This window comes from Cetorhinus maximus, chromosome 14, assembly GCF_964194155.1.
Source record: "Cetorhinus maximus chromosome 14, sCetMax3.hap1.1, whole genome shotgun sequence".
Taxonomy (NCBI): Eukaryota; Metazoa; Chordata; class Chondrichthyes; order Lamniformes; family Cetorhinidae; genus Cetorhinus; species Cetorhinus maximus.
Genome location: NC_135892.1, coordinates 38,090,266 through 38,357,830, shown reverse-complemented (window position 1 = coordinate 38,357,830; position 267,565 = coordinate 38,090,266). Strand labels below are relative to the sequence as shown.

Below are 267,565 nucleotides of genomic sequence, written 5' to 3'. Positions count from 1 at the left end.
AGCAGCCTGCCTCCACCTACCCTGTGAATGTCCGGGAAGCACCAAGTCATAACAGCAGGGTTAGAAAGTTAAGAAGAATTAACTCTTTTGAGCCCAACCAATTAAACTAAAATAACAAAATCAGGGACAAAGTAAAATGCAGCCCCTTAAATGGAAACTGCAAAAACAAAGACAAAATTTAAAGGAAACTTTTCAACATTAAACCAAAATGTGATTAAGAGGGTCAATAAAGCACCCCATCCCTGTGGCGTCCACCAAGCACGGAAGACCTCGACAGTGCCAGCAGACACTACATGCTCCCTCTTCAGGGAAACCCGGCCGCGAATGGAGCCGTGGAAGAGGGACAGAGAGTTGGGTTGGGCGACACCCTCGATCGCCCGCTGCCTGGACTTGTTAATGGCCAACTTGGCCAGGCCCAGGAGCAGGTTCATGAGGAGGTTCTCCTCCCTCCCAGCCTCCCTCCACACCGGGTGTCCGTAGATCAGGAGCATGGGACTGAAGTGCAAACAAAACATCAATATAAGATTACCTAAATAATTGAAAACAGGGTGCAGCCTACAACAATTAACATAGGCATGGTCCACTGACTCCACGAGGCCGCAAAAGGCGCGGGCAACTTGGGAGTCCATGAACCGGCACAACCTATGGTTGTATGGGACTGCTGCGTGCAACACCCTCCACCCCAGGTCCCCGATGGAAAGTGGGAGGACACCCCCATAGAGGGCCCCCCACTGGGGACATCTACTGCCAGACAGCAACAAGGCACGCCAGGGCATGTCCGAGCAGTGGGCGAGAGCAAGGAAGTGAAGGGTGAGCAGCAGATCATACAGGAAACCCCTCCACGCGGTGCTAAAGAACACAGAGGGCATTTCTACGAGGTGACTCAGGTTTCTGGGCACCGGCTCCCCAGGGAGGGTTCGGGGCTTGGGGCCAATGTGGAATTCCGTCCGAACATGGGTACACTCAGATGGAAGACTACTGTGCACCTGCATCACCTTGAGTCCCAGTATGATGTCGGGGCTGAGCACAACCGTTCTAAGGTCATGAATAGCATCAGCCGCGAGCCGGATGTCCACGGACATGCGAAGCACCAACTCCTGTAGAAGAATGCAGCCCACTCCTCCGCCACCCAGCACATCCCCGATCCTGGTCACCCCAGCAGCCACAGCCCTCCTCTCCGCCAGCCACTGAAAAGGACGGAGGGGTGGATTCCTGAGCAGCAGCTCTCTGACGATAGCCGCTATTCCTTACGGCGGAGAGATGCGTCGCGAGGCGACCATGTTCCAGACTTTGATCAGCTCCTGGTAAAAGACGGGCAACGCCTGCAAGGAGCCACAAAGGCCCCTCAGGTCTACAAACAGCAGCTGCACGTCATAATTCAGGCCATGCACCTGGCGGAAGAGATACATCACCAGGACACACCATCTTGGACGGAGCTCGACGTAAAGGTATCGCTGCAGGGCCTGAAGGCGGAAAGTCGCCACCTGGGTGCATAGGCACACCACACCTGACTGCCCTCCCTAAGCGGGAGACTCAGAACCTCAGTAGCGACCCAGTGCAGCCTTTTGTCCCAGAAGAAGTTGACGAGCATTCTTTAGATTTTTGTGACAAAGTCCAGGGGAGGGGTCAAAATGACCAGCCGGTACCACAATATGGCGGCAATCAGCTGGTTTATGACCAGAACTCGACCCTAGTAAGACAGCACTTGGCGCAGTCCTGTCCAGCACCACAGGCGAGTGGTGACTTTGGTCTCCAGCTCCTGCCAGTTCACCGGCCAGGATTCCTCAGCAGGGCAGAGATGAACCCCCAGGTAGAGGAGGCTGGTCCTGCTCCAGATGAAAGGCCTGAGCTCCTCGGGTAGGGGATCCATCTGCCACTGGTCAACCAGGAGTCCAGAACATTTACCCCCGTTGATCATGGCAGAGGACACAGCAGAGTAGACCTCCTGGCACTCGCACATCCTCCGCAGGTCAGCCGGGTTACTAAACATGAGGAGCACGTCATCAGCGTAAGCTGAAAGGACCACCCCGATGCCCAGCCCACGCAGAACCAATCCCAACAACCTCCTCCGCAAGAGGCGCAGGAAAGGCTCCACGCAGATAGAATACAACTGGCCAGACAGGGGGCAGCCCTGACGCACTCCTCTCCCAAAGTGAAGGGGTGCCGTCAGGGACCCGTTAACCTTCACTAGACACTCTGCAGCAGCGTACAGAAGTCGGATCCGGGCGACAAAATGCATCCCGAACCCGAATGCTCGCAGAGTCCCGAATAAATATTCGTGATTCACCCTGTCGAACGGCTTCTCCTGATCAAGGGACAGGAAAAGTGGGAAAAGTGGATATGTCCTAGACCAGATCAATCAAAGATTGTACAGCTGGAACTGTGTAGGACTGGTCAGGGTGGATCATGTGGTCCAGCATGGTGCCAAGACGAGAAGACATTACCCTGGCAAAGATCTTGTAATCTGTGCTGAGGAGGGAGACTGGGCGCCAGTTTTTAAGAGGGCAGAGATCCCCCTTCTTAGGCAGCAGGGCAATAACCACCCTGCGCCACAAAAGGGGCATCTCCCTGGTTGCAATACTCTCCCCCAGCACCCCTGGGTAGTCGTCCCCCAGGACCCCCGGGTAGTCGTTCCCCAGGACGTCCAAGAACTCCCTGAAGAACTCCACGGTCAGCCCATCTAGTCCTGGGGATTTGCCCCTGGAGAGACCGTCGAGGGTGCCGGTCAGCTCCCCCAGACTTATAGAGGAGTCAAGCTTTCTGGCGCCCTCCGGGCCGACCTGCAGCAGGTCCTCCCACAAAACTCTGTGAGCATCCTCGCTGGTCGGATCCGGAAAGAACAGGGCAGTGTAATAGTCTCGGGCGATGGTCCTGATGCCCTCCAGACCTACTACACCTGGTATTCCCAGGCAGTCTCCCATCCAAACCAGACCTGAGTCTGCTTAGCTTCCCAGATCAGACAAAATCAGGCGCTTTCAGACTAGTATAGCCACTTGGGCATGGGTGTTAATCACTTGTACACACCGTTCACTATTGTCAATAAACTCCTAAGAACGTCTCCCTGCCTATGGCTCCTTGTTCTGATGAGCAGTGTTCGTGTCACTCAGATGTGAAACCTTTCTGCACAAGATAAAGGCATGTGTCTCAGTCCAGGGCCTCTTCCCTGTGCTTTGTGCAGCCTTCAGGCCAAAGTGATGGTCCGGCCTCACACTCCCTGGACACTTTACTGATGCCTGCACCCCGATGGTGCTTGTCATTGCTACCAGAATGCAGTGGGCAGGCGTCACAAAATTCCATCATCCTCTCTGTATGCTCTCAGCACCTTTAAGATGGGGCTGGCCCCGATATCTTCAGCATCTGTGACCAGTGACGCTGTGCTCCTGGAGGGCTCAGGTGCTGAAGGCAGACAAAGGATCAGATGCTTCTACAGTTTCACAGTTGTGTCTCTGTGAAATTACCCTGATCACAGAACTCAAGTGAGCTGCCCTCAGCCAGAGAGGAGTCAGACATTCTCAAAGGCTGGATGAAGATCTCACTGCATGTTGTAATCATCCTCCTACAATCAAGCGACGATTAGGGCCTCTACTGCGTCCCCATGACAGGAGCATTCTCACAGAGGGTATTGGCACTGTCATAAGCCAGACTGGAGTCAAATGTTCACAGATGCAATATGAGGATCTATGGGGTCTCCTCACTGCATGTCGTCATCATCCTCCACAAATCCAACAGCTATGAGGGCCTCCCGTGCGCACATATGCCTTGTCTAGTCAGTGCGAGGGCTTCATATCTGTCATCGTCACCTTCGAGAACCTCCTTACCCTCATCCCCGTTGACGTCCTCCTCATCGGAGGAGACCTCCAGCTCCTCCATCTCCTCCTCAGCCAAATCCTTTCCCCGTTGTAACGCCAGGTTGTAAAGTGAGCAGCAGACAACGAAGATGTGTGACACCCTCTGTGGGCCATATTGCAGAGCTCCACCAGACTGGTCCAAGCACCGGAACCTCATTTCCAGTATCCCAATGGTTTGCTGCACCAAGTTGCGCATTCCAACATGAGCCTCATTATGCCTTCACTCTGTTGCAGTCTGAGGCCGCCGCAGGGATGACATCAACCACGGCCTCTGTGGGTAGCCCTTGTCCCTGAGGAGTCATCCCTGCAGCTTGTGTGGATCCTGGAAGACTTCAGGGATCTGTGGCCGACTAAGGGTGTAGGAGTGGTGCCCACTCCCTGGAAACCGTGCGTACACCTGCAGGATGTGTTTCTGGTAGTTGTACACCAGCTGCACATTCAGCGAATGCAATCCCTGGCGGTTGATGTAATTGACCGTATGTTACGACGGAGATCTGAGCACCATGTGAGCACCCTGCACCTGTGGGAAACCCGAGATCTGGGCGAATCCAATCACGCTTGCATCCTTGCTGTCCTGGTCCCGGGCAAAATGCACAAAGTTGTGTGCCCTTGCAAAGATGGCATCTGTGACCTCATGGATGCATTTGTGGGTAGAGGCTTATGCAATCTCACAGGGGTCACCTGTGGAGCTCGGAATGGGGCCACTGGTGTTGAAAGTGGGCACCGTGGTTACTTTCATGGCCACTGGCAGTGGATGCCCTCCATGTCCCCGTGGCACCAAATCCTGCTGCAGGTGGCGGATGTGACCGACCAGTTCCCTAGGCATGCACAGGCTTTGGTGACACTGGTCATCTGCAGGAATGAAAGGTGGTGTCTATAGACCCTGGGTGTCACTAGGCACCGAATTGCAATGGCTCACTGTGACTCTTTAGCGGCATGTGCGGGAGCCCCAGTTTCCCTTTCTTCCTGAGGGTACTGCTCCTCCCTCTGTGCAGCCAGGAGCCTCAGTCGCTCTCTCCTCCATCGTCTTCGCTCTCTGTAGGCCATCAGGCATACAGCTAATTCACCAAGCTCCATGATCCTGATGTGCTTGTCCTGCAGGATGAAAGAGAGAGACATGTGGGTTCACATGGGCGTACTAAGAACCTGCGCTGGTTAAGTCTGAAGGCCCCTTAATGCTTCCTGGAGAGTGCTGGCCATCACTTGGATGGCCAGAAATTAGTGCGCTGCATGGCTGCCTGAGACCCCATCCACCTACGCCCCACTGCACCCGACCAATTGGCTACAGTTTTGCCCATTGGGCAGCATGCTGATACAGGCATTAATTTAATTTATTCTTTCATGGGAAGTGGATGTTGCTGGCAGGGCTGGCATTTGTTGCCCATCCCTATTTGCCCTTGAACTGAGTGGCTTGCCACACCTCTTCAGAGGACAGTTAAGAATCAACCACATTGCTGTGGGTCTGGAGTCATATGTAGGCCAGGGCAGGTAAGGATAGCAAATTTCGTTCCCTAAAGGACATTAGTGAACTAGATGGGTTTTTTCAGACAATTGACAATGGTTTCATGGTTATCATTACTGAGACTAGTTTTTCAATTCCAGATTATTACTTGATTTTAAATTCCACCAGCTGCCATGGAGTGATTTGAACCCTTGGCCCCAGAACATAAACCTGGGGTTCTAGATTACTAGTCCAGTGACATTACCACTCAGCCACTATCTCCCCCTTAACACCCCTTATCTCCCCCTTCTCTTAACCCGCACTGCAAGACTGTTAGCTTGAACCATCGGGGAGACTGGTACAACTAGAATACTGACATTTCAAGGGGCTGTGAGCGCCTCCACTGGTGACTGCTTCATGGCCAGTTTTAGCATGAAGATTGTACAACATGTGCAGTCATACAATTGTTCTGCAATCCGCTAAAATGCTCATGACTTTGCAGTCTGTGCTGGGTGGTGGGGGGGTGGTTGGGTGGGGGCAGTGAAAAGCTCTGGAGCACTTGGTGGCACTTTGATGCCTCTGCGTTGCTTGAGTGGGCAGATAAGCTAGAAGCCTGACTCCAATCATATCAATGACTGCGCTCAGTTGCTGAGGAATGGTCACTTTATATAAGGTGTCCCTAATGCGTGGCCACTTCCCTTGCCTACCCTACCCCCCCCCCACTCCGAATGCTTGTGCGCAATATTCAACCGCAAGGCAGTCCTTGCCCGCCCAACAAGTCATTGTAACTGCAAGGCATATTGCATACTGTGCACCACCACCACGCCTCAAGTTTGAAGTCCAACAGGCAAACCCGGCAAGCACTGCACATCATTGCTGTGTACTCACCTTTGAGTTCCCCTCAAAGTGCAGCCTGCCAAATGTATGCCTTTTATATGCTGTTGTGAAACACGTCGGCGTACTTTCCCGCTGATGTGGACGGATGATCCCACAATTATTTGGACAGCCAAAGGCTGATTAAGGATAGTCAGCATGGCTTTGTGCATGGTAGGTCGTGTTTAACGAACCTTGTAGAGTTTTTCGAGGAGGTTACAAGAAAGTAGATGAAGGAAAGGCTGTGGATGTTGTCTACATGGACTTTAGTAAGGCCTTTGACAAGGTCCCACATGGGAGGTTAGTTCAGAAGGTTCAGACACTTGGTATCCATGGAGAGGTTGTAAACTGGATTCGAAATTGGCTGTATGGGAGAAGACAGAGAGTGGTAGTGATTGCTTCTCAGACTGGAAGTCTGTGACTAGTGGTGTGCCTCAGGGATCTGTGCTGGGACCATTGTTGTTTGTTGTCTATATCAATGATTTGGATGATAATGTGGTAAATTGGATCAGCAAGTTTGCTGATGACACTAAAATTGGAGGTGTTGTGGACAGTGAGGAAGGCTTTCAAAGCTTGCAGAGGGATCTGGACCAACTGGAAAAATGGGCCAGAAAATGGCAAATGGAATTTAATGCAGAAAAGTGTGAGGTGTTGCATTTTGGAAGGACAAACCAAGGTAGGACATACAAAGTAAATGGTAGGGCACTGAGGAGTGCGGAGGAACAAAGCGATCTGGGAGTTCAGATACATAATTCCCTGAAAGTGGCGTCACAGGTAGACAGGGTTGTAAAGAAAGCTTTTGGCATACTGGCCTTCATAAATCAAAGTATTGAGTATAGGAGTTGGGATGGTATGGTGAGGTTGTATAAGACATTGGTGAGGCCAACTTTGGAGTATTGTGTGCAGTTCTGGTCACCTAACTACAGGAAGGATATCAGTAAGATTGAAAGAGTGCAGAGAAGATTTACTAGGATGTTGCCGGGTCTTAAGGAGTTGAGTTACAGGGAAAGATTAAACAGGTTAGGACTTTATTCCTTGGAGCTCAACCTTCTGGTTGAGGGGAGATTTGATAGAAGTTTACAAAATTATGAGCGGTATAGACAGAGTAAATGCGAGTAGGCTCTTTTCACTTTGATTAGGAGAGATAAACACGAGAGGACATGGCTTTAGGGTGAAAGAGGAAAGGTTTAGGGGGAACATTAGGGGGAACTTCTTCACTCAGAGAGTGGTGAGAGTGTGGAACGAGCTGCCATCTGACGTGGTAAATGCGGGCTCACTCTTAAGTTTTAAGAATAAATTGGATAGATACATGGATGGGAGAGGTCTGGAGGGTTATGGACTGGGTGCGGGTCAATGGGATTAGTGGAATAATATTTCGGCACAGACTAGAAGGGCTGAATGGCCTGTTTTCTGTGCTGTAGTGTTCTATGGTTCTATGGTTCTAATGGGGGGGATGATTCCAGCAGCTGGCCTAATAATAATATGCATGTATTACAATGAGGTTCCCGACGTCCAATGGCAGGAAATGTAGCCTGTCATCGGCGGACTGAGAGGATAATCATGCCGTCGTGAAACCATATTGTCCGCTCACACCATCAAACACGCTCAACACTGGCTGGCACGGAAAATCCCAGCCTGCAAGTTCTGGGGAGGGATATACCAGGTTCTACTGCATTGGTGGTATTTCTGGCATCTCCCCATAGGCAGCAACTCAGGAAAAACTGTAAATATCAACAACAAAAAAAACCTTCAGGTTAGACCAGCTGTTTGTCTGAAATTAACTTTTGGAAATTCAATCTCCAGTTTATTCCAACATTATTCAGTGGAACTGCTTTTCAGGAAGCTGACAGAAGTTTACAAACTACATGCTCATGAAAGTTACCAACGATTGGAAGGATTCTTGGCGGTCTGATCTTAATGATGTCCAATAATGTGGCATCGATCACAATGCCTGACCATAACATTTGTAAATGATCAGTTGATCTGTTTTTTTGATGGTAGTTGAGGGATAAACGTTATTAAGGATACTGGGTGAGTTCCCTGTTCTTTGAATATCACCATGAATCTTTTAAATTCAATCAGGCAAATGGGGCCTTTAATACTTTTTCTGAATTACAGCACCTCTCACATTACAGTATCCCCTCAATGCAACACAAATGTATTCTCTGGATTATACATTCAAGACTCTTGAGTGGGGCTTGTATCGACCACTTTGAAGAGTGAGGCAAGATTCACACTATGTGCAACTATACAGTGGACAAGATACATGAGCTGTCAAATGAGTCATACTGCATAAGGTGATATTGCAACTGTCAAGTTAGGGGAATTAGCAGAGGAGCCACCATATCAGAGGCACAACACAAGAAGATGTAGGAACTGTCAAGATGCAGTGTGAAAATAGCACATGAACCTATCAATTAGGGTGCACAATGTGAAAGATGAGTCATCCTGGGGGTCCAAGAAGGGTGGAGGGGAAAGATGATAACCTGCTGTATAGCATAGGTGTTTAACCATTCTTCTCCCAGCACTCATTCATCAGATTAGTTTGGTGCAATTTTCAGAGCTTGTGTAGCGTGACCATGCCCTCGTTAATTAGAGTGGGTTGAGGTGAGGGGTGGAACTTTGTTACCTCTCTCCAGTCAGTGGATCGCCCAGGTCTCACTCCCAATTTTCTGCTTTCTCATATTGTGGAAACTTAATGTGCTTGATGAGGAGGTCAGCACTATGAAGGTTTGCATGGAACTCTAGGAAGAATCGGAGATAGTGTTAGATCTGGAAAGTAACTGGATGTGGCAGTAGTTGCTTTGTTTAGATTGTGTAAACGTAGGCCTCCTAGAGCTTTATTACCTTTGTTACAGACAGGATGGGGGTTAGTTTAAACAACACTAATTTCTCCTCCCTATACCCATCCGTAAACAGAGTGGTGTTTTTGACTTGTTATCCCCTTTATAAGTGGTGGTGTATTTCCTGACCTCTCAGTTTTGGTGTGATCCAATTTTCTATTAATATCTCCACAGCAAACTCGAGATAGGATGAACTCAGAGGGTTAGTTTATTTGCACACACTCAAAATGCAGGAGGAGGGTAGCAACATTGCATCATTTGCACTCATACAGTAAAAAAGGATAGAGAAAAGAAAGATTTACAGTGCAGAGACCACAGAGAAAAGAAATATAATTTCACGTGGGTTCCAGAGCCCAGAATCAAAGTCCAATGAGGTATTCCTTCACAGACGTTAGCGAGCTGAAAACCAATGCTGTATAATTCGCTTTTCCAATGGTGTTGACTTCACATTATGAGATGGCATGCAAAGATGAATTAGTCTTGTAGGTAATAGTATAGAATTTCTAGCAGAAGCAATGCATATGGGGCCAAGTGTCTAACTTGGGCCAGAGCTCATTGTCTGTGAGACTGGTAGTCGGATGGTAAAAAGACAAGCTAAGACTTTGCAGTTCAGCAAGGAAATAATACTGGTTCCACAAGCCAGAAGTATATGTCACATGTCTCTCACCTCTACATACTGTGTTTGACAAGGGATGTGTCTGGGTCCCCAAGATTGTTAAACGTCTCAACCATTAAGAATTGAAAGACCCCTTTGTCTTAGCAGGTGAGTGGATTTCTGTTGGCCAGCCTGATTATGAAATGGAGATGGCTTTTGTATAGCTCTCTTTGAATTTGATCTGTGCAGCCCACGGGTGGGTTGTTAGTGGCTCTTCAGGGATAACAAGGTGTAAGTTTCTCTGATTCTGCCAGCTAGCTTCTTTTGTTTGGGGTCACAAGACAGGTATAGATTCAGCCATTTTAGGTCTTTGTCCAGTTTGAAATTTTTAAAGATAGCAATGAGCATATTTCTATATGTTTTATAAAAAATATACAGTCTTAGTCCCTTACACCTTGCAGATTCAAGAATTTCCAAGGCTTCTACTTCTTTTCTTTTTCTTTGCCTCTCACAGGATGGCCGGGAGCTCTGTAGTCCCAGCAGGCCAGGATCAAGTGGTGGCCACTGCTGTGCCTACAGGGAATCCCTAAAGAAGAGGAGTTAAAGGAGGCTGAATTGAGGAAAGTACCAGGTATTAGCAGGGCCCAGTTGGCAGGCCCCAGTGAAGGGAGGGAAGGGGTTGGGGGCTAGGTTTGAAAGGCCAGGGGTAGGGTTAAAAGGGAATATGACCTTGGGGTGGTTGCTTTCGATAAGCACAGGGGACCCCTAAAGGAGATACCGCCCCTTGCCCGACACCAGCCTGTGCAGCTAAAGCTGCCAGGTTACTACTTGGTGTGGGCCTCCCCTGATGTAGGTAAAATAGCGGCGGGATAGAATGAGGCACTTAAGGGCCTCAAAAGCCCAAGGGTGAGGCCTCCAATGCTGCCTATAAAATGGGGGACATTTCGGGGTAGGTGGGAGGACATGCCATGCGCTGCATTTTATGAGATTTGGACTTCAAAGTCGCCGGCAGGGGACCGTAGAAGTCCACCCCATGTTAAATATTATATCCTAATGCTTGCACTATCACATAGATATGTATTTTAACTACAACAATACTATAATTAGGTAATGAGTTAATTTACTTACAGGTGTAATTGGTACTACTGAAGCCATGAAAAAAATCTATGGCAGACCCAAGATTTGCAACAGTACGGCAATCAATATCCGAGCTTAGCTAATGTTAAAATCTCTCATTGATTCAAAAAGGTATTATTGCAGAGAGCAATTTGTTCTGCAGCAGCAAATCTAGTTCTGACTTGGCCTATACTCACAAATTGGGGCCTTTATGCTGGGATTCCATTATTTTCATTCTTATGCTTGCTGTATGAAGATAGAACATATTGAAATTTCATAGCATAATGTTACATTTTCCTTGGCAACACGATAGAGAGACATATTCTTGGAGATGATCTAGGATAATTAGCAGAATGTGCAGATTAAAAGTACAGCGTTGCTTGGGAGGCAAGTGCCAGGTTGGTTGTCCAAGCTTAGTTGCCAACTAGGACTATTTTAAAAAAATTAATTTGTGGAATGTGAACATTGCTGGCAAAATCCTTGCAGTCCATTTGGTGCAGGTACACCTACAATGCTGTTTGAGAATTCCAGGATTTTGACCCAGTGACAGTGAAGGAACAGTGATATACTTCCAAGTCAGGCTAGATTGTGGCTTAGAGGGGAACTTGAAGATCGTGGCTTTCCCATGTGTCTGCTCCCACAGAGAGAAATCATGGGCCTGGTGCTTCTCCTGTTTCCGGGCCCCTTATTCCACACACCACCCTGCCCCCCTCCCCCTTTAACCTGTTAGGAGAGTGTTGGTTACAGAATGGTGTATTTTAAAGAAGTCTTTGTAGTCCTTTTTAGGTTAACAGCAAATATTTATTAACTACTGGTAACTGTATATAAAAAGTAAGGTAAGGAACTATCTCTGTGTCTAGGCTTTACATGTCTCTGCTCAACACCACACTAACCCTAGGTCTGGGTCATGTGCCTTCTTACATCACTGTGTGGGCAGTACTATACTCAGTCACACATTAACCTTGTATGTGCCAGTCCCTTAGACTACAAACCCTCCCCCTCAATCATGCATCATATTTTTCCCCTTTCAAGGTTCACCAGTCAATTCACCAAACAATCACAGAAACATTCTAGTAAAATGATAAACGTCCATTGATGGCACCTGGCTACAATATCGACTAATATATATATGGAGCATGGGGTCATTAATATTAAGAGCAGCAATGATATAATGCAGTGTTAGTTTGTGTGCACCCTATTTGTGATCCCACCATGACTATTTAACAAATCAGACAGTACAAATTTTACTTTAAAAGCATTGTGCGATATTGTTAATTTGACAGGAAAATATCCCATTAGTTATTTAAAACACTGTGCAGACATTGATTTCAATGACTGCCTCAACCCTCATTAACATGTTCTGCACATTGCATCATATGAACACGGTGACAGTAAATTCATATTTGGGGGAAAGATTCAATACTTGCAACCCAGAGAAACTTCGCAAGATCTTTTTTCATTCTGTAGAAGAAGCAGAAAACTTCCTCCTGTCTGGGTGCATTATGGTATTCAATATAATTATTTCATACAAGGGGTGTAATTGGTTTCTATTTTATCAGTAATCTCACAGGACAGAAAGATCAAATGACTCCTGAGCAACAAAGTGGAATGATTGAATAACACAGGTCTTCACTGTCAGTGAGAAGCAATGGAGCCCTCAGATGTCTCTGTTTGACACAAGTTTTAAGGGGCCAGAGAACAATGGCTGAATGGTTCACAATTGTATCTGCGTTTTCTTGATCAGCAAGTCTAAAGACTGCTGATTATTGCTTCTCACAATATATTTTTAATATCAACTATGCATCACAACTTTATCATGATATTTCAGTACCTCAAAAAACTCATAGGAACATGGGAGCAGGAGTAGGCCATTTAGCACATTGAGTCTGCTCTGCCACAATATATTCATGGATGAATATCCACTTAAATGTCTTTTTCCCCCACTATCCCCATATCCCTTTATGTCATTGGTATTTAGAAATCTGTCAGTCTCTGCTTTAAATATGCTCAATGACTGAGTTTCCATAGCCCTCTGGGGTACAGAATTCCAAAGATTCACAAAGCTCTGAGTAAAAACAATTCTCAGTCCTAAGTGGCTTCCCCCTTATTTTGAAGCGGTGTCCCCTCGTTCTAGGCTCCCCAAACAGGAGAAATATCTCACCTGCATACCCTGTCTATCCCTTTAAGTATTTTGTAAGTTTCAGTGAGATCACCTCTCATTCTTCAAAGCTCTAGAGGATACAGGCCCAGTTTCCCTGATCTCTCTTCATAGGACAGTCCTGCCATCCGGGAACAAGTTTGGTGAACCTTCACTGCATTCTCTCTATGGCAATAATATCCTTCCCGAGGTAAGGGGACCAAAATTGCACAGAGTACTCCAGGTGCGGTCTCACCAAGGTTCTATACAATTGAAGCAAGACTTTGCTACTCCTGTACTCAAATCTTCTTGTGATAAAGACTAACATACCTTCCAAATTGTTTGCTGCACTAGCACATTGGCTTTTAGTGACTTATTGACGAGAACACCCAGGTCCTTTTGAACATCTGTACTTCCTAATCTTTCACCATTTAGGAAATACTCTGCATATCTGTTCCTCCTATCAAAGTGGGTAACCTTACATTTTTCCACATTATATTCCATCATTGATGGAATATAATTACAAATAGATTACAAAAGTAGGGAGGTTATGTTGGAGTTGTATAGAACCTTAGTGAGGCCACAGCTGGAGTACTGTGTGCAGTTCTGGTCGCCACATTATAGGAAGGATATGATTGCACTGGAGGGGGTGCAGAGGAAATTCACCAGGATGTTGCCTGGGATGAAACATTTAAGTTATGAAGAGAGGTTGGATAGACTTGGGTTGTTTTCATTGGAGCAGAGAAGACTGAGGGGTGACCTGATCAAGGTGTACAAGCTTATGAGGGGCATGGACAGGGTGGATAGGAAGCAGCTGTTCCCCTTAGTTGAAGGGTCAGTCACGAGGGGGCATAAGTTCAAGGTGAGGGGCAGGAGGTTTAGGGGGGATGTGAGGAAAAACTTTTTTACCCAGAGGGTGGTGACGGTCTGGAATGTACTGCCTGGGAGGGTGGTGGAGGCAGGTTGCCTCACATCCTTTAAAAAGTACCTGGATGAGCACTTGGCACGTCATAACATTCAAGGCTATGGGCCAGGTGCTGGTAAATGGCATTAGGTAGGTAGGTCAGGTGTTTCTCATGTGTTGGTGCAGACTCGATGGGCCAAAGGGCCTCTTCTGCACTGTGATTCTGTGATCTGCCATGTCCTTGCCACTCACTAAGTCTGTCCAAATCCCCTTGAAGTCACTTTGCATCTTCCTCACAACATACATTCCCATCTAGCTTTGTGTCTTCATGAACTTGGAAATATTACATTTGATCTTCACATCCAAATCATTGATGTATATTGTGGACATCTGGGACCCAAGTACTGATCCTTGCGGTACCCCACTAGTCACAGCCTGCCAACGCAAGAATGACCCCTTTATTCTTACTCTCTATTTTCTGCCTGTTAGCCAATCCTTAATACATGCCAGTGTACATACCAGCTCCTATTCCATGTGCTTTAATTTTGCTAACTAACCTCCTGTGAGGGACTTTATCAAAAGCCTTCTGAAAATCCAAGTGCACTATGTCCACCGACTCCCCTTTATCAATTCTGTTGGTAACATCCTCAAAAATCTTCAACCGGTTCGTTAAACCAATATCCCATTCATAAATCCATGTTGACTATGCCCAATCACATCATTATTATGTAAGTGTGCATTTATCACACCCTTTATAACAGGTTCCAGCATTTTCCCTACTACTGATGGAAGGTTAACAGGTCTGTCATTTTCCATTTTCTCTCTCCCTCCCTTCCTAAATAGTGGGGGTGATATTTGGTACCTTCCAATCTGCAGGAACCATTCCAGAACCAATAGAATTTTGGAAGATAATCACCAATGCGCCCACAATCACCATAGCTACCTCTTTCAACACTCTGGAATGTAGAATATCAGGTTCTGGGGACCTTTCAATTTTCTTCAGTGCAACTTTCTTACTAATAAAAGCAAAAAGATTGAATGGGGTAATAGGTAAGTAGACAAAAGGGCAAGATTGAAGTCAATGGAAAAGACTTTGGAGAATCATGTGCAGTGTAAAACAGGTTACTGATTCACTACGAGCCCATTGCACACTCCTGTCCTAGCAACTTCACCCACAAAGTGTGCTTCATTAGCAGAATAAGCAGAAGCCCAGACATCCTCTGTTCGCAAGATAATTATGGATGGCAAAGGCCATCTAGCCTAGCTCATCTCATCTACCCAGAATGACATGTGAACATATGTATTTAGGAGCAGGAGTGGGCCATTCGGACCCTCAAGCCTGCTCCACCATTTGATAACATTGCCTACATATACCAGTGACTATAACTCAAAAGTACTTATTGGCTGGGACATCATGAAAGATGTTGTATAAATGTACCTTTTGTCTTTCTTTTATTACACCTGCATGCAGTAGCTGTATGTATTGACTGTATCAATGGTGAAATTGGAGACCCAATGATTTTTTAAGGATAATTAATCACAGAGGAATGAACTGATATTAGGAAAGTGGCTATAAAGAAATCACTACATTTACAAAACAATTCTATTCTGTAGCTAATACAACCACACCATTCTGACTTCTCTGGCACCAACCCACAATATACCATAAATAGCATCTGCCCCTTTTACGCTAATGACACTACCCACAGGATTTGCCAATCAGGCATCTACCAGCAGCTAAGGAAAAATGTAGAATAATTGTTGATCTGAATTTTTCAGAGGAAGAATGATACATAATACAAAAATTCAGTGCGACCTTAGCTCAAGAACTGGATTGTTGCCCCAGCCTCAAAAGCTGTCATGCAAATTGTATTGTACATTGTGAATTTACAGCCTATCACCCCCAGATTCCATATGATGTTGCATTACATTTGTACTAAATAAATGTGCAAATAGTATTTTTTTAAAATCCTAATTGTTGTTTGAGGTGTGAGAGAAACAGGCAAATCAAGTGGAAAAAGGTAATAAATAAGAAATTCCAACAGCAAAAAAAAGAGTATGACAGCAATATCCTGAGAGAAGTAATTTCTAGAAGCACTTTTACATCATGGGATTGGGTTTCTCTAAAGGTTCTTTATGGTAAAAGCCCCTTATGCTGTTTCTCTTAGATTTCAATGGATTTTTTTGCCTAAGTTACAATGGATAATTGGAAGAACACTCCACCCAGAGAAATTTTAGTCCCACAATGTGACCACCTTCTGCTAGATTTTAAACAGGATATTGCAGAGTGGGGTGAATCTAGGATGGAGTGGAGCTCTGTAAAAACCTTCCTTAAGCAATCTCTTAGTGACAAATAGGATTTTGCAAGAGTAATAAAATGGACAATAGTGAGTCAGCACCCTGTTTTGGATCACTCCAGGTTTTTAGTTTCTTATATTTATTTTTATGAGGCCAAAGATCCTCAAGCCTCTGGTATATCAACACAGCATGTCATCAGAATTAGGCCACAGTAAATATTTAGACTACTATTTATAAAGAGAATTTTGGGAAATTTAACAGTATTTAATTTTGTGAAACTAAACCTTAAAAATGACCTCCCCCACCCCCCACCCCCTCCCCCCCCCACCCCCCCGTTTCTCCCCTCCCTCCTCATCCAACATTCAATTGGCTCTAAAATGAGTTCAGGGATTTCGCTTACCAGTTTTCAACCAGATATTCAACCAAAGCAGTTGATGTGAATAGGAACTACTGCTGCTTACCTTCGGGCAGCTTCGGTGATTTTCTGGTGGGCTTAAAAAAAAATCAGAACCACAAAGATGCCTGAAGGTCAGAAGCAGCAGCACAGCAGCTGTAAATGAAACTGACTTGAAAGGCTTAAAAAAAATCAGAACTGACAGTTCAGTTTGTTTTAAGCTGGTCTTTCAGGTCTGCAGCTCTGGCTGTTCAGCCTGGATGATGAGAACTCATCATCAACAATGCTGAGCCCACACCCCCCACCACCTCCCACAGCAGCCGCCAGTGTTTGGCACCATGAGTACCCTGCTCTCCTGGGCCCTGCTGCTAGAACCTGTTGTTGAAGGGGCCTTGCCAAACTGCTGCAGCATATCTTGTGCATTGGTGATGGAAGGAGTGAATGTTTAAGGTGATGCATAGAGCACCAATCAAGCGGACTGCTTTAACCTGGATTGATTCAAGCTTTTTAGAAATTGCGAGAGGCGCACTCATCCTGACAAGTGAGAGTATTCTATCACACTCCAAGTTTGTAGACGGTCAGGGGGTGAGTTACTCGCTGCTAAGTAGTACAGAAGCCTGCTCAACCAAGTACTGCTGGAAAGAGTATTGAACTTAGGATTTAGTGAGAGAAATTGAATACAAAAGTAGAGATGTTATGCTTCAATATTACAGGGCATTGGCAAGACCACATCTGGAGCACTGTGTACAGTATTAGTCTCCTTATTTAAGGAAGGATGTTAATGCATTGGAAGCAGTTCAGAGGTTTACTAGACTAATACCTGGAATGGGACGGTTGTCTTATGAGGAAAGGTTGGATAGGCTAGGCTTGTATCTGCTGGAGTTTAGAAGAGTTAATTGAAACATATAAGATCCTGAGGGAAAACAGAAACAGAAATACCTGGAAAAACTCAGCAGGTCTGGCAACATCGGCAGAGAAGAGCACAGTTGACATTTCGGGTCCTCATGACCCTTCAACAGAACTAAGTAAAAATAGGAAAGGGGTGAAATATAAGCTGGTTTAAGTTTGTTGGGTGGGGGGGGGGGGGGGGGGTGAGTGGAGGAAGGGGGTGTTGTTGGGACAAGCAGCCAGTGAAAGAAGGAGATAACCAAAAGATGTCACAGATAAAGGAACAAAGAGGTGTTGAAGGTGGTGATATTATCTAAAGGAATGTGCTAATTAAGAGTGGAGAGCAGCACAAGCAAGGTACAGATAGCTCTAGTGGGGGTGGGGTGAAATAAGACTAAAAGAGCATAAAAGGTATAGATAAACGATGGGTGGAAATACATTTAAAAATAATGGAAATAGGTGGGAAAAGGAAATGCTATATAAATTATTGGAAAAAACAAAAAGGAGGGGGAAGAAACGGAAAGGGGGTGAGGATGGAGGAGAGAGTTCAAGATCTAAAATTGTTGAACTCAATATTCAGTCCGGAAGGCTGTAAAATGCCTAGTCGGAAGATGAGGTGCTGTTCCTCCAGTTTGCGTTGAGCTTCACTGGAACAATGCAGCAAGCCAAGGACAGACATGTGGGCAAGAGAGCAGGGTGGAGTGTTGAAATGGCAAGCGACAGGGAGGTCTGGGTAATGCTTGTGGACAGACCGAAGGTGTTCTGCAAAGCGGTCACCCAGTCTGCGTTTGGTCTCTCCAATGTAGAGGAAACCGCATTGGGAGCAACGAATGCAGTAGATTAAGTTGGGGGAAGTGCACGTGAAATGCTGCTTCACTTGAAAGGAGTATTTGGGCCCTTGGACGGTGAGGAGAGAGGAAGTGAAGGGGCAGGTGTTGCATCTTCTGCGTTTGCATGGGGAGGTGCTGTGGGAGGGGGTTGAGGAGTAGGGGGTGATGGAGGAGTGGACCAGGGTGTCACGGAGGGAACGATCCCTATGGAATGCTGCCAGGGTTGGGTAAGGGAAGATGTGTTTGGTGGTGGCATCATGCTGGAGTTGGCGGAAATGGCGGAGGATGATACTTTGAATGCGACCATGCCACCGCGGAAGATGCAACACCTGCCCCTTCACTTCCTCTCTCCTCACCGTCCAAGGGCCCAAACACTCCTTTCAAGTGAAGCAGCATTTCACTTGCACTTCCTCCAACTTAGTCTACTGTATTTGTTGCTCCCAATGCGGTTTCCTCTACATTGGAGAGACCAAACGCAGACTGGGTGACCACTTTGCAGAACACCTTCGGTCTGTCCGCAAGCATTACCCAGACCTCCCCGTCGCTTGCCATTTCAACACCCCACCCTGCTCTCTTGCCCACATGTCTGTCCTTGGCTTGCTGCATTGTTCCAGTGAAGCTCAACGCAAACTGGAGGAACTGCACCTCATCTTCCGACTAGGCACTTTACAGCCTTCCGGACTGAATATTGAGTTCAACAATTTTAGATCTTGAACTCTCTCCTCCATCCCCACCCCCTTTCCATTTCTTCCCCCTCCTTTTTGTTTTTTCCAATAATTTATATAGATTTTTTTCCCACCTATTTCCATTATTTTTAAATGTATTTCCACCCATCGTTTATCTATGCCTTTTATGCTCTTTTAGTCTTATTTAACCCCACCCCCACTAGAGCTATCTGTACCTTGCTTGTCCTGCTCTCCACTCTTAATTAGCACATTCCTTTAGATAATATCACCACCTTCAACACCTCTTCTTTTATCTGTGACATCTTTTGGTTATCTCTTCCTATCACTGGCTGCTTGTCCCAACAACCCCTCCTTAAACCAGCTTATATTTCACCCCTTTCCTATTTTTACTTAGTTCTGTTGAAGGGCCATGAGGACTCGAAACGTCAACTGTGCTCTTCTCCGCCGATGCTGCCAGACCTGCTGAGTTTTTCCAGGTATTTCTGTTTCTGTTTTTGTTTTGGATTTCCAGCATCTGCAGTTTTTTGTTTTTATTATTAAGATCCTGAGGGGTCTTGACAGGGTGGATGTGGAAAGAATGTTTCCTCTTGTGGGAGAATTTACAACTAGAGAATCTAGGGGTCACAGTTTAAAAATAAGGGGTCGCCCATTTAAGACAGAGAAATGAGGAGAAATTTTTTCTCTCACGAGTCTTTGGAACTCTCTTTCTCAAAAGGCAGTGGAAGCAGTCTTTGAATATTTTTAAGGTAGAGGTAGATAGATTCTTGATTAACAAGGGGGTGAAAAGTTATCAGGGGTAGGTGGGAATGTGGACTTGAGGCTACAATCAGATTAGCCATGATTGTATTGAATGGCAGACCAGGCTCCAGGGGCCGGGTGGCTTACTCCTGCTCCTAATTTGTATGTTCTACGTGTTTTAAGAGTTGATGTCTTTAAAACATAGTCAAGTGTTGCATTTAGCATTTAATTTAAGTTTAATATTAACTTGTAGTTTCTTCCAGTCTTAGGGCAAAATTTTCCATGCCCGTTGACAGTGGGTCTGTTTGGTGGTGTGAGCAGACAATATGGTAAGGCCAAAAATTGGTTTCACGACGTCGTGAAACCAGTTTGCAATTGTCTGTTCTGCCCATCAATGGCAGGCCACGTTTCCCACCATCGGATGTTGGGAATTTCATTGTAAAACATCTGCACATCATTATAAGCCCAGCTCACCTGTATCGTCCCCCCACACTGGATCATCTGAGCACATCGCCATGAGCACCTGGCAAGCTGCACTTTGCTCAGGACTTCGAGGTTTGTTTGCCTACCTTGCTTCAGGCAGCACTTGTGGTCATCAGTGCCAGGCTTCACAGACAGCAGCACATCACTTTTAGGGGGTCTCACCGGCTTTTCAACGGCTGCAAGGCTAGGGCTTGCTTGGGGAAGGGGGTATTCCAGGGTGCAGCATTGGCACAGATCACCACTTCCATCTGGACTGGTGAGATTGCTGCCCCTCCTGCAGCCAGAGCAGGGGTAGAAGACATCATGGCGGGCCTCCATGGTGTCCAAAAGGCGTTGCAGGGATGCGCCACTGAATTGGGGGAGCTGCAATCTTCTTGCCTTTCAGGGCTATGCCTACTGTGCGGCCATCCTGGGCTGGAAGCACTGAGAGGTGTGCTTGTGGCTGCACTTTAAATATGGCACCTGGCGTGAGGAAGCGACAAGGTGGCGGTGTGGCAGGCAAATGAGAACTGCCCGCCATCAGAATGGTGTGTTTCCCAGGACTGCATGGTTGATGACGCAGGGTTAGGATGATTCGGCCAGCAGGTAAAATGTTCTTTTTCCCACCCATTACCACAATTAGTGCAAATCTGGGACAATTTCGCCTGTAGTTTGTGATAAACAAGCTGCCTGCTGCTGGAAACTGCAGTTAGTTAATTGGGTGGCTAGTTAGAACTGATTCCCTAGCCAGCAAAGCCTGACTTAGATTTTTGGAATTCCAGGTAATATAAATACAGGAGGATTTTGCTCACAAATGATATGCAGTGAAAACATGGACATTTGCTCTGGAATTAATTCTACTTCCATGGAAATTTTTTTTCCCTTTAAGCTCACCTAAAAGTATCACCCATGGTTAACTATGCATTGAGAGCAGCTTTGTGTCTTAAATGCAGTTCAACTAAGGCCATTCAGAGATAAAATGGCCCTGGAATCCACATATTCTGTATTTCTAGCAACATACTGTTTTTCCATAACTTTATAAATAATTTTTTAAAATAGTGAATATGTATATCGTACAGTATACTGAATAACCAAACCTAAAGATTAATATCTCTTTCTAGCAAGATTAAAAGAAGAAATCGGGTCAAATTAAAAAAGGGTTCGTAAAATCATAGAAAAGTTACAGTACAGAAAGAGCCCATTCAGTCCATTGTGTATGCGCCGGCTGAAAAATAAAAAATAATAAAACTAGCTGCCCGTTTTAATCTCATCTTCCAGCACCTGGTCTGTAGCCTTGCAGGTTACAGCACTTGCAGATTTAGGTGCCTTTTAAATGAGTTGCGGGTTTCTCCCTCCACCACCAAACCAGGCAGTGAATTCCAGACACCCACCACCCTCTGGGTGAAGAAGTTTTTCCTTATGTCCCCTTTAATCCTTCTACCAATCACCTTAAATCTGTGCCCCCAGGTAACTGGCCTCTCTGCTTGGGGAAACAGGGCATCCTTGTCTACTCTATCTAGGCCCCTCATAATCTTGTACACCCCTCAGCCTCCTCAATTCCAAGAAAAACAACCCCAGCCTATCCAATCTTTCCTCATAGCTGCAATTTTCAAGCCCTGCACGTTCTTGTAAATCTCCTCTGTACTCTCTCCAGGGCAATTATGTCCTTCCTGTAACGTGGTGACCAGAACTGTACACAAAATTCTAGTTGTGGCCTAACCAGCATTTTATACTGTTCCATTATTATGTCCCTGCTTTTGTATTCTATATCTTGTCCAATAAGGAAAAGCATTCTATATGCTTTCTTTACCACCTTACCCATCTGTCCTCCCACCTTCAGGTACCTGTGGACATACACTCCAAGGGTTCTCACTTCCTCTACCCCTTCCAATATCCTCCCACTTATTGTGTATTCCCTTGCTTTGTTTGCCTTCCCCAAATGCATTACCTCACACATCTCTGGATTGAATTCTATCTGCCACTTTTCCACCCAATCATTTCCCAATCATGCCACCCACATTTAAGTCCAAATCATTAATATATTCATCCTTGCTTTGTGGTGTTTAATATGCATCGCACAAACCCCCCCATGTCATTGCTTGCATGTATAGTGATGATATTGACAGAAAAGTAGCAATTACTATTCTCTTCCTTCAATAAAAACATCTCTTCAATTATGTATTTGTACATAAACACACTCTAAACAGAGATTAGGTCCTGCAGATTAAATACTTGAAATTTATATTTATGGAATATAAGCACTGACAACATTGTTGTGTGCCAATCAAATCTTGGCTGCTCAGACTAAATTATTTTTAAAATGTGTCAATCCCAGTTTTAAATTATCCTCCATTTCTTAAGGTTGTCTCCTCCTCCCAATTTTTTCAGTTAAACAATTGTGGACTGATTGAGGAAGTAGGCTATACCTGGCCTTCTGCCAAAACTGCTGGGATGTGCACAAAAGCTGTACAGCTTGAAATGCAACATGACAGCTCCCAACAACCCATTCTGCTTACAAACTCACTGCATGAGAACATGTGCACAAAAACTATTTCACAAAAAAACCTATAATTTTTTTAAAAATATTCTGGAACACATTGCTTTTCTTATAAGTGAATTCATACCATAGATTGCAGCATATATGCTGATCTTTGAAGCTTCAAAAAATCACTCCAAAAACAGGGGTTGACTTAAATGCTGAGTATGTGTCAAGCCAAACAGCAAATATATAAAGACTCAGACTTGCCATCACTGGGAGGCAAAATCTTAAAGGCCAAGCTTTACTCTTATTGGGGATGAGGAATATTTTTATTATTCTGATAAATCTAGTTTGCTCTATTGCCTAGTAATAGTGATTTCTGCCCTCTTACTGCAACCAGCAAAGGAAACAAGACGTACTAAACGTTTATTTTGATGGCAAAATTCAAGCTTTCCCTTCCCCTCTATTACAATCCACCAATAGAAGACATGGGGTATTGTCGATCTTAATTTGACTAACTGCATGTGTAACTCCATAAAAACTCATGTTCCTTTAACATCAATTGAAATTGTGCATGTTCAGTTGAATTAATGAAACTCGGGCTCTTTTTAAACATAATACACCCAATTCCAATCGCTTTCAAAGTGCTTTTACTGTCCACCAATGTCCTTGCCTCGAATTACAGCAAATAACAAGACACCGCAAAACTAGTATACCAATTCCCAGAGCCGATATGATAAAATGTCACCCACAGAGCTTTAGCCACTAGATATTTTTACAGTTCACGTAAAAAATGTTAATAGCCAGGATAAAAATTTAACATACTTTTTATTGCAAATTCTCATCATGTTTTCAATAAATTATTTCTCAAAGTTGTAAATTGTCTTTTTTCATGTAACTATTAATTTTAATGACATTTCCTCATGATACGATTGAATTCATACAGTCATACTGCATTTCAACATCTTTAAAAAATGATGCTTTTCAAACTGGTATAATCCAGGTGCACTGAGGAAATTTATTTACAGAGATGGGGAAGGGTGGGGGTGGAGGTGGAGGGGAAAAGTTGACTTGTAGTCAAGTATAGGCCTAAACCTCTATTTTGGTGCCAAAAAATGTGGTCAACTTATACGTCACAATTTATGGTAAATCTCATTAAGTGAATGCTAAAGTCAAGTGACAGCAGCAATAAGTGCCTGGCAAGGTTCAAAATGTGTTATTTAATACAGATGAAGTGCTTTGACTATTTCCTTGGATTTTGCTGTAAATTAAGTGTGAAGTCAAATTAAGTGTGCTAGCAGAGTTTTAACATCAATGGGTATGCAGAATTTTCTTATTCTGCAATAGATTATGAAAAACACAAATATATTCTTGCAACTGGACTGCATCCTTAAAGACTTACCATTGTATTTATTTTCTCATAGCCACTTTTTAAAATAGGACTCATGGAGTTAATGGTAAATTACAGATGATATAAAAGTGAGCTCGTATTAAGAAGCATGTGATAAGCTTAATCTTGAGGTGGTAGCTGGTGCAGCTCATGAGGGTCTGGGTTCCCAGCTATTTATATTACTCCAACATGACTTGGCAAAGAGTACATTTTGTGATATGAAATTAGCTGATGATGCCATGTAAGGGGTACAAACGCCCTTTAAAAATGGGCAGACTGATTTTCACATAAGTACAAGTTAACATGTATTTGAGAACATGAACAAGATGAGAGGGTGTCCTCAGCAAAGGTAAACAAGGAAACAGGATGGGTGTGATTAGTGATCATTCGCTGAAAGCATACAGTGGTGGTGAGATACAGAAATTAATTAATACCCTGGAGTTTTGTTTCATTGCTTTAGGAATCCAGTAGCATGAATAAAGATGGTTCAATGGGCACAACAGTGTCTATGGCAAAGTCAAGCATGCATGGTCTTCTGAAGGAGCAATTTAAGTATGCCAAATGGCCTTTCTATTAATTCTATTCACATGTAAGCATTATTGGACGCGCCTGGAGTAAAATGCACATCAGCAAACCAAATATGAACATACAAAATGGGAGCAGAAGTAGGCATTCGGCCCCTCGACGCTGCTCCACCATTCAATTCAATGACCCCGCTTCCACCACCTTCTGAGGCAGAGAGTTCCAAAGTTGCACAACCCACGAAGAAAAAAATTCTCATCTCCGTCTTATAAGGGCAACCCCTATTTTTAAAACTGCCCTCCAGTTCTGGACTCACCCACAAGAGGACACATCCTTTCCACATCCACCTTGTTAATACCATTCAGGATCTGAAATACTTCAATCAAGTCTCCCCTCACTCTTCTAAAATCCAGTGGCAACAAGCCCAGCCTATCCAACCTATCCTCACAAGACAACCCGCTCATTGCAGGTGTCAATCTAGTAAACCTCCTCTGAACCACCTCCAACCTTTCCTTAAATAAGGAGACCAAAACTGCACACAGTATTTGAGATGTGGACTCACCAATGTCCTGTATAATGGAAGCATAACATCCTTATTTTTATATTCAATTTTTCTCATAATAAAGGATAGCATTCTATTAGCCTTCTTGGTTAAGTGCTGTACCTGCATAGTAACGTTTTGTGACTCATGCACTAGAACACCTAGATCCCTCTGTACCTCGGAACCCTGCAGTAATACACTTTTTTTATTCTTCCTGTCAAATTGAACAACTTCACCTTTTCCCACATTATACTCCATCTGCCAGGTTTTTGCCTACTCACTCAACCTATCTATGTCCATTTGCAACCTCCTTATGTCCTCTTCACAGCATACTTTCCTACCTATCTTTGTGTTGTCAGCAAATTTAGCTACCATGTCTTCACTGCCTTCATCTAAGTCATTGATGTAAATTGTAAAAAGTTGAGGCCCAGCACAGATCCCCGAGGGATTCCCCTCGTCACGTCCTGCCAATCAGAGAAAGGCCCATTTATGCATATTCTGTTTTCTGGCAGCCTGCCAATCTTCTATCCATGCTAATATGTTACCCCTTACATCATGAGCTTTTATTTTCTGCAATAACCTTTTGCTATAGCACCCTATCAAATGCCTTCTGGAAATCCAAGTACAGTATTCCCCTTTATCCACAACACATGTTACTCCTCCAAAAAACTCCAATAAATTGGTTAAATATGATCTTCCTTTCACAAAACCATGCTGACTCTTCAATTACCTTGTGTTTTTCTAAGTGCCCAGCTATAACCTCCTTAATGATCAATTTTAATACCTTCCCCATGACAGATGTCAAGCTAGCTGGCCTATTTTGTTTTCTATCCTGTTTTCTACCTCCCTCCCATCTTGAATAGAGGGGTTATATTTGCTACTTTCCAGTCTGATAGAATCTTTCTAGAATACAGCGAATTTTAGAAATTTAACACCAATGCATCTATTATCGCATTAGCCACCTCTTTTGAGGCCCTAGGATGAAGTCCATCTGGACCCAGAGACTTGTCAGCTCACAGCTCCATCAATTTGCTCAGTACTGGTTCCCTAGTGATTGTAATTTCACCAAATTCCTCTCTCCCTTCCACCTCCTGTTTTATAGTTATTATTGGAATGTTTTTGTATCCTCCATCATGAAGACAGAAGCAAAATTTGTTCAATTCAACCACCATTTCCTTATTATCTACTGTTCTTACTCTCTAGAGGACTAAAGCTCACGTTACTCCTTTTCCTTTTTAAATACCTGTAGAAACTCTTACTATCCGTTTTTACATTTCTAGCTAGCTTCCTCTCATACTCAAATTTCATTCTCCTGATTAACCTTTTAGTCATTCTCTGCCATTCCAGTCTACTTTTTTGTTAATATCTTCTGGTAAAAGTCATCCAGTCAGTAAAAATCCATTATGTTATGGAAATACTTTTGTGTACCAAAACATTTTTAAAATCAGAAAATAAAATTCTTAAACATCAGTTGCTCTGTTAATTTCTTGTTCATTTCTTTCTAGGCTCCTTGTACCAGCTGGTCATTCATCTATCTCTGAAATGACAAGAAAGGAGTCTGCCATTTAAACCACTCCTGACATTTATTACTTCTGCATTATTGGAAATGAGTTTTGATCCATTAAGTCTCCAACTTTTTCTTGTAAGATATGGACCACCTCAGCCAGGACAAATAGATGAGTTTCATCCAGGTCTTGAATTATGAATTTTTTCCCCAAAGCATTTGTCTCATCTAAGTACAGCAAGAATTGTTTCATGGCTGGGTCACTATGAAGACAAAAATTGAGAGAAAGTGCAACAATATTAAAATCAGTCAATTCAGTTTGCAACCACCCACCTTTGATGCAGAAAAGATGCTGCAACCCTGGAACAAATATCATGGTATTTTTCTGGAAATTAATTATGCAAATTTACAACATGAACAATGTGAATCTTTCCAAACAGCTTTCCTGAAGGTCATCAGCGACTACCATCGCTTCACCACCGCAAAATCTGGGCCATAGTGTTTTTCCTTTCATCCCCTCCATGAATTCAGACATATAAGGGCACAATATTCAAGTCTTAAATGCCCTTGCATACGTATAAAATGTCTAAGTTAAAACAGTTTGACACTAGTAGAAAGCAAAAGTGCTAGGCTAATTAAAGTGAATCCAAGGTCAGCTTAGTAATCACTGAAGTATAGAATGCAGATGACAATTTCTTAAGCTTCAATTTATACAAGATACTGAAAGGCTGGCAGCAGCAGAGGCATTTGAGCTCTGTAACCGGATCGTGTTACCATTTCTTGCTCAAAGACTGAGAGCTTAGAATTTCAGGTCTGGTTTACTCAAAGATTTGGTTGCATTTAAGCAACAAGTGGCACTATTTAGTTTTGTATTGGCTGAATGCGTGAAAAGATTTTTAAATTGAGAAAAGCACGACAAAGAGGCTGATAATGAAGACTGTAAAGAGTAAAATAGAAGGCAAATTAATTCATAGTAGTAATTAGGTAACAAGCTTGAGTTTCAAGTATGTGTGTAAGAGTGAAGCAAAACTGTAAAGTTAAGAAATTCTCAGTTTTGAAATTCTGAGAAAGAACGAGCTCAGAAGGGGTCTGAGATGTATCTCAATTTCAATACAATCAGCGAATGTAGGAGGAAAAAACAGCCCGGGTATTTGCAGCTCGAGAGGAACCAAGGAAGTATTGGCCATCAATAGCTTTGAGTAAACAAAGATGCAACAAAAACATGAGGTCCAAAAGATGGAATGAAAAAGGAATTTTCTACACAAACATCATGTTTCTTGTGTCCTGTCCTGGAATGAGTCACAAATAAGAGAGCAACACTCAAGTCTTCAATAGACATGGGTATGTTAGAAAGTTCATGGAAAATACATTTGGAATAAAGGGAAACTAAGTTTCTTAGAACCATAGAGTCATTTACAGCCTAGCAGACCATTCATCCCATCACTCCAAGTCAGCTCTCTGTAGAGCAATCCAGTTGGTTCCATTCCCCTGACCTATCCCCTTACCCCTGCAAGTTTATTTCCTTCAAGTGCCCGTCCAATTTCCTTTTGATATCACTGCTAAAACTATCTCCAAGATCAATGGTGGAAATGTGGAGTTCAGAGGTTAGGGCAGATATTGAGGACAATAATCTCCCTTTCAACACCTTTTACATATCAGTGTGTGACTGGGCAGCACTTGCTGAACAATTCCGAGTGTGCTATAGCTACACTAACCAATATAAGATAATAACGTGGCTCATTTATGCTTGCTAGAAGCGACATATTCATACACCGGGATCTGTTCTCTGCAAACAGAAGGAATATGTTCAAGTCCTGCACCTTTTTTGAATTACCAGGCATGACCTCAGCCAGAGTAGACTTCCCAACCAATCAGCACCCTTTTCTCTTGTAATATAAATTGTTGTGATAATTTGAAATTTGGCATTCTTGCATTTGTCCTGATGGGTACAAAACAAAAAGCTTTGGCAACATATCTCTCTTTTCAGCAATATAAAAGTTCTGTAGTACCAAGTGAATGCAGTAGATGTAATTTATCTGGATTTTCAAAAAGTGTTCAACATGGTGCCCTGTAATAGACTAACGAATAGGGTCAGAGAATGTGGAGTCAGAGGACAAGTAGCAGAACACATTGCTACCTGGCTTCAAGACAGAAAGCAGAGGGTGTGAGTAAAAGGTGGCAGACAGTTGGAACTCATTTTCCACAAGCATCGGTGCTGGAACCATTGCTGTCCACAAGTTACATTAACAGTTTTGACTTTGGAATCAGATTCACAATTTCTAAATTTGTACTGCTGAAAAAAGAGACGTGTCGAAGCTTGCGTTCATCAGGGCACTTCGCAATACCACCAAGACAGGGGGAAAACGACAATTTATACTGTATGAGAAGAGAGTGCTGATTGGTTGGCAAGTGGACTCTGATTGGTAGAGGCATTGCCATGGAGAATGCACCAATGATGGTGACTGACAGTTAACTGCCAAACATTGTTTGAAATTTAAACCAGGCAGTTTGACGCTGATTGGTCAAGGGATTATCCTGAGGAATGAGTCAGCAAATGGCTGTCACTTATTTTGTTTAGCTGAAACAGGTGCAATGTGTGTACATGTTCTTGTGTCTGCAAAGAACAGGGCCCTGTGTTATATATGTGTAACCATCAGCACTGTCTTCTCATACAGTATAAATTGTTTTCCCCTTATATTGGTAATCTTGCAAATTGTCCTGATGAGTGCAATATGAAAAGCTTCAACATGTCTCTTTTTTCAGCAATGCTCAAGTTCTACACTAGCAAACTAGCGAAATTTGTGTATGACACCAAACTGGGGTGGGATAGTCAATATAGAGGAGTTCTTCAACAAATTAAGGAGAATATCACAGCTGTACGACAGGAGGACACCTTGGAGGTATATGGGTAGAGATCCGGAATACGAAGGGTGCAGTCACAATGTTGGGGGGTTTACTATAGGCCTCCCAATTGCCGGCAGGAGATTGAGGAACATTTATGTAGGCAGATTTTGGAAAGATATAAAAGCAATAGGGTTGTTGTGGTGGGTGATTTTAACTTTCCCTATATTGACTGGGAATCACTTAGTGCTAGGGGTTTGGATGGTGCAGAATTTGTAAGGTGCATCCAGGAGGGCTTCCTGAGACAATATGTAGATAGTCCAACTAGGGAATGGGCAATACTGGACCTGGTATTAGGGAATGAACCCTGCCAGGTGGTCGAAGTTTCAGTAGGGGAGCATTTCGGGAAAAGTGACCATAATTCAGTAAGTTTCAAGGTACTGGTGGATAAGGATAACAGGAGTCCTCGGGTTAAGGTGCTTAATTGGGGGAAGGCTAATTATAACAATATCAGGCAGGAACTGAGGAATCTAGACTGGAGGCGGATGTTTGAGGGCAAATCAACAACTGACATGTGGGGGCTTTCAAACGTCAGTTGATAAGAATTCAGGACCGGCATGTTCCTGCTAGGATGAAGGATAAGTATGGCAAGTTTCAGGAACCTTGAATAATGAAGGATATTGTGAGATTAGTCAAAAAGAAAAGGGAAGCATTCGTAAGGGCTAGAAGACTGAGAACAGATGAAGCCCGTGGAGAATATAAAGAAAGTAGGAAGAAACTTAAGCAAGGAGTCAGGAGGGCTAAAAGGGGCCATGAAACGTCATCGGCAACCAGGATTAAGGAAAATCCCAAGGCCTTTTACACATTTGTAAAAAGCAAGAGGGTAGCCAGGGAAAGGGTAGGCCCACTCAGGGACAGAGGTGGGAATCTGTATGTGCAGCCAGAAGAAATCGGAGAGATACTAAATGAGTACTTCTCATCAGTATTCACCAAACAGAAGGACTTAGCAGTCGATTTGTCTAGGGAAGAGTGTGTAGATAGCCTGGATCATGTTGAGATCAAAAAAGAGGTGTTAGGCGTCTTGAAGAATATTAAGGTGGATAAGTCCCCAGGGCCAGATGGGATCTACCCCAGAGTACTGAGGGAGGCAAGGGAGGAGATTGCTGGGGTCTTGACAAAAATCTTTGTATCCTCACTAGCTACGGGTGAGGTCCCAGAGGACTGGAGAATGGCCAATGTTTTTCCATTCTTTAAGAAGGGTAGCAGGGATAATCCAGGAAATTACAGGCCGGTGAGCCTTATGTCAGTGGTAGGGAAATTATTGGAGAAGATTCTTCGTGACAGGATTTACTACCATTTGGAAGCAAATGGGCGTATTAGTGAGAGGCAGCATGGTTTTGTGAAGGGGAGGTCGTGTCTCACTAACTTGATCAAGTTTTTCGAGGAAGTGACAAAGATGATCAACGATGGAAGGGCAGTGGATGTTATCTACATGGATTTCAGTAAGACCTTTGACAAAGTCCCTCATGGCAGACTGGTACAGCAGGTGAAGTCGCACGGGATCAGAGGTGAGCTGGCAAGACGGATACAGAATTGGCTTGGTCATAGGAGACAGAGGGTAGCAGTGGAAGGGTGCTTTTCTGAATGGAGAGCTGTGACTAGTGGAGTTCCGCAGGGATCAGTGCTGGGATCTTTGCTCTTTGTAGTATACGTAAATGATTTGTAGGAAAATGTAACTGGGCTAATTAGTAAGTTTGCAGAGGACACTAAGGTTGGAGGAGTTGCAGATAGTGAAGAGGATTGTCAAAGGATACAACAGGATATAGATCGGCTGGAGACTTGGGTGGGGAAATGACAGATGGAGTTTAATCCGGACAAATGTGAGGTAATGCATTTTGGAAGGTCTAATACAGGCAGGAATTATACAGTAAATGGCAGAACCCTTAAGTGCATCGACAGGCAGAGGGATCTGGGTGAACAGGTCCACAGGTCACTGAAAGTGGCAACGCAGGTGGATAAGGTAGTCAGGAAGGCATATGGCATGCTTGCCTTCATCGGCAGGGGTATTGAGTATAAAAGCTGGGAAGTCATGCTGCAACTGTACAGAACCTTGGTTAGGCCACACTTGGAATATTGCGTGCAATTCTGGTCACCACATTACCAGAAGGATATGGAGACGTTGGAGAGGGTGCAGAGGAGGTTTACCAGGATGCTGCCTGGTCTGGAGGTTATTAGCTATGAGGAGAGGTTGGAGAAACTCGGATTGTTCTCGCTAGAGCGACAGAGATTGAGGGGCGACTTGATGGAAGTTTACAAAATTATGAGTGGCATGGACAGAGTAGATAGCTTTTTCCCAGGGTGGAAGAGTCAATTACTAGGGGACATGGATTTAAGGTGAGAGGAGAAAACTTTAGAGGAGATGTGCGGGGCAAGTTTTTTACGCAGAGGGTAGTGAGTGTCTGGAATTTGCTGCCAGAGGAGGTAGTGGAAGCAGGTACGATAGTGGTGTTTAAGAGGCAGCTTGACAAATACATGAATAGGATGGGAATAGAGGAATACGGACCCCAGAAGTGCAAAATGTTTTAGTTTGACGGGCAATATGATCAGTGCAGTCTTGGAGGGCCGAAGGGCCTGTTCCTGTGCTGTACTTTTCTTTGCTCTTTGTTCTATTACAAGAAGGACTTTAATAACCTTGCAGAATGGGCAGATAATTGGCAAATTAAGTTCAACAGAGATAAATGTAAGATAGTACATTTTGATAGCAAGAATAGGGAGATCACTTATTACTTGGTAGGTGCAGGTCTAGGTAGGGTCGAGGAACAAAGGGATCTCCGAGTACAAATACACCAATCACTAAAAGCTATGCCCCACGTTAGCAAGAGCATAAAAAAAGCTTTATTTCTAGAGGGATAGAATTGAAACGTTGGGAAGTTATGCTTCAACTGTATCAAACCTTGATTAGACCACACTCAAGAGGACTCTGTGTAATTCTGATCACCATATCATGAAATGAAAATGTGTGTAGATGCAGAGGCTGTGGGAAGGGTTTTGAATGAATATTTTGTCTCCGTGTTTACAAAGGAAAGGGAAGACGTAGATATAGTAGTCCAGGAGGAACCTTGCGAGATATTGAACGGGATAGCCATAAAGAGAGAAAGTACTCGAAAGGTTGAAATCCTTGAAAGTTGATAAGTCACCAAGGCCAGATGGATTGTTTCCGAGGCTGCTGAAGGAAGTCAGGGAGGAGACAGTAGATGATCTGAGGATGATTTTCCAATCTTCACTAGATACAGGGGGGGTACCGGAGGACTGGAGAAATGCAAACGTAGTTCCATTGTTTAAAAAGGGATCAAAGGAAATGCCAAACAATTATAGGCCAGTTAGTCTTACATCGGTGATGAGCAAATTAGTAGAATCAATCCTGAGAGATAGGATTAACTGTCATGTGGAAAGGCATGGACTAGTCAGGGATGGTCAGCATGGATTTGTTAAAGGAAAGCCGTGCCCCACAAATTTGATTGAATTCTTTGAGGAAGGAGGGTTGATGCAGATAGTGCAGTGGATGTTGTGTACATGGATTTTAGCAAGGCATTTGACAAGGTCCCACATGGCAGATTGGTCAGGAAAGTAAAAGCCCATGGGATTCAGGGTAACGTGGCAAACTGGATAAAAGGTTGGCTTTGTAACAGGAAACAAAGGGTAATGGTCAATGGATGCCCTTGCGAATGGAAAGTTGTCTCAAGTGGTCTTCCACAGGGCTCAGTGTTGGGACCCTTGCTGTTTGTGTTATATATTAACGATTTGGACGTGAACGTGGGGGGCACGATTGGGAAATTTGCAGATGACACAAAGATTGGCCAGGTAGTGGATAGTGTAGAGGATAGCCATAATCTCCAAAACAATATAGATGGGTTGGTGGAGTGGGCGGTAAAGTGGCACATGGATTTTAACATAGAGAAGTGTGAGGTCATACATTTAGGGAGGTCAAATAGTTACAGGGATTACAAAATAAATGGGAATATACTAAGAGGGTTAGATGAAGTGAGAGATCTTGGCGTACAAGTACACAGGTCCATGAAGGCAGCAGTTCAAGTAGACAAGGTTGTAAAGAAGGCATATGGAATGCTCTCCTTCATTGGCAGAGGTATAGAATATAAAAGTAAGGATATAATGTTGGAATTGTGTTGGCACTGGTGAGGCCACAACTGGAGTATTGTGTGCAGTTCTGGTCACTAGATTTCAGGAAGGATGTAATAGCTCTGTAGAGAGTGCAGAGGAGGTTTACAAGAATGTTGCCAGGGTTAGAAAAGTGTAGCTACGAGGAGAGATTGGATAGGTTGGAGTTATGTTCCCTGGAACAAAGAAGGTTGAGCGGTGACTTGATTGAGGTGTACAAAATTATGAGGGGAATAGATAGAGTGGACAGGATAAAATTGTTTCCCTTGATGGAGAATTCTAGAACCAGGGACATAGATTCAAGATAAGTGGCAGAAGGTGTAGGGGGGACATGAAGAACTTTTTTACGCAGAGGGTAGTGGGTGTCTGGAATTCACTGCCCAAGTTGGTGGTAGAGGCAGAGACTTTAAACTCTTTTAAAAAGTACCTGGATCTGCACCTAAAGTGCTGTAAGCTACAGGGCTATGGGCCGGGTGCAGGAAGGTGGGATTAGAAAGGGCACCTGGGTGTCCCCGGGCTGGCATGGACAAGATGGGCTGAATGGCCTCCTTCTGTGCTGTAACTTTTCTATGGTTCTATGGCACTGGAAAGGGTGCAGATAAGTTTTACAGGATGATACTGGAAATGTTTGGGCATACATATCAGTAAAGGATTGACAGACTGGGTATCTTTGCTCTCATAATGCCTGAGCAGTGACATAGAGGTCTTTAAATTTATGAAAGGTGTTGATAGGGAGATTATTGCCCTCAAAATCTGCCCTAATCTCTGAACTCCACATTTCCACCATTGATCTTGGAGACGATTTTAGCAATGATACCAAAAGGAAATTGGATGGGCAGAATAATATCTAACAGTAGACACTTCATTTTGGGTTTTGCAAGTGCAAAAGGCTGAGTACAGTCTGTACTCTGCCTATTACGAACAGCCAAAGAAATATGCTCTTTGATTCCATCAATCAATCGTTTGATGTAGAAATGGAACAATTGCAATCCTGATCAGATCATTGTTCATTGTGTGTCACGCAAACTTGCAAGTGCTGGCACATGGCCCATTTTTGGACTTAAAGTGTCCAGTCTACCTCAAATTACCCTGGAAAGGCAAAGTATCTAATAAATTTGAACAGGTCCAGGAAGCCGCTCCACACTGCTACAATGCAGTGGCTACGCACGTGATATTTTCCACTAACAGGATGCTGCCGACCATCTGCCTACCACACAGTTGAGCGATGTAGCGTCTGAATTTCAGTGCCGGAGCAATGCCAGGTACATAGGCTGTAACATCCCAACGATTGGCTGATCAATTCAAACAGCATCTTCCTTCCGTTGTTTATAATAGGGAGGGTACAGGCTGTAAACTAGCCCGCACTTGCAAAACCCAAAACGTCTACTATTGGATGTGATTCCCCAATTGCACAGCACTTGCTGAACAATCTTGAGTGTGCTAACCTCTACACTAACCAATTTAAGATAATCAGTCAAGGTCGTAAAATGGCTCATTTACACTTGCTGAAAACAACAAGCATTCATAAGCAGGGACCTGTTCTCTACAAAAAAAGGAATATGTTTATGTTTTGCACCTTTTTTGAAATACCAGGGAGTTTGGGCAGCCTATAGTTCCCCGTTGCTTTCCCCATGGCAACGCTTTGACCAAACAAAGTCAACTTGCCAACCAAGAAGCACCCTTTTCTCCTGTGCTTGTCCTGATGACTGCAAGATGAAAAGCTTTGCCAACATGTCTTTCTTTTCAGCAATATCTACTGTATTACCATTGTCTACTCTCTCTGTTACCTCAGAATTTAAAAAGGTTGGTCAAGCAAGATTTTCCCTTTCGAAATCCATGCTGAATATTCAATAAAAAATACTGAATAATATTTTTCCTTTCCAGGTGTTCTTTTATTCACTCCTTTAGTAGTGGTCCATTACTTTTCCTACCATCGATGTCAAGCTGATTGATCTACAATTCTGCTGGGCACATTCTGACCTCTTCTTAAATATAGGAATTACATTAGTTTGCTACCACTCCTTTGGCACTACAACTATTCCGTAACTAATTATTAAATGTGTTGTAAAGGATTTGCTATCTCTTCCTTAGATTCTTTTAAAATGAATGGATTGCATCCATCCAGACCAGGGGCTTTATCATCTAAGTTTGATTAGTTTATTCAATCGCTCCACTTTTTTAATATTTTAAATACATTTATGTCATTTTTCAATGTCGTGACTACCTGTTCTATCTCTGGTAAATACTGAAGCAAAATAATTATCTTTCTGCCATCTCTCTCTTACCTGTGATGTTGTGTCTTAATGGTCCTATTTCAATTTTTTAAAAAATTGATATGGCAGATCGTGCTTGACTAATCTAATTTAATTTTTTGATCAAGTAACAGAGAAAGGTGATGAAGGGAATGCAATGGGTGTTGTCTATATGGATTTTAAGAGTGTTTAACAAAGTACCACGTAGAACACTGGTTTTATTATTTTATTCTTTCATGGAGTGTGAGCTACACTTGCAAAGCCAGCATTTATTGCCATCACTAACTGCCCTTGAAGGTGGTGGTGCCTTGTATGTGGTGTAGGTATACCCACAGTGCTGTTAGAGAGTTCTAGACTTCTGAACCAGGAACAAAATTGTGGCTTATGGAATAAGAGGGTCAGTGTCAGCTTGGATAAAAAAATTGGCTTAAGGACAGAACACAGCGAGTTTGTAATAAATGGTAATGTTTCACACCAACAGACACTAGACCATGTTCCCCAAGAGTCAGTGCTAGGATCACTACTTTTTTGGATGTATTTACCCAAGACATTAAGATACAAAGTAAAATGTCAAAATTTGACAATACCAAACTTGCAGTTGATGCAAACAGTGAGGATGACACAAATCAACTGAAACAGGACATAGGCTAGGAGACTGGGCAGGTAAGTGACAAATGGAGCTTAATACAAACTGTGAGGTGATGCATTTTAGCAGAAGGGGTAGGGAAAGACAATATAAACTTAACAACACAGTTCTAAATGTGCAGAGGCAGAGGGATTTGAGAATGCATGTGCGTAGATCTTTGAAGGTGGTAGGACATATTGAGAGAATGGTTAGCAAAGCACATGGGATCTTGGACCTCTTAGATGTATTGAGTACAAAAGCAGGGAAATTATGCTGAACCTTTATAAAGCTCTGATTCAGCCTCAACTGGAGTATTGTATCCATTTCAGGTCACCTCACTTTAGGAAGGATGTGAGGGTCTTTGAGAGGGTGCAGAGGAGATTTACCAGAATGGCTCAAAGAACGAGCTCCAACTCGTTGCCCACGAGGGTGGCAGGAGAAGAGACCGATTTCAAATGGAAACTGAATGGGCACTTGAAGGAGAAACCAGCAGGGGTACGAGGATAGTGTGGAGAAACAGGACTGACTGGATTGTTCTATGGAAATATAGTCTCTTTTATGTTGGAACTCCTAACTGGTGGTTATTCACCTGCAACATCTTGTGCAGTAATGAGTGTTATTTTTGTTTACTGTGCGGTTTCTTTAGGAAATCCAGAAAAAGTGCTTACCATTCAATAAGAACTCCTTTTAAGACATTAACCATCATTAATGAAGCTCTACGATGATTGTCAAGAGTCACTGTTGATCATCAAACTGCATATGAACTAGACCGCACAGAAAATTAAGCCTACAGAGTTAAAGAACATCAGAAACAAAATATACAGACATTATAAAACACATTTAATTCCCAATAGAAAACTTAAAACACAGCAGTTAATTTCTAACGAGAATATGCATTTACAAAAATATTTGAAAAAGATCACGGGTTCACTAGGCCCTCTCCATTCACACTCTGTGCAACTACATACATCATGTACCCATCCCTCATACACAAATCTCCCTAGAGAAGCCAAATGTGTAAATATACTTTTTGGGTAATACTGTCAACTTGACACCACAAATTATCTTCAGCACTACACAGTTCAGACCTGCAACAACCAAACTCCAAAAAAGTGGTATAATGCAAAATACTCTTGACATTCTGTACAACCATAATTTAAGAGGCCATCTACACTGCTAGGTGCTTTTCATAGTTCAAGTGGACTTGGTAGGCAGTATGAAAATTTCACAGTTTACATTTTTTGAAACTACTATAAGTGGCACAACATAATACATTTCTCACATGCAAATTTGTTTCAACAATAACTTTGTTCATTTTGCTCATTTTATTTGCAATGAGCAGACATTAATCAATGAGAAATATAGATGTGGCAGATGGGAAGGGAGATGGGGAGGAGGCACAGTGGAGGGCAGCATGAGGTGAGGTGCACTAAGCAGTGGCATATAAGGATGGGGAGGCTGGCAAGCTGGTGGGCACTAGGAGGAGGCTGGCAGCATCATTGAGGGTCTTGGGGAAGAACCCCTGGTAATCCTGGTCCTCAAGAAGTGTTGATAGAACTATCTACCTTGGTAAATCAGCTGCCACAAATCCCACAGTAAGTGAGCCCAATCTATTAAATTTAAGTTGTGGCACTGATTATATGATAAGGCCATGACTTGGTATGTTTATTAAGTCCTCTATTGCCTTTTGCAGGAACCATGTCCATGGTCTGATTGCTGCACTTAAAAACTGAATGGAGTTGTATTAAATTCACCCATGACCCCCTCCTGTCTGTCTGGGGTGGGGGCTGGTAAAATTGAGGCCAAAATATCTCAAAGGCAAACAATTCATATTTTTCTCTTATTGATACTAAGATGCTCATACTAATCATTTATAGGATTACCAGTATAATAATTCATTTAATGCATTAAATGAACATTATATTTGCAGGATACTTCTTTAAAAATAAACATCTGTTTTGAAAACTAACCCTGAACATACAAAGCCAAAAATTGTCCAAGAAACCAAAGTCACACCAATGCTTGCTATATTATAGAATAAAATGGGATTTGAGTGGAAGTGTTTTATGGCAACAGAGTATAGTAGGAGAGTGCTATACTATTGGACCAGTAAATCTAGAGAATGCAAGTTCAAAATTCTACCATGACAGTGTAAGAAGTTGAATTTGGTTTGAAAATAAAATCTAGAAATAAAAAGTAGGTATTAGTAAAAAGGGTCATGAAGCTTTTGGCTTGTCATAAAGCATCCAATTGATGTCCTGCAGGGAAGGAATCCTACCATCTTTACCCAGTCTGACCTACATATGTCTCTAGAACTAAATCAATGTGAACAACTCTGAAGTGACCCAGCAAACCACTCTGTAATAAACCTTTACAGATTGATCAGAAAAATCAACATAGGGATGGGAAATAAATGCTGGCTTTGCCCCACACCCCAAGGATGAATAGGAAAGAAAACTTCTTTTCTCAGCTACCTACTGGCACCAGAACAGAAACATAGATCTGGATGATTCTGACTCAGCAAAACAATTAATAAAAATGACATTAAGTAACTTGTATTGAAGATTTTACATTGAGTACTGCTGCAGAGTTCAATCTGTAAAATATATCTTGTATTTTCATGAAAGATATATATACTGTATATCAATACAAATTTGTCTTCCTTCTTCATGAGCCTTGCAGCAAGCAGTACGAGTTCCAATTTTTTTCCCCCTACTTCGGCACCCAGAACAAATATGGTCTAAGAGCTACCCAGTTCAATAAGGCCACTTATTAAGCGGACTGAAAAAGAGATGCCGCACTCCATTCCAGACTGCCAAGGTTCAGCATCCAGTGACAATCACTGAGTTGCAATTACTTGCAAACCATATTACTGTATTATTTAAAAGGCAAATCATGTTTGACTAGTCTCATAGTCATAAAGTCAGTGTCATAAAGCACAGAAGCAGGCCATTCACCCCATTGGTGCTAACTCTGTAGAGCAATCCAATCAGTCCCATTTCCATGCTCTATCCCCAGAACCCTGCAAGTTTATTTCCCCAAATGCCCACTTAATTTATTTTTGAAATCATTCATCAACTCTGCACCTTCATAGACAGAGTCCCGAGTCATTACCGTGCACTGAGTAATAAGTTCTCATCCCTTTATATCTCTTGCCCAAAACCTTAAATCTGTGTCCCCTGTTTCTTGTATCATTAGCTAGTGGGAATAGCTTTTTTTTGTCTACTTGATCTAAAGCTGTCATAATCTTGTCACCTCTATCAAATATCCCCTCAATCTAATTCACTGCAAGGAGAACAATCCATAGCTTCTACGATCCAACCTTGTAGCTAAGCACCCCCCCATCCTTGGAAGTAGATGGACGAAGGTGGTTGTAAGAAATGAATCAAAGAAGTGTGGAATTTGAGACCAGGGAGGCTACATCAAGGAAAAATTGGCTCACCTGGGGCATGTTTGAATCTCACCTTGTCAAAGATGTAGTCCAACGAGGCCAGCCAACACTGATGTGGCAGTTATTCCCAGTGGTCATATGAGTGTTCAGCTCTTGGATGTGTGTATGAATAAATTCTCAAGGACAGTTTCTGAAAGATATGGAACAACTGAATACTGGAAGGCAAAAAAAGCATTGACTAAAGGCGATAATGTGCAAGAACCCTCGCTAGCAACATTGTGACAATGGATAATAGGCGTATGGAATAAACTTGAATCCCAATACTGTCAAAAATCATTTCTAAAATATGGAATATCAAATGCACTTGACAGTAGCAAGGATAACATGTTGAATGATGATGTCAAAGTTACTGGTACTATCAATGATGATGATGAAGACATTGAAGGTCCATATGGCGATGTTATACAATCAGGCTATCAAGACGAGTTGTTCAGTGATTCAGATAACGATCAGTGGTTTCCAAGGATTTCAATGTGAAGTGTTGTGGTTAATTTGTTATGGTATATATTCATATTGTGTTGGATGAAATGTATATAGTTTGTAATGTTATGAGTTCTCTGACATTTATTTATTTTATATGAATCCTTTAGTCTTGTTGGTTTTTACTTTATTCCATTGTAACGGTCTTTTTTGGGCCTAAATCAAACACAAACGTCAATCCCTCAAAAATATTACCTGTGTAACAGTCGACCCCATGATTTTTGGCCTAAAAAATTGGTCTCAAAGCTTTGACTTTTACGTGAGCATATACAGTAGTCCCAAGTCAGGATGGTGGGTGGATTGGAGGGGAATTTGCTTGTGTTACGAATATGTCGGTGTTCCCATGCGGCTGGTGCCCTTGTCATTCTCGGTGGTAGAGTTTGCAGATTTGGAAGGTGCTGTCGAAGGAGATCGGCATGTTGCTGTAATGCATCTTGTATGTGCTACACACTACTGCCACTGTGCATCAGTGGTGGATGGAGCGAATGTTTAAGTTGGTGGATGGGGTGTTGGTCTGCTTTGTCTTGAATTGTATCGAGCTTCTTGAGTGTTGTTGGAACCGCACTCATCCAGACAAATATCATCCTCTCTGTCTGCCACACCAAGTTCGTTGTCATAACATAAGAGTTCTTCATTAGGGCGGAAAGTGAAGTAGTCCGATCTGAAACGAGGGTCCTAAATCTTAAGAAAGGAAACTCCGAAGGTATGAGGCGTGAATTGGCTAAGATAGGTTGGGGAACTTCATTAAAAGGCATAATAGGTGGATTAAAAGGTGGATAGACAATGGCTAATATTTAAGGAACAAATATATGCATTGTAACAGTTATACATTCCTTTCTGGCGCAAAAACACAAGAGGAAAAGCGGCCCAACCATAACCAACAAAAGAAGTTAAGGATAGTATTATAGCCAAAGAGGAGTCATATAAATTGCTAAAAAAAGTACCAAGACTGAGAATTGGGAGCGGTTTAAAATTCAGCAAAGGAGGGCCAAGAGGTTGAATAAGAGGGGAAAAATAGAATATGAGCGTAAACTTGCAAGGAAGATAAAAGCGGACTGTAAAAGCTTCTACAAATATGTAAGAAGAAAAAAATTAGTGAAGACAAATGTAGGTCCCTTACAGTCCGAAACAGGAGAATTTATAATAGAGAACAAGGAAATGGCACAGCAATTAAACAACTACTTTAGTTCTGTCTTCATGAGGAAGACACAAGTAACTTCCCAGAAATACTAGGGAACCAAGGGTCTAGTGAGAGGGAATAATTGAAGGAAATTAGTATTACTAAAATAATACTGCTGGAGAAATTATTGGGACTGAAAGCCGATAAATCCTCAGTGCTCGATAATCTACATCCCAGGGTTCTGCAGGGGGTGGCCATGGAAATAATGGATGTGTTAGTTGTCACCTTCCAAAATTCTGTAGATTCTGGAACAGTCCCAGCAGATTGGAGGAAGGCAAATGTAACCCCCACTATTTAAAAAAGGAGGAAGTAGTGAATTACAAACCAGTTAGCCCAACATTAGTTGTAGGGAAAATGCTAGAGTCTATTATAAACAATGTGATAACAGGACACTTAGAAAATATCAATGGGATTAGACAAAATCAACATGGATTTATGAAAAGGAAATCATGTTTGACAAACCTACTGGAGTTTTTGAGGATGTAACTAGCAGAATAGATAAGGGAGAACTAGTGGATGTGGTGTATTTGGATTTTCAGAAAGCATTTGATAAAGTCGTGTGTAAAATTAAAGCACATGAGATTGGGGGTAATATATTGGCATGGACTGAGAATTGGTTAGCAGACAGGAAACAGAGAGTAGAAATAAATGGGTCTTTTTCGGAGTGGCAGGGGTTCTAGTGGGATACTGCAGGGATAGTGCTTGGGCCCCAGCTATTCACAATATATATCAATGATCTGGACGAGGAATCAAATGTAATGTTTCCGACACAAAACTTGGAGGGAATGCGAGTGGTGAAGAGGCTTCAAGGCGATTTAGAGAAGTCGAGTGAGTGGGCAAATACACGGCAGATGCAGTACAACATGGATAAGTGTGAAGTTATCCACTTCGGTAGGAAAAACAGAATGGCAGAGTATTATTTAAATGACGATAGATTGGAAAATGTTGATGTACAAAGGGACCTATGTGTCCTTGGACACCAATCACTGAAAGCAAGCATGCAGGTGCAGCAAGCAGTTAAGAAGGCAAATGGTATGCTGGCCTTCATTTCAAGAGGACTTCAGTACAGGAGCAAGAATATCTTACTCCAGCTGTACAGGGCCTTGGTAAGACCACACCTGGAGCAGTGTGTGCAGTTTAGGTCTTCTTACCTAAGAAAGGATAGGCTTGCCATAGAGGGAGTGCAGCAAAGGTTCACCAGACTGATTCCTGGGATAGCAGATTTGTCGTATGAGGAGAATTTGGGCTGACTAGGCCTATATTTACTGGAGTTTAGAAGAATGAGAGGGGATCTCATTGAGAAGCATAAAATTCTGACAGGGCTGGACAGACTGGATGCAGGATGATCTCGCCTCTGGATTGGGTGGCTAGAACAAGGGGTCACAGTCTCAGGATATGGGATAGACCATTTAGGACTGAGACGAAGACAAACTTCTTCACTCAGGAGGTGGTGAACCTATGGAATTCTCTACCACAGAAGGCTGTGGAGGCCAAGTCACTGAATATATTTAAGAAGGAAATAGGTAGATTTCTGGGTTCTAAATGCATCAAGGGATACGGGGAGAGTGTGGGAGTATGGCATTGAGATAGAGGTTCAGCCTTGATCATATTGAATGGCGGAGCAGGCTCAAAGGGCCGAATGACCTACTCCTGCTCCTATTTTCTATGTTTCTCTGTCATTGGCAAAATTTGAAATTTTGAATAGACTGAACAGGTTGGGGTTGTGATCTTTGCAATAAAGGAGTCTGAGAGGAGATTTACCTGTGGTGTATAAAATTGTGGGGGATCAGTTAGACTGGATAGGGAGGACCTTTTTCTGTTAGCAGAGAGATCAATAACCAGGGGTAGATTTTAAATAATTGGTGGAAGGATTAAAACAGTTGAGAGTTTTTTTGTCTGGAACCCACTGCCGAAAAGGGCACTTTTAGATTATGGCACCTCAGGTGCACTTCCATAGCTATAGACCAAAAGCTGGAAGGTGGAATTAGACTGTACAGCTTTTACACCCAGCACGCACATGATGGACCAAACGGCCTGCTTCTGTGCCATAAATCTTTCCAGGCTTCTATGTAAAACCACTCAGATCCGAATCACATGGAGGTTATTGTTGCTGGATTCCTCTTATTGAGAACATAGCTACATAACATAATCCGCTATATTTACATGCTGCCCCTCAGTGACATCGTCTAAAAACAAAATATTAGGTTCCAAATGTAAAAAATCACTTGCATTCATACAGTGTCCTTCAGAACTTCGATGTCCCAAAGCCCTTTACAGCCAATGAAGCACTTTTGAAGAAGTGTAGTCACTGTTGTAATGTAGGAAATGCAGCAGTCAATTTGTATATAGCAAGCCCCCATAAATAAATATGAAAATGCACATATAACCTGTTCGAGTAATGTTGTGCACTAACTTCACCCAACTCTACTTCACCAACATCTCACACAACTTCTCCACTATCTGTTATCGGGCTGCTTGTCAAATATCCAGTCCTGATTGAGCAGAAATTTCCTCCATTAAACATTGGGAAGATTAAGCTATTGTGCCCTGCCACAATGGTGTTCTGACTATTAATTCTATCCTACTTCCTATCTCAGTCTGAGAGACTGTTTACAACTTTAGGTCTTTAGCTGAGGTTCGGACCAAATATCCTCTCAATCACATATTTTTCTGTAATATCACCCATCTTTGCCCCAATGCTGCTGAAACACCCATCTCTGCGTGATCCACTGCTCTCCTGGTCAGCCTGGACTTTTTACTATGTTAAAAGTGCTATTTAAATGAAAATTGATGCAGTCCTTTCATAATTTCTTGTATCAGCACTTTTGCTTGTGGCCTATTCGACAGTTTTAGCATCCTTTTACAAAAGGCCTAAATCTAATTTTGTTAAAACTGTCTGTATTTGGATTATTTTAAATAATTCTTCATATAGAACTGTGTGAATCAGTAAAATAAGCGATGAAATCGGTCAACAGCACTTCCTCCAGTCTGTCTGCTCCACAGAATTAGACATGCCACTTTACATAAAGTAGAATCTCTATCTATATAATCTCGGCAGACACTCCAGTACAGTGCTTAAAGTAATGTTGATTGCCAGTTGCCTGTTCTGGTGAACATTTTCTTCATCTCCTGGTGAACATTCCTCCCTCAACCAGGTTCAGTAAAACCAATTAATCAGTCATTCACCCATCTGCTGTTTTGTAGGGCCTTGCGCAAACTGGCTTCAACTTTTGCACACACACAACAGTTACGATACTTCAAAACAGATTCACAGCAAAGCACATTGGGTGGCCCTGATAAGATGTTGTACAGGTTCCAAATCACAAACCAGCAGCAGCAGCTTCCACACAAGCCCCTTCCTTCTTCAGAGGCTCTGGATGCTGTCAGACCTGCTGAGTGTTCCCAGCATTTTCTGTTTCTATTGAAGTAAAGATTAGTTTATTGCAGAACATGACCGAAAAACACTCACAAAACTTTCACCATTTACAAAAAAAGGGCCTCAATCAAACCTGTTCAAAACAAAACGGCCATTCCTAAATCCCAACGGTCATCAACCTGGAATATAACACACAATGCAAACAAATCGGAACCTGGATTGGTCAAACCGACCGTCAGAGGCAGGGTAGCGCTGGATTGGGTAGACCGACCAGACCGTCAGAGGCAGGGTAGCGCTGGATTGGACAGACCGACCGGACCGTCAGAGGCAGGGTAGCGCTGGATTGGGTAGACCGACCAGACCGTCAGAGGCAGGGTAGCGCTGGATTGGACAGACCGACCGGACCGTCAGAGGCAGGGTAGCGCTGGATTGGACAGACCGACCAGACCGTCAGAGGCAGGGTAGCGCTGGATTGGGCAGACCGACCAGACCGTCAGAGGCAGGGTAGCGCTGGATTGGACAGACCGACCGGACCGTCAGAGGCAGGGTAGCGCTGGATTGGACAGACCGACCGGACCGTCAGAGGCAGGGTAGCGCTGGATTGGACAGATTGATCGGATTGTCAGCGTCACGGCCCAATCAATTTCCAGCAGATCACTAACAATAAAATTCGGGATTAAAAACAGAAAATACTGGAAAAGTTCAGCAGGTCTGACAGTATCTGTGGAGAGAGTGAGAGTCAACTCAATTTTATTTTTAAATTTCAGACTTCCAGCATATGCAGTTTATTTAGGTACCCGTCCTGTACCGCCCCCTGGAGTCAAGATCACTAACAACTAGTGTCGCTAACTCTGGCTGGACATATGCCGGGAGATAAAAACAAAAAGCTAAAAGCTACTGCGGATGCTGGAAATCCAGAACAAAAACAGAATTACCTGGAAAAACTCAGCAGGTCTGGCAGCATCGGCGGAGAAGAAATCAGTTAACGTTGGGGTCCACACGACCCTTAGGCAGAACTGAGTATAGTTAGGAGAGGGGTGAAATATAAGCTGGTTTAAGGTGGGGGGGGGGCGGGGGGAGAGAAGTTGAGGGTGTGGTGTTTGTAGGGACAAGCAAGCAGAGATAGGAGCAGATAATCAAAAGATGTTACAGACAAAAGGATCAAAGAGGTGTTGAAGGTGGTGATATTATCTAAGAAAAGTGCTAATTAAGAATGGATGGCAGGACACTCAAGGTACAGCTCTAGTGGGGGTGGGGTGGAAAGACTGACAAAGTTTTAGTTTTAGATTTAAAAATAATGGAAATAGGTGGGAAAAGAAAAATCTATATAAATTATTGGGAAAAAAAAGGGAGGGGGGAGAAACGGGGTGGGGATGGGGAGAGGGGGGCGGGGGAGTTTAAGATCTAAAGTTGTTGAATTCAATATTCAGCCCGGAAGGCTGTAAAGTGCCTAGTCGGAAGATGAGGTGCTGTTCCTCCAGTTTGCGTTGGGCTTCACTGGAACAATGCAGCAAGCCAAGGACAGACATGTGGGCAAGAGAGCAGGGTGGAGTGTTAAAATGGCAAGCGACAGGGAGGTTTGGGTCTTTCTTGCGGACAGACCGCAGGTGTTCTGCAAAGCGGTCGCCCAGTTTGTGTTTAGTCTCTCCAATGTAGAGGAGACCGCATTTCACTTGCATTTCCCCTAACTTAGTCTACTGAATTCGTTGCTCCCAATGCGGTCTCCACTAGAGCTGTACCTTGAGTATCCTGTCTTCCATTCTTAATTAGCACCTTTCTTAGACAATATCACCACCTTCAACACCTCTTTGATCCTTTTGTCTGTAACATCTTTTGATTATCTGCTCCTATCACTGCTTGCTTATCTCCACAATCACCACACCCTCAACTTCTCTCTCTCCCCCGCCCCCCCACCTTAAACCAGCTTATATTTCATCTTTCTCCTAACTATGCTTCAGTTCTGCCGAAGGGTCATGAAGACTCGAAACGTTGACTGATTTCTTCTCCACCGATGCTGCCAGACCTGCTGAGTTTTTCCAGGTAATTCTGTTTTTGCCGGGAGATGTTGGCGGGAGTGACGCCTGGAAATCTGACAAAGTGGCACAAGCGGATTCTCAAGGAGGAAGACAAACCAATTTTAATTAGGCAAACGGATTGAATTTGCAGCGAGGGTGAATAACGATTAAAGTTTTGAGTAAAAAAGTTTTAACTCACTCTTAAGTAGGTCGGTGCCAGATCGGACACCATAGTTTCAAACGGGAATATTAAAAGCTGCTAAAACTGAGGAGAAAATATTTTTTTCTTTTTGTATCTCTGTTTTTAATGGAAAGATCTGAGGGGAAGTGATCCAAACCTCTGTTTAAGCCAATCGCAGTCGGTCTAATGCTCGCTCTTTGAAGTCAAACCCTATTCCATCCCATCGTGTCAAAATAGTAGCCCTCATGTTTCCTTTCCAGTTGAAGGTTTGAATTTAAAAGCAAAATACTGCGGATGCTGGAAATCTGAAATAAAAACAGAAAATGCTGGGAAAACTCAGCAGATCTGACAGCATCTGTGGAGAGAGAAACAGAATTAACGTTTTGAGTCTCTATGACTTCGTCAGAGCTAAAGAGAAGTCGAAATGTGATGAAATTTATAGCAGGTGAAACTGGATAGAAGGTCAGCGGTAGGTGGGGACTAAGGAGAGATTGACAAAGATGTCATGGACACAAGAGAAAATGGTAGTGGTGAAGACTAAAGATGATGCTGATAGTGGCATAAAGATAAGAAAGCAGAATGTGTTAATCGCAGAACAAGGGTCAGCACTCTGGTTGAATTTGATTGAATTTGAGGTTTGAATTTGATTGGGTGGTGCTGCGCCAGATGTGATTCATAATGGTCTCATAATTTTATGTTTTGTTGGCTCCCTGAGACACCATTTGTCAGGTATTTTCTCGTGCAGCAACTTGGAGACTTTTGGGGTGTCTCCTTTTTCCACAGTCCTTGTATCTTTGGTGCATGTACATACACACAGCATTCCTGCACATGTGCTGCTGTCAGCCCACTCAACCACAAGTCTGGAGGAGGAGGGCTCACTAAAGGCCAGTACTCTGGAAGAAAGTTACTTTGCCAAAGCTTGGTGGTGCTGCAGGTTTAGGCAGTTGCGGGTGGGAGGGGAGCAGGGAGAGTGACAGAGCCTAAGTCACGGCAGGCCCAGGGGGTGGGGGCCAGGAGGAATGGCAGCACAGCTCAAGTCTCATGGGCTTTGGGTCCAGCAGGACTGCACCCCTCCTGTTCCATTCCTGACTTGGATGGTGTCGAGCTTCTTGAGTGCTGTTGGAGCCACACTCATTCAGGCAAGTGAAGAGTATTCCATTGCACTCTGTACTTGTGCCTTGAAGATAGTGGACAGACTTTGGGGAGTCCGGAGATGAGTTACTTGCCACAGAATTGCCGGCCTCTACCCTGCTCTTGTAGCCATAGTATTTATGTGGAAGATACAGTTACATTTCTGGTCAATGGTCAATGATGTTGATAGTGGGGGATTCAGCGATGGTAATGCTATTGAATGTCAAAGAGAGATGGTTAGATTCTACCTTGGAGATGGTCATTGCTGGCATTTGTGTATTTATGTGGTGGGGAGCAGTGCGGAGCATTTGAGGAGCGGCACAGCGCATCAAAAAAGCAACACAGCATTGAAGGACCAGCTCAGAGCATCAAGGGAGAAGTGCAGAGCGTCGAGGGAACAGCACAGTGTTGAGGCATCTTAGAGCATGGAGGGAGCAGCTTAGAGTGTCGAGGGATCAGCTCAGAGCATCGGAGCAGGGTGTTGAGGGAGCAGCGCAGAACATCGAGGGAGCAGCACAGTGTTGAGGGAGCAGCTTAGAACGTCGAGGGAGCAGCACAGAGCATTAAAGGGGTAGCTCAGAGTGTTGAGGGAGCAGCGCAGACTGTCCAGAGAGCAGCACAGAGCATCAGAGCAGAATGCGGGGGATCGAAGAGACAGACTAAGTATATTATATGTGGGCCCATATAATATATATTATATGATGGGCCCAATTTTGGAGTTGGCAATTTCCAATTTCCTCAGACTTTCTGTTCTTCAAGTGTGGCATTTTTGTTCCCTCAATCTTAGACCATGAAAATAAAGTATATTATTATTTGTGACACAACCTCTACAACTGCAGTTAACAAATCCTGGGGCTGCAATTATTGGTTAAGTGATAACACGTGCATAGAAATTAATCCTTTTATTGAGTGGGTGATGATCAAGCACCCCCCACCCCCGCCCTTCCTGGTTGAAGTATGCCTTATTTTATTTCCTGAGAGTTAGTCACCCTGCCTATAAAAATGGTAGCTGCACATGCTCCATGCTGCACATTACCCCCTATAAAAATGGTAGCTGCACATTACCCCCTATAAAAATGCAGCTGTGCATATGCTCTATTACACACATTGTCCCGTATAAAGATGGTGGTCGTGCATGTTTCTCCGGAGGCTGGAATCCAATGCCACATTGTGGCTGATGGTGGGGGGAGTGTAGCTGCACAAATAACTTTAGAAATATGGGACAAATATAGTCTTGGGAAGAAACAATAAGGTACATAGGACAAAATTACAGAGCAATCCAATAAAAAATGGGACAGTTGTTCAGGATCTTCTATTATTCATCTTTCTACAATTAAACTACCTTGGGCTACGCATACAGATCTCTGTCTCTATCTCTCAGTCATTAATCCCACCCCGATGCCAACTTTGTGCCAGCTAACTTCATAGGTTCCATGTTTTGTCAAAACTCATCCCTTATCTTAGCTAAAACACAACGTCCTTCTCAGGGATGTGTAAGTCCTTTATCAGAATACCTACTAATTGCTGGCTTTGTATCATGTCTTCAACACTCAGTTTGTTTTGGTATAAGTGCTTAGTATGTGGGTCTCTTAGCAACCAAAACTGAAGTCAATGCAGAGCACCAAGTGAGGAGGCCAGAAAAGAGAGTAGTAGCAGTGAGAGAGTGTTATATCTTGTTCCCAAAATTCAAAATAATCACACTTTTAGAGACAAAAATTGGAGCTTTAATTGAGTGTACTTTTCCAGATCTCTGTGTGCTGCTGAAGGACACGTTGGGCCTGAACATCCTCGGAGTGGCAATCAGCGTTGGATTGCCACTCCAACCACAGTGACTTACCTGAAATCCTGTCTTGCCCAACTTCCGACTCAGTTGAAAGGAAAAAAGCCATGCCCCTCTTATTTTATGGCAACGGGTGGGTGGGGGCTGTTGGGCCCCGGGAAGGGGGTTGGGTCGGGCCACAGGGAATTAGGGGTCGGGCCTCAGTGGGGTGGGGTTGGCTAGGGGTGGGGGGGTCAGGCCTCAGGGGTGTGGAGATCGGGCCTTGGTAGGGTCAGGCCTTGGGGGGCAGTGGGGTCACCTTCAGCGGGGCAGAAATCGGGCCTTGGTGGGGTCGGGCCTCAGCCCTTGGGGGTGGGGGTGTGTCGGGCCTTCAAAGGCTGGGGGTTGGTAGGTCGGGCCTCGGGGGTGAGATGGGTGGGGCTCGGGTCTCTGTGGGGTGTCTGGTCACGGAGGATTGGGCCTCTGAGGTTTCTGGTCTTGGGTGGGCCGGGAGGGTGTGCGGTACATTATACTGGTTGGAACTCAATAAAGACTTTGATTGTTGCTAAGACTTTTCTGGGAGAAGAAAAGGTAAGTGGATTATTTGAAATCCTTGATTAAGCCTACACTAAGAGAGTTAGCAGATAAATTGAAAGTAGAAATAAAGGCAGGATCTCGTAAGGGGGATATGATTAAAGCTGAAGGAATGAAGGCTCATTCCTTCAGCTCCTCAGCCTTACCATTTTGCACTGTGCATCTAGGTGCAAAATGATGGAAAGCCAAATGAAGCAGCAGGGCTGATTAATGATAAGATTTTATTGGAATATTTCTGAAAGGGTATAGAGTCACAAGAAATGGCTCAATAATAGGGTGTTTCAAGCCTCGTTTGTGATTATCTCATTGTGCCTTGCCTGTGGTCCAAAGGGTTCCTCATCTTGCATCACCTGGTCAGTAGGCTTTTCCACATCCTCATTGTCAGAGGAGACATTATCAATGATATCCTTATTGTTTAACGCCTCCGCCCTCTGCAGTGCTTGTGCAGTGTACAGCAGACCACCATGATATGCAAGACCCTTGCTGAAACATACTGAAGGGATCAAGGTGCCCGAATCACATCATCAAAAGGCCCAAAGGACCTGCCCGATGGTCATTATAGATGACCAACGGCAGGGGTTGTTCCTCTTCTCTCCAGCCATGCTTGGGTTCCTCACAGGCGTGAGTAGCCATATCTCAGTGGTGTTATGATCCCAGCTGATGTTACTAAAGGACAAGTCAGATCTCAGGATGGAATCCAGCTTGATAGATACAAAGCTTAGATATGTGCAGATTGGCTACTGAGCAGAGTCACAGGAGTCAGCTGATGAACTTCTAACAAAAGAATAAAACATCTATTAAACAAGAAAAAATGATCAAGAAAAAACATTACAATACTCCGCCCACAACTATCCTTTCACAGATGCCTTCTGTAAGGGTCCACCTCCAGGGTTTCGAACTCTCCTGATATTCCTGTCCCCTGGATCGTCACATGCATTCAAAGTTTCTTCCATGCACACACTCTCATATCCTTAGCTGTGCCAACAGAACACCACTGCTTCATATGCTCATAGTAAAGAGTTACAGACCTTCGGCTGTCCCCTTGGATCTCATAGCTTCTCACAAGCCATTTTTGCTCCCTGCAGCTTTCTTCTCTTTAAACCTAGAGCTTGGAGCCTTCCTCTCTGCCCCTTAATTTCACTTCCACAGAAGATCTTTTCCAGACTCCTGTTCTTCCTTTGTCTAGAAGGTCCTCTTGGGACCCCTCCTTTCTGTCTCACTCTTTGGCTTTGGGACCTTTCAATTCTTTTGGGAAACCTGCTCTCTCTGCAGTTCCCTCTCCCATTATCCAGCCTCTCTGGAGTCCTGGCTTCAATTTCGGTTTGGGATTTGCTATCTGCCCCTCTGCTATGCTGCTTTTGCTGGCAACACCTTTCAACCTTGGAGCACACACTGACAAACTGCCATCAAACTGAACTGAAACTACTTTTCTGTCCCTGTGGGGCCTCCAGTTGCTAGGCAACAGCACAATTTTTTTCTACCTTCTCTTCAAGAGTCATAAAATCTCATTACAATGCAGCTATCTTTTAAAGTGGAACTAAAACTCAACTTGCCCTTTTTCTTAACACACAAAAACAGAAATACAAATCAAACTTGATTCCTAACACACACACACATACAAATATAACTTACTTAACCTACCCAACACCTTTCTTTTGAAAGAAAGCTTCACAACAGTGAAAGTTTCTTTACAGTGGCCTTACATCTGGTACACACAAATTACAATACTCATCATTAATCTCTAACAGCCAATAGAAATAAATATCCATGTTGTTTCGCAACTACACATCATATTGTACAATTACAAAAATGTTCTTAAAGTACATTTAAATGTAACAAGATTAGCAGAACTTGTACATCATAGCATCATCATAACTCAACTCTTATCTCTCTTTTTCCTTTTATTCTCAGCAAACTCAGCAAAGAATGTTTCATTTAAGTCTACAGCCCAATCATCCTTTTCATTATTTGTAGGCGTAATTCCATCCTCAAGCTCATTTTCCAAACCCAAATGCGGTAAATTCTCATTTCAATTTAGCAAAGGCAAAATGGCTTTTTGTGAGTTAACATCTCATTTCTTCTTTGATCAAAATCTCTTCTCACCATTTCAAGGATGTTGTTGAGATGCTTTTCATGTTCACAGAAAAGTGTTTTGAACTCCTGCTTGGTTTAATCTTTAAGCTTTTTGTGGTCTTGTTGTTTCTCACAATCCCATTTTGAACAGGTCTTTTCCACTTCTTTTTGAGCACTGTCAATTACTTTTTCCCTGTGGAGTTTCATAGTTCGCTCTAACCCTTCAACTCTTTTACATGATCCACAAACTTTCTCATGCCTCTCCTCTACAGGTTTGGAATGTTCTTTTGCAAACTATCCACTTGCCTGGATTCCAACTGCTGTATCTTGTTTATTAGCATTGGCAAACACTTGTAAATCAGTGTCTGTTCATTGACCTGGAAGAGCCATTTTGCACTTTCAGTCCTTTTTGTTAACAATTCTGGATTTCCAATTCTGCAGGCCTGCTTGGTTTAATCTTTAAGCTTTTTGTGATCTTGTTGCTTCTCAAAATCCCATTTTGAACAGGTCTTTTCCACTTCTTTTTGAGCACTGTCAATTCTGCAGGCATTGCAGTTGTTTTCATATTGTCCATTACGGAGGTTGATGAACCAGCAATGTTACTTGGATCAGTTCTTTGCTCAACTGGACATGATTTAGCAAGAAATTTTTATTCACAGGAACAATTTTACAACTGTGATGCTCCATACCACGCATCCACTTTTTCATCTTCTCCAGATTGCATTGAAGTTCGAGAATCTCATTACTCTTTCCCCAACTAAGTTCTAGCACTTCATTAGTTTTGGTTTTTCATTCTGCATTCAACCAATTGGTTTGATTTACCGACAATTTATTTTCTTGTGTAAGATATTTTCCATGATATTTCATAGCGGTTTCTGATGCTTGAAGTTCATCAAGTTTTAACTGAAAATTGACTTTTGTTAAGTTTGCTTCTACAAGTTTATCGTTTAGACATTTCAAGTCCTCAGTCAAGCGTTTTACTTTCTGTGACTGCTTCTCAATTGTTCTCACCAATTCTCTTTTATCATTAGCAAACGCATGAAAGTTGGTTTTCTACGTCAATTGGGTTTTTCTTCAATTGTTTGTTATCAGCAGTAAGTGTTTCACTTTTGGCCACAGTAATTTTTAGGATTTGGTTAAGGTCAGCATGATCACCCGCCTGCTGCAATATAGTCATTGCCACATTATTGTCTCCACTAGCCAAACCATTACCCAGAATAAAATCTACCCCTTCAAAAGGTGATTTAGGAATAATTCCCACTGTAACAATTCTGTTTACAAAGTGACTTTGTAAGTTGACTTCGCACAAAGAAACAGATTCACAAATTCCATTAATACCCCTTATTAATAGTTTTATGAAGGAAAAAGTATCTGGAACACAAATTATATCATCAGCCACCATCTGCTCCAGTATCCCTGAAAATTTTAATCTGTTTACTTATTTTGTTGGAGGAGTAAGGGAACACTTCTCCCTTTGAAACAAAACATTCAAAACCTCTCATAGTCTGACTTCCTTTACCAGTAATCAAAGAACAACTCTCTGGATTATCCTGAACGAGATCCCCCTTTCCTGTAGGTTCTGAGGGAACAGGTACCACTGCTACAGTTTTAACAACCATTTCCTTTTCTGATGCTACATTTCCTGTGGATTCCTTAGGCGTTCCTACTACTGCAATAGGTCAACCATTTAGTCTCCAGCAAACTGCCTGAATGTGTCCCACCATGTTATAATGGAAGCAGTTAGGCCTTTGAATCTCATTCCGCCCTCAGCACCTTTTTTTCTGGCCTGAGGAGGAATTTTCTAGGAATTCCTAACTGTCCTTTCTCTTCCCTGGCCACTTGCCTTCCTTTCACCTTCCCACCTGCTATCCTTCTCGGGTTTGTGGGGATGACAGAAAGAGGGTTTGGTTCTATAGACCAATTCATAATCGTCAGCCATCTCTGCTGCCTGTCGAGCTGTTTTAAACTTCTGGTCTTCAACACGGGTTCTACCTATAGTAGGAAGTGAATCTTTAAATTCTTCCAAGAGAATTAGTTCTCTAAGAGCTTCATATGTTGTCTCTACCTTTAACGCCTATATCCATTGGTCAAAATTACTTTGCTTTATCCTTTCAAACTCAATATAGATCTGCCCAGGCTGTTTCCTTATATTCAGAAATTTCTGCCTGGATGTCTCAGGGACAAATTTATATGCACTAAGAATAGCCTTTTTTTACTGCATCATACTCCACCAATTCCTCTTCTGACAGTGATGCATATGCCTCATGAACTCTACCCACCAACTTACTCTGTAATGTCTAGATCTTTTTTGGACACTTAATTTGCTTAGCCACATTTTCAAATGAAATAAAGAATGCCTCTACATTTCATTTCCTCAAACTTTGAAAGGCATTTAAACACTGGGCTTCACCATCAGAACCTTCCTCAACATTTGAGGCCTCTTTTTTTAAAGTCCAGCCATTTAAACCAGTATTCCCTTTCTTGTTTCTTCTTTCTTTCCTCCATTGCTAACTTCTCTCTCCAGAGGTCAAGTTTTTGCATTTCCATTTCTCTTTGAAATGTTCTCTCTTTTTCCTTTTCTGCCATTTCTCTTTCCTTTTCCTCCAATTCAAGTTTCTTTCATTTACCACTGACTCTTAGCCAATTCAATTGACTCACACCCTGGAGAATGTGGTCTCTCTGGTATCCCTTCCAGGTTCAAATGCTGTGTTATTACCTCAACTATGTCTACTTTCCTCGCCCCTACAGGTAATTGTAACTCCAGCTTATCTGCCAATTCCATTAGATTACTCTTGATTACTTTTTGTAAACCAGTCAGGCTTACATCTTCCATCTGTTAAAAATAAGTCTGAGCAACCTCCAAAGCCATTTTGAATTCCAACCTGAATAATATACCTCTCTGCCATTCCAAAAAAGACCCACTTATTCCTACTGTTGCCTGTCTGCTAACCAATTCTCAATGCATGCCAATATATTACCCACAATCCCATAAACTTTAAGTTTGAGCACTAATCTGTTATGTGAGACTTCATCAAAAGCTTTCTGAAAATCCAAATAGACCACATCCACTCATTCTCCTTTATTCTGCTAATTACGTCCTCAAAAAACTCCAGTAGGTTTGTCGAACATGATTTCCTTTCATAAATCCATGTTGGCTTTGTCTAACCCCATTGATATTTTCTAGGTTTCCTGTTATCACATCCTTTGTAATAGAATCTAGCATTTTCCCTACTACAGACATTAGGGTAACTGGTCTGTAATTCCCCATTTCTCCCTCCCTCCTTTTTTAAATAGTGGGGTTATATTTGCCACCCTACAAACTGTTGGGACTGTTCCAGAATCTACAGAATTTTGGAAGATGACCACCACTGCATCCATTATTTCCATGGCCACCTCCTTTAGTACCCTGGAATGTAGATTATCAGGGCCTGGGGATTTATTGGCTTTCAGTCCCATGAATTTCTCCAGCACTATTTTTTTAGTAATACTAATTTCCTTCAATTACTCCTTCTCACTAGACCCTTGGTTCCCTGGCATTTCTGGGAAGTTATTTTGGTCTTTGTCCATGAAGACAGAACAGAAGTAGTTGTTTAATCGCTCTGGCATTTCCTTGTTCTCTATTATAAATTCTCCTGTTTCGGACTGTAAGGCTCCTACACTAATCTTTTTCTTTTTACATACTTACGGAAGCTTTTACAGTCTGCTTTTATCTCCCTTGCAAGTTTACTCTCATATTCTATTTTTCCCCTCTTAATCAATCTCTTGGTCCTCATTTGCTGAATTCTAAACTGCTCCCAATCCTCAGGCTTGCTACTTTTTCTAGAAACTTTATATGACTCCTCTTTGGATCTAATCCTATCCTTAATTTATTTTGTTGGCCATGGTTGGGCTGTTTTTCCTGTTGTGTTTTTGTGCCAGAAAGGAATGTATACATTTGTTCCTTAAATATTAGCCATTGCCTATCCACTGACACGCTTTTTAATGAAGTTCCCCAATCTATTTTAGCCAACTCATGCCTCTTACCTTAACAGTTTCCTTTGTTTAGATTTAAGACCCTTTTGGGATCGGAATAATTCACTTTCCATCCTAATGAAAAATTCTATCATGTTATGGTCACTGTTTCCTAAAGGACCCTACACAACAAGATTATTAATTAACCCCTTCTCATTGCACAATACCAATTGTAGAGTCTGTTCCCTAATTGGTTCCATGATGTGCTGGTTTAAAAAACCATTTTGCACACACTCTCGGAATTCATCTACCACAGTATTATTGCTAATTTGGTTTGCCCAGTCCATATGTAGATTAAAGTCATCCATGATTATTGAAGCACCCTCATTACAAGCCTCTCTAAATTCCTGTTTAATGCCATCCCCTACCTTACCACTACTGTTTGGAGGCCTATAGGAAAACTAATGTTTTCCGCCCCTTGTTGCTTCTTAGTTTCACCCAGACTGATTCTACATCTAGATTTTCTGAACCAATATCCCTTCTCACTATTGCACTGATTTCATCCTTAACTGATGTCACCCCACCTTCTTGTCCTTTTGCCTGTCCTTCCTAAATATTGAGTACACTTGGATATTCAGTTCCCAGTCTTGGTCACCCTGCAGCCACGTCTACGTAAACGCAATCATATCGTACTCATTTACAACTATTTGCACTGTTAATTCTTCTACCTTAATGCGAATGTTCCATCCATTCAGTTTGTAGTGGAGTACCCAAGGGGTTAGTGTTGGGACACTTGTTCTTCCTGATGTATATTCATGACCTAGACCTTGGTGTACAGGGCACAAGTTCAAAGTTTGCCAACAATACATAACTTGGAAGCATTGTGAGCTGCGAGGACAATGGTATATAACTTCAAGAGGACATAGAAAAATTGGTGGAATGGGCGGGCAAGTGGCAGATGAAGTACAATGCAGAGAAATGTGAAGTGATTCATTTTGATATGAAGAACATGGAGCTACAATACAAAATGAAGGGTACAGCTCTGAAGTGGGTGCAGGAGCTTAGAGACTTGAGTATATATGTGCATAAGTTATTGAAGGTGACAGGAAAGGCTGAGAGCAGTTAACAAAACATACAGTATCCTAGGCTTTATTAATAGGACATAGAGTACAAGAACAAGGAGATTACATTGAATTTGTATAAGACACTAGTTCAGCCTCAACTGGAGTATTGCATCCAGTTCTGGAAGCTGCACTTTAGGAAAGATGTGAAGACATTAGAGAGAGTGCAGAAAAGATTCACGAGAATGGTTCCTGAGTTGAGGAATTTCAGCTACGAAGACAGATTGGCGAAGTTGGGAATGTTTTCCCTGGAGAAGAGAAGGCTGAGAGGGGATTTGATAGAGATATTCAAAATCATGAGGGGTCAGGGCTGAGCAGATAGAAACTGTTCCCACTTGTGAAAGGATTGAAAACAAGAAACCACAGATTTAAAGTAGGACCATAAAACCATAAGACGTAGGAGCAGAAGTCGGCCACTTGGCCCATAGAGTCTGCTCTGCCATTCAATGAGATCATTGCTGGTCTGATAATCCTCAATTCCACTTTCCTGCCTTTTCCCCATAACTCTTGATTCCCTTACTGATTAAAAATCTGTCTATTTCAGCTTTGAATATACTTAATGACCCAGCCTCTACAGCCCTCTGCGGTAAAGAATTCCACAGATTGATTACCCTCTAAGAGAAGAAATTCCTCCTCATCTCTGTTTTAAATTGGCGCCCCCTTACTCTGAGATTATGCCCTCTGGTCCTAGACTCTCCCACAAGGGGAAACAACCTCTCAGCATCTACCCTGTCAAGCCCCCTAAGAATCTTATATGTTTCAGTAAGGTCACAGAATCGCACAGTGCAGAAGAGGTCTTTCGGCCCATCAAGTCAGCACTGACACGTGAGAATCACCTGACCTGCCTACCTAATCCCATTTACCAGTGCTTGGCCCATAGCCTTGAATGTTATGACGTGCCAAGTGTTCATCCAGGTACTTCTTAAAGGATGTGCCTCCACCACCCTCCCAGGCAGCACATTCCAGACCGTCACCACCCTCTGGGTAAAAATGTTTTTCCTCACATCCCCCCTAAACCTCCTGCCCCTCACCTTGAACTTGTGTACCCTCGTGACTGACCTTTCAACTAAGGGGAACAGCTGCTCCCTATCCAAGCCCCTCATAATCTTGTACACCTCGATCAGGTTGCCTCTTATTCTTCTAAACTCCAATTGGTACAGGCCCAACCTACTCAACCTCACCTCATAAGAAAATCCCTCCATCCCCAGTATCAACCTAGTGAACTTTCTCTGGACTGCCTCCAATGCCAATATATCTTTTCTTAGATAAGGGGACCAAAATTGTTCACAGTATTCTAGGTGTGGTCTAACTAGTGCCTTGTATAGTTTTAGCAAGACTTCCCTATTTTTAAACTCCATTCTCTTTGAAATAAAGGCCAACATTCCTTTTGCCTTACCTATTACCTGCTCAACTTGTATGCTAGCATTTTGGGATTCATGCACGAGGACCCCCAAATCCCTCTGTGCTGCAGCTTTCTTCAGTCTTTCTCCATTTAAGTAATATTCAGCTTCTCTATTCTTCCTACCAAAGTGCTTAACCTCACAATTTCCCACATTATATTTCATCTGCCACGTTTTTGCCCACTCATTTAACCTGTCTATATCCTTCTGTAGACTCTTTGTGTCATCCTCACCACTTGCCTTCCCACCTATTTTTGTGTCATCTGCAAAATTGGTGATAGTACATTCATTTCCCTCATCCAAGTAATTGGCAAAAGAAGCAAAAGCGATATGAGGAAAAACTTCTTCATGCAGTGAGAGTTTGGGATCTGGAATGCATTGCCTGAGAGTGTAGGGAAGGCAGATTTAATCGAGGCAGTCAATAGGGAATCAGGCTGTTATTTGAAAAGGAAGAATGTGCAGGGTTAGAGAGAAGGCAGCACTAGGTGAATTGCTCATTCGAAGAGCCAGTGCAGACACAACAGGCCACCTTCCGTGATTCTGTGATTAAAGTCATAGAGTGACAGAAGAAGGCCGTTCATTCATCAAGTCTATGCCCCTTCTCTGTAGAGCAATCCAGTCACACTCTATTCCCCGCAACCCTGAAACAAGTTATACTTATATAGTGCCTTTAATGTAATGAGATGTCCGAAGGCATTTCACAGGAGCTTTATTAAACAAGGTATGACACCAAGCCACATAGAGATATTAAGTCAGGTGACCAAAAGCTTGGTTTTAAGAAATATCTTCAAGGAGCAAAATGTGGTAGAGAGGCAGACAATTTTATGGAGGGATTTCCAGAGCTTGGGGCCTAGGCAACTGAAGACATGGCCACCAATAGTGGGGCAATTAAAATAGGGAATGCACAGAGCCCAGAATTAGATGAGTGTAGGTATCTTGGAGGATTGCAGAGTTGGAGGAGATTACAGATATATGGAGTGGATTAGGCCAGTTGGAGGCAATGCAGTGTGCGCCAGTTAGGAGGAGAAGGACCACAAGTTCTTACACTGATATAAGAGTATACAGACTCCGAAGGCATATCTGGGCATGACAGAAAACCAGTGCTGAAGAAGGCTGGGATTAACCCGAGAAATGGTTACAGAGGTATGTGCTATGGTGCAACAAGATCTGGCACCACAAACTGCAAATTCGTATGCCCTGCTAGTGGCACTGGCTCTAAATTTTTATGCTGCCAGCTCGTTCCAGGGCTCTGCCGTAGACTTCTGCTGCATTTTACAATCAGCCACACAGAGGTGCATCAAGGCACCTACAGATGTCCTCTTTGCTCAGGTGGAGGAGCACATAAACATCCCAATGGATGTGATGGAGCAGATGCAGAGGGCCAGGTTCTTTGCGGAACTTCCCTCAAGTTCAGAGAGCTATCAACTATATCCCCATCACCATAAGGGTACCAAGTAATTAATCGGAGACCTTCATTAACAGGAAATCCTTAAAGTGGGAGCTGTACTGTTGGAATGTCTTTACCTAAACCATACTGGTGAGTTGTATAACTAGGGCTTTAAACTAAATATTGGGGGCAAGGGATCAAGTGGTTAAATTAAAGAGAGAAGACAGGGCAAGAGAGCAACATTGCAGTAAGGGAATTTTTAATGAGTGTAGCAGCAAGGGACAGAGCATTCAAACTTAGGAGTGCGCCAGCAGATATGGCTAGAGATTGTGAAAGTAATAAAAAGACAGAATTAAAGGCACTCTATTTGAATGCACACAGCATTCACAACAAGGTAGATGAATTGACAGCACAGATGGAAGTGAACAGTCATGATCTAATTGCCATTACGGAGATGTGACCAAGGCTAGGAACTGAATGTTCAAGGATATTCGACTTTTAGGAAGGATAGGCAAAAAGGTAAATGAGGTGGGGTAGGGATGTTAATAAAGGGCATATTATATATCAGTATATTAGTTTGAGAGGAACTTAAATTGGAAGATCATGATGTAGAATCAGTTTGGGTGGAGCTAAGAAACAGGAAGAGTTTCAGAAACAGCAAACAATGGTAAGAGTTGTTTATAGGCCGCCAAACTGTAGTGGTAAGGTAGGGCACGGTATAAATCAGAAAATTAGATATGTATGTAACAAGGGTAATACAGTATAGACAGGGTAAACCTATTCAGCACTAATGCTGCGGAAGACTAATTCCTGGAGCGTACATGAGATGGTTTTCCGGAACAGAAGTTGAGGAACCAACTACAGGACGGGCTATTTTAGATCAAATATTGTACAATGAGAAATTGTAAAGGAGCCTCTAGGGGAGAGTGACCATAATATGATGGAATATTACATTAAGTTTGCAAGTGATGTAGTGCAATCTGAAACTAGGGTCTAAACAAAGAAACTATGAAAGTATGAGGGGCAATTTGGCTGTGGTAAATTGGGAAAATTTATTAAAAAGGTATGACGGCAGACAGACAATAGACATTTAAAGAATTAATAAATGATTTACAATAAATTCCTTTGAGGCACAAAAACCCAGCAGGATAGTTGATCCAACCATGGCGAACAAGAGAAGTTAAAGATTGTATTAGATCAAAGGAAGGGGCTTATAAAATTGCCAAAAAAAAGTAATAAGCCTGAGGATTGGGAGCATTTTAGAATTCAGCAAAGGAGGACTATATATATATGAATGATGAGCTGCCACATGATATATATGACAGGGTTCATCCTCATGGCTCGCTGAGTCCGCATATGTCTGCCCAAGACACACAAAAGTGAAGCTCCTTTATGCCCTATCTTATCTATGACCAGTTCTATACAGCATGAACTGGCCAAATGTTACAATCAGTTTTAACTAAGTTTTCCACATACACGGTGAAGGACTCCTTCACATTTGTGAAGACCATAAGGGACTTGCATATTGATAGCAATGTGCTCATTTGACATTGCTAGCCTATTCACCAATGTTCCACTTAAGGAAGCCATAGATATTTGTGCTGCAGCATTATATCATGGCAATCTAGATCCACCACCATTACATTAATCAATATTCATTGAACTTATGAACTCGGCAACTTACGCAGTTGTGTTCAGCTTTAAATGACACCATGTATGCCCAAATAGATGGTGTTGCCTTCTAGGCCCAGCTGTCGCAAACATCTTTGTTGCATGAGAAATGTGTCTTCAATGGAATGACACCTAAACCTCCCACTACTTGCATATTTCCGATACGTGGATGATATGTTTGCTATATTTATTTACATTTGCTATATATTAGCAGCATGTAATAATTTTCTTGCATGTATTAATGGGCTCCATCCTGCACACAAATTCACCTTTGAAATGGAGCAGTCAAATGAATTTCCTTTTCTTGACGTACCATGTCCAGAAATCTGCCAGGGGGTTCTCTAGCACAAGCTTACCTTCACTGGTCAACATACGCATTGGGATTTTTGCGGTTTCCACTCATGGTAAGATTGGCCTGATCAGCAACCTCATAAATAGGGCCCAAGCCATTTGTTCATCATGCAAGTTTGGTGCTGAAATAGAGCGCATCAAAGACATCCCTAAGGCCATCACTTTCGGCCCTGAGAAGTGCCCAGTCTACCTCAGATTACCCTGGAAGGGCAGGGTATCTCAAAAATTTGAGCAACAGATGGAGCTACTTGTTTCACGCTGCTACTATGCAGTAGCAACACAAGTGGTGTTCGCCACTAACAGGATGCTGCTGTTAAGCCAAAAAGACATTCTGCCTATCTCACAAATGAGTAATGTGATTTATGAATTTCAGTGTCAGTGTGATGCTAGGTTTGTAGGCTGTATGTCCCAAGGACTGGTGGATCGTATCAAACAGCATGTCCCTTCCGCTGTTCAAAACAGGCAAGGTACAGGCCGTAAGACCAGCCCATACTTACAAAACTCAAAACAGTGTCCAATTAGATGTGATTCCACGGTTGAACAGCATTTGCTAAATAATCCTCCGTGTGCTAAGAATTATGCTGACAACCAATTTAAGATTGTCAGTTGGGCTCGTAGTGTGGCACATTTGCATGCACTGGAAGCTACATATATTACACAGGGCCCTGTTCCTTGCAGACAGAAAAAACATGTACACACATTGCACTTGTTTCAGCCAAACAAAATAAGTGACAGCCATTTGCTGGTTCATTCCTCAGGGCAATGCCTTGACCAATCAGAGTCAAGCTGCCTGATTTAAATTTCAAACAATGCTTGGCAGTTAACTGTCAGTCACCATTCTCCATGGCAATGTCTCTATCAATCAGAGTCCACTTGCCAACCAATCAGCACTCTCTTCTCATACAGTACAAAGTTGTTGCATCCCCTGACACTGGTATTCTTGAGATTGTCCTGATGAGTGCAAGATGAAAAGCTTTGACAAAATGTCTTTTTTCAGCAATACTCAAGTCACTGAAAGCTGAGTGGGATTGTCCGATGAGGAGAGATTGAGCAGTCTAGGCTTATATTAGAAGAATGAGAGGTGATCTCATTGAAGCATACAAATTTCTACAGGGCTCAATAGTGTAGATGCAGGAAGGATGTTTCTCCTGACTTGTGGGGCAGTGGTGGCAGGTGGGAAGGTGTCTTCAGCCAGGGGACACAGTCTCAGAATAAAAGGTAGGCCATTTAGGACTGAGATGAGGAATAATTTCTTCGCTCAGATGATCGACATCCCAGAGTGTTGAAAGATAGTGGATACATTGGTGGTCAACTTCCAAAGTTCTATAGGTTCTGGAATGATTCCTGCAGATTGGAAGGTAGCAAATGTAACCTCGTTATTTCAGAGAGGGAGAGAGAAGATGATGAACGACAGATCTTTTAGCCTGACATCAGTAATAGGGAAAGTGCTAGAATCTATTATAAAGGATGTGATAACTGCACTCTTAGAAATAACAGTCGGATCGGGCAGATTCAACATGAATTTTTGGAAGGGAAATCATGTTTAATAAACTTGTTAGAGATTTTTGAGGATGTTACTACCAGAATAGATAAGGGGGAACCAGTAGATATGGTGTGTTTGGATTTTCAAAAGGCTTCCGATAAGGTCTCACACAGGGGATTAGTAAGCAAAATTAGAGCACATGGAATAATATACTGGCAGGCTGTGACTAGTGGGGTACTGCGAGGATAAGTGCTGGGGCCCTAGTTATTCACGATCTATATCAATGATTTGGATGTGGTGACTAAATGTAATATGTCCAAGTTTGGTATGACACAAAACTAGATGGGAAGAAGGGTTGTGAGGAGGATGCAAAAAGGCTTCAAGGGGATTTAGACAGATTAAGTGAGTGGGCAGATTGAAAATAATGTGGAAAAATGTGAAGTTATTCACTTTGGTAGGAAGACCAGAAATGCAGAGTATTTTTTAAATGGTGAGAGATTGGAAAGTATTGATGTTCAAAGGGATTGGGTGTCCTTATTCATAAGTCGCTGAAAGCTAACATGCATGTGTAACAAGCAATTAGGAAGGCACATTTGAGTATAGGAGTAAAGAAGTCTTGCTGCAATTGGAGCCCTAGTGAGTCTGCACTGGAGTATTGTGTACAGTTTTATTCTCCAACCTAAGGAAGGATATACTTGTTGTAGAGGAGTGCAACAAAGGTTCACCAGACTGATCCCTGGGGTGGTGGCATTGTCCTATGAGGAGATATTGAAGAGTCTAGGCCTATATTCTCTGGAGTTTAGAAGAATGAAAGGTGATCTCATTCAAACAAACAAAAGTCTTACAGGGCTTGACAAGGCAGATGCAGAAAGGTTGTTTCCCTTGGTTTGTGAGGATGAGGGGATTGGGGGAGGGGGGTGTCTAGAATCAGGAGAAACAGTCTCAGAATAAAAGATAGACCATTTAGGACTGAGATGAGGAGGAATTTCTTCACTCAGAGGGTGTTGAATCTTTGGAATTCTTTACCCCAGAGGGCTGTGGGGACTCAGTCATTGAGTATGTTCAAGACAGAGATCAATAGATTTCTAGATATTAAAGATGTCAAGGGATATGGGGACAATGCATGAAAATGGCATGAGGTGGAAGATCAGCAATGATCTAAATGAATGGCAGAGCAGGCTCAAGGGGCTGAATAGCCTACTCCTGCTCTTATTTCCTACAAGCCTATGAATAGGCAGCAGTATACATTTTCCTATTGAAGGCACATGATTGGCCATCTCTTCCAGTGTCAGCAACCAGTTGGACGACTACTACAGTTTGGGCTCACCTAACTCAGGATCAGCAGTACTTCCACCCACTTCCTGCCACACAGCAGGAACTCCTTACAGGTTGGCCTTTTACACCATGCCTAAGATGCGTTCCCCTTGCAGGGCTTTGCATCTCTACTGGTTCCAGAGTTGGTGGGCCCCACTCCATTCCACCCCCACCCCGTGGGGCAAAAATCCAGCCATTGGGCCTGTTTCTTCCAAGGCACGTTTGATGCGCTAGAAAATTTCCCGACTCTGTGCACCCAACTCAGGAGCAAAAATCCAAGGTTGCGAACAGACTGGCTTAATCTCTGTTACTAGGAAGAGTTTATTTAAGTGCCTATCCAATTTCCTTTTGAAATCACTGATTGTCTCTGCTTCCACCACCCCTCATAGACAGTGAATTCCTTGATCTAACAACCCGCCAGCTTCCACATCGAACAGTTCATCCTTCACCATCACAAGAATAAATGCCACCAGAAAACCCATCTGCCCTGTGCTCCCAAAGGGTTTCTGAAGGGATTTTTCCTTGGTCCTTTCTTCAATCCACCTCAACACCCCCTCCCATTTCAATGGCACCTTCCCAAGCAAGAACAAGAGATTCAACACCTCTCTTCCCATCATCCAAATGCTCCTTCTAGATAAAACTATTCACTTATACTTCTTTGAATTTAGCATATGGTATTCGCTTGCCCAATCCTGAAGTCTTCTTCAGACTGGCAAGACCAAATGCAGATTGAAGCACTTTGCAGAACACCTCCATTTAGCCTACAAGCATGACCCTGAGCTTCTAGTCGCCTGTTATTTTAATTCTCCTTCTCACTCTTACTTTGCGTCTGTCTTTGTCTCCTACACTTGTTCCAATGAAGTTCAAGGTAAACTATCTCATCTTTTGATGAGGCACTTTACAGCCTTCAGGACTCAATGATGACCTTAGAAGTTTCAGACCATAACCTCATCCTCCATATTTATCTTTGACTGTGGCTGATGATTCTGCTTTGATTCTGCTTTCCCGTTTGCACCTGGTCTAGACAACCTTTTGTTATCCCTTTGGACATTTAATCTCTCCTGCCTTTCACCCTATCCCAGATATTCCATTTTGTCCTTTCCCCTTCCTTCAACTTTTACGCATCTTAGGCATGGTATAAAAGGCACGTACTTGCTTAAAGCCTGATACATCTCTAACATTTTTTAGTTCTGACGAAAGGTCAATGACCTGAAACGTTAACCCTATTTTCTCTCTCTACAGATGCTGCCTGACCTGAGTATTTTCAGCAATTACAGTTTTTAACCTATTTATAGTTGATTGATAGTTAACTGGTACCAACTTGCCTCTTTTGATTGTAGTCAATGGGATGACATGTTATCATCAGTCTGATTCAATTTACTGAGGAGAAAAATGTGCACAATTACAAGTTTTAAATCTAGAAATCTGGTTAGCGGTGATGCTGGGGATATCGCCAATGACTGTGAAGATAATTATGACCCTGCTTTTCTCCGTCCTGTCCCGGCTACAGCAGCGATCCCTCGGCTCAGCCATCTAAATGAGCAATGGCCAAGAAGAACAGCGGAGAGGCTACGTCCCCATTTTACGGCACCAGCTGCCGTGCTGTTTTTACAAGAGCTGGATTCTTGATGGGGTGAGGGAAGCAGAACGGAAACTTCTCATCTTGCTCAATCAAGCGTCGGATGGTCAATTAGCGGCCGTTCAGTGGTAGGGACACCAATTAGAGGTGCAGAGGGAGGTTCCGCATCCAATCGAGACTGTAGGCAGGCACGTCATGGGCAGAGGGGCAATGCCGCGAACGGGAACTCGGTCATGTTTAGAGGCTCCCTGCATGTCTCTATTTTTTATCGTCGTACCGCTGACCTGATGTCATATGACCCTGTTTTACATGTTCGTGTGGGGGTGGCCTGCCAGATTTATGGACGTAAAATCCAACCCTAAAGGTTTTAGTAGGATGTTAATGAGTGGGTGAGTGAGGGGTGCATGGATGATTGCAGATGAGTGAATGAGTGGGGGTGAGTGAGTGGCAGGGGTCTGAGAGGATAGTTAGTTGGGTCAAGGGGGTCGGTGTCAGGAAGCAGGTAGTCGGATTGGGGCAGTGGGTAGTTAGGTTAAGGGGGTTGGGCAGTTGCATTAAGGGGGTGGGCAGTTGGTGGGGGAGGGGGGGGTGGTAAGATTGGGGTCCACTGTTAATCACTGACCCACGTCAGAAATTAACAGTGGGATAGTACTAGGGTAAGTGTCATGCAACAGGCCCAAGTCTCCAACACACACTCAGAGGGACTTGGGCAGTGCACAACTGCCCATTGGAAGTTTAAACTTCCAGGGCAAATACCACGCATGTGCATGGGGCAGGACCTCCAAAGAGTCCCAATGCAGAACAGTGGTAAATGTCTTAACATTTGCTGCTGTTGGCATTGGAAGATATAGCCCAATATTTTGTTTACTCCAAGACCCTCCAGTACCCACTAAAGAAAGTTTTGCATGTTTTAAAATAAAACATTTAATTAAGAAAGGTATATTAAATTTCAGCTAAATAAAAGCACACTATTTACTCACTCTTTGACACTTTCACGAAATTCCTGTTACCATTCTGTTTACAAGACACTCTGTTGAGTAGGTACTCTTTATCATTTATAATTTTACTACAGTTGTATGTCTGGTCATAGAGCTTAACATAGGCTTTAAGGAGTAATCTTAAAGCTTTTAATTTTCTTGAGGTGTGTTCCTTCTTGACAGGATGGAATCCAAGAGAAAATTTGCTAACTTCTGTTTAGTCATGGGCACTGAGTCTTGTTTCCAAACAGGATTTAGTGTAGAATTGATCTGGAGTTTTACCCTTCTTATTATCGATACGTTTGCTATCTTCCCATTAAACTTTGACACCCACCCTTATTTGCCAATATGTATTATATAATTTTTAATTAACAAAGTCAGTTCTCCACCTAGCTGCAGAGACCTGTCTTTGTAAAAAAAAAATTCCTACTCCCTAGCTGCACCTCACCCTTGTCTTTCACTCACATCTATGATGCTACTGTCAATATTTCCACTGATGATATCCACTTTTATTTCAAAAGCTTCTCTCCAATGGTACTTACATTACTATAAACTGTTTTGTTTCATCTTTCAGCACCTTTAATCCCTAAGATTTGCATTTCTTTTTGGACCTTATTCCACCTCCTGATCACCTAGTGTCCTCTGCTCTTTATATTCAACAAAGCAGTAGCAACTTCCCAAAATCTAGGATAAATGAATCCCTGATACCGTTTTAGTATTTTGCTTTCTCACCAACTAAATTAGTTGGGCTTTGGGCAAATTAGATGTCCAATTTCTGAGGTTCCAAAAGTGATTACACTTACAAAGTACTTAATTGGTTATAAAAGACTGCAGGGAATTCTGAGGTTGTGAAAGTTGAAAATACTTGCATCTCACAAACTTGCAAATATAACATTAGTTCCATTTCATCTCACTTTGTATTTCTCTTTTAAAAGATCAGAACCTTCAAAAACGTGACTGAGTTTTCAAATGTCTTTAATATTTGTTTTGAAAGCAAATGTCTAGGCATTGTCCACAGAGAACGAAAACATCAGCAATGCTTCTTGTACTCAAATGTTTGCTCAAGACAATGACCAAGTGGACCTTTTTTGCCTTCTCTAGTATTAAGCAGAACAAAATCATTCCAAATGCAGGAAGATTGGTTTTACAACCCAACATACACACCTGGCGAATATTTCCATAAAGATGTTAGCATCTTCAACTTTGTACCATTTGTTGAATAATTGTGATGTACCATGTCCCATCATTAGGCACAACAAAAGGCATGAACAGTGAAAAACAGTGGAAGTTATTATGTAAATTTGGTTAATCCAGTTTTGACATTACTGTAAAACAGGAGTGTTGCCTTTCTTGTAAACCCAAAGAGCAAAGTCAAATTAATAGAAAGATTGCAAATAAATAAAAAAAACATCAGTTCCATTAAACACGTAGATTTTGAAGCATACTTTTTTTTACAATCATAATCATTTAAAAAATTATATCCTTTTAAAATAGTTATTTAAGCACTAGCAGATTGTCTTCTGTGGATCTACAATATTATAAATGTATATACATTGTTTCACTTATATACAATTTTTAATATAATCCTAAAATGTACTAAGCACTAGCTTTTTCAAAATTTTGATTACATGAGGAACACATTGTTATAAAGTAGCCTGTAAAGTAGGATTCGCTCACTAAGGTTGAAACTATGGCTGCTTAGTGAGACCATGATTCACCTTTTGAGTTCTTTTGCCAGAGCATCTTTTATAAATTTCAGACTCCGCTGGTAAAGGAAGGAGTCTCTGCTCCCAGGTTTGCAAATGTTTAGATGGTTTACATCCAAGGGAATAAAATCTCCAATTCCCAAATCTGAAAAATATTTAAAAACAAAATGAATAATGTGCAATAATGTGTAACTATGCAGATTTCATTAAATTAACTGAACTGTTACAGGTGAACTTGGTGACAAATAGGATGACCTTATCCCTAGTTTCAGCATGTAGGCGAGCCACATACTCTAATACTGAGTCAACCAGACCAGGAAGCTTCAAAGTGGCCTCCTCCCAATGCCAATTTTAAGCTAGGTTCGAGGAGGTGCACACAAGTACTTCAGAATGACGGTTTCTAATTATCTTTTCCCTTTCCAATGAAAAAGCACTTGATATCGGTTTGACAGGTCCCCACAGTGCTACGGCTCAGGCTGAGAATTAAACATGTGAACTTACACCCCATTAATCCGGGGTTGCAACAGATGAAGTCTTTTCCTACAATCTAACAAAGTGGCTGAAAATATAACTATAGTACAGGAATAAATGTTCCTCACTTTTCTCAATAGTATAATTTACATTTCTGATGGCACAATGAATGGAACTAATGAACAATAGCAACTCAGGTTTTAAAATAACAGTATATTCTTAGCTTACATTTATAGTACTTAATTTTAATTCATTGCACTCTTTCTATTCAGTTCCATGATTGATTTGCGTGCATTAAATGCCAGGAATTCCCCCTTACATTCAAAAATTAGTTTGTGCTTGGAAAAAATAAATATATCAAAACTCCAACAAACTACACAAGATTTTGTGCTAATCAGAAATAAAGGTGATGGAATGGTTGTGTGGGAGAGGAGTATTTGAGTTTAAAAGAGTTCCTACATTACATCACTGATAACACTTCAAAAGTATTTAATTGGCTACAACAGAATTTGGAACATCTTGAGGTGATGAAATGCGGTATATAGAAACATAGAAAATAGGAGCAGAAGTAGGCCATTCAGCCCTTTTAGCCTGCTCCGCCATTCATTATGATCATGGTTGATCATCCAACTCAATAGCCTGCTCCCACTTTCTCCCCATATCCCTTGATCCCCTTCGTCCCAGGAGCTATATCTAACTCCTTGAAAACATACAATGTTTTGGCCTCAACTACTTTCCGTGGTAGCGAATTCCACAGGCTCACCACTCTCTGGGTGAATAAATTTCTCCTCATCTCAGTCCTAAATGGTCTACCCCGTATCCTCAGACTGTGACCCCTGGTTCTGCACTCCCTCAACATCGGGAACATCCTTCTTGCATCTATCCTGTCTAGTCTGTTAGAATTTTATAGTTTCTATGAGATCCCCCCTCATCCTTCTGAACTCCAACAAATATAATCCTAACCGACTCAATCTCTCCTCATATGTCAGTCCTGCCATCCCGGGAATCAGTCTGGTAAACCTTTGTTGCACTCCCTCTATAGCAAGAACATCCTTCCTCAGATAAGGAGACCAAAACTGCACACAATATTCCAAGTGTGGTCTCACCAAGGCCCTGTATAATTGCAGCAAGACATCCCTGCTCCTGCACTCGAATCCTCTCGCTATGAAGGCCAACATACCATTTGCTTTTTTTACCGCCTGCTGCACCTGCATGCTTACCTTCAGCGACTGGTGTATGAGGACACCCAGGTCTCATTGCACATTCCCCTCTCTCAATTTATAGCCATTCAGATTATAATCTGCCTTCCTGTTTTTGCTATCAAAGTGGATAACCTCACATTTATGCACGTTATACTGCATCTGCCATGCATTTGCCCACTCACTCAGCTTGTTCAAATCACACAGAAGCATCTCTGCATCCTCCTCACAGCTCACCCTCCCACCCAGCTTTGTGTCATCTGCAAATCTGGAGATTTTACATTTAGTTCCCTCATCTAAATCATTAATATATATTGTGAATAGCTGGGGTCCCAGCACCGATCCCTGCGGTACCCCACTAGTCACTGCCTGCCATTCGGAAAAAGACCTGTTTATTCCTACTCTTTGTTTCCTGTCTGCCAACCAGTTTTCTATCCATCTCAATACACTACCCCCAATCTCATGCACTTTAATTTTATTCGCTAATCTCTTATGTGGGACTTTGTCGAAAGCCTTCTGAAAGTCCAAATAAACCACATCCACTGGCTCCCTCTCATCAACTCTACGAGTTACATCCTCGAAAAATTCCAGTAGATTTGTCAAGCATGATTTCCCTTTCGTAAATCCATGCTGACTCTGTCCAATTCTGCCACTGTTTTCCAAGTGCTCAGCTATTAAATCTTTAATAATGGACTCTAGAATTTTCCCCACTACCAACGTCAGGCTGACTGGTCTATAATCCCCTGTTTTCTCTCTACCTTCCTTTTTAAATAGTGGGGTTACATTAGCTACCCTCCAATCTGTAGGAACTGTTCCAGAGTCCATAGAATCTCAGATGACCACCAATGCATCCACTATTTCTAGGGCCACTTCCTTAAGTACTTTGGGATGTAGATTATCAGGCCCTGGGGATTTATCGGCCTTCAAACCCATCAATTTCTCCAACACCATTTCCCTACTAATACTGATTTCTTTCAGTTCCTCCCTCTCACTAAACCCTGTGTTCCCCAACATTTCTGGTATGTTGTGTCCTCCTTTGTGAGGACAGAACCAAAGTATATATTTAGTTGGTCAGCCATTTCTTTGTTCCCCATTATAAATTCCCGTTTCTGAGTGTAAAGGACCTACATTTGTCTTCACCAATCTTTTCCTCTTCACATACCTATAGAAACTTTTAAAGTCAGTTTTTATGTTCCCTGCAAGCTTACTCTCAAACTCTATTTTCCCCTTCTTAATCAATCCCTTGGTCCTCCTTTGCTGAATTCTAAAGTGCTTCCAATCCTCAGCTCTTGTTTTTTCTGGCCAATTTGTATACCTCTTCCTTGGATCTAATAATATCTCTAATTTCCCTTGTAAGCCATGGTTTGGCCACCTTTCCTATTTTACTTTTGCGCCAGGCAGGAAGAAACAATTGTTGCAGTTCACCCATGCGCTCTTTGAACGTTTGCCAATCCATCATAGCCAACTCGCATCTCATACCATCATAGTTTCCTTTATTAAGATTCAGGACCCTAGTCTCAGAATCAACTACGTCACTCTCCATCTTGTTGAAGAATTCTATCATATTATGGTCGCTCATCCCCAAGGGGCCTCACACAACTAGATTGCCAATTATTCCTTTCTCATGATACAATACCCAGTCTAGGATGGCCTGTTCTCTAGTTGGTTCCTCAACGTATTGGTCCAGAAAACCATCCTATATACACTCCAGGAATTCCTCCTCTAAGGTATTGTTATTAATTTGATTTGCCCAATCTATATGCTTAAAGTCACCCATAATTACAGATGTTCCTTTATTGCATTCATCTCTAATTTCCTGTTTAATGCCATTCCCAACATCACCACTACTGTTTGGGGGCCTATATACAACCCCCACTAATGTTTTTTTGCTCCTTGGTGTTTCTCAGCTCTACCCATACAGATTCCACATTGTCGGAGCTAATATCTTTCCCCACTATTGCGTTAATTTCCTCTTTAACCAGCAATGCAACTCCACCGCCTTTTCCTTTTTGTCTGTCCTTCCTAAATACTGAATACCCCTGGATGTTCAGTTCCCATCCCTGGTCACCCTGCAGCCATGTCTCCGTAATCCCGACTATATCATACCTGTTTACATCTATTTGCGCGGTTAATTCATCCACTTTATTGCGAATGCTCCTTGCGTTAAGGCACAAAGCCTTAAGGCTTGTCTTTTTAACATTACTTGTCCCGTTACCACTATTTTTCACTGAGGCCCTGTTTGATTCTTGCCCTCGATTTCTCTGCTATCACTTTTCTTATTCCCCTTTCTGTCTTTTGTTCTTGTCCTTGATTCCTCTTCCTCTGACTCTTTGCATAGGTTCCCATCCCCTTGCTATTTTAGTTTAAACCCTCCCCAACCACTCTAGCAAATATTCCCCCTAGGACATCAGTCCCGGTCCTGTAACCTGTCCAGTTTGTACTGGTCCCACCTCCCCCAGAATCGGTCCCAATGTCCCAGGAATCTGAAACCCTTCCCCTCACACCATCTCTTCAGCCACATATTCATCCAATATATCCTATTTCTACTCTAACTAGCACGTGGCACTGGTAGTAATCCTGAGATCACTACCTTTGAGGTCCTACTTTTCAACTTACTTCCTAACTCCGTATATTCTGCTTTTGGGACCTCATCCCTTTTTTTACCTATGTCGTTTGTATCAATGTGTACCACGACCACTGGCTGTTCACCCTCCCCCTTCAGAATGTCCTGTAGCCGCTCTGAGACATCCTTGACCCTAGCACCAGAGAGGCAACATACCATCCTGGAGTCTCATTTGCGGCCACAGAAACGCCTATCTATTCCCCTTACAATTGAATCCCCTATAACTATTGCATTCCCACACTTTTTACTCCTCCCCTGTGCAGCAAAGCCAACAGCAGTGCAACGAATTTGGCTGTTGCTGCTTTCCCCTGAGAGGCCATTCCCCCCAACAGTATCCAAAGCGGATATGAATCCAAGTCTTTCTTTCAAATGATATGCTGACTGCTGTCTCTCTATTATCAGTGACCTTCTGTTGTAAATATTTCAAGCTGAATTTTCCTATTGCTATCAGTACAAACACTGCAATTACACTACTTGCACCAGAACACAAATTAGCAATCTTTTCTCTGATTTACCACTAGAATGACTATCCCTGTCCTAGAAGGAACAAGGTGAGTGGGTTTGTGAGGGGGTGGCAGGTTAAAAGACCAGAAATCTTCAGCTGAATGTGATCTTCAGCATGTGGGAAAGCCCTGTGGAACAAGAAGGTCAGTTATTTAAATATGTGAAATGCTGATTACCCACTGTTTTAACCCGGGATTCTGACTTTAACTGTATGTGCATGGGTTTCCCAGGCTTCCTGCAAGTCGCAAGGGAAAACAAGCTGAGAGAACAGTGGATATTGAGAGGTCTAAGTGATTGGCAGGCAAGAAAGGCTTTAAATACTGAAATCTCACACCTGCTTCCTTTCATAAGTTAAAGATTTTTGCTGCTTTAGAGATGATTTCCAGTATTTTCCAGGTCATTACTACCACTTTGGAGTTTATTGCCGTTGATCTACATCTCCCAGTTGTCAACCTTCAGATTAGCATTGGAGGCACTTATGCTGCTCTACCTTGGATTTCAGATGTGGAACAAGATGAGCAGCAACACCAACAATTGCAGGAGCAGCAGCAGTCTTCTCAACAATTCGCCACTCCACATGTGATAGGAGATGAATAGAGAGCTCCAACAAGCAAGAGGTGATACTTCCAATACAGGATTTACACACAGAGGAAGAGCTCTTGGACATGACTGAGTACCAGTGCCTTAGGAGATTAAGAGTTCCCCATCAGATGGCTGCTGAAATTTGCAACCTCCTGGAGAAGACCTCCTGCCAAGTGGACCAGGTGGGCATGCATTGCCAGTGGCTGTCAGAATCACCAGTGTCTTTAATTTCTTTGACACTGGCTTCTTCCAGGGATCAGCAGATGATATTTGCAGAATTGTGCAACCTGCTGCCGATAAATGCATTCCACAGGTGACTAAGCCATATTGCCAGGGCTGGCATGTATACATACTTCTCAACCGATGAATCCAGTTAGAATGAGTGTGCACTTGGTTCTATCGCCCCGGCTGGTCCTGCAGGTAAAGGGAGTCATAAACTATGCACATATGGAAATCATGGTGTCCCCAGATCTCTCTGTAGTCCTCATCAACTATAAGGGCTTTCACTGCATCAATGTTCAGCTCATCTGTAACCACAATAAGATCATAATGCATGTCTGTGCAAGCTTTCCAGGGGGCTGCCATGATGCTTTCAATGCCAATCAAGCTACTCTGAGATATTTACACCTCAAAGAAGAGTTAAGCATTTGGCATCTTGGCAAAAAGGGCTACCCTCTGAAGACATGGGTAATGATACCTGTGAGGGAAAGGATGTCAAACAGTGACGCCAAAGAAGGGTACAACCTGATCACCAGACTAGTAATAGAGCAAGCAGTTGGGACGCTGAAGATGCATGTACAGTACCTAAACAGATCTGGGGGCATCCATCAGTCTGCACCAGCAAGTCCAGAATGATAGTGGTCTTCTGCACCTTGCTCAACATTGCACAGTGGTGAGGACTGAAGCTCCAGGAGAAAGAAGGTGTTGAGTACTCTTCCTGTTTGAAGGAAGAGGGGAGGGTGAGTGTGATGTGGCGAGGGTATCAGCAGCTGCACATATAGCTTCCAGGAATGCCCAGGACAGCCTGATGCAGGCACACTTCACTTCAACTGAGGCAATGTAGCTACCTAGCATACATATTATGAATCCACTGGGTTCCTCCAGGCCCCAGCAAAAAGCAGTGCCACAATCAACAATCCATTCCTTTCACAGACACCCACTAGTCATAGAATTCTTCAGGAGGCAGAAAACAACTCGGCAGGGGTCAATCAAAAATGGGCAAGACTGACAATGCAGCATCAAAATAAATTTTATGGTGCACAAACATGAAACTGAAATGTGATCCTAACAGTGTGTTAAACACCCAAATACCTCTATGTGGGGCTTCAGCAGAGCTGATCATTTCCCTGTCCTAGTTGCTCAGATACTCTTGACCAATGTGTTCAGGGTTTTGGAGGCCATGAGGGCCTTGCTAAAGGCTGCCCCACTCATCAGTGCAGGGGCAGCAATGTAGGCTATGGAATCTGTCAGAAGAAGAAACATGGCTTATGGTTAAGACTTGCGTATCCAACCATAAGGGTGTATACGTATATCTATGAAATACTAAAGCTTGACCAACATAGTTCATCATGCTTTGTGACATTGGGAGCAGGACTGATAGGTGCCCAACTTGTTTTTCTCAAAACTGCTGAACTATGAGAAGTAATTTCTTCTCAGACAGTCATATTGGGAAAAGCCAACAAAGGGTTATTAAAAAGGCTTCAAAACAGGCCTCGAGAGTCTGGAAAAATAGATATATGTCAGTCAGTGTCCCTGAGACTTGATAAGCACAACTGATTACAGGCCAATAACCGAAGCACTCAGGCTTCATTTCTGGACAATTGCCCACTTAGTCAATCTGAACTGAGTTCTACTGAGAACATCGAAAAGTGAGATCCGCCTCCAACTTAGCACATGCTTAATTCAACTGTATAAAATACAGTAATTTTTGAATTTTGGTATTGCAATTGAGAGTGAGAGAGAGGTGATCAGGTCAATCAACACAGAGCTGGCCAGTCTTGGAAAATCTGGAGATACAAGACCTTTGTAACTCCATTGGTTTTGGGGTAAGAAACAGGGGCATATGGCTAGGTTGCAGGCACGGCATCCATGACATTTTATGGTTATGTAATGGCGAGTTTACAGATGGGGAGAATGTAAAATGTCTTGGGCCCACAATCTCCCTGTCCACTGCTGCGATTTTACCAGCCACCCAGAAGGGTATCCAGCAACCCACCAGCTCAAGGGTCAATTGAGGCCCTTATGTGGCCAATTAATGGGATTTAGCCAGCAGCAGAAGAGGCCCAAGTCAAGTGTCCAGCCTGGCAGCTTTCGTTCCTGTGCATTACAGACCATAACAACTCGTTATGTAACTCTTTTTTTCCTCATGCTGTGTCTGGTTCTTTAGCCAATTACGTTGAACCAATCACCAGCCCTTCCATTACTGACAATATTCATGGGTGATTTTAATCTAGATATAGATTGGATGAATCAGATCGGCAAAGGTAGTCTGGAAGTTCATAAAGTGTTTTCAGGACAACTCCTTAAAGCAGCACGTTCTAGAGTCAAACAGAGAGCAGGCTATTCTAGACCTGGTACTGTGTAATTTTAAAAAAAAATTCATTCATGAAATGTGGGCTTCGCTGGCTGGGCCAGCTTTTATTGCCGGTCCCTAGTTGCCCTTGAGAAGGTGGTGGTGAGCTGCCTTCTTGAACTGCTGCAGTCCATGTGGTGTAGGTACATCCACAGTGCTGTTAGGAAGGGAGTTCCAGGATTTTGACCCAGCGACAGTGAAGGAACGGCAATATATTTCCAAGTCAGGATGGTGCGTGACTTGGAGGGGAACTTCCAGGTGGTGGTGTTCCCATCTATCTGCTGCCCTTGTCTTTCTAGATGGTAGTGCTCGTGGGTTTGGAAGGTGCTGTCGAAGGAACCTTGGTGAATTCCTGCAGTGCATCTTGTAGATGGTATACACTGCTGCTACTGTGCCGGGTGGTGGAGGGAATGAATGTTTGTGGATGTGGTGCCAATCTAGCGGGCTGCTCTGTCCTGGACGGTTTCAAGCTTCTTGAGTGTTGTGGGAGCTGCGCTCATCCAGGCAACTGGGGAGTATTCCATCACACTACTGACTTGTGCCTTGTAGATGGTGGACAGGCTTTGGGGAGTCAGGAGGTGGGTTACTCGTTGCACAATTCCTAGCCTCTGACCTGCTCTTGTAGCCACAGTATTTATATGGCTAATCCAGTTCAGTTTCTGGTCAATGGTAACCCCCAGGATGTTGATAGTGGGGGATTCAGCGATGGTAATGCCAGTGAACATCAAGGGGCGGTGGTTGGATTCTCTCTTGTTGGAGATGGTCATTGCCTGACATTTGTGTGGCGCGAATGTTACTTGCCACTTGTCAGCCCAAGCCTTGATATTGTCCAGGTCTTGCTGCATTTGGACATAGACTGCTTCATTATCTGAGGAGTTGCGAATGGTGCTGAACATTGTGCAATCAGCGAACATCCCCATTTCTGACCTTATGATGGAAAGGAGGTCATTGATGAAGCAGCTGAAGACGGTTGGGCCGAGGACACTAACCAGAGGAACTCCTGCGGTGATGTCCTGGAGCTGAGATCACTGACCTCCAACAACCACAACCATCTTCCTTTGTGCTAGGTATGACCCCAACCAGTGGAGAGTTTTCCCCCGATTCCCGTTGACTCCAATTTTGCTAGGGCTCCTTGACGCCATACTCGGTCAAATGCTGCCTTGATGTCAAGGGCAGTCACTCTCACTGCACCTGACAGACAGGATTAATTAATGACCTCATAGTGAAGGGGCCTTTAGGTAACAGTGATCATAACATATTTGAATTTCACATTCAGTTTGAGGGAGAGAAGAGTGCAAACATAAGAACATACAAATTAGGAGCAGGAGTAAGCCACTCGGCCCCTTGAGCCTGTTCCCCCATTCAATTAGATCATGGCTGATCTGATGGTAACCTCAACTCCACACTCCTGCCTACCCCCCAATAACCGTTCACCCCCTTGCTCAACAAGAATCCATCTACCTTTGCCATAAAAATATTCAAAGACACGCTTCCTCAAAAGGTGGTGGAAGCAGAATTCCAAAGACTCACGACCCTCACAGAAAAACTTTCTCCTCATGTCTGTCTTAAATGGGTGACCCCTTATTTTTAAACAGTGATCCCTAGTTCTAGATTCTCCCAGAAGAGGAAGCATCCTCTCCACATCCACCTTGTCAAGACCCCTCAGGATCTTATATGTTTCAATCAAGTCACCTCTTACTCTTCTAAACACCAGTGGATACAAACCTAGTCTGTCTAGCCTTTCCTCATAAGGCAACCTACCCATTTCAGGTATTAGTCTAGTAAATTGGAGTCGAGGAATATGTCCATCAAACTTGGTGAGACTTCAGATGACTGAGGAGCCCAATTCTGGATCCACATCTTTTTCCGCAGTGGGGGCATGTTGTTGCGCAGGGGAGTGGAAATCGCAGTCTTGATTTGGCTTCCTTCTCCTTCCTCTGGGGTTGCTGTTCCGCCTTGCAATCGAGTCGCTGAGCCTCAAAGTGGCTTGCGCCTTGATGGACGAGGTGGTGTCATGCCAAGCAATCGACAGCATTCTTCTCCCAGTCAGTGGTGTTAATGCCTCCATGCTTTAGGGCGACCTTGAGCGTATCCTCGTACCTTTTCTTTTGGTGGCCTTTTGAGCATTGGCCAACAGAGAGCTGCGAGAAGAGAACCTGCTGAGGGAGGGGGTTTTCAGGCATCCAGACGCAATGGCCCGTCCATCGGAGTTGGTTCCGCAGAAGCAGGGACCCAATATTGCACACAGTACTCTAGATGTGGTCTCACTGTATAACTGGAGTATAACCTCCCTACTTTTGTATTCAACTCCCCTCGCAATAAATGACAACATTCTATTAGCTTTCTGCTGTACCTGCATACTAACCTTTTGTGATTCATGCATTAGGACACTCAGAGCCCTCTGCATCTGAGCTCTGCAATTTCTCATCCTTTAAGATAATATGCTTCTTTTTTATTCTTCCTGCCAAAATAAACAATTTCACATTTTTCCACATTATACTCCATTTGCCAGATCTTTGCCCACTCACTTACCCCATCCCTTTGTAGTCTCCTTAAGTCTTCTTCACAACTATTTCCCTACCTATCTTTGTCTCATCAGAAAATTTAGCAACAATACCTTTCGTCCCTTCATCCAAGACATTTATATGAATTGTAAAAAGTTGAGACCCCAGTACTGTTCCCTGTGCACACCATTTGTAACATCCTGCCAACCAGAAAATGACCCATTTATGCCTACTTTCTGTTTCCTGTTAGCTAGCCAATCTTCTATCCATGCTAATATGTTACTCCCCTATACCATGAATTTTTATTTTCTGCAATAATCTTTGACGTGACACCTTATCAAATGCCAAGTGGGTCCAAAACTAGTGTTTTAAACTTAAATAAAGGCAATTACAAGGGTATGAAGACAGAGCTGGCTAAAGTGAACTGGGAAATCACATTAAAGTGCACAACAGTAGAGATGAGTGGCAGACATTTATGGAGACATTTCATAACACTAAGCAAAGATACATTCCAGTGAGAAAGAAAGACTCTAGAAGGATGCATCATCCATGGCTAACTAAGGAATTAAAAAGTGTATCAAATTGAAAGAAAAAATGTACAATTCTGTGAAGATTAATGGTAGGTCAGAAAATGGGGCAGAATTCAAATCAGGTAGAGTTACGAGACGCAGTTAGCAGACTAGAGTGAAGGATGGAGGAGTACGTCCATCTGGCTGATGTCATGGCTCCGACATGTGAGTGCCTTAAGGTTTCCATGGGAAGGGAGGCGACCACCTTGGAGACCTTGGTTCAGCAGATCCTACTGGAATTGTGCTCGAACCTGCACGCCATCGCTATAGGCACTGGTGAGATCCATCAGTGACTAGGTGAAGGGGGTGGGGCACCTTGACTTCCCTCCAGGCGCTCCTTCTCCTCAGGGAGTCAAGCAGGGCACCTTGAGCACCTACAGGGAGGAGGACCAGCAGATGGACAGCCTGGGGCCATCCACCCAGGTGACTCCAGCAGATCCTAATCCCCACTTGCCCATGATCCCATAACCTCCACCCGTACAGGCCAAGGATGGTGCACCAGTCCCACAGCATGGTTGGAGAGAGCATCATGGCTACAATGATGGTAGTGCCAAAACTAGACCTGTAGCCATGATGCAATCTCCAACCATGCACACATCTCAGTGTCTGCAAAAAACTTCTCAAAGGTGGTGACCATTGCATCAAGTCTTGATGCAGCACCTAGGCTGTTGTGGTGACTATCACTTCCCAGAGCAAACCAATGAAGGGTTAGCCGCTGACCTTTCCAGTGAACAGAGCCAGTGAATCATGACGTTTGAAGGTGCAAGGCCGAATGCTGACATTGCTGTTAATATCACTGGTTGTGAAGGCCTTTCAGTCCACTGGCATGGCAGTAAAGGACACAAGAATTGCCAAATTTCAAAGAAACCATGAGAAAAAGGTGCTGATTGGTTGGTAAGTCAACTCTGATTGGTTGAGGCATTGCCATGGAGAATGCACCAGGGAACTATTGTCCCCACGTTTTGGTTTAATTTGAGGAACAGGTGAAGCTAGTTGCTTCACACTGCTACTATGCTGTAGCAACAGCAGCGATATTTTCCACTAACAGGATACTACTGCCAAACGAGTAATGTGGTACATGAATTTCAGTGCCAGTGCAATGCCAGGTACGTGGGTTGTACGTCCCAACGACTAGCAGATTGCATCAAACAGCATGTCCCTTTGGCTGTTTACAATAGGCAGAGTACTGACCGTACTCAACCAATCCGTGCTTGTAAATCTCAGAATATCTAACATTAGATGTGATTTGGCGATTGAATAGCACTTGCTATTCTTGTGTTCCAAGAATTACACTATCAATTTAAGATTATCAGTCAGGCTTGCAACTTGGCTCATTTATGCTTGCTAGAAGTTACATATATTCATATGCAGTGACCTATCCTCTGCAGGCAAAAGGAACATGTCCAGGCATTGCGCCTTTTTTCAATTAAACAAAAGCATGGGGAGCAATTGTTCCTTGGTAGATTCTCCAAGGCAATGCCTTGGCCAGAGCCAACTTGCCAACGAATCAGCACCTGTTTCTCATGCAGTATTGACTGTTGCTCCCTTTGAATATTTGGCATTCTTGCATCTGTCCTTACAAGTGCAAGATGAAAACCTTTGACAGCATGTCTTATTTTTCAGCAATACTCAAGTTCAGTACTATCAAGTGACTATTTACATCTTTATTCATCCAGGGAGCTCTAACTTTGGATGGCCTTTCTTGCCAACTTGGAAAGGAGTGAAGTCTATACCCATAATGCCTCCGCTTGGAACACCTTCCATTTCTTATTTTACTGTCTTTTACCTGACAATCTTCAATTCCAATTCTTCTGGCCTAAATTTCTTTCCAACTAACTAAAATTAACCATCTTCCAGTCGCTTATTTTCACACTTGAATTTTCCTTGTTCTTTTTCATAACTATTCTAAACTAAATGATACTGTGATAAATATTTCCCAAATGCTCTTTCACTAAAACATGCTCCAACTGCCCATTTCATTTTCCAGAAATAGATCCAGCATTGCTTTCTGCCTTGTTGGATCAGAATCATCCTGATCAAGAAAGTCCTCATGATAGACTTCACAAATTCCTTCTTTTCTTTGCCCTTTACATTGTTATTTTCTCAGTCTGTATAATTATATTAGGATAATAGAAGCCCCCAATTATCACAACTCAAGTTCTTGCATCTTTCTGTAAATTTCCTGCAAATTTACTCTTCTATTGTGGTCTAGAGTGTACACTAAAGCATCAAGAACAATTTATATTTATATAGCATCTTTTATATTGGAAAACATCCCAAGGCACTGACACTGAGTCACAAATGGAGATTTTGGAGCAGATGAACACAATCTTGGTAATGAAGCAGGAGAAAGTAGTAGAGAGGCAGAGAGATTTAGAAAGGGAATATTGGAGCTTAGGGCTTCAGAAGTTGAAGACAAAACTACCAATAGTGGAACGATTAAAATCAGGAATGCACAACAGCCAGGTTGGAGGAGCTAAGATAGCTCAGAGCATTATAGTGCCAAAAATGGGTTTTAGAGAAAGGAGGAATTTGAAAACAAGGATGAGAATTTTAAAATTGAGACATTGCTTAATCAGGAGGCAATATAGGTGAGCGTGTTTAGGGGTGATGGGTGAATAAGATTTGGTGCGAGTAATTGATGGTGCAAGATGGGAGTCCAGCCAGGAGTGGTTTAGAATTGTCAGGTCCAGAGGTAAAAGGCATGGGATGGGGGTTTCAACAGTAGATAGGCTAAGGCAGGATCAGAGTTGGGTGATGGGCAGGATGTTATCAAATCAGTCGAAGTCCCGACATCGGATGGAAATGCATGTCAGCAGGATGCATGGGTGGCCAGTGGGACTTGCCCCTCAATTAACGAGTGGCAGCTAATTAAGTAGCTCCCCTGGGATTGCCATCCTGTTCAGGAGAGCCACCTGGCCCCAAGAGCTGCTGGTCCAATCAGGGGCTGGCAGCTCAGGAGCCTCAGTGGTGGTCATTGCTGAAGAAGACAGGGGTTCTGAAGCCTACAGTACGTATGCCAAAGAAAATTAAAAAAAAACAAAAAATTTCTGTTGATTGAGGAGAAACACATTCAAGGAAATTGCTTGGGCTGCGGTCTATCCTTTGCTTAAAAAAGTCTGCCCAAGCTGCCAGCCGGCGTCCCCAAGTGGTGGGTGTTGAACTGCCATCAGCAAAATGTTGACAGCCTGGTAAAATGGCCATTAATAGGGCAAATCTGCAAATTGTCTGTCTGCTGTCTTGGGGTGGGCAACCCGCCCAATCCTGTTCCCACCATCGGTAAAATTCCTGGATGGCAGGACATGGTCAGGGAGCCAATCCATACGGTTCTCTGTGGTTTCATCAGCCCCTGGGCGGAATCCTCCCAGATTTGTACTAAGTGCGGTAGCGGACGGGAAAAAGGACGGGGGTGTTCGTTTTACCCGCCGTCCACAATGGTGACTTTTCACGCCATATCATCCCAATCCTGCCTCATTAATAATGCATTCTTGGAAAACACGCCATTTAGATGGCAGGCGGGCTCTCATTTGCCTGCCACGCCATCACCTCACCACTTCATCACGCCGGGCGCCATATTTTAAGTGTAGCCATGTGAACACTTCTCAGTGCTTCCAGACAAGGACTGCAGCAAAGAAGACAGGGCCCCGAAAGGCAAGAAGACTGCAGACCTCGGTTTAATAATGCCTCGAGCGCCTTTTGCACAGTGGAGGTCCGCCGTGATGTCCTCTACCCCCACTCTGGCCGCAGAAAGGGCAGCAACATCACCAATCTAGCATGGGAGGTGGAGGCAGTGATAGTCAGTGCCAACACCCTGCAAAAGAGGACAGCCACCCACTGCAGAAAGAGATGAATGATCTCCTCCGTTCTGCCAGGGCAAGTTACTCTTATCACTCTCAACTCACACACTCTCAAACCCATCATGCATCCACAGGGATCTCACTCATTGTCTGTTCAAGGGACATCACCATTCACTCCCTCAGACACACCTTCATTGTCCTCAGCCCGTCCATGGGACCACTCAACACCCACACATGCCAGGCATACTTATAATCTGGCCTGGCAGGCGTCCTGCTTACACTCTCTCCATCTGTATTCATGCAGGACAAGCTGTACACAATAAAAGGGAGAGATCGCAGACCGGTGAAGGAACGCTTGAAACCAAGGTCCTCATGGGCTTTGAAAACGGAGCCATCCAGCTGGCCGGCAAGCATCAGGACAGTTCCTGTGCTGACGGTGAGGTTGGCGGTGCTCTACTAAGTGAGGATCCTGCAGTATAACATCAGTCAGACAACCGTGCTATGAGTGATTTGTCCTGTTTCACAGGCCACTGCCATGTACTTATTATCTCTCCTTGCTTTTGCAGGCACATCTGGGAAACAGATGACAAAGTCCATGACCCAGGGCCTCCAATCAAGCCTTGAAGAAACCTCTGAAGAGGAATCTGAAGGCACCTTCATTGAAGACCCGTCACAGTGCTCACCCACACCCTCCACCAGCGCAGACACACATACCTTTGGTGAAACCTAGCTTTACAGTAGGATGGCATCTGCCATGGATACCTTGTTGGTCCTGCACTGCTGCGTGGGCTGAACTCCTTCGCTGACGCCATAGTTGGCCTCCAACAGTGTGTATGCAAGAGGGGTGTCAGGTAGCTTGATCTCACTCCAGCTTCCCCTTCTCCTCAGGGAGTCAGCCAGGGGCCCTCAGGCACCCATAGGGAGGAGGACCAGCAGGTGCCAGGGCCATCCACCCAGGTGACTCTGGGAGTGTCCGGCCCATCCAAATCCCCTCTTCCTGTGACCCCAGCAGCTCCAGCTACACAGGCTGAGGAGGGTGGCACTGCCACACAGCAGGACCCTGAAAGCAGGCTGGGGCCCTGCAGGTCTCGGCCCTCCAGAGGATGCCCACCAAGGTCATCACAGACAACAGGGTGTAGCAGTCAGCAGGCCTCCACCTCCGTTGTGGATGTCGGGGGAGCACCAAGACGTAGCAGCAAGAAGGTAACTCTTTTGTTACAAATCAATTAAACTAAATTAACAAAATCAGGGGACAAAGTAAAAGGTAGCCCCTTAAAGGGAAACTGCAAAAACAAAAGACAACTTTTAAAGGAATCTTACCAACATTAAATCAAAATGTGATGCAAGGGGTCAATAAAACACCCCAATCACCGTGGTGCCCATCGAACACTGAAGGCCTCAATAGTGTCGGCACACACTGTGTGCTCCCTTCCAGAGACATCTGGCCGCGAACGTAGCCGCGGAAGAGGGGCAGACAATCAGGCCGGACCACCCCTTTGATTGCCCGCTGCCTGAACCTGTTAGTGGCCAACTTGGCCAGGCCCAGGTCCTCCTCCTCCCTCCTGTCCCCCTCTGCACCGGGTAAAGAAGATATAGTAGCACAGCTGGGCACGGGTGTCAATCACTTGTACATACTATTCACTATTGTAAATAAACTCCCAAGAATGTCTCCCTGCCTATGGCTCCTTGTTCTGATGAGCAATGCTCACGTTACTCAGGAAACTTTGGTTCCTGCACATGATAAAGGCAAGTACATCAGTCCAGGGCCTCTTCCCTGTGCTTTGTGCAGCCTTCAGACCAAAGTGATGGCCCGGCCTCACACTCCCTGGACTTATTACTGATGCCTGCGCCTCAATGGTGCTTGTGATTACTGCCAGTATGTCATGGGCAGGCATCACAAAGTTCCATCATTCTCTCTGTGTGCTCTCAGCACTTTGGTGGTGGGGCTGGCCTCCCATCTTTTCAGCATCTGTGACCGGTTACGCTGTGCTCCTGAAGGGGTCAGGTGCTGAAGGTTGACAAAGGATCAGGTGCACTTAAAGTTTCATGGCTGCGTCTCCATGATATGACCCTGATCACAGAGCGCAAGCAAACTGCCCTCAGCCAGACATTCACGAAGGCTATGTGGATGACCTCCATGTCCCCGTGGTGCAAAATCCTGCAGCAGCTGGCAGATGTGATCGACCAGTTCCCTACTCATGCGCATTCTTCGGTGACACTGGTTCTTGGTAATCTGCTGGAGTGAAAGGTAGCGTCTATAGACCCAGGGTCTAGCTAGGTGCCGAACAGTGATGGCTCGCTGTGGCTCTTCAGCAGCGTGTGCGGGAGCCCCAGCCACCCTTCTTCCTGAAGGTGCTGCTCCTCCCTCTGCCCAACCAGGCGCCTCTGTCACTCTCTTCTCCTTCGTCTCCGCTCTCTGTACACTATGAGGCATACAGCTAGGTCACCAGGCTCCATGTTCCTGATGTACTCCTTCTGAGGATGAAAGAGAGAGACGCATGGGTTAGCTTGGTTCTAAGAACCTCTCTTGGTTAAGTCTGAAGGCCCCTTAATGCATCCCAGAGAGGGTGCTAGCCACCACTTGGATGGTCAGAGTTCATGGCTGCTGAAACCCCACCCACCTCTGCCCCACTCCACCTGGCCAATTGACAGCAGCTTCACCCACTAGACTACATGCTGTGTTCTCAGTTCAAGCATTCTCCTAACATGCACTGCAAGGCTGCACTGGTGGCTTGAACCATGGGGGAGATTGGTCTAAACTTTAATAATGACATTGCAAGGGACTGTGAGCCCCTACACCAGTGACTGCTCCATGGTCAGCTTTAGCAAAGAGATTGTACAACGTGCCCTGTTGTCCAACCATTTTGCAGTCCACTATAATGCTCATTAGTTTGCAGTCTGTGCCCAAGGGGTGAAAAGTTCAGGAGTCTTTGGTGGCAATTTTATGCCTCTGCGTTGCTTCAGTGGGCAGATAAGTGTGCCCAAGGGGTGAAAAGTTCAGGAGTCTTTGGTGGCAATTTTATGCCTCTGCATTGCTTCAGTGGGCAGATAAGCTAGAGGCCCAACTCCAAGCATGTCAATATGACTGCCTCTGAATTGTCTCAGCTGTGGAGGAATGGTCACTTTATACAAAGTTTCCCTAATGCATGGCCACTTCCCTACCTCTCATCCCACACCTGCTTATGCACTACCATCAAACACAGTGCAGCCCTTGCACCCCCCACCCCCCCCAAGTCACCTCCACCACAGGGTCTAATAGATGACCCTGGCGAGCGCTGCATAATGTTACTGTGCACTCACCTCCGAGTTCCCCTCGAAGTGCAGCCCGCCAAGTGCACGCCTTATATATGCTATTGAGAAACACATCAGCATGCACGGATGCATGGAGGGATGATTCCGATGAGCTGGGCTTATAATGATATGCAGATGTACCACAATGAGGTTCCAGATGTCTGATGGCAGGAAATGCAGCCCACCATTGATGGGCAGAGCAAACAATTGCAAACTGGTTTCACAATGTCGCGAAACCGATTTTTGGCCTTCTCACCATATTGTCTGCTCATGTCGCCAAACATGCCTGATGCCAGTGGGCATGGGAAATCCCGCCTCCCTGTCTTGTTCCTGCCTCGTGTAGGCTAGTAAAATTCTGCTTATTGTTATGGAAATGGAAATAAGCAATCTTAGCAAAAGTGCAGACATGTGGTCATAAGTTCATCACGGTCAAATACAACACCCAGGTTATAAACAATTTGATTTAGCCTTGGACAGTTGCCAAGGAAGTCAGTAGCTAAGGAACAGAGTTTGTGGCAGGAACCAAAGACAATTACTTTTGTCTTCCCAATATTAAGTTGTAGATAATATCTGCTGATCCAGTATTGGAGGTCAAAGTTTGACAATTTAGAGACTATGGAAGGGTCCAGAGAGGTGGCAGTGAGGTAGACTGGGGTGTCATTATTGTACATGTGAACAATACTGTGCCTTCAAATGATATTTTCAAGGAGCAGCATCTAGATGATAAATAGGAGGGGGTCAAGGATAGATACTTGGATGATACCAGAGGTAACTGCATGGAAGTGGGAAGAGAAACCAATGCAGGTGATTCTCTGGCTATATCTGGATAGATAAGAATGGAACTAGGTGAGTACAGTCCCACATAGCTGGATAATGGTGGAGATTCGCTGAAGAGGATGACGTGGTCAACATGCCAAAGGCTGAAGGCAAGTCGAGGAATGACAAGAGGAGTTAATTTACCATGGTCACAGTCACATAGGATGGCATTTGTGACTTTGACAAATCATCGTGCAGAATTTTACAGTTGTCTGTCGGCGGATTCGCAGGCTGGGGGACCTGTAAAATTCCCGGATGGCCTTCCCACCCTGTCCATAATTTTTGGGAGACGGTGAGCCTTGCCTCAGCTGAGGAATTCAGGGGTGCGGGGAAGCCCCTGCGACAAGATATGACCCCTTGGGTGTTTCCTCTCTCCCTAGCCTCTTCATCAAGGCCCCCACCCTTCTCTCCCCACCTCCCTGGGTCTCATCTTCCCACTCCATCATCAGACCACCTGCACTTATCTGGTCCTGAACTCTGACAATTTGATTTTTGGGACTGCTTGTAATCCTAGTCTTGGCCACTTCTACTGGCACTGTTAGGATTTTAGAGCTGCCGACCAATCAGATCAGGCCCGCCCAAGTGAGGGGCAACAGTTCCGTCTCCAGCTAACTAATGGCTGGAGGGCATCGGTGGGGATGTGCTCCCTGCTGATTTTTTTGGGTGATGGGGCGTGAAACCCTGGTAGCTGAGAAATCTTGCCCATAGATTCATAGGGCAGGATTTTTCGATTGTGGGGTTTCCCACCCACTCTCTGGGGAATCAGCGGGGAAAGCATCCCCACTGATACAGGCTGACCCATAGCCATTTAACACTCCAAGGAACATTAATTAGCTGGAGATGGAACTGCTGTTTTTTACTCCGGTGACAGCAGTGGCAAGACCGGGCCTATAAGCAATCCCTAGATTCTAAATCCCAGAGTTCAGGCCTAGGTAAGTGCGGGGAGTTTCATGGCGGTGAGGGGTGGTGAGGTCCGGGGATGGCGGGTAGGGAGAGGGGTTGGGGGTTCTAATGTAGAGGCCAGGTGGGGGGTGGGGTGGACCTGATGTAGAAAGTGGGGCCCTTGAGAGTGGCCCGAGCAGGGGGCCTGCTGGACTTCTCCTCTGCCCCTGAACCCCTCCAACTAGCCTCAAAATTGAGGCCAGGCAGGAAGTGGTCCTTAACTGGCCTCGACTGGGGGCCACACCGGCCCGATATAAAATTGTGGAAATGTCAGGGGTGGGCGGCAGAGTTTTATGGGCCCCCCAACCTGTAAAACCATCAACGGGGGATCGTAAAATTCTGTCCTTGGAGTCATTACGGCACAGAAGAGAGCTATTAAGCTCATTGGGACCCATTTCAGTACTGTAGCATGGAGTTTGAGAAAGGTGGACACTAATTTGGCAGGTGTCTTCTGGAGAGGACAGGGAGACTGAGGTCGTTTGCAAGGCAGTGGGATCAAGGAGTTTTATTGATAACAGAAGATTTGAATGAGGACAGTTCCTGAGGAGAGAGTAACATTCACAATATCAACTAACATGAGGGCGAAGGGAAGTTGGATGGTCAGTTGGATTTAATGGGAATGTGGTTGAGGGAGCAGGCAGTGGGTCTCATAGATAGTCTCACTATACTATACCTGCTGAATTTAGAGGTACCACATGCAGTTTGATCATACTGCCAATGTAAGTTGGCAACATTTCTCCAAAACTCAGAATGTTGACTTCGTGTTCCCGTATAAACTTGGTGAAATTATTGTTCAGTTCTCTCAAAGCAGGTGAATCTACAAGAAAATATTTGTGAACAAAGATAAATAAATAGTTGACAATTAATCCTCATGAAATCCTAGTTTTAAGGGTTAAGTATAATTGGCTTGTTGTTACAGTTCAACATCTGTTACAAAGGAAAACCCTGGAGCTGTGGGGTTTCTGTATCCTTTAGGTTTACCACGTTTTTGAGTTAAGTAATCAATTAGGATTTTAGGAATTATGCTACTCAGCTGTCAGAAACAGCTTCATTATTAAAATATGAAAATAAATCTACAAAAAAAATTAATAGAAGTAAAATAATATTTTTAAAACTTTACTTCAAGTTTGCACATTTCCCCCTATTCTTTCTTCCATATTCTCTATTTCGGCTATTAATATTCTGCAAGTCATTATATGTTTGAGTCTCACGCTGTTTAAGGTGTTAGCGAGTCATAGACTGGAATGTAATGCACCCCACCTCCCAGCGCAGGCGGACTAAGGGGTGGTTGCCGGGGCGGAGTGCAGGGTGCGCAGAATGGGACGGGAAGGCACAGGGTGGAGGGGTGGAGAGACTGTCACCTTCCTGACATGCCCAATTAAGTCCGGAGTGGTAAGGGTTGCGGACATCTTCCCTGCCCTTAAGGAGCCACTTATGGACCTATTAAGGGCTTCATCCCACTGCCTCTGGTGTTCAAACAGCAATGTGGGTAAACCACCAGGCAACCCGGGCAAGTTAGGGCGGGGCCCTCCTCCTTGGGCACCCCGTGATTTTTCTCCCCCTGATTATCATTTCTAAACATTATCCACCACTGATGTGAAACTAACTGGCCTAAAGTTACTCAAACCATCCTTATATCCTTTCTTGAATAAGCGTACCACATTTGTCACTTGCTAATCCTCTGGCATCTCTCCCATATCTAGGGAAGATTGGAAGATTATGGCAAGCCCTCCCACCATCTGGACCCCCAGTTCCTTCAGTAACCTGGGATGCAAGCCATCCAGACCAACATAGCCAGCCTTTCCAGGACGTCCTGCCTCTCCATTTTCACCCGATGCATTACCTCTACCATCTCCACTTCTACAGATATTTTGTCATATTTCTCTTCCTTTGTAAATGCCGATAATAAGTATTCATTAAGTGTTCTAGTCTTATCCTGCAACTCTAAGCATATAGCACCCTCTTTGTTGCTAATAGGACCCATTCCACCTTTTGCTATCTGTTTACTACTTACATGCCTGTAGAAATTATTTAGGTTCCCTTTTATGTTGACTGCCATTCTATTCTTATATTCTCTCTTTGCCAGTCTAATTTTCCTTTTAACTTCCCCTTTTAAACTATGGTTTGTGACCTGCTTCGTGCTTGAAGAATTCACCTAGAATGCATCATACACCATTTTCTTTGGTTTCATCATATCTGCTATCTCCCTTGTCATCTAAGAAGCCCTACCTACCTTTCCCTGTTGTTGGAATTACCTAGCTTGTACCTGAAGCATTGTTCTGTTACAGCTTTTCTTGCCAGTCTTTGGTTCCATTTTATCCTGGCTGGATCACTTTTCTTGCCAATGAAATCAGCTCTCTTCCAATTTAGACTTTCTACTTTAGATTTTTCTTGATCTTCTGCATTACTAGATTAAAGCTTATATGATGATCATTCTTACCCAAGTGTTCTCCCACAAACACTTGTTTTCTGTTTTCAGATTTTATGTACAGAAAGTAAGGACAAACTAAGAGCTAATCTTCTTTCCCAGATCACTAATAAGGGGGACAAACAAATGTAGATGTCAGAATTGGATGTGGTTCCTTTCACCAAGAGATGTTTAAAATTAATGATACTCCAAGTTGAAATTATTGCAGGGGGAGTACTTTCAAAGCTAAACATTTTGCATTTTATTAATAGTAGGATCAGAATACACATGCTCATCCTGATCAACTTCCATGATCAGATGTGATCCAAAAGCTCAGGAGCATTTCTTTGCGATAAGCTGCAGGCTATCAACGGCTAGACCCACAACCTTTCTGGTCCTGGATGCTGATTTCAAAATGTTTGTAATATAGGACTCAGTGCTCAACTAATGCTTCCTTTTTGGCAACCACAGTCTCTTCTCATTTTCACCAATGGCATTCTGCCTAGGTTTACTTTTGTCTATTTTTCAATAGGTCTGTCAGGTGCATTTGCTGTTGCTCTACTCTCTGTTACTAAATTTTATCTCCATTTCCCTTATTTTCTGTACCTGAATTCTGAAAGTTCTGAGACTCTCAACCCAGATATTTTAGATTATGACAAGGGATTAAGAACAACACTGGCTTTTTAGGAAAACAAACTTGGAAAAAATGTCAGATCAGTTATTTTGAAAAGTTATCTCAGCTCCTTAATCCCCACTGAAAATGTTTTGAACTCAGAACTACAGGAGAGGCTTGACCATTGCATACTTTTAAAATAAATAGAGAGAAACATAAAAAATAAAGTCCTATACAAAAATTCAAATGTAAAATCATCTACAGAATGAATGACAAAGAAACAAAAGATTGAGTTGACCGGATAAGCCAATCTTACCCTTACTAAGTTCCTTGACTTCAACAGAAGGAAACAGCAGAAAACGAGCACCGACAGAGTACTCTGCTAATCGAGATCCAGAATGAGGTACACTGTAAAATACAATCCCTTGGGTATTCTGAACCACTGACCTCATTTCGGGATCCTCTGAAGCATCTAAAAGCATCTTTTTGACTAGCAAGCCTGTAATGGAAAGATCATATTAGCCAAACACAAGGACATCAGACTTGACAAGAGAGATTAATATTATAGCAATAATAGTCAAACTCAAATGTATCCAGCCCAGATCACTGATATAAGTAAATGTAATGGTTGCACTAACTATGCATTACAATGAAGCTGGGATTTAGCAATTACAAAGTTAATTCCTCACCAATAGAGCTAGACTGAGGCATCAGGGAGTATACCCAATCTCCAGGATTCTGCTTCGAAACTACAGGGCAATATCCTTATTGCTGCCCTTGACTCTCTCAGCATTGCTGCTAGAGCTCAATATTTTCAGTCCTCCAAAACCCTAGAGTCCCTAACAAATTGTTGTCAAATGTCAGGACCACTCATCTTAGTGCCATTAATTTTTAAAATTGTATTATATTGGAAAAGTTCAGCACTTCCATCTATATATTGTTAAATCCCATGACCCATAACCTAATGTGGCCAAACTGCAGGTCCACAACCCTTATCAACGCAAACCGTCCCTCCCCCACTAAAGGTTCAGGCATTATATAGTATTTATAATTTTATTATATAGTTTTTATAATTTTATTCCTCGAAATGTGGGCAGTAGTTTAAACTGGCATTGGGGAAATATAAGTATTTCATTACATTTAGTTAACCTTGACAGAAATCTTTGTATCCTCACTGGCTACGGGTGAGGTCCCAGAGGACTGGAGAATGGCCAATGTTGTTCCATTGTTTAAGAAGGGTAGCAGGGATAATCCAGGAAATTACAGGCCGGTGAGCTTTACGTCAGTGGTAGGGAAATTATTGGAGAAGATTCCTCGTGACAAGATTTACTACCATTTGGAAGCAAATGGGCGTATTAGTGAGAGGCAGCATGGTTTTGTGAAGGGGAGGTCGTGTCTCACTAACTTGATCGAGTTTTTAGAGGAAGTGACAAAGATGATCGACGATGGAAGGGCAGTGGATGTTATATACATGGATTTCAGTAAGGCCTTTGACAAGGTCCCTCATGGCAGACTGGTACAGAAGGTAAAGTCGCACGGGATCAGAGGTGAGCTGGCAAGATGGATACAGAATTGGCTTGGTCATAGAAGACAGAGGGTAACAGTGGATGGGTGCTTTTCTGAATGGAGAGCTGTGACTAGTGGATTTCCGCAGGAATCAGTGCTGGGACCTTTGCTGTTTGTAATATACAGAAATGATTTGGAGGAAAATGTAACTGGGCTAATTAGTAAGTTTGCAGACGACACTAAGGTTGGAGGAGTTGCAGATAGTGAAGAGGATTGTCAAAGGATACAACGGGATATAGATCAGTTGGAGACTTGGGTGGAGAAATGGCAGATGGAGTTTAATCTGGACAAATGCGAGGTAATGCATTTTGGAAGGTCTAATACAGGCAGGAATTATACTGTAAATGGCAGAACCCTTAAGTGCATTGATGGGCAGAGGGATCTGGGTGTACAGGTCCACAGGTCACTGAAAGTGGCAATGCAGGTGGATAAGGTAGTCAGGAAGGCATATGGCATGCTTGCCTTCATTGGCAGGGGTATTGAGTATAAAAGCTGGGATGTCATGCTGCAGCTGTATAGAACCTTGGTTAGGCCACACTTGGAATATTGCGTGCAATTCTGGTCGCCACATTACCAGAAGGATATGGAGGCGTTGGAGAGGGTGCAGAGGAGGTTTACCAGGATGCTGCCTGGTCTGGAGGTTATTAGCTATGAGGAGAGGTTGGAGAAACTCGGACTGTACTCACTAGAGCGACGGAGATTGAGGGGCGACTTGACAGAAGTTTACAAAATTATGAGTGGCATGGACAGAGTAGATAGGCAGAAGCTTTTTCCCAGGGTGGAAGAGTCAATTACTAGGGGACATAGAGTTAAGTGAGAGGAGAAAACTATAGAGGAGATGTGCGGGGCAAGTTTTTTTTACGCAGAGGGTAGTGAGTGTCTGGAATTCGCTGCCAGAGGAGGCGGTGGAAGCAGGTACAATAGTGGTGTTTAAGAGGCAGCTTGACAAATACATGAACAGGATGGGAATAGAGGGATACGGACCCCGGAAGTGCAAAATGTTTTAGTTGACGGGCAATATGATCGGCGCAGGCGTGGAGGGCCGAAGGGCCTGTTCCTGTGCTGTACTTTTCTTTGTTCTTTGTTTTAGTTTAACTAAAACTACTTGGTATAAATACAGAGAACAGTTGACCGATATTTCTAAACTTAAAACCCAATTAGTTTGATTAAACATAATAAAGATGAGAGGGCAGGTGATGCGTTACAGCAGGTAGCATGTGAGAGCTGGTGGATACCAGTATCATCTACAGCAACCACATCTGCAGCTTGAGGAGCGGCAGCTCCAAGTTGATGAGCTGGAGTCTGAGTTTTGGATACTCTGATACATAAGGGATGGGGTAAGTTACCTGGATACGTTGTTCCAGGAGGCAGTAACATCCCTTAGGCTGGGTATTTCAGATATGGTCCATGGTCAGGGACAGGACAATGTGACTGCAAGTGAGGCAGGTATGGGAACCCAGAAGGTAGTAATTGAAGAGCCTCAGCCCTTGCAATTGTCCAACAGGTTTGAGATTCTTACAAGTTGCATTGATGAGAGCAAGGACTGCAGGGAGAATAAGCAAACTGACCATGGCACCATGGTGCAGGGAGACATTCAAGTTGAGGGAGTAAAAAGTAATGTAATTGTAGTAGGTACAGTATTGTTAGAGGGATAGATACTGTTCTCTGCAGCAGGGTTCATGAGTCCAAAGGCTGTGTTGCCTGCCAGTGTCAGGGTTAAGGACATCTCCTGAGGGCTGAAGAGGAACTTGGGGAGATGAAGGATATGGTTGTCATGGTCCAGGTGGGTGCCAACAATGTAGGGAGTACTAAGAAAATAGTTCTGCTGAGGAAGTATGAGCAGATAAGGATTAAATTAAAAAGCAGAACCAGAAAGGTAATCTCTGGATTACTACCTGAGCCATGAGCAGATTGGCATAGGGTAAATAAGATTAAAGAGTTGAATGTGTGGCTGAAAAATTGGTATGGATTTATGGGACACTGACACTAGTGCTGGGGAAAGAGGGAGCTGTACCATTGGGACATCCTTCACTTGAATTGTGCCGGGACCAGCGAATCGTATGATTAGGGCTGTAGAGATTACTTTAAACTAAATAGTGGCGGGAGGGTGGGAGAACGGTGGGTTCACGTGAGGGGAGATTTGGAAATATAAAGAGAATGGACAAGACCATAGGATAGCGATGCGGGTGATGATAACCAGAGTGTGACAGGAAGGGACAGACCAAACAAAAACAAGAATGCACCAGCAAATAAGATCAGAGTAGGGAATATGGTTAAAAAGACAAAACTAAAGGCTCTTTACCTGAATGCATGCAACATTCATAACAAGATGGATGGATTCATAGCACAAATAGAAATAAATGGGTATATGACATGATAGCCATTATCGAGACATAGTTGCAAAGTGACCAAGACTGAAACCTGAACATTCAAGGGTATTTGACATTTCAGAAGGATAGGAAGAAATGAAAAGTAGGTGGGGTGGTTCTTTGAATAAAGAATGAGATCAGTACCATAGTGAAAATTTACCTTGATTCAGAGGACCAAAATGTATAGTCAGTTTGAGCAGAGTTAAGAAATAGCAAAGGAAAGAAATCACTGGTAGGATTAGTTTATAAGTTCCGTGGTAGTAGCTGGGACAGAGCATAAATTAAAAAATAATGGAGACTTGTAAGAAAGATACTGCAATAATTATGGAAGATTTTAATCTTTGTATAGATTGATTATAGACCAGAGGGCATAGATTTCTGCTGATTGGCAAACGAATCGAAAGTGACATGAGAAAACAATTTCTACACAGCAAAATATTGTGAACTGGAATGCACTGCCTGAAAGTGTGGTGGAAGTATGTTCAATAGTAACATTAGGAATAGAACTGGGTAAATATTTGAATGGAAAAAAATACGAACCCATGGGGAAAGAGGGGGGGAATGGAATTAATTGAAAAGCTTCACCAAAGAATTAGCACAGGTGTGATGTGCCGAATGACCTCCTTGTGTGGTATATTCCTCCAGATAATATGATTGAGAGGGTTTTAGTACAGGTGCAGAAATATTTTTCATAAAGTTGCAACCAAAATAATAGGGACGGAGGGGAGACTGTCTGCTTTTGTAAAGTTCTTACCTCCCATACTATGTGCTACCCACACCACTGGCCTATCCCCAACACCTGCAGCTTTCAGTTTAGTCAGCAGTTCCCGACCCCTGTAAGCCAAGGATTTCCTGGATAAAAAAAAAGTGAGACAAGTTCAGTTTCACTACAGCTGTAAATTCATGCTAGTTTCAAACCTAAGAGCGCTTCTAATTTTTAAGAAATTGCACAAAAACTGAACAGGAAAATGTATAATATAGAAACTTCCACAAATCAACACTAAAACTTATTTCTGTTAAATTAAGTAATAAATGAAGGAATCTTATAAAGTAAACAACTAACATTTTGAAGGATCAGTAAACCTAGAGCTACAACAGTAATAGCAACAGGTTGTAGTTATATAACGCCTTCAACATAATAAAATGTCTCAGGTCTTCACCGAGGCATTATAAAACACTTATAGTTGAAGGTCTTTTTGTGGTTTATAGTTTGTATATTCTGTAGTAACGAGGATCAGAAAAGAAGGGCCCTAGAGTAATTGACTTAAAAGGTTTAATTTAAAGGGATAAGTCATGGCAGGAGAGCTCAAAGCCGTGGTGTGCTCCTCGTGCTCCATGTGGGAAGCTGGGAACATTTCCAGTGCCTGGGACCAGCATGTGTGCAGGAAGTGTGTCCAGCTGCAGCTCCTGAAAGCTCAGGTTTCAGAGCTGGAATGGCGGCTAGGGACACTGCAGCATCCGCGAGTCTGAGAGCATCATGGATAGCATGTTTAGAGAGATGCTCACACCACAGCTTAAGGGACTTGAGGAAGGAAGGGAATGGGTGACCACCAGGCAGTCCAAGAGAAACAAGCAGGTAGCTTAGAAGTCCCCTGGGGTCCCAATTGCAAATCAGTATTCCATTTTGGAGGCTGGTTCCTCCAGGGAGTGCAGGCAGAGCCAAGCTTCTGGCACCACAAGCAGCCTGTCTGTACAGGAGGGGAGGCAGAGAGGAAGACCAATAGTAATAGGGGATTCTATAGTCAGGGGAACAGATAGGCGCTACTGTGGCCATCAACGTGACTCCAGGATGGTGTGTTGCCTCCCTGGTGCCAGGGTCCGGGATGTCACTGAATGATGGAAATGCATCCTGAAGGGGGAGGGTGATAAGGCAGCGGTCATGGTACATGTTTGTACCAATGACATATGTAAAAAAAGGGATGAGGTCTTGCATCAAAAATTCAGAGAGTTAGGCAGTAGACTAAAAAGCAGGACCTCTCGGGTTGTAATCTCCAGATTACTCCCAGTGCCACGTACTAGCGAACTCAGAAATAGGAGAATAGCGTGGATGAATACGTGGCTTAAGAGTTGGTGCAGGAGGGAGGATTTTACATTCCTGGATCACTGGGACCGTTTCTGGGGAAGGTGGGACCTGTACAAGTGGGACGGTCTACATCTGAACCAGAGCGGGACTAACATCCTTGCGGGCGGGTTTGCTAGTGCTGTTGGGAGGAGTTTAAACTAATTCGGCAGGGGGAGGGGACACAGAATGTTAGCAGAATAAGGACACATCATAATACAGTCAAACAATCAAGTCAGAGGGAGTACAGCTGCATTAAGTTTCAAGGGAGTAAGGCAAGGCTGGATGGCCTCTACTTTAATGCCAGGAGTATGACAGGTAAAACGGATGAGTTAAGGATGAGGATTGACATGTGGAATTGTGAATCAGTAGCCATCACAGAGACGTGGTTGAGGGAGGGGCAGGATTGGCAGCTCAACATTCCAGGATACAGAATCTTCAGGTGAGACAGGGGAGGGGGTAAAAGAGGAGGAGGCATTGCATTGTTAGTTAAGGAGTCAGTTACTGCAGTAAGGAGAGATGATATCTTGAAGGGGGCATTGAATGAAGCTTTGTGGGCAGAGTTTAGGAATAAAAAAAGGGCAGCGACATTGTTAGGTGTTCATTATAGACCGCCAGATAGTCAGCAGGAAATGGAGGAGCAAATATGTGCACAATTTGCAGAGATGTGTAAAAACAATAACAATAGGGTGATACTATGGTGATTTCAACTTTCCCAACATTAATTGGGATAGACATAAGGTCAAGTGTTAAGGGCTTGGATGGAGTGGATTTCTTGAAATGTGTACAGGAGAACTTTTTAGGTCAATATGGAGAGGGTCCAACAAGGGATGGCATAGAGATGGACGAAATTCTGGGGAATGAAGCCGAACAGGTGTCTGAGGTGGTGGTGGGAGATCATTTTAGTGATAGCAACCAAAACATGGTAAAATTTAAGTTTGTTATGCACAAAGAAATCGACAAGTTGCAAAAAAATGTTTTGGATTGGGGGAGAGCGGATTTTCGTAAAATAAGGCAGCATCTGGCCAAGATAGACTGGGAACAGCTACTTGTGGGGAAATCTACAGAGGAGCAGTGGGGGGCATTCAAAAAGGAAATGGGGAGGGAGGGTACAGGCTCAACATGTTCCCTCTAGCGTGATAGGAGGGAGTAACAAGCCCAGAGAACCATGGATGACCAGAGATATTCAGAGTACGATGAGAAGGAAAAGAGAGGCTTTTAGCAGGTACAAGGGGAACAAATCAGCGGAGGCATTAGAGGAGTACAGAAAGTTCAGGGTGGAGCTTAAGAAAGCAATTAGGAGAGCAAAGAGGGGATATGAGAAAGCTCTGGCTGGTAACAGTAGGGAAAATCCCAAGATATTCTATAAGCATATCAATGGGAAGAGGATAACCAGAGAAAGAGTAGGGCCCATTAGGGACCAAGGGGGCAATCTATGGGTGGAGCCAGAGGACATCGCTAGAGTGTTGAATGAATATTCACATCTGTCTTCACCAAAGAGAATGAGGATGAAGGTATTGAACTTGGGGAGAGAGAGTGCGAGGTTCTTGAGCAAATTGATATAGGGAGTGACAACGCATTAGAGGTGTTGGCAGGCTTAAAAATGGACTAATCTCCAGGTCTGGATGATTTGCGTTCCAGACAGCTCAGGGAGGCAAGGGAGAAGATCGCAGGGGCTCTGACCCAAATTTTTAATTCCTCTCTGGCCACAGGGGAGGTGCCAGAGGACTGGAGAACAGCTAATGTGGTTCCGCTATTTAAGAAGGGTTGGAGAGATAAGCCAGGGAACTACAGGCCAGTGAGTCTCACGTCAGTGGTAGGGAAACTATTGGAGAAAATTCTGAAGGAGAGAATCTATCTCCACTTGGAGAGGCAAGGTTTGATCAGGGATAGTCAGCATGGCTTTGTCAGAGGGAGGTCATGCCTAACAAATTTGGTTGAATTTTCTGAGGAGGTGACCAGGCGTGTAGATAAGGGTAGTGCAATTGATGTAATTTATATGGATTTCAGCAAAGCACTTGACAATGTCCCACATCGGAGACTTATACAGAAGGCAAATGCACATGGGATACAGGGTAATTTGATAAGGTGGATTCAAAATTGGCTTAGTTGTAGGAGACAGAGGGTGATGACTGAAGGATGTCCAGTGGCATACCACAGGGATCTGTGCTGGGTCCCCTATTATTTGTCATTGATATAAATGACATAGATGACTATGTGGGGGGTAGGATTAATAGGTTTGTGGATGACACAAAGATTGGCCGGGTGGTTAACAGTGACGTTGAATGTCTTGGGCTACAGGAAGATATAGACAGGATGGTCAAATGGGCAGATAAGTGGCAGATGGAATTTAACCCTGAAAAGTGAGAGGTGATACACTTCGGAAGGAGTAATTTGACAAGGAAGTATTCAATGAATGGCATGACATTAAGAAGTTCTGAGGAACAAAGGGACCTTGGTGTGTGTGTCCATAGATCTCTGAAGGCGGAGGGGCATGTTAGTGGGGTGGTGAAAAAGGCATATGGGACACTTGCCTTTATCAATCGAGGCATAGATTACAAAAGTAGGGAGGTCACGTTGGAGTTGTATAGAACCTTGGTGAGGCCACAGCTGGAGTACTGTGTGCAGTTCTGGTCGCCACATCATAGGAAGGATGTGATTGCACTGGAGGGGGTGCAGAGGAGATTCATCACGATGTTGCGTGGGATGAAACGTTTAAGTTATGAAGAGAGGTTGGATAGACTTGGGTTGTTTTCGTTGGAGCAGAGAAGACTGAGGGGCGACCTGATCGAAGTGTACAAGATTATGAGGGGCATGGACAAGGTAAATAAGGAGCAGCTGTTCCCCTTAGTTGAATGGTCAGTCACGAGGGGACACAAGTTCAAGGTGAGGGGCAGGAGGTTTAGGGGGGATGTGAGGAAAAACCTTTTTACCCAGAGGGTGGTGACGGTCTGGAATGCGCTGCCTGGGAGGGTGGTGGAGGCGGGTTGCCTCACATCCTTTGAAAAGTACCTGGATGAGCACTTGGCACGTCATAACATTCAAGGCTATGGGCCAAGCGCTGGTAAATGGGATTAGGTAGGTAGGTCGGGTGTTTCTCACATGTGGGTGCAGACTCGATGGGCCAAAGGGCCTCTTCTGCACTGTGAGATTCTGTGAAAACATGACATTGAACTGCATAAGGAGCTGTTAAAGCAGAAGACCAAAAGCTTAGTCAAAGAGGTATATTTTCAGGAGGTTTATTCTTTCATGGGATGTGATGTTGCTGGCAAGGCCAGTGTTTGTTGCCCATCCCTAAGTGCCCTTAAACTGAGAGACTTGTGAGGCCATTTCAAAGCACATTGAGAGCACAAGAGTCAAACACATTGTGTTGGATCTGGAGTCACATGTAGGTCACACCAGGTAAGGATGGCAGATTTCCTTCCCTAAAGGACGACAGTGAACCAGATGGGTTTTTAAAACAATCAATGATAGTTCCACGGTCAACATTACTGATGCTAGCTTTACATTCCAGGTTTTTATGAACTGAATTTAAATTCCACCAACTGCCATGGTGGGATTTGAACCCGTGTCCCCAAGAATAAATCCTTTGGAGACACCAGAGACAACTGTGAGAATGGGAAGAGAAGCCATTGATGATGATTCTCTGGCTATGATTAGATAGATAAGAATGAAACCAGGCAAGTACAGCACCACCCAGCTGGATAGCTAAGAGGAGGTGATGGCAGATGGTGTGATCAACTGTGCCAAAGGCTGCAGACAGGTGGAAAAGAATGAGGAGGGATAGTTCATCTTTATCAAAGTCAGGTAAGATTTTGTTTTTGACTTAGTTAAGGGCTGTTTTCGTACTGTGACAGGGGTGTAAACCTGATTGGAGGGATTCAAACCTAGAGTTCTGGGAAAGATGGGCACCAATTTAGGAGGCAAAATGTTCAAAGGCTTTGGAGAGGAAAGGGAGGGTGGTCTGTCAGGATGGAGGAAGTCAAAGGTTGGTTTTGTGAGCAGCGGGTGGTGATGGCAAATTTGAAGGAGAGAAGGACGATTGACAATGTCAGCTAACATGGGAGCCAAAAAGAGAAGTTGGGTATCAATAGTTTAATGGAATTAAGGTTGAGAGAGTAAGAGGTGGACCTCATGGGCAAAATGAGCTTGGAGAGGACAAGAGGGGAGTTAGAAGAGTAACTAATGGAGGAAACATGTTCAGGGCTAAGGCAGGAGAGAGCTTTGGAGGAAGTTTAACCTGATGGGCTAGGAGAAGGGGGAAGTAACAGCAGCAGCTGGTTCGATGATATTTGCCTTGGTGACAAAGAAATCCCTCAGCACCTCACACTTGGAGGGAAGAGTGGTGGAGATCGGGGCAAAAGGGTTAAGAAGATGTCTTGCAGTATGGGAAGTCATTAATATTGATTGTAAATAGCTGAGGCCCCAGCACTAATCCCTGCAGCACTCTACTAGTCATGGCCTCCCAACTTGAAAATGCCCCATTTATCCCTCTGCTCTGCTTCTTGTCTATTTACCAATACTCTATCCATCCTAATATATTACCCCTAACTCCATGAGCCCCCATCTTGTGTATTAATCTTTTGTGTTTCACCTTATCGAATGCAGGCGGGAGTGGAAAATATCCCGAGAAGGCCAAAAATCAGTTTTACGTCGTTGTAAAACCAGTTCACGATTGTGCGCTGCAACCTTCAATGACGGGGCATGTTTCCTGCTGCAGCACGTCGGGAATGCCATTTCAATACATTTGCACCTCACCGGGATCATTCCCCCACGCTGGATCATCAGGGCACGTTGGTGTGCAATTAGTGTTTCACAACAATATATATGCGACGTGCACCTAGCGACCTGTAATTTGCTCGTGACTTCGAGGTTTGTTCGACCTGCACTTCACTCATGGTAATCAGGGGTGTGCCAGAGGCAAGTCTCTACCTACCAGACCAGCAGTAAGGCGGGCCTGCAGTTTTAGGGCACTGGGAAAGGGGTGAAACTGGCCTGAGGTGTGGGAAGGTGCTGCAGGGCTAGGGTTGTACTGAGAGGTACGAGTGGGCAAAGTTGCACTCAGCCACATGACTGGGGGAGGGTGCAGGGGGGGGATTAGCGTCCTCAGCGACAGGATGGGGAGACAGTACGTCACAGAATGACATAAGCCAGGCGCAGAATGGGAGGAGCACTGAGTGAAGAAGCACGTCAGTTTACATTTTTGAGCTTGCAAAAGACTGTCCTTGTCCCAGTCCGGGTGGTGGGGCCATGAGAGGCCGCATGTCAGTGCAGTCTGACTTGTGCCCAATTAGGGATAAATGTTGGCCTAGCCAGTGACACCCACAGTCCCGTACATGAATTAAAAAAAAAAATCACACTCCTCAGTCCATGGGGTTTCTGGCATCATACTGGACCATAGAGTCGGGGGGGGAGGGGCATCTGGAGCCGACAAGTGGGGAAAAGGCACTGAGGAGGTATCCGAGTGTGTGGGGGGATGTGCTATATGTCTCTACCTACCAGATCAGTGCAACTGTGCAATTGGCCTCAAGATGCAGAGGGGTGAGGTCCACATAGGCACATCCACCTCAAAAGGCTCAGGGCCTAACAAACAGATATCCATGATGGGATCAAGGAATACAGCGAGATAATTGAGAGGTCTATGAAGGATGGAAACCTAAACATTAAGCTTCTCTGGGCTGATGAGAGGTTTCCATACTCACACAGGGAGGATCCAAGCTGGTCTGGCAGTGAGAGCTCAGCACCACCATCTTCCAATTTACAGCGATGGCACAGTACAAAATTAAAATGAGGAGAAACTTTGCTGGTGAGTGTTCTGCGGGCCAAATGGAGGGCAGGTGCATGCACTGGTGGGGGGGGGCATTAAAGGGGCAACCAACTGAACTGTGCATTCCCAAATGAGGAGAGGGGCACAGCTAAGGTGCCTTTCAATGACAATTCAGTGAATCAGGAAAGTGAAGCAATGATGCGCATTCATGCGAGACCAATTCAGCAAAGTGGCACTAATCAATTTCCTTGTTTTAACCCCTTGAAGAACAAAGAAAAGTACAGCACAGGAACAGGCCCTTCAGCCCTCCAAGCCTGCGCCGATCATACTGCCTGTCAAACTAAATCATTTTGCATTTCCAGGGTCCGTATCCCTCTATTCCCATTCTATTCATGTATTTGTCAAGCTGCCTCTTAAACACCACTATCGTACCTGCCTCCACCACCTCCTCTGGCAGCGAATTCCAGACACTCACTACCCTCTGTGTAAAAAACTTGCCATACACATCTCCTCTAAAGTTTTCTCCTCTCACCTTAAATCTATGTCCCCCAGTAATTGACTCTTCCACCCTGGGAAAAAGCTTCTGACTATCTACTCTGTCCATGCCACTCATAATTTTGTAAACTTCTATCAAGTCGCCCCTCAATCTCCGTCGCTCTAGTGAGAACAATCCGAGTTTCTCCAACCTCTCCTCATAGCTAATAACCTCCAGACCAGGCAGCATCCTGGTAAACCTCCTCTGCACCCTCTCCAACGCCTCCATATCCTTCTGGTAATGTGGCAACCAGAATTGCACGCAATATTCCAAGTGTGGCCTAACCAAGGTTCTATACAGCTGCAGCATGACTTCCCAGCTTTTATACTCAATACCCCTGCCGATGAAGGCAAGCATGCCATATGCCTTCCTGACTACCTTATCCACCTGTGTTGCCACTTTCAGTGACCTGTGGACCTGTACACCCAGATCCCTCTGCCCGTCGATGCACTTAAGGGTTCTGCCATTTACTGCATAATTCCTACCTGTATTAGACCTTCCAAAATGCATTACCTCGCATTTGTCCGGATTAAACTCCATCTGCCATTTCTCCACCCAAGTCTCCAACCGATCTATATCCCGTTGTATCCTTTGACAATCCTCTTCACTATCTGCAACTCCTCCAACCTTAGTATCGTCTGCAAACTTACTAATTAGTCCAGTTACATTGTCCTCCAAATCATTTACGTATACTACAAACAGCAAAGGTCCCAGCACTGATCCCTGCGGAACACTACTAGTCACAGCTCTCCATTCAGAAAATAGCACCCTTCCACTGCTACTCTCTGTTTTCTATGACCAAGCCAATTCTGTATCCATCTTGACAGCTCACCTCTGATCCCGTGCGATTTTACCTTCTGTACCAGTCTGCCATGAGGGACCTTGTCAAAGGCCTTACTGAAATCCACGTAGATAACATCCACTGCCCTTCCATCGTCGATCATCTTTGTCACTTCCTCGAAAAACTCGATCAAATTAGTGAGACACGACCTCCCCTTCTCAAAACCATGCTGCCTCTCACTAATACGCCCATTTGCTTCCAAATGGTAGTAAATCCTGTCACGAAGAATCTTCTCCAATAATTTCCCTACCACTGACGTAAAGCTCACCGGCCTGTAATTTCCTGGATTATCCCTGCTACCCCTCTTAAACAATGGAACAACATTGGCCATTCTCCAGTCCTCTGGGACCTCACCCGTAGCCAGTGAGGATACAAAGATTTCTGTCAAGGCCCCAGCAATCTCCTCCTTTGCCTCCCTCAGTACTTTGGGGTAGATCCCATCTGGCCCTGGGGACTTATCCACCTTAATATTGTTCAACACGCCTAACACCTCCTCTTTTTTGATCTCAACATGATCCAGGCTATCTACACACTCTTCCCTAGACAAATCGACCGCTAAATCCTTCTCTTTGGCGAATACTGATGAGAAGTACTCATTTAGTGTCTCTCCCATTTCTTCTTCTCCACACACAGATTCCCACCTCTGTCCCTGAGTGGGCCTAGCCTTTCCCTGGCTACCCTCTTGCTTTTTACATATGTATAAAAGGCCTTGGGATTTTCCTTAATCCTGGTTGCCAATGACTTTTCATGACCCTTTTTAGCCCTCCTGACTCCTTGCTTAAGTTTCCTCCTACTTTCTTAATATTCTCCACGGGCTTCATCTGTTCCCAGTCTTCTAGCCCTTACGAATGCTTCCCTTTTCTTTTTGACTAATCTCACAATATCCTTCATTATCCAAGGTTCCTGAAACTTGCCATACTTATCCTTCATCCTAGCAGGAACATGCCGGTCCTGAATTCTTATCAACTGACGTTTGAAAGCCCCCCACATATCAGTTGTTGATTTGCCCTCAAACATCCGCCTCCAGTCTAGATTCCTCAGTTCCTGCCTGATATTGTTATAATTAGCCTTCCCCCAATTAAGCACCTTAACCTGAAGACTCCTGTTATCTTTATCCACCAGTACCTTGAAACTTACTGAATTATGGTCACTTTTCCCGAAATGCTCCCCTACTGAAACTTCGACCACCTGGCCGGGTTCATTCCCTAATACCAGGTCCAGTATTGCCCCTTCCCTAGCTGGACTATTTACGTATTGTCTCAGGAAGCCCTCCTGGATGCACCTTACAAATTCTGCACCATCAAAACCCCTAGCACTAAGTGATTCCCAGTCAATATAGGGAAAGTTAAAATCACCCACCACAACAACCCTATTGCTTTTACATCTTTCCAAAATCTGCCTACATAAATGTTCCTCAATCTCCTGCTGGCAGTTGGGTGGCCAATAGTAAACCCCAACATTGTGACTGCACCCTTCCTATTCTGGAGCACTGCCCATATTGCCTCACTGCATGAGCCCTCTGAGGTGTCCTCCTGTTGTACAGCTGTGATATTCTCCTTAACCAGTAGTGCAACTCCCCCGCCTCTTCTTCATCCCTCTCTATCCTGCCTCAAACATCTAAATCCTGGAACGTTTATCTGCCAATCCTGTCCATCCTTCAACCAAGTCGCTGTAATAGCAATAATGTCATAGTCCTAAGTACTAATCCAAGCTCTAAGCTCATCTGCCTTGCCTGTTATACTGCTTGCATTGAAACAAATGCATTTCAGACCCCCAGTCCCACTGTGATCAGTAATTTCTCCCTGCCTGCTCTTCCTCTTAGTCCTACTGGCCATATTCACTAGTTCCCAGTCATTTATTTCACCTGCTGACCTATTGCTCTGGTTCCCACCCCCCTGCCATACTAGTTTAAACCCTCCCGAGTGACACTAGTAAACCTTGCAGCCAGGATATTGGTGCCCCTCCAGTTTAGATGCAACCCGTCCTTCTTGAACAGGTTCCCCCTGCCCCCGAAGAGACCCCAATGATCCAGATATCGGAAACCCTCCCTTCTACACCATCTGTTCAGCCACGTGTTTAGCTGCACTATCTTCTTATTTCTAGCCTCACTGGCACGTGGCACAGGGAGTAATTCTGAGATTACAACCCTAGAGGTCCTGTTTTTTCAACTTTCTGCCTAACTCCCTGAACTCCCGCTGCAGGACCTCGTCACTCTTCCTGCCTATGTTGTTAGTACCAATGTGTACCACGACCTCTGGCTGTTCTCCCTCCCCCTTCAGAATGTCCCGTACCCAATCAGAGACATCCTGGACCCTGGCACCAGGGAGGCAACATACCATCCTGGTGTCTCTTTCACGACCACAGAAGCGCCTATCTGAGCGCCTGTCTATAGAGTCCCCTATGACAATTGCTCTTCTGTGCTTTGACCCCCCAGCTGAACAACAGAGCCAGCCGCGGTGCCACTGCTCTGGCTACTGCTGTTGTTTTCCCCTGATAGGCCATCCCCCCTAACAGTATCCAAAACGGTATACCTGTTATAGAGGGGGACTGCCACAGGGGATTTCTGCACTGACTGCCTGCCCCTTCTAGCGGTCACCCATCTATCTGTCTGTACCTTGGGTGTGACCACGTCTGTAAAACTCCTATCTATGATGCTTTCCGCCACCTGAATGCTCCTAAGTGCATCCAACTGCTGCTCCAACCGATCCATGCGGTCTGTGAGGAGCTGCAATTGGGTACACTTCCTGCAGATGTAGTTGTCCAGGACACTTGAAGTATCACAGATTTCCCACATCCCACAGGTGAAGCACTTTACCCCAGCAGCTGCCATTTCTAGAACTATTTAATAAATTAATTTAAATCTAATAACTGCTTATTGACTCATTATTAACTATACGTTCCCTAGGGCTAGATTTCTACTATAAATGCTAAATTATAAGAACAGTAATCCCCTGCTTCTGGTCTAGATACCCTCTGGTTATTAATTAAGTGATTTATTTATTTGGTTTAATTAGTTTAACAATATTTTAGTTTCAAATTCAGTGTAGATTCCCTACCAGCCAATCAGGTCACAGGTTTTCTGTGGCGCCACTTTTAATTTTTTTTTAGGACCCGAGGTCCGCCCTCCAACTCTGCTCCCTGGAACTAGGCCGCGAATCCCCGAGGTAAGGTTTTTATACTCACCGCTCTGGAACTCCGCCCTCCGACTCTGCTCCCTGGAATTAGCTTCAAACTAACTTCCTCAAAGAATTGAATCAAATTTGTGAGGCAAGACCTTCCTTTAACAAATCCATGCTGACCATCCCTGACGAGTCCATGCCTTTCCACATAACAGTTAATCCTATCTCTCAGGATTGATTCTACTAATTTGCTCACCACCGATTTAAGACTAACTGGCCTTTAATTGTTTGGCATTTCCTTTGATCCCTTTTTAAACAATGGATCTACGTTTGCATTTCTCCAGTTCTCCAGTACCTCCCCTGTATCTAGTGAAGATTGGAAAATCATCCTCAGAGCATCTGCTATCTCCTCCCTGACTTCCTTCAGCAGCCTCAGAAACAATCCATCTGGCCCTGGTGACTTATCAACTTTCAAAGATTTCAACCCTTCGAGTACTTCCTCTCTCTTTATGACTATCCCGTCCAATATCTAGCAGTGTTCCTCCTGGACTACTATATCTACATCCTCCCTTTCCTTTGTAAACATGGAGACAAAATATTCATTCAAAACCCTTTGCACAGCCTCTGCATCTACACACAAGTTTCCATCTTCATCTCTGATAGGTCCCACTTTTTCCTTAACTAACCTTTTAGCATTAAGGTTGAGAGATATTTTGTCTCATTTGAGAAAGTGACTATAAAACTACGGTGGCCAAAGGGCACAAGTACTCTTATTTTGAAAAGTGTCTCAGCAAGGAAAGCAATGAATGTTTATTCAAGTCTTTTGGAAGAACAATTCTCAGTTTATGAGAGAGTAAAAAGTGCGGTATTTAATGCTTATGAGCTTGTCTCTGAAGCGCATCAAACAGAATTTCAGATTGTGACGAAAAGATAAAATAATACATTTGTAGAATATGCTAGGGAGAAAGAAATATTGTTTGACTGGTGGTTTGGGCCAATTAAATTAAAGGAGACTTTTGAGAATATGAGGGAAGTAATAATAATGGAAGAGCATAGAAGCATCATCCCAATAGCTATCAGGTCACATCTGGAAGAGCGTAGGATTTCAAAAATGAGGGAAGCTGCGGTTCTGGCTGATGTGTACAACATATCACATAACCTAGGATGACGTGGAATCAATTGAGTGGGAGGATAATTCAGATGTTCAGTTAGATAGGACTTTTTGGGGGATACTGAATGAGGTTAAAGATCCTGAAAATAAGAGAGGCTGAATTATTTAACTGGGCCACCTTGACTGAAGCCAAGCAGGCAGACTCTGGTTTGCGGGGATTGTCTCAGATGGCATATTCTGAGGAAGAATCAGAATGGTTCACTGGATGTTATTAACAGTCGTTTGGTGGTACAGAACTTGAGTGTTGCTGAGAAAAGACATGTTGTCAAAGCTTTTTGTCTTGCACTTGATAAGTCACCAGGGCCAGATGGATTGTTTCTGAGGCTGCTGAAGGAAGTCAGGGAGGAGATAGCAGATGCTCTGAGGATGATTTTCCAATCTTCACTAGATACAGGGGAGGTACCAGAGGACTGGAGAAATGCAAACGTAGTTCCAGGACAATTTGCAAGAATACCAAATTGTAACGGGAACAACAGCATTAAAAGAGTGCGCTGATTGGTTGGCAAGTAGACTTTAATTGGTAGAAGCATTGCTATGGATCTCGCAAACTCATGAACAGGCCTAAGGCTGCCACTTTTGGACTTGAAAAATTATCCTGGAAGGGTAAGGTGTTTCAAAAATTTGAACAGCAGGTAAAGCTAGCTGTTTCATGCTGCTATTATGCAGTAGCAACACAAGTGGAATTCTCCACTAACAGGATACTGTTGTCAAGCCTAAAAGATGTTCTGCCTATCACACAAATGAGTCATGCGGTATAAGAATTTCAGTGTGGTGTGATGCCAGGTATGTAGGCTGTGTGCCCCAATGACTCAGATAATATCAAATGGCATGTCCCTTCAGATGTTCGCAAATTACTGACCATACCCAACTAGCCCATGCTTGAAAAACTCAAAACAGTGTCCAACATTAAGTGTGACTCCGCAATTGGACAACACTTGTTAAACAACCATGATTGTGCTAAGAATTACACTGAAAACCATTTTAAGATTATCAGTTGGGCTCGCAGCGTGGCTCCCATATATGTGCTAGAAGCTACATATATTCACACACAGGGCCCTGTCCTTTGCAGACAAAAAGAGCATGTACACACATTGCACCTTTTCAACTAAACAAAAGCTTAGGTGACAGCCATTCCCTGGTTCATTCCCCAGGGCAAGGCCTTGACCAATAAGAGTTGACCTGCCAATAAGTGGAGAGGTGTTTGGTTTTCAAAAGTTCATGGTAAGATGTTTACAACTAACAAGATAAATAAGGCAGGTTATTATGTTGATTTTTCCCAAAGATTTTTATATTTTGGGAAAAGTAAATTCCGGGAAGACACGTGATAGCAATGGGATTACAGATTAAAGAGGAAGAAATATATTTAAAGAAGGACAGAAGGCTGTGTGCGGGGTGGTCATGTAATATCTGAAAGGTACACCATGTGAAATAGACTTAGGTAAAAGCCTCTAGCCATTTTGCAAAAGTCTGCTGTTCCAGTAACCAAAGTTGTGTTAAAAGCCTTTGGAATTCCACTGTCGAGTGGGTGCTTGTGGTAACCTTGCTGGATTGTCGCTATAAATTTAAAATTAATTTTGGACTGTTGCCTTAAAGGTGGAGTGTCGTTGGGAATCTGGTTAACTAGGAATTTTGGGAATTATAATATTAAGTAACCTTGTAATTGTAATCTTGGATATGTGTTTTATTCTTTTTTGTTAATAAATGTTTTAATTTAATTTTTAAAGTCTCTAAAGGTGTTAGTGGACTCATTACTTCTGAATTCTGTGCACAAACCTTCTCATAATAAATACAAATTGCAAAACTGTTGTGATAGCGTGACCAAATTTCCCTTTTGGTTTTGGTCAGTCTGGCAAATACCACCTGCCATATCATAAAATATCTAAAATAATGACATATTAATGAAGAAGTGGAAATCTCCTCAGAGACTAGCATATTAGGAGTGGAGAGTAGTCCATCAAATTGTTGATCCTACCGCAGCGAAACTTTTAGAATTTCTCATGAGATTCCGAGGATGGGTCATTGAGGAATAAGACCCAGGCTAATGTAATGAAGCAATTTTATTGGCTAGGATTGCATGGAGATGTGATTGAATTCTGCAAGGCATGTCACACGTGTTAACTGTTGGGAAGCTCCAGCTGTCAATTAAACCAGTTGATTGATCCCAATATACGCTTTCGATTAACCATTTAGCAGGGTCTAATAGATTGTGTGTGACCCTTACTCAAAATGAGTATCAAACCATTATGGATTTATCTACCAAATTCCAAGAGGCAATACCCTTAAGAAAAATCACTGCAAATGTGGTAATCGAAGGGTTAATTCAGTTTTTCACCAGGTAGGAGTTATCCATAAAGGTTCAGTCTGATCAAGGATCAAATTTTGTGTCACAAGTATCCCCTGTGTAGCTTAGGAGTAAAGCAAATTAAATCAGCTGCATACCACTCGTAGTCTCAGGGGCCTTCGAAAAGACGCCCATCAAACCTTAAGAACCATGAATAGAGCTTATTGTTTGGAATATCCTGAGGACAGGGAAAAGGGAATTTCATTTTCATTATTTGTCATTAGAGATACACTTAATAAGTCAACTGGTTTCAATCTCTTTGAGTTAGTCCATGAACATGAAGTAAGGGATCACTTCAATTCATTAAAGAGAAAGCTACGGCCCAGGAAAAAGAAATTACTCTCTTAGATTACATGTCCATTTTCAAGAAAGACTGTCAAAAACATGCACAATACATCAAGAACATTTTAAGATTTTCCAACAAGTAATGAAAAACCAAACGGATAAGACAGCTGAAACATGAATTTTTAAAGCCTGGGATGAAGTACTGGATCTTTGCCAGGTAAACCACTGAAGGCTAGGTTTAGTGGACCTTATTATGTTAAGAACTCAGAGAGGTAAACTGCGTAATCAGTACCCCAGACAGAAGGAAACATCAACAGGTGTGTCATATAAATATGCTGAAATGGTGTTATGATAGGGAGGCTGGTCAACCAACATGTACTCCAGGTAGTAAAGAAGGAAAATGGTGACATGAATACACTTGAGGGCTCAAACAATGAGTAAAAGATTGGACATTCTCAGATCAAAACCCCAGTAATAAAATTAGCCAATCAGAGGTGTTAAAAACTTTGGATAGAATATTACACCATCTTGCATTGAGGTCTTAGTGTGACATAGCCAAGCTGCTCAAAAAAAATGAGTCACCGTGTATAGATAGATCAGGGTGAATTTCCTTTGCTATTTATGGGAAATGCTACACCCATTAAACAAAACTCTTACTGACTCAACCCTGGAAAACTGGCTCAAGTCAGAGGGGAAATTAAGTTTTTGCTGGACAAGGTAATTCTGAACCAAGTCAAAGTAGCTGGAGTTCTCCAGTCATGCTGGTACCAAAACCTGATGGATCTCCAAGATTCTGCATTGATTACAGGAAAGTTCGTACTGTAACAAAAAGTGATTCTTATCCAAATTCTCAACTTGAAGATTGGATTGATAGAGTTGGAAATTCAGGTTATTGGCAAGTTCCACTAACAGGATCAAGCCAAAGAAGTCTCTGCTTTCCAAACCTAAGACGATCTGCACCAATGTAAGGTTATGCCATTTGGAATGAAGAATGCACCAGCTACCTTTCAAAGACTGACAAACCAAGTAATTGCCAAACTGTGTTGTGTATATTAATGATCTATTGGTCTACTTGGGAGGAGCATGTGGAACTCTGAAGTGCACTGTTTGATAGAAATTTGATATTTGATACAAAAGGCTGATTTTGTGATAAATATGGCAAAGAGTGAATTTGCTAAGACCAAAGTCACTGATTTTGGATATGTCTTGGGGCAAGCTCCAGTGTTGCCTAGAGAAGCTAAAGTTCAAGCAATTATGGACTTTCCTGTACCTAAAACAAAATGAGGAATACTATGGTTCCTCGGAATATGTGGGGTTTACAGGAAGTTTGTCCCGCATTGGTAGTCACTCAACTAACGAACTTGCTGAAGAAAAATATAAAAGCTAACTGGGCAGAGTCTTGTCAGACTGCCTTTAAGAGGTTAAAGGCCATATTAATAAGTGAACCTGTTTTGGCAGCCCCAAATAAAGCATTCAAAATATCCATTGATGCTAGTGATATAGACGTAGGAGGGGCTAGATGATACGTATGAACATACATACGAAATAGGAGAAGTAGGCCATTCGGCCCCTTGAGCCTGCTCCGCCATTCGATAAGATCATGGATGGTCTGTTTGTATTTCGAGTTCTACATTCCCTTCTATCCCCAATAACCTTTGATTCCCTTGCCTAACAAGAATCTATCTACCTCTGCCTTAAAAATATTCAGTGACCCTGCTTCCACTGCTTTCTGAGGCAGAGAGTTCCAAAGTCGCACAACCCTCAGAGAAAAGATTTCTCCTCATCTCTGTCCTATAAGGGCGACCCCTAATTTTAAAACAGTGCCCCCTAGTTCTGAACTCACTCAAAGAAGAAACCTTTACCCTGTCAAGACCATTCAGGATCTTATATACTTCAAAACAAAAATAGAAACAGAAATACCTGGAAAAACTCAGCAGGTCTGGCAGCATTGGCGGAGGAGAGACAGTTGACGTTTCGAGTCCTCATGACCCTTCAACAGAACTAAGTAAAAATAGGAAAGGGGTGAAATATAAGCTGGTTTAAGGGGGGGGTGGTTGTTGGGACAAGCAGCCAGTAATAGGTCACAGACAAAAGAACAAAGAGGTGTTGAAGGTGGTGATATTATCTAAAGGAATGTGCTAATTAAGAGTAGAGAGCAGGACAGCCAAGGTACAGATAGCTCTAGTGGGGGTGGGGGAATACTAAAAGGTAGAGATAAACAATGGGTGGAAATACATTTAAAAATAATGGAAATCGGTGGGAAAAGAAAAATCTATATAAATTACTGGAAAAAACAAAAAGGACGGGGAAGAAACAGAAAGGGGGTGGGGATGGAGGAGAGAGTTCAAGATCTAAAATTGTTGAACTCAATATTCAGTCCGGAAGGCTGTAAAATGCCTAGTCGGAAGATGAGATGCTGTTCCTCCAGTTTGCACTGAGCTTCACTGAAACAATGCAGCAAGCCAAGGACAGACATGTGGGCAAGAGAGCAGGGTGGAGTGTTGAAATGGCAAGCGACAGGGAGGTCTGGGTAATGCTTGCGGACAGACCAAAGGTGTTCTGCAAAGCGGTCACCCAGTCTGCGTTTGGTCTCTCCAATGTAGAGGAAACCGCATTGGGAGCAACGAATGCAGTAGACTAAGTTGGGGGAAATGCAAATGAAAAGCTGCTTCACTTGAAAGGAGTGTTTGGGCCCTTGGACAGTGAGGAGAGAGGAAGTGAAGGGGCAGGTGTTGCATCTTCTGCGGTGGCATGGGAAGGTGCCGTGGGAGGGGGTTGAGGAGTAGGGGGTGATGGAGGAGTGGACCAGGGTATCACGGAGGGAATGATCCCTATGGAATGCCGCCAGGGTGGGGGGTGAAGGGAAGATGTGTTTGGTGGTGGCATCATGATGGAGTTGGCGGAAATGGCGGAGGATGATCCTTTGAATGCGGAGGCTGGTGGGGTGATAAGTGAGGCACGACCATTAGTGTATAGTGATAAAAACAAAAAGCTACTGCGGATGCTGGAAATCCAAAACAAAAACAGAATTACCTGGAAAAACTCAGCATGTCTGGCAGCATCGGTGGAGAAGAAAAGAGTTGACGTTTCGAGTCCACATGACCCTTCAACAGAACTGAAATATAGTTAGGAGAGGGGTGAAATATAAGCTGGTTTAAGGTGGGGGGCGGGGGGAGTGAAGTTGAGGGTGGGGTGGTTGTAGGGACAAGCAAGCAATGATAGGAGCAGATAATCAAAAAATGTCACAGACAAAAGGATCAAAGAGGTGTTGAAGATGGTGATATTATCTAAGAAAAGTGCTAATTAAGAATGGATGGCAGGACACTCAAGGTACAGCTCTAGTGGGGGTGGGGTGGAAAGACTGACAAGGTATTAGTTGTAGATTTAAAAATAATGGAAATAGGTGGGAAAAGAAAAATCTAAAAGTTATTGAAAAAACAAAAGGGAGGGGGAAGAAACGGGGTGGGGATGGGGGAGTTTAAGATCTAAAGTTGTTGAATTCAATATTCAGCCCGGAAGGCTGTAAAGTGCCTAGACGGAAGATGAGGTGCTGTTCCTCCAGTTTGCGTTGGGCTTCACTGGAACAATGCAGCAAGCCAAGGACAGACATGTGGGCAAGAGAGCAGGGTGGAGTGTTAAAATGGCAAGCGACAGGGAGGTTTGGGTCTTTCTTGCGGACAGACCGCAGGTGTTCTGCAAAGCGGTCGCCCAGTTTGCGTTTGGTCTCTCCAATGTGTATAGTGTATAGTGCTTAGCGGTGTCCTCAGAACATGATATTGCTCTATATACATGCAACTTTTTCTTAATGAATTGTTTGTACTGTAATAAAATATGTACTTGGACAATGACCAAGTGCGTACCTTTCATTCTCCATGGGGCACTTGGATCTCCAGTCGCTAAGATGACTGTCATACTCCACTGATAATATCCTTAGTCTTGGACAGTCCGCAGCCAACCAGGTCTGAATGCAAATCAGCAATACAGAAACATTAAGGCAAAGGGAAGGACTGTCACAAAAAACATTTAAAGTGATTTTTAAACTTACAGCTGTTATAGATTGCATTTGGCATTGCTCCAATTACAGGTTTTAAGGAAATGATGGATCAATACTGTTTTCAAAGTCAACATTTTCCATGAAAGACTGAAAAGCACACAATTACATAAGAACTAGGAGCAGGAGTAGGCAATTCAGCCCCTTGAGCCCGCCCCGCCATTCATTACTATCATGGCTGATCTAATTTCGGCCTCAACTCCAATTTCCCGCGCCCTCTCCCCATAACCTTTCAACCCATTACTAATTAAAAATCTGTCTATCTCCTCCTTAAATGTATTCAGCGTCCTGGCATCCACTGCACTCTGAGGTAGTGAATTCCACGGATTCACGACCCTTTGAGAGAAGTAATTCCTCCTCATCTCTGATTTAAATCTACCACCCCTTAGCCTAAAACTATGGCCTTTCGTTCTAGAATGCCCCAGAAGGGGAAACATCCGCTCCACGTCTACTTTGTCTATCCCCTTTAGCATCTTATATACCTCAATTAGATCACCTCTCATCCTTCTAAACTCTAGCGAGTATAGGCCTAACCCTGCTCAATCTCTCCTCATAAAACAAGCCCCGCATCTCTGGAATCAATCTAGTGAACTTCCTCTGAACCGCCTCCAGTGCAACTACATCCTTCCTCAAGTAAGGGGACCAAAACCGTGCACAGTACTCTAGATGCGGTCTCACCAATGCCTTGTACAGTTGCAACAACACTTCCCTATTTTTATTCCCTATTCCTTTAGCAATAAATGCCAAAATTCCATTTGCCTTCCTTATTACCTGCTGTACCTGCATACTAGCTTTCAGCGATTCATGCACGAGGACACCCAGATCCCTCTGCATTGAAGCATTCTGAAGTTTCTCCCTATTTAAATAATAAGTCGCCTTTTTATTCTTCCGACCAAAATGCATAACCTCACGCTTATCCATCTGCCAAATTTTGGCCCATTCACCTAACCTGTCCATATCCACTTGTAAATTTCTTATTTCTTCATTGCAACTTATTTTCCCACCTATTTTGGTGTCATCTGCAAATTTAGCTATATTACCTTCTGTCCCTGAATCCAAGTCATTAATATAGATTGTAAATAGTTTCGGCCCACGGACCGAATCCTGTGGCACCCCACTAGTTACAGCTTGCCATCCAGAAAAAGACCCATTTATCCTGTTTATTTGAAAATAACTGGGCAGAATTCTCCATATTTATATTTTTAAAACCCTCACATTTGCTTTCAATGGGAAAAGAGGAAGGGAAAAAAGAAAACAAAATTTTAAGTTATCAAGTACTTGCCAAAGTGGTGACCAGAATGCTAACCAACAATAAACTTAAGGGTAAAAATTGGTCAGTGCTGTTATTTAGGCATGGAGGATTGTGATTCTCAACTTGCCTGTACCAACTGTCGTGTGGTAAACAGTATGCAAAATTTGGTGCTGCCTTCTCAATTATTGGATTGTAGTCTTGCTCCAAGGGGGACGCACAGGGATGAGAAATTTGAGCCATTTTGTGGAATTCTGACTTTTGAATAATGGATTGTCACCCTTTGAAATACTTTTCCAACCTCCTCCTCCATAGTTATGGCAGAGGTGTATTTGGATATCACGATTTAAACATTTTAAAAAGAACACAGTGTGTCTGCCAGGTTTCAAATGCAACACCAGAAAGGGAACAGACTTGCTATTGATTCTGGGAGAGTGGGATGTGAGTGCGCAGTGTGCCCCTGGCTGCCTGTGCAACATGTTGACATGCGGCTTTACTGAATGTGGTGCTAAAGCATGAGCTGCTGGGTGAGGAGGGAGGGATTAAATGCAGCAAGGGAACATCACAAAGCATGGATTACTTGGACAGTTCCAAGGTCAAATCTGGTCCGGATCATGAGCAGCCAGGTGGGATCCCTGAGTACAGCTGCTGGCTGAAAGGAAATCAGGCAGCCGGCATCCGACTTCCAGAGAATGCAGTGCATAAGCACCGTGCAAGATGTACAACCATGCACCTTTTATTTCCCCTTTCTCATACCAATGGCACCTGCTTTCCAAGTCAGGCCTTCCCTGGGCAAACTTTTTTTTTCTCTCTCTAACAACCCCAGACTCCTTGTAGACAACAACTGGCGAGAGCACCCTTTTAGACAGTTGTGCACCCTTGGCCGTGGAGGAATTTAAAACAAGGATGAGAATTTAAAATGAAGTTGTTTCTTATCCAGGAGCCAACATAGGTCAGTGAGCACAGGGGATAGGTGAACAGAACTTGGTGTGATTAAGGATGCGGCAGCAGAGTTTTGGATGACCTCAAGTTTATAGAGGATAGAATGTGGGAAGCTGGCCAGGAGTGCATTAGAAAAGTCAAATCCAGAGGTAACAAAGACATGGATGAGGGCTTCAGCAGCAGATGAACAGAGGAGAGGTGGAGATACAGCGGATATAAGTGATTTTAGTGATGGTGCAGATATACGTTTAAAAACTCAATTTGGAGTCAGGACAGTTTGGTTCAGTCTCAGGAAAGGTTGAAATCGGTGGGTAGGGAATGGAGTTTGTCATGGGCACTGAAGTCTTCCCAATATTTAATTGGAGGAAATTTCTGCTCATACAGTAATGGATGTCGATCAAGAGGTCTGAGAGTTTAGAGACAATGGAGGGATAGGGAAAAGTGATGGTGAGGTAGAGCTGGGAGATGACAGTGCATATATGGTCACTGACACGCTTTTGATGAATTATATTGGAGTATGTTCAACTGTCTAAGCTGGGCTACAAAGTAAATCAAATTCATTGTGTCCTGGAGTTTCCACCATGGACACAATTGGGAACTTAGATTCAAAAATGCTCCCACATGATTCCTTGTCACAAAAAATTTTCAGACCTTTTTGTCTTCAGTTAGTTCATCAGAGAGAAGCAATTGAACCTAGGAACTTACTGAATTGTGAGACCAGTGGATAGATTGCTAGGCTTTTGGGATCCTGACTGCTACCTTTAAGTAAATAAACCTGAGGTGGTGGTGGGTGTTTGGCTGGGGGGGGGGGGGCAACAGCAAATGAGAAGAGAAATGATCAAGCATGCAGAAATTCATCTGGCCTGTTACTAGCTTCTTATGCCTGTCTAATTGTGGTTTCATTGCGTCAAACAGTTGGAATTTGAGATGAATCGAATCTTAGTTTATTTTTCCAAATTGGGAACTGTATTTAAAATCCAAATTTGAGGAAAAATACCAAGGAACTAAGGAAGAATGGCATCCTGAACTTCTCATATTAACTGCTTTGAATGACTGGGACTGGATGACTTTATCTTCACATGTGATGAACTGAGAGCTTTCAGATAGCAACTTTTGCTCGTGGGTGGTGACACCATGCTCCCTTACTGAGGTTTGCCTGCCAATGATGAACATAATCCAGGAAAGTCATGTTCTGTTGTTAATATGGAATTCATCCAGTATTACATGTACTGAGGCCACTTTGGTGATTTTATGCAAATGCATTGCTCCATAGTCTTGATAGTAACAGAAGGCAAACAAAGATAAAACTAATGTTTTTACCCATTTGAAGTCTAATAATTTCATCCATTTGAAGTGGCGTAGAAGCATTTGCATTTCACTACAGACCATTAAAAAGTGCTATAATTTTCAGGTCCTTTCTGCTTTGTGCTATAATGTGTACATGATTCTTTGTCACAAAAACTTTCATTCATAAAACCCATTCAAAAATGTTAAATCTCCTCAAGTGGTCAATCTGTTGTAAAAGGTAACAAACATCGGTTTCATTTACCACACCAAAGACAACTAATTCTTTAATACACGCTTAAAACTGTCAATCATAATATGAACTCATCACAACAGTGGGGGGGGGGGGGGGGGGGGGGGGGGGAGTGGGGAGGGGGCTAAGTGATTTTGAAGCTTTTGAAACACAGCCAAACATTCATACTAGGTTCAACTATAAAAATAGCTCTTGGGAAATGTCAACAATGAAGTCTATTGAAACTGCAGAAACAGATCGCTAATAGCTCTTTATAAGCTACATCAGATAGCCTGGCAATTAGTGCGCTTCAGCAATGGTTGTCTTCTTTTTCACTCTAAATGACATTTGCAGCTTTTTTTTTCATTTTTAAAGGACTGCAGATATAAATAGCTTTAGTTCATGAGACCTAAACAGACCTTAGTGCAAATCTGGGACGATTCAGCCCAAGTGCAGTAGCGGGCGGGTAAAACGACGTTTAAATTCGCCGGCCGCAATGGTGGCTTTTCCCACCGTATCATTCCAAACCCGCCGCATTAATTACACATTCCCAGAAAACACACCGTTTCCATGGTGGGCAAGTTCTCATTCTCCCGCCACGCCATCATCTCGCTTTTTCATCACGTCAGGCGCCATATTTAAAGTGTAGCTGCACACACATCTCTCAGTGCTTCCAGCCCATGACTACTGCATGGAAGACATGGCCCCGAAAGGCAAGAAGACTGAAGCCCCCAGGTTCAATGTCGCAACCCTCGAATGCCTTTTGGATGCAGTTGAGGCCGCCGTGATGTCTTCTGCCTCCGTTCTGGCTGCAGAACGGGCAGCAACATCACTAATCCGGCTTGGGAGGCGGTGGCTGTGGTCGTCAGCGCCAATGCTGTGCAAAAGAGGACAAACACCCAGTGCCAAAAGAGGATGAATGATTTCCTCCGTTCCACCAGGGTAAGCCGCTCTTCTCATTACTGGCAACTCTCACACTCACAAGCCCATCACGCATCCACAGGGCCCTCACTCACTGTCAATTCAAGGGATATTACCATTCACTCTTTCATATACACCTTCATTGTCCTTGTCCCATCCATGGGGCCACTCACCTTAGTTATCATACATACATCATACACATGCTTAACATCTGGCTTGGCATGCATCCTGCTTACACTTTTTCCATCTCTACTCATACAGGACAAGCTGGCACACAACAAGAGGGAGCAGTCGCATGCTGGTGGAGGAATAATTGAAATCAAGGTCCTCATGGATTTTGAAAACAGAGCCATCTAACTGGCCGGCAAGGATCTGGATCATAGAAACATAGAAAATAGGAGCAGGAGTAGGCCATTCGGCCCTTCGAGCCTGCTCCTAGATTCACATACTACGCTGCTGAGTTTGAGAGAGACATGGAGAACTAGAATCCTATATATCCTCCAAGAGAGCTGGGAACAAGGTCAGGGAGATTGGTGAAACCACTAAAACTGTTATCTCTGTGGCCCAGGGATGAAGCCAGAGACTTCGGAGGGTGGGGGATGGGGGTGGGATGATGTAGGATAATGTAAATAATGTATTTTATAGAGTCAGAGTCTTGGGGGGTGAAGTAGTGTAAATGGTTAATGTAAATAGACAGTCTACATAATCAGTGATTTAAGATCAAATGACAATAGAGCATAATAACAGATAGTTCTATGTGAAGCCTCATGCTAAGCCTTGCCCTGTACGTAGTTAGAAGAACGTATAGTAAAAGTTAAAGTTTAGCAACAGCCTTGCCTCTAGCAGTCTCTATCGATCCTAACCAAGGACAACCGAAGCAAAGATCCACAACGATGATAACAGAAAGTCTAAAACACGATCTGATATAATCTGCTGACTGGTATTCAGCAGTGATTTTTGCTCCACTTTAAAGTAAGTTTGGTTTGCGTCGGTGTTTTTGTACTAGAGAATTGTGCTTCAAGTCTTAAATTACAATAACAACTTGCATTTATATAACACTTTTAAAAGAGTAAAATATCACAAGGTGCTTCACAGGTGCGATTATAGAACAAAATTTGCCACCAAACCATGAAGAGAGATAAAAGGAAAATACTGCGGATGCGGGAAATCTGAAACAAAAACAAAAATACCTGGAAAAACTCAGCAGGTTTGACAGCATCTGCGGAGAGGGATACAGTTGACGTTTCGAGTCCGTATGACTCTTCAACAGAACTAAGGAAATGAGGTGAAATATAAGCTGGTAGAGGGGGGTGGGACAGGTAGAGCTGGATAGACAAAAAGACAAAAGAAAAACATCCTTTTGTCTAAGACAACTTTGGCAATCTCTTCCTTGCCTCCACCTATCACTTGCCCTCTAACCAGCTCTACCTGTCCCACCCCCCTCTACCAGCTTATATTTCACCTCATTTCTTTATTTCCTTAGTTCTGATGAAGAGTCATACGGACTCGAAACGCCAACTGTATCCCTCTCCGCAGATGCTGTCAGACATGAAGAGAGATGTCCAGACAGATCACCAAATGCTTGGTCAAAGAGATAGGCTTTAAGGAAAGTCTTAAAGGGGGACAGGTAGACAGACAAAGAGATTAAGGACGTAGGTATCTCAAGGCATGGCTGTTAATGATGGAGCAAAGAAAATGGGAGATGTTCAAAAGGCCAGAATTGCACCAATGCAGAGATTTCGGAGAGTCATAGGGCTGCAGGAGTTATGGAGATAGGGAGGTGTAAGGCCATGAAAGGATTTGAAAATGAGAAAGAGAGTTTTAAAACTGCTGTATTGCCAGACTAGGAGCCAATGTAAGTCAGTGAGCACAGGGGTAATGAGTGAATGGGACTTGTTGCGAGTTAGGCCGTCGGCAGCTGAGTTTTGGATAAAGTGAAGTCCAGAGAGCTGTAGACCTGCAGCTATAGCTTAACATCAGTTGTAGGAAAGATAATGGAAACTTTACTCAAAAAGTTAACAGAAAAACATTAAGAAACTGAAAGTATAAACCAAAAGGGTACAAAACAAAATACTGCAGGTGCTGGAAATTTAAAACAGAAAATGCTGGAAATATTCAGCAGGTCAGGGAGTATTTATGGAGAAAGAATCAAAGTTAACACTTTAGGTTGATGATCCTTCATCAGAACAGGACAAAGTTAGAGATGTAATAGATTTTAAGCAAATACAGAGACATGAAAAGGGGGAGGGGAGGAAAGAACAAAAGTGTAGGTCTGTGATGGGATGGAAAGCAAGAAAGGTTAAATGATAAAACTGATAATGTGCAAGACACAAGGGGATGACGCTGGGACATACAAGGAAACAAAAAATGGGTATATGGGAGATATAAATGGCAATAACAAAATCATTACCAACAGCTACTGTACAAGAAAATATTAACAGTAACTGTGATTTGAAATTGTTGAACTTAATGCTGAGTCTGGAAAGTTGCAAAGTGCCTTCTCAGCCTGCAACCCCCTCTTTGTTTCATAAAACCTTGCCCCCTTGTCTGTCATTGGGAGCCTGTTTTTCTGGCAGCTTCCTCTCGCAGTGAGGGTCAATATGGGCATTTGATTATGGAAACTGGCTGCCTGACTCCTTGGGGTAAAATTCCAGCCCATAAGTGAGTTACCAGATTTAGGACAGAAAAGAAAAAACTCATCACTGAATAGTTTAATTAACATCACAACGGTCTAATTATATGCAAGTGTGATATTAAGGAAAATCCATGGTCCTGAAACCTGAGCTCACTTGAATTCTGATAGCGGACAAAGAATTCTTTTATCTGAGCTTCCTGTACCTTCATGTTCAAAAATAACATAACTGCGCAAGCGTGAGGATGTCAAAACAGGCTGGTAAACCTCATTACAATGCAAGAATGCCTTTAAGGCACAAGCCTTTTAATATGAATTCATTGCCATCAATCCAAAGTGAAGTTATTTTCACCCAAATAAGAGTACAGTTTGCTTTGCACAGTAATAAAAACTGAACACTGTTCATTCCATGCGTGAATGAGGCTCAATCACAAAAGACCCTTCACCAATTAAATAAATGTATTCACAAACCTTCATGCTTGTTTGAGTTGATCTTGGAAAGGAACATTTCAATTTGTTTTATTTTTCGTCGTAGTGGGTGCATAGATTTAATTATGCATCAGCTATACAGTGCCAGCTCCTTTTGACACTCTTAGGTCCCTGGAATACTTCATGATGAATAAATAATAAATGGATATAATGCTGAGCTTGAAAATATAATACTGGTATTCAATTGCTTGAAAAACTGGAGGATGCACATTCAATAGTAACTTTCAGAAGGAAATTGAATAAATAGTTGAAGGGGATAAAAATGCAAGGCTATAAGGAAAGAGTAGGGGAGTAGAATTTTTACAAAGAGCCAACATAGAAGTGATAGGTTGAATAGCCTCCTCTGTACTGTACAATTCTGTGTTAATCACAAACGAGTTTCTACATTTACAGTTGGGTCAAGTATAATAAAAAACTGATCATAACAAAACGGCATCAAATCCAAACAGTTCAGATAGATTTTACCTTTGGCCAACACTCTGTGTAATTGGTATCTTTATTCTCCATATCACTATGGTCCTTCTGTCGCCATGTTTTAAAAGCTGCTCCCAGCAGACCATGGATAAAAAGAACATCTGCTTTGATTGGCTGACTGAAGACAAAAAAAAGAAGTCCGTGTCTATACTCTTCGGTAATATGCAGAAAGACTGCAGAATGTTTGGCGGTTACTATATAAATTGAGACTAATTGAAGGAAATAATCCCAAATTGTTACCATGAGACTGTTTGATTATTAAACTAAATATATTGTATTTGTCAAAATTGAACAAGTTATTAGAAACCCAACAACAAAGCAGACTCTGCCACTGTATATAATAATGCAACTGCATTTGAAGCTCAGGAAAAGAAATAAGCTAGGGAGGTACCACATCAAAATTAGTAGAGATAAAGGGTAAAATCTAATTTTTATTTTACATGCTTAGATTGGATAACTCGCCTGGTCCGGATGGCTTGCATCTGAGGATGTTAGAGGAAGTGGGAATGGAGATAATGGAAGGGATTTCCATATTCTTCCAACTTTCCTTAGAGGGTGAGGAAGCACAGAACGATCCGAGGGCAGAGTGTTAAGTCAAGAATTTGGTGCAGATGGGAATTTGGTGCAGAGTAGGAAGTAGCTGGTAAACATTCTTCTTTTGTCAGCAATCTGGCAGATCATAACTTACTATTACTTTAGCTAACTAAATTAATAACTCATTAAATAAATGAGACAGACATGGATCGTGATGTGCCATGACTGCAACATATGGGAATCAGTGGAATGCATTGCAGTCCTCGACAACCATATCTTCAGTAAGTGTCTGCAGTGTGAACAGCTTTGGCTCAGAACTGATACAAGTCTCAGCTACAGACATTAGGGGGCATCAGGAGGGGGAAAGTTACCTGGACACTTTGTTCCAGGAGGCAAACACACCTCCTTAGGTTAAGTAAAACTTTACAGTTGATCAATCAGACAGGAGATTGGGACTGAGAGTCAAGCAGGTATGGGAAACCAGTGATGGAAGAGCTTCAGCCCCTGAATTTGACAGTACCTGTGTGAACAAGGGCTGCAGTGTGGATGAGCAAACTGACATGGCACTGTTGTGCAGGATGCCATTCAAGCTGGGGGAACGAAGAAGAATGTGATAGTGATAGAGGACAGTATAGTCAAGGCAAATAGATACTGTTCTCTATATCCGTGGCTGGAAGCTCCAAAGATTGCATTGCTTGCCCAGTGCCAGGTTTAAGGGCACCCCCTCATGGCTGGATATGAATCTGGAGTGGGAGGGTGCCCAGCTCTCATGGCCCACCTGGGAATCAATGACAAAGGTAGAACTAGGAATGATGTTCTGCTGAGATAATTTGAGGAGTTAATGTCCAAATTAAAATGCTGAACCCCAATCTATGGGTTGTTATCTGAGCCACGTGTCAATTGCCAGAGGATTAAGGAGATCAGAGGAGTAAGTGGTTTTGATTCTCAGGGCACTGGCACCAGTATTCTGGAAAGAGGTAGCAGTTCCGTTGGGATGAGCTTCTTAAATCGGGCAGGGATCAGAGTCCTGCAAGTCATATAATGAGGGCTGTAGAGAAGGCTAACAGGGGTTGTGAGGAGGGGACAGGTGTTGTTTGGATGAAGAGGGCTTTAGAAATCCAAAGAGAAAAGTCGAGGCCACGGAATAATGTGGCAATGTGGGGTAAAGACAAGCAGAATGGGACAGGAAGGAACAGAGTGTTTAATGGCAATATTGCATCAGCAAGTTAAGGTGCATGCAGGGAATAGTAAGAAATAAAATTAAAGAATCTTTATCTAAATGAGCAAAGCATCCATGATAAGATAGATGAACTAGTCAAATCTCATGGCAGGGTGGGCAGGGATTTGTCCACCTTGCCGTTACCTCATGGGATTGAAGGTCCTGGCGCTATATTTAAATGGCACCTGCAGATATTCACTCACTGCAGGCCAGGTATGGTGTAAAGTTCTGCTTAACCATGGCGCCCAAATGGACAAAACCCTCGGCTCCATGGTTCAGTGAGGCCACCCTGGGGATTCTCCTCCATTGTCCATGAAATACGGGAGGTCCTCTTTCTGAGGGGTGGGAGCGGGAGGTCCTCCCACCTGACTACACTGGCCTGGGAGGAGGTCACCAGGAGGGTCAGTGTCCATGGTCAACAGAAAAGGACCGCCCTGTACTGCAGGAAACGAATGAATGATTTGATGTGTTCTGCCAGGGTAAGTGAAACTTCTACTTAATCCAAGTGCATTCTCATAAGGGCATTAGGCAGTTTAAGGGTTAGAGTCCAGAGGGATGTCACACACGACCAGCAGCTGGGACATCAGCACCTAATATCTGCCAGCCACTTTAAGCTCGCCATCTCATGTAAGATCCTGCATAAATAGCATCTTGATCCCTTACTGGGGAGGATTCAACAGACACAACAGATATGCATGCTTCTAAAATGCTTTCATCCATAGAGCTTACAGTCAACCCATCTGTTTTTATGCAGAGCAACATCTCCCACAACAGATGGGACAGAGTGGAGACTGGCGGTGGGACCCCTGAGCTGAGGACACTCTCCTCCCACGAGGAGCAGGCGGCGGAGCCTGCTGGAGAGGACAAAGGTCATTCCTGCATGGAAGGTAAGATCAGCTTCCCCAACAAATCAGTGAGGGTCCATCCACATGCATCGGCTCCATACAGACAATGACAGTGAGAGACCTATAATGTTGGAGCCTGCCTAGTCAATCACTAATTATCTTTTCTCTCTATTTCAGCTGCCAGCAAGAAAAGGTGGACGAAGACTAACAGCAAGCGCCTCAACCCAAGCCCCCAGAGCACTTCATATGAGGAAGCACACCCAATTATCACCCATCTGGTTCCTCAGTTCCATTAAGTCTCACTCAATTTCATCACAGTGAATTGCCTTTAGTACCACATCTGAGACATGAACTAAGGCACTTCCTGGTTGGACAATATACATGTTACCCTTGCCATTTTAACACTCCACCCTGCTCTCTTGCCCACATGTCTGTCCTTGGCTTGCTGCATTGTTCCAGTGAAGCTCAACGCAAATTGGAGGAGCAGCACCTCATCTTCCGACTAGGCACTTTACAGCCTTCCGGACTGAGTATTGAATTCAACAACTTTAGATCTTGAACTCCCTCCTCCATCCCCACCCCCTTTCCGCTGCTTCCCCCTCCCTTTTGTTTTTTCCAATAGTTTATATAGATTTTTCTTTTCCTACCTATTTCCATTATTTTTAAATCTATACCTTTTATGCCCTGTTAGTCTTATTTCACCCCACCCCCACTAGAGCTGTACCTTGTGTGTCCTGCCATCCATTTTTAATTAGCACATTCTTTTAGATAATATCACCACCTTCAACACCTCCTTGTTCTTTTGTCTGTGACATCTTTTGATTATCTGCTCCTATCACTGCTTGCTTGTCCCTACAACCCCCCACCCCCCTCCCCACTACCTTAAACCAGCTTATATTTCACCCCTCTCCTATTTTTACTCAGTTCTGTTGAAGGGTCATGAGGACCCGAAACGTCAACTTTGTTCTTCTCCTCCGATGCTGCCAGACCTGCTGAGTTTTTCCAGGCAATTCTGTTTTTGTTTCACATGCTACCCTTGCATTTCAGGCAGACATTATTTGGCCTCATGAAAATTGGTCGTCAAGGTTAGTGATTATCCTGATACTGTTGCACTGAAGTCTATAGTTGTGGATGTTCACAAGAATTTGTCACGACCAACATTTTCTCCCAAGTGCACTTTGCAACAGTGTTTATTTTATAACTGAGTGTTTTACGGAAAAGTAGTATTCATCATTGAGCATAACCTTTCATGCCTCACTGCAAAGTGTTTCATTTCCGCCTTTAAGGCTGAACGTTATTCCTTTCTTAGTTCCCACTCTCCCCATGCATGACGCTGAATGATGGAAGTTGGCTCCACTCCGTGACATTGGAAATGTCTGCTAGAGGGAATGTGTATGTGACGTCAGGGGTGCTCAGTCATCTCCTTAACCGTGAAGATCTTACTTTGCTCCTGAACGGATGCCTGGTGGTGCTTAACAGAATCCTTCTGTAAAGTCACAGTACACAAATTGATATGGAATTCACGCATGACTGTACACGCATTGACTTGGGGTAGATAGAAAGGAATGGCCTTTGTGGGATGGACATTGTTGAGGACTGTAATGCTATGAAAGCAAAGTTCTGGAACCTGTCCTGAGTGTTCAGCAGGATCTAAGAGGGGAAGAAGTTGTCACTGACTGCTGTGTCAATACTGACTGGGCCGCATCTCTCCCAAATGCCAACGCAATGCAGGATGTATACTTGGCAGCCTTCTGATGAATGCAGGGTAATGAGTGTTTGTCATTAATCAAACAATAGTCTTGCTGAACCACTCTCTGTGAGGTCAATGCTAACGTAACTTGCAGCTTTTGAGTAACAGGTCACTGTATCCTATTGTCCGATGGCATCTTGGGGCTCAGCAGCAAGATGAGGCTTCTGCATTATTCACGCATTACAGCTGATGTTTGGAGAGATGGTGCTGTCTGGATATTCCTCCCTCTTGAGACGGTCAAGCACAAAACATTGACAAATGTTTTTCTGGTCAGCGCCGTCTTGCTGAGCTGCTGTCATACTGGCATGAGTATGTCCATATGGGCAAAGGCATTTCAGCCGCTTGAAGGATGCCACTGACTTATGGACGCCATGGTTGAAAGGGCTGCACTATGCACAGTTGCTTAAGGAGGTGCAGTAGTGGAGTGCTAAGCACATTCCACAGTGGCCACATATTCCCTAGGCTATTGCATCTTTCCAAGGATGACCCCATCGTTAGGGCTGAAGGTGACTTATGCTTCCTCCGTGATCATTGAGAGATTGATGGCCTTTTCTGATATGTTGAAAATGACAATGAAGGTTTTGCTGTGTCCCTTGCATTGATGCCAGAAGATAACTTCAATTGTGAAAACTTGTCTTCACCTTATTCCTCTTTAAATCTTGTAGCTATGAGGTTATCACGGGCATGTCTGCCACGTTGTGCCTGTGCAATAGAACCCTTGTGTGGCTTGTCTGAATCTCTCCACATTCATCCCCTTTCAACTCCTCATCTGAGGAGACATCTAGCTCGTCCACATCTCCCTGTGGCAACACAACCCCACTTTGCAGTGCTAGGTTGTGCAGGGCGCAGCAAACAACAATGATGTGCGGTGAGTATTGGAGAGCCCTGCCTGATCGGTCCAAACATTGGACCAATTGAAAATCGATTGAAATTTTTGAAATATTACTATCTCTGGTTAACAAAAAGCAAAAAATTAAGGTAAATGGAGCAAAGGTAGATAAATATAGATGGTCACAGATCTACCACAGCCACATTGAAGGGTGGAACAGATTCGAGGGACTAAATGGCATACTCCTGTTCCTTTATTCCTCAATAGATCATCGCTGATCTGTATCTCAACTCCATCTAACCTCCTTGGCTCCATAAACCATAAAACGCCTACTTAACACAAAACTATCAATGTCAGTTTTGAAATTTTCAATTGACTCTTGCCTCAACAGCATTTTGGGGAATACTTCCAGATTTTCAATGGGTCCAAAAGCGCATCTTTTTTGAGTCCAATAATCTGCTCTATTAAGAACCTTGTGGCTGTCAGTGCAGCATGGTATCTCTCTTCAGATGCACTCTATGGCTGATGAATGGGGGCCATAAGACCATAAGACATAGGAGCAGAAATTAGGCCATTCAGCCCATCGAGTCTGCTCCCTCATTCAATCATGGCTGATAAGTTTCTCAACCCCATTCTCCCGCCTTCTCCCCGTAACCTTTGATCCCCTTACCAATCAAGAACCTATCTATCTCAGTCTTATATGCACTCAATGACCTGGCCTCCACAGCCTTCTGTGGCAATGAATTCCATAGATTCACCACTCTCTGGCTAAAGATGTTTCTCCTCATCTCTGTTGTAAAAGGTCTTCCCTTTACTCTGAGGCTGTGCCCTCGGGTCCTAGTCTCTCCTACTAATGGAAACATCTTCCCCACGTCCACTCTATCCAGGCCTTTCAGTATTCTGTAAGTTTCAATCAGATCCCCCCTCATCCTTCTAAACTCCATCAAGTATAGACCCAAACGTTCCTCATATGTTAAGCCTTTCATTCCTGGGATCGTTCTCGTGAACCTCCTCTGGACCCTCTCCAGGGCCAGCACATCCTTCCTGAGATACAGGGCCCAAAATTGCTCACAATATTCTAAATGTGGTCTGACCAGAGCCTTATAAAGCCTCAGCAGCACAGCCCTGCTTTTATATTCTAGTCCTCTCGAAATAAATGCCAACATTGCAGTTGCCTTCCTAACTACCGACTCAACCTGAAGTTAACCTTAAGAGAATCCTGGACCAGGACTCCCAAGTCCCTTTACACTCCAGATTTCTGAATTCTCTTCCCATTTAGAAAATAGTCTATGCCTCTATTCTTCCTACCAAAGTGCATGACCTCACACTTCCCCACGTTGTATTCCATCTGCCACTTCTTTGCCCATTCTCCTAACCTGTCCAAATCCTTCTGCAGCCTCCCTGCCTCCTCCATACTACCTGTCCCTCCACCTATCTTCGTATCATCTGCAAACTTAGCCAGGATGCCCTCAGTTCCTTCATCTAGATCATTAATGTATAAAGTGAAAAGTTGTGGTCCCAACACTGACCCCTGCGGAACTCCGGTAGCGATCGGCTGCCATCCTGAGAAGGACCCCCTTATCCCCACTCTCTGCCTCCTGCCAGACAGCCAATCTTCTATCCATGCTAGTACCTTGCCTCTAACACCATGGGCTCTTATCTTACTGAGCAGCCTCCTGTGTGGCACCTTGTCAAAGGCCTTCTGGAAGTCCAAGTAGATAACATCCATTGGCTCTCCTTTGTCTAACCTACTCGTTACCTCCTCAAAGAATTCTAACAGATTTGTCAGGCATGACCTCCCCTTGATGAAACCATGCTGACTTTGCCCGATTTTACCATGCACTTCCAAGTATTCTGAAATCTCATCCTTAATAATGGACTCTAAAATCTTACCAACGACCGAGGTCAGGCTAATCGGCCTGTAATTTCCCGTCTTTTTCCTCACTCCCTTCTTAAACAGGGGGGTTACATTAGCGATTTTCCAGTCCTCTGGGACCCTCCCTGACTCCAGTGATTCTTGAAAGATCACCACTAACGTCTCCACTATCTCTTCAGCTATCTCCTTCAGAACTCTGGGGTGTAATCCATCTGGTCCAGGTGATTTATCCACCTTCAGACCTTTCAGTTTTCCTAGCACCTTCTCCTTGGTAATGGCCACCATACTCACCTCTGCCCCCCGACTCTCTTGAACTTTGGGGATGTCACTTGTGTCTTCCACTGTGAAGACTGACGCAAAGTACCTATTCAGTTCCTCCGCCATTTCTTTGTTCCCCACTACTACTTCTCCAGCATCATTTTCCAGCGGCCTAATGTCCACTTTTGCCTCTCTCTTACCCTTTATATATCTAAAAAAACTCTTGTAATCTTCTTTTATATTACTGGCTAGTTTAACCTCATATTTCTCCCTCCTTATTTCTTTTTTAGTTGTCCTCTGTTGGTCTTTGTAGGCTTCCCAATCCCCTGGTTTCCCACTGCTCTTCGCTGCATCGTATGCTTTCTCTTTAGCTTTTATGCTGTCCCTGACTTCCCTTGTCAGCCATGGTTGCCTTGTCCTCCCTTTAGTATGCTTCTTCTTCCTAGGGATGAATTTTTGCTGTGTCTCCCAAATTACTCCCAGAAACTCCTGCCATTGCTGTTCCACTGTCTTTCCTGCTAGGCTCATCTCCCAGTCAATTCTGGCCAGCTCCTCCCTCATGCCTCTGTAGTTGCCTTTATTCAACTGTAATACCGTTACATCTGATTCCAGCTTTTTCCTCTCAAATTGCAGGGTAAATTCTATCATATTATGGTCACTTCCTCCTAAGGGTTCCTTCACCTTAAGCTCCCTTATCAAATCTACCTCATTACACATCACTAAATCTAGAATTGCCTGTTCCCTAGTGGGCTCCACCACAAGCTCCACCTCCAAAAAGCCATCTTGTAGACATTCCACAAATTCCTTTTCTTGGGATCCACTACCAACCTGATTTCCCCAGTCTACCTGCATATTGAAATCTCCCATGATCACTATAAACTTGCCTTTCTTACACACCTTTTCTAACTCCTGGTGTATCTTGTGCCCCACATCCTGACTACTGTTCGGAGGCCTGTACATAACTCCCATTGTGGTTTTTTTACCTTTGCGGTTCCTCAACTCTACCCACACAGATTCTACATCATCTGACCCTACGTCATTTCTTGCTATTGATTTAATTTCATTTCTTACTAACAAAGCAACCCCACCCCCTCTGTCAACCTGCCTATCTTTTCGATAGGATGCATATCCTTGGATATTTAGCTCCCAGTCCTGATCCCCTTGCAGCCATGTCTCCGTAATGCCCACTACATTATACCTGCCAATTTCAATCTGCGCCACAAGCTCATTTACCTTATTTCGTATACTGCGTGCATTCAGATACAACACCTTCAGTCCTGTATTTCCCATTCCCTTTCTCATTGTCGTTGCTTTATCTGATGTGCTTGAAGCTAGATTCCTAGCCCTTTCCAAACACACTGTCCTATTTTGTGTTCTGGAGACTTCAATAGCCTCTCCTGGGCTCTCCTTTCTTTTCAGTTTTTTCATAATTTTCCATGAAGTTGAATCCACCCCCGCCCCCCCCACACTAACCTGCTGCTTTGTTTCCCATTAGTCATACTTCTTGGAGTTTTACCCTTCCCTCCCCCCCCACTTTCTAGTTTAAATAGCCATTAGCCATGTCTTCTGCGGGGACACCCTTTATCAGCGAGCAGCTTTAAGTGTTGAGCTCCCTCAAATATCTCTGGCACCTGGGAGTGACTCAAAATGTACGAGGTGTCTGAGCTCCCTGTGTCTCCCTAGCAGAAACATGCTGAATCTGCTTTTGTGATCACAAATTAGCTGAACGCTCAGAGTGTGAAATCCTTTTCTATTAATGAATCTCACAGGCTGTTGCCAGGGAGCTTTCTAGGCCACACATGTTATTTACAATAAATGCTTGTCTTGGAAGATGTCCAAAGCTAGTCTTTTTCCACAAGTTGGTTTATTCATAAGGCAGCTCTTCAGCGTAACAGACTTCCAAGTATCTCCCATGCCAAGGTGTTCTAGCTATATCTTTTTATACTGTTTTGATGGGAGAACCAATATCTATCACCTGTTTTAACTAGCAATTGTCTTTTAACAATTTAACTGCTATTCAATGTAAATACTGATACATTGACAGATTCCCTCTTCTTTTTAAATTAAAGCTTTTGAAAAACTAAAGAACATTCTTTTCGAAACCAACAGAAAGAAATAGTGTCACGTATTTTCACATTTCCCACATTTCCTTTACCAAATATATATATACAAACAACTATAAAGCAAAAAAGAATATATATAGGTTTTTTAATGTTGTCATTATAACAGAAGGTGCCCCTCTTCCAACACATTCAGTAATTTCTTGAAGCAGGCATTTCTTTTCGTGAAACAGTCTGATAGTTGGTGACTTGTGTCAACTCATCATATCTTAGAGATTTCTATTCTCTCTAACATTTCTTTTCTGCTGGCTAGATCTATTCTTAGCCTTTATTCAGTGGCACTTTTCGTCAAATGACCATTATCCCAAAGAGACCAGATATCAACGTAACATTCTATGGGAAAACACTTCTCACATTACCCCTTTATATACTATTTCTGGCAGTATATTGGATAAGTAAACCCCCATATCTATCTAATATAATCCCCACTAATGCCAGTGTTTCAGCAGCTAAGGTGCTTTTCATCACCCTTTTTATTTTCTTGGCCTCCCAAGCCAGCAGACAACATTTATCATTCTTTCCTACCAAGTATACGATAAACTCTGCTGTGCTCGAATACCCCTTTCAAAGATTAGTATGTGAAGCATTGCTAAAAATGATCAATCTCATATCCACCCAAGGCTGGAAGCTTGAGTGTGCATCTTGCTGAATTTAATTTCTTTAATGTTTTATTTGCTGTCAGAACTTCCCCAACTGTAGCATGTTTCGTCATAGTACTCAGCTCCAACACATCATAACTAACATCAGGATGGTCTGAGTGCACAACCAGTTCAACTGCCCAATCAATCTTCTCAATTGTTCTGTTTCTTCCTTAGAAGCAGGATCCTCTTTCTGTGAGGGATACAATTAACATTTTCTAGATAAGATTATTGATTCAATGTCACTCCTGACTTGTTCTGCTTAATGTTTAAACCTAAGTATTTAAAGGCCCCTGACGCCTGACTGCCAACCTGGAATTCCTTCTTTATCTTCTTAATTACCCATTGCACAAATTCTACAGAACCTCCCCACAGGAAATCATGAACATGAATGATATATATTCCTGCTAGTTTCTCTTTGTGGTACCAGTAAGACATCGTAGGATCTGCCTTTAACTGAATGCAATCTGTTTTCAACAGGACAGGCTTCACGGAAAAAATTCGACAGTTTTCCGTCTACATTGCAAGCTTCTTTAGGCGGTTTCAAAAAAAACTTCTCTTTGAAACTTCTCCCCCTGCAAAAACGCAGCCTTTATAGCAACAGATTTGCAATTCTAGGAATATGATGCTAAAATAGCTAAAAAAAATCTTCAAACTCACTTTCCCTGCGGTAGGCGAGTCACCCTGACATCCTGATCCCAGTCCTTCTTCCAGACAAGGCTAAAGCGAGATTAGTAGCCCGAGTCTTTAAAGTACCTTTTCTGTACAGAACCACCTGTGAGATAGGGCTGGCTGTCCCCTGTCAGGTATTTCAGTATATACTCCAAATTCCTTCCAACTCTTTCTGTTTGGCTTCCTTTATCAGCTTATTTTCCAATTTATTAGCAATTTTTTTTATTCCTTCAAGGGATGTGGGCTTCGCTGGCCGGGCCAGCATTTATTGCCCATCCCTAGTTGCCCTTCAGAAGGTGGTGGTGAGCTGCCTTCTTGAACTGCTGCAGTCCATGTGGTGTAGGTACACCCACAGTGCTGTTAGGAAGGGAGTTCCAGGATTTTGACCCAGTGACAATGAAGGAATGGCAATATATTTCCAAGTCAGGAGGGTGAGTGACTTGGAGGGGAACTTCCAGGTGGTGGTGTTGTTCCCATCGATCTGCTGCCTTTGTCCTTCTAAATGGTAGTGGTCGTGGGTTTGGAAGGTGCCGTATAAGGAGCCTTGTTGAATTCCTGCAGTGCATCTTGTAGATGGTACACACTGTTGCTACTGTGCGTCGGAGGTGGAGGGAATGAATGAAAGTTTGTGGATGTGGTGCCAATCAAGCGGACTGCTTTGTCCTGGATGGTGTCCAGCTTCTTCAGTGTTGTAGGAGCTGCACTCATCCAGGCAAGTGGGGAGTATTCCATCACACTCCTGACTTGTGCCTTATAGATGCTGGACAGGCTTTGGAGAGTCAGGAGGCGAGTGACTTGTCGCACGATTCCTAGCCTCTGACCTGCTCTTATAGCCACAGTATTTATATGGCTAGTCCAGTTCAGTTTCTGGTCAATGGAAACCCCCAGGATGTTGATAGTGGCATTGAACATCAAGGGCCGATAATTGGATTCTTGTTGGGGATGGTCATTGCCTAACACTTGTGTGGCGCAAATGTTACTTGCCACTTGTCAGCACAAGCCTGGATATTGTCCGGGTCTTGCTGCATTTGGACATGGACTGCTTCACTATCTCAGGAGTCGCAAATGGTGCTGAACATTGTGCAATCATCAGTCAACATGCCCACTTCTGACCTTATGATGGAAGGAAGGTCATTGATGAAGCAGCTGAAGATGGTTGGGCCTAGGACACTACCCTGGGGAACTTCTGTAGTGATGTCCTAGAGCCGAGATGACTGACCTCCAACAACCACAACCATCTTCCTTTGTATTAGGGTTGACTCCAACCAGTGGAGAGTTTTCCCCGATTCCCACTGACTTTGCTTGGGCTCCTTGATGCCACACTTGCTTGATGTCAAGGGCAGTCACTCTCACCTCACCTCGGGAGTTCTGCTCTTTTGTCCATGTTTGAACAAAGGCTGCAACGAGGTCAGGAGCTGAGTGGCCCTAGCAGAACCCAAACTGGGCATCAGAGCAGGTTATTGCTAAGCAAGTGCCACTTGATCGCACTGTTGATGACCCCTTCCATTACTTTACTGATGATGGAGAGTAGACTGATGGGGCAGTAATTGGCTGGGTTGGATTTGTCCTGCCTTTTGTGTACAGGACATACCTGGGCAATTTTCCACATAGCTGGGTAGATGTCAGTGTTGTAGCTGTACTGGAACAGCTTGGCTAGGGGCACAGCAAGTTCTGGAACACAAGTCTTCAGTACTATTGCTGGAATGTTATCAGGGCCTTTGCACTATCCAGTGCCTTCAGCCGTTTCTTGGTGTCATGTGAAGTGAATCGAATTGACTGACGACTGGCATCTGTGATGCTGGGGACCTCCGGAGGAGGACGAGATGAATCATCCACTCTTCACTTCTGTCTGAAGACTGTTTTGAATGCTTCAGCCTTATCTTTTGCACTGCTGTGCTGAGCTCCTCCATCATTGAGGATGGGGATATTTGTGGAGCCTCCTCTTCCAGTGACTTGTTTAATTGTCCACCACCGTTCACGACTGGGTGTGGCAGGACTGCAGAGCTTAGATCTGATCCGTTGGTTGTGAGATCGCTTAGCTCTGTCTATCACTTGTTGCTTATGCTGTTTGGCAAGCAAGTAGTCCTGTTTTATAGCTTCACCAGGTTGACACCTCATTTTTAGGTATGCCTGGTGCTGCTCCTGGCATGCCCTCCTGCACTCTTCATTGAACCAGGGTTGATCCGCTGGTTTGATGGTAATGGTAGGGTGAGGGATATGCTGGGCCTTGAGGTTACAGATTGTGTTCGAGTACAATTCTGCTGCTGCTGATGGCCCACAGCACCTCAAAGATGCCCAGTGTTGAGTTGCTAGATCTGTTCGAAATCTATTCCATTTAGCACGGTGGTAGTGCCACACAACACGATGAAGGGTATCCTCAATGTGAGGGCGGGACTTCGTCTCCACAATGACTGTGCGGTGGTCACTCCTACCAATACTGTCATGGACAGATGCATCGGCGGCAGGCAGGTTGGTGAGGATGAGGTCAAGTATGTTTTTCCTTCTTGATGGTTCCCTCACCACCTGCTGCAGACCCAGACTAGCAGCTATGTCATTTAGGTTTTGCTGCAGCAGGCGGGTTGGTGAGGATAAGGGCAAGTATGTTTCTCCCTCTTGTTGGTTCTCTCACCACCTGCCTGGCAGCTATGTCATTTAGGACTCGGACATTGAAGTCCCCCACCGAGAAAACATTCTGCATCCTTGCACCCTCAGTGCTTCCTCCAAGTGACGTTCAACATGGAGGAGCACTGATTCATCAGCTGAGGGAGGGAGGAATGTGGTAATCAGCAGGAGGTTTCATTGCCCATGTTTGACCTGAAGCCATGAGACTTCTGGTCTATTGTGCCACCATCTCTGTTGAGTCTGTCCTGCCGGTGGGACATACCCAGGGATGGTGATGGTGGAATCTGGGACATGATCTGTAAGGTATAATTCTGTGAGGATGTCAGGCTGTTGCTCTATCAATTTTGGCACGAGCCCCCAGATGTTGGTAAGGAGGACTTTGCAGGGTCAACAGGGCTGCGATTACCGTTGTGGCTTCCGGTGCCTAGGTCAATGCCGGGCGGTCCGTCTGGTTTCATTCCTTTTTTGTGTCTTTGTAGTGGCTTGCTAGGCCATTTCAGAGGGCATTGCCGTGGGTCTGGAGTCACATGTAGGCCAGACCTGGTAAGGACGACAGATTTCCTTCTCTAAATCTCCCCAACAATCGACAATGGTTTTATTTCCAGATTTTTATTGAATTCAAATTCCACCATCTGCCGTGGTGGGATTCGAATCCGGAGCATTACCCTGGGTCTCTGGATTAGTAGTCCAGTGACAATACCACTACGCCATCGCCTCCCACTTGGTCATAAGGACTTCTACTTCTACTAACATTCCTAGCTTGTCCTATAGTCCTCGTTCTTGCCAAGCTATGACCTCTACTCACATTCCTCTCTCTTTCTGGACTACTACTGATCTTTCTCCCATGCCAGCAGAATCCTGTTCGCAAGTCCGTGATTTTTTCTGCGGTCACAACCACTTTCTGGTCAATTGTCAGAGCTCATACTGCGCTTTTTGAGCTTCCGCATCTTTACCTCGGTTTGCCAATCCATAGTTCTTGTCTCCTGTCCTTCATCCTGCACATTGAGCCAATGTTTGTATTTACCAGTGGCCTTTCCTGCTCTCCCTATGACGGTGGCATCCCTCCACACACTGGTCCCTTCTGGTATGTATGTTACCTTTGTTCCATTCTTGGGTTCCTTTTGGGCAAATAGCCTTATCCTGTACCTTAGTGTACTTTGCTCATTGTCAGTCGACGCTCTATCTGCCATAGTCTGCTCCTGTTGTGTGTATGTGAAGTGCACGGTTCCTCTTCGCTTTCTATGTCCTGTTCAGAACCCGTAAAGGTATAGGCAATGCCAATTAACCTCGAAGAATGTATCCTAACAGTTTGATTGTCGTGTTGCACAATTTCTGCTTTTCCATCACTCTCTTATCATTTTGCCAGGTCCTTTCTACTCTTCCCGGCCTTCCCTTTTGTAATATACCAGGCTTCCTTGTCTAAACTGTTCTCCTGATGGTCTTATGCAGTGCCATAGGGCTTGCCAAATTTTCTTCGACACCTCAGCTTTAATGAAAGCTTTTCTGTCCGCATGCAAAGCATTCAGATGAGCAGAAAAAGTGGAGCTAATGCCAGTCCCTTCTAGAGGAGGAGGAGCATCTAACAACACCGAAGGCAACTTCGGATTTCTTCTGTGCACCAACTGATACAGACTTTATCCCCCAACCATTTGCAAAGTGTTCTTTGCATACACTGTCCATGCCAGTGCCATTTGCAATCTGGTTGATCAGCCAATATTTTATGTACCATGTCATGTATCACCTCATGGTTTCTCTCACAAAGACCATCACTAAACGGGCTCTCAGCTGCAGTGTGCATAACTATGATGTTCAAATTTACACACGCCTCAAAATTCCTCATTGGTGAATTCCCCACCATTATCTGTCAGGAATTTCGTTGGTGTTCCCAATCCTGTTCCCACCCATTTCTCCATGACCTTATCGACAATGGTCCGTTTGTCCTTACTATGTATTATTGCGGATAGGCTGAATCTGGTTGCCATATCCATGAAGGACAGTAAAAAAATACCCCTAATCTTGTCCCAAACTTTTAAGTTCACTGCCACTGCATTGTTAAATTCCCTGGCTCGTGGCAAGCTCATAAAAGGATGCAGCGGTATCTTGCGATGTTTAATACAAATTTCACTGAGCTGTGATTTGCTCAATAAAGTCATCGTATCCTTTGTCAACCACTCCAGCAGCTCTCAGTAGAGTTTTCAGTTTCTGTGGCGCCGGATGTGCAAACTGTCTACTTAACTTCCAAATGATCTTTTTGTCCACCAAATTCTTGTCCCCAGAAGTTAACAAAATTTCATGAACTTCTTGATGAGAAATATCTACCTTCCTTAGTGGTAGGCAGTAATGGCCTGACCGAGTAAAATGTAGATCCACATTTTTTCAGAATACAACTTCTCTATCATTCCTCATGTCTAGCGTCATCTGAGCCTTTTTCATTGTAAATCAACTTCACAATAGTGGCATCTCGCTTGAAGCCACATCAGTACTGATGAACAGACTGATCCCTGCTATCTTACAAGGGAGGACTACCCTTTTGGAGGATGCTAATGTGTTATCATCTCCAAACCTGAAGCAGGTACAGCTTTCATACTCCTTGATGTTCCGCTGGTCTGCCTCATCGAGCTGTTAAGCCAATCCATCCCACACACCGTGAAGTGCAACCACTGTCCAGAATTGCACAGTTGAAGGAATCGACCATCAAGATACTCATCACTGGATTTAAACTTTCAATGACCAACACAATTCCCTCATGGCAGTCACCATCATCACTTTCAGTTTCAGAAGAATCCATCTCGTGGGTCAATTCAAAAACACAATTCTTTCGCTGTGGGAAACTCATCGGGATTTCAAGTTCAAATCTCTTCAATCTTTTATACCATTTATAAAAAACCATAATATATTCCTCCATGGACTGATCATTTGTTTTCTTAAATCTATCAAAGGTTGACCATGCTTCGGTAAGCTTCCAATAAATCATCCTTATTGTAAAACTTATCCAAAAACTATAACAGAAGGTCCAATCCTTCATGATCCAAATCATCCACGTTCCATTCTGAAAATACTTTACTCCTAATCTTACTTTTTGCTGGCAAAGATAACGCCAAAACCATACCTTGCTTCTTTTGGGGTATGGAAGTAACCCGGGTCCACATCTCAACTTCAGCCTTCCATTGCTGATATGCTTCAGACTCAGAAAAAATTGGTGGATAGTCAAAGCTTGCGATATTGCACCGTTCTGCTGCCATTCTGTAACTTAAGTTGTAAGCAGCAGTAATCTTCTTTTCCCTCAGAGAACTGCGACAAAAGACTTCATATCCAACAATCACGAAAGCTTAAAGTTCACCCTCTGCTACCATGTTACTCACAATAAGCGCTTGTCATGGACGAACAAGTCCAAAGCCAGTCTTTTTCCACAAGTTGGTTTATTCATAAGGCAGCTCTTAAGTATAATGGGCTTCCTAGTATCTCACATACCAGAGTGTTCCAGCTGTATCGATTTATACTGTTTTGTTGAGAGAACAAATACCCATCTTCTGTTTTAACTAGCAATTGTCTTTAACAATGTAATTGCTATGCAATGTAATTACTGCTACATTGATGATGTCATTGGGAGCACGACCTGGGCAGTGGCAGGAGCTGAGAGAGAGCGAGCGGGCGAGAGAAAGTTCCAGAGAGAAATAAAAAGCAACCCCGCCGAGAAACATGAGCAAAGCTCATCCATCCGGGCTCAAGAAGTTCATGGACAAGAAACAGTCACTCAAACTGAATGGTGGGAGGAATTCTGCGTGGCTTCAGCCCCTTCATGAATGGGGATTATGCCAGGCCATGAGGTTACAGATTGTGCTCGAGTAAAATTCTGCTGCTGCTGATGGCCACAACACCTCATGGATGCCCAGTCTTGAGTTGCTAGATCTGTTTGAAATCTATCCCATTTAGTACAGTGATAGTGCCACACAACACGGTGTAGGTTATCCTCAACGTGAAGGCAGGACTACGTCTCCACAATGACAACTACCAATACCGTACCATTACCGTGCATTGTTAAAATTCTGCCAAAGGTGTTGGGGAGTGGGAAGTCAATATAGGTACAAGAAAATGGGTAATTTTCAACAGATCTTAGTGTAGGCAGAAAAACTTGCCAAACAGGTAAAGGATAGAATGCTGGCAAGGGAAATATTAGGGTATTTTAGCCTGCAAGTGACTAAAACGTGTCAAAGGATTTCACCTGCAAAGGTCTGAATTGGGGGCAGAGGCAGCCGTGGAAGCAAGCAGTCCTTGTGGTAGGTTGGATGTGGAACTCAGCTCCGGGTCAAATGGGGCCCAATGATGTGAATGGCTGGACCCGGCCTGAGACAGTGGCTTAGGAATGGGATGGAATCAATGGCACGGGAGCAGAATGTGGTGTGGGGGCTGAAGGTGGTAGCTTCAGTCTTCCCAATGTTAAGCACGAGGAAATTATGCCGATGACCAAATGTTGAACATTTGATATCACAAAGGTAGTTGCTGAAGGTGAATAAGATTAGAGTTGAATGTATGGCTTAAAGATTGTGGGAGAAATGGATTTCAATTCTTGGTGCACTGGCACCAGTACTGGGGAAAGAGGGAGGTGTGCCATTGGGAGGGCCTTCGCCTGAATCATGCTGGGGTCAGCGCCCTGGTGAATTGCATAAATAAGGCTATAGAGAGGGTTGTAAACTAAATGGTGGGGGGAAGGATTCACATAAGAGGAGATTAGGAAAGTTAAAGAGAAAGGACAAGGTAATAGTGCAGGTTAATGATAACCGGATGTGAGAGGAAGGAACAAAGCATACAAACATAAGAGTGCACCAGCAAATAAGATCACAGTAGGCAAACAGTAGGTTTGGGCTGGAGAGTTTTAGTTATGAGGAGAGATTGGATAGACTGGGGTTATTTTCCCTGGAGCAGAGGAGATTGAGGGGGGCACATGATTGAGGTGTATAAAATTATGAGGAGCATAGATAGGGTAGACAGGAAGGAACTTTTCCCCTTGGTGGAGGGATCAATAACCAGGGGACATAGATTTAAGGTAAGGGGCAGGAGGTTTAGAGGGGATGTGAGGAAAAATTTTTTCACCCAGAGGGTGGTGGGAATCTGGAACTCACTGCCTGAAAGGGTGGTAGAGGCAGAAACCCTCATAACATTCAAGAAGTATTTGGATGTGCACTTGCGATGCCATGGCATACAAGGCTATGGGTCTAGTGCTGGAAAATGGGATTAGAATAGTTAGGTACTTGTTTGACTGGCGCAGACTCAATGGGCCGAAGGGCCTTTTTCCATGCTGTAGACCTCTATGACTCTCTAAACATGGTAAAAAGACAGAATTAAAAGCTCTTTATCTGAATGCTTGCAGCATTCATGACAAGATGGGTGAATTGATAGCACAAATTGAAATAAATGAGTATGATTTGATAGCCATTATAGAGGTGGCAAGGTGACCAAGGCAGCAAACTGAGTGTTCAAGGGTATTTGACATTTCAGGACAGGAAGAAAAGAAAAGGAGGTGGAATTATCTCTGGTGACTGGTGGGAGTAGTTTACAAGGCCTATAACAGTAGCTACACAGGACAGAGTATGCATCAAGAAAGAATACAAACATATGAATTAGGAGCAGGAGTAGGCCACTCGGCCCCTCGAGCCTGCTCCGCCATTCAATAATACCATGGCTGATCTGAATGTAACCTCAACCCACATTCCTGCCTACCCCCGATAACCTGTCACCCCCTTGTTAATGAAGAATCTATCTAGCTCTGCCTTAAAAATATTCAAAGACTCTGTTTTCACAGCCATGTGAGGAAGAGAGTTCCAAAGACTCTCAACCCTCAGAGAAAAAAATTCTCCTCATCTTTGTCTTAAATGAGCAACCCCATATTTTTAAACAGCATGTCCATGACAGTATCGGTAGGAGTGACCACCGCACAGTCATTATGGAGACGAAGTCACGCCTTCACATTGAGGATAACCTACATCGTATTGTGTGGTACTACCACTGTGCTAAATGGGATAGATTTCAAACAGATCTAGCAACTCAAGATTGGGCATTCATGAGGCGATGTGGGCCATCAGCAGCAGCAGAATTATACTCAAACACAATCCGTAACCTCGTGGCCCGGCATATCCCCCACTCTACCATCAAGCCAGGGGATCAACCCTAGTTCAATGAAGAGTGCAGGAGGGCATGCCAGGAGCAGCACCAAGCATACCTAAAAATGTGGTGTCAACCTGGTAAAGCTATAACACAGGACAACTTGTGTGCCAAACAGCACAAGCAGCAAATGATAGAGAGAACTAAGTGATCCCACAACCAACTGATCAGATCTAAGCTCTGCAGTCCTGCCACATCCAGTCTTGAATGGTGGTGGACAATTAAACAACTCACTGAAGGAGGCGGCTCCACAAATATCCCCATCCGCAATGATGGAGGAGCTCAGCACAGCAGTGCAAAAGATGAGGCTGAAGCATTCGCAACAATCTTCAGCCAGAAGTGCCGAGTGGATGATCCATCTCGTCCTCCTCTGGAGGTCCCCAGCATCACAGATGCCAGTCTTCAGCCAATTCGATTCACGCCATGTAATATCAAGAAATGGCTGAAGGCACTGGATACTGCATAGGCTATGGGCCCTGACAATATTCCGGCAATAATACTGAAGACTTGTGCTCCAGAACTTGCCATGTCCCTAGCCAAGCTATTCCAGTACAGCTACAACACTGGCATCTACCCGGCTATGTGGAAAATTGCCCAGATATGTCCTGTACAAAAAGCAGGACAAATCTAACCTGACCAATTACTGCCCCATCAGTCTACTCTTGATAATCAATAAAGTAGTGGAAGGGGTCATCAACAGTGATATCAAGCGGCACTTGCTTAGCAATAACCTTCTCACTGATGCCCAGTTTGGTTTCCGCCAAGTCCACTCAGCTCCTGGTCTCATTACAGCCTTGGTTCAAACCTGGACAAAAGAGCTGAACTCCCGAGGTGAGGTGAGAGCAACTGCCCTTGACATCATGGCAGCATTTGACCGAGTGTGGCATCAAGGAGCCCTAGCAAAATTGGAGTCAATGGGAACAAAAACAAAAAATGCTGGAAAAACTCAGCAGGTCTGACAGCATCTGTAGAGAGAAAGACAGAGTTAACATTTCGAGTCTGTGTGACTCTTCTTCAGAGTCATACGGACTCGAAACGTTAACTCTGTCTTTCTCTCCACAGATGCTGTCAGACCTGCTGAGTTTTTCCAGTATTTTTGTTTTTGTTTCAGATTTCCAGCATCAGCGGTATTTTGCCGTTATCTTGGAGTCAATGGGAATCAGGTGAAAAACTCTCCTCTGGCTGGAGTCATACCTAGCACGAAGGAAGATGGTTGTGGTTGTTGGAGGTCAGTCATCTCAGCTGTAGGACATCACTGCAATTGTCCCTCAGGGTAGTGTCCTAAGCCCAAACATCTTCAGCTGCTTCATCAATGACCTTCCTTCCATCATAAGGTCAGAAGTGGGGATGTTCGCTGATGATTGCACAATGTTCAGCACCATTCACAACTCCTCAGGTACTGAACCAGCCCATGTCCAAATGCAGCAAGACGTGGACAATATCTAGGCTTGGGCTGGCAAGTGGCAAGTAAAATTCACGCCACACAAGTGTCAGGCAATGACCATCTCCAACAAGAGAGAATCCAATGCCCCTTGATGTTCAATGGCTTTACCATCACTATCAAAATCCTGGGGGTTACCATTGACCAGAAACTGAACTGGACTAGCCATATAAATGCTGTGGCTACAAGAGCAGGTCAGAGGCTAGGAATCATGTGATGAGTAACTCGCCTCCTGACTCCCCAAAGCCTGTCCACCATCTACAAGGCACAAGCCAGGAGTGTGATGGAATATTCCCCGCTTGCCTGGATGAGTGTAGCTCCCAAAACACTGAAGAAGCTGGACATCGTCCAGGACAAAGCAGTCCGCTTGATTGGCACCACATCCACAAAAATTCATTCCCTTCACAACTGACGCACTGTAGCAGCAGTGTGTACCACCTACATGATGCACTGCAGGGATTCACCAAGGCTCCTTAGATGGCACCTTCCAAACTCATGACCACTACCATCTAGAAGGACAAGGGCAGCAGGTACATGGAAAGACCACCACTTGGAAGTTCCCCTCCAAGTCACTCACCATCCTGACTTGGAAATATATTGCCGTTCCTTCACTGTCGCTGGGTCAAAATCCTGGAACTCCCTTCCTAACAGCACTGTAGGTGTACCTACACCAAATGGACTGTGGCGGTTCAAGAAGGCAGCTCATCACCACCTTCTCAAGGGCAACTAGGGGTGGGCAATAAATGCTGGCCCAGCCAGTGAAACTCACATTCCATGAATGAATAAAAAAAAACAAGTGGAAACATTCTCTCCACATCCGCCTGTCATGACCCCTCAGAATCTTAAAGGTTTCAATTAAGTCCTTTCTTACTCTTCTAAATTCCAGTGGATACAAGCCTTACCTGTCCAGCCTTTCCTCATAAGACAACCCACCCACTCCTGGTATTAGTCCAGTAAACCTTCTCTGAACGCATTCACATCTTTCTTTAAATAAGGAGACCAGGACTATACACAATTCTCCAGATGTGGTCTCACCAATGCCCTGTACAACTGAACCTCCCTACTTTTGTAATCAATTCCCCTCATAATAAATGATAACATTTTATTAGCTTTCCTAATTACCTGTGTAATTACTTACACACTAACATTTTGTAATTCCTGCACTAGGACACCCAGATCCCTCTGAATCTCAGAACTCTGTAATCTCTCACCATTTAGGTAATAAGCTTTTTTATTCTTCCTGCCAAAATGAATGGCTTCACATTTGCCCACGTTATAGTCCATTTGCCAGATCTTTGCCCACTCACTTAACCCATCTATGTCACTTTGTAGCCTCCTTACATCCTCTTCACAATTTACTTTCCTACCTATCTTTGTGTCATCAGCAAATTTAGCCACCATTCCTTTGGTTCCTTCATCCAAGTCATTTGTATAAATTGTAAAAAGTCGAGGCCCCAGCACTGATCCCTGTGGCACACCACTCATCACATCCTGCCAACCAGAAAAAGACCCCTTTACGCCAACTCTGTTTCCTGTTAGCTATCCATGCCAATATGTTACAGCCCACACCATGAGCTTTTATTTTCTGCAATAACCTTTGATGTGGCACTTTATCACATGCCTTCTGGAAATCTAAGTACAGTACATCCACTGGTTCCCCTTTATCCACAGCACATGTGACTCCTTCAAAGAACTCCAATAAATTGGCTAAACATGATTTCCCTTTTACAAAACCATGTTGACTCTGCCTCATTGCCTTGATTTTTCTAAGTGCCCTGCTATAACATCTTTAATAATAGCTTCTAACATTTTCCCTTTGACAGATGTTAGGCTAACTGGCCTATAGGTTCCTGCTTTCTGTCTCCCTCCCTTTTTGAATAAAGGAGTCATATTTGCAATTTTCCAATCTAATGGAATCTTCTCTTAATCTAGGGAACCTTGGAAAATTAAAACCAGTGCATCAACTATCTCACTAGCCATTTCTTTCAAAACCTTAGGGTGAAGTCCATCCGGACCTAGGGGATTTGTCAGCTCACAGCCCCAACAATTTGCTCAATACCGCTTCCCTTGTGATTGTAATTTTCCCCAAGTTCCTCCCTCCTTTCCATTTCCTGATTTATAGCTATTTCCAGATGTTACTTGTGTCCTCTATAGTGAAGACCGAAGCAAAATAGTTGTTTAATCCATCCGCCATCTCCCTACTTTCCATTATCAGTTACCCAGATCCACTCTCCATAGGACCAATGCTCAATCTTCTGATCTGCTACCTGCCTTTGCGCAATTATATGCTTTTTCTTTAAGTTTGATACTGTCTTTAGCTTTTTTAGTTAATCACAGGTGGTGGGATTTTTCTTTCTCATTGGAACGTATATATTCTGGGTATTCTGAAATATCCATTTAAATGTCCACCACTGAACCTCTACCGACCTACCCCTTCACCTCATTTGCCAGTTCACTTTAGCTAGCTCTGCTTTCATGCCCTCATAATTGCCCTTATTTAAGTTTAAACTACTAGTCTTGGATGCACTCTTTTTTCCTTCAAAATTAATGTAAAATTCAATCATATTATGATCGCTGCTATCTAGGGGTGCCTTCACTAGGAGATTATCAATTAATCCTATCTCGTTGCTCAATACCAGGTCAAGTATAGCCTGCTCTCCGGTTGGCTCCAGAGCGTGCTGTTCCAAGAAACCATCCCGAAAACATTCTATGAACTCCTCATTTAGGCTACTTTTCCTCATCTGATTTTTCTAGTCTTTATGTAGATTAAAATCCCCATGACTATTGCTGTACCTTTCTGGCAAACTCCCATCATCTCTTCTTTTATACTCTGTCCTACTGTGTAGTTACAATTAGGAGGCCCACTCCTACAAGTGACTTCTTGCCTTTATCAAACCTCATCTCAAACCAAACCACTTAGAAGAATCCAGGTTTCTTGAACTTGGGTCATCCCTCTCTAATGCGCTGATACCATCATTAATTAACAGAGCCAACCCTCCACCTTTTCCTAACTTTCTGTCCTTCCTAAATGTCACGTACCCATCAATATTCAAGTCCCAATCTATGTCATCCTGTAGCCATGTCTCTGTAATCGCTATCAGATCGTACTTATTTATTTCTATTTGCGCTATCAGTTTATCTGTTTTGTTTTGAATGCTACGTGCGTTTAGATACAGAGCCTTGTGTTTTTGTGGTGTCTAGCCTCATCTGCTGATTTACTCTTGGAATTGTACTCTCTGTCCCTTTCTGTCACAGTCTATCATTTCCCATATTAATATCTGTCCCTCTTGCCTCGTCTCTACTCTTTGGTTTACCACATCTTCCCAAATCTGATCCCTAGCCACCACTATTCAGTTTAAAACCCTCTCTACTTCCCTAGTTAGGCAGCTTGCGAGGACACCAGCTCCAGCACGGTTCAGGTGTAAACCGGCCCAATGGTACAGATCTCACTTTCCTGAATACTGGTGCCAGTGTCTCCCACACCAGTCTTTGACCACACATTCATTTCTTAATCTTATTTGTCCTATGCCAACTTGCACGTGGCTCAGGTAATTATCCAGAAATTATTACCTTTGAGGTTCTGCTTCTTATTTTGGTGCCTAGCTCGTCATACTGACTGTGCAGAGCCGCCTTCCTCATCCTGCCTATGTCATTGGTGCCTACATGGAGTACGACATCTGGATCCTCCCCCTGCCACTGCAAGTTCCTCTCCAGCCCTGAGCAGACGTCCAAAACTCTGGCACCAGGCAGGCAACAAAGCCGCCGGTACTCTCGCTCCTTGCTACAAGGAAGTGTGTCTACTGTCCCCTACTACCACTACATTCCTTTTTGCTATCCCCACTTGGGTGGCTTCCTGTCCCATGGTGCCATGGTCAGTTTGCTCATCCACCCTGCAGCCCCCTCTCTCCTCCAAACAAGCTGAGAGAACCTCAAACCTGTTAGACAATTGCAGAAGCTCACACTCCCACACTCTGGGTCCCCTTATCTGCCTCAATCGCAGTTACACCCTCCTATCCCTGGCCACTGACCAAATCAGAAGACCCTATCCCAAGTGCTGTGACTACCTCCTGGTATAAAGCATCCAGGTAACTTTACCCTTCCTGATATGTCGCAGAGTCTGCAGCTCAGCCTCCAGCTCAATGACTCTGGGCCAAAGTTCCTCGAGCTGCAAACAATTTCTGTAGACGTGTTTGCCCTGGATCACAATGCTAGCCAGGAGCTCCCCCACGCTGCTGTCTTGCTAGAGGCTTGCTAGAAAGGTACAATATATGTGGGTGACTTTAATCTTCACCTCAATTGCACAATTTAAATTGACAAAAGTAACTGGAGGAGGAGTTCATAGAGTGTATTCCAGACAGTTTCTTAGGACAATACATTCTGGAACCTACCAGGGACCAGATGAATGCACTGCCTGGGAGGGTGGTGGAGGCGGGTTGCCTCACATCCTTTAAAAAGTACCTGGATGAGCACTTGGCACATCATAACATTCAAAGCTATGGGCCAAGTGCTGGTAAACGGGATTAGGTAGGTAGGTCAGGTGTTTCTCATGTGTCGGTGAAGACTCGATGGGCCGAAGGGCCTCTTCTGCACTGTAATTCTGTGATTCAGGCTACTTTAAACCTGACAATGTGTAATGGGGAAGGAATAATTAAAAACTTCATGGCAAAAGGTCCTCTAGGCAAGTGTGATCATAATTCTCAACGAGATATATTCCATTCAGGAAAAAGGACGCATCATCTGTAGCTACTGAAGGAAGTTAAGGGTGGTACCAAATTGAAAGGAAAGGCGTACAATGCTGTGAAGATTGGGAAAGTTTTAGAAACCAGTAAAAGATGACTTAAAGAACAATAAAGAGGGACAAATTGGAGTATGAGAAAAAACTAGTAAGAAATATAAAAACAGAAAAAGTTTCTAATGTGTATAAAAAGAAAAAGAGTAGGTAAAGTGAGCATTGGTTGCTTAATAGGGAGAGACTGGGGAATTAATAATCGGAAATGAGAAATAGCAGAGATTTTAAACTGTATTTTGTAATCACCTTCACCGTAGAAGACACAAAAAGCAACACAAGTGTATTAGAAAATCAAGAGGCAAAAGGAAGAGAGGAATTTTTAAAATTCACTAGAGAAAAAGCAATTTGAATACTAACACTAATACTAAGCTATAGGCCAATTAGCCTAACATCTGTCATTGGAAGAATGCTAGAATCCATTATTAAAGAGGATATTTAGAAAATTATAATACAATCAGGTAGAGTCAAGGGTTTTGTGTAAGGGAAATCATGTTTGATAAACTTATTAGAACTCTTTGAGGATGTAACAAGCAGGGTGGATAAAGTAGAAGCAGGAGATGAATTTCCAAGAAGCATTTGATAAGTTGCCGTATAAAAGGCTACTACGCAAGATAAGAGCTTATTGTGCTGGGGTGATACATATTAGCATGGATAGAGGACTGGCTATCTAACAGGCAACAGAGAGTCAGGGGAAATGGGTCATTTTCAGCATGACAAACGTTACTGGAGTGCCTCAGGGGTCAGAGCTAGGCCCTCAAATATTTCTGAACCATATTAATGACTTGGATGAAGTACTGTATTATAGTCAAATTTGCCAATGATACGAAGAAAGTAGGAAAGCAAATTGTGAGGAAGATACAAAGAGCTTGCAAAAGGGTATAGATAGATTAAATGATTGAACCAAAATTTGGGATGGAGTAGAATGTGGGAAAATGTGAGGTTGTCCACTTTAGCAGGAAGAATAGAAAAGTATATTATTTAAATGGAGAGAGATTGCAGAATGCTGCAGTACAGAGGGCCTAGGTGGCCTTGTACAAATTCACAAAAAGTCAGCATTCAGGTACAGCAAATAATTAGGAAGGCAAACAGAATGTTGATCTTTATTGCAAGGGGGATGGAGTATAAAAATAGGGAAGTCTTGCGACAACTGTACAGGACATTGGTGAGACCACACCTAGAGTACTGTGTACAGTTTTGGTCACCTTAGTTAAGGACGGGCATACTTGCATTGGAAGCAGTTCAGTGAAGGCTCCCTCAGCTGATTCATGGGATGAAGGGTTTAGTCCTAGGAAGAAAGGCTGAGCAGATTGGGCCTATATTCTTATTAGAGTTTAGAAGAATGAGAGGTGATCTTATTGAAACATAAAAGATTCTGAGGGGCCTTAACAGGGTAGATGCTGAGAGGATGTGTTCCCTCGTGCAAGAATCTAGAAGAATTTAAATAAGGGGTCTCCCATTTAAGATGAAAAGGGGAGGAATTTCTTCTCAGACAGTTTGTCTGTAGAATTCTCTTCCCCAATGAGCATTAAAGTTAGGTCATTGAATATATTCAAGGCTGAGTTAGACCGGTTTTTTATTGACAAGGAAATCAAGGGTAATGGGAGTGCAGGCAGAAAAATGGAGTTAAGGCCGCAATCAGATCAGCCACCATCTTATTTAATGGCAGAGCAGGCTCAAGAGGCTGAATGGCCTACTCCTGTTCCTATTTCTTACATTCTTCTGTTCATATGTTGAGACAGATGCAGCGATGATATTACCAAGGGATAACACAAATAAACAAGGAAACAAAGGAACCAAGGGTCATTTTCCCTATTGTAATACCAAAAGGGTTAAAATTAATTCACTGATCCCATGCACTGAGAGGTGAGCTGCACTCGAAGGGAGTGTGTCAGAATATTGAGCCGAATAGGTTAACTTACAAAGCAATCAGTTACACGCTGAAGGCAGAATGGCAAGCATCATGTTCTTGAAAGGTCAGCTTCTTAAATACCTTTCCCGTTGTGAACATGCCAAAGGTTAATTATTTTCAAAGAACAAACAGCATTTCAATATCCATTTACCTGGTCCTAAACTGAGGATGAAGAATATATATTCCGTCCTCATACTTCTCCTCCACGGTTTCCCTATCAAGGTTAGCCAAGGCTCTTGCCGCATGTGAAGCCTGAATAACGTGTGGTGATTTCATCACTTCAGCTAGTATACCAATCCATCCTATAATTAAAGAATCCTGTACCTTAGATTACACATTCCACAACCTGTCACTTCTTCAGTAAGAATAACATATTCAACAACAGTGATGCCTTCACAATATTTTGAAGTCAGTGGATAAACAATAGCTTGAATATGCTAATAACCATTAGAGAAAATTGAATATAAACAGCTATAATAAAATAAAATATACATCTTTCTCATGATTACGTAAATTGTATAAAGCACTGGATTAATCTTCCATTATTTTCATAATAATTGGAAGATTTGACACATGATGCTTTTACTGCACCTGACTGAGCAATGGCAGAGTGAAGATGTTCATGTAAAGCTAGATTTCCAATTGTCCGTATGATATTTCTTTGAATTTTCTGAGAATCATGACGTAGTTGGTATATTTTCTGAAGCAACTGCAGACCTCCATTCATTACGATCTTGTCACAGTGGCTAGGAACCTGGTATTAGTGCCAGTTAAAAGAGAGAGTCATTTCAGCTTAAAGAAAGCAGTACAAATACAGTAGAGGCAGCATCACGCAGCAAAATGACACAATGCTATAGAAAATAGATCTCCTTTTTCAAAAATAACTATTAATTACACTTGCATTTGATAGTAGAAATTTATCTCTCTATTTCGTGACGGGAGTAATGGGGATGAGGGGGGAGCTACTCCAACACAAAGCTCATATGTTCTCTACGATGCACTGCACTGCAGATGCTGGAAATCTGAAATTTCAGAAGAGCATTACAGACTCAAAACGTTAACTCTGTTTCTCTCTCCACAGAAGCTGCCAGACCTGCTGAGTTTTTCCAGCATTTTTTGTCTTTATCTCTCACGGTCTCTCTTGGTTTCCTCCTTGGTACAGCAATTTCCCAGACAACAGTAAGCCCCCAAAAAAGCACCACAGCAGTACATTCCCATTACCTGTTCTGTCATGCTCTTCCAACACTGCAACACTGAAATGGCAACATTTCCTCGTGAAAGCTACTGCTGCCAATTTAAAATTAGAAACAGCAACTAGCAAAGGTGCTAGAAGAGGTGATTTTAAAGCAACAGCTAGGAGAAAGAGATGCCACATAAATATCACAGAGCTGCAGGAACAAAGCAGTGGCCCTTACAATTCTGTTGCTATAATGAGGAAAAAACACAAAGATGCATTTGTGGATAACTCTAAAGGGCGGAATTTGGTCGGAATCAACTTTTCAACATTTTGGGGTGTTCCTGCTCCCAATTCAGATGTTTGTATATTCTTGATTAACAAGGGGGTGAAAGGATGTCAGGGGTAGGAAGGAATGTGGGATTTAGGTTACAATCAGATCAGCCATGATCTTATTGAATGGTGAAGCAGGCTCGAAGGCTGAGTGGCCTAATCCTGCTCCTAATTCATATGTTCGTATGTTGGTGGAACTTCAGGGGAATTTGTCCTTTACATGAATTACTTGATATTTGAGTATATGAAGCATATGATGTTGGGCTAAAAGCTTTTATGATTGTTAAGTTTTTGAGATGACAAGATACCATATCACAGACAGATTGGGTGGCATAAAACCCACCCTCTGTTGAAATGAGCAGGCAAACATAGAAAAATGCAAAGATATGAATATGAGCATACCAAAATAAAAATGTAATAGTCTTTTTGATTCAAGTTTCTATATTAACATTTAAAGCCTATGCCTTTAAACTTCCCTCCTGTGACAGATTGAATTGTTTTCCTCACTGACTTTAAAATTTAAATAGTGTTTTAATCTTAGATCAGCTAGAGTGATAGTGATGAATTTGGCCAGAAGACAGGAAATCCCAAAGGTAGGGCACAAATTAAATTGGGTCTCGTGGTCGTTCAGGCAGGCAACGGCGGGACATGAAAGCAGATTTCATTGCTTGCATCCAATTAATGACTTGCGCATGTCCATCAAATCTAAACCCTTTGCCCCAAAGAGAACAATCCCAGATTCTTCAGCCTAACCTTGTAGCTAAATTCCATCTTTCCTGGAACCAGTGTGGTAAAGTTCCTTTGGGTCTTCTAAAGGAACCCCACATCCTTCCTAACGTGTGGTGACCAGAACTGGATGTTGCCTAAGTAGAACTTTATAAAGGTTCAGCATAACCTTCCTGCATTTATACTCAATACCTCTATTTATGTAGCCCAAGATCTGAGATGGTTTGCTAATTACTCACTCAAATGTCCTGCCCCCATCAAAAATCAATGCACATGAGCCCTCCACACCCTGTATTCCTTCACAATCTTTAGACCTGTGCCATCAAGTAAATAGTCTGTTCCTATTTCTTCTGCCAAAATACCTCGATTGAACTTGCCTCCACCTTCACATTTTCAGGCACTGCATTTCAGATCCTAACCACCTCCTGCATAAAAAAAGCTTTTCATATTGCCATTGCTTCTTTTACCAATTACCTTAAATTTGTGTCCTCCGGTTCTCGATCCTTCCAGCAAGGGGATCAGTTTCTCCTTATCCATCCAAACCCTTCATGATTTTGAATGCCTCTAGCTAATCGCCTCTCAACCTTCTCTTCTCCAAGGAAAACAGTCCCAACTTCTCCAATCTATCTGCATAACTGAAGTTCCTCATACATGGAATCATTATTGTGAATCTTTTCTGTGACATCTCTAAATGCCTTCACATCCTTCCTGAAGTGTGGTGCCCAGAACTGGGCACAATATTCCAGTTGAGGTCCAACCAGTGTTTTATACAGGTTTAACATAATTTCTTTGCTTTTGTACTCTATGCCCCTATTGATAGAGCCCAGGTTCCCGTTGGCTTTATTATGCACTCTCAACCTGTCCTGCCACCTTCAATTATGTGTGTGTATATATATATATATATATATATATATATATATACCCGTATATATACCCAGGTCCCTTTGCTCCTGTACGCCCTTTAGAATTATACCCTTTATTTTATATTGTCTCTTACATTTTTCCACCAAAATCAATCAATTCATGCTTCTCTGTGTTAAATGTCATTTGCCACTTGACCCCAGCAACATTTTTGTGTTTTTATAAAGTTCTACATTATCCTCCTCACAGTTCACAATACTTCCAAGTTCTGTATCATCCAAAAATTTTGAAATTGTGCCCTGGACTCCAAGGTCCAGGTCTTTAATATATAACAGAAAGAGCAAGGGTCCCAACATCAACCCGAGGAACTCCACTACAAACCTTCCTCCAGTCCAAAAAACAACAACCACTACTACTTTGTTTCCTGTGACTTAGCCAGTTTTGTATCCATACTGCTACTGTCCTTCTTATTCCACAAGCTATAACTTTGCTCATGAGTCTGTTGTGTGGCACTATATCAAATGCTTTTTGTTGGAAGTCCATGTACACCACATCAACATCATTATCCTCATCAACCCTCTTGTTGCCTCATCAAAAAACTCACGCAAGTTAGTTAAACACAATTTGCCCTCAATAAATCCATGCTGGCTTCCTTTATTTATCCACATTTGCCCAAGAGACTATAATTTTGTCCCAAGTTATAATTTCTAGATGTTTCCCCACCACCAAGGTTAAACTGACACACCTGCAGTTGCTGGCTTATCTTTTTATCCTCTTTTGAACATATTGCAATTCTCCAGTCCTCTGGCGCCACCCCCGAGTCTAGAGAAGATTGAAATATTATGGCCAGTGCCTCCACAATTTCAACTCTCGCTTCCCTTAGTATACTTGGATGCATCTCATCTAGTCCTGATGTCTTATCAACTTTAAGTACAGGCCACCTGTCCAATAACTCCCCCTTATCAATTTTAAACAGTTCAAGTATCTGAACTACCTCCTCTTTCACCATGATTCCTTTTCCTTGGTAAAGATAGAAGCAAAATATTCATCTAATACCTCAGCCATGCCCTCTGCTTCGATGCATAAATCTACTTTTGGGTCCATAATCAGTCCCACTCCTCCTTTTACCACCCTTTTAGTATACCTATAGAAGGCTTTTGAGTTCCCTTTTATGTTATCTGCTAGTATTCTCTCTTTGCTTCTCTTATTTGCTTTTCACTTCCTGTCTCAACCTTCCATATTCAGCCTGATTCTCGATTGTATTATCCACCTGACATCTATCATAAGCACACTTTTTCCTCTTCATCTTAATCTTTATCTGATTCATCATACAGGGGCTCTGGATTTGTTTTGCCTTACCTTTCTCCTTCGTGGGAATATGCCTCGACTGTGCCCAAACTCTCTCTTCTTGAAAGGTAACCCATTATTCAGCTACTATTTTTCCTGCCAACCTTTGATTCCAACTTATCTGGCCCAGATCCGTTCTGGGAAGACTTTTCAATGAAAGACTGATCCAAGAGAGAAGACTGAAGAACATCACCCACTGGACTCTCTAGGACTAGAACTCAGGACAATTTGAAGAACTTGTTGCTCCCTCGAAGCACACAGGGAAGGATCTTCAGAAGGTGATTGATCTTCAACTCCAGGGAAGGCTGTCACAGCTGCATCACTGACCATTGCATTGAAGACTGAGAAGGCACTGAAGATCAAAGATTTCAATGAACTTAGGCAATGATGGAATAATCGACCAAATTCCTGCAAGACTGTCAGGAAAAGAGATGATTTTCCAATTACATTTCAGGAGGACTGTCTACTTTCTGTAGGTAGTAGTAAGAGAGGTAAGGTTGTTCTACTATGGGCAATGGGAAGAATTGCTGAGGATATGGAAGCAAGACAGCCTCATCTTTTGTAATGAGACAAATTTCCTGTAGGCAATTGACTCAGGGACAAGACTTCCATATAGGGTTCTGCAGCTTCAGAAGTGCTAAAGATTCTGCCATAGCTTCTGTGTCAAACTCCAGCTCTGGAGATAAGACGACCTTCAGTTGGGACTGAAGAATAGGTGTCAATTGACTTTCATGCCTGGAAGGTACCAGCTCTTTAGCAGTGTGATCCTCTATGGACTCTGACATGGACTCAGGCAAGATCCACTGCTTCCAAATAAAAGGCTGAAGTTTGTAGCATGAAAGACAAGTGACTTGTTCAAAGTGGGAGCATCATCTGGTTTTTCTAGAATTCCTAAAAGTATGCCAACATCATTACTCCACAAGCATATATGTTAATTGTGAAGAACATAGAGAATCAACAATCTCCCACCCTTTGTAGTGAAAAGAAGCAATATCTTGCCTTTAATTGGACAGTCTATGCCAACTGGACCTTATAATTTGATGACGATGAAGGATCATTGGCTAAAGCGGAATGCTCGAGGTAATTTACAGCAGCTCAAGTATCAATTTAAAATTTTTATCGAAGCCTTGAAATTGGACTGTAACTGGCCAAAAGTCTGGACTTCCCCTTGGAACTCTGTAATTTTGTCTTTTTCTTGACGTTCCATTTCTTGAATAGAGTGTATTTCATACTTTCTTGTTTTCTACTGCAATTAAAACTGTTGGGTTTTCAAAAATGCTTCAGATGTCCAGTTTTACCACACTGGAAGCATTCCGTGCCCCCTGCTGGGCAGTCCTGGCATCCATGATGGGTTTCCCCCTAAAACGCAAGCATCTCAAAATGGCTGCCGGCATTGAGTTTCCCACGCTTTTGCCTAGTTTGGCACATTTTTTTAATGGGTGGGGCTGCTGCTCTTGGGCCTACCCAATCAACGGAGTCATGTGAAGCCTCGGAGTCGCTTTGAATTATAGCCCAATTAAATTCTCCAAGCTTGGCCTGCCTTGCACATTGGGCGGCTTGATCTAAAGGAAGGTGATTTTTGGTCTGTAGAAAGTTGGAGGCTGGGATGTTTTAGCCCTGTTGTGGTGGACCCACCGCAGGAGATTCGGTGGCCCAGCCAAAAGTTCATAGACTATCGGCAGGACAGGATGATTCCGGCAGCTGGAGGGGCTGGAAAATCCTGCCCGGAGAGTTTTTCATCCTGGAGACCCATGACTATGTGATCATGGATTAGCTCGTCCTTCGGTGCCCAGTATCTGCAAGAACTAGCTGGGTGACATCGGCGGATCATGAATAATTCAATTGATTCCCCAGGTCATTGCAGCTGCTAGTTCAATTAATAATTTTTGCTTTGGGCTGAAGTAAGTGTTGAAGGCTTTAAGGGTCGTCTCAAAGTCCACAGTGGACTCCTGCACCTGTTAGGAGAACGTCATCTGCACCTGTTAGGAGAACGTCATCTGCACCTGTTAGGAGAACGTCATCTGCAACTGGACCTACAGCATAAAGAAAGGAACGAACATGAAGCTTTTGCTCTTTTTCGTGAAGGCCTGATGTTGCTCGATACCAGAGAAAATGGCGTTTCCATAAATCCCACTTCTAACCTCTCTGTGGGCCCTCGAGGCAGTCAAATGGACGGGGTGGGGGCAGGGACTGCTCACCAGGGACAATCAGGACCAGAGTCAGAGAGATCTACAGCACAGAAAAAGGCCCTTCGGCCCTTCAAGTCTGTGCCGGTCAAACAAGTACCTAACTATTCTAATCCCATTTTCCAGCTCTAGGCCCATTGTCTTGTATGCCATGGCATCACAAGTGCACATCCAAATATTTCTTAAATGTTATGAGGGTTTCTGCTTCTACCACCCTTTCAGGCAGTGAGTTCAATTCCCACCATCCTCTGGGTGAAAAAATTCTTCCTCACATCCCCTCTAAACCTCCTGCCCCTTACCTTAAATCTATGCCCCCTGGTTATTGATCCCTCCATCAAGGGGAAAAGTTCCTTCCTGTCTACCCTATCTATGCCCCTCAGAATTTTATACACCTCAATCATGTCCCGCCTCAATCTCCTCTGCTCCAAGGAAAGTAACCCCAGTCTATCCAATCTCTCCTCAAAACTAAAACTCTCCAGCCCAGGCGACATCCTGGTAAATCTCCTCTGCACTCTCTCTAATGCAATCACATCCTTCCTATAATGTGGATTCCAGAACTGCACGCAATACTCTAGCTGTGGCCTAACCAGGTTTTTTTTACAGTTCCAGCATAACCTCCCTGCTCTTGTATTCTGAGCCTCGGCTAATAAAGGCAAGTATACCGTATGCCTTCTTAACCACCTTATCTACCTGTCTAACTTAAGGGACCGCTGGACATGCACGCCAAGGTCCCTCTGACCCTTCCTAGGGTACTACCATTCATCGTGTTTTCCCATGCCTTGCTGGTCCTGCCCAAGTGCATCGCCTCACACTTATCCAGATTAAAAGCCATTTGCCACTGATCAGCCAATCTGACCAGCCCATCTATATCCTCCTGTAATCTAAGGCTATCCTCCTCACAATTTACCAACCCACCAATTTTCGTGTCATCCACGAACTTACTGATCAACCCATCTACATTCAAGTCTAAATCATTTATATACACCACAAACAGCAAGGGACCCAAAACCGATACCTGTGGAACCCCACTGGACATCCAGTCACAAAAACACCCCTCGGCCATCACCCTCTGCTTCCTGCCACTTAGCCAATTCTGGATCCAATTTGCCAAATTGCCTTGGATCCCATGGGCTCTTACCTTCGTTATTAGTTTCCCATGCGGGACCTTATCAAAAGCCTTGCTGAAGTCCAAATAGACTACATCAAATGCATTGCCCTCATCTAAACACCTGGTTGCCTCTTCGAAAAATTCAATCATACTGAGTGAGACACAGCCAGAGTGAGTGGGGTATTGGCAATTTGGTGCACAGTGGGAACTCGGTGCATAGGGGAAGAGGTGCTCTTTGCATTTTTTCTTTGCTACCAATTTCTTAAATCTTCAGAAAGTGGTCTTGCTCTGCTGCAGCAGTAGAGGCTACAAGGGAAAGGAAGGACTGGTGAGTAGTGGGTAAGGTCGGGTAAGTATTTACTACTTATATCGCTTTTGTTAAAGGTCTTTTTGTGGTTTATAGTTTTTTATTCTGTAGTAACGAGGATCAGGGAAGAAGGGCCCGAGAGTAATTGATTTAAAAGTTTTAATTTAAAGGGATAAGTCATGGCAGGAGAGCTCAAAGCCACGATGTGCTCCTCGTGTTCCATGTGGGAATCCGGGAACATTTCCAGTGCCCGGAACCAGCATGCATGCAGGAAATGTGTCCAGCTGCAGCTCCTGGATGCTCGGGTTTCAGAGCTGGAATGGCAGCTGGGGCCACAGTGGAGCATCCGTGAGTCTGAGAGCATCGTGGGTAGCATGTTTAGAGAGGCGGTCACACTGCAGCTGAAGGGACTTGAGGAAGGAAGGGAATGAGTGACTACCAAGCAGTCCAAGAGAAACAGGCAGGTAGTTCAGGAGTGCCCAGGGATCCCGCTCGCAAATCGGTATTCCATTTTGGAGTTTCCTCCAGAGAGTGAAGACAGGACGAAGCTTCTGGCACCACAAGCAGCCTGTCTGTACAGGAGGGGAGGAAGAAAGGAAGAGCAATAGTAATAGCGGATTCTATAGTCAGGAGAACAGATAGGCGCTACTGTGGCCACCAACGTGACTCCAGGATGGTGTGTTGCCTCCCTGGTGCCAGGGTCACGGATGTCACTGAACGGCTGCAGGGCATCCTGAAGGGGGAAGGTGATTAGGTAGAGGTTAAGGTACATGTTGGTCCCAATGACATAGGTAGAAAGAGGGATGAGGTTTTCCATCAAGAATTCAGGGAGTTAGGTGGTAGACTGAAAAGCAAGACTCTGGGTTACTCCCAGTGCCATGTGCTAGCGAGCTCAGAAGTAGGAGAATAGTGCATATGAATCTGTGGCTTAAGAGTTGGTGCAGGATGGAAGGTTTCAGAATCCTGGATCAATGGGACCATTTCTGGGGAAGGTGGGACCTGTACAAGCGGGATGGTCTACATCTGAACCAGAGCGGGACTAACATCCTTGCGGGCGGGTTTGCTAGTGCTGTTGGGAGAAGTTTAAACTAATTCGGCAAGGGGGGTGGACACAGAATGTTAGCAGAATAGGGACACATCATAATACAGTAAAACAATCAAGTCAGAGGGAGTACGGCTGCATTAAGTTTCAAGTGAGTAAGGCAAGGCTGGATGACCTCTACTTTAATGCCAGGAGTATTACAGGTAAAACGGATGAGTTAAGGGTGAGGATTGACACGTGGAATTGTGATATAGTAGCCATCACTGAGATGTGGTTGAGGGAGGGGCAGGATTGGCAGCTCAACATTCCGGGATATAGAATCTTCAGGCAAGACAGGGGAGGCGGTAAAAGAGGAGGAGGCATTGCATTAGTCAAGGAGTCCGTTACTGCAGTAAGGAGAGATGATATCTTGGAGTCAAATGAAGCTTTGTGGGTTGAGCTTAGGAATATAAAAGGGGCAGCCACATTGTTAGGTGTTTATTATAGGCCCACAGATAGTCAGCAGGAAATTGAGGAGCAAATATGTGCACAATTTGCGGAGGCGTGTAAAAACAATAACAATAGGGTAATTATATTAGGTGATTTCAACTTTCCCAACATTAATTGGGATAGACATAGTGTTAAGGGCTTGGATGGAGTGGATTTCTTGAAATGTGTACAGGAGAACTTTTTAGGTCAACATGGAGAGGGTCCAACAAGGGACGGCGCAGTGCTGGACCTAATTCTGGGGAATGAAGCTGGACAGGTGGCTGAGGTGGTGGTGGGGGAGCATTTTAGTGATAGCGACCACAACATGGTACAATTTAAGCTTGTTATGGACAAAGAAATAGACAAGTTACAAAAAAATGTTTTAGATTGGGGGAGAGTGGATTTCAGTAAAATAAGGCAGGATCTGGCCAAGGTAGACTGGGAACAGCTACTTGTGGGGAAAAGTTGAAATCACCTAATATAATTACCCCAATGTTTTTGTTTTTACACACCTCTGCAAATTGTGCGCATATTTACTCCTCAATTTCCCGCTGACTATCTGTGGGCCTATAATAAATGCCTAACAATGTGGCTGCCCCTTTTTTATTCCTAAGGTCAGCCCACAAAGATTCATTCGATGCCCCCTCCTAGATATCATCTCTCCTTACTGCAGGTTCTGACTTCTTAACTAATAATGCAATGCCTCCTCCTCTTTTACTGCCTCCCCTGTCTTGCCTGAAGATTCTATATCCCGGAATGTTGAGCTGCCAATCCTGCCCCTCCCTCAACCACATCTCAGTGATGGCTACTATATCACAATTCCACATGTCAATCCTCACCCTTAACTCATCCGTTTTATCTGTCATACTCCTGGCATTAAAGTAGAGGCCATCCTCCCTCTCCAGTACTGCAATGTCCTCCTTAATCAATGCTGCCACCCCTTCTCCTTTCATTCTCTATCTTTCCTGAACACTTTGTATCAGGAATATTTAGTTCCTAGACCTGCCCTTATTTGAGCCAGATCCCCATTATCATCATAAAATCTTGGGCTGGATTTTATGGGCAGGGCAGGGGAGTGTTGTAGCGCGTGTATTGCTCGCCACTCCACTCCCCCAGTAGAAAAATCTTACAAGAGGTTGTCATGCAGCGATAATATGCTGGGGGCAGCCTTAACAAGCTGAGAGTGGGACTTCTGCCCCTCAGGAGAAGGAAGTCCTGTCCTTGAGAGCTGCCGGCGAATCTGACTGGTCGGCAGCTGAGTAGTCCCAGCAGCGCTAGAACTCAGTAGTGGCTGTTGCTGGGACTATAAACGGTCCTGAGGAGAAGGAAAATGGATGCCGGACTAAAGGTGAGTCTGGAGTTTTTGGTCGTGAAAGGACTGGGGACACTGGGGAAAGTTGGGGGGAGGGGGAGAATTCTGAGGCCTATGGTATGAGGCCAAGGGTACCATCTTGGGGTTGGGGGGCAGGAGGGAGAGTGTCCCCGATGGTCACAGGGCACCCCCCAAAGGTGGAATTCCCCCTTCTTTCTTTGCCCCTTTAAGCCAAAGTTGATGAAAAAGTGGGCTAGCCTCCTTTGTTCCACCTTCCTCAACTGCACATATCATTGTGACAGTGGCTGAAACAGGTCCTTATCTGACCATTAATTGGGCTTAGGGCCTTAATAGGTCTAAGGGTGGGTTGGCTGGCTGATGCCTTACCCGCCCACTGTATTATGGGGGACAGCTGGGCTGTGGGTGGGAAGGTGGGCTAGCCATCCGTTCTATTTTACATGCTGCCCCTGCCTGCAAATATGCCTGCGGGGGGCTGTAAAATCCTTCCATATTTCCATGTGGCTATCCAACCTGCAGCTCACCAGCCTTACATACCATGCTCTGCGCATTTACGTACACGCACATTAGCCCTAATTTAGGCTTTATTAAGTTCTGTCTTATTCTGACCCCACTTAATACCTTACTATTTCCTACTCAAGTGATATTTGTCTCTTCCAAAATCTGTGAACCTTGGTGTTCCTCCCTAATATTACCCTCTTGATTCCCACATCCCTGCCAGCTAGGTTAAACCTTTCCTAAATAGCAATTGGTCCTGTCTCTGTTCAGATGCAACCCATCTGGTCCCATCTCTCCCAGGATTAGTCCCAATGTTCCAAGCATTTAAATCCCTCCCTTTTTGCAGACTCTCTCCAGCCACGCATTCATCCACATTTCAATCAGTGACAAAATAAGGTGTGTCTAAGAAAAATTGAAGAATCTGTTTAGAGCAGATAATAAACAGGATGCAAGTGTGCATTATCCAAATCTATTTTCTATCAATCAAACAGAAATACTCTTTACTAGTTCTCCTGATGGTTTAGTGAGTGTATCTAATGAGGAGGTAAGCCTTACAGACCAGGAAGTCCCAGGTGCAATCTCCAGACTTGGCTAAATTAGTTAAATGCAGCCAGGGTCATGGTGAGGTTTTTATAATTATCCTAAAACTTGCTTCGATTGACTATCCAGTGACAGTTGCTGGAGGTGTGATTGTGTGAACGACAGGTGCAGGCTTGGTTGTGCTGATCCCATGATACAATAGCTTGCCAACATCCACTGTGAAGGCTCGCATGTCACTTGTAAAGTACCAAAGGACAACTGTCAAACAAGGACTGTATCCCAGCCTTCAGAGCAGACGGAGGGAAAGGGAAAAAAAGTAACCACTACATTTTCAAATGATAATCATTAATTGGAAAAAGGAGTAATAGTGATTTGAGGAAAAAATTTATAAAACTTCCTGAGAGGGTGGTGAAGGCAGCTTTGATCAAGGTATTCAAAAGGGAATTGGATTGCTATCTGAAAAAAAGGTGCAAGGATACAGGGATGAAGCAGAGGAGTGGGACTAGGTAAAATGCTCTTTTAGAGAGCCAGTGCAGTCTCAATAGGCCAAATTGCCTCCTTCTGCACTGTAAAGATTCTGTGATTAACATTAACTTAAATGAAGCCCAATGCACTGCACTGCACTATTCAGCATTAGTATGAAATCAATCCAGGCTTTCAAAAGAGGTTCAAATGATAGAACAAATTGCGTGGCTAGATAGCTTTTCTTGTTCTTCCATTCTTATTTATTAACCATCAAAATATTGCTTGATAACAGATAATTTAGTCAGTGGAATGTTCACTCGTTACTTACCAAGATCATAATACATAGAAAGAGAAGTTTTTATTTTTACCTCCTTGAGAGAAAACAGAATAATTTGGTTCAGAGCTTTCAAGAAAAAATAAAATTTTACCTTAGAATGTTTAGCAAGGGCTTGCAGACAAAATGATTCAACCTTCTCAGATGGAACAGAGCTTAGACTCTGAGCGTAAGGAAGACCATTCCCCCCAAAACACCACAAGCCTCCCTGCAACACAAAAGATTTGATAACAGGATTCAGATCCTCTATACATTCTTAAATGCCATAGCATTCTTCTTCTAATACAATGTAGATTTTAAAAATTAATTCTGTATCTTTGTACATACTTAAGAATTGCTCTTGAACCATGAAGCATTTTGTATCACTTAAATAAGAAAATAAAGGTGATCTTCTATGCGAGTGCCTTTTGTTATGCATCTCAAGAAGCTGGCCTGCTGACCTTCTCACCAAATTTCCTTAGTTCCTGCTTAGTATTATCCTTGTATGGCATAGGTAAGATCAGAAACTGAGTGGAGACCATGTCCCCTTTGGGTTATGGCCCTTGGCCCACCACCCCCCGCCCCCCCACCTTAGACCAGCTTATATTTCACCTTTCTCCTAACTATACTCAGTTCTGCCGAAGGGTCATGAAGACTCGAAACGTTAACTGATTTCTTCTCCACCGATGCTGCCAGACCTGCTGAGTTTTTCCAGGTAATTCTGTTTTTGTTTTGGATTTCCAGCATCCGCAGTAGCTTTTAGCTTTTTGTTTTTATATAAGTGCGTATAACCTTGACATGGAGGAACACACCCACTTCACATCACATTTCTAAAAGCCCAGTTGTACCTCAACAGGACAGGTAAATATGTAAAAAAAACACTTTCATTATTACAGTTAAACACAATAATGGAAAAACTTTATCAAGTGATTTTGGAGGTGCAGAACACAGCACTGTGAGCAGAAAATGTGCAAAAGTATGTGTATTGCTGAAAAAAATAGACATTTTTGTCAAAGCTTTTCTTCTTGCACTCACAGACTCGCACAGTGCAGAAGAGGCCCTTCGGCCCACCGAGTCTGCACTGACACGTGAGAAACACCTGACCTACCTACCTAATCCCATTTACCAGCACCTGGCCCATAGCCTTGAATGTTACGACATGCCAAGTGCTCATCCATGTACTTTTCAAAGAACGTGAGGCAACCCACCTCCACCACCCTCCCAGGCAGTGCATTCCAGACTGTCACCACCCTCTGGGTAAAAAAGTTTTTCCTCACATCCCCACTAAACCTCCTGCCCCTCACCTTGAACTTGTGTCCCCTCGTAACTGACCCTTCAACTAAGGGGAACAGCTGCTCCCTATCCACCCTATCCATACACCTCATAATCTTGTACACCTCTATCAGATCGTTCCTCAGTCTTCTCTGCTCCAACGAAAACAACCCCAAGTCTATCCAACCTCTCTTCATAACTTAAATGTTTCATCTCACGCAACATCCTGGTGAATCTCCTCTGCACCCCCTCCAGTGCAATCACATCTTTCCTATAATGTGGCAACCAGAATTGCGCACAGTACTCCAGCTGTGGCCTCACCAAGGTTCTAAACAACTCCAACATGACCTCCCTACTTTTGTAATCTATGCCTCGATTGATAATGGCAAGTGTCCCATATGCATTTTTCACCACCCCACTAACATGCCCCTCCGCCTTCAGAGATCTATGGACACACACACCAAGGTCCCTTTGTTCCTCAGAACTTCCTAGTGTCATGCCTTTCATCGAAAACCTCCTTGCCAAATTACTCCTTCCAAAGTGTATCACCTCACACTTTTCAGGGTTAAATTCCATCTGCCACTTATCTGCCCATTTGACCATCCCGTCTATATCTTCCTGTAGCCCAAGACACTCAACCTCACTGTTAACCACCCGGCCAATCTTTGTGTCATCCGCAAACTCACTAATCCTACCCCCTACATAGTCATCTATGTCGTTTATATCAATGACGAGTAACGGGAACCAGTACAGATCGCTGTGGTACGCCACTGGACACTGGCTTCCAGTCACTAAAGCATCCTTCTGTCATCACCCTCTGTCTCCTACAACTAAGCTAATTTTGAATCTACCTTATCAAATTACCCTGTATCCCCATGTGCATTTGCCTTCTTCATAAGTCTCCCATGTGGGACCTTGTCAAAGGCTTTGCTTAAATCCATATAAACTACATCAACTGCACTACCCCCATCTACAAATCTGGTCACCTCCTCAAAAAATTCAATCAAATTTGTTAGGCATGACCTCCCTCTGACAAAGCCATGCAAACTATCCCTGATCAAACCTTGCCTCTCCAAGTGGAGATAGATTCTCTCCTTCAGAATTTTCTCCAATAGTTTCCTTACCACTGACGTGAGACTTACTGGCCTGCAGTTCCCTGGCTTATCTCTACAATAATAGTGGTGGTTACATTAGCTGTTCTCCAGTCCTCTGGCAACTCCCCCGTGGCCAGAGAGGAATTAAAAATTTGGGTCAGAGCCCCTGCAATCTCCTCCCTTGCCTCTCACAGCAGTCTGGGATACAAATCATCCTAACCTGGAGATTTGTCCACTTTTAAGCCTGCCAACGCCTCCAATACCTTGTCACTCCCTATGTCAATTTGCTCAAGAACCTCGCAGTCTCTCTCCCCAAGTTCCATACCTTCGTCCTCATTCTCTTGGGTGAAGACAAATGTGAAGGATTCGTTCAATACTCTACTGATGTCCTCTGGCTCCACCCATAGATTTCCCTCTTGCTCCCTTATGGGCCCTACTCTTTCCCTGGTTATTCTCTTCCCAATGATATACTTATAGAATATCTTGGGATTTTCCCTACTTTTACCAGCCAGAGCTTTCTCATATCCCCTCTTTGCTCTCCTAATTGCTTTCTTAAGCTCCACCCTGCACTTTCTGTACTCCACTAATGCCTCTGCTGATTTGCTTCCCTTGTACCTGCTAAAAGCCTCTCTTTTCCTTTTCATCATATCCTGAATATCTCTGGTCATCCATGGTTCTAGGGGCTTGTTACTCCTTCTAATCACCCTAGAGGGAACATGTTGAGCTTGTACCCTCCCCATTTCCTTTTTGAATGCCCCCCCCACTGCTCCTCTGTAGATTTCCCTACAATTAGCTGTTCCCATCCACCACTACTCTCCTCTGTCTGGCTGAACTTGTTCTCTCACTGAACAATTTCTCCTTAAACTCCTCTCACTTCCTCTAAATAAAAGGTGTGGCTATGGGTACCCGCATGGGCCCCAGTTATGCCTGTCTCTTTATGGGGTATGTGGAACATTCCTTGTTCCAGTCCTACTCCCGCCCCCTCCCACAACTCTTTCTTCGGTACATCGATGACTGCTTCGGTGCTGCTTCATACTCTCGTCTGGAACTGGAAAAATGTATTAATTTTGTTTCCAATTTCCACTCCTCCATCGTTTTCACATGGTTCATCTCTGACACTTCCCTTCCCTTCCTTGACCTCTCTGTCTCAATTTCTGGTGATAGACTGTCCACCAATATTCATTACAAGCTTACCGACTCCCATAGCTACCTTGACTACAGCTCCTCACACCCCACTTCCTGTAAGGACTCCATCCCATTCTCTCAGTTCCTTCGCCTCCGTCGCATTTGTTCTGATGATGCCACTTTCAAAAACAGTTCCTCTGACATGTCTTCCTTCTTCCTTAACCGAGGTTTCCACCCACGGTGGTTGACAGGGCCCTCAACCATGTCCGGCCCATCTCCCATGCATCTGGCCTCACACCTTCCTCTCCCTCCCAGAACTATGATAGGGTCCCCCTTGTCCTCACTTATTACCCCACCAGCCTCCGCATTCAAAGGATCATCCTCCGCCATTTCCGCCAACTCTAGCATGATGCCACCACCAAACACATCTTCCCTTCACTCCCCCTTGGCGGCATTCCGCAGGGATCGTTCCCTCCGGGACACCCTGGTCCACTCCTCCATCACCCCCTACACATCAACCCCCTCCCATGGCACCTTCCCATGCAACCGCAGAAGGTGCAACACCTGCCCCTTTACTTCCCCCCTCCTCACCGTCCAAGGGCCCAAACACTCCTTTCAAGTGAAGCAGCACTTCACTTGCACTTCCCTCAATTTAGTCTACTGCATTCGCTGCTCCCAATGCGGTCTCCTCTACATTGGAGAGACCAAACGCAGACTAGGTGACCGCTTTTCGGAACACCTTCGGTCTGTCTGCAAGCATGACTCAGACCTCCCTGTCGCTTGCCATTTCAATACACCACCTTGCTCTCATGCCCTTGGCCTGCTGCAATGTTCCAGTGAAGCTCAACACAAACTGGAGGAACAGCACCTCATCTTCCGACTAGGCACTTTATACAGCCTTCTGGACTGAATATTGAGTTCAACAGCTGCCATCAAGCCAAAAAGACATTCTGCCTATCACACAAATGAGTAAAGTGATGCATGAATTTCAGTGCCACTGTGATGCTAGGTTTGTAGGCCATGCATCCCAAAGACTGGCGGATTCAATCAAATAGCATGTCCCTTCTGCTGTTTGCAATGGGCAAGGTACAGACCATATATAACCAGCTCATGCTTGCACAACTCAAAACCGTGTCCAACATTAGATGTGATTCTGCGATTTGACAATGTTTGCTAAATAATCTTCAGTGAGCTTAAGAATTACACTGACAACCAATTTAAGGTTGTTAGTTGAGCTCGCAGTGTGGTACATTTCTGTGCACTGGAAGCTACATATATTAATACACAGGGTCCTGTTCTTTGCAGACAGAAAGAACGTGTACGCACATTGCACCTGTTTCAGCCATACAAAATAAGTGTCAGCCATTCGCTGATTCATTCCTTGCAGCAATGCCTTGACCAATCAGAGTCAAGTTGCCTGGTTCAACTTTCAAGCAATGCTTGGCAGTTAACTGTCAGTCACCATCAACTTGTGCATTCTCCATGGCAACACCTCTACCAATCACGGTACACTTGCCAACCAATCAGCATTCTCTTCTCATACAGTATAAATTGTAGTTGGTTACATTTAGTATTTTTGCGAACTGTCTTGGTGAGTGCAAGACAAAAAGTTTCAACACAAATGTTCTTTTTTCAGCAATACTCAAGCTCTGTACTACCAAATGACAAAAAGTATGTGCACGTGTAAAAGAATGCTCCCCACCTGTCTCCAAAATAAATGAAGATTAAATAAAAATATTTTGATAAAGCAAGTTAAAGATTGAGGAATTTGGGAATATTATTTTGTAATAACTTGTATTTATCTAGCTACTATTGACGAAGTTTTTCCAGTAAATCCTTTTAATCAGATCAAAATACTTCTGCTGGAGATTGAAACTGAGATATGTGTATGCAGTAGAGATAAGGAGACAGCAAAATATTTTGTCAACAGTGCGTTCTAATTAAGGCTTTGAAAGGAATGGAGAGAGAGACTAGTCCGCTTATTACAAGGGGAAGCTAAATAAGCATGAAGGGTATTGCTGATCGGGTCAGATGTAGAGGTGTGGATTCTCTTGTGGAACATAAGTGCCTGCAGAAACCAGATGGCCTGTTTCTGTGCTGTAGACTCCCTTATGTGATTATTTAGGTAACTTCTTATTTTATTCTTCCTTCTCTATTGATGTGTGGCTGATATTTGATGCAGTTAATGAGGTGTTAAAAGGATGGAGTTCTATGATGAATATGGTGGCAGAGAAGGCAGAGGTTGACTGAAATGAACAGTGGCTAAACATTGAGGCAAGTTGTCTGGGAGAGGTGATAATCAGAAAATAAGGATTACAGGCATAAGAGTTTTTAAGAATGGGACAGGGACTGAGGAAGTACAGGGGAAGAACAGAGGAAACACTGTTGAGGGGTAGAGGAAGTAAAGGTCATACAATGGGCAGAGGTTTCTGCGCAATCAGTTGTGCAACAGGAACCAAGCTAACAAGGTAGACAGTAGAAGATACTGGCTCAGATTTTTGCCAGGACAGAGACCCTCTCTATCATGACAAAAATGGTGGAAATCCTAAGTCCTGCCCCTGAGCACAGCATTTCTTATTTTCATGGGGACGGAAATGGAGTTGGGCTAGGGTTTGCGCATGTGCAGTTTACAGAGGCAGCTGGCTATCTGAATCATCACTGCCTCCACTGATGGGGGATTTTGGTAGGCTAGGGGTAGGATTTTCTGGTGCTACCCACAGTGGGCATAATGGCAGGTGGGAGGGGAAAATATCGCGGGAGCCAAGAAGTCAGTTTCCCGTCGGAGTGAAAACAGGGTGCAATCATGTGCTCCTGACCTGCCGTCAATGGCTTTTCCCATTGCACCAAGTCAGGGACACCATTTGAATACATTAGAATATCAGGAATGCTCATTATCAAGGCAGCTCGCCGGAATCACGCCTCCATATGCACATTCACCTCAAATGACTTGGGGTAACAGAGGGATATTAACCACAATTACAATGGAATTAAGGATCATAGAGGGAGGACTGAGAGTAATTGGAGGGAGGGAAACCTGAATGTTATGCTCCTCCAAGATGATGGGAGGAATTTCCACGGTCACACAGGGAGGGTTGAAGCTGATCTGGTAATAAAACCTGAGGACCACAATTTTGGAACCTCAAGCAATGGTGCAGTGGAAAGTGAAACTAAGAAAAAACATTGCTGGGGATGGATGTTAGAGCTTCTGGGAATGGGTCACTGCATTTGGGGAGGGTGGGGGGGGCGATTAAAGGTGCACCAATCTGGAATCTGTATTACCAAGTGAGGGGGTATGCACAGCTGAAAGATGTTAGGAGCATCTCAATAACTATAGAAGCAATCTGGAGCGTTCAATGTAACAGCGCTTTCATGTGAGATTCATTCCGATGCGTTCCAATCGCCGATCTCCCTACAATAATCCATTGTACCAATTGTGGTAATTCCCCAGTATGATAATGACTCCAAAAACAAGTGGGCACCTGGACAGATAGAAGAAGCCTCTTGGAAATCCCACCTCAGAACCTTGCAAGGCCAAGTTCAGAGATGGGAACTCCCAGGCCCCCCCTAAAAGAATCTCATCCCTTCACTGAACATGAGTCCTCATGTGTATTCCAAAGGATGTAGTCATAGTGTCCACTGAATGAGTAATCTATCGCCTTGAAGGAATGCAGGACATCCATGGGCCTGGCCAAATCCATCTCATAGCAGTAGGTCTACTGAAATGGGGCCAGTTGGGGGAGGAAGCACACTGTAACTCTGAGTGGTCATTGCGATGACCAGGATTGTATTGGCTAATAGGTGCCTAGACTGTAACCAAGCCCTTGAACCCACATTCACAGACAGAAAGAAAACCTTTGGAGGTTGATGCTCACTCATGTCTTTGTTTCAATGTTCCTGCAGAGCATCCCAGTCACTAAGGCAGCCTACAAGAGGCAGGAGTTGCACTGCAGTCCTCAGTGGACTTGTGGCAGTGTATATTCAGTCGGACAAAGCGCCTCAAGGAGATCCATCTCCAACAATGGAAAAATGCCTTAAGTGCAACTTTGATGGTGACATTGCTAGGTGAGATTTGGGCCAAGGCAGGTGAGGATGTTCAACAGGTGTTACTGAATGTTCAAAGCACTCAGTTGTCAGCTTTAGCCTGACTTTTCAATGGACACAGAGCACCTAATGCTGACCATCTTCATACATTTGCCTGTCAGTCATGAAAAAGCCAACTTATCCACGTATCAGTTTCCCATAAATGGTCAGCCCTGGCCCTTGCAATTCCAAAAATGCAGACACACCATGGATCCTTCAAGGTTCCACTTCATTGATAATAAAGAGCACAGCTGAATTACATCCTACCTCCTAGCCCATTTCTGCCCTCAGCATTGTCTTCCCATCAAGCTAACATATGAGCATTGAGGCCATGCCCAACGGTTCTATTGACCATAACACATCTTCATTTGGATGTAACATCGCTAAGGTCAGTGAGTGTTTAGAGGAGGGAAGACTAAGCAGAATAAATGAGCCAGCACTGCATCCCTTCTTTGTGACGATAGCCTTGTGGGCGCTATGCAGATAATTCCAATGTGGAAAATGGTTAAAGCTGTAGCTTTGAGCAGCAGAACAAAATTGTGCCCTCGAGGGATAGAGCGCCCGCACACTGAGGTGGGAAGGTGCGCACACTTATTGGTCAGCTTAGCAGATGTACACTTGGAGAGTCGATAACACACAAGGCTGGCAGGAGCACACGTGACTTCTGAGTATGGCTTTACAGATTGTATGCCCTCACAGATGACAGAGTCCATGGAGTTCAAGGAAAGATTAACCTTCTCCAGGCACATCTACATCTCTCCTTCTACACAATGCCTTCACTTTTCCAGAATGCAGATGAGCTACATGACCCTTCATCTTACACAGCCAAGAATGAACATCACGTGAAACTGCAATGGATGTCGATGAGATGTCTGACACAAGCACTTTTGACATTGAGGGTGAGATATCACTGATGTCGGCAATGAACTGAGAAGAGACAAACACTTTGATCAGCACAAGCAACTCAGCATATAGAGAAGTCATCCACAAGAGATGTGGAATGGGTGTAGTTTTAATAACATTGATGCAAAGTATATACATGTGGTGAACACCTGTGCTACCGTTGTGCTCCTAGTCTTTCTTGATCTTCCTAATCCTACCACCATGTCTTGGTGCATCCCTGACATCCACAGTGGAGGTGGAGGCAGCCTGCTGACTTCTACACCCTGTTGTCTGTGATGAATTTGGCGGGTGTCCTCTGGAGGGCCGAGACCTGGAGGGCCCCATTCTGCTTTGGTTCTCCTGCTGTAGGGCAGGTGCATCCTCCTCGACCTGTGGAGCTGGAAATGATGGGGTCACAGGCAGAGGGGATTGGGATTGGATGGGCACTCCTGGAATCACTGCTGGATGGCCCCATGGTGTCTAGCTGCTGGTCTTCCTCCCTGTGGGTGCCCGAGGGCCCCAGACTGACTCCTAGAGGAGAAGGGGCAGCTGGAGTGAGATCGAGGTGCCCTGGCCACTCTCACGTAGCCACTGATGGATGCCACCAATGCCTACAGCAATGGAGTGCAGCTCCTGGCGCAATGCAGAAGCTACGTCCTGGGCCAAGGTCTCCATGACAGCTGCCATCCTACCAGTGTTCACCTTGGTGTGCTGGCATTACGGCGCTATTACCTCAGACTGAACGCAGATGGACTCCTCCATCATACGTTGTAATCTGTGGAATGCAACTGGTAACTTTGCTTGAAATTCCCATGTCTGTTGCTGCTGCTCCAACATCTGACTTATGACTGAGTCTACAGGCTTGTCATCTGACTGGGAGTCAGCAGAATCCTGGCCTCCAGCAGTCCTCTGAGTGTCGGTGACGTTGGATGTCCCTGCCTCTGCCTGCTGTGGACCAAATTCTGTGCTGTGCTTAACAGATTGTGACACCGAGCCTGCTCTAGATCTAGGTCCCACTGAGGTGCATGTCTCTGCATTGGTGGAGGGTGCGTGTGAGCGCTGTGATGGGTCTTCAATAGTGGTGTTCTCAGGATCCTCATTCAAGGTCTTGAGGGGGCTGCAGAGGAGGGGCTGGCTCCTGGTGTCCCTGGGATGCTTGGTGGAGGTGTCTATGAAGGAGAATAGACATAATTAGTGCATGGCAGCCAACTCAAAAAATGACAATACAATCACAGTATCGGTGTCTGAAGGATCCGCTGGTGCAGGGTCCTCACTTGAGTCTGTGCCGCCGAACTCACCGTTGCCACAGGCATGGCCCCAGTCCTCGCCAGCTAGCTCGCAAGCATGCTCCTCATAGGGAGTAAGGACCTTCAGCTCAGGCATCCACCCAACAGTCTGGGAACTCTCCCTTTTATTGTGCATGAGCTTGTCCTACATAAAGACAGATGGAGAGACTGTGAGTGGGGCTCTTGCCAAGGAAAATGATAAGGATGTTTTCCTTGTGTGGTTGCTGAGTGGGGCCATGCACAGGTTGAGGACTCGACGTACACAGGATATGGGCCTGGATGGAGAGGTGAAGATGTGTGTGAGGTAGTGGTGTCCCTTGAGCTAGCAGTGTGAGAGATCCCTATGGAGTGTCATCCTGTGAATGTGTGAGCTTATGAGAATGAGTTGTGAGTGATGAGATGATTGACTTAACCTGACGGAATGGATGAGATCATTCATTCTCTTCCTGCATTGGATGGCTGATCTCCTTTGTGCGGAGTTGGCACTCATTGCTGTGGCCACCTCCTCCCAAGCCACAGTTGTGAGGTTGTGGACCTCTTTCTACCATCACGGGGGTGGAGCACCTCCCGGCGATCCTTGATGGCATCTAGAAGGTGACGCAGCGAGGAGTCACTAAACTTGGGCATTGCGGACTTTTTTGGTTTGGGGGTCATCTTTTGCCCGGAGCAGTCCTGGGATGCAGACACTGAGAAAGCTGTATGCGGGTGCTGTTTAAATACGGTGTGATAATCTGCTGAGGTCACTGCAGGGTGGCTGAATCAGAGGCCGCCCTTGCGGCTGGAGGGGAAAATGCCGCTTTTCCTGCCCGCCACCGCACTAAGTCTGTGGATGGGAAAATCCCGCCCCAAGAGTGTGGAACCCAGCATGTGCAGATTAGGCCAGATAAGGCCTAGTCTGAACTTGGTGGATTTGTTTGGATAGTCAGGACCTTTGGAGAGGCAAAGTATCCCTCTGTATCTGGTCCCAGGACATCTTTGGGAAAGGTAAGGCACTCTTTGGGCGAGGTAGGGCACCTTCAGGATTGTTGAAAGTAAACACGATTGTGCGTAAAAAAGCATAAACTGATTGAAACTGTATAAGCTGTCAAAGAACTGTCAAGTTGTCAAATAACCGCCAAAACACATTGGAACTGCCAAAGCTGTCAATGAACTGTCAAAACTAATAAAGAACTGTCAAAGCTTGTTAAATAACTGTCAAAGGATACTAGGTGAGTTAACATGGAGGGGGTAAGGAGAAAGGGTGGTGGGAGGGAGGCATGGGATGGCATGAGTTGGCACTAAATTGGCACAGGAGCTATAAAAAGCTATGGAGATGTGGGGGGAAAAGAGGGTGTGAAGAACCATAGGGGGTTGATAGAGGGGCATGGGTTGGCATAGGGGGAGTGTGCAGCTAAGGGGGAGTGGGTGGGGGGGTGGTGGGGTGAGGGCTGTTTTTTTCTTTTAACCACTTTTTAAATTAAATTCAACAAAGTGCAGGAGCGCAGAGACAGGTTTTCCACTCAGCCCACCTCCACACCCGGCAGTCTCCGCCCTCATTCCAGGGCAGCAGGTCCGACTTCTAGTCCAACCTCCTCACCAGAACAAAAGTCTGAGCTGTGGGTCGCCATTTTTAAAGGTCAGGTTTGCAGAATCGGGAGTTCCCCCGACTCTGTGCACCTGACCCGGAAGCAAAACTCTGGACCACTTTTTTTCATTCTTTCACGGGATGTGAGCGTCATTGGATAGGCCAGCATTTGTTGCCCATCTTGATTTGCCCTTGAGAAGATGGTGGTGAGCTGCCTTCTTGAAACGCAGCAGTCCAGGTGGTGTAGCTATACCCACAGAGCTGTTAAGGTGGGAGCTTCAGGGTTTTGACCCAGCGACAGTGAAGGAACAGCAATATATTTCCAAGTCAGGATGGTGTGGGGCTTAGAGGGGAACATGCAGGCAGTGGTGTTCCCATGAATCTGCTACCCTTGTCCTTTTAGATGGTATAGGTTGTGGGTTTGAAAGATGCTGTCGAAGGAGCCTTGGTGGATTGCTGAAGTGCATCTTGCAGATGGTGCACACTGCTGCCACTTGTGGTGGAAGGAGTGGATAATGAAGGTGGTGGATGGATGCCAATCAAGCGGGCTGCTTTGTCCTTGAAGGTGTCAAGCTGCTTGAGTGTTGTTGGAGCTGCACTCATCCAGGCAAATTGAGAATATACCATCAGACTTCTGATTTATGCCTTGTAGATGGTGTTCAAGCTTTGGGTAGTCAGGAGGTGATTTAGTCGCCACATAATGCCCAGCCTCTGACCTGCTCTTGGAGCCACAGTATTTTATTTGGCTGGTCCAGTTCAGTTTCTAGTCAATGGTAACCCTCAGGATGTTGATAGTGGGGTGATTCAGCGATGGTATTGCCATTGAATGTCAAGGGGATTCTCTCGTTTGAGATGGTCATTGCCATTTTTCAGCCCAAGCCTGAATGTTGTCCAGATCCTGCTGCATATGGCACGGACTGCTTCAGTACCCGAGGAGATAGGAATGGTGCTGAACATTGCGCAATCATCAGCGAACACCCAACTTCTGACCTTATGGCGGAAGGAAGGTCATTGACGAAGCAGCTGAAGGTGGTTGGGCCGAGGACACCACCTTGAGAAACTCTTGCAATGATGTCCTGGAACTAAGATGATTGACTTCCAACAACCATAACCACAACCATCAACTCTGTAAAAGTGTCATGCGTACTCAAAATGTTAACTCTGCTTCCCTCTCCATAGATGCTGTCAGGCCTGCTGAGTTTTTCTGGCATTTTCTGTTTTTATTTCAGGTTTCCAGCATCCACAGTATTTTGCTTTTAACCACAGCATCTTCCTTTGTGCTAGGTATGACTCTAACCAGTGGAGAGTTTTTTCACCCGATTCGCATTGACTCCAGTTTTGCTTGGGCTCCTTGATGCCACACTCGGTCAAATGCTGCCTTGATGTCAAGGGCAGTCACACCCACCTCACCTCTTGAATTTTGCTCTTTTGTCCATGTTTAGACTGTAAGGCTGTAATGGACGGAACCCAAACTGAGTGTCAGTAAATAGGTTATGAGAGTAAGTACCGCTTGATAATACTATTGATGACCCCTTCCATCACTTTGCTGATAATCGAGAGTAGACTGATGAGGCGGTAATTAGCTGGGTTGGATTTGTCTTGCTTTTGTGGACAGGACATATCTGGGCAGCTTTCCACATTGCCAGCTAGATGTGTTGCAGCAGAACCAGAACAGCTTGGCTAAGGCCACAGCTAGTTCTGGAGCACAAGTCTTCAGCGCTATTGCTGGAATGTTGTCAGGGCCCATAGCCTTTACAGTATCCAGTGTCTTCAGCCATTTCTTGATATCATGCGGAGTGAATTAAATTGACTGAAGACTGGCATCTGTGATACTGGGGACCTCAGATGGAGGTCAAGATGGATCATCCACTCAGCACTCTAGCTGAAGATTGATGCAAATGCTTCAGCCTTATCTTCTGCACTGATGTGCCAGGGTCCCCCATCATTGAGGGTGGGGGTATTTGTGGATCCTCCTCCTCCAAATAGTTGTTTGATCATTCACCACTATTCATGACTGGATGTGGCGGGACTGCAGAGCTTAGATCTGATCTTTTGGTTGTGGGATTGCTTAGCTCTGTCTATTGGATGCTGCTTTCGCTGCTTGGCATGCAAGTAGTCCTGTGTTGTAGCTTCACCAGGTTGACAGCTCATTTTTAGGCATTTCTGGTGCTGTTCCTGGCATGCCCTCCTGTACTCTGCATTGAACCAGGGTTGATCCCCTGGCTTGGTTGTAATGGTAGAATAGGGGATATGCCAGGCCATGAGGTTACAGATTGTGGTTGTATACAATTCTGCTGCTGCTAATGGCCCACAGGACCTCATAGATGTGCAGGTTTGAGTTGCTAGATATGTTTGAAATGTATCCCATTTAGCACGGTGATAATGTCACACAACACGATGGAGGGTATCCTTAATGTGAAGATGGGACTTTGTTTCCACAAACTCTGTATACAGTTGAGAGAAAAAACAAATTGGCAGTACTTCCTCAAGCTAAAGACAAGATAAGTGACACAGTCAGGCACTAAAGAGAAAGATCAGCCATCTTGCCTGGGAATCACAGTAAAGATAAATAAATTTCTGTGAGGTGATTATGTAGCTAGTCAGATGGCACCTTAAAAGGTGAGTCAACCTCTGCTTTCTCTGCCACTATACCTATCATAGAACTCCATCAATGGTCCTCTGCTTTTAACATTACATTAACTACATCAAATATCAGCCACGCATCATCAGTGAAGAAATAAGTTTTAAAAATCCAATTGTAGAATAGTAACAGCACAGAAGTAGGTAATTCACCCCGTCACGTCCATGCCAGCTCTCTGGAAGATCAACTCAGCTGGTCCCACTCCGCTGCCTTTTTTCCATAGCCCTGCAAACTCTCTCTCTTCAGGTGTTTATCCAATTCCCTCTTCAAAGCCATGATTGTATCTGTCTCCACCACACTCTCAGACAGCGCATTCACCACTCACTATGTAAAGAAGTTTTTCCTCATGTCGCTATTAGGCATTTTGCCAATCAGCTTAAATCGGGGTCCTCTAGTTTTCAACATTTCTACCAATGGAACAGTTTCTAAACTCTGTCTACTCTGTCCAGCCCCCCTTCGTCTGAATTTCTCTTCTGAGGAGAACAACATCAGCTTCCTCAATATATTCAAGTAACTTTAAGTCACTCATCCCTGGAACCATTCTTGTGAGTCTCTTCTGCATCCTCGCTGAACCCTTTAAATCCTTCATAAAATGCGGTGCCTAGAATTGGATACAATACTCAGTTGAGGCTGAATCAGTGTCTTATAAAGGTGGATCATAACCACCTTGGTCTTGTACTCTAAGCCTGTTTTTAAAGCCCAGGATCCTGTATCCCTTTTTATCTTTTTACTTTCTCAACCTACTCTGCCATGTTCAATGATTGCTGCACATATACCCCCAGATCTCTCTGTTCCCTCACCATTTTTAGAATTTCACCCTTTATTTTATGTTGCCTGTCTCGTTCTTTCTACGAAAATGTATCAGCTCACACTTCTCTGCACTAAATTGCATCTGCCAAGTATCGGACCATTCCAGCAACCTATCCATGTCCTCTATCACTATCCTCACAGTTCACAATACTTCCAAGTTTTATGTCATCTGCAAATTTTGAAATTGTTTCAGCTGTATGCCCAAGTCTAGGTTATTAACATATATCAAGAGAAAAAGTGGTCCTTGTACTGACTCCTGAGGAACTCCACTATATACCGTCCTCCACTCAAAAAAAACAAGCATTTACCACTACTCTGTTTACTGTCTCTCAGCCGATTTTCATCTTTGCTGATAAGTCTGTTATGTGGTACTGTATCAAAAGCCTTTTGGAAATCCATGGACAGCACATCAACTGCATTGCCTTCATCAATCATCTCTATTACATCATCAAAAAAAAAATCAATCTATTTAGTACATTTATTAAGGTACTTTATCTAAGGTAAGGTACCTTATCTTAAGGTACCTATCTATGTACCTTAATCAATCCGTGCTGGCTTTCCTCAATTATTCCACATTTGAGACTTAATTTCATCCCTTATGATTGTTTCTTAAAAACTTTCCCAACATGCGATTAAACTAACTGCCTGTAGTTGCTGTGTTTATCCTTACATCCGTTTTTGAACAAGAGTGTAATATTTGCAATGTTCAGGTCCTCGTGGATTGAAAGATTATGGCTGGTGCCTCCACAATTTCCACCATTCTTTCAGCATCCTCAGATGCATCCTATCCAGACCAACTTTAAGTACAGCCAGCCTTTCTAAAACCTTCTCTTCATTTTTTAAAAAACTCTTTCATGGGATGTGGGCGTCATTGGCAAGGCCAGCATTTGTTGCTTGCTAGGCTATTTCAGAGGGCAGCTAAGAGTCAGCACATTGCTGTGGGTCTGGAATCACATGTAGGCCAGTCCAGGTATAAATGCAGATTTCCTTCCCTAAATGACATTGGTGAACCAGATGGGGTTTTATAACAATCAATGATGGTTTCATGGTCATCATTATCTAGATTAGATTTATTTATGAATTCAAATTCCACCAGCTGCTGTGGTGGAGTTTGAACCCGTGTCCCCAGAGAATTTGCTTGGGCCTCTGGATTACTAGTCCAGTGACATTACCACTACATCACCATCTTCCCTCCCTTTAATTTTTAGCCCATTAATCATCTCAACTATCTCACCTTTCACTATGACTTGGGCAACATCTTGCTTCGTAAAAACAAATGCAATGTATTGATTTAGCCCTCTGCCTTCATGCCTAGATCCCCTTTTTGGTCCCTAGTTGGCTCCAACTCTCCTCTTACATCATAATCCTTTGTAGCTATCTACATCTACAGCTCACCAACCTGATTTACCATGCTTCGTGTATTTACAAACATGCACTCCAAACCTAATTTAGGTCTTACTACATTCCCTCTTAGTTTGAGCCTAACTAATATGTTACTTTTTCTTAGTCTATTGCTGTCTGCCTTGTCCAATCTTCATGAATCTTATTTCTCTTTTCTAACATTACACCATGCTTACCCTGCAAAGTTAGTTTAAACTCTCCCAACTGCACTAGCAAGCTGTCCTGTAAGGAAACTGGTTCGGACTCTGTTGCGGTTCTGACTCAAACATCCGGTTTGTACAGGTCCCATCTGCCCCAGAACAAGTCCCAATGTTCCAGGAATCTAAAGCTGCACCTCCTGCACCATCCCGCCAGTCAGCATTCCTCTACTCTGTCTTCCTATTTCTACACACATTTGCACGTGGCACTGGTAGTCCATATTGGTACCAATCACATAGGTAGAAAAAGGATTGAGGTCCTGCTTGATAGTCACCTTCCTACCTAAAATCTGCCACAATCATTTTTTTACTAATGTGACAGGTACAAATATCGACACGATCCATACTGGTACCAGCTGTGTGGTAACATCTGTCATTAGGGAGGCATTGTACCATCCTGGTATCATGTCTAGTGCCAAAGAAATACCTAGCTATTCCCCATAATATATAATCCTCTATCGCTATTGCTTTTCCAATCTTCCTTCTGCTTTCCTGTATAGCCTAGCCAACCGTGCCGCTGTGGACTAGGTACTGGCTGTACTTCTTAGCGTAGGCTTGTCCAACCTTTTCGTGTGGAGGGCCACATTTCAATTCTTTTCTCACTCAAGGGGCCAATGAGCAAATTTTGGCAAGATAAGGTTTGGCACAACATTAAACACAAATTTTAAAAAATAAATCAATGTCAAAGCAATAAATTAATACTTTTAAAAAGAGAGCAACTAATGAAAACACCATTAAAAAGTGCCAAGCAACTGAGCTAACCAATAAAATCTTTTTTGCCTTTTTGCTTAAGAAGCAGAGCCAGAGAGACAGGCTAGACCCTAAGTCCTGGTCAGTAAGGAAGGGGTGGGGGCCAGGGCTGAGCTAAGGAGTTGGGTTCAACTAACACTGACCTTGCGTTCACCTCTGGTGGCGCACATTCCGAGCTGGCTTCGGAGGAACTCACACGAAAGCAATGGTCAGAAGCAGGTTGACATTCAGTCTGGGTTTTTCTCCTCTCCTGGCCTGTTTTGTGGATAGGTTTTTTGGGGAGGGAGGAGGAGGAGGAGGAGGGGAACAGCAGGATGTGTGTGTGTCCAGCTCACTCCCAGTCTCAGGGTCCTTGCTTTCACTCATTCACTCGCTCACTCACACATACTTGAATGGGGGAGATGGTGGCGTAGTCGTATTGTCACTGGTCTAGTAATCCAGAGACCCAAGATAATGCTCCGGGTTCGAATCCCAATACAGCAGACAATGGAGTTTGAATTCAATCAATAAAACTCTGGAATTAAAAGTCTAATGATCACCATAAAACCATTGTCGACTATTGTAAAAACTCATCTGGTTCACTAATGTCCTTTTGCCACTCCACACCTTTTCATTTACCTTAGTATGGAGCTGCACATTTCTCGCCTGGACTTCCAACCCGCACTTGGTGAGGAAGGTGCAGCCCGGCAGGTCTAGAATCCTTCCAGCGTAGAGTATATCTTTCCTTTAGAGAAGGCAATCTGCCATCCGTACCCAAGCCCGGCCTACATGTGATTCCAGATTCCAGACCCATTGTCCTCCAAAATGGCCTAGCAATCCACTCAGTTGTATCAAAATTGCTAAAAAGTCTATAAGGAATGAATCCGGACAGACCATCCAGCATCAACTTAGGCACTGGAAATGACAACAGCAAACTCAGCCCTGTTGACCCTGCTACGTCCTTCTTACTAACATCTGGGGCCTCGTGTGAAAATTGGGAGAGCTGTCCCACAGGCTAGTCAAGCAACATCCTGATGCAGTCATACTCATGGAATCATACCACACAGATAATGTCCCAGACACGACCATCACCATCCCTGGGTATGACCTGTCCATCTGGACATCAGAATCAGCAGAGGTCGCAGCACAGTGGTATGCAGTCGGAAGGGAGTTGCCCTGGGAGTCTTCAGCATCAACTCCAGACCGCATGAAGTCTCATGGTATCAGGTCAAACATGGGCAAGGAAAATTCCTGCTGATTGCTTTGTATACCATCTGCACCGCCTCCCCGCCTCAGCTGATGAATCAATGTTGAACACCATTTGAAGGAGGAACTGATGGTGGCAAGGGTACAGTATGTACTCTGGGTGGGGGATTTCAATGTCCATCACCAACAGTGGCTCGGTAGCACTACTACTGACTGAGCTGGCCAAGTCCTAACGGACATAGCTGCTGGACTGGTCTGCAGCAGGTAGTGAAGGAACCAACAAGAGGGAAAAACATACTTGGCATCATCCTCACCAGTCTGCCTGCTGTAGATGCATCTGTCCATGACAGTATCAGTCGGAGTGATCACCGGAGAGCCCTTGTGGCGACAAAGTTCAATCTTCACATTGAGGATATCCTCCATTGTGTTGTGTGGGTCTACCACTGTGCTATAAGGATAAATTTCAAACAGACATAGCAACTCATGACTGGGCATCCATGAGGCACTGTGGGCCTTCAGCAGCAACAGAATTATATACAACCACAATCTGTAACCTCATCCCCCACTCTACCATTACCACCAAGCCAGGGGATCAACCCTGGTTCAATGAAGGGGGGAATGCCAGGAGCAGCACCAAGCATACCTAAAAATGAGGTGTCAACCTGGTGAAGCTACAACAAAGGCCTACTTGCGTGCCAAACAGCAAAAGCAGCGTGCGACAGACAGGGCTAAGCGACCCCACAACCAATCGGCCACATCTGGCTGTGAATGGTGGTGGACAATTAAACAACCAACTGAAGCAGAAGCCTCCACAAATATCCCCACCCTCAATGATGGGGGTGTGTAAAGAAACAAGGCTGAAGCATTTGCAACAATCTTCAGCCATAAAGAGACCAAAGGAATGGTTGCTAAATTTGCTGACAACACAAAGATAGGTAGGAAAATAAATTGTGAAGAGGACTACAAATTGTAAGGAGGTTACAAGGTGACATAGATGGGCTAAGTGAGTGGGCAAAGATCTGGAAAATGGACTATAATGTGGGCAGATGTAAAATCATTCATTTTGGCAGGAAGAATGAAAAAGAAGCTTATTACCTAAATGGTGAGAGATTGCAGAGTTCTGAGGTTCAGAGGTATCTGGGTGTCCTAGTGCATGAATCACAAAAGGGTAGAATGCAGGTACAGCAGGTAATTAGGAAAGCTAATAGAATGTTATCATTTCTTGTGAGAGGAATTGAATACAAAAGTAGTGGTTATGGTTTAGTTGCACAGGGCATTGGTGAGACCACATCAGGAGTATTGTGTACAGTACTGGTCTCCTTACTTAAAGGAAGTTGTAAATGCGTTAGCAGTTCAGAGAACGTTTACTAGACTAATGCCAGGAATGGGTGGGATCTCTTATGAGGAAAGGATGGACAGGTTACACTTGTATCCATTGGAATTTAGAAGACTAAGAGGCGACTTAATTGAAATCTTTAAGATCCTGGGGTGTCTTGACAGGATGGATGCGGAGAGAATGTTTCCTCTTGTGGGAGAATCTAGAACTAGGAGCCACTGTTTAAAAATAAGGGGTATTTAAGACAGAGATGAGGAGAAATTTTTTTCTAGGAACTAGAAAACTTATCTAGAAAATCTAGGAAATTTTGGAACTCTCTTCCTGAAAAGGCGATGGAAGCAGAGTCTTTGAATATTTTTAAGGCAGAGCTAGATAAGTTCTTGATTAACAAGGAGGTGAAAGGTTATCGGGGGGTAGGCAGGAATGTGGGGTTGAGGTTACATTCAGATCAACCATGATCTTATTGAATGGTGGAGGGGAGAAGTGGCCTACTCCTGCTCCTAATTCGTATGTTCATTTAAGTGCCGAGTGGGTGATCCATCTCAGCCTCCACAGACCCCCAGCATCACAGATGCCAATCTTCAGCCAATTTGATTCACTCCACGTGATATGAAGAAATGTCTGAAGGCATTATATACTGCAAAAGCTATAGGCCCTGACAATACTCCAGCAACAGTACTAAAGACTTGTGGTCCAGAGAGTGCCACACGCAAAGCTATTCCACTATAGCTACAACACTGGTATTTACTGGCAATGTGGAAAACTGCCCAGGTATGTCCTGTACACAAAAAGCAGGACAAATCCAACCAAGCTAACTACTGCCCCATCAGCCTACTCTCGATCATCAGGAAGGTGATGGAAGAGGTTATCAACAGTGCTATCAAGCGGCGCTTTTTTTTATTCGTTCATGGGATATGGACGTCGCTGGCTAGCCAGCATTGATTTCCCATCCCTAATTGCCCCTGTTTAAGAGGGCATTTAAGAGTCAACCATGTTGCTGATGGGTCTGGGGTCACATGTAGGCCAGGCCATATAAGGACAGTAGACTTCCCTCCCTACACAACATTAGTGAACCAGATATGTTTTTATGACAATTGGATATGGTTTCGTGGTCATCATCAGACATTTAATTCCAGGTATTTCAAACTTCACCATCTGCCGTGGTGGGAATCAAACCCAGGTCCCCAGAGCATTGTTCTGGGTCTCTGGAACATTAGTCCAGTGTCAATACCACTATGCCACCATCTCCCCTGCTCAATGATACTCAGTTTGGGTTCTGCCAGGGTCACTCAGCTCCTGACCTCACTAGAGCCTGGGTTCTACAAAATGGACAAAAGAGCTGACCTCCAGAATTGAGGCAAGAGTGACTGCCCTTGACATCAAGGCAACATTTGACGGAGTATGGCATCAAGGAGCCCAAGCACCACTGGAGCTAATGGGAATCGGGGGAAAATTGTCCGTTGGTTAGAGTCATAAGTAACATAAAAGAAGATGGTTGTAGTTGTTGGAGGTCAGTCATCTCAGTTCAAGGGCATCAATGCAGGAGTTCCTCAAGGTGGTGTCCTAGGCCTAACCATCTTCAGCTGCTTCATTAATGGGCCTTTCTTCCATCATAAGGTCAGAAATGGGGATGTTCGCTGATGATTGCACAATGTTCAGCACCATTCAAAACTCCTCGGATACTGATGCAATCCATGTTCAAATGCAGCAAGGCCTGGACTATATCTAGGTTTGGGCTTACAAGTGGTAAGTAACATTCAAGCCACACACATGCCATGCAATGACTATCTCCAACAAGAGAGAATCCAACCATCGTCCCTGGACATTGCTGAATGCACCGTTATCAACTTCCTGGGGGTTATCACTGACCAGAAACAGAATTGGACTAGTCATAAAAATACTGTGGCTACCAGAGCAGGCCAAAGGCTAGGGATTCTGCACCTCCTGACTCCCCAAATCGTGTTTACCATCTACAAGGCTCAAGTCAGGAGTGTGATGGAATACTTTCCTCTTGCTTGGATGAGTGCAGCTTCAACAATATTCGAGAAGCTTGACACCTTCCAGGACAAAGCAGCTCGCTTGATTGGCACCCCATCCACAAATATTCACTCCCTCCACCACCAACGCATAGTGGCAGCAGTGTGTACCATCTACAACATGCACTGCAGGAACTCACCAAGCCTCCTTAGGCAGCATCTTCCAAACCCACGACCATCTAGAAGGACAAGGGCAGCAGACACATGGGAACATCACCACCTGGAAGTGCTCCTCCAAGCTACTCACCATCCTGACTTGGAAATATATCACTGTTCTTTCACTGTTGCTGGGTCAAAATCCTGGAAATCCCTCCTAACAGCACTGTGGGGGTGTACCTACACCACATGGACTGTAGCGGTTCAAGAAGGCAGCTCATCACCATCTTCTCAAGGGCAATCAGGGTTGGGCAATAAATTTTGGCCTAGCCAGCAACACCCACATTGCATGAATGAATTAAAGAAAATACAGCCTCACTCTCTCAAACGCAGGCTCACTCACACACACAGGCTTGCCATCTTGAGCCATGGGCTCCTTTTGGGGGGCCGGTGCCTGAGTGGTAGGGCAAGAGGGAGAGAATGCGCAGTGTGAAAATGAAGAGAAGCCACTCACCTTCACACTGCCACCTGCTCCTCCAATCAGAGACTGTTTCTCTCCCTCATTTTCTGCTGATTGGCTCATTGGGGAGAGAAAAGGCCTGTGATTGCAGGAGCAGCTTTTTGCAGGATCTTTTATTAAACTTAGTCATAGTTTGAACAGTGTGTCCATGGGCCGGATAGAGAGGCTTGAGGGTCGGATAGTGGCTTGTGTGCCATGGGTTGGACAAGCCTGCAGTAGAGGAACCATCACCAACATTCAGAGCTAAAAAATGGTTAGAGAGCAAGATGCATTCGGGGGCAGCTGCTTTACATTCCTGGTCTTCCTTGAATGTCTAGCAGTCACCCATTCCCTCTTTGCCACCATATCCTTTCCCTCTCTGCCTCCAAATCCTTAAGCTGCGAGGTGACTACCTCTAGAAATGAGCTATCCACAAAGCTCTCAGCCTCAGAGATGCACTGCTTCTCAACTCCAAATAAAGAGCTCGAGCTCATCTAGCTGAAGATACTTCTTGTATACATGGCTATATAGAGTACAAGGAGCATCCTGGAATTCCCAAATGGAACAGGGTGCATATTCCATTATTATCTAAATGAAGAGAAATAAACTTAAGATTTAAATAAGCATTCACCAACTTCTCACCAATCAGCTCCTTCCCTTGTGATGTAATTTTATTTCATTAGGAAGTTAACTGATATGTTTTACTTAACTCTTATTATTGCTGAAAAAAGAGACATGCTGTCGAAGCTTTTCATCTTGCACTCATCAGGACAGACACAAGAATGTCAAATTTCAAACGGAGCAACACTTGTCTCACTGTATGAGAAAAAGATTCTGATTGGTTGTCAAGTCATCTCTGGTCGAGGCGTTGCCATGGGAAACGCACAAGGGAACTACTGTTCCCCATGCTATTAATTCATAAAAGGTGCAATGCCTGACATGTTCCTTTTGCCTCAAGAAGGCAGGTCTTTGCATATGAATACATGTAGTTTCTTGCAAGCATAGGTGAGCCAAATTGCAAGCCCAACTGAATCTTAAATTGGTTGTTAGTGTAATTCTTCACACACTTGGGATTGTTCAGCAAGTGCTGCCCATCGCAGAACCACATCTAACAACAGACATTTATGCTCTCAGTTTTGCAAGCATGGGCTAGTTGAGTACAGTCAGTACTCTACCTATTGCGAACAGCTGAAGGGATGTGCTGTTTGGTAGGATTTGCCAGTCATTGGGACGTATGGCCTACGTACCTGCCATCGCATTGGCACTGAAATATCTGTGCCACAATTACTTATTTGTGTGGCTGGTACAACATCTTTTTGGCTTGGAGGCAGCGTCCTCTTAGTGGAAAATACCACTCGTGTTACTACTGCAGAGTAGCAGTGTGAAACGGCTAGCTTCACCTATTGCTCAAATTTTTGTGATACCTTACCCTCAGGGTACATTGAAGTAGACTGAGGGCACTTTTCAGGTCCGAAAATTCATGAATCTGTGTGATACACAGCAAATAATGAGCATTTGTGAGCTTGCGTGATACATAGCAAGCAATGATCTGATTGGGGTAGCTTTTAACCCGCAGGATAGCTTTGATGCACCCTATTTCCACATCAAACTTGCATGGTGAGAAAATGGCTCAGGTCCTATTTATAAGATTGCCGATAAGGCCAATCTTATGGCATGTGGAGCTGTAGGAATCCCAACGCATATATTGACTAGTTAAGATAGCCTCGCAGTAGACAGTTGTGGAGAATCCATTGGTGGGTTTCTCAACTAGCACGCTGAGAACAGGGAGCTGATTGGACTGCTCAGTTTCAAAGGGGAATTTGACCGTGGCATCTTAATGTGTAAACACCTTAGTGTGTAAAGAAATTCTTACATGCAGCTGCAAATCCCTTTTGAATTAAACAAAAACATGGGGTCAATAGTTCATAACATGGCCAAATAGGTTGATTAGCAACCTGCAAACCTTTCCAACACACCTATGGCAGGCAGTAAGAGCAGGAGAGACTCCTGGTCAGCCATGCTTGATGCGGAGTGGTGCTTCTGAAGCTATAGGCTCCGGCTTCAGGCTAACGACTTGTTTCAAGAAAAATAGCTTTGGAAAACAGACAGAATTACAGAATCATAGAATTGTTACAGCACAGGAAGAGGCTATTTGGCCCAATGTGACTGCACCAGCTCTCCGAATTATCCTGTCTTCTCCCCGTAACCATGCACATTTTTCCTTTTCCAGATCAGTCTAACTCCCTTTTGAATGTCTCAATTGAACCTGCCTCCACCACGCTCTCAGAGAGTGCATTCCAGACCTTAACCACTTGTTACATGAAAAAATGTTATCACTTTTGTTTCTTTTGTCAATTTATTTAAATCCATGCTCTCTTGTTTTACGAGAATCCTTGTACGAGTGGGAACAGATTCTCCAAATCTACTCTGTCTATACCTTTTACGATTTTGAATACCTCTATCAGATCTCATCTTAGCCTTAATTCTCTTCGTCAAGAAAATCAGTCCTAACTTCTCCCATCTATCTTCATAATTGAAGTTCCTCATCTCTGGAACCATTCTCATGAATCTTTTCTGCACCCTCTCCAATGCCTTCACATCCTCCCTAAAGTGCTGTACACAGAACTGGATGCAATACTCCAGCTGAGGACGAACTAGTGTCTTATACAACTTCAACCTACATGCTCTTGTATTTTACGTCCCTATTATTAAAGCCTAGGATACTGTATGCTTTATTAACCACCCTCTCAACCTGTCTTGTCACAACTTCAAAGACTCATGCATATATGCACTATACACCCAGATCCCTCTGCTCCTGCACTCTCTTTAGAGTTGTACCTTTTATTTTGTATTATCTCTCACATTTCCCCACATTAACTTCACTTGCCACCTGTCCGTCCATTCCACCAACTTTGTATCATCTGCAAATTTTGAAATTGTGCCCTGTAAATCAAGGTCTAGGACATTAATATATATCAGGAAAAGTAAGGGTCCCAACACTGGCCCCTGGGGAACTCCACTACAAACCTTCCTGCAGCTTGAAAAACATCCATTAACCACTACTCTCTGCTTCCTGTCACTTGGCCAATTCTGTATCACGTACCTTTTATTCCATGAGCTATAATTTTCCTCAAAAGTCTGTGGTGCAACATAGTATCAAATGCCTTTTGTACATCACATCAACAGCATTGCTCTCAACGACCCTCCTCAAAAACTCCAGCAAGTTAGTTAAGCCCTTAACAATCAGTGCTGGCTTTCCTTAATTAACCCGCGTTTGTCCATGTGACTATTAACTTTGTCCCAAATTATTGTTTTGGGAGGTTTCCTCACCACTGAAGTTAAACTGACTGGCTTGTAGTTGTTGGGCTTATCTTTATACCTTTTTTGGACAAAACAGTAACATTTGCAATTCTCCAGTCCTCTGGCACTACCCGAGTCTGAGGAAGATGGAAAAATTATGGCCAGTGCCTCCGCAATTTCCACTCTCACTTCCCTCATCCAGTGGGTGCATCTCATCCAGTCCTAGTGCCTTATGAACTTTTAAGTACAGATAGCCTATCCAATACCTCCTCCTTATCAATTGCTTCTACTGTCTGAATTACCTCCTCTTTCATCATGGCCTGGGTAGCATCCTTTGCCTTGGTAAAGACAGGTGCAAAGTATTCATTTAATATCTCCGTAATGCCCTCTGCCTCCATGTGAAAATCCTCTTTTTGGTTCCTATTTGGCTCTACTCCTCCTTTTACCACCTTTCTACAATTTATTTGCCCACAGAAGACTTTGGGATTCAAAATACCCGTTTGGCAGTACAGAACTTGAGTATTGTTGAAAAAAGACATTTTGTAGAAGGTTTTCACCTTGCATTCATCAGGACAACCGCAAGAATACAATGTCAGGGGAAGCAACAACTTTGTACTGTATGAGAAAGGAGTGCTAATTGGTTGACAAGTGGACTCTGATTGGTAGAGACATTGCCTTGAAGAATGCACCAGAGCCCACTTGCCAACCAATCAGCACTCTCTTTTCATAAGGTATAAAGTTGCTGCTTCCCCTGACGTTAGTATTCTTGTGATTGTCCTAATGAGTGCAAGACGAAAAGCTTCGACAAAATGTCTTCTTTCAGCAATACTTTTGGGATTCCATTTTATATTGGTTGCCCGTCTCTTTTCACTCTCCCTCTTTGCTTCTCTTATTTGCTCTTTCTTCTTCCATTCTCGCACCAGTTTATCCACGAACACTAAATTCCTCTGCTCAGCATAGTCGGTAGACGAGTATGCAAATGTAACGACTTTTCGTTTGAAACCAGCTTCATGCTTCAATTTTTTTGGAAGACTCATTTCTCTTTGTCGTTTGCCATGTGTGGATTGTTCTGTCTGGGCATTCCTTGAACTCCCGGGCATCTTTGCAACACAGCCCAAATTGCCTGTTTGATCCCTTGCCCCTAGTTATAATTAAAACATGCATTTGTGGGGTGAAAATCTGAGGCTGACTATTAATGTGGGTATAGCATGTCGTGACTGAAAAGGGATCAGCTTATATGCAGATACATGCAAAAACAATTTTTGGAGCCATAAGAATGGGGCTGCTGACGTCAGGTTGATTTATATGTTGCGATATATATGTGTGTGTGTGTATATATATAATATATATATACATATACACACACATTTATATGTATGCATAATGTTGCAATAATATCTACAATACTTATGCTTTACTTGCCTGCCTCTCATTTTTTTTGTTGCTACCAATCTTAATTTGGAAAACTGATCTTAACATCTGAGAGTTAACTGTGGATGTTTCACCATGTCCTTCCTGGAAACAAAAAAAAACACTGAAAACTCTGCAAGATAAAGAGCACATATGGATTTGGTTCAGCAATGGGTCCCTAGTCATTTTGCCAAGGCCAAACATGCAGATTGGCCTTTAAGCTGTTCACGGTTTTCAACCACATTTGGTAGAAGTTAAAGCCATACTGTTAATGGGTAGAAACTTCTTGAATAATTTCTTCACTTAAGTATTCAAAAATGATCTACTTTTCTGCAAAAAAGCTGCCAAATATTTTCTGCCCTTGTATCAACCTAATGCAACCTAATGCATATTAAGCACCATGTTTGTGAATAGTAGTACAATTCCTTCACTTCACTTTTCTTTTTTGCAGATGGCATGATTTTTTCCATACCCACTTATGTTAGATTACAAGAAAAAGCCAGTTATCAAAATTTAAGCATTCATCTCTCTTCAGTTGTCAAAGTTTCTTGTACTTTCATTTTTGTTATGACCATCATGAGCCACAGCATCTTGCATTTATATAGCACCTTTACTGTATAAAAATGTCCTGAAGTGCTTCAGAGGCATAATAAAAAAATAATTAATATTGCCACACAAGATTCACACTGCATTTTAAGACAACACCAATAAATACTTCTAAACATCTTACAAAATACATGTTAGTGTCTGCTTACAAAATTTTCTTTTCATATCTCAAAACATGGATGGAGTCAGTGTTGAGTATACAGAGCAGTGAATTCACATTTCTTTGTTTCACAAAAATAAATGTCTTGCTTTTGTTTTTTGATCACAACATTTTTTAAACAATAAAACTATGCTGAATTGCATTATTCTTAACAGTTCAGGTCATACTGACTTTGGTAAAAGTACATCGTCGCATGCAATATATTTACTTTATATCAATTTTCTGTGAAACTGATATATAACTGTCATGATGGAGATGCTCTTTGAAGCAGTTAAAAGTGCTTTGTCTGCTTCATGTGACTCTAGACGCAGGAAGTCTCCTAAACCTAACAAAATTGAGGATCACAGAATAGGGGGTTCAGTGTCAGCTTGGATAAAAATTGGCTTATGGACAGCGAACAGCGAATCATGTAAATCATTGTTTTTCAGATTGGAGGGTGGTAGACAATGGTGTTCCCCAAGGTTCTGTGCCAGGATCACTACTTCTCTGAAGAATACTTGGATTTTTTTTAGAATACAAAATAAAATTTTAAACTTGGAGGTGTGGCAAACAGTAATAATAATACGAAGCAACTGTGAGAGGACATAGATAGGTGAGCAGAATGGGCAGACAAGTGTCTGATGGAATTTAATAAGTGATGTTTTGGTAGAATGAATAGGGAGAGCAATATGGAGAATTGCACAGTTCTAAAGCATGTATAGGGACAGAGGAACCTGAGGTGGGGGTGATGGGGTTCATGTGCATAGATCTTTAAAGGTGCAGGGCATATTTAGACAGAAGTGAATAAAACATATTGGATCTTGGGCTTCAAAAATAGAGGTAGCAAGGAAGATTGGCTAAACCTGCATAAACTCTGGTTAGGCCATAACTAGAATCCAATTCTGGTCACCACACTTTTGGAAGAAGGGAGATTTACCAGAATGGTTCCATAGATGAGGGATTTTAGTTACAAGGATAGATTGGAGAAGTTGGGGTTGTTTCCTTGGAGCAAATGAGGTTGAGGGGAGATTTGATAAGGGGTACACAATATAATGACATATTTAGATAAGATAGATAAAGTAAAAGTCCTCCTTCAGCTGATGGTACAAGGACTGGATCCCCTTTAGATCCATTGAAGTTAACCCTCTTCCAATCTAGAAGTTCTACCTTAGCTTGTTCCTTGCTCCTCTTCAATATGAATATAAATTTTATGATATAGTGATCACTCTTAGACAAATGTTCACCCGCAGACGCTCGGTCCATTTGGTCCACCCAACACCAGATCCAGCAATGCCTCCTTCCTAGTTAGACATACAGGTCAAGAAAGTTCAATTTCAAAAATTCCTCCCCCTCCTTGCCCTTTACTCTAACATTATCTCAATTGATATTTGGGTAATTAAAGTCCTTTATTATCACCACTCTATGGTTGGTGCACCTGCAGATTTTCTCTTCTACCTCTCTCTCTCACTATTTGGAGGCCTACAGAATATGCCACGTTTTGCGATCACCTCTTTTTGCTTCTCAACTCTAACCAAATTGATTCTGTCTTTGCGCCATCCAAGGCATCCTCTCTTTCCAACATTACAAGGTCTTCCCTAATCAGTACTGCAACCCCAGTTCCCAATTTTCCTTTGCAATCTTTTCAGAGCACTTTGCAACCTTGAATATTAGGTGCCAAGTCCTCACCATTTTGAAATCACATTTCTGTTATTGTCACTACATCATATTCCCACATGGTTATTTGAGATTGTAGTTCATCAACCTTATTCACCACTTTACATATATACATTCTAAACCTGCCTTTGTATTCCTCATAATCCTTCTTAACCTGCTCCTATCTAACATGGTACTGCTTCTATCCAACACTCTCACTTTTTGCCCCTTATTCCTCTTTTCTATTTCTATATGCTTGTGTCCAACCTCCTGCCAATTTAGGTTAAACCCTCCACTACCACACCAGTGAAACACATCACGAGCACATGGTCTCAATCCTGCTGAGTTACAAACCAACCCTTTTGAATAGGTGCATCCTGCCCCAGTACCCTGGAAGAATAAGAGGTGACCTTACTGAAACATGTAAGGTCTTGAGGGGACTGGATAGGGTGCATACTGGGAGGATGTTTCCTCTTGTGCGGGAAACTATAACTCAGGGGCATATTTTAAGACAGAGATGAGGAGATTTTTTTTTCTCTCAGAGGGTCATTAAGAATATGGAATTCTCTTCCCCAGGTGGTGATGGTGGAGGCTGGGTCTTTAAACTTATTCAAGACCGAGTTAGATCAATTATTATTAGACAAGGGAGTCAAGGGTTAAGGGGTGCAGACAGGGAAGTGGAACTGAGACCGCAACTAGATCAGCGAAGGTCTTATTCAATGGTGGAGCAGGCTCAAAGGGCCGAATGGCCTACTCCTGCTCCTAAGTCCTATGTTCCCAACTGGTTGCAATGCACCAGAAATCTTAACCCCTCCTTCCTGCACCATGCCTCAAGCCATGCATTGATCCTCCTTATCTTCCTATTGCTACTCTCACGAGTGCCTGGTTGTGGGTGTAATCTCGAGATTACTACCTTAAAGATCTTACTTTTTAAAAACTCTTCCCCAGCTCTTAAAAATCAGATTAAAGGATCTCAATACCTGCCCTCTTGTTGGTACCGGCCTGTACCACAATTTGTGGTCCACTCTCATCCCACTGCAGAATATTCTGCAGACTCTCCATGATACCCTTTACCCTGGCACCAGGGAGGCAACACACCATGCAGGACTCAGAATGATGGTTACAGAAATGCCTATCTGCCCCTTAACTACAGAATCACCTAGAATGACTGTATTACTACTGTTTGCTGAAATCAATGGGTTCAGAAGGAAATTGAATGGGCACTTGTGGAAAATAAATTTGCGGAGCCATGGGGATAGAGCAGGGGAGTAGGACTGACTGGACTGCTCTACACAGAACCAGTATGAATTTGATGGGCTGAATGGCCTCCTTCTGTGCCATTAAGACTCTCTGACTCTTTGTAGGCAAACTCAGTGTACATTTTGTTCACAGCAAAGCACTACAGACAGTAATGAGACAAATATCCTGTTCATCTACTTTTACTGGTTGAAATGGGCAATGGACTGGGTAAAGTCCTTGCTATTCTTTAATTTGTGTCATGGGACTTGTACTGCACAATCTACATGACTGTGAAAAACCATGCTGGTTTGAGATGAACAGAGGCACCTACTAGTCCAAATACATAAGTACTTTAAAGTGTCAGCACAGGTAGGTAAAACCATAGAAAGGACCACAGGCATTATGATTTTATAAATAGTGGATAGCCTACAGCAGTGAAGAGATAATACAGAACTTGCAGAGTCAATTCACCAGGATATGAACATACGAAATAGGAGCAGAAGTAGGCCATTCGGCCCCTCGGCCTGCTCTATTATTCAATAAGATCTTGGCTGATCTGTTGTATTTCTAATTCCACATTCCCATCTATCCCACATAACCTTTGATGAAAAAGAGGAATGGCAAATAAATATTGTAACCATAACCTGTAGTTGTATTTTTTTGTCAACTTGGCTCAGTTTGTAGTATTCCTGCCTCATGGAGTCAAAACCCTGTCAGGACTTCAAACATATGAGGTCAACAGCACTAAGGATAGGCCACACCACCACAAGCGCCATCCTTCAAATGGGATGTTAACTGTGGACCAATCTGTCTGTACACAACTATTGAGTTTTATAATATTGCCTCTGTGGCATCTCAGAGTGCCACATACTGTACTGAAAGAAATGATCTGATTTGTACTCTATTTAAAGTTAACTTTGAACTTTGTAATGTACCTTTATAAATCTTATGAATAAAGTATGTTTTTGGGAAAATAAAGGACTGGCAAACTATAGTTATGAGAAAAGACTTGAAATACTGGAACTTTTTCCATTGAAAGTTAAGAGGAGATTTAATAGGAAGTTTTAACTCTAATGAGAGTTTTGTTAGGGCGATTTGGTTGAGAGTGATGATGAAGCCATCAATTTACATCGATCATCGATGAAAAAAGTTAGGAGAAATCTCTTAATTCAGAGAGCTGATGAACTTTAGAATGATTTGTCACAGGGAGTAGTTGAGGCAGAGATCATTGCATTTTTAATGGAAAATTGGATAACATTTGATGCGGAGGAAAATACAGGGAAATGGGAAGAGGGGACAGTCAGATTAATTTTAGATCATTCTAGCTAAGATATTGCACAGTCACAGTGTTGCAAAACTCAATAGCTGTATACAGGCAGATTGGTCTACAGTTGTCCATAAAAGCAAAATGCTGCAGATGCTGGAAATCTGAAACAAAAACAGAAAATGCTGGAACACTCCTTCAAAGGTTCTTTAGCTCCTTCCTCCTCACTGTCCAGGGCCCCAAACACTCCTTCAAGGTGAATCAGCGATTTACTTGTACTTCTTTCAATTTAGTGTTCTGTATTCGCCACTCACAATGCAGTGTCCCCTACACTGGGGAGACTAAACGCAGACAGGGCTGACCACTTGCGGAACACCTTCGCTCAGTTCACAAGCATGATCCCGACCTTCTGGTCGTTTGCCATTTCAATTTACCTTCTTGCTCTCATTTTCACATTTCTGTCCTTGGCCTGTGACAATGTTCCAGTGAAGCCCAATGGAAGTAGGAGCAACGGCACCTCATCTTCTGATTAGGTACTTTACAACCTTCTGGACTCAACATTGAGTTCTACAACTTCAGACCATGAGCTTTGTCCTCCATTTTTATCCCCCCGCCCCCCAAATTGCCGGTCTGTATCTTGTTTTCATGTTTTTGCTTTCAGATGGCACTGACCCTTTTTCTGCTATTAACACATTCTGCTATTTTGCTTTCAGGTAGTGCTGACCTTTATTCTGCTATTAACACCCAAAGCTTTAGTCTTTAATATTGCCATTATCACTCCCTTTGTCTTGTGTTCCATAACATCTTTGTTATTTAATCTCTCTTGCCCTCTAACCTATCCCTGACCTTCTATTTTGCTTTACCTGCCCCTCCCCACTTTTTCAACAGCATAAAACCAATCATTTTTCTACCTCTCTCCAGTTCCAAAGGAGAGTCATAGTGGGCTCGAAGCATTAACTCTGTTTCTCACTCTCTACAGATGCTGCCAGACCTGCTGAGTTTTTCCAACACTTTCTGTTCTTGCCACAGCTGTCATCCCATTCAAAAGATGGTGCCTGCGGCAATGCAGCACCTCCCCAGCACATGTGAAGTCCTAACTGGGGTTTGACTCCATGTACTTCCAATTCAGAGGCAGGAATACTACAAATTGAGCCAGTCTGGAACAAAAAAAATCTTCTTTCAGGCTGCACGTCAAAGCTTAAAATTTTTAGGCCCCATCTGTTAGGGATTGCACAATCTCTGATATTATTTAATGCTAATGGAAAGGTTTTTAATAGGCCAGCCTTTGCTAAACCATATAGCCATGGTGTAACTGCTAGCCATTAGCAATGTTTCATTTGTAGACCTTGGTCATCATCTAAAAACAGATATCATCTTGTCTGAAAGTAGTAAATTTTCCAGCAATGTTGCAAAAGGATGACTACACAGAACTAGATCTTCGAAGCTTACCCTTTGCGCTGCCAAAGACTGATTACTCTCTCGTAGAGCAAGAGAAGTAAAGTACTGCACACACTGATCCACTTCAGACTGCGGTAGGGAGGCCAGCAGGTACCTTAGCTCATCTTCAATGCAGGAGTTCTACACATAGGAAACAAACACGAGAACAGGACATGATTTTTGTATAAACACAGCTAAGTGCCTGCAGCTTTGCTCAATCTTAGAAAATTATACATAACCTTCAGGTTCACAAACAGAGTCTATGGGCAGAATTTTTATGTTAATTGATCTGCTGTAGCATGGTGGATGTTGGATATGGTCAGATGGCTTCATTGCATGTCTGCCACTGAACATTAGGCAAGTAGAAGAATGGATGCATGTGGGAATGTGGAAAGACCTCTCCTCTCCACTGGTTCTCTGATGCTTCTCTGGAAGTCATATTGCAGGCTATGAGTGCTAGAGGAGAAGTATTGCCCGCCGGACAGGAGGGAGAGGCCAGCCTCTGAAATCAAAGAGGTATGGCTGGAAGTAGCTGAAGGAATAAGGGCAGGAAAGATGACTGGCATCCCACGTTCTCTGTCTTTCAAAGCATCCTGCTATGTAGCATGCCTCAGAGCAACACGCCTTGCACTCCACTCATTTCTCTTTCTTGAGACATAACCTCACATTTCCATCTGAATAGCCAACACTGCCACATACTCACCTTACTGCCAACTCTCACTCATCTGTCACGATCAGGCTCCACAGTGTTTTCATTCATCCTCTTCACACAATCTATTTCGCACACTCATAACTCTCTGCTTCCTCTCCTTGCAGCAAAGAGCACAGAATTCCAGGGAGAGACAGAGAACCAGGAATGGCTATCCAGTAATTTCCACTCTGACAATTGGGTAGGAGGTGGTCATGGAGATCAGCAGAGTAGCAGATTGCAAGACCATTGGCGATGGAGAGATGGGAGTCTCCCAGATACTTGGTGACAGTATTACATATCACAATGCCACATGACATAAAACAATCACTCGTGGATTTGCCGTCACCAATAACTGATGTATAAGCATCTGCACAATGATGACTTTGAGCCCTTTCCCCATGTCAGTTCGAATACATGTTTTTCATCCCCCTGACAAGTGAGATTCTGAAGGGTATTGACAGGGTAGACACTGAAAGGTTGTTCCCCCGGCTGGTGAATCTGGAACACAAGGCACAGTCTCAGGACCATTTAGGACCAAGATGGCAAAAATTTTCTTCACTCAGAGGGTTGTGAATCTTTGGAAACCTCTATCCCACAGGGTTTTGAATGTTCCATTCTGGTGAATATTTAAGTCTGAGAAAGATAGTTTTTTGCCTCTCAGAGAATCAAGGGAAATGGGGATTGGGCAGGAAAGTGTCGTTGAGGCAGATCAGCCATGACTGTATCAATAGCAAAGAAGCCTCGAGGGTCCATACGGTCTGTCGCTTGGCTGAGAGAATGCTTACTGCACAGGATGAGGCCATTCAGCCCACTGAATGCATTTCTGCTCTCTGCAGGAACAACTCAGCTATTCTCATGACCCTCCCCTCCTTTCCCTGTATCCCGGAAAATTTTCTCTCTTCAGTTGATTATCTAATTCCTTTTTGAAAGTCACAATTCTATCTACCTCCACCACACTCTCAGATAGTGCATTCTAGACCTTAATCACTCACGGCATACAAGGTCTTTCCTCATGTTAGTTCTTTTTTCAATCATCTTAAATCATCCTCTGGTTCTCGGCCCTTCCGCCAATGGAACAGTTTCTTGCCAGCTACTCTGTCTTAGACCCTCATGATTTTGAGCATCTTTATCAAATCAACTTTCAACCCTCTCTTCTCTAAGGAGAAAAAATGCAGCTTCTCCAATCAATTCATGTAGCTGAAATCCCTCATCCCTGGAAACATTCCCATCAATCCTTTCTGCACTCTTTCTAAAGCCTTCATATCCTTCTTAAAGTGGGGTGCCCAGAATTGGACACGATACTCCAGTTGAGATTTAACCAGAGCTTCGTAAAAGTTTTATAATTAATTCCAAATTAAGAGAACTATCAGAAATGAAGGACTTCATAGGCTGAATACCTCAGGCTAATCTGAAGATGAATAGAAAGACCCTTAGAAAATATGGACCACACTAGAAGACCAACAACATGTGAAAATCAATTTCAGGATACATCAGTTGCAACTTATGTCATATAGGCAGCAACTGAAAAAGTCAATCGATCAAATTTGTCTGTTGCTGCAGTGGCTAAGGCAGGGACTGTGACTTCTCTGAAGCTGAGTTATCTGAAGGGATTGCAGAGCTGGTCATCGTGTCAACTCCAATTGAAGCTTTTTAAAGGGTCTCGTAGAAAAGCCAAAAGATCTTGATATTGAAGATTTTTTCAAAAATGGGTGTAAATACAAAGCTATCCTGCAGGCCGATAGAGTTTGCAAGCTTTAGATGTGGCTTCAACTATTGGCAAGGTAGCCAAGATTTGCGAAACTGAACAAGCCGTGTAGAAAGTGTGGACTTCTTCATCCACCAAGAAGCTGTCCAGCATACAAGGACCACTATACAGCGTGTGACATGAAAGAGCATTAGACACACCAGAATCACAGTGCATAAGGGGTCCTTCGGCCCATTGAGTCTGCACTGACGTGAGAAACACCTGACCTACCTACCTAATCCCATTTACCAGCACCTGGCCCATAGCCTTGAATGTTATGACGTGCCAAGTGCTCATCCAAGTACTTTTCAAAGGATGTGAGGCAACCCGCCTCCACCACCCTCCCAGGCAGAGCATTCCAGACCGTCACCACCTTCTGGGTAAAAAGGTTTTTCCTCACATCCCCCCCTAAACCTCCCACCCCTCACCTTGAACTTGTGTCCCCTTGTGACTGACCCTTCAACTAAGGGGAACAGCTGCTCCCTATCCACCCTGTCCATGCCCCTCATAATCTTGTACACCTCGATCAGGTCACCCCTCAGTCTTCTCTGCTCCAACGAAAACAACCCAAGTCTATTCAACCCCTCTTCATAACTTAAATGTTTCATCCCAGGCAACATCCTGGTGAATCTCCTCTGCACCCCCTCCAGTGCAATCACATCCTTCCTATAATGTGGCGACCAGAACTGCATACAGCACTCCAGCTGTGGCCTCACCAAGGTTCTATACAACTCCAATATGACCTCCCTACTTTTATAATCTATGCCTCGATTGATAAAGGCAAGTGTCCCATATGCCTTTTTCACCACCCCACTAAAGTGCCCTCCACCTTCTGAGATCTATGGACACACACGCCATGGTCCCTTTGTTCCTCAGAACTTCCTAGTGCCATTCCGTTCATTGAATACTTCCTTGTCAAATTACTCCTTCCAAAGTGTATCACGTCACACTTTTCGGGGTTAAATTCCATCTGCCACTTATCTGCCCATTTGACCATCCCGTCTATATCTTCCTGTAGCCCAAGACACTCAACCTCACTGTTCACCACCCAGCCAATCTTTGTGTCATCCGCAAACTGACTAATCCTACCCCCCACATAGTCATCTATGTCGTTTATATAAATGACAAATAATAGGGGGCCAAGCACAGATCCCTGTGGTATGCCACTGGACACTGGCTTCCAGTCACTAAAGCAGCCTTCTGTCATCACCCTTTGTTTCCTACAACTAAGCCAATTTTGAATCCACCTTATCAGATTACCCTGTATCCCATGTACACTTGCCTTCTTTATAAGTCTCCCATGTGGGACCTTGTCAAAGGCTTTGTTGAAATCCATAAAACTACATCAACTACACTACTCTTATCTACACACCTGGTCACCTCCTCAAAAAATTCAATCAAATTTGTTAGGCATGACCTCCCTCTGACAAAGCCATGCTGACTATCCCTGATCAAACCTTGCCTTTCCAAGTGGAGGATAGATACCCTCCTTAAGAACTTGCTCCAATAGTTTCCCTACCACTGATGTGAGACTCACTGGCCCGTAGTTCCCTGGCTTATCTCTACAACCCTTCTTAAATAGTGGAACCACATTAGCTGTTCTCCAGTCCTCTGGCATCTTTCCCGTGGCCAGAGAGGAATTAAAAATTTGGGTCAGAGCCCCTGCGATCTCCTCCCTTGCCTCTCTCAGCAGTCTGGGACACAAATCATCCTAACCTGGAGATTTGTTTACTTTTAAGCCTGCCAACACCTCCAAAACCTTGTTACTCCCAATATCAATTTGCTTAAGAACCTCGCAGTCTCTCTCCCAGAGTTCGATACCTTCATCCTCATTCTCTTGCGTGAAGACGGATGTTAAGTATTCATTCAACACTCTACTGATATCCTCTGGCTCCACCCATAGATGGCCCCATGGTCCCTTATGGGCCCTCCTCTTTCCCTGGTTATCCTCTTCCCATTGATATACTTACAGAATATCTTGGGATTTTCCCTATTTTTACCAGCCAGAGCTTTCTCATATCCCCTCTTTGCTCTCCTAATTGCTTTCTTAAGCTCCACCCTGTACTTTCTGTACTCCACTAATGCCTCTGCTGATTTGCTTCCCTTGTACCTGCTAAAAGACTCTCTTTTCCTTCTCATCGTAACCAATGTAAGAAACTCAGTTCAGAAGGTGTGGCAAGAAGTAGCATTACAGATCTCTGCCTCCTAAGTACTAACCAAGTGTCCCAGCCATCCCTCTTTATAAGTGCTCTCAGTCCTTAATCAAATAATGCCCATCATCTGCGTATCTTTAATAAGACAATCAACCAAAGATTTATTTATTTAAACAAAAGCTTTATAACATACTTACAAATTATAACATAATTACAAAACAATTAAAAAAATGGTTTTCCATATTTCTTACAACTCCCAGAAGACATCCCTCTTGTAGGACCTTGAACAATTTCCTGGAGCAAGCTCTTTGTAAAACAGTCTGATAAATTAGTGACTTGCGTTGACCCATTTTATCTTCAAGATCTTTTTTCTCTCCAACATTTCCTTTGCACTAGCCAAGTCACTCCTCAACCTTTTCTCAGTGACACTCCATGTCAAATGAACATTATCCCAAAGAGACCTGCATAGCATTCAATGGGCAAAATTTCTCAGAATGTCCCTTGTTTAGGATTTCCTTCAGAATGTTAGATAAGTACAATCCTATATCTAATGCTTCTACCAGCGCCAGTTTTTCTGCAGCTTTTTATTTTTAATTTATATTTTCGTTGCTTCCCAAGCTAAGGGACAGCACTTTCTATTTATCCCCACCAAGAATATGATAAACCCAGCCATATTTGAATATCCATCTGGAAGCTTGACATGGGAAGCATCACCGCAAATGATCAACTTCATATCTTTTGGGTCACCCAAAGCTGGAAACCCAAGACACATTTCTCAGAATTTAATTTCTTTAATGTTTTATTTGCCTTTAAAACCTCCTCAACTGTAGCATTTTTCACCAGAGTACTCAGTTCCAATATGTCATAACTGGCATTGGGTCTTGTCTGATGCATAGCCAGGTTAACTGTCCAATCAAACTTCTTAACTGCTTTGTTTCTTCTTTGGATACAAGCTCATCTTTCTGTGAGGACCTGGCCTGATTTATTGAGATACAATTAACACTTTCTAGATATGATTGTTGATTCAAGGCTACACCCAACTTAGTTAGTTAGATTAATATCTAACCCTATATATTTAAAGGTCCTTGAAGCCTGACTTCCAATCCTAAATTCCCCTTTTATCTTAGCTAACAAATTGCTCAAATTCCACAGAACCTCTCCCTAGAAAATCATTGACTTGCATCATAAAGATATCCATGAGTTTCTCTTAATGATACCAATAGAACATTGCTGGTTTTGCTTTTACCTGAATTCTGCAAGACGGACCTAACGAGAAATACCACACCCTCAATGCATCATTCAATCTATAAACACATTTGTTTAATTTCCACAGTTTCCTTTCTACATCACCCAATTCTTTAGATAGTTTCAAAAATGTTTCCCTTTGAAAATTTTCATCCTGCAAAATGCAGCTTTTATATTGATTGACCTACATTCCCAAGAATTTGTGCCTAAGAAAATCTTCAAGATCACCTTCCTGCAGTGGGGGAAGTCCACTCTAACATCTTGATGACCAAGTCTCTCTTCAAAACCCTGAGCTACTAGTCTTGTTTCAGCCTTATATGTTCCATCAAATAGTACTTTTTCAGCACATATCCACCTGTGAGATAAGTCAGGCTATCGCCTATCTGGCACTTCAGAGCATTCATCAATTTTTTTTCCAACTATCCAACTCTTTTTGTTTTGCATCTATTATTAATTTATCTTCCAATTTGTTTGTAGCCATCAAAACTTCCTGATCATAAGGACTTCTACTTCTAGTGGTGTTCCCAGTTTGCTCTATAGTCCTTGTTCTAGTCAAACTACGGCCTCCGCTGGCCCTCCCATCTCATTCTGGACTACGGTTACATGGCCTCGCCCGCCCACGGCCAAAGGTTCTGTTGCCAGTACATGTTCTTTTCCTAGGACCAGAGTCATTTCCAGGTCCACTATAGAAACAGTGCGTTTTCTAACTTTCCACATTTTCACCTCATTTTGCCAGCCCATGGATCTTACACCTCCTTTTCATTATTGTGAGCTTTTAGCCAATATTTGAACTTGCTGGTAGCTTTCCCTGCTCTCCCTACAATGGTCACATCTGTCCATTCGCTGGGCCCTTCCGGTAAATATGTTACCCGAGGATAAACTTTTGGCAGTTGACCTTTGGCTAAAATAACCCTATCCTGTGCATCAGTATCACTTTGTCTATTGTCATCCAGCCCCTTATCAATCGTAGTCTCCTTCTCATAACTGTCAAACATATGAGTATGTGAGGTGCAGGAAGCCTCATCATCTTCTACTAATTGCTCAGATTCTGCAGTTTATAAATAGGTCCTGATCAACCTAATTTAAAAAAAAATTATTTTCTTTGATGGGATGTGGGTGTGCAGGCAAGGCCAGCATTTGTTGCCTGTTTCTAATTGCCCTTGAACTCAGTGGCTTGTCAGGACATTTCAGAGGGCAGTTAAGAGTCAACCACATTGTTTTGGTCTGGGGTCACATGCAGCACAGGCTGGGTAAGGATGGCAGATTGCCTTCTGGCGAACCAGATAGATTTTTTTTTCAAACAACAATTGATGGTCATCATTACTGAGACTAGTTTTCGATTCCAGATTTTATTATTTGAATTTAAATTTCACCAGCTGCCCTGGTAGGATTTGAACCAGTGCCCCCAGATCATTAGCCTGGGCAGCTGGTTTACTAGTCTAGTGAAATTACCACCACATCACTATCTCCCCTTGATGAATGTACCCTAATAGTTTGACTACCATGTTGGAGGATTACTGTCTTCCCATCACAGCCTATCAATCACTTTATCCAGACCTTTCCACTCTTTCTGGCCCTCTCTTTTATGGTACAATAAATCCCCAGGATTAAAGTTCATCTCGCATGGTCTTATGTGATACCGTATGGCTCACCAAATTTTCTGAGACTTCTGCCTTGATGAATGCCCTTTTCCCTGCACGTAGAGTATTCAAATGCGGAGAAAAGTTGGAGCTAATTGTAGTCCCTTCCAAGACGGGCAGAGAATCACACTTCACGGAAGACATTTTTGGATTTCTCCCATAGACCAACTGATATTGACTATAGCTCCCAACCACTTGAAGCAAATTCTTCACATAGACTGCGCATCCTAGGGCAGATGTTAGAACCATAGAAAAGTTACAGCACAGGAGGTGGCCATTCAGCCCATCTTGTCCAGGCCAGCCCGAGGACACCCAGGTGCCCTTTCTAATCCTACCTTCCTGCACCCGGCCCATAGCCCTGCAGCTTACAGCACTTTAGGTGCAGATCCAGGTACTTTTTAAAAGAGTTTAAAGCTTCTGCCTCTACCACAAACTTGGGCAGCGAATTCCAGACACCCACTACCCTCTGCATAAAAAAGTTCTTCCTCATGTCCCCCCTACACCTTCTGCCACTTATCTTGAATCTATGTCCCCTGGTTCTAGAATTCTTCACCAAGGGAAACAATTTTATCCTGTCCACTCTATCTATTCCCCTCATAATTTTGTACACCTCAATCAAGTCACCTCTCAGCCTTCTTTGTTCTAAGGAAAATAACCCCAACCTATCCAATCTGTCCTCGTAGCTACTCTTTTCTAACCCTGGCAACATTCTTGTAAACCTCCTCTGCACTCTCTCCAGAGAAAAATCGACTCTGGTGAGATTCGAACCCACAACTTTTGAATCACTTGCCGATAGTAACTAGAAGTCCAACACACTATCCGTTGTGCCACAGAGCCAGACGTTAGCTAAAATCTCATCAATCACTGGGCAATTTCTTTCACAAAGCCTGTGACTGAAGAGACTTTCAGCGCAGTGTTCATCACTATAATATTCATACAAAAACAAAAATAGCTGGGAAAACTCAGCAGGTCTGACAGCATCTGCAGAGAGGAACACAGTTAACGTTTCGAGTCCGTATGACTCTTCATCAGTACTAAGGAAAGTTAGAAATGAGGTGAAATATAAGCTCATTTCTAATTTTCCTTAGTTCTGATGAAGAGTCATTAGGACTCGAAACGTTAACTGTATTCCTCTCCGCCGATGCTGTCAGACCTGCTGAGTTTTTCCAGCTATTTTTGCCTTTAAATCAATACTTCGTTAAAGTCTCATGCTTGTGGGAGACTTACAATAGGTCATGATGGTGTCCTCTGATACTTTTTGTATATATCACATTTTTCACTAGTCTCTTCAACAATCTTTGTGTACTCCTCATCAACTCCTGCATCCTATATTAGGATATTTAATCTGTAACAAGAGGGATGAGCAAACTGTCGACGTAGCTTCTAGACTATTTGCTTTTTCTCTTTCAAATTACTGGCTGATGTAATTAACACTTCTTTAACATTCTGATTAGAGGTGCTAGGTTTTGTTAAAGGGGTGTAATGTCCTGTCCTGTAAATTGAGAATTACTTACTTTTCAAAGACAATTAAAGACAATTGCTTTATCGTGTCCTATGTCCAATTTCACTTGTGCCTTTTTCATGGATGGCTTGCTCAGCAGCAGGGGTATCCCTCAATATGCTATATCTGTAACTAATAAAGTGGCTTACCCCAGCTATTCTGCATGGAATCACCACTCTTTTCAGTGACCTTAAAGTGTTGTCATCCTTGAACCTGAAACAAGTAGAACTTTCATTTTCCTTGACCTTACTTGGATCTTTCCTACTGAGTGAATCTAAATAACATTTCAACCAATCCATTTCACATACTGTGGATGTGAAACCATTGTCCAACACAGCGCAATTAAATGAATCCATGACTAGTACACTCCTCACTGGGCTGAAGCTTCTTGTGACCAGTACCTTAGACTGTTATCTTCCTCTACTGAACCTTCCATGTCGCAATGGCCCCAAAGCCTTTGGATCTCTCAGCCTGGCTGTCTTCACTAGTGAACTTGGTGAAGTTGTCTGCCCCCTGCATCAGTTACAAGCCTGGTGTAATGATCAATTGCTGATTTTGATCTACCGCAGAGGTCCCTGGCTGATCCTTGCACGGATTCCGAGGCATAGAATTTCAATGCAACTGTCAACTTCAGTGCTACAGGCATCGGATGACCACCCACAATTGGAGCTTATTTCCCCTCTGCAAGCATGTCACAAATAGATGTGATTGCCTCCCCAGAGAGCCATAGCTGCCTGTGAAACCAGAGCTCAGACACGGAGGTAGTTTTAGCACGAACTGTATACCCTTCCTTCAGGATAAACTCTTCTTCTTGCGTGGAAATGCCCTCGGCCCTCTCTGCATTCTTCTGGCCTTCAGTGTCACCATGGTGCCTCAGTTTGTTGGCCAGCAGGCTGCTGCTGTCCGTATGCAGCTTCCTTCCTCTTTGTCCTTCTTCTCCTTGCTTGAGGAGCCTCCACCTGAGTGAACTACCCCCATGGCCCCTACATCCTTTGACTCTTTCCTGTCAGCCTTCCCAGTAAGGGAGCCTCTTTGGCTGCAGCCCCTCTTCATAGCCCTCAAGATAAACCCTTCAGTGGCTCACTATAAGATTGTTCATAAAGCGTACTCACCTGTCATGCAGTTTCAACTGCAAATTACAACTCTACACTGTCTTCTTCACTTCAACCCTCATATCCTGCCTTTGCACCACTGAGCTGAAATTCCCTTCCTCCTGTGGAACCCGTGTGACTAACGTAAAATTGCACAGGCAGCAAAATATAACAGTCAATTGGGTAGTTGATTGCCTCAAATCTTCTTTAATTGACCTTTATCAGAAGGCAGGCAGGTTTCCGACCTGATGACGACTATATTTTTCCGGTCGGACGTGATGATGTGAGAATCAGACGCGACATCAAGATACCCGATCTTACACTGTGCTAGGAGAGACAGTCATCCAAATGGCAAGTATAGAATTCTGCCCATATACTCAATGGTGCCTCCAAGGGAGTTGGCTGGGTTGTCGCATCTTGGACCACACATCAAAACCCAGGGAATGTCCGCCATTAGCATCTTAGCAGTCAGAACAGGGAAACAAGCAGACTGCCTCAGCTTTGCCGAAATCATGTAGAAATAATAGGAAGAGGAATATTTCTTAGCTGCACAACAGAAATCAACTGGGTGTTTAAAACAATGCTACTGTGCTAATGTATTTAAAAATGTTAATGAATAATAAACTTTATTTCAAGTCTACATTGTCCTGTCATTTCCATGGCTGCCTCCTGCCTGCCAAATGGTCATTAGCCTGGAAGGGAATATGACATGACCAGAGTAGGTGAGCAGGATAGATGTCCTTTAGGGAAGGAAATCTGCCATCCATACCTGGTCTGGCCTACATGTGACTCCAGATCCGCAGTAATGTGGTTGACTCTTAAATGCCCTCTGAAATGGCCTAGCAAGTCACTCAGCTGCATCAAACCGCTACAAAGTCATTTATAAGGAAAGAAACTGGACAGAAAACCCAGCGTCGACCTAGGCACCGGAAACTACAACGGCAAACCCAGCTCTGTCAGCCCTGCAAAGTCCTCCCAACATCTGGGGCTGCTGCCAAAATTGGGAGAGCGGTCTCACAGACCAGTCAAGTAACAGCCTGACATAGTCATACTCACGGAATCATACTTTACAGATCATGTCCCAGACACCACCATCACCATCCCTGGCTATGTCCTATTCCACTGGCAGGACAGACCCAACAGAGGTGGTGGCACAGTGGTATACAATCAGGAGGGAGTTGCCCTGGGAGTTATGAACATCGACTCTGGCTCCCATGAAGTCTCATGGCATCCGGTCAAACATGGGCAAGGAAGCTTTCTGATGATTACCACGTAACACCGCCTCTCAGCTGGTGAATCATACTCCTCCATGTAGAACACCATGTGAGGAAGCACATGTGAGGGTGGCAAGGTCGCAGAAAGTACTCAGGGTGGGGGGACTTCAATGTCCATCACGAACAGTGGCTCGGTAGCACCACTATTGACCGAGCTGGCTGAGTCCTAAAGGACATAGCTGCTAGACTGGGTCTGAGGCAGGTGGTGAGGGAACTAACAAGAGGGAAAAACATACTTGACCTCATCCTCACCAACCTGCCTGCCGCAGATGCATCTGTCCATGACAGTATCAGTAGGAGTGACCACCCCACAGTCCTTGTGGAGAATAAGTCCCGTCTTCACATTGAGGATACCCCTCCATCGTGCTAACTGGGATAGGTTTCAAACAGATCTAGCAACAAAAGGCTGGGCAACCATGAGGCGCTGTGGGTCATCAGCAGCAACAGAATTGTACTCAGCCACAATCTGTAAGCTTATGGCCCGGCATATCCCCCATTCTACCATTACCACTAAGCCAGGGGATCAACCCTGCTTCAATGAAGAGTGCAGGAGGCATACCTAAAAATGATGTGTCAACCTGGTGAAGCTCCAACACAGGACTATTTGTGTGCCAAACAGCATAAGCAGCAAGTGATAGATAGAGCTAAGCGATTTCACAGCCAACAGATCAGATCTAAGCTCTGCAGTCCTGTCACATTCAGTTGTGAATGGTGGTGGATAATTAAACAACTCACTGGAGGAAGAAGCTCCACAAATAACCCCATCCTCAATGATGGAGGAGCCCAGCACATCAATGCAAAAGATAAGACTGAAGCATTTGCAACAATCTTCAGCCAGAAGTGCCGAGTGGATGATCCATTTTGGCCTCCTCAAATTCACTCCATGTGATATCAAGACACAGCTGAAGGCACTGGATACTGCAAAAGCTATGGGCTCTGACAATAGTACTGAAGACTTATGCTCCAGATCTTGCTAGCCTAGCCAAGCTATTCCAGTACAGCTAAAACACAGGCATCTACCCGGCAATGTGGAAAATTGCTCATGTATGTCCTGTACACAAAAGGCAGGACAAATCCAATCTGGCAAATTATCACCCCATCAGTCTACACACCATCATCAGTAAAGTGATGGAAGGGGTCATCAGCAGTGCTATCAAGCAGCACTTGCTTAGCAATAACCTGCTCAATGATGCTCAGTTTGGGTTCCGCCAGGGTCACTCAGCTTCTGACCTCATTCCAGCCTTTGTTCAAACATGGACAAAAGAGCTGAACTCCCAAGGTGAGGTGAGAGTGACTGCCCTTGACATCAAGGCAGCAATTGACTGAGTTTGGCATCAAGGAGCCCTGGCAAAACTGCAGTCAATGCGACTCAGGGGGAAAACTCTCTGCTGGTTGGAGTCATACCTGGCACAAAGGAAGATGGTTGTGGGTGTTGGAGGTCAATCATCATCTCAGTCCCAGGACTTCATTGCGGGAGTTCCTCAGGGTAGTATCCTAAGCTCAACCATCTTCAGCTGCTTCATCAATGACCTTTCTTCCATCATGAGGTCAGAAATGGGGATGTTCGCTGATGATTCCACAATGTTCAGCACCATTTGCGACTCTTCAGGTACTGAAGCAGTCTATGTCCAAATGCAGCAAGGCCTGGACAATATCCAGGCTTGGGCTGACAATTGGCAAGTAACATTCATGCAATACAAGTGCCAGGCAATGACCATCTCCAACAAGAAAGAATGCAACCATCGCCCCTTGACATTCAATGACATTACCATCGCAGAATCCCCCACTATCAACATCCTGGGGGCTTACCATTGACCAGAAACTGAATTGGACTAGCCATATAAATGCTGTGGCCACAAGAGTAGGTCAGAGGCTAGGAATCCTGTGGTGAGTAACTCACCTCTTGACTCTGCAAAGCTTGTCCACCATCTACAAGGCACAAGTCAGGAATGTGATGGAATACTCTCCACTTGCCCAGGTGAGTGCAGCTCCAACAACGCTCAAGAAGCTTAACACCATCCAGGACAAAGAAGCCCGCTTGATTGGCATCCCTTCCATAAACATTCACTCCTTCCACAACTGGTGAACTGTGGCAGCAGTGTGTACCATCTACAACATGCACTGCATAAACTCACCAAGGCTCCTTAGGCACCACCTTCCAAACTCACAGCCACTATCATCTAGGACAAGAGCAGCAGATACATGGGAACACCACCATCTGGAAGTGCCCCTCCAAGCCACTCACCATCCTGACTTGGAAATATATCGCTGTTCATTCACCGTTGCTGGGTCAAAATCCTGGAACTCCCTCCCTAACAGCACTGTGGGTGTACCCTCACCACAGGGACTGCAGCAGTTCAAGAAGTCAGTTCACCACTAGAAATAGAATAGTAAAGGAAACTAATATAGTGGTGTCTGAAAAAAAAATCTTTTGGTAAAATAATCATTTGGACCAATGAGACTGGATTCAGGAAATGTCAATGGTTGAAGTTACAGCGAATTCTGTGATCTGATTGGTTGAAATTCTGAGATGTGATTGGATGAAGGAGCAAAATTCTGTGATTTTGATACCTACTTAGGTGAAGTGACACTACAATCAAGAATTTCTACAATCAATTATACATTCCTATAGTTGCAAACCAAATACAGCAAAACCTCGAATATTTTAATTTGAATGAACTATATTGCTAGCAGCAATAGATCAAATTTCACTAACTAACCTTGTGAAACACTGGTGGAAAAAATAAACACTAATGTATAAAAAACACACTATGTTCATCAGTATCTAGAAAGAACTGAAAAGAGGAGAGAATGGTATGGTCACACAATTGTTACAGCACAGAAAGAGGCCATTTGGCCTGTCGTGTCTGCACATCTTTCCATGGGAGCAATTTACCTAGTGCCACTCCCGCGCCTTCTTCCTTTCGCTCTGCACCTTCATTTCAGATAATAATCTAATTCCCTCTTTAGTTCTCGACAGAACCTGCCTCCACCAGGTTCTCAGGCAGTCCATTCCGGGTCCCAATTAGATATGTAAATTTATGATGTGTAAAAATTTTTCATGTCACTATTGTTTTTTTTTGCCAATTACCTTAGATCTGTGTCCACTTGTTCTCAATCTTTACACCAATAGGAACAGTTTTTCTCAATCTACTCTGTCCAGACCTCTCAGGATTTTGAATACCTCTATCGAATCTCCTCTCAGCAGTCTCTTCTCCAAGGAAAAAAATCCCAACTTCTCCAATCTATCTACATAATTGAAGCTCCTCATTCCTAGATCCATTCTCATTAATCTTTCTGCACTCTCTCTAATGCCTTCAAATCTTTCCTAAAATGTGGCACCCAGAACAGGACACAATACTCCAGTAGAGGCCGAACCAGTGTTCTACACAAGTTTTAACATAACTTGTTTGATTTTATACTCCATGCCCCTATAAATAAAAACTGAGATGTTGTACATTTTATTAACTGCGCTCTCAACCTGTCCTGCCACCTTCAATGATTTATGCACATATATACCCAAGTCCCTATACTCCTGGATCTCCTTTAGAATTGTACCCTTTATTTTTTATCATCTCTCCTCATTCTTCCTACCAAAATGAATCACTTCACACTCTTTGCATTAAATTTCATCTGCCACGTGTCCGCCATTCCACCAACCTCTCTATGTCCTTTTAAAATTCTGCATTATCCTCCTCACAGTTCACAATACTTACAATTTTTGTACTGCCCGCAAATTTTGAAACTGTGCCCTATAAACTAATATCTAGGTCATTATTATATATTAGGAAGAACAAGGGTCCTAACACCAATCCTTGGGGAACTCAACTACAAACCTTCCTCCAGTCCAAAAAACACTGATTAACAACTACTCTCTGTTTTTTATCACTCAGCCAATTTTGCATTCATGTTGCTACTGCCCCTTTTATTCCATGATCAATAACTTTGCCCACAAGTCTGTTGTGTGGCACTTCATCTTTTGATTTCTGAAAGTCTATGCAACTGTTTCTTATGAGTGTAGACTAAGCCAGTCAATGACAGCGGAGCTGGTGCCAAGAGCATTAAATGAACTGTGTCAGATGAATATCTTGATGTGCTGTATTTTTTCTTACACAAGATGCCCTTGAAACCTTCAGAGCCAATCTAGTTGTATGGCTTGAAAAGCCTAAGCAGGTTATATGTGTCCACGTTGTGCTTCAATTCAAAACAGTGAAAGCATGAAAGCAGTGAAATTCATGATTATTTGCCAGGCTGAAAGCACAAGAGCACTTCATATTTTGCTTGATATAACTAGGGCAGCTGCATAATTGGGGGAAGGAAAAATATGACTGAAGGCCAATATTTTGAATAAATTATTAAAATTATTTCATGTAAATTTATTATTTTAAGGAGTACAGTATTACTACTTGTAAGATAACATTCAACTAAAAAGAGTTGGAGCAATAGTACAATAGACTTTAGGCCTGAAAACTGGATCCAGCATTTGCGCCGTCAATTTATTATGTTCTGGGGATAAAACAAATTGATCCTCTTGGGCAGAATTGACCCTTATATACCATCCAGGTGCAGGGTGAGCCAGGTGGGAAAAAGCTCAAATGTTTAATATCTTGATGTTGCCAACAATTGTGGTCTCTCTTCACTAATTTTGCTTATATAGCTATGAGTATTTCATGGGCAACCTAGAGTAGTGGTTCCCAAACTCTGGGAACTCAGAGCCTGCTCCGCACACCAGTGGGGTATGATCCTGCCCTTGCCCTACTCAGTGTCTCTCTTGGCCATGGGTTCTGCCCATGGCCACTTCACTGAGTCTTGAAGTCTCAACCATGAACCTGGCAGCATTGCCTCTGCTGCTGAGCTGCAGCCTGTCGGAGCTCAACCCCAAGACCCTGGTGCTGTGGACCAACCTGGACTCCAAGATCAGCCACTTCAACACCCTCAACCTGTGCTTCCATTGCTTCCTGACCAAGGTCCATGAGCTGGAGTTGCTCAGGTGAAGTAATGGACTGGTGAGTCCATAAAATAATAAAATTTTCACAAAGTACTTTAAAAACACGGATTTTTATATTTACATGATGCATTATATGTTGGTCTATAATACACAAAATGTAATAATCATATATTGAATGTTACTATGCTTCTTCATTTCTGTTTTTTTTGGTGTCCAGGGTCCCCTTAATTTTCAATTGTTAAAATGGGGTCATACTGAAAAATAACTTGGGAGGCACTGATATAGAGAATTGAAAAAATTAATGAATGCGTTGACCTGGTATCTTTTAATCTTCCATTTACTGAGGCAGCTACTGGCTGATCAATACTGAAGATCACAGCATATAGTTCTTCAGCAACTCACTTTGTGGGATCATGCTAATAACATGCTGATATAAAGAGCTCACTCTTAAAAATAATCAGACCTATTTTAATATAAAAATAATACTAAGTCTATCAACTGTCATCATATTCCAACTGACCAAAATCAACATTATCCTAATTTACGGAAACGGGTAAACAGCACCATAAATCTTGAAAAGACCTTTGCATTTAAAAATCTACGAGTACATTTGTACTACAAAGTAGCATCATGCAAAGCAGCTTTGCTTGTACTTACACGAAAACTTTTAGTGCAAATCCAGATTTGGATCTGGATGCAACAGGATGGCACCCCCTCCTCCAAGGAGCTTCACTCTACTTTGTTCTGCAACCCTAATGGCTTTTAACTCTGGAATGGTACTACACCTTCAATGTCAGTGTGAATTGAAACCACTTCACACCAATATTACCACTGTTATATAAATGCACACTAAATTAATTACACACAAACACCATCACTTCACGGAAAATGAAATCTAAGACAGCAAAAACATGAATGGATTCACTAACCTCAATTACTTTTTGTAAAGGAGGGCGTAAAAAAAAACGAAGGTCAACATCTTGAGATCTGGCTAGCCCAATGCTAGTTTTCTGATCACATGCCTGAGCCAGAGTTCTATATTGGTAATCTGCAAATAAAGAAAATTTACATACTTAGGGAAATTAATACTAATATAAGACAAGAGTTAACATTTTCACTACCTACTGGACCAATCTTTTGAACAAATGTGAACTTAAAATGGTAATCACTTACAAGGAACAACATAAATTATCTGTATTAGAACTCATCAACCATTATGAATCATGCAGCACAGACATGTAAACATGACCCATCATGTCGGTGCCACCTCTTTGGAAGCACTACCAATTAGTCCCTTTGCGCTTTCCTCATAGCTATTCGAACTTCTACTTTTCAGTATATGCCTTCTACCAATTACATCTGAATCTGCTTCTAACACCATTTCAGGCAATAACAGATCATAACAACTCACTCCGTAAAGAAATTTCTCAACTCCACACTGGATTGCCAATTATTTTAAATCTGCTTCCTCTGGGTAATAACCCTCCTGCCAGTGGAAAAAGTTTCTCTGTATCTACTCTATCAACACCCCTCACAATTTTGAACACCTCTATTAAATCGTCCCATAACCACCTCTGTGTTAGGGAAAATAATTCCTGCTTCTCTGGTCTCATCACATAACTTAAGTCCCTCATACCTGATACTATTCTGGTAAATAAAAGCGAAATACTGCGGATGCTGGAAATCTGAAACAAAAACAGAAAATGCTGGAAAAATTCAGCAGGTCTAACAGCATCTGTGGAGAGAAAAAAAAACGAGTTCATATGACTCTTCTTCTGGTAAATCTCCTTTTAACCCTATCCAAGGCCTTGACATCTTTCCTAAAGTGTGGTGCCCAGAATTGGACACATTAATCTCACTGAAGCTTAACCAGTGATTTTTATAAAGGTTGACCATAATTTCCTTCCTTTATAATGCCAAGGATCCCAAATACTTTAATTACCTTATCAACTTGTCCTGCTACCTTCAAAGATTTGTGTTCATGAATTCTAATCCTCCACCCACTTTAACAGTTGTAAAACTTCTTTACATTATCTCTTTTGATTTTTCACTTCACATTTCTCTCTCTTATTTGCGCATTTTGCCCATCTAATTGTGTGCTTACTTGCTTGCTCTTAGTCAATTTCAGACCCACTACTCCTTTAATCACATGGGCTTATAAGATCACAAGAAATAGGAGCAGGGTAGGCCATTTGGCCCATCAAGCCTATCATTCAATAAGGTCATAGCTGATTTGTGGTCTTAACTCCACTTTCCTGCCTGTCCCTTATAACCTTTGATTCACTTGTCAATCAAAATCTGTCTAACTCAGCCTTGAATATATTTGATGATTCAGCCTCGACTGTTCACTGTGGAAGAGCATTCCAAAGACTAACAACCCTCAGAGTTGAAATTTCTCATCTCCATCTTAAATGGGAGATCCCTTATTTTGAAACTGTGCCCCCAGTGCTAGATTTCTCCACGAGAGGAAATATCCCCTCAGCATCTACCCTGTCATGCCACCTCAGAATCGTAAATGTTTCAATAAGATCATCTCTCAAATTATTTAAAAAGAAAGAAACTTAAATAATTTTCTACTTGGCTTAAATTTAGGGTAAGAGTATTTTAATTAAAGGTATGACATGGGAGCTCAGTCCCATGTGTTGCACGATGTACAGAATGTGAGAAATCTTAGACGCTCCTGGCAGTCTGGATGACCACATCTGCAAGAAGTGCCATCAGTTTGACCAGCTTGAGTGCAGGGTTTCGAAGCTTGAGCGTCGGCTGGAGGCACAGCAATGCATCCGCAAGGCTGAGTTACGTGGATAGCATGTTTTTAGACGTGGTCACCCAGCAGTTTAAGGAAGTGCAGTCAGAAAAGGAATGAGTGACCATCAGTAAGAAGGAGGGAGGCAGGCAGGTAGTCAGGAATGCCCCAGAATGCATCTCACTCAAGAACAGTTTTTCTGTGTTGGAAAACAGTGGGAGTCACGGTTCCTCTGGGGAGTGCAGCCAAAGCCCAGCTGCACAAGGTGGGAGGAGAAAGAGAGGAAGAGCAATAGTGGTAGGAGACTCAATAGTAAGGGTACAGACAGGCATTTCTGTGGCCACAGGCATGACTCCAGGATGTGGTGTTGCCTTCCTTCCAGGGTCAAGGATGTCACTGAACAGCTGCATGGCATTCTGAAGGGGGAGGGCGAACAGTCAGAGATCGTGGTTCACATTGGTACCAATGACATAGGTAGAAAGAGGGATGAGGTCCCGCAACAAGAATTTGGGGAGCTAAGTACTAGATTGAAAGGTAGGATCTCAAAAGTTGTAATCTCTAGATTACTCCCAGTGCCATGTGCTAGTGAGTATAGGAGTAGGCGGATAGAACAGATGAATGCGTGGCTGAAGAGTTGGTGCAGGAGGGAGGGCTTTAGATTCCTGGGTCACTGGTTCTGTTTCTGGGGAAGGTGGGACCTGTACAAGTCTGACAGGTTGCACCTGAACCAGAACAGGACCAACATCCTTGCAGAGGGGGCTTTGCTAGTGCTGTTGATGGGGGTTTAAACTAATTTGGTAGGGGGAATGGGATACGGATGGGCTCCTCAAATGAGGTCATATGGTTAGAACTTAAAAACAAAAGGAGGCAATCACATTGTTGGGAGTGTACTATAGACCTCCAAACAGTCAGGGAGAGAAAGAAGATAGATATGTCGGCAAATCTCAGAGAAGTGTAAAAATAATAGGGTAATAATAGTAGGAGGTTTCAACTTCCCCAACATTAACTGGGATAGACAAAGGCTTAGAGAGGCGGAATTCTTAAAACGTATCCAGGAGAGTTTATTAAGCCAGCACGTAGAAAGGTCTACAAGAGATGGGCTGGTGCTGGGCCTAGTTTTAGGGAACGAAGCCAGGAAAGTCATAGAAGTGTCAGTGGGGGAGCATTTTGGTGATAGTGACCATAACTCAGTAAGATTTAAGGTAGTTACGGAAAAGAACAAAGATGGACCAGAAATAAAGGTTCTGAATTGGGGGAAGGCCAATTTTAATAAGATAAGACAGGATCTGGCCAAAGTGGACTGGGAGAAGCTACTTGTAGGAAAATCTACATCACAGCAGTAGGAATCATTCAAAAAGGAAATGATGAGAGTGCAGGGCCAACATGTTCCTGTACAGGTAAAGGACGGGGCCAACAAGAATCCAGAGAACCCTGGATGTTGAGGAATGTACAGGATTGGATAAGGAAAAAAGGGGAAGCTTATGGTAGATACTGAGGTCTCGAAACAGTGGAAGCCCTAGAGGCTTATAGAAAGTGCAGGGGGTTACTTAAAAAAAGAAATTAGGAGAGTGAAGAAGCAGCATGAAAAAACATTGGCAGGTAAAATCAAGGAAAATACAAAGGCGTTTCATAAGTTTATTCGGGGCAAAAGGATAACCAGGGAAAGAGTAGGGCCCATTAGGGACCAAAGTGGCAATCTGTGGGAGGAACTGGAAGATGTAGGTGAGGTTTTTGACAAGGTCTCGCATGGGAGACTGGTCAAGAAGCTAAGAGCCCATGGATGGGATCCAGGGCAATTTGGCAAATTGGCTCCAAGATTGGCTTAGTGGCAGGAGGCAGAGGGTGATGGTCGAAGGTTGTTTTTGCGATTGAAAGCCTGACGAGTGGCGTACCGCAGAGATCAGTGATGGGACCCTTGCTGTTTGTAGTGTCCATTGATGATCTAGACCTGAATGTAGGAAGTATGATCAGTAAGTTCACAGGTGACACAAAAATTGGTGGTGTGGTAAACAGTGAAGAGGAAAGCCTTAGACTACAGGACAGTATAGACAGGCTGGTCAGATGGGCAGAACAGTGGCAAATGGAATTTAATCCTGAAAAGTGTGAGGTGATGCATTTTGGGAAGTCTAACAAGGCAAGGGAGTACACGATGAATGGTAGGACTCCAGGAAGTACGGAGGATCAGAAGGACATTGATGTGCTTGATTATAGATCCTTGAAAGCAGCAGGACTGGTAGGTAAGGTGGTTAAGAAGGCATATGGGATACTTGCGTTTATTAGTCAAGGCATTCAATACAAGGGCAGGGCGGTTATGGCGGTTAGCTGTACAAAGCATTAGTTAGGCCACATCTGGAGTACTGTGTGCAGTTCAGATCACCACACTGTAGGATGTGATTGCGCTGGAGAGGGTGCAGAGGAGATTCACAAGGATGTTGCCTGGGCTGGAGCATTTCAGCTATGAAGAGAGGCTAGATAGGCTGGGGTTGTTTTCCTTAGAGCAGAGAAGGCTGAGAGGGGACCTGATTGAGGTAAATAAAATTATGAGGGGCATAGATAGGGTAGATAGGAAGAAACGTTTCCCCTTAGCGGAGGGGTCAATAACCAGGGGGCATAGGTTTAAGGTAAGAGGTGGGAGGTTTAGAGGGGATTTGAGGGAAAAAAATTTCACCCAGGGGGTGGGTGTATCTGGAACTCACTGCCTGAAAGGGTGATAGAGACGGGAACCCTCACAACATTTAAGAAGCATTAAGATGAACACTTGAAACACCATAGTCCACAAGTGCTGAAAAATGGGATTAGAGTAGATAGGGGCTTGATGACCGGTGCAGACACAATGGGCCTCTTTCCACGCTGCAAAACTCTGTGACTCATTCTTTTAATCTCCAATGACTATAGGCCCAGCCTGCTCAACCTTTCCTCATAAGACAACACTTTCATCCCAGAAATCAGCCGAGTGAACACTCTCTGAACTGCTTCCAATGCAACAATATCCTTCCTTAAGGAAATTGAAATTGTACATAGTACTCCAGGTGCAGTCTCACCAATGCCCTGTACAGTTGTAGCAAGGCTTCCCTACTTTTATACTCAATCCCCCTTGCAATAAAGCCCAATATTCCATTTGCCTTCTGAATTACTTGCTGTACCTGCATGCTAACATTTTGCAATTCGTGTACAAGGACATCAGATTCTTCTGTACTGCAGCATTCTACAGTATATCTTCATTTAAATAATATCCTGCTTTTCTATTCTTTCTGCCAAAGTGGATTACCTCACATTTTCCAACATTATACTCCCATCTGCCAAATTTCTGCCCACTCACTTAACCTATCTATATCCCTTTGCAGACTCATTGTACCCTCATCACAACTTGCTTTCCTACTTATTGTCATCAGCAAATTTGGCTACAACAGTCTGTCTCTTCATCCAAATCATTAATATAGATTGTAAGTAGTTGAGGCTGCAGCACTGACCCCTGCGGCACTCCACCAGTTACAGTTTGCCAACCTGAAAATGACTTATTTATCTCGACTCTGTTTCCTGTTAGTTGGTCAGTACTCTATCCAGGTTGATATATCACTCACAAGACCATGAGCTCTCACCTTGTGCAGTGACTTTTTATGTTGCACCTTATCAAGTGCTTTCTGGAAATCCAAAAACACTACATCCATTGGTTCCCCTTTATCCACCCTGCTTGCTACATCCTTAAAGAACTCAAATAAATTTGTCAAATTTGGTCTCCCTCTCACAAAACCACATTGAACGACTGACTGTATTATGATTTTCTAAATGTCCTTCTACTACCTCGTTAATAATGGATTCAAGCATTTTCCCAATGACAGGTGTTAGACTAATTGGCCTATAGTTTCCTGCTTTCTATCGTCCTCCTTTCTCTAATAATGGTGTTACATTTGCAGCTTTTCAACTGTTGGGATATTTCCAAAATCTAGGGAATTTTGGAAGGTTACAACCAATGCTTCCAATATCTCTGCAGCCACTTTGTTTAAGACCCCAGGGTGCTGGCCATCAGGTCTAGGGGACTTGTGAGCCTTTAGTCCCATTATTCTTCCTAGTACTTTTTCTCTACTGATTGTAATTGTTTTAAGTTCCTCCTTCCATTTGCCGCTTGATTTTGTACTATTTTTAGGATGCTTTTTGTGTTTTCTACTGTGAAGACAGATACAAAATACTTGTTCAAAGCCTATACCGTTTCCTTGCTTCCCATTATTAATTCCCCTGTCTCACCCTCTCAAGGGCAAACATTCACTTTCACTACTCTTTTACTTTTACATACTTGTAGAAGCTTTTACTCTCTTTTTTATATTTCTTGCTAGTTCTCTCCTCATTCTCCAATTTATCCCTCTACTTTTTATTTTGGTTATCTTTGTTGGTTTCTAAAATTTTCCAGATCTTCTGGTCTACCACTAATCCTTGCAGCATCATACATCTTTTCTTTCAATTTGATACCATGCTTAGTTAGTCACAGATGGTGTATCATTTTCTTAGTCTTTCTTTCTCAATGGAACAATTCCTTAAATGTCTGCCACTGCTTTGTGAATGTTTTACCTTTTAACCTATTTTCCCAGTCCACTTTAGCCAATTCTGACTTCATAACCTTGTAATTGCTTTCATTTACATTTAAGGCACTAGTTTCAGACCCAAATTTCTCACCCTCAAACTGAGTGGGAAATTCTATCATGCTATGATTACTGTTATCTAGCGGATCCTTTACTGTGAGGTCATTTATTAATTCTGTTTCATTATACATTAGCAGGTCTAAAATAGCCTATTCCCTGGTTGGTTCCAGAACGTACTGTTCTAAAAATCTATTGTGAATACACACTATGAATTCATTCTTCAGCCTACCTTTGCCAATCTGATTCATCCAATCTATATGAAGATTAAAATCTTCCATGATTATTGCAGTATCTTTCTCACAAGCCCTCGTTATTTCTTGATTTTTACTCTGTCTTACAGTGTAGCTACTGTCAGGATGCTATAAACCACTCCCACTAATGACTTAGTTCCTTTTCTATTTCTTATCTATTACCCAAACTGATTCTACATTTTGATCCTCTGAACCAAGGTCCTTTCTCACAATTGTACTGATCACATCCTTGATTAACAGAGGTACCCTACCTTCTTTTCCTTTCTTCTGTCCTTTCAAAATGTCAAATATCCTTGAATATTCAGGTCCCAGCTGTGGTCACTTTGCAACCATGGCTCTAAATTGGCTATCATATCATACTCATTTATTTCCATTTGTGCTATGAATTCATCCATCATGTTACAAATGCAGTGTGCATGCAGATAAAGAGCCTTTAATTCTGTCTTTTTGCCATTCTTCCCTACTCTGACCCTGTTTGCTGGTGCACTGTTATGTTTGTATGCTCTGTCCCACACTCTGGTTCTCATTACCCACATCATTACCCTGCACTATTGCCTTGTTCTTTCTCTTACTTTCCAAATCTCCCCTCATGTGAACACTCCTCCCCCATGATTTAGTTTAAAGCCCTCTCCACAGCCCTACTTATTACGATTCACCAGGAAAGAGAGCCCAGCACAGTTCAGTTGAAGGTCGTCCCAAGGGTACAAGCTCTCTCTTTCTCCAGTACTGGTGCCTGTGTCCCATGAATCAAACCCATTCCTCTCACACCAATCTTTAAACCACGCATTTACTTCTCTGATTTTATTTACCCTATGCCAATTTGGTCGTGGTTTAGGTAATAACCTAGAGATTATTACCTTTGTTGTTCTGCTTTTTAATTTAGTCCCTAGCTGCTGGTACTCCCTCAGCAGAACCTCTTTCTTAGTCCTACTTATGTTGTTGGTACCCATGTTTACCACAAGAACTGGATGCTTCCCCTCCCACTCCAAGTTTCTCTCCTGCCCTGAGGAGATGTCCTTATCTCTGGCATCGGACAAGCAACACAGTCTTCAGGGCCTAAGCTCTCAGCTGCAGAAAACAGTGTCTATCCCCCTAACTATACTACAACTATATTCCTTTTTTGCTCCCCCCACTTGAATGGTTCCCTGCTCCTCGGTGCTGTGGTCAGTTTGCTCATCCTCACTGCAGTCCCTGCTCCTGTCCACACAATCTTGAGCCTGTCGGGCAACTGCAAGGGCTGCGTGTCCTCCATTGTTACCTTCTAGATCCCCATACCCTCCTCTCTTACAATCACACCCTCCTGTCCCTGAACATGGTCCAAATCTGAAGTACCTCAACTAAAGGGTGTGACTGTCCTCTGGAACAAAGTGTCCGGGTAGCTAACACCTCACAATGTCTGAAGCTCAGACTCCAGCTGAGAGCCGAAGTTCCTCGAGCTACAGACACTTATTGCAGATGTGATTGCCATGGATCACACAGGCATCCACCAGCTCCCACATGTTCCTGCTGTAACACGTCACCTGCCCTGTCATCTTCATTTTGCTTTTACTTAACTAATTAGGTTTTAACTTTAGACTATCACTCAATGATTATCTTTGGTTCCAATATGGAGTTTAACTAGTTAAGCTACAAATTTGATATAATACATATATCTCTCCAGTACCAGTTTAAATTGCTGCCCCAGTTTAAAGGGGGAAAAAAAGCTCAAAACTTACCAATTATCTACCGGCACAACTAATTAATGCCTCCAGGCTTCAGCCTTGGTTGTCTCTGGTTCCCTCTCTTGGACCACTCCTTTGTAAAAGGCCAGAATAGCACTTGCTCCCTCAGTACACCGAATTCCAACACTTACTGAATTCCCAGATTTAAGCATTCAATCTAAACTGCCACCTTCATGTGACTTACCTAATTTGCTTCAAATTTACTAACAAGTCTATCATGTGGCACTTCAGAATCACAGAATCACTTTGTCGAACACCTTCTGGAAATAGATATATACATCACCTCGACTACCGTCACCAACCCTCTGTTATTTCATAGGCAGAGATGGGAATTTTGGCAGAGGAGGCAATCATGGGAAGGGAAGTAGCTTGGGGGGCTGGAAGAGTAATAAAAAGTGGCATGCAGCCTTATTAAAAAATTTAAATGAGCGACCAGACTCCTGGGAGTGGATTGGTCAACTGCTGTAGTCCTGCTTTCATGTATAAGGCGAAATCGGTGGGTTTGAAGCAAGGCGGATTGAGTTTAGGTTTCAGATTTTAAAAATTTTAAACCCCGCCTGTTTTGGGAGTTAAAATACTCCTGTGGTCTTGTTAGGTTGTCTAGCCTGGTTATCTCTTTCTCCTTTTTGGAACAGGGTGTAAAATTTTCAAACTTCAACTCCCGTATCCAAAGAGGATTCAAACATTGTGGTAAGGCCTCTGATGTTTCCAACCTGATTTCCCTTGCAACGTAGAATGTATCTCATCTAGGTCAGGTGTCTTTTCTACTTTTGGGTGTTGCTGCTTGGTTAAGTACCCCCTTTTTATCTATTTTTATCCTAACTAATTTCTTACCACCTGTATCTTTACTCTGGCAATGGCTGTATCCTCTTCTTTAGAAAAGACAGCTGCAAAGTATTTATTTAGTGCCTCAGTCAAGTCTTCTATCTACACAAGATGATTTCCAATTTGGTCCCTAATCTACCTCAGCTTTCCTGTGACTAACTTTTCTCTCCAAATGTGTTCCATGCTATTATTCACACACAAGAATAGTTACTGGCCATTATAAGGTAGCAAGAGCTAGAGCAGAGTATGATGGCAGGGTGATAAAAAGCTAGGTTGGGAATGTATGGTCTGTGTTTGAAAAAGAAAAAGAAAATCAAAGTGAGCGTAAATTTCCAATTGCATTCAAAACAGAAACTCTACCCTTCCTAGTTTTAATAGCACTTTGCGTGAAAAATGTTCTTACAACTGCCCCTTTTGCTCTGCTAGTAAAAATCCCAAAAACAAGCATCCTTATTACTGAACATGTTGAAGCAGCTATGCTAATGTTATTGATGTCTTTAAGCATATATTTAAACAAGAGAATTCAGACCTGGGTCCTAACAATATTTCTCAATAACTCTAACAAAATAATTTTAAACAAAGCAGAAAATTGTCGATCTGATGGCTGCAGCACTGAAAGAACCTGCTACTTATTAGCTTAATGTATGGCATTTTGTCGCTTAATGTATGGCATTTTGTCACTTAATGTCTGAAAATTATTTGTTTCTCATCTGTTAAATCTAAGTTCAAACAGTGAATATTTGAACAGATTTACCATCTATTTCAGTTACAGGCGATAATAATTCAGGGATATAAAAATCATACAATTGTGCACTAAATGCAACTTGAAAAGAAGGCACTTTGCATTTCAGATTTATTAATGGGATAGAAAGCTGCCTGGTGCAATAAAAGTATCTAGACTAATGTAATTCTAAGGAAAAATTACCACATTTTGATTGAATACTGATACAAGTTAGGAGAGAAATGAAGGTAGTTTAAGAAGAACCAAAATGTGCTGAGCTAACATGCAGGATGAACTAAGTGAGTCAAGCTGTTAACTTCCCACCCTGTTAAGGTATTTACCCAAGTGTTTTACAAAGAGAACGTCAGCAGTGGAGAATGCAATCTTTGTCTCCCAACATTAATAACAAACATTCCCAGGTCAGGTATAGCTTGGGAAAATGTAGCATGAAGCTTTTATGGAGTTTTTGACCATTCATCTTTAGAAAGGATTCTAAAATGAATTATATTGAAATGGTTATGTTCAAATTCAAGTCTGCTAGGGCTTAATTTTTAACTTTCAGCTAAGGTTGGGAAAAAAAGTTACGTAGTTAAGTTAGATGTGCAAAGTCAATTGAAGGGAATGAGTCGGGAAAATAGAAAGGGCTGATATCCTGTCCCAGGTCTCCAAGCATCCCTGCCTCTCAACATTGGGATGACCCAATTCATTAGAGCTCAGAAGAGGGCAGGTGACATATGTCTGATGAGACTCTTCTTGTTGGCCGGACATGACTGGGGTGGGGGAGATTAATGGAGGGGGGCTATTAGGTTTGCGTTTTCAAAAGACCACCCATCCCTATCCAGGGGAAAGTCCAGGACACAAGTTCCATGTGCTCTCTTGAAAAGTAAAAAAAGAGTGAAACATATCATTAATCAGTTTGGACGAGCCTGCAAGAGGCAGGCCTTGGACTGGGCTGGAAATTAAGATGCAGTCAGTCAGTTTTTACAGTTAGAGGCTGATCAGAAAGAGGGAAAAAATCAAAATTGAGCTTTCTGCCCATCAGCCAGGCTGGTGTAGCACAGTTTGGTTGTTCTCTATCATGGGAAACATTAAGGAAGTAAAACAAAAGTCCGGAAATACTATCTTGTTAAGTTACTACTTTCTGTATTAAAAAACAACTTCTTGACTTTGCTTCACTAGTATTCATCAGTTCTGTCTAGTGGAACACTGGAGAAGTGCACGTGAAAGCACGTGCAAAAGACACATTGGCCCAGGTCTTCCGGTCTCCGGATTGATGGAAACTGAACACACAATCCAAGATACCATCGGGACACTCCAGAAGTCCTGAAGTGCTGACCTCCGTGGTAATTGCCCAGGAAGTTTGAACTTCCAATGGGCAATTCCCCTGCTCCCCGGAACCTTTGGCAAAAGTGTCCGACCCCGAGTTAAGAGTTGGAGAGACTTTGGACAGTTCCATGTACTTAGCTGGATAGTGACCCAGGAAATATTAGATAAATTAAAACTTAAGCTAACTCTTCGGTATCTACAGAACAGACACCCCAAGCACTCACACTGAGCCCCCGACTCCCAACCCGATCTGACTAACTCCCAACCTAACTATCCCTCTTGACACAACCACACCCCAACCCACCTCACCCACTTGCCACCCTACCCACCTGCCATCTCACCCAACTGCCACCCCACCCACCAACCCTACCACGCTGCTTATTTACTCATTCATCCACTCACCCATTCACTAACATATGGCAGCTAGTACTATAAAAAGGGAGCATGTCCTGTCTAGCCCAATGGCACAGTGCTACGACAGTTCTCAGAGGGACACAGTGCTGCACATTTCTGGAGAAGCTGGGCTTGAAGCTTGAACCCGGCAAGAAACACGGAGCAGCGTTGGACGGGCAGAAGTTTGAGCAGGGCGGCAACCTTACGATGATTGCTGCTCCATGGAAGATCCGGGCCATTGTGGGGATGGATTATTACAACTCCCAGGTTATACCTTTGTTTATCTGGATCTTGAGCAGCATGAATCAACTCCAAAACAGCAGAACTGTAGGGTCCATGTAAGGGAGTGGCTAGTCCCATTGAACCTCGAGTATCTATGATGGATCTGAAATTTTCAACACTGCCGTATTTTTAACCTTACCTTAGGAAAAACTGCATTGGTACAAATTTTACTATTTCCCAGACCAGGTTTCCTCAACACCTCAGTAATATTGTCACTCTGTGTGCAGTTTCGTGCCTACTAGGAATTAAATTTGTACTTCCCAAACTGGCTTACTTGCTCTTATAACTGGCAGAAAGAGCAGGCTTTCATTTTGTCAGGCTGGCTGAAATCAAAATAGCTCCCAAAAGTAAAAGGCAGTGTGATAGCCCAAAGCATTATGCAGTTTTAGATTCACCCGTTTCACACATTATATTCTACTTCATATTTTCTTCTCTTTCTTCAATTTCACTTTATCTGGTCTTCGCTTGAGTTCAGGGAGCACCTAAATGACCTTATGTGCTCTGGTTAAACAAATCCTAAACATTCCAAGCAAAAGATGCTGCATGAGTATCTGGTGAGAGAGCAGTGAAAATCATTCTGGATTGTGCCACGAAAGATGGGCTAAATTTTACAATGTTAAAGGAATCATGTAAATGCAAGGTGTTGTTGAATTGTCTCCTTCTATGTTGTAAACTTAGTTGTTTCTCCAAACTCAATAATGTGTAACTTCTTTGCTGAAGCTTAAACAGTAACCCTGAATGTGTAGGAAATAGAGCGCAAAATGGCAAGATTACAATCCTAAAATTTGTCTTTTTTAAACCTGCTGGTTAAGTTTGGACATCTAGTCCCTTTTATTACCATGCCAGTGATGCTTCTTTGCGAGTTCCTGTACAGCCTGCACACGAGCTGGTTTAACTGCAGACTGAGTCCGTTTTAGAAGAAGCCACAAACCAGACTCATGGTCTTCCACATCAAGTCTCATGTATTGCTCTGTAAAACACAAATAACTACAAAAATTAAGCATTTGCAAAGGTTACTTACATACTTAAAAACATGATTTGCAACCTATTAACTTTCTACAGTAACAAAAACAGAAAATGCCGGAAAAACTCAGCAGGTCTAGCAGCATCTGTGGAGAGAGAAACAGAGTTAACGTTGAGTCCATATGACACTTCTTCAGTTTTTGTTTCTATGGAAAAAGTTACTGAAGCAAAGCAACTGATAGAACAAGACAACTGTGAGTAGGTCCACTCATCCTACAGTAGTGTCAGAGTGGAACTTAACTCAAAGACATAAAATGAAGTATTCACTTCAGAATGCTACCTTAGAAGCAAGGAAATAGCTCAAAGTCTATGCACAGTATCTAAGGAGGACAACTGCAACAACAGGAACAAAACTCACCTGATACAAATAAAAATCAAACTAAATTGCACATACATTTAAAGACACAACTTTTTTTATTGCATGTTTTTCCAAAACAACATTTTGAGATACAATATATGAATAACATGGGAGGTGACATGTGGTGAGTACAGCATGTTTGGAAGGAAAAAAGTAACTTTGGACCCACATGGCTGGATTTTCCAGATCTTTGTGGCACCCCAATATTGGGACAATTTCTGGGTCCCTGTTCGCTGGAGGTTGAAGTGTGCTGAACATCAGCATATTGCAGAGGCAACTAGTGAGTAGACCTGGCAATGGTCATCCAATGGTGGATGGCGGGCATGAGCAGGAGGTACTAGTTTGAAGTAGCAGGCCCCACTTAAAGGGCGCTGTCTGGATTCAAGGTGTGGGCAGCCAGAGAGAATCAGTCATCTATGAACATAATCAGAGGAATGACATAGCAGTCTGTGTGGTAGGTCAGCCTCAAATTTCACCCACGCCACCCTGGAGGTCATGACAGAAGTAGTACAGGCCAGAACAGCAATTTTTTTCTGGAGAGGAGCAGGAAGTCATCTGCTAGGAAACAGAGGAGGCATAGCTGGAGGTCACCAGAGAGGCCAGCAGTAGGAGCTTGATTAGCAGGTCCAGTGCAGGAAGCACTTTAATGACCCTATGTGTACTGGCAAGGTGAGTATGAAGCAAAGTCAAGCTGTCAGCCGTGTGCATCTTATAGGGGTGGCACATCCCTGTACAGGAGGGCTGCAAGGCAGGCAGTGATCAGGCAGAGCAAGGAGATTATTATCCACTCCCAACTCTCAAACGAGGGAAGTGAACAAAGCTATGTAAGCTTGGGAGGGTGGTAATTTAAGCCCTGGGCAAATGCAATGACAGGAGTAAAACTTCTGATAATGAATCAGGATGGGCAAATCAGAAAGTTCAGTGTAGCTGACCACACCATCCTCACATTACCGGAGAAATGAACACACAATGCCTGCGAGAGGAGTCATTCAGGGGATGGAGTGACCTACTTATGTGTACTGACACTCATGGAGAAAGAGGCCCATGACATTCGCACGGTAGTCGCAGTCCAGGCGGTTGATGACGATGAGACTGGTATGTGACAGAGGGTGGAAGTTTATTGACTGCACTATGGAATATCTTTGAAGCAGCTTCTAACTCTGTGAAGTCGTTTCCAGTAGATGCCACATGAAAGATGTCTGATGAACCGTCCACTGAGATGAAGATCATCAAGTGACTGTTTTTCCTCTTACATTGGGCCGATGCCAGAGGATCAGCAGCAGCTGAGAGTGGAAGTAGCCAAGACTACCTCAGAACAACTTGCACCCTGAGGAACCATCATCACTAGAGTCAAACACACCCTCCACCTTTGCAGGTGCACGCACCTCAGTGTGGCCTCAGGTGACTTTAGAACACGTGGCACATGGTAAGCATCATGACAAGTCTGAGCAGGAGCAAATGATGAAGGCAGAGGCCACTAGACAGTCCCTATTGGAGGGTGGAAGGAAGCTCCAACTATGCTTACTCGCCTGGAGGTGCAGTACCTCGGGGGTTATGTAGAAAGCACGTGTTTGTGGACCAGCAACCGGGATATGTGTACATCTGGCAGAGTTTCCTGAGGCAGTGTGGTCCCTTGCACTGAAAACGGAGGTGTTTATTCATGACATGAATACCGCAATGTATTAGGCAAATAAGTGGATATTGAAAGAATAACCATCCTCATGGACAGTCGTAAGCAACAGTCCATAAGTGGATACAGTAGTGGACTGGCATGAACAGATTGTATGATGCATTCTGTAGATTTGACTGATCCTTTGTATTTTTTTATTCATTCATGGGATGTGGGCTTCGCTGACCAGGTGAGCATTTATTGCCCATCCTTAGTTGCCCATGAGGTGCCAGTGGTGAGCTGCCTTCTTGAACGCTACAGTCCATGTGGTGTAGGTACATCCGCAGTGCTGTTAGGAAGGGGGTTCCGGGATTTTGACCCAGCGACAGTGAAGGGGCTGTGATATATTTCCAAGTCAGGATTGGTGAATGACTTGGAGGGGAACTTCCAGGTGGTGGTGTTCCCATCTATCTGCTGCCCTTGTCCTTCCAGATGGTAGTGGTCGTGGGTTTGGAAGGTGCTGTCTAAGGTGGGGAATTCTAGAACCAGGGGAAATAGATTCAAGATAAGTGGCAGAAGGTGTAGGGGGGACACGAGGAAGAACTTTTTTACGCAGAGGGTAGTGGGTGTCTGGAATTCGCTGCCCAAGTTGGTGGTAGAGGCAGAAACTTTAAACTCTTTAAAAAAGTACCTGGATCTGCACCTTAAGTGCTGTAAACTGCAGGGCTATGGGCTGGGTGCAGGAAGGTAGGTTTAGAAAGGGCACCTCGGTGTCCATGGGCTGGCATAGACAAGATGAGCTGAATGGCCTCCTTCTGCGCTGTAACTTTTCTATGGTTCTAAGAAGCCTTGGTGAGTTCCTGCAGTGCATCTTGTAGATGGTACACACTGATGTTACTATGCATAGGTGGTGGAGGGAGTGAATGTTTGTGGATGTGGTGCCAATCGAGCGGGCTGCATTGTCCTGGATGGTGTCAAACTTCTTCAGTGTTGTGGGCGCTGCGCTCATTCAGGCAAGTGGAGAGTATTCCATTACACTCCTGACTTGTGCCTTGTAGATGATGGACAGGCATTGGGGAGTCAGGAGGTGAGTTACTTGTCGCAGGATTGATGGTGCATGGATGTAATCACTTCCAATTGGATGTTCTCATGCACCTGGTAAGTGAGGGTGTGCAGCTGGACCATGAAAGGGCTGAGGCAGAAAAGGATGGTGTAAATGGTGTCACCACACAAGGGCCGCCCATCCTTTGAAGCCAGGCTCTTGATTGAAGTCACGATACCGCTTATGCCACCATGACCAAAGCTATCCCTGCACAAATGAAGTTGGATTAGCCTGCCATGGTGCATTGGAACATGACCCTGAGTGCCACACACAGCTTTGCCACCAGAATACCCTCTTGAGCAGCATGTCTCCACATCTGCTCTAGCCACAGAGGAGCACTTGCAAAAGGCCTGAGAAGCGACATCAACATCACAAAGGGTGATCACCTGGGTGCACATTATGAATCTTTTATTAATCCATGCACTTTAATTTGAGCAAAAGCGCTTTATTTGAAAAGTGACATTGGTCAAGGTCGTTAGTTGTTTGAGATAGCAATTCATTGTCACTATGTGTAAAGTCTGAGAATGCCATTTGGCCAGGTGCTCTCACAGAAGACTTGCCACATCATAAGAAGTGGATCTGTCACTGCACTTTGGAGGGGGGCCCCTATGAGAAAAAGGGAAGTTTGATTTAGATGTTCCATTGGAGTGTCTGCCATGCTCAGAAGCTTTCCTGGATCGGGACAGCCCAGATTTCCTTGCCAACGTGATCAGTGTGTCTCCACATGAGTATTATCTCTGAGATGCCTTGATGTGCCTCTGGTTGATCCTTCTCAAGATCCTCATTCTCCGATGCAGCGCATTCTTCCCCTTGGACCTCCTCTAGTTACACTCCTCTCTGGACGACCATGTTGTACAGTACGCAGTGTGGGAAACCCTTGCTGGGGCATATAAGAGGCCATCCCTGATAAGTCAAGGCACACGAACTGCATTTTGAGGAGGCCAATTGCCCACTGAATGGTTGTCCTGGTGCTGAGATATCAGCAGCTATAACTCTCCTGTGCCTCAGTTGAGGGGTTTTGCACCGGGGTCAGCAGCCATCCATTTACTGGGCACCCCTTGTCCACCAGGAGTCATTCACGAAGGTTGTGTGGTGAAATAAGCTGCATCTGCAACTGCCTCAGAATGAATGAATCATGACAGTTCCACAAAACCATGAAGGAACTACGTAGGATGGTCACACACAAGCTGAACGTTTATTGAGTGGAAAGCTTTCCTACTAATGAATGCTTGGTACTGAGATGACGGTGTTTTGATGACAACACTCATGCGGGCGATCGTGCCCAGCACCCGAGGGAACTCTACCATTTAGGCAGACCCCATAGCCTTCTGTGCCTAACTATCGGCATCTGTGGGTCAAATGCCCACACAAAAAGTTCATCTGTCACTTGTGATATGCAGCTGTAGGCTGCTGATTGCGGGATCCCACATAGGTCAGCTGCTGACCCTTGAAAAAAGCCCAATGCTAGAAAGTTCAAGGTCACTGTCAGCCTGATAGCTCCTGGCACAGAGTGACCTCTTGAGCTTCGAGTCATCATGTGATCCTCCAGAAGTGCACACAACTCAACCACCATCTGCCTAGAATGACAAAACCATCAGTGGCACTGTTGTTCCAATATGGTCAGGAAGCTGATTCTATGGCGGTACACTTGATTCCGTGAGTATCGCCTTCTGGCCCCTCGATCCATGATCCCTATGTGACTTACTTCATTGCTGGGACCACTGCTCCAGCCCACCTGAGTAGGTGGCCCCCATTATCAGAGATAGTGTCAGACACTTGCACCTCAACTGCCAACTTCCCTTGCACCTTTATGAAAAAGGCATTCTCTCTCTGCCACCAATCACAATTGTACAGCTATGTTTCAAAAATGGCAGGTTAGTGATGTGCGTGAGCTTCTATTCAATGGTTGCTTCTTTTATACATAATTTTACATAGCTGCCGTTTCAGTCAAGGACTTCCCACTGTGCAGCCGTCTCATCTAGTTGAATGAGGTGCTGAGACAACATAGGGCCTGTGAGCATCTGTTGAAATCGCAATTCCTTATTTAAGGATCTCTCAAATGTCTCCTTCATGAGCATAATTCCCTGCCTGTTGCTATCGGGTGGGTGGCCGTCTTCCCCATGAAGCTGTGCCCGGAAAAGTTGCGCAGAGGCGGCTTTAAGTTGGGCAATTAGCACACGTGTGTCAACTCAACCACCCACTAACCGCCTCTGCCACCTTCTCAAAATGCAGGCCATGCTTCCCAAAGTTCTCCTACACTGGGGTTTTCCTCACATCATGTTTGAGTTAGCTGCAGGCAAATTGATAGAAATGGATTACCATAATTAATCAGTAACTCCATCAACATTGCAACATGTAATACCAGGTTGATAGAATGTGAACTAGATGAACCTTAGTATTTTATCAGTTATCAATTTCTATGTTAATTTATATCAATTTTAAAAAATTTATTCACAGGATGTGGGCTTCGCTGCCTGGGCCAGCACTTATTGCCCATTCCTAGTTGCCAATTGAGAAGGTGGGGGTGAGCTGCTTTCTTGAACTGCTGCAGTCCATGTGGTATAGGTACACCCATAGTGCTGTTAGAAAGGGAGTTCCAGGATTTTGACCCAGCAACAGTGAAGGAACGGCGATATATTTCCAAGTCAGGACGGTGAGTGACTTGGAGGGGAACTTTCAGGTGTGGTGTTCTCAACTATCTGCTGCCTTTATTCTTCTAGATGGTAGTGGTCGTGGGTTTGGAAGGTGCTGTCGAAGGAGCCTTTGTGAATTCCTGCAGCGCTTGTGTAATTTTCTCCCCTATCCCAGGCATGTTATCCTCCATGTTAAACAATGCAATGATTCTGCTTCCCTTGGCATCTTCAGGGATGAATCAGTGTTGTTATTCTATCACCTCACTGGGGAAGAAAAGGAAAATATAGACTAAATTATTCTCTCTTATCTGAGGTAACCGCTTTTTGGAGAAATGACTCTCAAAGCAAAGCCTAATAACATAATGGTAGAGAAAACTATGTGAACACAAGTCATTGGCCAAATGAAGAATGACATTACCTCTGTGCTTGCAAGAATGCTAATATTTCTTTAGAGGGACAGAATATCTGAAATCAACCAGGAACCAAAACCCAAGTTTCACTGAATGTTGACTCTTCTGATGAAGAGTCGTACGGACTCGAAATGTTAATTGTATTCCTCTCCGCAGATGCTGTCAGACCTGCTGAGTTTTTCCAGGTATTTTTGTTTTTGTTTCAGATTTCCAGCATCTGCAGTATTTTGCTTTTATCTTAGTGTTTAATTGACTGCTAATTGCCTGTCAACAACCAAATTCAACATTCACAACAAAATCATTCCAATCTGATGATTCTGGATGATCTCAGATCGTGAAATAAAAACAGAAAATGCTGGAAAAACTCAACAGGTCTGGCAGCATCTGTGTGGAGAGAGACAGAGTTAACGTTCTGAGTCCGTATGACTCTTCTCCAGATCATGATTTACTTTGGGTTTTTCCATTTTCTTACTCTGGAAGAATAAGGATGAAATTTAATGACATGAGCAACTTTTCTCGCCACTACCTCTGAGGCACTGCAAGGAACTCAACAAGTCAAAAGCCTTCTGTGGGATAAAAAATATGGGTAAAGCCTTGTCTTAGTGGTAGCACTCTCACTTCAGAGATAAAAATGTTATGGGTTCAAGCCCCACTCCAGAGATTAAACACAAAATCTAGGCCAGCACTAGTTCAGTACTGAGTTGCACTTTTTGATGAGATGTCAAGCCAAGTTCCCGTCTGCCCCCGAGGTGGATATAAAAGATCCCATGGCACCATTCGTAAAAGAGCAGCGGAGTTTTCCCAGTGTACTAGCCAACAGTTATCCCTCAATCAACAAAGTAATTAGTCATTTATCTTATTTCTGTCTGCGGAACTTGGATGTGTACAAATTGGCTGTCATGTTTCCTACATTATAACGATGATTACACTTCAAAATTAACTCATTAGCTGTGAAGCATGCTGGTACATCTGGAGATTGTGAAAGGTGCTATATAAAATAAAGTCCTTTCTTTCTTGTAGCCCCATTCCTTAAAATTCAATACAACGTGCTGTACCATCATTTCTGATACTTCATCTTCCAGCTGCTCCAAGCCTATTTTCATATCTAGGACTAGCCAGGGATTCTTGAAGTAAAATGATCTGAAGCACCAATTACTTTCTTCCTTGCAGACTGTTGAGTCACAGTGGCTTATGATCCCAATGGTAAATCAAATGTGCAGATGCACATCTTGGAATCAAAAACAGGCTGGGTTATACAGGACCCAGCAGAAAAGGAAAGGCGGAACGGAAGCGGATGGTGAAGGCTTTCCAGCTCCAACTCACACAGAAATCTTGCGTCGGCTGACCAATTAATGATTGACAACAATGTTTGGTCAACAACTCAGCAGCCGGAGACAGGCTTTGAGGCAGCAGCCACGTTGTCACCCGACATAGAAGCTAGCGCTTGCATCATGTTTAAAGTGCCACCCAAGCCCTGATATGAACTTTGCTTTCGCACTCCTTCCAGCAGCTACACTGAAGTCTCAGGCCTACGAGCATCCAGCTACTAGTGGCTGCTCCAGCAGTCTGCTCTTTCTTTCTTCCTGTTTGTCTTTTGAGGCTAACAATGACGATGTTCATCACCTTGGTGTTTGGTAGGCTTCCGCTGAGTAGGTGACTGCTACTGCTGATCTGCGCCCAGTAGGTTCTGCTGCAAATAGGACAGGATCCCACATTCAACTGAGCTCTGGATAAGTTGCTGGCTCAGGATTTGCTCTCCTTGCCCTTTCCCCCTCTGTCTCCAATATGCACTAGTTTTCGAAGGAGGCTGCACTGTTTTTTTATTTGGTTGCGCCAGGTGCAGCGATCCTGGGCGACCTTCTCCCAGGAGTCGAAGTCAGTATCGAAACTCCTTAGTGAAACCTTCAGAGTGTCTTTGAAGCACTTCCCTTGATCGCCAGGGGAGTGCACCCCAGAATCAAGCTCTACACAGAAAATTCACTTTGGCAAGCGAGTGTCAGGCATTCTGGCACATGACCAGTCCAGCTCAGTTGTGACTGTCTCAATATGGTGTGGATGCTTGGCCTGCCAGATTGGATGAGCACCTCACTGCATGGTATTGTGACCTGCTATCTGATTTTCAGAAGCCTCCAAAGGCAGCTCAAGTGAAAGGGATTGAGCTTCTTGGCATGATGCTGGCAGTCCAAGTTCCCATGCGAAGAGCAGAGTGGGCAGGACTATTACTCTATAGGCTCTCAGTTTGGCAGGTAGACTTACTCCTCTTCATTCCCAGACTGATGTTCAAAGTCTGCTGAAGGCTACATTTGCTTTGGCAATTCTTGCATGTGTCTTGTTGCCAACATAGACAGCTCGAGAGAGTGAACTGCCGAAATAAGTGAACTTGTCCACTGCTGACAGGTTCTGGTCATGGTCAAAAACTTTGGACTCACGATCGGGGTTTCTTGGAGTAGATTGGTAATGACTTGAGTTTTCTTCGTGATGATTGGAAGACCACAGCTGTCGCATACATTGGAGAATAGGTCCATGCTGCACTGCATGTCCAGCTCTGAACTGGCAGTTAATGCACAGTCACCAGCAAACAGAAAATTCCAAATTATGCCCTCGGACTATCTTGGTCTTTGCCTGGAATTATCTCAGATTGAGCAGCTTCCCAGCCATATGATATCTGATTTTGATGCCAGAATCACCATCATAAAAGGTATTAGAGAGCACGGTGGAGAAAAACATGCTGAAGAAGGCTGCCGTTAGTACACAGGCCTGTTTAATGCCTTTAGCGACTGGGAATGGGTCCGAGAACTTACCTTCATCTGTGAACGCACGAGCAAACCGTTATGGAACTGTCAAACCATTATGATGAATTTCTCAGGGCAGCTGAATTTCTTCATTACCTTTCATAGGTCCTCATGGCTGACTGTCAAAGGCCTTAGTCAGGGCAACAAATGTGGTTTAGAGGTCCATGTTCTGTTCTTGGCATTTCTCCTGGAGATGTCTAACTGCAAACATTATATCAGTGGTCCTTTGACCTTGTTCGAAACAGCATCGATTCTCTGGTAGCAGATCCTGGTTGAGATATTGCACTAAACCGATCAGAAGAATTCTGACAAAGATTTTGCCGGCAATGGAGGTCAACGAGATTCTTCTATGATTATCGCAATATGGGTCACAAAATCACAAAGAGTCTGCAGAGGGATATAGACAGGTTAAGTGAGTGGGCAAAAGCTTGGCAGCTGGAATATAATGTGGGAAAATGTGAGGTTATGCACTTTGGCAGGAAGAATAGAGGAGCTGAATATTACTTAAATGGAGAAAGACTGCAGAAAGCTGCAGCACAGAGGGATTTGGGGGTCCTCGTGCATGAATCAAAAAAGCTAGCAAAGAAGTTCAACAGGTAATAGGGAAGGCAAATGGAATTTTGGCCTTTATTTAAAAGGGAATGGAGTATAAAAATAAGGAAGTCTTGCTAAAACTATACAAGGAACTAGTCAGACCTCACCCAGAATACTGTGAACAGTTTTGGTCCCCTTATCTCAGGGAAGATATATTGGCATTGGAAGCAGTCCAGAAAAGATTCACTAGGTTGATCCCGGGTATAGAAGGATTTTCTTACGCAGAGAGGTTGAGTAGATTGGGCCTGTATTCATTGGAGTTTAGAAGAAAGAGTGGTGACCTTATTGAAATATATAAGATTCTTAGGGAGCTTGACAGGGTAGATGCTGAGAGGTTGTTTCCTCTTGTGGAAGAGTTTGGGGCCAGAGGGAATAATCTCAGGGTAAGGGGTCACCCATTTAAGACAGAGATGAGGAAGAATTTCTTCTCTCAGAGGGTAGTGAATCTGTGGAATTCTTTACTGCAGAGGGCTGTAGAGGCTGGTTCGTTAAGTATATTCAAGGCTGAGATAGACAGATTTTTAATCAGTAAGGGAGTCAAGGGTTATGGGGAAAAGGCAGGAAAGTGGAATTGAGGATTATCAGATCAGCCATGATCTCATTGAATGGCGGAGCAGACTCGAGGGCCGATTGGCCTACTTCTGTTCCTGCGTCTTATGGTCTGAGAACACCATGCACATGTCTGACCAGCTGCCGCGGATTGTGACAACCGGGGCCACTGATGCTCGAAGGATTGTGGGAGGCCAGGCATTTGCCGAAACCCAAGCTCATGATAGACTTCTGCAATTGGTGGCAGATGCTAGAAATCCAACATGAGGTGCGTGAAGATCTGGCAGAGATTCCCAGGGGGTATCTATCCCCTGGCTCAGAGTGGAGGAATCCATCCAGGCCATGACTGCTGCTATCTCCCTCTCATATGCTTGTATGGCCTCCTCCATCGAGATATTGCTGACTCTCCTAGAAAGCCACATTGGGCAGATCAGTCAGTGGATGCTGGAAGTGCGAGCAAACCTGCATGCCATCGCCTTGTCCATGAGCTCAAGGGAGGAATAATCAAGTGAGAGGTGCCTGGAATTTCCATCAAGGTCCTTGTCTTTCTCAGGTCAGCAGTGCCTTACATGGGAGGAGTAGCTGTATTCTACCTCAGGAGGCTGGTGTGGATCTTGGCTACCAAGGTCATCCTAGACCACAGGGCAGCAAGGTCAGCAGCCTGAGCCACCACAACTAGCAGCGAGGGGGATGAACCATGTAGTAGCACTCATAAAGGTATTAAGAAAACATGCCAGATGCACATGGCCTGCGAGTGCCAAGACAGTTAATGCATCTCATTCATTTATGGGATGTGGGCGTCACTGGCTAGGCCAGCATTTATTGCCCATCCCTAATTGCCTTGGAGAAGGTGATGCTGAGCTGCCTTCTTGAGCTGCTGCAGTCCCTGTGGTGCAGGTACACCCACAGTGCTGTTAGGGAGGGAATTCTAGGAGTCCCCTGGGGTCCCACTCGCAAATCGGTATTCCATTTTGGAGGCTGATCCTGGTTCCTCCAGGGAATGCAGACAGAGCCAAGCTCCTGGCACCACAAGCAACCTGAGAGGGGAGGAGGGGAGGAAGAGAGGAAGAGCAATAGTAATAGGGGATTCTATAGTCAGGGGAACAGATAGGCGCTACTGTGGCCGCCAACGTGACTCCAGGATGGTATGTTGCCTCCCTGGTGCCAGGGTCCGGGGTGTCACTGAACAGCTCCTGAAGGGGAAGGGTGATAAGGCAGAGGTCATGGTACATGTTGGTACCAATAAAATAGGTAGAAAGAAGGATGAGGTCTTGCATCAAGAGTTCAGGGAGTTAGGCAGTAGACTAAGAAGGAAGACCTCTCGGTTTGTAATCTCTGGATTACTCCCAGTGCCACGTGCTAGTGAGCTCAGAAATAGGAGAATAGCGCAGATAAATATGTGGCTTAAGAGTTGGTGCAGGGGGGAGGGTTTTAGATTCCTGGATCACTGGGACCGTTTCTGGGGAAGGTGGGACCCGTACAAGTGGGACGGTCTACATCTGAACCAGAGCGGGACTAACATCCTTGCAGGCGGGTTTGCTAGTGCTGTTGGGAGGAGTTTAAACTAATTCGGCAGGGGGAGGGGACACAGAATGTTAGCAGAATAGGGACACGTCATAATACAGTAAAACAATCAAGTCAGAGTGAGTACAGCTGCGTTAAGTTTCAAGGGAGTAAGGCAAGGCTGGATGGCCTCTACGTTAATGCCAGGAGTATGACAGGTAAAACAGATGAGTTAAGGGTGAGGATTGACACGTGGAATTGTGATATAGTAGCCATCACTGAGACATGGTTGAGGGAGGGACAGGATTGGCAGCTCAACATTCCAGGATATAGAATCTTCAAGCAAGACAGGGGAGGGGGTAAAAGAGGAGGAGGCATTGCATTATTAGTTAAGGAGTCCGTTACTGCAGTAAGGAGAGATGATATCTTGGAGGGGACATCGAATTAAGCTTTGTGGGTAGAATTTAGGAATATAAAAGGGGCAGCCACATTGTTAGGTGTTTATTATAGGCCCCCAGATAGTCCGCGGGAAATTGAGGAGCAAATATGTGCACAATTTGTGGAGGTGTGTAAAAACAATAACTACAGGGTGATATTAGGTGGCTTCAATTTTCCCAACATTAATTAGGATAGGCATAGTGTTAAAGGCTTGGATGGAGTGAATTTCTTGAAATGTGTACAGGAGAACCTTTTAGGCCAATATGTGGAGGGTCCAACAAGGGACGACGCAGTGCTGGACCTAATTCTGGGGAATGAAGCCGGACAGGTGGCTGAGGTGGTGTTGGGGGAGCATTTTAGTGATAGTGACCACAACATGGTACAGTTCAAGTTTGTTATGGACAAAGAAATCGACAAGTTGCAAAAAAATGTTTTGGATTGGGGGAGAGTGGATTTCAATAAAATAAGGCAGGATTTGGCCAAGGTAGACTGGGAACAGCTACTTGTGGGGAAATCTACCAAGGAGCAGTGGGGGGTATTCAAAAAGGAAATGGGGAGGGTACAGACTCAACATGTTCCCTCCAGGGAAGGAATAGGAAGGGGTAACAAGCCCAGAGAACCATGGATGACCAGAGATATTCAGGTTACGATGTGAAGGAAAGGAGAGGCTTTTAGCAGGTATAAGGGAAGCAAATCAGTGGAGGCATTAGTGGGTTTACAGAAAGTGCAGGGTGGAGCTTAAGAAAGCAATTAGGAGAGCAAAGAGAGGATATGAGAAAGCTCTGGCTGGTAAAAGTAGGGAAAATCCCAAAAAATTCTATAAGTATATCAATGGGAAGAGGATAAACAGGGAAAGAGTAGGGCCCATAAGGGACCAAGGGGGCAATCTATGGGTGGAGCCAGAGGACATTGCTAGAGTGTTGAATGAATATTTCACATTCGTCTTCACCCAAGGGAATGAGGATGAAGGTATCGAACTCTGGGAGAGAGACTGCGAGGTTCTTAAGCAAATTGATCTCAGGAGTGACAAGGTATTGGAGGTGTTGACAGGCTTAAAAGTGGACCAATCTCCAGGTCCAGATGATGTGCCCCAGATTGCTGAGGGAGGCAAGGGAGGAGATTGCGGGGGCTCTGACCCAAATTTTTAATTCCTCTCTCATCACGGGGGAGGTGCCAGAGGACTGGAGAACAGCTAATGTGGTTCCGCTATTTAAGAAGGGTTGTAGAGATAAGTCAGGGAACTATAGGCCAGTGAGTCTCACGCCAATGGTAGGGAAACTATTGGAGAAAATTCTGAAGGAGAGAATCTATCCCCACTTGGAGAGGCAAGGTTTGATCAGGGATAGTCAGCATGGCTTTGTCAGAGGGAGGTCATGCCTAACAAATTTGATTGAATTTTTTGAGGAGGTGACCAGGTACGTAGACGAGGGTAGTGCAGCTGATTTAGTACATATGGATTTCAGCAAAGCCTTTGACAAGGTCCCACATGGGAGACTTATAAAGAAGGCAAATGAACATGGGATACAGGGTAATTTGATAAGGTGGATTCAAAATTGGCTTAGTTATAGGCAACAGAGGGTGATGACAGAAGGATGCTTTAGTGACTGGAAGCCAGTGTCCAGCGGTGTACCACAGGGATCTGTGCTCGGTCCCCTATTATTTGTCATTTATATAAACGACATTGATGACTATGTGGGGTGTAGGATTCGTAAGTTTGCGGATGACACAAAGATTGGCCGGGTGGTTAATAGTGAGGTTGAGTGACTTGGGCTACAGGAAGATATAGACAGGATGGTCAACTGGGCAGATAAGTGGCAGATGGAATTTAACCCTGAAAAGTGTGAGGTGATACACTTTGGAAGGAGTAATTTGACTCAATGAACGGCATGACACTAGGAAGTTCTGAGGAACAAAGGGACCTTGGCGTGTGTGTCCATAAATCTCTGAAGGCGGAGGGGCATGTAAGTGGGGTGGTGAAAAAGGCATATGGGACACTTGCCTTTATCAATCGAGGCATAGATTACAAAAGTAGGGAGGTCATGTTGGAGTTGTATAGAACCTTGGTGAGGCCACAGCTGGAGTACTGTGTGCAGTTCTGGTTGCCACATTATAGGAAGGATGTGATTGCACTGGATGGGGTGCAGAGGAGATTCACCAGGATGTTGTGTGGGATGAAACATTTAAGTTATGAAGAGAGGTTGGATAGACTTGGGTTGTTTTCATTGGAGCAGAGAAGACTGAGGGACGACCTGATCAAGGTGTATAAGATTATGAGGGGCATGGACAGGGTGGATAGGCATCTGTTCCCCATAGTTGAAGGGTCAGTCACAAGAGGACATAAGTTCAAGGTGAGGGGCAGGAGGTTTAGGGGGGATGTGAGGAAAAACTTTTTTACCCAGAGGTTGTTGACGGTCTGGAATGCGCTGCCTGGGAGGGTGGTGGAGGTGGGTTGCCTCACATCCTTTGAAAAGTACCTGGATGAGCACTTGGCACGTCATAACATTCAAGGCTATGGGCCAAGTGCTGGTAAATGGGGTTAGGTAGGTAGGTCAGGTGTTTCTCACGTGTCGGTTCAGACTCGATGGGCCGAAGGGTCTCCTCTGCACTCTGTGATTGTGACCCAGCAACAGCAAAGGAATGGCGAAATATTTCCATGTCAGTATGGTGAATGGCTTGGAGGGGAATTTCCAGGTGGTGGTGTTCCCATGTATACGCTGCCCTTGTTCTTCTCGGTGGTAGTTGTTGTGGGTTTGGAAGGTGCTGTCTAACTCACCAAGGCGAGTTTATTGGTGAAACTTGGTGAGTTTCTGCAGTGAATCTTATTGACGGTACACACTGCTGCCACTGTGCGTCGATGGTGGAGGGAGTGAATGTTTGTGGGTGTGATGCCAGTCAAGCAAGCTGCTTTGACCTGGATGGCGTCAAGCTTCTTGTATGTTGGTGTGTTGATGGAACTGCACTCACCCAGGCAAATGGAGAGTATTCCACTGCACTCCTGACTTGTGCTTTTGGGGATCCAGGAGGTGAGTTGCTCGCCGCAGGATTCCTAGTCTTTGACCTGCTCTTGTAGCCACAGTATTTATATGGCTAGTCCAGTTCAGTTTCTGGTCAATGTTAACTCCCAGGATGTTGATAGTGGGGGATTCAGCTATTGAATGTCAAGGGGTGATGGTTAGATTCTTTGTTGGAGATGGTCATTGCCTGGCGCTTATGTGGCACGGATGTTACTTGCCACTTGTCAGCCCAAGCCTGGATATTGTCCAGGTCTTGCTGCATTTGGACATGGACTATTTCAGTATCTGAGGAGTTGCGAATGGTGCTGAACATTGTGCAATCATCAACAAACACCCCCACTTCTGACCTTATGTTGGAAGGAAGGTCATTGAAGAAACAGCTGGAGATGGTTGGGCCTAGGACTTATCCAGTATTTCAACTCTATTACATACTAACAATGGAAATATTAAGACTTACTGACCATCCAGTGGCCATGAGAACATCTCGGCTGTGGCTTGCACCAGTCTTTTAACTGCTCTCTGCAGTTCTTTTCTGGCCTTGCTTGTAATTCCTGAAATACAGCAAAACTGAAAATTAACATATCACTCACAGAACATGGATGTTGAGAATGGAGAAGATCATCAAATATAAAAATTGTATAATCAGCTGAAAAAATTGTACAAAGAAATAAGAATGAAAAAAATATTGTAATTGATATTGAATATTCAACATGCCACAGTTAATTCTGACATAAAGTTAATCAATATATCTAACTATCCACCAGTCAAATCTAGTTAGGACCAATCTGGAATGGACCATTCTCGTAGCAGTTTGATTTTTAAAAAGAAGAATCGATAGTGAAACTGACCAATTTGTGACAGAACCTTCAAGCCCCATGAGCTCTAGCACAGAGAGACAAGATGTCATAGAGACATCATCTTCATATTACTGTCAAATCCAAACATTACACACATTGTGCTGTTCCTTCGTTGCTACTGGGCCAAAATCTTGGAATTTCCTACCTAACATCATTATATGTGGCATGATTCTCAAACAGCCATCATTACCTTCTCAAAGTAACCAAGAATCAGTAATAAATCCAAGCCTTGTCAGAATTTGCCAGTTAGCTTAACATCTGTCATAGATGTTAGAAGCCATTATTAAAGAGTCATAACAGGGCACTTAAATAAATTCAAGTTAATCAGGCAGAGTTAACATGGCTTTGTGAAAGGGAAATAATGTTTAACCAATTTATTGGGGTTCTTTGAAGAAGTAACAGGTGCTGTGGATAAAGGGGAACCAGTGGATGTGCTGTACTTAGTTTCAGAAGGCATTTGATAAGGTGCCTTATCAAAGGTCATTGAGGAAAATCAAAGTTCATGATGTAGGGGGTAACATTGGCATGGATAGAAGATTGGCTAGCTAATAGGAAAAAGAGAAGGCTCATTTTCTGGTGGGCAGGATGTGACGAGTGGTGTGCCACAGGGATCAATGCTGGGGCCTCAACTCTTTACAATTTATATAAATGATTTGGATAGTATGGTTGCTAAATTTGTGGATGACAAAAAGGTAGGTAGGAAAATAAGTTGTGAAGAGGACAAAAGAGATTACAAAAGGACATAGATAGGTTAGGTGAGTGGGCAAAGATCTGGCAAATGGAGTATGGTATAGGAAAATGTGAGGTTGCCCATTTTGGCAGGACAAATAAAGAGGCATATTATCTAATTGGAGAGAGATTGCGGAGTTCTGAGATGCAGAGGGATCTGGGGGTCCTCGTGCATGAATCGCAGAAGGTTAGTATGCAGGTGCAGCAAGTAATTGGTAACCCTAATATAATGTTATTGTTTATTGCAAGGGGAATTAAATACAAAAGTAGGGGGGTTATGCTTCAGTTTCACAGGGCATTGGTCAGACCACATATTGAGTACTGTGTACAGTATTGGTCTCCTTATTTAAGAAAAGATGTAAATGCATTAGCAGTTCAGAGAAGGTTTACGAGATTAATACCTGGAATAGGCAGGTTACCTTAAGAGGAAAGGTTGGACAGACTAGCCTTGTATCTGCTGGAGTTTAGAAGAGTAAGCAGTGACTTGACTAAAACATACAAAATCCTGAGGGGACTTGACAAGGTGAATGTGGAAAGGATTGTGGGAGAATCTAAAACTCAGGGTCACCGTTTCAAAATAAGGGGTTGCCCATTTAGGAGATGAGGAAATTTTCTTTTCTCTCAGATGGTTGCGAGACAGGCTAGGTTCATTCCAACAAGGGTGAAAGGTAAGGGAACCAAAGCCAGGTCTCCTTAGATGATGAGGGAGATGGAGAATATGATGAAATCAAAAAAAAAAAATGAGGGTGTATGGTGCATCTCGGGTCAATTTTTCAGGTGGGAACCAGGCCAAATAGAATAGGTTGAGAAGGGAAGTGAAGAGGAAAATAAAAGTAGCAAATATGAGAATAGAATGGCAGTTAACATAAAAGGGAATCCAAAAATCTTCTGCCATCATATAAATAGTAAACAGTTGGTAGGAAGTGGGGTGGGGCCAATTTGGGATAAAGATGATATATGGCTAGAGGCAGAGGGCAAGCCAAGAATATGCAACAAGTACTTTGTAGCAGTGTTTATGGAGGAAAAGAATGCTGACAAATATTGGTAGAAATGGAGATGACAGAGGTAATGAATGGGGTGAAAACTGATAGGAAGGGTGGTTATGCTTAGGGTGGATAAGTTGCCTGGTCTGGATGACTCGCATCCCTGGTTGCTAAAGGAAGTGGGAGTGAATATGGTGGAAGAACTTTCAATAATCTTCCGATCTTCCATGGTTATAGTGGAGATACCAGAGATTGGGAGGGAAGCGAGATAAAATGTGACACCTCATTCAGGAAAGGGTGTGAGGACATTTCTAGTAACCGCGGGTAGTTGGTCCAAATAAGGAAACTGGTTAGCCCAGTTCCAGGGCCTATCTTAGCCATTGCCTGTTTGAGGACCCATGGAACTCCAAATATCTTTTATGAATCCTCTTACAGTAAACACAGTCTGGCCTATATGTGGATGGTAAGGGTTGAATCCATAACAGAAGTCATGTGACCATCAGAATCCATTTTGTTTCGGCTCAAGGTTTTTAAAAGGTAACCTTAAAATCAGTTTCTTTTGAAATTCATAACGCTGTCATAAAAACACTGTCATGATACAACTAAGCCTATATCCTCAGTGCACTCCTCTACAGTAGTAAGACCTGAACAACATATGCTAGATAGGAGAAAATCTTGAAGTTTCCACCTTCGCTGTCTCAGATGTATCCTTGGCATCTCTTGGTAGGACAAGGTCACCAATTCAGAAGTCCTGGAGTGTGCTAATCCCATCAGCACACACTCATTGCTAAGTCATAGGCATCTGCACTAGCTCGGCCATGTTCATTGGATGGATACAGCTAGAAATGGCTGTATACCCAAAGACCTTCTGTATAGTGAATCAGTCACTGGGTCATGATACAGAAACAAAAAATGCTAGAAAAACTCAGCAGGTCTGACAGCAACTGTGGAGAGAAGGACAGAATTAATGTTTCGAGTCCGTATGACTCTTCTTCAGAGCTGGGCGTCCATGCCTCGGCTACAAGGACATCTGCAAGCGAGATATGAAGGTGGTGGACACTGACATTGACAACAGGAAGGCAGGTGCCGATAGGCATAACCACTGGTGGCTTACTATTTTAAGGGTATTGGAAGAGACGAGCTAAAACAGAAAGCTTAACTGACTGACTGAGTAGAGGACCCAGTGAAAACAGGGGCCAGCAAATTCTGCACCTTCTCAGCCCACTGTGCTCCTCTGCAGCAGATGCGACAGAGACTGCCATGCCAGAGTCGAGCTCCAGAGCCACACCAGGCGATATTTAACATGGAGTTGATCACCACGGCGCAAACCGTCATCTCACGAGATGGAAGGCTGCGAAGTGGTGCCAGACCATCCTTCCACATAATACTTCATTTAACATCCTGTTCCCAACTATGTAAATTAATTTGAACATAAAACAGGACCAATAATAAAGGAAAATTACGTAAAAATGTACAGCACAGAAATAGGCCATTAGGCCCAACTGGTCAGTGTCGGTGTTTATGTACCACATGAGCCTCCCCACATTTATCTTTATCTTAAACCTATAAGCATAATAATCTATTCCTTTTTTCCCTTATGTTTTCACCCAAGTTCTCCTTAAATGCATCTATTTCATTGGTAACAATCTTAAATTTATTGGCTCTTAGTTTTGGTGTCCTCCCACAAATAGAAACGTCTTTGCTGTCTGAAACCTCTTCATAATTTTAAAGACATCCATTAGGTCACTCCTCATCCTTCTCTCTTCTAGAGAAAATAACTCCAGGTAAGCATATCCTCTCAGTTCTGGTATCATCCTTGTGAATCTTTTTTTGCAATTTCTTCAGTGTGTCTATGATTTTTATTACATGGAGACCAGAACTCAGCACAGTTCAATAGTCTAATCAAAGTTCTAAACAAGTTTAACAAAACTTCTTTACTTTCAATTCCATCCTACTAGAAATGAACTCCAGTGCTTGGTTTGCTTTTTTTAATGTGTTGCTATGTTTAGTGATTTGTGTATCTATCTATACACCTAGATTCTTTCATTTCTCTGCCACATTTAGATTCTTCCAAGCAGTAACTTGTTATTCTTCGTGGTGAAATTCAAGACTGCACCTTTGTCTATTTGGAATTAATTTATTCATTACACAGACAATTCTGCAAGCTTCTCTTGTACTTTGTCGCAGTGTTCCTTAGTATTAACTATATCCAATTTTGCATTGTCCACAAATTTTGAAATTATACTTCATGGAAATACTGGATTCTTAGTAAAAACGAGTACACCAACACACCCTGCCACCCGCCACACACACACACATGAACGCCCCCCAACACCCCACCCCCTACCCACACACACCCCCACCCCACACACACACACATCACTGACACACCCATACACCCCCGCCACACCCATTCACACACTCCCACGCACACACACATCCCCCCACAAACACACATCCGCCCCGACGAACGCACACACCCTCCCCCGACGCACGCGCACACCCGCCCCCCGACACACACACTCCCCCGACGCACGCGCACACCCGCCCCCCGACACACACACATACCTGCCTCCCGACACACACACACACACACCCGCCCCTGATGCACACACACACACACCCGCCCCCGACACACACACACATCCGCTCCGACACACACACACACACACGCGCACACACACCCGCCCCCGACGCGCACACACACCCGCCCCCGACGCGCACACACACCCGCCCCCGACGCGCACACACACCCGCCCCCGACGCGCACACACACCCGCCCCCGACGCGCACACACACCCGCCCCCGACGCGCACACACACCCGCCCCCGACGCGCACACACACCCGCCCCCGACGCGCACACACACCCGCCCCCGACGCGCACACACACCCGCCCCCGACGCGCACACACACCCGCCCCCGACGCGCACACACACCCGCCCCCGACGCGCACACACACCCGCCCCCGACGCGCACACACACCCGCCCCCGACGCGCACACACACCCGCCCCCGACGCACACACACAGCACCCCACACACACACACACACACACAGACAGCCCCCCAAACACACACACACACAGCCCCCCACACACACAGACACCCCACACACACACACACACACACACACACACACAGCCCCCCCCACACACACACACACAGCCCCCCACACACACACACACACAGCCCCCCCCACACACACACACACAGCACCCCCCACACACACACACACAGCACCCCCCACACATACACACACACACAGCACCCCCCACACACACACACACAGCACCCCCCCCACACACACACACACAGCCCCCCCCACACACACACACACACAGCCCCCCCCCACACACACACACACACAGCACCCCCCACACACACACAGATACAGCACCCCACACACACACACAGATACAGCACCCCACACACACACACACACACACAGACACACACAGACACACACAGACACCCCCACACACACACACACACACACACACAGACAGCGCCCCCCCACACACACACACACAGACAGCCCCCCACACACACAGACAGACAGCCCCCCCCCACACACACAGACAGACAGCCCCCCCCACACACACACACGCAGACACCCCCCCCACACACACACACAGACAGCGCCACCCCCCACACACACACACACAGACAGCCCCCCCACACACACACAGACAGCGCCCCCCCACACACACACAGACAGCCCCCCCTACACACACACAGACAGCCCCCCCCACACACACACACAGACAGCCCCCCCCACACACACACACACACACACACACACACACACAGCCCCCCCCCACACACACACAGACACCCCCCACACACACATACACACAGACAGCGCCCCCCCCCACACACACACAGACAGTCCCCCCCCACACACACACACACAGACAGTCCCCTCCCACACACACACACAGACAGCCCCACCACACACACACAGACAGCGCCCCCCACACACACACAGACACCCCCCACACACACACACAGACAGCCCCCCCCCCACACACACACACACACAGACCCCCCCACACACACACACACACACACACAGACAGCCCCCCGCCCACACACACACACAGACAGCCCCCCCACACACACACAGACAGCCCCCCCACACACACACAGACAGCCCCCCCACACACACACACAGACAGCCCCCCCCCGACACACACACACACAGACAGCCCCCCCCACACACACACACACACACACACACAGACAGCCTGCCCCACACACACACAGACAGCCCCCCCACACACACACACAGACAGCACCCCCACACACACACACAGACAGCACCCCCACACACAGGCAGCCCCCCCACACACACACACAGACAGCACCCCACACACACACACAGACAGCCCCCCCACACACACACACACACAGACAGCCCCCCCACACACACACAGACAGCACCCCCCCCCACACACACACAGACACGCCCCACACACACACACACACACAGACAGACCCCCACACACACACACAGACAGCCCCCACACACACACACACACACAGACAGCCCCCCCCCACACACACACAGACAGCCCCCCCACACACACAGACAGACCACCCACACACACACACACAGACAGCCCCCCCCACACACACAGACAGCACCCCCACACACACACAGGCAGACAGCACCCCCACACACACACAGGCAGACAGCACCCCCACACACACACACGCAGACAGCGCCCCCACACACACACACACAGACAGCGCCCCCCCCCACACACACACAGACAGCCCCCCCACACACACACACACATACAGACAGGCCCCCCCACACACACACACACACAGCCCCCCACCACACACACACACACACAGCCCACCCCACACACACACAGACACCCCCCACACACACACACAGACAGCGCCCCCCCACACACACACACAGACAGCCCCCCCCACACACACAGACAGACAGCACCCCCCACACACACAGACAGACAGCCCCCCCCCACACACACAGACACCCCCCACACACACACACACACAGACAGCCCTACCCCACACACACACACACACACAGACCCCCCCCACACACACACAGACGGCCCCTCCCGCACACACACAGACGGCCCCTCCCGCACACACACAGACGGCCCCTCCCGCACACACACAGACGGCCCCTCCCGCACACACACAGACGGCCCCTCCCGCACACACACAGACGGCCCCTCCCGCACACACACAGACGGCCCCTCCCGCACACACACAGACGGCCCCTCCCGCACACACACAGACGGCCCCTCCCGCACACACACAGACGGCCCCTCCCGCACACACACAGACAGGCCCTCCCGCACACACACACACACACACAGACAGTTCCCCCACACACACACAGCACCCATCACACACACATACAGACAGTCCCCCACACACACGCACAGACAGCCCCTCCCACACACACACACACCCAGACAGTCCCCCCCACACACACACAGACAGCCCCTCCCACACACACACAGACAGCCTCCTCCACCACACCTGGTTCGACAAATAACGATGAGTTCATGCCGCATGCCGTTACTAATGCACAAATCCGCCAGCAAGTTCAGCCAAGAAAGCGTCATGAGTTGCTAATCATCAGAACTTGGTGGGAAATTTGCTCCACTCTGCTGTTTGTCTTGCACAAAGAGTACCTCACTCTCAACTTCCCTGTTAATTTTAAGAACATTCTGGATTTACACATTAACTGCTCATTAAACTCGCAAAGGTACAGCTCATACTTAGAACATAAACACCCTTTTTGCGACATCATAATTGCTAAAGTAGAAATGGAACAATTTAAACTTTTAAGTCTCATTCCTACATGCAGTAAATTGTTGCTAAAGATTTTTTAAATTTCATATTTCAAACATTTAAAGGCCTGAAATTTATCAGGGGTGGCAGCCTGCGCTGGAATGGAATGTTGAATGGTTAAACTGTGTTCTGATTCCAGTTCCATTGGAGTATCCGGATTCCAATTTGCAATGTCTCCGTCTGTGTCAATTGTGGGTTCGCAGCTGCAACTGTATTGAAAGTGGGCCGAATTCACGGTGCAGCCAAGGCTTGCCAAAGGGCTTTATTATATATGGTTTGGGATTGAGATTTTCTTGCTGCTGATGTTTCCAGTATCTCTCCCCCACCAATTACTCGACAGCAATAAGAGGTGGTATTGCAGGAACTGTATTTATGTATCCCTCTTCGTACAGACAACTTAAAAACCTAGAATCTGCTCTCGACAGGCTTTCAGTGATGCCACTTATGCCAACATCTCCCGGAATATGTAAAACCAGAGTCGGCAGCCCTTGTGAAGAGGGCATTTCAACTTGCAATTGTAAGATGCAAGTTTCAGGACCTAGGGACCATTGTGGGCTCCTAGAGCTTTACTTAATTTCATTATATAGTCAAAGAGGGATTTCCCCAGAGTTTTCCATGAATTGGCTAAGTTCACCTGTCCCCAAAAATGATATGCAAAGGGGTCAATGATATGTGAATGTCTGGACTAATGCTTAATAGGGCTGGGTCTTTTTCTCCAGTCCTTTTTGTAGGTTTACACCTGGAAAATATCAAGCCAAGCCACTAATGGCAAGCTGACAGTTTATGGTGGGTAAACATTCCTGTAGCACCCGTCTTTTAGCCATTACTTGCTACATGAGAATCGAAAATGGTGTCCAAGATGTACGCACTCATTTCTGGTGGGAAGTACACAGATGTTGTATAGGACTCCATCTTTAAAAACTTAATGTAAATGGTAGGACTCACCCTCCAATCCTTGCTGTTCTAGTGGAATGGTGTACACATAGATATATGATTTCAGTTTCTCTTGTTCTACAGCCTGTGTGTCAAGAGTCACGTTTTCTCCCAGTGCCAGGATTTCATAGGTAATAAATATGCAGCCGCTATCGTAGGCAAGAAAAGACAGATTGATTCACTTCAATAAACTGTAAAAACAAGTGTTCAAGGTTGCTTTTTTCAAGGTTTACATCAATCGTCCAATCAATTATAATGACTTTCTGTACCTACATGTTACCTTTCTGTAATTTCATTTATGTTCTTGAAAATGCAACAAACTAAGGTGGTTCTTCAGTGCTTGAAGAGCCAGGGCCAAATAAATCATTGCAGACTTGAGCAACCATATACTTCAATATGATCCCAATACATGGAAAAGTAACTTCAAAATTTTGAGGATAGCAAGGGCATAGAATGTACAAAGGGTGGTGGACTTGAATGTCCATCAGCATAATGGCTTTGTAGCATCACTCCTGAGCAAACTGGCACAGTCCTGATGGGCAAATCTTCTAGACTGGGCCTGCAGGAAGTGACGAGAGAACAAACAAGAGGGGAAACCCTCTTGAACTTGTCCTCACCAATCTACCTGTCGCAGATAAATTTGTTCAAAACAGACCTAGCAGGTCAAAACTGGACATCCATGAGGCAATGTGGGCAATTAGCAGCAGCAGAATTGTGTTCAATGACAATCTGTAACCTCATGGCCTGGAATATCCCTCACTCCACCATTACCACCAAGCCAGGGGTCAATCTTTGTTCCATGATAAGTGTAGAAGGGCATGCCAAGAACAGCACCAGCTAAAGCTAAAAATAAGGTAGCAACCTGATAAAACTACAACACAGGACGACATACATGTTAAACAGCAGAAGCAGCATGCTATAGACAGAACGAAGTGCATCGGATCAAAGATCTGCAGCCCTACCACATCCAGTCATGAATGCTGGTGGACAATTAAACAACTAACTAGAGGAGGAGGCTCCAAAAAATTCCTACCTTCAATGATGGTGGAGCCAGCAAGTTAATACAAAAGACAAGGCTGAAACATTTGCAACCATCTTACACAGAAGTGCTGAATGGATGATCCATCTTGATCTCCTTCTGAGGTCCCCACCATCACAGATGCCAGTCTTCAGACAATTCAATCCACCCCACGTGATATCAAGTAAAGGCTGAATGCAATGGTTACTGTAAAGGCTATGGGCCCTGACAACATCCTGGCTGCAGCACTGAGGACTTGTACACCAAACCTAGTTTTGCCCTTCGCCAGACTATTCCAGTACAGCTCTTCTTGATCAGTGGGTGTTTGCTAAAGGCCGATCTGCGACCCGGAGGTTGTGCAGCAAATAGGACAGGGTACCGCAAACGATTGAGTTTCGGATGAGTTGCTGGGTCTGGGTTTCCTTTTGTTGCATTTTCTTTCTGCCTCTGATATCTGCTTACTTTCAAAGGAGGCCTTTATTTGGTTACATCATCAGCAGCAAACTAGGCGAGCTTCTCCCAGTTCTCAAAATCCCTAAGTGAGCCTTCACAGTGTCCTTTTGGCACTGCCTTTGATCACCAGAAGGGTGCATCCCAAACTCAACCTCTCAAAAGATGAAAACAAAAAACTAAAAAACTACTGCAGATGCTGGAAATCCAAAACAAAAACATAATTACCTGGAAAAACTCAGCAGGTCTGGCAGCATCGGCATAGAAGAAAAGAGTTGACGTTTCGAGTCCTCATGACCCTTCAGCAGAACTGAGTAAAGTTAGGAGAGGGGTGAAATATAAGCTGGTTTAAGGTGGGGGGGAGAGAAGTTGCTGGGGGGGGGGGGGTGGTTGTAGGGACAAGCAAGCAATGATAGGAGGAGATAATCAAAAGAAGTCACAGACAAAGGAACAAAGACAAAGTGTAAAAGGTGGTGATATTATCTAAGAGAATGTGCTAATTAAGAATGGATGGCAGGACACTCAAAGTACAGCTCTAGTGGGGGTGGGGTGGAAAGACTGACAGGGCATTACAGTTATAGATTTAAAAATAATGGGAATAGGTGGGAAAAGAAACATCTATATAAATTATTGGAAAAAACAAAAGGGAGGGGGAAGAAATGGAAAGGGGGTGGGGATGGGGGAGGGAGTTCAAGATCTAAAGTTGTTGCATTCAATATTTAGTCCGGAAGGCTGTAAAGTGCCTAGTCGGAAGATGAGGTGCTGTTCCTCCAGTTTGCGTTGGGCTTCACTGGAACAATGCAGCAAGCCAAGGACAGACATGTGGGCAAGAGAGCAGGGTGGTGTGTTAAAATGGCAAGCGACAGGGAGGTTTGGGTCTTTCTTGCGGACAGACTGCAGGTGTTTTGCAAAGCGGTCGCCCAGTTTGCGTTTGGTCTCTCCAATGTAGAGGAGGCCGCACTGGGAGCAACGAATGTAGTAGACTAAGTTAGGGGAAATGCAAGTGAAATGCTGCTTCACTTGAAAGGAGTGTTTGGTGCACTTTAAAGATGATGCACTTTAGTAAGCAAGTGTCAGGCATTCTGGTAAAATGACCACCCAAACTCAATTGTGACTGTCTCAATATGGTGTGGATGCTTGGCATGCCAGCTCAGGTGAGCACCTCAGTGTCTGGTATTTTGCCCTGCCATCTGATCTTCAGAAACTTCCAAAGGCAGCTCAAGTGAAAGTGGTGAGCTTCTTGTAATGACACTTGTACACAGGCCAAGTCTTGCATGTGTAGAACAGAGTGGGCAGGATGATTGCTCTACAAGCTTTCAGTTTTAACTGGCAGATTTAATTCTCTTCATTCCCAGACTGATGTTTGAAGTCTGCTGAAGGCTACACTTGCTTTGGCGATTCTTGCATGCGGCTTGTCGTCAACATACACAGCTGGAGAGAGTGTGCTGCTGAGATAAGTGAATTTATCCACTGCTGACAAGTTCTGGTCATGGACCAAAACCTTGGGCTCGAGATAGGCCTTTCCTGGAGTAGGTTGGTACATTACTTCAGTTTTCTTTGTGCTGATGTAAGGGTGAAGTTGTCACGTGCATTAGAGAATAAGTCCATGCAATACTGCATGTCCAGCACCGAGCCAGCAGCTAGTGCACAGTCATCAGCAAACAGGAAATTGTGAACTATGCCCTTGGCTGTTTGTTGCCTGGAATCATCTCAAATTGAGCAGCTTCCCATCGATGTGATATCTGATTTCGATGCCAGGGTCACCATTATGGAAGGCAGTGGAGAGCATGGTGGAGAAAAACATGCAGAAGTGGCTTGGCACTAGCACGCTAATCTGTTTAACTCCATTAGTAAAGCATGCTGTCGTGGGACTGTCGAACCATTCTGAAGAATTTCTCAGGCCAGCCAAATTTCTCCATTGCCTTCCAAAGGCACTCATAGCTGACTGTGTCAAATGCCTTGGTCAGATCAACAAACGTGATGTAGAGGTCCATTCTTGGCATCTCTCCTGGAGCTGTTGAACTGCGAACACATATCAGTGGTTCCTTGGCCTTTTCTGAAACCGCACCTACTCTTTAGCAGCAGATTCTGGAAAAGATATGGCCAGCAATGGAGAGGAATGAGATTCCTCTATAATTGTTGCGAGATTGCCGAGTTCCTTTCTGTTCGTACAGGTGGACAATGGAGGCATCTTTGTATCTTTGCCAGATGGTTCCTTAGTCCCATAAAGGCTAACGAGTTCCGTGAGTTTTTTTGACTAGGCATTGACCTCCAGCCTTGTAGGTCTCAGGTGGGATAACATTAGGTCCTGGAGTTTTACCATCAGACAGGAGTTTGATTACGTTTGTAGTTCCTAACTGCATGGGAGGGCCATCAAGAGAGCTGTTGATGGCAACTTGTGGCAGCCTTTTGATTGCTCCTTCGTTCATGGATGAAGGCTCATTGGGGATTTGGTTAAAGTGCTCTGCCGATCTTTCTAGAATTTGGGCTTTTTCTATGAGCAGTATTGACCCGTTGGAACCGAGTATTGGTGATGAACCAGTAGACTAGGGCCAGTAGACATATTTCAGAGCGTCACAGAACCTATTCTAGTCTTGGTGGTCTGCATATGACTGACGTTCGCCTGCTTTCTGATTCAGCCAAGTGTCTTGCATCTCTCTGAGCTTGTATTGGACAGTCCAGGGAATGTTTCGGTCGGCATCGTGCTTGGATAATGCTGACTTCTCATTGAGGTAATCCTTGTTGAGGCAAAGTTTCCCTTCCAGTCGTTTCTGGATTACCTCCTTGTTTTCATTGGACCAATCTTGATGCTCAAAAGAGTTAGAGCCAAGGGCCTCTAGAGCAGTGGAGCATACTATATCTCTGAAGGTTGCCCAGTCATCCTCAATGCACTAAGTGACCATTTTCATTGTACTCAGGCCACTCAAGTTTCTCTAAAAGAGATTCCTTCATGACTGCCTGTTTCAGCCTTGAGCCATTGAGACACTTCTGTACTTCCATACCATGTGGAAATCTAAGGGGATAGGTCTTGATGCTAAGCTTTGAAATGATAAGACAGTGGTCAGTACAGCAGTCAGCATCACACGTGGCTTTCATTACATGCACATTCTGCCTGGCCCTTTGGCTGGTGATGTCAGAGTCAATTAGATGCCAGTGCACAGAACAGGGGTGCATCCAAAACGTCTTACTGTGATTAGGGAAACTGAAAACGTTTTGATGATTAAGCGCTTATGCTCAGCACACATCTTCAACAAGAAGAGATCGCTGCTGTTACAACTGCCAACCCAGTTTTTGCTGATGACCCCTCCACATGCCTGGTGATCTCCACCACCTCTTGTGCTGAAGTTGCCAAGAATGATTAGCTTGTCTGGCTTTGGCAAGGTGGCAACCAAGGAGTGGAGATGAGTTAATAACCTTGGGAAGGCATGTCTGCTCACTGACGAGTTGGTTCATGAGAGCAAAGACCATGCCAGCTTCACACCATTCTTCTTTTCCATGGCTACTCCAAAGGCAACCTGCACCTATTTCCTTGAGCTGACCCTCTTCAGTTAGGTGTCTCGCTGAAGTAGCATTCTGGACGTTGTACCTAGCCAGCTCTCTAGTGAAGAGAGCAGTTCTTCTCTCAGGTCTGTTGGCTGTGCAGTTGTCTACACAGACATTCCATGTGCCAATGGTGACCGGTGTCACCTTTACTTTCGTTTTTGAGATTGACTCACGACCAGGTTGATGGGATCCTTGCCAACCATGGTCTGCTGGCCAGGGAGGTGAAGCAGACAATGTTTAGGGCATCTTTCCTAGCCCCTTTCTCATATTGGGAGGTGAGCAGTGTGGTCTCAAGAGGGTTGCTCAGGGGCTGCTGAGTTCCACTTCTGCTTCATTCCAGTGAATCCACTCCTGCTGCTATGTTGCTTGCCCGTTGCCAAAGGACATGTGACAGATAGATGATGGATGACAGATGATAAAGAAAGGTGACGAACATGACTTGTGCTTGAATTGGATTATAGTGAGGGAGAGTTGTGCACCACTAACCTCACCCTCATGTCCTGACCTATCTTGGTCCAGTGGCAAGATGGGTCTAGATGGCTGGAGATAGATCCAGATTCAGTGGGTAACAGTGGGTCTCTTGTCAAGCTCTACGCATTCCACAATACAGTGCTGACCTGCCTTCAAGATCGTTAGACCTGAGGTTGGCCTCATCCATCCAGTGTGCCAGAATCAATCTTCACATGCCAGGATAGACAAATCCTAAGTCACCAGGGTAGCAGTCCCAACAGCTATCCTCACCTGGTTTGGCCCACCCATCAATGCGGTTTACCGGGCTGCGGTCGCTGTCGCATGCTAACAACTACTTAGAGCCAAAGGTGAGAGCTCGGTGAAAGTGAGGACCAATACAGAATGACCCACTCCAAAGAGTGCAGCGAGCCCATCTGAGAGAGGTGTTACCCTTCCCTTACACTCCTGTACACTCCAGTACAGCTACAACACCGGCATCTACCTGACAATGTGGAAAATATATGTCCTGACCAAAGCAGGACAAATCTAATCTGACCAATTACTATACCATCAGTCTATTCTCAATCATCAGCAAATTGTTGTCGACAGTGCAATCAAGCAGCACTTAGCAAAAACCTACTCACTGATGATGAGCTTTGGTTACGCCTGGGCCACTCAACCCCAGGGGTCACCACAGTCTTGCTCCAAACATTAACAAAAGAGCTGAATTCCAGACTTGAGCTGAGAGTGGCAGCCCTTGGCATCAAGACAGCATTTGATGCAATGGCATCAAGGAGCCCGAGCACAACTGAAGTCAATGGGAACCAGGGAGAAAACTCTCCACTGGCTGGAGTCGTATCTAGTACAAAGGAAGATGGTTGTGGCTGTTGGAAGCCAATCGTTTTGACCCTGGACATCACTGCTGGAGTTCCTCAGGTTAACGTCCTAGGCCAAACCACCATCAGCTACTTCATTAATGACCTTCCCTCCAACGTAAGTCAGAAATGGGGATGTTCATTGGTGATTGCACATTGCTCAGTACCATTTCAAACTCCTCAGATACTAATGCAGTCTGTGCCAATGTGCAACAAGACCCGAACAACATTCAGGCTTGGGTTGCTAAGGAACATTTGTGTCACAATGGCCATTTCCAAGAAGAAAACAATCTAACCATCTCCCCTTGACATTCAACGGCATTACTATCACTAAATCCCCCACCATCAACATCCTGTGGGTTATCAGTGACCAGATCTGGACCAGCCATATAAACTACAACAACAGGTCAGAGGCTGGGAATTCTGTGGCAAATAATACAACTCCTGACTCCCCAAAGCCTATCCACCATCTGCAAGGCACAAGTAAGGAAATGCGATGGAATACTCTCCCACGTGCCTGGCTGATGAGGTTGATGCGGCTGATGTGGTGTACAGGACTTAAAAAAGGCATTTGATAAAGTGCCACATAACTTTAGAGCAAAGTTAGAGAATGCAAGAAATAGGAGCAGGAGTAAAACATATGGGCCATCGAGCCTGCTCCATCATTCAACATGATCATGGCTGATCTTGGGCTTCAATTCTACTTCCCCACCCATTCCCCATTACCCCTTGATTCCCTGAGAGATCAAGGTCCATAACTTCTGAGCTCCAGGGCAGTCTATCTTTGGGGGGCATGGAGGAGTACCCCAAAGATGCTTTGGGGACACCCCCTCCCCTCCTCCCCAACCCCTTACATACTAGGTAAGGATTGCACGGTAATTGCCTAGGAAGTTCAAACTACTGATGGGCAATTGCCCTGCACTGGGATCCATCAGAAAATATGATTTAAATCGCAAACTTTGGATGGTTCCGACTGTCTTAAAGGAATAGTTACCCAGAAAAAATTATAAGAATTAAACTTCTTAAAAGTTAGACTTCTAGCTTCTAGGTAACTGATGTACTGACCTCTCCCAACCCTCATGGGACCCCCAATTAGTACCCCCCACCCCACCGCACCCCCCCCCCCCCCACCAACTACAAAAGTCCCGACCCCCTCCATGGATCCCCCCACCTCTCCCCAAACCGTCCACGGAACTCTCCCACCCCCTCAAAACCCCAGCCCCCACAACTCTGATTGCCACTCTGCGGAAGTTCAGGCCTGAAAAATCTGTCCAGCACAGTAACACCAACAACACTCAGAAGCTCAACACCCATCCAAGACAAAACAATTGCTTAATTGGCATTCCATCCACCACCTTAAACATCTACAAGATGCAGTACAGCACTTTGCCAAGGCTCTTTTGCCAGCACCTTGCAAACCTGCAACTTCTACCAAAGACAGCAGGTGCATGGGAATATCACCACCTGCATGGTCCCCTCCTACTCTGCCTTGGAAATATATCACCAGTTCTTCACTGTCACTTGGTCAAAATCCAGGAACTCCCTCCCTAACAGCATTTTGGGAGTACCTATACCACATGGATTGCAACAGTTCGAGAAGGCAGCTCAGCACCACCTTCTTAAGGGTAATTAGGGATGGGCAATAAATGCCAGCGTTACTAGCAATATTCATATCCCAAGAATTAATAAAAAACTATTCAAACATGGTTAAATGACCTTTCAAAAACTTACCCCACAATAACTGGTCCAGCATATTTTCCAATTTTTCCTGCCAAAATAGAAAGATGAAAGAATTTTAGAATGTTAAATTCAGGAGAGGGGTACTGTCATCAGGTCAAGAATTAAGCAGATAAGCACAATCTATAACAAAAATCTATGTTGTGAAGAGGATAAATCTGGTATCAGTGAGGTGAACAGTTTGCTAACAGGACCAACTTATCATCTTATAGAATCATAGAATGGTTATGGCATAGAAGAAGCCATTCGGCCCATCTTGTCCATGTTGGCTCCTTGCAAGAACTCACCTAGTCCCACACCCTTGCTTTTTTTCTGTAGTCCTGCAAATGTGCTCTCTTCAGATAATTATCCAATTCTCTTTTGAAGGCCTTGATTGAACGTGCCTCCACCACACTCTCCGGCAGTGCATTCCAGATCCTAACCACTTGTAAAAATGTTTGTCCTCATGTCACCATTGCTTCCTTTGTCAATCACCTTAAATCAGTGTCCTCTGGTTCTTCCAACAGGAGCATTTTCTCCCTATCTATTCTGCCCAGGCCCTTGATGATTTTGAACACCTCAATCAAAATTCCTCTTAACCTTCTCTTCTCCAAGCAGAACAGCTCCACCTTCTCCAAACTATCCACATAACTCAAGTTCCTCATCCCTGGAACCATTCTCCTGAGTGCACTCTCCCTGATGTCTTCACAACCTTCCTAAAGTGCCCAGAACTTGACATATTACTCCAGTTGAACCAGTGTCTTATACAGGTTATCATAACTTGCCTTTGTACTCTATGCTCCTAAATTAAATTTAATCTGCCACTTTTCCACTATGGCCTTCTGTACTTCAACGCTATCCTCAAGTTCACATTACTTCCATGTTTTTTGTCACACACAAATTTTGAAATTGTGCCCTGTACACCAAAGTCTAATATCAAGAAAAGCAGTGGTCCTAACACCAATTCTGGTGAACCCCAATGTAAACCTTCCTCCAGTCTGAAAAACAACCATTCACCACTACACTCTATTTCCTGTCACTCAGTCAATTTCATATCCATGCTGCTACTGACCCTTTCATTTCTTACACTGGGGCTGGTACAGCAATGGTTCACTGAATTGGTTCCTGGGATGATGGAGAGGTTGAGTAAATTGGGCCCACATTCAATGGGCTTTAGAGGAATGGGAGGCAACTTCATTGAAATATAAAGGATTCTCAGTGGCTTGACAGGGTAGGCACTGAGGGATTGTTTCCATTGGTCGGGGAATCTAAAATACGGGGACACAGTCTCAGGATAAGGGTCCAATTATTTAAGGCTGAGATAAGACAAAATTACTTCAATTAATGGGCTGTGCATCTTTGGAATTCTCTACCCCAGAGGGTTGTGGATGCACCATCTTTGAAAACAATTAAGGGTGGGATGGACAGATTATTGGTCTCTCAGGGAATCAAAGGATATCTGGGCAGGAAGGTGGAGATGAAGCCCAAGATCAGCCATTCTCATCTTGAATGGCAGAGCTGGCTCAACAGGCCATATGGTCTACTCTTGCTCCTACTTCTTGTGTTCTCTGACTTTGCTCACAATCCTGTTATGTGGCACTTTATAAAATGCTATTTGCAAGTCCATGTGTCAGTCACATCGCCCTCACCAACCCTCTCTGTTACCTCATTAAAAAAACTCAAGCAGGTTAGTTAAACATGATTTGCCCATGACATATCTGTGCTGACTTTCCTCAATTAAACTGCATTTGCCCAACTAACTGTTAATTTTGTCCCGAATTATCATTTCTAAAAGCTTCTCCACCATGGAGGTTAAATTGACTAGTCTATAGTTGCTAGGCTTATCCTTACACCTCCTTCTGAATAAAAGATGTGATATTTGCATTTCTCCAGCTGTCTGCTATCTCATGCCTGTGTTTACTGAGGGCTGGAAAAATGTGGTCAATGCAGAGTTAATATTTCAGGTCAATAACCTTTCATCAGAACAGATCAGCATTACTAATTACTTTCTGAATAGGTCCCTCTGTCCCTGCATACTCTTTAGAACTGTGCCAACTCACCAAGGCTCCTTCGACAGCACCTCCCACCATCTAGAAGGACAAGGGCAGCAGATGCATGGGAACACCATCACTTGCAAGTTCCCCTCTAATCCACAAAGCGTCATGCTTGGAACTATATCACCATTCCTTCACTGTTGCTGAGTCAAAATCCTGTAACTCCCTTCCAAACTACACTGTAGATGTACCTACACGACATTTACTGCAGCAGTTCAACAAGGTGACTCAGCACCATCTCCTCAAGGGCAATTAGGCAACAAAAGCTGGCTTAAGCCAGTGATGCCCACATCCCATGAAAGAATGGCAGATGGGTGGGAAATGAAATAGTTTTTCAAAGTGCATCACCTCACACTTCTCTGCATTAAATTCCATCTGCCATACTCTAGTTTTAAAAACACCCATTTACCATGGCTTGGTGTTTTCTGTACTTAATCCAATCTGACATTGACCACCCTCCTATATCATGGCCCTCCGTTTTGTTAACCAGCCTTCTGGTAGTTGTCAAACACTTTCGTAAAATCCATATGGATAACATTTCTGATGATGTGGGGTCTTGACAAAAGCTTTGTTAAAATCCATATTGATTGCATCAAATGAGCTATTCTCATCAACCCTTCCATGATACCTCCTTAAAAAATTCAACCAAGTTAATCAGGGTGGAGGAAGTGGAAGGGCTATCTTCCAGCCTTCCCCAGATACGGAAGAGGTACCAGAGGATTGGAAATTGGCAAATATGACACCCTTGTTCAAGAATTCATCCACCATTCCCTTATTTCCATTATTAATTTCCCAGGCTCTCTCTCTAGAGGACTAACACTCACTTTAGTTACTCTTTTCCTTTTAAAATACCTATAGACACTCTTACTATCCATTTTTATATTTCTAGCTAGCTTTCTTTCATACTCTAGTTTCCCCATCCTTTTTTTCAGTCATTCTTTGTTGTTTTTAATATACTGTCCAATCTTCTCACCCGCCACTAATCTTCGCAGAATTGTACACTTCCTCTTTCAATCTGATATTATCTTTGACTTCCTTAGTTAGCCACAATGGTGCGTCCTTCCCGGGGTCTTTTTTTCTGATTGGAATGTATATTTGCTGAGTATTATGAAATAACTCTTTAAATGTCTGCCACTGCATTGCTACTGATATTTTAGCCAGCTCTGTCTTTATACCCTCATAATTGCCCTTATTTAAGTTCAAAAGACCAGTCTCAGAGCAACTCTCTTCTCCCTCAAACTAAATGCAAAATTCAGTTGTTATAATCAATGCTATCTAGGATGCCTTCACTGAGATCATTAATTAATCCTCAATCATTGCACATTACCAGATCTAAAATAGCCTGTTCTCTGGTTGGATCTAGAACTTGCTGCTCTAAGAAAGCAACTCAAAGCCTCTATGAACTCATCTTCCAGGTTATCTTTGCCAATCTGATTCATCCAATCTATAGATATATTAAAATCACCCTTGATTATCACTAGAACTTCCTCACAAGCCCAGGGAGTTCAGTTTCTTCCTGAAGGCTCCACCCTACAGTGTGGTTACTGTTAGGGGGCCTATAAACTACTCCCACAAGTAACTTCTTACCTTTGCTATTTCTTATCTCTATCCAAACAGATTCTACATATTGTTCTTTAGAACTAAGGTTATCTCTCTCTAGTGTACTAACATCATCCTTAATTAACAATACTACACCTCCACCTTTTCCTAGCTTTCCATCCTTCCTAAATGTCATATACCCTTGAATATTCAGGTCCCAGGCTTTATCATTTTGCAGCCATATCTCTGTAATTTCTATCAGATCACACACATTTATTTCTATTTGAGCTGACAATTCATCTATTTTATTACGAATGCTACGTACATTCAGATACAGAGCCTTTAGTTTGATCTTTTTACTATTTTTTGCAACCTCTAGCCTTATCTGCTGGCACGGTCTTAAGTTTGTATGCTCTGTCCCTTCCTGCCACAGTCTGATTATCATTACCCTTACTGCTACCCTGATCTCTTGCTTCGTCCTCTCCCTTTAATTTATCACACCTTCCCTCAATTGATCCCACAACCCCACTACTGAGTGAAATTCAGTCAAATGAGGGATTATTAACCTAAAGGTCTGTTTGAGGACATCCCAGAACATGCTACGTTGTCATGGAGATGGGCGAGCTTCAGCAAGTTCTCTGGTTTCAATGTATCTAAGAGAGTTAAGTGCAGCATGGACCTGGTGTGTGTAGTTCGCAGCTCACTGAGAGAAGATAGCCAAAGTAAATGACAGCTAGTAGGTCCACACTGTAAGCAGAGAAAAAGCGAACTTCATCATTCATCCAATGAAATGCAGGTGGGGCTTAATCTCAGTTTGGATTTCATGAGGGAAAAGAAGCTGGAAGATTGCCTAGTTTGAAGTTAGCGGAAAAATCTACAATGGTCCTCACAGAGTCTTATGGCAAAAGAAAGCACCAGCAGATTAGCTTGGAAGTATTGAGAAGGCAATGGACTGAGGTATCTACATTCAAGAGGTAGTAAATGAAGTCTTACCTCTCAGAATAGCTGGAACAGTAGGGAATTAAAGTAGTTTCCAAAGGACTGTGACATATCTATGGGTGGTCCCTACAGAAGTAAATAACTAAGTTTGACGTGTCTTAAAAGGAAAAAGCTTGGGCGAAGTAGAGAGTAAAACAGTGCAAAACATAGTTATGACTTATAATGTTAAGACTGCATGTTTTGTTTAATTCATTGATATAAAATCAAGTTTGTTTTTGTTTAAACCGTGAAATCTTGTGGTGTAGTTAAAACAAGGTGTTCAGATTTTTCTTTAAATGTTAACTGTCCCTAGCAGGATTGTAACAAACTTAATTTGATAATAACTAGATAATGTTTGTATTGCAATGTTGATAAATACCGTATTGGCCAGAACACTGGGGATAACTCCCCTGCTCGTCCTCAAAATTGAGCCATGGAATCTTTTGCATTTATACAATCAAGCAGATAGGGCCTCAGTTTAACATCTCAATCTGAAAGACAGTACCGGCATTAGTGCTGGAATGTTGTATCAGCCTTGCTTTTTGTGCTGAAGTCCTGGAATAGAACGTGAACCGGAATCTTGTGATTCAGAGGCAAGTGTGGTAGTGACGCTACTACCTGAGTCATGGCTGACATACACCGGGTCAGTTTCTCTCCCAGAGAGCCAGCACAGACATTACAGGCCGACTTGCCTCAGTCTGTGCGATAACCATGATTTTATGATTCCGTGAAGCATCTTAGCACATTTTATTAAATATAATGCCACATAAATGCAGCTTATTGGTGCAACATTTAGAAGCCTTGTCAATAACGCTTATTTCCTTTAAGTGTCACATTTACTTCCTGCCACAATGTAAACATCACATTTCAGTTGCCCGATTTAATTTTTAAGTATCGAACCTTTCCGAATTAAATGTCACTTACGTATCAAGCCTACACTTTATATTCATTATCATTTAGTACAAAATCCCCAAGCAGGTCCATTTAAAAGCAGCAAACAAAGCAAAAGTCTCTTACTGACGCGCCTCGAACGATTATAACCTTTGGTGGCAGAGCCTGCCCAAGCCAGAGCCCTGGAGGAGCAGATCCAACGAGCCGTCAACGACATGGAGAAGCCTGTCCGTGGATCTTGCTATCTGCTCCACAGCTTCCTCACAGACGCAAGCTGTAGCAACGTAACGCCGTATACCCGCAATGGTGCAAGCATGTAGGATTAATCCGAGTACGGAGTCGCGGAATTCAAATTGTCGCTGGAAAAGTTGTCAGTAACGAGCTAGAGAGAGAAAAGCCCACAAGGTGCGAGTTAGTGGTTGAAGTACCTTAAATTAAAGAGCCTCCAAGGAGAAATCATCCCCTTCCTAGCTAAACTCATGGTTTCGGAGAAAGATTTGGCCGACTGAAACTTTTATTCATTTACATCTGTCTCAGGATTTTTTTGAGAAATAGATTGTTTTTAAGTGACACGTCTTTAACTTGCAGCAAGTCCCGTTCCCCTACCACCCCTGCGCTTGCTGATCGTCATTGACTCCTGGTCAAGCAACATCTTGATTTTAACATTCACATTCTTGTTTTCAGATCCCTCCTAGGCCTTGTCCCTCCCTATCTCTGAATTTCTCTTCCAATTTCACAATCATGCGAGATATCAGAGTCCTCTAATTCTGGCCTCTTGTGCATTCCCAATCATAATTGCTCCACAATTAGTGGCCATGCCTTCAGTTGCCTAGGCTCCAAGTTCTGGAGTTCCCTCCCTACACCTCTCTACCTCATTTTCCTCCTTTAATTATGTTCCTGTGAAATGCCTTGAGATGTTTCATTACATTAAAGGTGATATATTTATATAAGTTGTTGTTAGTATCAGCTATGGTTCAATTGCTTGACTCTTGCCTCTGAGACACAAAGTTCTTGGTTCAAGTCCCACTTCAAAAAATAAGTACTGAGGGACTGT

The 267,565-nt window shown here is 43.9% G+C and overlaps 2 protein-coding genes across 12 annotated transcripts; both read right to left on the bottom strand.

Moving 5' to 3' along the window:
- Positions 1 to 23,341: 23,341 nt before the first annotated feature.
- gtf2h5 (general transcription factor IIH, polypeptide 5) lies at positions 23,342 to 45,138 on the bottom strand. Of its 6 annotated transcripts, XM_078556794.1 has the most exons (4): positions 45,004 to 45,138; positions 44,805 to 44,912; positions 37,052 to 37,170; positions 23,342 to 26,752 (listed from the first exon to the last, which is right to left on the bottom strand). In XM_078556794.1, exons 3-4 carry the CDS (start codon positions 37,087 to 37,089, stop codon positions 26,572 to 26,574), a joined length of 219 nt encoding a protein of 72 aa, XP_078412920.1. In that variant the 5' UTR covers positions 37,090 to 37,170; positions 44,805 to 44,912; positions 45,004 to 45,138; the 3' UTR covers positions 23,342 to 26,571. The 6 variants fall into 6 exon arrangements, with proteins under 6 accessions (XP_078412920.1, XP_078412922.1, XP_078412918.1 ...); XM_078556796.1 differs by lacking the exon at positions 44,805 to 44,912 and having other exon boundaries at positions 45,004 to 45,123; XM_078556792.1 differs by lacking the exons at positions 37,052 to 37,170; positions 44,805 to 44,912; positions 45,004 to 45,138 and adding exons at positions 39,848 to 39,964; positions 43,732 to 43,747.
- Positions 45,139 to 68,815: 23,677 nt separating this feature from the next.
- serac1 (serine active site containing 1) lies at positions 68,816 to 266,926 on the bottom strand. 6 transcript variants are annotated; one of them, XR_013578666.1, is made up of 17 exons: positions 266,638 to 266,926; positions 261,065 to 261,101; positions 253,010 to 253,146; positions 244,114 to 244,203; positions 228,466 to 228,597; positions 215,658 to 215,776; positions 198,454 to 198,582; positions 192,112 to 192,208; positions 165,255 to 165,364; positions 153,033 to 153,195; positions 152,593 to 152,743; positions 124,772 to 124,898; positions 116,367 to 116,467; positions 97,143 to 97,240; positions 92,901 to 92,952; positions 90,107 to 90,250; positions 68,816 to 69,708 (listed from the first exon to the last, which is right to left on the bottom strand). XR_013578666.1 is itself a non-coding variant. In XM_078556815.1 (17 exons), exons 1-17 carry the CDS (start codon positions 266,726 to 266,728, stop codon positions 69,572 to 69,574), a joined length of 2,046 nt encoding a protein of 681 aa, XP_078412941.1. In that variant the 5' UTR covers positions 266,729 to 266,919; the 3' UTR covers positions 68,816 to 69,571. The 6 variants fall into 6 exon arrangements, 5 of the variants coding, with proteins under 5 accessions (XP_078412941.1, XP_078412943.1, XP_078412942.1 ...); XM_078556815.1 differs by having other exon boundaries at positions 92,770 to 92,952; positions 266,638 to 266,919; XM_078556817.1 differs by lacking the exon at positions 165,255 to 165,364 and having other exon boundaries at positions 92,770 to 92,952; positions 192,116 to 192,208; positions 266,638 to 266,919.
- Between the last annotated feature and the right edge of the window lie 639 nt (positions 266,927 to 267,565).

What these genes read in the sequence shown, in the direction of transcription:
- gtf2h5 (XM_078556792.1), bottom strand. Translation starts at nt 39,912, where the DNA reads ATGACCACTGGGAATAACTGCCACATCAGTGTTGGCTGGCCTCGTTGG. An exon ending in TGGACTACATCTTTGACAAG is followed by an intron (nt 26,753 to 39,847) that starts GTGAGATTCAAA and finishes TTGTCTTCATAG; the next exon opens with TGACCCAGCCATGAAACAAT.
- serac1 (XM_078556815.1), bottom strand. Translation starts at nt 266,728, where the DNA reads ATGTCGTTGACGGCTCGTTGGATCTGCTCCTCCAGGGCTCTGGCTTGG. An exon ending in AGAACAGCAAGGATTGGAGG is followed by an intron (nt 244,204 to 253,009) that starts GTGAGTCCTACC and finishes GCTGTATTTCAG; the next exon opens with GAATTACAAGCAAGGCCAGA. An exon ending in AGTCTTTGGCAGCGCAAAGG is followed by an intron (nt 192,209 to 198,453) that starts GTAAGCTTCGAA and finishes TTTTGTTTCCAG; the next exon opens with GAAGGACATGGTGAAACATC.